Here is a 288,358-nt window from a genome sequence, read left to right as displayed (position 1 = left end):
GGTTCTGCTGCTGCCGCCTCTGCTGCTGGAGATCCTCTAATGGCAAGAAGGGAAGGAAAAAAAGGCGTCCCATGCTTCTCGTAGATGCCTCCACTGAGGAAGCGCTGAGTGAGGGTGGCGAGAGGGGCTTCCCAGGAAATCGCATTGGAGAAGTGTGTGAGGCTCCAACCTTCCACAGCTGTGCCTAGGCCTTGAAGAAGTAGCCCCAAACCTGCAACAACAAGGCCCTTCAACATACAAGTGCTGTCCCTTTATATCGCAGCTTCTCCGATTGACCTGCAGCTGACAGCCGGCAAGCTTCACGCCAGGTCTCATCAGCGGGGTTCCCCGCAGGCGTGTTTGATGTGGGGAAAGCCCCAAAGTCGCAATGGCCCCGGAAAATCTACTTCAACAAGGTAATTATTGGTCATTAGTGTGCCGACGACCAGTCCCGCCAGCGGCGGCCGGGACTGAAGAAACGACGGTCCGAAAGTCGGACGGGGCGGGGAATCAGGCAGGGGGGTCCCGACCCACTTTTTCGGAGATTTTGGGCCCCCGGCCGCTTGAAAAGCCGCCCGATGGCTGCCAGAAAATTTCATGCTTCCCAGCTCTGTCTGTTCTTTTTTTTACCTCTACAGGCACGTTCAATGTGACCCTTTTTGCCACAGTTTCGGCATTCCAGCTCCGTACACCAGCAGTCATTAGCATGATGGCCCGTTTTTCCACAACGGTAACATGTGCCGTTCCGCGCACCTTTAGGCTCCGATGACACCTTGTGAACTCTCCCTGTTGAACTAAACTGGTGAGCCTCCTTTTCCACCATTTCCATGGAGACACTAACTTCAATGGCCTTTTCAAGAGTAAGGTTGTCCTCAGTAAGAAGGCGCTTCTGTGTGGCTGCACTTTGCAGACCACACACAAGTCTGTCTCTAATGGTGTCATTCAGCACCTCCTTGAACTCGCAGTGTTCTGACATAAGAACATAAGAATATAAGAAGTAGGAGCAGGAGTAGGCCATACGACCCCTCGTGCCTGCTCCGCCATTCAATAGGATCATGGCTGAGCCGAACCTAGACTCACGTCCACTTCCCTGCCCTCTCCCCGCAACCCCTAATTCCCTTATCTGCTAGGAAACTGTCTATCTCCGTTTTAAATCTATTTAATGTTGCAGCTTCCACCGCTCTCTGGGGTAGCAAATTCCATAGATTTACTACCCTCTGAGTGAAGAAGTTTCTCCTCATCTCAGTTTTGAAAGGGCAGCCCCTTATTCTTAGATTATGCCCCCTAGTTCTAGTCTCACCCATCAGTGGAAACATTCTCACTGAATCCACCCGATCAAGACCCCTCACAATCTTATATGTTTCGATAAGATCGCCTCTTATTCTTCTGAACTCCAATGAGTAGAGGCCCAACCTATTTAACCTTTCCTCATACGTCAACCCCCTCACCTCTGGAATGAACCGAGTGAACCTTCTTTGAACTGCTTCGAGAGCAAGTATATCTTTTCTTAAATATGGAAACCAAAACTGCACGCAGTATTCCAGGTGTGGCCTCACCAAAACCCTGTATAACTGCAACAAGACTTCCCTGCTTTTATACTCCATCCCCCTTGCAATAAAAGCCAAGATTCCATTGGCCTTCCTGATCACCTGCTGCACCTGCATACCAACTTTTTGTGTTTCATGCACCAGGACCCCCAGATCCCTTTGTACTGTAGCACTTTGCAGTTTTTCTCCATTTAGATAATAACTTGCTCTTTGATTTTTTCTGCCAAAGTGCATAACCTCACACTTTCCAGTATTATATTCCATCTGCCAAGTCTCTGCCCACTCACTTAGCCTGTCTATGTCCTTTTGCAGGTTTTTTATGTCCTCCTCACTCACTGCTTTCCCTCCCATCTTTGTATCGTCGGCAAACTTGGATATGTTGCACTCGGTCCCTTCCTCCAAATCGTTTATATAGATTGTAAAGAGTTGGGGTCCCAACACTGACCCCTGCGGAACACCACTAGTTACTGATTGCCAGCCCGAGAACAAACCATTTATCCCAACTCTTTGTTTTCTGTTAGATAGCCAATCTTTCACCCATGCCAGTATATTACCCCCAAACCCGTGATTTTTTATCTTGTGCAGTAATCTTTTGTGTGGCACCTTGTCAAATGCCTTTTGGAAGTCCAAATACACCACATCCACTGGTTCCCCTTTATCCACCCTGTTTGTTACATCCTCAAAGAATTCGAGCAAATTTGTCAAACATGACTTCCCCTTCGTAAAACCATGCTGACTTTGTCCGATTAAATTATGCTTATCCAAATGTTCTGTTACTGCTTCCTTAATAATGGACTCCAACATTTTACCAACCACAGATGTTAGGCTAACTGGTCTATAGTTTCCAGCCTTTTGTCTGCCTCCCTTTTTAAATAAGGGCGTTACATTCGCAGTTTTCCAATCTGCTGGGACCTTTCCTGAATCCAGGGAGTTTTGGAAAATTACCACCAATGCATCCGCAATCCCTACCGCTACTTCTCTCAAGACCCTAGTATTATGTCCGTGTATAATTGAGACACGGACTGCAGGAGTTGATTATAACAAGTCTTTACTGAATGGAGACAGCCTGGAAACTGAAACTACAGAAGCCTGCTAGGGCCTTTTATACAGGGGTGGTGACTGCCGGTACTGCAGTCTGAGACCAGTTATTCCCTTAAAGGTACATACACAACAATTCCTCCCCTTTTAGATAAACGGTACATAACATTCATTTAACAACGAAATAATAACTAATTACAATTACGGTTGCTAGGTACATTGGTTGAAGTTAAGCAATTATAAGTTCAGTCTTTGAGGAGGCTTCCTGATTCTGTCTGGATAACGCCTCTTTGGGATATCAGGTTCTTCTGGCAAGGTTGAGTCGGGATCAATGTCGTTGTTTGGTTCGTCTGCTTCCAATATCACCGATTCTGCGGTAGATGCAATTGGTACTTCGGTTTCATCGCCAGGTGTATCAGATCGTGGTGTGGAGTTGACGTTTTCCAGTGACTCTAGAATCTGGTCAGCATGGCGTCTTACAATGCTCTCTCCAACGTCCACGGTATACATTAGAGGTCCTTGCCGTGTACAGATCGTTCCTGGCTGCCATATCTCTGTGCGGTAGTCCCGGGCCAAAACTGGTTGACCTATCTTAAAACTCCTGGTCGGCCTTTCATTCATATTCTGAAACTGCTTGTTCTCCACATCTCTTCTGACGTTTGGCTTAACCAAATCCAAGCGGCATCGTAGTCTTCGATTGAAGAACATCATGGCTGGAGTTTGGTTGGTAACCGCATGTGTCGCATTCCGGTAGGCAAACAAGAAGTTATCCACCTTGTGTTGTACGGGTATATCTTCATTACACATTGCCTTGATAGCCTTCTTGAATGTTTGAACCCTTGTGACTATTTATTCCTGCTTTTACCCCTTTTACTGCTTTACCTTTATCTTTATACATTCTGTCCCTTCCTGACACACTCTGGTTTTTAATTCCCCTGCTACCTTGCTCTATTGCCTTCTCCGCTGTCATTTTTATTTTTTGCTCTCTTAATATCTCCCCCCACTAATTAGTTTAAAGCCCTCTCTACAGCCCTAGTTATTTGATTCGCCAGGATTCTAGTCCCAGCACTGGCCAAGTGAAGTCCGTCCCAACGGAACAGCTCTCTCCCGTCCCAGTACTGGTGCCAGTGTCCCAAGAAGCAAAACCCATTTCTCCCACACCAGTCTTTGAGCCACGCATTTAACTCTCTAATTTTATTTACCCTAGCCAAATTTGTTCGTGGCTCAGGTAGTAATCCAGAGATTATTACCCTTGTGGTTCTGCTTTTTAATTTGGCCCCTAGCTGCTCAAACTCCCTCAGCAGAACCTCTTTCCTTGTCCTATCTATGTCATTGGTACCAACATGGACCACGACAACTGGATCCTCCCCCTCCCACTCCAAGTTTCTCTCCAGCCCAGAGCAGATGTCCTTAACCCTGGCACCAGGCAGGCAACACAGCCTTCGGGACTCTCGCTCTCAGCTGCAAAGAACCCTATCTATCCCCCTAACGATACTATCCCCTACCACTACAACATTTCTTTTGACATCCTTTTCAAAGCAGCAATAAACATAGTCACTGTTTCCCCCACCTCTTGATTCCGTTTGTGAAATCTAAATCTCTCAGCAATAACCAGAGGTTTCGGTGAAAAATGTGCTCCAAGAATTTCCACTATTTGTTTATATGTTTTAGTTCCTGGCTTAACTGGCTGTACAAGGCTGCGGAATAACTTGAATGTCTTTTCTCCCATTATACTCAAAAAGGTAGGCATGAATTTATCGATTGCCACCGCATTCGCCAAAATAAAATAGTCAAAACGTTCCGTATAAGCGCTCCATTGCTCAACATTTTCATCAAAATCACTGATGTTTCCGAATATAGCAGCCAGCTCACGTTTCAAATTTTAATTTCTGTTTACTCACTGCACCCATAACGTTAATGTAATGCTGCAATCACTGTTCCGAGTGTTTTGTATTTGAAAACAAGAAATTTCCCACAACGCAGATTCATCCGATCCTCGTCGCCACTTTGTTGTGTCTGTACCTGTGCCGTTATACTTAAACACAATTAGTGCTCAGAACCCCGAGATTGCAAACATGGTGTTTTTTTATTCAAAAGGAAAATTCCAGAGAAAGTACAGAACAAAGAGAACAAAACCCAACCAAGAGAACAAACCCAACCATTTATCTGCTGTGACAGCGCCACCGCAGGTGGGAGGAGAACACATAATACATAACATAAATGTTTCAAAAGTATTAATATTTCTGTTTAATTTTAATCTGCATCATATACACAATCTCCAACAATTATGTTTCTGAAACTCTCTAAAAGGGAAAGGCAGATCTGCGAGGAGTCGGCAGCAGTGAGGAGGCATAAATACAGCGGGAGGCCGAGGACAGCGTGGACCTGTGAGGAGTCGGCAGCAGAGGCAGATATAAATTCGGCGAATTCCAAAAGAACAGCAAAATCAAGGAGCGATGTCACAGGACTGCAGGAAAGTGTCCGAGAGCGGGAGCAGTCAAACAACAACAACTGCAAAACTGCTAAAGTGACGTCACAACCAGGGAAGGAGCTGACTGGTAAGTAGGACCTGGTGAGTATTTCTATAGTCCAGTTGTTAAAGTAAAAGTAAGGTCTCTATTTTAGAGTAAGTAGTGTTTAAAGGGAAGTAAGGTCCCTAGTGTATTTAATATTCTTTAATTTAAAGGAAGTAAAGGGAGTAAATTAAGGGTAGGACATGGCAGGGCAGCTTGGCAGCATGGAGTGCTCCTCCTGTGCTATGTGGGAAGTCAGGGACACTTTCGGTATCCAGGGCAAACACATGTGCAGGAAGTGTCTCCTGCTGCAGCTACTCAAAATCCGTGTTTCGGAGCTGGAGCTGCGGCTGGAGTCACTGCGGAGCATCCACAAAGCTGAGATCTTCATGGATAGCACATTTAACGAGGTGGTCACACCGCAGGTAAAGAGTGCACAGGCAGACAGGGAATGGGTGACCGCCAGACAGAGTAAAAGAACTAGGAAGGTAGTGCAGGAGTCCCCTGGGTCCATCTCCCTCTCCGACAGATTTTCCATTTTGGATACTGCTGGGGGAGATGGTTTCTCAGGGAAATGCAGCAAGAGCCAAGTCCGTGGCACTATGAGTGGCTCAGCTGCACAGGAGGGGAGGAAAAAGAGTGGGAGAGCAATAGTGATAGGGGATTCTATCGTAAGGGGAACAGATAGACGTTTCTGTGGCCGCAGACGTGACTCCAGGATGGTATGTTGCCTCCCTGGTGCCAGGGTCAAGGATGTCACTGAACAGCTGCAGGGCATTCTGAAGGGGGAGGGCGAACAGTCAGAGGTCGTGGTTCACATTGGTACCAACGACATAGGTAGAAAGAGGGATGAGGTCCTGCAACAAGAATTTAGTGAGCTAGGTAGCTGATTAAAAAGCAGAACCTCAAAGGTTGTAATCTCTGGATTACTCCCGGTGCCACGTGCTAGTGAGTATAGGAATAGGAGGATAGAGCAGATGAATGCGTGGCTAAATAGTTGGTGCAGGAGGGAGGGCTTTAGTTTCCTGGATCACTGGGTCTGCTTCTGGGGAAGGTGGGACCTGTACAAGTCGGATGGGTTGCACCTGAACCGCAACACGACCAACATCCTTGCGGGGAGGTTTGCTAGTGCTGTTGGGGGGGGGTTAAACTAATTTGGCAGGGGGATGTGATACAGAGTGGAGCTATAGTAGGGGTGATGCACAGCCAAATGTAGAGGAAAAAACAAATCAGCCTGGAAGGCAGAGCAAATATATAATGGCACAAGGGAGTATGGCAAGGCTGGATGGCATTTATTTTAATGCAAGGAGTCTTGCGAGTAAGGCAGATGAATTGAAGGTGTTGATGAACACATGGGAGTATGATATTGTTGCTATCACAGAGACATTGTTGAGGGAGGGGCAGGACTGGCAGCTCAATATTCCGGGGTATAGAATCTTCAGGCAAGACAGAGGGGGGAGTCGCAATATTAATCAAGGAGTCAATTACTGCTGTAAGGAGGGATGATATCTTAGCAGGTTCCTCTAATGAGGCCATATGGGTAGAACTTAAAAACAAAAAGAGGGCAAGCACTTTGCTGGGAGTGTACTACAGGCCCCCAAACAGTCAGGGGGAGATAGAGGAACAGATATGTAGGCAAATGTCAGAAGTGTAGAAATAATAGGGTAATAATAGTAGGGGATTTCAACTTCCCCAATATTAACTGGGATAGTCAGAGTGTGAAAGGCCTAGAGGGTGCGGAATTCTTAAAGTGCATCCAGGAGAGCTTTTTGAGCCAGCATGTAGAAAGTCCTACAAGAGAGGGGCGGTACTGAACCTAATTATAGGGAATGTAGCTGGGCAAGTGATAGAGTGTCAGTAGGAGAGCATTTTGGTGACAGTGACCATAATTTGGTGAGGTTTAAGGTAGTCATGGAAAAGGACAAAGATGGACCGGAAATAAAGGTTCTAAATTGGGGGAAGGCTGATTTTAATATGATAAGGCAAGATCTGGCCAACATGGACTGGGATCAGCTACTTGTAGGAAAATCTACATCAGAGCAGTGGGAGTCTTTCAGAAAGGAAATAGAGAGAGTACAACGCCAACATGTTCCCGTAAAGGTCAAGGGTGGGACCATCAAGCCCAGGGAACTCTGGATGTCAAGGGATATACAAGAATGGATTAGGAAAAAAAGGGAGGCTTTTGGCAGCTACAAAGGGCTAAAAACAGTGGAAGCCGTAGAGGAGTATAGAAAGTGCAGGGGGGTACTTAAAAAAGAAATTAGGAGAGCGAAGAGGGAGCATGAAAAAACACTGGCGGGCAAAATAAAGGAAAATCCCAAGGTGTTTTATAAGTATATTAAGGGCAAGAGGATAACCAGGGAAAGAGTAAGGCCCATTAGGGACCAAAGTGGCAATCTGTGTGTAGAGCCAGAAGATATAGATGAGATCTTAAATGAATATTTTGTATCTGTGTTCACCATGGAGAAGAATGATGTAGGCATAGAAATCAGGCAGGGGGATTGTGATATACTTGAACAAATTAATATTGAGATGGAGGAGGTACTAGCAGTTTTATTGGACTTAAAAGTGGATAAATCCCCAGGCCCAGATGAGATGTATCCCAGCCTGCTGTGTGAGGAAAGGAAGGAGATTGCAGGGGCTCCGACACAAATTTTCAGAACCTCCCTGGCCACAGGGGAGGTGCCAGAGGACTGGAGGGCAGCCAACGTAGTACCATTATTCAAGAAGGGTAGTAGGGATAAACTAGGGAATTACAGGCCAGTGAGCCCAATATCAGTGGTAGGGAAATTATTGAAAAAAATTCTGAGGGACAGAAGAAGTCTCCACTTGGAGAGGCAAGGATTAATAAAGAATAGTCAGCATGGCTTTGTTAGGGGGAGATCATGTCTAACCAATTTGATTGAATTTTTTGAGGGGGTGACTAGGTGTGTGGATGAGGGTAGTGCAGTTGATGTAGTCTACATGGACTTCAGTAAGGCTTTTGACAAAGTCCCGTATGGGAGACTGGTCAAGAAGGTAAGAGCCCATGGGATCCTGGGCAATTTGGCACATTGGATCCAAAATCGGCTTAGTGGCAGGAGGCAGAGGGTGATGGTCGAAAGTTGTTTTTGTGACTGGAAGCCTGTGTCCAGTGGTGTACCACAGGGATCGGTGCTGGGTCCTTTGCTGTTTGTAGTGTACATTAATGATTTAGATATGAATGTAGGAGGTATGATCAGTAAGTTCACAGATGACACGAAAATTGTTGGAATGGTAAATAGCGAAGAGGGAAGCCTCAGGCTACAGGACGATATAGATGGGTTGGTCAGATGGGCAGAACAGTGGCAAATGGAATTTAACCCTGAAAAGTGTGAGGTGATGCATTTTGGGAGGACTAACAAGGCAAGGGAATACACAATGAATGGTAGGACCCTAGGAAGGACAGAGGATCAGAGAGACCTTGGTGTGCATGTACATAGATCCCTGAAGGCAGCGGGACAGGTAGATAAGGTGGTTAAAAAGGCATATGGGATACTTGCCTTCATTAACCGAGGCATAGAATAGAAGAGCAGGGAGGTTATGATGGAGCTGTACAAAACGCTAGTTAGGCCACAGCTAGAATACTGTGTGCAGTTCTGGTCGTCACACTATAGGAAGGATGTGATTGCATTGGAGAGGGTGCAGAGGAGATTCACCAGGATGTTACCTGGGCTGGAGCACTTCAGCTATGAAGAGAGACTGGACAGGCTGGGGTTGTTTTCCTTAGAGCAGAGAAGGCTGAGGGGGGACCTGATTGAGGTGTACAAATTTATGGTGGGCATAGATAGGGTAGATAGAAAGGAACTTTTACCCTTAGTAGAGGGGTCAATAACCAGGGGGCATAATTTCAAGGTAAGGGGCAGGAGGTTTAGAGGGGATTTGAAGAAAAACTTTTTCACCCAGAGGGTGGTTGGAATCTGGAACTCACTGCCTGAAAGGGTGGTAGAGGCAGGAACCCTCACAACATTCAAGAAGCATTTAGATGAGCACTTGAAATGCCATAGCATACAAGGCTACGGGCCAAGTGTTGGAAAATGGGATTAGAATAGACAGGGCTTGATGGCCAGCACGGACATGATGGGCCGAAGGGCCTCTTTCTGTGCTGTAAAACTCTATGGGCAGGATTTTCATTGGGCCGTGGAGGCGGGATTGGAGGTAGTGGGGGGTTAAAATCCTGAAATCGGGGGGCACGAACCCATCCCGCCCCCAACCCACCTCCATGCCAGTTTCAAAGGAGGCGGGTACACGACCTCTGCTGGGACCCGCCTCCCCAAGGCAGGAAGGGGATTAGTGCCAATTAACTGTCTGTTAACAGGTAGTTAACAGGCAGTTTTTAGCCTGATCCCTATTTTCATTGGTGAAATGTGGGATTCCCGACGGCTCCAATCCACGCCAAGTTAGCGAGGCGGGCTGTCGGGTTGAAGGGCTTGGAGGGGTCGAGATGTCCGGTGTTCAGGTGAGTGATGGGTGCATGAGTGCAGAGGTAAGTGTGTTTGGTGTGTTTAAAGAAGTTTTACTTATCTTTACAGCCATCCTTCCTTCAGGCCTCGGGAGTCCCTCATCTCACCGGCGCAGAATGGCCGCGATCTGTCAAAAATTGCAGCATTCAGCTTTCTGTTCTGGTGGGATCTCTAAATCATCCTGAGAAGAAGGAATTAACTTGGAGTACAGATTGTTAGTGTTTGACAGCTTCAAACAGCTGTGAAACACTGATATTTCATCTGTCAAAAGGCCTTGACAGATGAAATATCAATCTGTGACGTCACCTGTTCCCGGGTGGCCCTTAATTGGCCTGCTGAGCCCGCGTGGGTTGGCTACAACTTGATGGAAGCGGGACTACAACCCCGAAAGTTGTAGTCCCGCCTCCTACCCGCCTCCTACCCGCCTCCACAATGAAAATCCAGCCCTATGACTCTATGGGCTGGATTTTGATTCAGGGGAGGGCTGGGGTCATGTAATCCGCATTTCATGTTAGCCACCCGATTCTAAATCGATGTGGGAGAATGATGCGATTTTAACTTAATTGGCCAATTGAGTTCCAGCGTGTGGGAACCCATGGCCAATGAATTTTTCCAGTCTGAAAGTCACCTCCGATGATGTCATCATTGCTGCTGCATTTAAGGTCTGCAACAAGCCTTGCTTCTTCTGCAGACTGCCAACCTTTTGGCCTTTGCAGTGAGAGGGTCCTGGAGGAAGACTGGCCAGCCAGAGACCTAGGTCTGCTCCCAGGTTCGATGACGTTGCCCTGCAGGCTTTAGTAGAGGGAGCAAGAGCACATAAAGAGGTGCTCTTCCCTTCTTCAGGGAGGAAGAAGCCTCCCCAGCAGACCAAGGCTGTGTGGATCCAGGTGGCAGAGGAGGTCAACTCATTGTAATTAACCCGCAGAACCTGGCTTCAGTGCAGGAAGAGATTTCATGACCTTCTGCGCACTGGAAAGTGAGTAAGAATTTTCCATCACCCTCAATCTGATCCCCATTGCCTTTCCTCACCAGCACTCAGCTTTAGCAATCTCTTCCTCCACATCCCATTTGACACTGACAACCCTGCAACCTTACCCATTCCCTCTCTCTCTATGGTCACATTCACCTAACTATTCGACTATGCAGCCCTCACACTCCCTATCACTGTGATGCTATGAAAACAACTGACAACACACAGGGAGGGCCCTTGGTCTTGCCACCTCACTCCATCTTTGTCTCCTTCTAAGCATCTATGCTATGGATTCTCTACACTCACTCCTTCATTCTCACTCAACCTCCACTTGTCTCCCTCATTACAGGAAAAGAGAGCTCACAATAAAAGAGAAAGAGTGAGGACAGGAGGAGGGCCACCCTCAGTAGCCCACCTCACCCCCTAGGAGGATGCAGTCCTGGAGATCGCGGGAGTGGAGGACGATGCGCAAGTGGGGGACGGACAGACGGGTGCAAAACAGCAAGCTGGTGACAGAATAGTTTTCCATCTCTCTCATTGACATTGCATGAGTCGCTGATAATGATTCTGAAACTCTAACAGAAGGACTTATGATCATCTACAATATGCAATGTGCATGTAACCTTGGCATCACATCTCTGGCTCTTTCCTTTACTCCCCGACAGGACCATCGCAAGCACCCATCCCCACTAGCCAGGAGGAAGAGCCTGAGCATCCAGACTCTTCAGAGGAAGCTGCAACCTCTGAGGGCGCAGCGTCAGCAGAATTCAGCGCACCCAGCACCAGTGCAGACACTCACACCTCGGTGGGACCATCGCGAGATAGAGTAGTGTTGTCACCTGGTGTATCACAGCTCACAAGTGAGCATCAGCAGATGGTGGAGACAGGGACAGCAGTGGAGAGTCCTAGTCAGAGGGCGCAGGACTCTGCCAGCTCGGCTCAGCTGCATGTCGACCCTCTGCCTCTGGGTCCATCCACAAGATCAGCAGTGCTGGAACTCCAGGAACAGATGCAGGAGTCTCTGGCAGGTTTTGTCTCCAGGGTCGCTGCGAGTGTGGAGCGAATGGAGGAGTCCATTGCGAACATGAGCAGAGCCTTTGTGGAGTCATTAGCGCATGAACGCATCACCATGGAAAGGATGGCAACCTCCATGGAGGTGATAAGTCGCCAGAGTGCCGAAAACATGGTGAGTGTTCTGAATAGAATGACATCTCTGGAGGAGCGATGGTCATCTATTGAACAGAGAAACCAAACCTTCATGGAAGTCCTTCTGAGTAGGACTGCCAGTGCAGATACAGGTCCCCATGGCTCCCCTGATGTGCGGCAAGGTGCTCTCAAGGCACTTTCAGGCGCTGAGGGGGACCTGACCCATGAGAGGGAAGTTGGTGGCAGACATCAAGGAAGTGGGGGCTCCTCTCCAAGCGCTCACACTTCCATGCCACTGCAGAGACCTCGGTCAGAGCCCTACCAGAGTCCACACCCAGCTGAGATCGGCGTCTGAACCCCTGCACAGCCACAGGAGCAGCAGACTGTTGACGAGCCCTCACAGGTTCACAACCCCAGAGGACGCCTGCCAAAGGTGTCGAGACAGGAGCAGCAAGAAAGTGAGCAAGGGGCCTCCACACCTGCTGAAGCCACAGGGGAAGCACCACGTTGCAGCATGTGTAAGAGAAAGATACTGTACAAATAGCCACAAGGGTAGTCACTTGGGTGAAATTTGATGTTTTATGTTAAAAAGCCATCAGATGGTTACTGTAAATAAAAAAATCTAATGGCTACTGCTGTAGTTGTGGCGTGTGTCATTTTGCAAATGGGACTTCCACATTGAGGGCTTAGGATTACTTGCAATTGTCAGTATGGTGGTCAAATTGCTAGGAATCCGCTGGTTCTTGGCCATTGTCGATGCTCAGGTAAGAAGCTGCGAGGCAAAAGTACTTGATTGGCTAGGCTAAGCAAATCTGGCCAAGGTGAGTGCGTTCCTTGCATCCCGGGCAGCAATGTTCTCGCGTACTGCTGCCACTGATTGATGGGCCTCTGCAAGGTGTTCATTTTCGTCCTCCTCCTCCTCCACCTCCTCCACCACCACCTCCTCCTCCTCCTCCTCCTCATCTGAGGAGGATATGTGATGAGCCACTTGGTCCTCAGGAATCTGCAAGCCACGATGCTGTGCCATGTTGTGAAGTGCACAGCAAACCACGACGATTCTGGAGACCCTGGCTGCTGAGTACTGCAGGGCTCCACCTGATCTATCCAGGCATCTGAAGCGCATCTTCAGCAAACCGATGGTTTGCTTGATTATGGCTCTGGTGGACATGTGGCTGGAGTTGTAGATCTCCTCAGCTTCGTTGGATGGTCTCCTCAATGGTGTCATTAGCCACGTCTTCAGGGGATAGCCCTGTCTCCAAGTAGCCATCCGTTAAGTTGGTCTGGCGGACTTAATAGCGGAGGCACACTACACTGGCGCAGTATGAAGGAGTCATGGCAACTGCCAGGGTACTTGGCACAAACATGCAAAATTTCCTTCTTGTGGTCACACACCAGCTGAACGTTAAGGGAGTGGAAGCCCTTGCGGTTGATAAAAATACCTGGATTGCAATGGGGTGCCTTAAGGGCCACATGTGTGCAGTCAACGATGCCCTGTGTAGTGTATGTACCCGTCTACCTTTAAGGAAACTATTGTATGTAACCGTTCACCTTTAAGAGAACTACTTTAGGTGTGGCACTACTTGTTTGGCTTCTGTATACTGTAATACCGACAGTGACCACACCAGTATATAAGTGTTGTGGCAGGATTGCTGAGGCAGATTCGCCCTGACCTTCGAATAGTAAAGACCTGTTTGTTTGTTACTCCTGAAGTCTGTGTCGTTATTAACAGTACAACCCACAGACTTTACACCCTGCACCCTTGGAAAGCCTGCCAGATTAGCTATTCCAACCGCACGCGCCGTGACATTTGCTTGATCCTTGGTGAAATGGATGTGATTGTGCGCGATGGCAAAGAGGGCATCGGTTAATTGTGTGATGCAACTGTGTGCGGCTGCCTGGGAAATGCCGCTGATGTCTGCTGCTGATCCCTGGAATGAGCCTGAGGCAAAAAAGTTGAGTGCGGTGGTGACTTTAACAGCCACTGGTCAGGGCTGTCCACCTGGTCCTCTGGGCTGCAGGCCTTGTTGCAGCATTGCGCAGATGTCACCCACTACCTCTCGCGAAAGTCAGAGCCGCCTTTGGCACTGCTGCTCAGACATGTTGAGATAGCTGACCCTGTGTCTGTAGACCCTGTTTGGGGGGAATCTCCTGCACCGACGGGCTTCCATGCGCTGGCCCCTTCCGGCCTGTGCAGCTTCATGTGGTTGAGCAGCAGCTTGGCACTCCTGTTGGTGCTGCTGCTGTTGGTGCTGCTGTTGTTCATGGTTCTGCTGGTGCCGCGGCTGGTCTTCGTCCTCATCTAATGTCCAGAAGGGAAGGAAATAAATGGCTCCCATGCTTCTGGTATATGCCTTAGTTGAGGAAGCGCTCAGTGAAGGTGGTGAGAGGGGTTTCCCAGGAGGTCACACTGGAGATGGACGTCAGGCTCCAAACTGTGATTATGCCTTCTAAAAGTCCCCCCAGACCTGAGAGAACAAAGTCCTGCCACCTGCAAATGATGGCTGATCAAATCTCCTATTTAATGGTTGACCTGCAGCTGATAGTCAGCAATCCAATTGTGATCCCGCCAGGTTTCACCGTCATGTTTCAGAACAGGCATGCTTCACGTGGGAAAAGGGTTAAAATTACAAAGGCCTTCAAAATGGCATTATAGAGGCAATCTAGTGCTTGTTAAGGGCCTTAACGGCCTATCCCGCCTCTTGTAGGCGGGATGGAGACGGGACCATTAGACACGAATTAATGAAAATTGCTTGGAGGCGGGATAGAGGCGGGGTTGGACCCGCCCACCAGTTTTTGCTATTTTAACCCCCCACACACCTCCAATCCCGCCTCAGCGGCCCGATGAAAATTGAACCCTATGGGGTCGATTTTGTCGAAGCTGTCGGGAAGAAGGCGGGACTTCCCCTTTCGGGTTTCTGACCCGCCTACTTCGACGTCCGGCCAATCCACGCAATTTTCCCTTGATTGACCTTGTTGAGCCCGCCCAGCGGGCTCAGCAGGCCAATTAAGGGCCACCCGGCAACAGGTAACGTCACAGACTGAAATTTCATCTGTCAAGATTTCTGACAGATGAAATATCAGTGTTTTACAGCTGTTTGAAGCTGTCAAACACTGACAGTCTGATTTCTAAGACGAGTCCTTCTGCGCAGACTCATTTAGAAATCTCAGCAGCACTAAAAGCTGAAGGCTGTCACTTTTGACAGATCGCAGCCGTTCAGCTTTCAGTTCCGGCTGAGTGCTGTGCTCCCGACGGCTACAGGAAGAAAGGCTGTGAAGGTAAGTAAAGGTAAGTAAAAGTTTTTTACACACTTTAGACACACGAAACACACTTACCTTTGCACTCATGCACCCATCATTCACCTGAGCGCTGACATCGCGACCCCGCCAACTCATTCAACCCGACGGCCCGCTGCTCTAACCTGGCATGATTTGGAGCCGTCGGGAAACCCACACGAAACCCCTCAAAATGGGGATTAGGCTAAAAACTGCCTGTTAACTACCTGTTAACAGGCAGTTAATTGGCACTAATCCCTTCCTGCCTGGTTTCGGCGGGTCGCAGTGCGGGGCAGGAACCCGCCGCCCCTGAAACCTACGTGGGGCGGGGTTTTGGGCGGGATGGTGTCGGGACCCCCAAAGTCGGGATTTTCCCCCCCCCACACGCCTGAAACCCCGCCTGACGGCTCCCCGAAAATCTAGCCCTATGAACATAAGAACATAAGAACATAAGAAATAGGAGCAGGAGTAGGCCAATCGGCCCCTCGAGCCTGCTCCACCATTCAATAAGATCATGGCTGATCTGATCCTAACCTCAAATCTTCTATCACTCTGCATCCACCCGAACCCATGTGATCTCCCGGGAGAGGCGAAAAACCAGATAAAGACCCAATGGCCAATTTGGGAGAAAAAAATCTGGGAAATTCCTCTCCAACCCATCTAGGCGATCGAAATTCTTCCAGGAGATCACTCTGTCCCTATATTTTCTACAGTACTTACCTTCTGTAAAGGCGATCTCCACCCCAGCCAGGAACAGGAATAAAACCATCTCCTGAAATCTAACACAGAATTAGAACACAGTAGGAGCAGAACAAGGCTACACGGCCCCTGGGCCCACTCCACTACCCACAGGGCCATGACCATTCCGAACCTAGACTCATGTCCAATTTCCTGCCCGCTCCCCGTAACCCTTAATTCCCTTTACTTCTAGGAAACTATCTATTTCTGTTTTAAATTTATTTAATGATGTAGCTTCCACAGCTTTCTGGGGCAGCAAATTCCACAAACCTACCACCCTCTGAGTGAAGAAGTTTCTCCTCATCTCAGTTTTGAATGAGCAGCCCCTTATTTTAAGATTATGCCCCCTAGTTCTAGTTTCACCCATCATTGGGAACATCCTCACCGCATCCACCCGATCAAGCCCCTTCACAATCTTATATGTTTCAATAAGATCGCCTCTCATTCTTCTGAACTCCAATGAGTAGAGTCCCAATCTACTCAACCTCTCCTCATATGACCACCCCCTCATCCCCGGGATTAACCGAGTGAACCTTCTTTGTACTGACTCGAGAGCAAGTATGACTCTATGTGGTATGGAGAAATGCTTTCAATGGAAATTCCCTCCCCCTTTCATATTTTCGATGTAACGTTTGAATTAGTGCTTTCTTCTAACCGGTAAAACAATTTTTCACCCATTTCTTACAGCCCTGGATCAGAGGTTTTCAACCTGGGGTCCCCATATTCTACGAAGTTTACTAGAGATCACACCGGGATCCACAAGATGATCAGATATTTGACCCTCTGTGCCTTTTTGTATATGTTGACTTGTTAGCACTTTACCTCTGTTGTTATAGGATAATAAGAAAAGTTTTCTGCAATGATAGCACTGTTTTCCTTTCAGTAGCTGCAACTGTCTTCAGCTGTTGGGAAAGGGGGTCACTATGAGTGGCAGTATTTACATTGGATCCCCAGTATCATTTCAAAACCAGTGTCTAGAGACAATTCAGGTTGGAGAAAGGTCCACACAGCTAACATCAACCTAAGAACTTTGTCCCCCTCAAGTATTGGATGAATACTCTTAGGAATGAAAAAAAAATAATGTCCATACTGTTGGTGTTTCACACTGAGATTAGCAACCTATTTCAGAAATTCTTTTCACAAGGAGGGGATTTTGTCGTTAAAATTTGCTTGGAAGATGTAACAAGGAGAAACATTTTCATACTCAGTCCACTTCGATTTTATAATATATCAGACACTAAATGATGCTGAAATACAAGTGCTAAACTCTTTGGCCTAGAAATTCACTATAGCCCCGTTTGGGGCGCCAGCCTCGCCAGGGCGCTAAAAGTAGCGCCCCGGTAGCAGTCGCGGCCACCCGCCGGAAATTCAGTTTGCGCGCCCCAGAGGGAAGCGCGGCGCTACTGGAGGCGCCCCGCATTCCTCTTGGGGCGCTGCAGCTGAATATCGCTGTGCAACATGCTGCAGCGCCACACGCTGCAGCATGGCGCGCTGCGGTACTGCAGGCCTTCCTCCCCTTCTTAAAGGGGAGGGGCCTTGTGCAGCATGATCGAGGATCGCGAGTGTCGGCAAAAGAGCCCGGCACCGAGGAGAAGTGCCGGGCTCTTGGAACGCAGTCGGCACTCCGCGGGGGGGTGCTCAGGAGGCCGGGGACGGCAGCGCAGAGAGGTGCTGGCAGGCGGCCAGCAAAAAAAAGTCCGTCTCGCACCTCTCCTTTAATTAGCGCCTCTACCGCCACAGGTAGGCCCCCTGAACCGGTCGCAAATAGCGCCCGGCGTTAAAGCAGGGGGCGCATCTAAATATCGCGATCGGGGCATTAGCGGGGCACTGCGCACACCGATGACATCACCGGTAGCGGCGCAGCATTAACGGCTAGCACCGCCATTAACGTCCCGCTGAATTTAGCGGGAGGCATGGCCAGTGGCTTCCGACCCACTTAGCGCCCTCTTAAGGCGCTAACGGGTGGCGCAGCCCACTGAATTTCTAGGCCTTTATCTAGGTACTATAGCCACATTGTGTCAGTTCTTTTCAAACTAATGGAAGGGTCTTTTTTTAACATAGATAACATGAATTACTTGGGGGAGTATCACATTGCTGATGTATTTGATACACTGTATAGGTACCAGGTGAAGCAAATAGGGATATTGCACCCTCGGTATGATATTCATTATTCACATTAGACACTGAATATTCTTTTGACACTGACATAAAACAAGTTTTTGTTGGCAATATACTAAGCTGAAAGAATAAAAGGATGTGTTATCTTTTTCAAAAGACTAAACAACTGCCATAAATGGACTTTTTGTTGCCATTATCTGAATGCAGCTATAATCTTTGGGTCCAATGAGAAATTGAGATGGTGCTTTGGTGATGGTGCTAGAGATACCATTGCTTCATGCACTTAACAGGAAACCACTTCTTCAATGCAGCAAAGTTGAACTGAGGGTGAAATTGGTATTGGGCGATAGCGCAAAACGAGTGAATCAGCAGTCTGTCTTACACCCTGGTTTTCTTTTCCATTGACTTCAATATAAGTGAGTAAACCGATAATATCAATCTGAAAAGCTGCAAGGATAGATGATGGTGTAACAATTTGGAATATTCCTCCTGGCCTTGCCACCCCACTCCCCCACCAACCCTTTCCCAGCATGGATGTAGGATGATGCCGATATCACACCGCTGGCATGCTGAGAATATTTCAGTTTCTGCTATTTTTATTGCAAAAATTGCTGGTGTGCCAAAAAGAATAATGGAAGCCCACAATGGCTGTAAAGGCATTCTGTGCCTCTGATAGTTTGGGTAAAAAAAAATCCTGGACTAAGAGTTAACTTGGTATTGCCTTAATTAAGTCTGTCATCATACATGATAGGTTTTAAAAACCAGCTTCATTCACAGAAATTATATCCCAGCCTAACTTGATCCAATTGTTGCAACAATGAGGAGGCTTGTTTCAGACATGCCTAAAGAAGGGACCAAGCCTTTCAGTTCAAATACAAAGATCTTTTGGGATTTGCTTAAATATGCATTTGATCAGTCTCTTTGAATTTAAGACAATGGTTTAAATTTGTTCAGTCTCAGTCATTACTTTGAAGGTATTTATCAGCCTGTGTTTTCCAAATCTGCCTATAGCTTTTGAAGAGAGATAATTAGGCCAGATAGACTGCACGGATGGCAAGAAAAGGAAAAGAATGCTATGTAAGAATGTTACTTAAATCATTGTTTAGCACAGTAGTTGTGATATATTTATTGTTTCCTGCATTACAACAGTGACCACACTTCAAAAGTTCTTCATTGGCTGTAAAGTGCTTTAGAACGTCCTGAGGTCATGAAAGGCGCTATATAAATGCACGTCTTTCTTTTTTTCCTTTTATTGCACAAAGAGTTAACTAAGCTTAACAACTACTGTAAAATACATGTGTTATTCTTATTATTTTCTTGCTTAATAAATTAGTCTGGAAAGTCTGGGTAGTGTTATTCTGTTACCTTCTCGAGGCAAAGGAGATGGTGTGAGATCATGTGATGAAATCAGTCACTGAAGTGAATGGAAGCAGGTTGTCTTATTTGTTCCTGGGCACGCTGCAATTTTCAATAGATATCTGGGCAATTAAAAATACTGGCCGGGAATTTCCTCGGATCTGCTCCCGCTCCACTGCCGGTGAAGTTATGGCGATGGAGTGAGAGTAGCCGAGATATCTTCACTGCTTTCCTCCCTCAGTCTCTGCACCGAATGACTTCTCATTCTCGGTGATTCCAACCTCCATCTCAATTCATCATGCTCTCTGACCTCTGAGTTCACTAGCCTCATAACCTCCCTTAATCTCTCCTTCCATGTAAACTCACCAACCCATATTCACAGCCACCCCCTCGACCTTGCCATCTCTCGTGGCCTCGCTACTCCCATCGTGTCAGTCGCAGATAAGGCCATCTCTGACCACTTCCTCACATCACTTTCCACCTGCATCTCCTTTCCACCCACTCCCCCAGCCCCCGAAACCCTACTTCCTTCTGTGTCCAGCCCTGGAAAAAACTCTCTCCTGACTCGCTTACAACTGCACTTATGAAATTCCAACTGTCCAGCCTTTGGCCCTCCATTCACCATGACATTTCTGTAGCTATCGATCTGCTCACCCTCACCACCATCTTTGATGCCCTAGTCCCTATTAAAACAATTACTCTCTCTCACTCTGGCTGTTCCACCTGGTATGGCCCTCACCTTCGTTCCCTTAAGTCCAAGGGACACAGACTTGAACGGATATGGCTGACAACTGGTTTAACCATTCACTGCCAGATCTGGCTGGACCACATAAAGCATTATCGGGTCCTGCTCTCGTCTGCAAAAATTGCTCACTATTCCAGAATCATTCTGGAATGCAAAGATAAACCCCGGCTTCTATTCTCCACTGCTAACCGTCTTCTTAAACCCCTCTCCCCTGTCTCCTCCACCTTCACCTCCGACAATAAGTGTGAGGAGCTCATGGACTTCTTTGTCTCTAAGATTGAGACCATCTGTTCAGCTGCCTCTGCCACTTCCCTTCCTTCCCCATGCCCACCGGACCACCCCTGTTTCACCCCTGCCCTAGCCCTGAACTCACATCTTTCTCCAGTTTCTCTCCGATCTCCCCTCATGACCTCTCTGAGCTCATCTTGTCCATGAGACCCACTTCCTGCTCCCTCGACCCTATTCTCACCAAACTGCTGACCACCCAACTTCTTTTTCTGGCTCCCATGTTAGCTGATATTGTTAACGGTTCTCTCTCCTCAGGTACTGTCCCCCTCTCCCCCAAATCTGCCGTCACCACCCCTCTCCTCAACAAACCAACCCTTGACCCCTCCGTCCTTGCAAACTAACGCCCCATCTCCAACCTCCCTTTCCTCTCCAAAGTCCTTGAATGTGTTGTCACCTCCCAAATCCGTGCCCATCTTTCCCGCAACTCCATGTTTGAATCTCTCCAATCAGATTTCCGCCCTTGCCACAGTACCGAAACGGCTTTCACCAAAATCACAAATGACATCCTTTGCGACTGTGACAAAGGTAAACTATCCCTCCTCATCCTTCTTGACTTGTCTGCAGTCTTTGACACGATTGACCACTCCATCCTCTTCCAATGCCTCTCCACCGTCGTCCAGCTGGGTGGGACTGCACTCGCCTGGTTCCATTCTTATCTATCTAATCATAGTCAGAGAATCACCTGCAATGGCTTCTCTTCCCACTCCCGCATCGTTACCTCTGGTGTCCCCCAAGGATCTATCCTTGGACCCCTCCTATTTCTCATCTACATGCTGCCCCTTGGCGACATCATCCAAAAACACGACGTCAGTTTCCACATGTACCCAGCTCTACCTCACCACCACTTCTCTCGACCCCTCCACGGTCTCTAAATTGTCAGTCTGCTTGTCCAACATCCAGTTCTGGATGAGCAGAAATTTTCTCCAACTAAATATTGGGAAGACTGAAGCCATTGTTTCCGGTCCCTCCACAAACTCTGTTCCCTAGCCACTGACTCCATCCCTCTCCCTGACATCTGTCTGAGGCTGAAGCACACTGTTCGCAACCTTGGTGTCATATTTGACCCTGAAATGAGCTTCCGCCCACATATCTGGGGCATAACTAAGACCGCCTATTTCCACCTCCATATCATCGCCCATCTCCGCCCTTGCCTCAGCTCATCCACTACTGAAACCCTCATCCATGCCTTTGTTACCTCTCAGCTTGACTATTCCAACACACTCCTGGCTGGCCTCCCACATTCTACCCTATGTAAACGTGAAGTGATCCAAAACTCAGCTGCCCATGTCCTAACTTGCACCAAGTCCCGTTCACCCATCACCCCTGTACTCACTGACCTACATTGGCTCCGGGTTAAGCAATGCCTCAATTTCAAAATTCTCATCCTTGTTTTCAAATCCCTCCATGGCCTCGCCCCTCCCCATCTCTGTAATCTCCTCCAGCCCCACAACCCTCTGAGATATCTGCGCTCCTCTAATTCTGCCCTCTTGAGCATCCCTGATTATAATCGCTCAACCATTGGTGGCCGTGCCTTCTGTTGCCTAGGCCCTAAGCTCTGGAATTCCCTGCCTAAACCTTTCCGCCTCACTACCTCTCTTTCCTCCTTTGAGATGCTCCTTAAAACCTACTTCTTTGACCAAGCTTTTGGTCACCTGCCCTAATTTCTCCTTATGTGGCTCCTTGTCAAACTTTTTGTCTTATAATCCTCCTGTGCAGCGCCTTGGGACGTTTTACTATGTTAAAGGTGCTATATAAATACAAGTTGCTGTTGTTGTTGAGTGAAAGCAGCTCTAAGGAAATTCCCGACCATGGGGACACAAGGAGCTAGGGCTCACCACAGAAGTAGTCAAAAATATATAGCGTAAAAAAAAAGTAAACCGCAAAACTGTAGTTGCCTTTTTAGGTGGCATTAATTTATGTGACCGTGTTGCTCCTGGGATGAGGCTGTTTTTGGCTGTGGTAAAAGCAAACAGTGTAATACATTGCAGAGGTGAGAACTCTAACATTATTGGTAATCTGAGTTGAGGATAAACTGAAGAATAGCCTGCAAAATGCAATACTTTAATAACAAGGAGATAACTTTAAGAAAAAGGGAGAGGCTTCCCAGCCACAATACCTAAGGCGAAAGTCATGGGCTGCTAGTACCCTGTGCCAATTTATTTTGACAGCATAGGAACTCTCGAGTTAGTTAAAAAGCATGTTAAATTTTGATCAGTAGGCATTTTTACATTAAATTACTGGACAGAAATATCTTTGCATCAGTTCTTGCTGACAATGCTAAAACTGGCTCCTTTATCCACACAGCAGATTTGTAGACTCACTGAAAACTAGCCTCCTCCAAATTCTGGGCAGGCCTTGGAGGGGGCCAGATCTAGGGAGGAATGGAACTTGCGCCCAGCCACTACAAACATCCTTGACCCCTGTGGAACTCCTGGGAGTGATTCTGCCATGGAACCTTGCAATGGCATTTACGGCCTGTAGGGCACTGGGAGGGAAGGGAACATTTTTGCAAATGGCTCTTTTTTTTTCTTCTGCCGGCTTCAGAAATTCGATTGATCACTTTGAGATTGATTGAATGGCCAAAAGTGGCTTTTGAATTTTTGAACTCTCCCCCATGGCCCGAACAATGCTGGACGCCAGAGACTCACAGAGGCCCAGTGTCACTAAGGGCATAATGGAGCGAAATACGTTGAATTATGTATTTCCTGTTTTGCACTATAATATGATCGAACATTTATGGGCCCATCCCCAGAAGTGCCAGGATATCCAACAGGGCTGAAATCCAGGCCCCTACTGCCAGTGCTACATGACATAGCCCTCCCTGAGCCTAGGAGTTCCAGGGTCAAGGTTTATAATCCTATTACCAGCTTTAGCAATGTAAATGCGGGAAGACAACCCATGTATACCGCTCTCCTGCAATCCAAACTAACCAAGCACCACTGTAAAAGTGCCCAAACACTCTCTCTCTCTCCATGATCCTGCCTGTTCCTCTCTTTCTTCTCCTATCTCTATCTTAGTTTCACTCTTCTCTTTTTCTATTTGATTTCTGTTACGGTCAGGATTAATTAACTGAATGTGATAGTGCTAGGCCAGAATTAGTTTCAAATCTGAGGAATATATGTCGGTACAAGGTTAAGCAAAATGTCACTTGTGTAATAAGAAAGTAGCATGTGATGTATTGTATTTGAAAAGCAAGTAATTACTTGGCCAATTGCCTTGTCTAAATGCACAAAGTGGAGCCAGAGAAAATGTTAATGCATGTGCACCATTGTGTTTTAAACACATGACTTCTGTTTCTGCTGCATTCTGTGCCCTGTACACTAACTGAACTTGATGTAGTGAGGGCAGAAGGTTGTGACGAGCTCAAGAATGAAATGTGCGACAAAGGCCTCCCCTGGACCAGAGAGACCATGTTACAAAACTGAAATGAGCCATGGACAATCTTCAACACAGTGATGGGTTGAAATCATTCAAAAATTATAAAAATATGCCAAACACTTTTATGAAGCTGATACCCCTTTAATAAGTTCACAGAATTAAAAGTGCAGACTCCCTGGTGACTCAGTGGGTAAACCATGTGGTGTGCTAATGAGTCATATAGACTAAGGAAATCCTGGATTTCATCAGGATCTGAGTTAGGTGGCCCTGGCCAAGATGGCTGATGTGTGTGAGGGGGTGAGGACCATTCATTTTAATGGTGAGAAAATGGTGGGCAGTGTGGACCCAAGTTGGGCTCCCCACCAGGAGGGCAGACACATAAATTACTACCGTAAATATGAATTATGGCCACTTTAACAAAATACCATAATGTAGCATGAGTCAGTGCCTTCTGGAGAGGAGGGAGAAATCACATCGCTCTGGAGTGTTTATAATTTAATTTATAGGGTCCATAGTGAGTTATATGTCTGTCTTTTTCCAATTTTAAGGTGAAGAAGTTAGCTACCACAACCACAACTTTATTGGTGTAAAAGCTGACCAGCTCCCATACAACATAAAGCAAATGCAATTCACTTTGGATCTGGACTAAGCATTGTTGATCATCTAGAATTCAATAACTCTTAAATATGACTGAAATCTTAATATGGACTGGTGTTCTCTTGCGAATAAAAGCAATACCTATTAAAATAAGACTGTTATCCTGCATGTAGTAATGTTACTGCAAACTTCTTACATATGGTGGTCTTTGTTTCAGTTATGTTAATCTCACCTTTACAGTAATAACCACTACATCTTTTGCATGGATTTAATTTAGCAGTAATGTATTAAAGCTCGATGACTAGATTACAAATTAACTCTGTTCTTGGGGGTAAACCTGAGTAAGCTGAAACAAATTGTTATTTTCCACATTGAATTCCATCATGTTCCATGTGCACGAGAAATCACAACTGAGGCATTTTTTAATGGTGTGTTTATATTCTATCGGAAGCAGTTCCCCAATACCAGCTCATGAGGCAAACTTCACAGCAGCCAGCCCAACATATTCTCTGTTCGAACATTCTGTTTTCTATGCTATGTACTGAGGAGCGTACTTTAGAATTTATTACACCTAAACATATGCTTGGAGAGTGTTACCAGAAACAGTTCCCTCCAAACACTACCATGGAAAATGTTCTGACACGCTCCCCAACAGGTATCACGCCGTGTTTATAATTCAGAACTGCTCCGAAAGTCATTCTGCAATGTTTTCCTCAGGATCCCTGGGCTGTGCAAAGCTGCTCTATTTACATCATAGGGCAGACTCCACAACAACCAGAACACAAAAGCAACTGTCGCATTTAGATCTCGTGATTAACTGAGTTCTACAGACCAGGAAGTTTATAGGTTTGATTCCCAGTCTGTGCTGAGTTAGCTGATATTAGTTGGGGCAGCAGTAAAGAAAGATAAAAACAAATTTGCATTTATATAGGGCCTTTCACAACCGTAGGACGTCCCAAAGCACTTCACAGGCAATGAAGTACTTTTGAAATGTACTCATTGTTGTAATGTTGGGGAACACAGCAGCCAATTTGCGCAGAGCAAGGTCCCACAAAAAACAATGAGATAAATGACTAATTTAACTGTTTTCGTGATGTAGGCTGTGATTTTGCTCACCTCGGCGGGTCCGTGGCGGGCGATGTCGGTGGCGGATCTTGAACCCGCTGCTGGCGCCAGCCCGCTGTCCAAAATGAATTTCCCTTGATTGGGCCTGTTAAGCCCGCTCAGCAAGTTTCCTGGCCAATTAGAAGAAGTGGGTCTTGTGATGTCATTTGATGACGTGCCATCAGCCAGTTTCCTTAAAAGGACCATACGCAAATTTAGTTTGACATTTGTGCTGTCAGTGTTCTACAACATTGAGGTGCTGCAAACACTGACATGCACTGCACAGAGGTGCACAGCTGCACACAGGCTCCCCCATGACTCCCTCCATATGCTTATGGAGGGAGTCACAGCACACAGGGAGGTCCTCTTCCCTGCCCATGGGCGGACGAGACCTCCCCAGGACACCAACCCAGCCTGGTTGCACATTGCACAGGAGGGCACAAGCAGGGATGTGGTCAGGAGGACCTGGGTGCAGTGTCGCAAAAGTTTCAATGATATCAGTAGATCACGAAACGTTAGTACAAAGCCATACTCAACCTCATCCTGCTCTGCCTCTCATCACATCCCCATCACTCCGTCTTCCCTACCCTACTCCTGCACATCTTCACTCACACCAACTTACCTTGCACCTCCACCCATCCCTCTCTCTTTGTCTATATTATTACATCCCCATCTCACTAGCCATCCCTCACACTCATCCTCATCCTAGTCCAATCATACCAACTAACAACACACAAGGGTAGGCACTTGGGTGTTTTATGCAATGTTCATGTAAAGTTTCTGTTAATATGGTGTCAAATATTGAAACCTTTATTTTCAACATTTTGCTTTCTTGGACAGATTTGTGTGCACCTTTGAAAATGGCTTAGTGAGTTGCAGGGAATGGTGAGACATAACGGTACCCCCTGCAATGGTGATGAGTGTGAAAGGAATGGCTTGGGCATTGTAGGGATGCTTTATGTTGTTGGTGTGGGATGGTGCCAACCTGGCGCATCATGTGGCAGCCAGGGTGTGCAGCGTGTAGGGGGTTTTGATTTGGGGGTTTTGTCTGGTCAGTCAGTCGTGTGCCTGAGCTGCCCCAGCCCCGTGCGGTTCGAATCGCTTCCCCCTTTTTTAGTTCTGAGCACCGGACTTATTTACGAGTAGCGATATAGACAAACGAGACCAGTGGTTCGGTGCAAAGAAAACCAATGTTTATTAAAATAGAGAAATAATTACTATACAGAGAAAATCACTATGGATGCAACACAATTACACTTAGCGGGGGAGGAGAAATGGACACATCGAGGGAAAATGACTAAAATGACAATTTTAGCAATCCCCTTAACTCCCACCCTTTACACCTATCTAGGTTATCTTGTGATGGGCCAGAAAATTGATGCTCACCAGTCTAAGATGTTGGAACGCCTGCTCCGTGCCCCATTGCCTGCTGATGTCTTTAGGGTTTTCACCGCCCGAAGCAGAGATACCCCAGTGATTTAAATGTAACTGCGGGTATCCTGCTTCCCTGGACGGGCTCTTCGTCGACGATCCTCTTGCTGGGTTGATAATATGGCAGGGCACTGGAGGCGAGGCGAGAGAGGGAGAGAGAGAGATGGCTTCCCGAGGGACTAGTTATACCCCTCCTGGGAGTCCTTATCTCCCGCCAGATCAGCTTGTTCCTTTGTCTGACCTGGACGCGTTGAAGCTTATACAAAGGAAACCGATCTGGACTCATCGACCTGGATGGCCGGTTAATCGGTTTTTGAACGTCTCATAAGTGTTTCCCTTTGTCCCACTGGTTTCGTGATGGGGCCATTCCAGCTTGAATGCCCCCTTGATCATTTGCAAATAGTGCTGATGTCCTCTAACAAAGGTCTGAACGCAGCTATTACATATTGATTGACTGTGCAAATGGCCTTGATGGGTTTTAATCAGAGGCCCGAATGCCACTGGTTTGCTTCTCATGCATAAATGCAGAAGGTTTGTCTGCTTTCTAATTTCTGGAAAGTTCCTTCTTTGTCAGCCCAAACTGAAACTTACAGGCCTTGGCCATGAGGTTGACTGCAGCCATCTTGTTGAGCCCTGGAGCCCTGGATTTTAAACTCAGTCCAGCCAGGGTTTCTCCAAAAAGCCAAAAGTAAATCTTCGGGGGAGACATGAAATTTGCGAATCCTTTCAAGCGTCAAGTGAAGTGAAGTAAATCCCTGGTGTCCTGGGCAGCAATGTAGTCGGGTGCTGATGCCTTGTGTCCTGTGCAGCATCAGGTGATTGCGGAGAAAGTTGGTGTTGTTGTTGGTGCTGCTGGTGTACTTGGTGCTGCTGGTGTTGGGGCTGATCGTAGTGGGATTCAGACGACCAAGGTGAGAGAGTTTCGAGGGCACCCATGCTGATGGAATAGATGACAGGTGAAGTAGAGATGACAGATGTGATCTGTCAATGGTGAGAGGTAATGAGGTCAGATTGGATGGAGATTTGTGTAAAGACTTGTGGCATGGCGAATCTGTTGTGGAAATGCAGTGAGGAAGGGCTTGTGGCTGCAGGAAGATATCTCTGTCAGGTGGGAGCTTTTACTTGACATTTGAAGCTGTCAACTCATCAGCTGATTCAATGGCCACTGACCTCCCGCCTCAGCTTCACAGATGAGGTCTAGCAACAGCATGAAACTCGTGGGCGAGCTGTTAAATTCAAAAGGTCAATTTAAAACCATTGTTAAGTGGCTGTAAACAAGCCACTAATCATTTAAATTGGCTCCCCCGCTGCTGTCTGTCGGGTCTGCTCAGCGCTGGCAGACCTGGCATCGGGAAAGGAAAAAGTGCGCGATTTGACAGCGGGTTCCCGACCCGCTGTCAATCAATTCACATTTAACTGCTGACCCACCACCGATCCCAACCGCTGAGCAGCGGCAACATTTTGGTCGTTGATTAAGGCATAAATGTTGCCCAGGACACCGGGAAAACTTCCCTGCTCTTCTTCAAATACTACTATGGGATCTTTTGCGTCCACCTGAGAGGGCAGACATCTCATCTGAAAGTAGGGGTGCTACCACTGGTCTCAGTGGTCCTGCTGAAGAGAGAGGGAAAGCAACAGCAACCCCGCTGGGATTGCGTGTGCGAATGCCACATGAGGGCAAAATCAGGCTTGGCTGTGAAAGTCTGCATGGTGGTAATTTTCCAAGTGCAAGCTGGCAGAGGGGAACCTCAACCACTACTGCAACACAATGCGCTGGTGGAAAGCTAGGCATCCCACAGGGTTTGCAGATAAATATGGCCACTTGGGTGAGGTGCCTGTCACTCATCGAGACATAACCCAATATGTTCAGGAGAGATAGGGAGGGAAGAAAATTGGTGAGAAAAAAGAAATCACTGTTGGGAAATGTTCATACAGGCAGCGAGGCCAAAACCATTGCCTGTTTCAATCAGGCTGAGAAAACAAGGATGCTTTGACCTTCACTGGCAATGTTTATATTGCTGTCAGGGATCTGGAGCATGCCCAGAAAACCATCTCTTTTGATGCTGCGGGCCTGTTGTCAGCATTAGCACTACACAGTAAATGCACATCAAATCAGATCCAAATTTCTCACCAAGGCCAAGAACGCTTTTCTTTGCTAACCAAAATCACTTTGAATATTGATTATTTGTCAAACAAACAAAACATAATCAAAGAGGCTACACCTAAACTTTGGGACCTTGGATAATTCTGGTAAGAGTCGCTGGGATAGATTTTGATTTTGTCAAATTGCGATTGTGCAAAATTGCAGTCAACGGAAATAAAAATCGGGAGAGATGTAAAACGGCTGCTGATTCGCTACCACCTGTTTTACACTACAGGTAGACTATCCTTTATCCGAAAACCTCGGGACCAGCCGAGTTTCGGATAAAGGAGAATTTCGGATTTCGGAAGGTGGGTCGGCGGGGGTCCGCGGGGGGGTCGGCGGGGGGTCGTGCGCACGACTTACGCTGACGCTCAGCGTAAGTCAGTCGGGGTCGGCGGGGGTCGGGGCCGGCGGGGTACGCGGGGGGGGGTCGGCGGTTGTCGGGGCTGGCGGGGTCCGCGGGGGGGTCGGCGGTTGTCGGGGCTGGCGGGGTCGGCGGTTGTCGGGGCTGGCGGGGTCCGCGGGGGGGTCGGCGGTTGTCGGGGCTGGCGGGGTCGCCGGTTGTCGGGGCCGGCGGGGTCCGCGGGGGGGTCGGCGGTTGTCGGGGCTGGCGGGGTCGGCGGTTGTCAGGGCTGGCGGGGTCGGCGGTTGTCGGGGCTGGCGGGGTCGGCGGGGGGGTCGGCGGGGGGTCGTGCGCACGACTTACCCTTTATCCGAACTTCCGCAACCGGAACCCTCTAAAAACCGAAGGTTTTTTCGTTCAGCGTAAGTCGTACGCACGACTTACGCTGAACGAAAAAACCTTCGGTTTTTAGAGGGTTTCGGTTTTCGGAAGTTCGGATAAAGGGTAGTCTACCTGTATCACAAAAGTCAAGATCTACCACTCTGTGTTGAAGCATATTTTAACGGTAACCAATTATAACACATTTTCTGCAATATAGCAAACCATTAGTATCACTGACCAGTTATTCAAGGGCATTAAGGGTTTCATTCTCAGCCAGTTGAACTGCTTAAACTAATTATTGAAAGTGTCTTTTGATTTGGTGGACTGTCTTATGGTCGTCCGTAGTATATTACAATTAGACAATGCAGAAGTACTTTTCTCACCACACTGTGGTAGCCACAGTTGGTGCCAAATCAACCATTACAACCACGTGTAGGTGGATTCAGCCCTGAATTATTTAACATGTATAGGTTATTAGTCTTTTAAGATTTCTAACAAGAATTATGCATGACATATAATTTAAATATAATTTAGATTTTATGACATCATAAAAAGATAAGAATATCAGAAAATTTCTTTGATGCTGTTAACACAGATTACATACATTTAAAAGATGTGGAATTGTGGGAATGCAATACTCATGATTCTTGCCAGTACATTCTAAAATGTCAAAATGCTTCCATCATTTGTAATGAAATTTCAGTGGATCTGTGCATCAACCCACAAGTTGTCCACATGAAGGGCTGAAATAATCATTAGGTTGGGAATTATGGTACCGAACCCACAGGCACTACATCAACAATCTTGGTGCCTGCTGACGCTTCAGTGCTGCCGAGAACGGGCAAGGTAAGTCACAACATAATGCTTCCACCAGAATATATCTGGGCACCAAAGTGTGTAATATAGCTGGCACATTAGCATAGAGCAAATAAAAACTGTAAATGAGCCTTCACTGTTCCCACACAAAGTTGGCATCTTCCCTTCGCACAGGGACACACCTGCCATTAGTCTCACTGGAGTCTCTCAGGATGTAGGTGCATAGGGAGTGCTACTGGCTACTAATTGAAACACCCAACTGATTCCTGTTAGCACAATGTAAGCATTCCCATCACTTTCAACACCTTCTGCACTGCACAGCTGTTTTGCCTCTAAGAATACTTGAATTAGCTCCGTAGGAGAAGAGTGGTCATAACGTACAAGAACAGAAGGCTAAGTAGGGAGGGGCAGGCCTTCATTAGACTCTTGACCCTCTCCCCATCCCCCATGAAAAGGTATTAGCTAAGATCCTGGGGAGAGCTGTCGCAGAAGGTTTGGTGACAGAGAAGTGGGAGGATCCATGACAGCAGAGCGTTAGTAGTCCCATTCCAAGTAAACAGACTTGGTCTTCAGAAAGCCAAATAACTAAGGAGCCCTCGTCGGAACTCTGAAAAATAATCATCATCAACTGGGTGTTTATATTTCTTGTGGCCATGCAGTACAGAAATATCAACCTTATGGCAGTCCCATAGATCCCTCTACCTCCCAAGCTGACAACATTTGCTGAGCAGGTGGAGCTTGCAATCTCTAGGGGTTTTGATCCATTAGAAATTGTACTAGGACTTGGCTTGACTGACATCTGTTTTTTAAATTTATTCATTCAAGGGATGTGGACATCACCGGAGGGCCAGCATTTATTGCCCATCCCTAATTTCCCTTAACTGAGTGGCTTTCTAGGCCATTTCAGAAGGCAGTTACAGTCAACCACATTACTGTGGGTCTGGAGTCACATATAAGCCAGACCGGGTAAAGACGGCAGATTTTCTTCCCTAAAGGACATCAGCGAACCAGATGGGTTTTTATGACAATCCGGTAGTTTCATGGTCACCATTACTGATACTAGCTTTTTATTCCAGATTTATTTAATTAACTGAATTTAAATTCCACCATTATTAGTGCCAGTCAACAATTGGATGTAGTGCCAGGAACCGGAGGGTAGGCACAGAGGCCCCCAGGTGATGCGGCTGCCTCTCAGGACAGTGGGAGCGTTTGTGCAGCGTTCTCATGAAGACAGTATCCTCAGGACTCAGCGACAACTGCGGAACAGCAGCTGAGGGCTGGTTGCCAGCAGGACTAGATTTCAGTGAGAAGCTTACCTTCAGCACTCTCTGAGAATTGACTTTACAGCAGCAGCCAGCCAACTCTCTCACACGGACATTAGGGGGTGTAAAGTCCGCGCCTCAATCATACACGGACTTCAGGAGAACAGTTTAACAGGTACTTTACTGAACAAGAGGCAGCTTGAAACTGAAACTACAGAAGCCTGCTAGGGCCTTTTATACAGGGGTGGTCACTGCCGGTACTGCAGTCTAAGACCAGTTATTCCCTTAAAGGTACATACACAACAATTCCTCCCCTTTTAGATAAACAGTACATAACATTCATTTAACAACTAAATAATAACTAATTACAATTACAATTTTCTCAGTAATATATACATCAACTGAAATAGTCATTTATAAGTTCAGTCTTTGAGGAGGCTTCCTGATCCGGACTGGATAGCGCCTTTCTCGAGTATCCTGTTCTGGCGGTGGAGTCAATTCTGGCTCATTGTCATTGGTTGGTTCGTCAGCTTCCATAACCCCTGCTTCTGAGGTAGACGCAATCTGTACTTTGGGCTCATTACCAGGTGCACATGCTTGTGGTACAGGTTTGGCTTGTTCCTGTGACTCTAGAATCTGGTCAGCATGGCGTCTCACGATGCTCTCTCCAACGTCCACTGTGTACATTAGTGGTCCCTGCTGTGTGCATACCGTGCCTGGCTGCCATTTTTCTGTTCGGTAGTCGCGGGCCAAGACTGGTTGCCCTATCTTGAAGCTCCTGGTTGGCTTCTCATTTATGTGCTAGAACTGCTTATCCTCAACATCTCGTCTTATGTTTGGTTTGAGCAAATCCAAGCGACATCTTAGTCCCCGGTTGAAAAACAGTACGGCTGGAGTTTGGTTGGTTACTGCATGTGTCGCATTCCGGTAAGCAAATAGGAAGTTATCCACCTTGTGTTGCAGTGGTATGTCGTCATTATACATTGCCTTTATGGCCTTTTTAAAGGTCTGAACAAACCTCTCAGCCAATCCATTTGTGGCTGGATGATATGGGGCAGATGTGTAATGTTTCACCCCATTATTCTTCAGGAACCTTCGGAAATCCTCAGACACAAACTGTGGGCCATTGTCAGAACAGATCTGTTCTGGCAACCCATTCCTGGCGAAGATGGTCCTTAGGACTGCAATAGTTTTCTCCGTGGTGGTGGAGGACATTTTAATGACCTCTGGCCATTTCAAATGGACGTCCACAGCGATTAGAAACATTGAGTCCATAAATGAACCAGCGAAATCAATGTGTACCCGTTGCCATGGAGATGAGGGCCACTCCCATGGATGTAGCGGGGCCTGCGGTGGAGCGTTTTGGACCTTCTGGCATCCTGTGCATCTCTTGGTCATATCCTCGATTTCTTTATCGATTCCCGGCCACCACACAAACGCCCTGGCTAGGCTTTTCATTTTTGCCCCTCCCAGATGACCCTCGTGAAGTTCATTGAGTACTCTATCTCTCAACTTGGGTGGAATTACCACTCGGGATCCACACTTCAAGGTTCCCCGGCACACTGACAGCTGTTCCCTCCTTGGCGAGAATGCTGGCAACAGTGAGTCGCCATATGCTGGCCATCCCTTCACCGTCAAATCATAGACCCGAGAGAGTGTCGGGTCATTTCGGGTTTCCTTCTCATACTTGCGTTTGTAACAGGCAAACATTCGACTGTGGTCGCATGGAATATCTCCACTGGGTCCACTGCAGGTGCTTCTTCCGCCGTAGGCAACGGTAGGCGCGATAGCCCATCAGCATTTCCATGTTGTTTCGTACCTTTGTACTCTATGTCATACTGATGTGCCCCTAGAAAAGGTGACCATCTTTGCAGCCGTTGCGCTGTCATCACCGGAACGCCCTTCTTTGGGTTAAAAATTGAGACCAGGGGTTGATGATCAGTCAGTAGGGTGAATTTCTGCCCGTGCAGATAGTGATTGAACTTCTTCACTCCCCACACTAGGCTGAGGGCCTCCCTGTCAATCTGGGCGTAGTTACGCTCGGCTGAGGTTAGCGAGCGTGATGCAAAGGCTATTGGCCTCTCTGAACCGTCACGTAATTTGTGTGACAGCACCGCTCCAATGCCGTAAGGTGATGCATCACATGCCAACCGAATCGGTAGTGTTGGGTTGTAGTGGACCAATACTTCTTTTGAAGTGATTTGGCATTTACATTCCTGAAAGGCACGCTTACACTCATCACTCCATTTCCATGTTACACCAGTTTCAAGGAGGGCATTCAGTGGGTGCAGAATTGTAGATAAATTCGGCAAGAACTTATGGTAGTAGTTCACCAACCCAAGGAACGACCTCAGTTGCGACACGTTTTCTGGTGCTGGAGCCTTGACTACAGCCTCAATCTTGTCCGGCGACTTATGCAACCCTTCCTCATCAATCATGTGGCCACAATACGAGATTTGTCTCCTGAAGAACTCGAAATTGGGACGGTTGGCTCGTAGCCCATATTCCTGCAATCTCGTGAGCACCTGTTCCAGGTTGGCAAGGTGTTCATTGTCATTTTCGCCCGTAACCAGGATGTCGTCCAAATAACACTGGGTCCCCGGGATCCCTTGCAGGACTTGTTCCATTGCCCTCTGCCACATAGCCGGGGCCGATGCTACCCCAAATACCAGTCGATTGTACTGGTAAAGGCCTTTGTGAGTGTTTATCATGAGGTATTTCCTAGATGCTTCTTCCACCTCCATTTGTAGATACGCTTGAGCCAGGTCAATCTTTGTAAAACATTTCCCTCCAGATAGTGAGGCGAAAATATCTTCTATCCGCGGAAGCGGATACTGTACTGTGTGCAGGACTGGGCTCACAGTCACCTTGAAGTCCCCACAGATGCAAACCTTCCTTGGCTCCCCAGGTGTGCTGCTCAATGCTTTCTTCATTACAGGAACGATGGGTGTGGCCCACTCGCTCCAGTCCACCTTAGACAGCACCCCCGAATGCTCCAGACTCTCCAGTTCAGCTTCCACAGCTGGGCGTATCGCGTATGGCACCGGTCTGGCCTTGAAAATTTTTGGGGTTGCGTTATCCTCAATCTTTATTGTTGCCTTTACTCCTTTTAGAGTCCCAAATCCTTGTTGGAACACCTCTTCCACGTCAGATAGAATTTGTGACAGACGTCCAGGTGCGACGTCATCATCTTTTTTTGTCAGTCACAGTTAGTGCCAGAATGGAATGCCAATCCAATTGTAGTCTTCGGATCCATTCACGTCCCAATAATGGTGGTCCTCCATCTCGTAGTATATACATGTATAGTTTCTGTGTTTCCTTTCCGTTATATTCAACTGGCACCCTTATTTTTCCTCTGGGGTAGACCTTTTGCCCCGTGTATGTCTTCAATACAATGGACGTGTCCTTTAAGGGTATGTGTGAGAATAGCCGCTCATAGTCTCGTCGATTCATGACAGTTAGGGCTGATCCTGTGTCCAATTCCATCTTCACTGGGGACCCTGCTATCATGGGGGTGACCCAAATGGTTCGGTGATCTTCTTTTGCGATCACGTTGTATAACTTTAAACAACTTAGTCGCCTGCTCCCGGAGTCCTTATCACTCTCCTGATCTTCTGAACTACTATCTGTCAGTTTCTTTACTTTCCTGTACTGTTCCTTAGTAGTTCTTGTCGTGTTGGTCTTCTTTCCCGACCTGCAGACTCTTGCTATATGTCCCATTTTCCCGCATTGCCTGCATATTTTGTCTTTAAACCAGCAGTCCTTCTGCTCATGGGTTGTTCTGCCGCAGCGATAGCACTTTTCGGCTCCATACGCCATTTCGTTAGCGCTGTATTCTTGTGGTTTCTGTTGTATTTCCGCAGCTCCCCGTGCTGCTGCTTCGTAGGATACTGCCACGCTGAAAGCCTGTTCTAGCGTCAGGTCCTTTTTTGAAAGTAGTCGTTTCTGGGTTCCTTCACTCTGGAGCCCGCAGACAAACTTATCCCGTAAGGTGTCTGCCAGTCCTGCTCCGAACTGGCTGTGCTTCGATAACTTGCGTAGTTCCGTAAGATAGTCAGCATTGCTCTCATCTTTGTGCTGGTTTCTTTTATGGAACTTGAATCTTTCTGCTATCAGCAGTGGTGTAGGGCTTAGATGTTCCTGTAAGATATTAGCAATCTCCTCAAAACTTTTCTCCATTGGTTTAGCTGGGGTAATTAAATTCCGCAATAGGCCGTACGTACTCGCACCCATCAGATTTAATAATACCGACGCCCTCTTTCCATCAGCCACCTCATTTGCCTTGCAGTACACTTCAATTCTTTCCACATATGTGGTCCAGTCTTCTACCTCGTTGTCGAAAGCAGTGATACTGCCACTTTTCGGCATCTTGGGCAATTTAAAATGGTGCCTCCCGCGCTTTTGCTTCTTCCCCAACGGGATAAAATGGCGCCTCCCGCGCTTTTGCTTCTTCCCCTTACTGCCACGTTGCTCCTAGCGTTCTATGGGGTAATGGCGGCGACCCGCAGCTTCGGCGCGTCTCGCTTTCCTTCCCCCCCGTTTAGTTTCTCTCCACTGTCCTGTTCTTGAGCACCGACCGCGCCCTGTGCGCTCCACCCTCTCTCTCTTGTTTTCTTTTCCCGGCGACGCTGCGCGGCCCGATTTGTAGAGCCGCTCGATCGAGCTTGAGCCCGCCGCAGTCCGGAAGGGTCAGCGCGCTACCTGCTACCAGCACGATTCGCTGGAACCACAGTCTCTCCCGCAATTCTCCAAACACCGATTGATTCTTTGGGCGGTTGCCCTCGGTCGACGCCCGTTGCTCAGACTACGACCTTCCAGGACCTTCCTTTCAGGCGAGATCCCCGTGAGATGATGCCACACTGCAGGTGAGTTCGAACTTACTCGTCGCCACTGTAAAGTCCGCGCCTCAATCATACACGGACTTCGGGAGAACAGTTTAACAGGTACTTTACTGAACAAGAGGCAGCTTGAAACTGAAACTACAGAAGCCTGCTAGGGCCTTTTATACAGGGGTGGTCACTGCCGGTACTGCAGTCTAAGACCAGTTATTCCCTTAAAGGTACATACACAACAGGGGGCAGCAAGAAGGAGCACAAGATCAGGAACTCTAAATAGATACATGAGAGGCGGGGGTGGGGGGTCGCGGGGTGCAGCGTGGTAGTGATTAGTAGCAGGGCTGTACTGGTGTAATGATTGATTTGTCTGCACTAATAAATGATGCAATATTTTTGAACATTTCTGAGTGTTTGGATAGCAGTTCTTATGTGGAATGACATTGCCGTGGGTCATCATATAGGAGGGTCTCACAGTCTCAGGGATGTAATCAGGTTTCTATTTCTCAGAGGATCTTTTTGTGCAGTCTTGCACAGTTGTTTTGCCTCTAAGTGCACTTTATTACATGTAATGCCTGAAAGCCAGCTGAAATGGTTCCTGATCAGACTATTTTGGATGTTTCTGCCAACTGCAGGGGTTGTTCATCTACCATCCATGACAACTTTGTCCACTGCCTGTGCTCTGTCACCTGGTGCTTCTTCTTGGGCTCCTGGATATCTAATCCTCTTGCCAGAGCCAGGTTATGGAGCATACAGCACACCACAGTTATTCTGAAGATCTTTGAAGTGGAGTACTGTAATGCTCCCCCTGATTAGTCCAGGTACTTGAAGCATGATTTGAGAATTCCAATGTGCTCAATTCTGATTCTTATACAAGAGTTAACTACATTGCGCCTCTTCTTAGTTGTGCCTTGGAAAATGTATTGGGGTCATCAGCCATAGCTGAGGAGACGGTATCTCTGGCCCCCAACAACCACCCAGATGTACAGGAGGACTCTGAAATATGGCTGGCCTACAGGAATGCCTTGGAATGAAGGCATTGTGGGAGCTGCCAGGGAAACAGACATGGTGTGGTGCAGATGGTGACCAACAAGTTGAACATTGATCAAATGGAACCCCTTTCTATTCATATACGATGCCGATTCAATGAAAAGAATACTTATAGCAAATTGGTTTCTGTTGTTGGCACCTTGAACCCTGGAAAAGCCAGATCCTGGAAAAGCCACCAGCCCTTTTGTGCTTTGAATCCAAATCCATTGGCACCTTGAACTATTCTGACGTCTTTTCAATCAATGCATCTGTTACCTTCGTACACGTCTTTGTACAGCAGGTCTGATGACTGCATTCACAGCCTGAAAGGATCAAGATACATGGAAGTTTGGAGCAATTGTATTCTTCATTTCAACAAGTGTGAGATCCACACTGAATATTCTACATGTCTCCCTAATGGTTTCCTTCGGGAACCTCAGCCTCTTCCACGTTGCTCGCCTGTAAGGCTTTCAAATCTACTCCTGTCAATGTACCTCCAGAGCACACGTTAAAGGCTTATGGTGCAAATACCTCCTGTGCAATCACACCTTTATTTTCTCCCTCCGATTCTGTTCCTTCTCATCCTCCATGGTAGCCAGGAATACAGTAATAGGATTTCCAGAGGGAGAGCCATAGTTAACTGGCTTTAGGTAGTTTCATTGGATGGGGTGGAATACAACAAAGGGTTGGGGTGGGTGAGAAGATCACTGATCCTTCACAGTTTCTATGCTAACACTGGATCCTGCAGGTAGTGGAGGTGGCCTCAGTAAAATTAAGATGAGGCAGCAACAAGAGTCACTCGCAGCAGCACAGTTTCTCGCCTCAGTATAAATATTGACCATTCACTGGAATGAACGCCTGGTTTGTGCAGGCAAGCATTTCATTTGGCACATAACTGGTGGGGGTTGAGGGTGGAAGTTACCCTGAATGGCATCATAAGGACGCAGGGAACCCCTTTATATCCTTATGATAGCAAAATACTGCGGATGCTGGAAATCCAAAATAACAACAGAAAATGCTGGAAAAACTCAGCAGGCTAGGCAACATCCGTGGAGAGAGAAATAGAGTCAACGTTTGGGTGACCGCTTTGCGGAACAGCTCCGTTCAGTCCGTAAGGGTGACCCCGAGCTTCCGGTCGCCTGTCATTTCAATTCACCATTCCATTCCCACTCAGACCTCACCGTCTGCGGCCTCTTGCATTGTTCCACAGAAGCTCAACGTAAACTCAAGGAACAGCACCTCATCTTCCGATTAGGCACTTTACAGCCTTCCAGACTCAATATTGAGTTCAACAACTTCAGATTATAACCTCGGCCCCTATTATATTTTTATATTTTGACTTTTCCTTTTCTCTCTCTCTGTCCCACATGGCCGCTGTCTCTCACTCTGCCGGCGCATTTCACGCTTCATCTAGAGCCATTGTCTGTTTCTTTACCTGTCCTATTACTATATCGTCTCACCTTGAATATCTCTTAATGTCTCTTCTTTCATCCCCTCCCCCATTTCCCAGCCCCCCAAACTGCCTTTTGTTTCATTTCCTGCCTTTTCTCTCAGTTCTGTAGAAGGGTTTCGACCCGAAACGTTGACTCTATTTCTCTCTCCACGGATGTTGCCTGGCCGGCTGTGTTTTCCCAGCATTTTCTGTTGTTATTTCCTTTATATCCTTGCCTCCTTAAGGAGGCAGACTCTTCTCTGTCATGGTGGAATGGAGAGTGGAAAACTTCAGTGGTGTACTCCGGGGTGCTTTTCCAGCACACATTGATCTGGTGCTGATTTGCATAACTTCCTGCCCCACTTCCACTTCTTTTCCAGTGTGCGAAGAGTGGAAAGCCTAGACCATGATGCCTATTGTATTCCTGCACACAAATGTAATAAGTACAATATACCATATCTACACAATGTTCTTCCACTTCTCTGAGTCTGTCACCAACTCTCAGATTAAATATCAGATATATCGGAGTGCGAGTAGCAGAGAGTGCCCTGAGAGTTTGGGTAAGTGAGAGAGTTAGGGTAAGTGGGGTGTTAGGTGCTGTTTCTGTTTTGTTTCTGGCCTTGTTTTTCCTGCCAGTCTCAGGATTAGCAGACATCGCAGAGGCGGAGCAGAGAGGCGAGGCCCAGTCGAGGCAGTCAGGAGCAACAGTGGGTGTTGAGTCGAGTCGGAGCAGTGAGGCGAGGCAGCCTAAACAGGCCCCACAGGCAACATTCCAAGGGGAGGTCAGAATTCAAAAGTGACATCACAACCAAGCTGGTAGGTGATTGGCTGGTTGGTGAGTACTTTTCCTTTCCTTTTAAACCTTTATAAGTTGGTAAGTTCAATTAAATAGAGGTGTGATATTCATCATCTAGAATCGGGGCAGAGGGTATTTAAAAATAATAATAATAAATTTAACTAATTACATAGAATGGGAGAGCAGGTGATGTGTTACTGCTGCAATATGTGGGAGCTGGTGGACACCATTGATGTTCACAGTGATCACATTTGCAGTAAGTGCTGGCTGCTCGAGGAACTCCGGCTCCGTGTTGATGAGCTGGAGGCCGAGCTTCAAACACTGCGACACATCAGGGAGGGGGAGAGTTACCTGGACTCTGTGTTCCAGGAAGTAGTCACACCAATTAGATTAACTAATTCAGATGTAGTCCGTGGTCAGGGACAGGAGGGTGTGACTATGAGTGAGGCAGGTACGGGGATCCAGGAGGTAGTTTTGGAGGAGCTGCAGCCCTTGCTCTTGTCCAACAGGTTCGAGGCTCTTACTCCCTGTGAGGACGGGAACGGGGACTGCAGGGAGGATGAGCAACCTGGCCACAGCACCATGGAATGAGGGGCCATTCAAGTGGGGGGAGTAAAAAGAAAAGTTGTAGTGGTAGGGGATAGTATCATTAGGGGGATAGATAGGGTTCTTTGCAGCCGAGAGCGAGAGTCCCGAAGGCTGTGTTGCCTGCCCGGTGCCAGAGTTAAGGACATCTCCTCTGGGCTGGAGAGAAACTTTGAGTGGGAGGGGGAGGATCCAGTTGTCGTGGTCCATGTTGGTACCAACGACATAGATAGGACAAGGAAAGACGTTCTGCTGAGGGAGTATGAGCAGCTAGGGGCCAAATTAAAAAGCAGAACCACAAGGGTAATAATCTCTGGATTACTACCTGAGCCACAAGCAAATTTGGCTAGGGTAAATAAAATGAGAGAGTTAAATGCGTGGCTCAAAGACTGGTGTGGGAGAAATGGGTTTTGCTTCTTGGGACACTGGCACCAGTACTGGGACAGGAGAGAGCTGTTCCGTTGGGACGGCATTCACTTGGCCAGTGCTGGGACTAGAATCCTCGTGAATCGAATAACTAGGGCTGTAGAGAGGGCTTTAAACTAATTAGTTGGGGGGAGATTTCAAGAGAGCGAAAAATAAAAATGTCAGCGGAGACGGCAATAGAGCAAGGTAGCAGTGGGGGAATTAAAAACCAGAGCGTGTCAGGAAGGGACAGAATATATAAAGATAAAGGTAAAGTAGTAAAGGGGGTAAAAGCAGGAATAAATTGTCACAAAACATATTTAAAAGTTCTTTATCTGAATGCACGCAGCATTCGTAACAAAATAGACGAGTTGACGGTACAAATAACTACACATGGGTATGATCTGGTGGCCATTACAGAAACATGGCTGCAAGGTGACCATGACTGGGAACTAAACATCCAGGGGTATTTGACTATTAGGAAGGACAGACAGGAAGGAAAGGGAGGTGGGGTGGCTATGTTAATAAAGGATGGAATCACTGCAATAGTGAGAAATGATATTGGGTCAAAGGATCAGGATAGTGAAACAGTTTGGGTGGAGAAAAGGAATAATAAGGGGAAAAAGTCACTCGTGGGCATAGTCTATAGGCCTCCTAACAGTTGCAACTCTATTGGTCGGAGTATAAATCAGGAAATAGTTGGGGCTTATAATAAGGGAACAGCTATAATCATGGGAGGTTTTAACTTTCATATTGACTGGACAAATCAAATTGGGCAGGGCAGCCTTGAGGAAGAGTTCATAGAGTGCATTAGAGACGGGTTCCTTGAGCAGTATGTTACTGAACCAACCAGGGGGCAGGCAATCTTAGATCTGGTCCTGTGTAATGAGACAAGATTAATAAAAAAATGTCCTAGTAAAGGATCCCCTTGTAATGAGTGACCATAACATGGTTGAATTCCAAATTCAGTTGGAGGGTGAGAGAGTTGGATCTCAAACCAGCGTACTAAGCTTAAATAAAGGAGACTATGAAGGTATGAGAGCAGAGTTGACTAAAGTGGACTGGGAAAATAGATTAAGGTGTAAGATGGTACATGAGCAGTGGTGTACATTCAAGGAGATATTTCACAACTTTCAAGAAAAATATATTCCACTGAGGAAAAAGGGGAGGAAAAGAAAAGACAGCCATCCATGGCTAAGTGAAGTAATAAAGGATAGTATCCGACTGAAAACTAGGTCATATAAAGTAGCCAAATCTAGTGGGAGGATAGAAGATTGGGAAGCATTTAAAAGCCAGCAAAGAATAACTAAAAGATTAATTAAGAAAGGGAAGAGAGATTATGAAAGTAAACAAGCAAAAAATATAAAAACAGATAGCAAGAGTTTCTACAGTTATATAAAAAGAAAAAGGGTGGCTAAAGTGAATGTTGGTCCCTTAGAGGACGAGACCGGGAAATTAATAGTGGGGAACATGGAGATGGCAAAAACGCTGAACAAATATTTTGTATCACTCTTTACAGTAGAGGACACAAAAATATCCCAACACTGGACAAACAGGGGGCTATGGGGGGGAGGAGCTAAACATGATTAAAATCACTAAGGAGATGGTACTCAGTAAGATAATGGGTCTTAAGGCGGATAAATCCCCTGGACCTGATGGCTTACATCCTAGGTGTTGTGTATGTACCATTAAGGGAATAACTGGTCTCAGACTGCAGTACCGGCAGTCACTACCCCTGTATAAAAGGCCCTAGCAGGCTTCTGTAGTTTCAGTTTCCAGGTTGTCTCCATTCAGTAAAGACTTGTTATAATCAACTCCTGCAGTCCGTGTCTCAATTATACACAGACATAATACTGGCGACGAGTAAGAAACGAACTTACCTGCAACTCAGCAGCACCTCAGACGACGTTATTGAAGGCGAAGCCAGAAGAAAGAAAAAAAAATAATCCAAAGAAACTCAAGAAACGGGCGTCGACCGTGGGCAACCGCCCTCCAAATCATCGAATTGAAAAGTGCAGGAGAGACTGTCGAGAGCCAGGCTTGGTCTCCAGTCTGTGGTTTCCCAGCTAATCGGGCTGGTGGCAGGTAGTGCACTGATCCTTCCTGGGATGCGGCGGGCTAGAGCTCGATTGGGTGGCTCTGCAACGGGGCCAGGCAGCGAGTCGGGAAGCAAAGAGAGAGAGAGGGTGGAGCAAACAGGGTGCAGCCGGTGCTTCGCAGCCGGGCAGTGTTCGGACCTAAGAAGAGGGAGGGAAGTGTCCCAGAGGGTCCACTCCACGACGGGAACGGTTCTTCAATTAACGGAGCAAATATTGAAGCGCAATAGAAAAATAAAAATACCGCGGAGAGTGGCGTTGGCAGCAGCAGCAGCGGCGGGAAAGCGCGGGAGGCACCATCTTAACTCGGCGGGGAAGAAGGAAAAGCACGGGAGGCACCATTTTGATCCATCGGGGACGAAGGCAAAGCGCGGGAGGCGCCATCTTAGATTTTCAAGATGCCAAAGACTGGCGATATCACTGCCTTTGACAATGCAATAGAAGACTGGACCACATATGTGGAAAGAGTCGAGGTATATTGCGAGGCAAACGAAATAGCCGATGAGAAAAAGGCATCAGTATTGCTAAATTTAATGGGCGCAAGAACGTACGGCCTATTGCGGGACCTGATTATTCCAGCCAAACCGAAGGCGAAGAGTTTTAACAAAATTGTTGCTATCCTACAGGAACACCTAAATCCTACACCGCTGCTGATAGCAGAAAGATTTAAATTCCACAAGAGAAATCAGCATAAAAATGAGAGCAATGCTGATTACCTTACGGAACTACGTAAGCTATCAAAGCACTGTCAGTTCGGAGCAGGACTGGCAGATACCTTACGGGACAAATTTGTCTGTGGACTCCTGAGTGAAGGAACCCAGAAGAGATTACTCTCAGAGAAAGAGCTGACGCTAGATAAGGCTTTCAGCGTGGCAGTATCGTATGAAGCAGCAGCAAGGGGAGCTGCAGAAATACAACAAAAGCCACAGGAATACGGCACCCACGAAATGGCATGGGGATTTGCAAAATGTTATCGCTGCAGCAGAACAAACCATGACCAGAAGGACTGCTGGTCCAAGGACAAAATATGCAGGCAATGCGGAAAGATGGGACACATTGCACGAGTTTGCAGGTCTGGGAAGAAGGCCAACGACAACAAAAAGGCTACTAAGGAATCGTACAGGTAAGTACAAAAGATGACGGACAGTAGTTCCGAAGACCAGATGAGCGATAGTGAATCCGGGAACAAGAGATTAAGCTGTCTCAAACTTCACATCGTAATCGCAAAAGAGGATCACCGAACCATTTGGGTCACTCTCACGATAGCAGGGTCCCAAGTCAAAATGGAATTGGATACAGGATCAGCTCTAACCATCATGAATCGACGAGACTACGAGCGGCTATTCTCACACATACCCTTGAGAGAGACATCCATTGTCTTGAGGACGTATACGGGGCAAAAAGTATACCCCAGAGGAAAAATAAGGGTGCTTGTCGAATACAACGGCAAGAAAATACGGAAATTATATCTCTACATTCTGCAAGATGGTGGACCACCGTTATTGGGAAGTGAATGGATCAGAAAGATAAGTTTAGACTGGCACTCCATTCAGGCACTGACGGTGGCTGGTAAAAAGGATGACGACGTCACTCCTGGACGATTGTCAACAATCTTAGCTGATGCCAAAGAGGTATTTCAACAAGAACTGGGCACTCTTAAAGGCGTAACTGCCTCGATAAAAATAGAGGAGAATGCAATTCCCAAGTTTTTCAAAGCAAGACCGGTACCATATGCAATTCGCCCAGCCGTCGAGGCAGAGCTGGAGAAGGCAGGTGTGTTACCTAAGGTAGACTGGAGCGAGTGGGCGACACCCATCGTTCCTGTCATGAAGAAAACGTTAAACAATAAGTCTGAAGAGCCAAGGAAGGTTCGCATCTGTGGGGACTTCAAGGTGATGGTGAACCCAGTCCTTCACACAGTACAATATCCTCTTCCAAGGATAGAAGATATCTTCGCCTCACTATCTGGAGGGAAGCGTTTTACAAAAATTGACCTAGCACAAGCATATTTGCAGATGGAGGTTGAAGAATCCTCTAGGAAGTATCTCACGATAAACACTCACAAAGGTCTTTACCAGTATAATCGACTGGTATTCGGAGTAGCATCAGCTCCGGCGATATGGCAAAGAGCGGTGGAACAAGTCCTGCAAGGGATTCCGGGGACTCAGTGTTACTTGGACGACATCCTAGTGACAGGTGAAGATGACAGTGAACACCTTGCCAACCTAGAGCAGTTGCTCACAGACTACGTGAACAGGGGCTACGAGCCAATCGCCCTAAGTGCGAGTTTTTTAAGAAACAGATATCGTATTGTGGCCACGTGATTGATGAAGAGGGGTTGCATAAGTCCCCTGACAAAATTGAAGCGGTAGTTAAGGCTCCAGCGCCTGAAAATGTGTCGCAACTGAGGTCATTCCTCGGATTGGTGAATTACTACCAGAAGTTTTTGCCGAATTTGTCTACAATTCTGCATCCACTGAATGCCCTAGTACGAATGGGAGTAGCATGGAAATGGAGCGATGAATGTAAGCGGGCCTTTCAGAAGAGTAAGGACCTAATCACTTCAAGAGAAGTATTGGCTCACGACAACCCATCACTATCGATAAGACTGGCGTGTGATGCGTCTCGCTACGGTGTTGGGGCGGTACTGTCACATAAATTCCTTGATGGTTCAGAGAGGCCGATAGCTTTTGCGTCACGCTCGTTAACTTCAGCCGAGCGTAACTACGCCCAGATTGACAGAGAGGCCCTCAGCCTGGTGTGGGGGGTGAAGAAGTTCAATCACTACCTGCACGGTCAGAAATTTACTCTACTAACTGATCATCAACCTCTCGTCTCCATTTTCAACCCTCAGAAGGGCGTACCGATAATAACGGCACAACGGCTACAGAGGTGGTCCCTTTTCCTCGGGGCACACCAATATGACATCGAGCACAAAGGAACTAAACAGCATGGGAATGCTGATGGATTGTCGCGCCTACCATTGCCGACGGTGGAAGAAGAACTGGCAGTGGATCCAGTGGAGTTATTCCACTCGACTATAGTCGAATGTCTCCCTGTGACGAATGCAAACATAGAAAAGGAAACACGAAATGACCCGACACTCTCCAGGGTCTATGATTTAACGGTGAAGGGATGGCCAGCACATGGCGAACCACTGCTGCCAGCATTCTCACCGAGAAGAGAACAGCTGTCAGTGTGCAGAGGAACCTTGATGTGTGGATCCAGAGTAGTAATTCCACCCAAATTGAAGGATAGAGTGCTCAATGAGCTTCATGAGGGTCATCTGGGAGGGGTAAAAATGAAGAACTTAGCCAGAGCGTTTGTGTGGTGGCCGGGAATCGATAGAGAAATCAAAGAGATGACCAAGAGCTGTACAGGATGCCAGAAGGTCCAAAACGCCCCACCACAAGCCCCTCTACATCCATGGGAGTGGCCCTCATCTCCATGACAAAGGGTGCACATTGATTTTGCTGGTCCCTTTATGGACTCGATGTTTTTAATTGCGGTGGATGCACATTCAAAGTGGCCAGAGGTAATAAAAATGTCCTCAACCACCACAGAAAAAACTATCAGTCTTACGAACCATATTCGCCAGGAATGGGCTGCCTGAACAGATTTGCTCTGACAATGGACCACAGTTTGTGTCTGAAGAGTTCCGGAGGTTCTTAAAGAATGATGGTGTTAAGCATTACACATCCGCCCCATATCATCCAGCCACTAATGGATTGGCCGAGAGGTTTGTTCAAACATTCAAGAAGGCTATCAAGGCAATGTGTAATGAAGATATACCCGTACAACACAAGGTGGATAACTTCTTGTTTGCCTACCGGAATGCGACACATGCGGTTACCAACCAAACTCCAGCCATGATGTTCTTCAAGCGAAGACTACGATGCCGCTTGGATTTGGTTAAGCCAAACGTCAGAAGAGATGTGGAGAACAAGCAGTTTCAGAATATGAATGAAAGGCCGACCAGGAGTTTTAAGATAGGTCAACCAGTTTTGGCCCGGGACTACCGCACAGAGATATGGCAGCCAGGGACGATCTGTACACGGCAAGGACCTCTAATGTATACCGTGGACGTTGGAGAGAGCATTGTAAGATGCCATGCTGACCAGATTCTAGAGTCACTGGAAAACGTCAACTCCACACCACGATCTGATACACCTGGCGATGAAACCGAAGTACCAATTGCATCTACCGCAGAATCGGTGATATTGGAAGCAGACGAACCAAACAACGACATTGATCCCGACTCATCCTTGCCAGAAGAACCTGATATCCCAAAGAGGCGTTATCCAGACAGAATCAGGAAGACTCCTCAAAGACTGAACTTATAATTGCTTAACTTCAACCAATGTATCTAGCAACCGTAATTGTAATTAGTTATTATTTCGTTGTTAAATGAATGTTATGTACTGTTTATCTAAAAGGGGAGGAATTGTTGTGTATGTACCTTTAAGGGAATAACTGGTCTCAGACTGCAGTACCGGCAGTCACTACCCCTGTATAAAAGGCCCTAGCAGGCTTCTGTAGTTTCAGTTTCCAGGTTGTCTCCATTCAGTAAAGACTTGTTATAATCAACTCCTGCAGTCCGTGTCTCAATTATACACGGACATAATACTAGGGTCTTGAGAGAAGTAGCGGTAGGGATTGCGGATGCATTGGTGGTAATTTTCCAAAACTCCCTGGATTCAGGAAAGGTCCCAGCAGATTGGAAAACTGCTAATGTAACGCCCTTATTTAAAAAGGGAGGCAGACAAAAGGCTGGAAACTATAGACCAGTTAGCCTAACATCTGTGGTTGGTAAAATGTTGGAGTCCATTATTAAGGAAGCAGTAACAGAACATTTGGATAAGCATAATTTAATCGGACAAAGTCAGCATGGTTTTACGAAGGGGAAGTCATGTTTGACAAGTTTGCTCGAATTCTTTGAGGATGTAACAAACAGGGTGGATAAAGGGGAACCAGTGGATGTGGTGTATTTGGACTTCCAAAAGGCATTTGACAAGGTGCCACACAAAAGATTACTGCACAAGATAAAAAAATCACAGGATTGGGGGTAATATACTGGCATGGGTGGAAGATTGGCTATCTAACAGAAAACAGAGAGTTGGGATAAATGGTTCATTCTCGGGTTGGCAATCAGTAACTAGTGGTGTTCCGCAGGGGTCAGTGCTGGGACCCCAACTCTTTACAATCTATATTATCGATTTGGAGGAGGGGACCAAGTGCAACATATCCAAGTTTGCCGACGATACAAAGATGGGAGGGAAAGCAGTGAGTGAGGAGGACATAAAAAACCTGCAAAAGGACATAGGCAGGCTAAGTGAGTGGGCAGAAATTTGGCAGATGGAATATAATGTTGGAAAGTGTGAGGTTATGCACTTTTTCAGAAAAAATCAAAGAGCAAGTTATTATCTAAATGGAGAAAAACTGCAAAGTGCTACAGTACAAAGGGATCTGGGGGTCCTGGTGCATGAAACACAGAAGGTTCGTATGCAGGTACAGCAGGTGATCAGGAAGGCCAATGGAATCTTGGCTTTTATTGCAAGGGGGATGGAGTATAAAAGCAGGGAAGTCTTGCTTCAGTTATACAGGGTACTGGTGAGGCCACACCTGGAATACTGCGTACAGTTTTGGTTTCCATATTTAAGAAAAGATATACTTGCTCTTGAGGCAGTTCAGAGAAGGTTCACTCGGTTGATTCCGGAGATGAGGGGGTTGACGTATGAGGAAAGGTTGAGTAGGTTGGGCCTCTACTCATTGGAATTCAGAAGAATGAGAGGCGATCTTATCGAAACATACAAGATCGTGAGGGGGCTTGATCGGGTGGATGCAGGGAGGATGTTTCCACTGATGGGTGAGACTAGAACTAGGGGGCATAATCTTAGAATAAGGGGCTGCCCTTTCAAAACTGAGATGAGGAGAAACTTCTTCACTCAGAGTGTAGTAAATCTATGGAATTTGCTACCTCAGAGAGCTGTGGAAGCTGCAACATTAAATAAATTTAAAACGGAGATAGACAGTTTCCTAGCTGATAAGGGAGTTAGGGGTTACGGGGAGCGGGCAGGGAAGCGGACGTCAGTCTAGGTTCGGATCAGCCATGATACTATTGAATGGCGGAGCAGGCCCGAGGGGCCGTATGGCCTACTCCTGCTCCTACTTCTTATATGTTCTTATATATTAAGGGAGTAATTTAAGATTCTCCATTTGTAACCCTGCACTTCAATCTAACAGAATTTCTTCAGTTCTTGGTTGGGCCTCTGGATAGAACACAAAGCAGTTACAAAGCATTTAGTTAATACACTCTATCTTAACTACAGAAAGAAAGAGTACCTCTTGCTGACATAGGTTGCCACAGTACTAATAGTTGCATCCTCTGGAGAAGAGCCTGCCTCCTCTGGAGAAGAGCCTGCCTCCTTAAGGAGGCAAGGATATAAAGGAGTTCCCTGCATCCTTATGATGCCATTCATGGTAAATTCCACCCTCAACCCCCACCAGTTATGTGCCAAATGAAATGCTTGCCTGCACAAACCAGGTGTTCATTGTTGCCTGGATGCAGTGAATGGTCAATATTTATACTGAATAAAGTAAAAAGTCTTCTTCTTATTCTTCTTAGGCAGTCCCTCGGAACCGAGGATGACTTGCTTCCACATTAAAAATGAGTTCCCAGGTGACTGATGAGTCCAACGCGGGACCTACAGACCCTGTCACAGGTGGGGCAGACGGTGGTTGAAGGAACGGGTGGGTTGGGTGCTTGGGTTGACATGCACTCCTTGCGCTGCCTGCGCTTGGCTTCCGCTTGCTCCCGGCGAAGAGACACAAGCTGTTCGGCCCCTTCCCGGATGCTTCTCCTCCACTTTGTGCGGTCTTGGGCCAGGGATTCCCAGGTGTCGGTGGGGATGCTACACTTTTTCAAGGAGGCTTTGAGGGTGTCCTTGAAGCGTTTCCTTTGCCCACCTGGGGCTCTCTTGCCGTGCCGGAGCTCCAAGTAGAGCACTTGTTTTGGGAGTCTCATATCGGGCATGCCTTGGACAACGTGGACCACTTTCCATACCTTAGGAGCCTACTGTCAACAAGGGCAGATGTCAACAACGAAGTCCAACACCGCCTGCAGTGTGCCAGTGCAGCCTTTGGTCGCCTGAGGAAGAGAGTGTTTGAAGACCAGGACCTCAAGCCCGGCACTAAGCTCATGGTCTACGGAGCAGCAGTGATACTCGCCCTGCTGTATGCCTCAGAGACATAGACCATGTACAGCAGGCACCTCAAAGCACTGGAGAGGTACCACCAACGCTGCCTCCGCAAGATCCTGGAAATCCATTGGCAGGATAGGTGCACCAATGTCAGTGTTCTTGCTCAGGCCAACATCCCCAGCATTGAAGCTTTGACCACGCTCAATCAGCTCCGATGGATGGGTCACATTGTCCACATGCCCGATACGAGACTCCCAAAAGTAAAAAGTAATACCTTTTTAACTTATTCATATAAAGGAATGTCATGCTTTCATGCAGAATTTTGCGTCTAAAAAAAAGTTTCAAGAAGTCACTTGATGGATCAGCAAGTTAATCCAGTGAGTAGCTGATCCATACGAACCAGGGAAGCCACAGTTTTTAGCTCCAGTCTATGCTGAGTTAACTGATCTCAGTTAGGCCAGCAATAAGGATGCTACAACTGGCCTTAACACTCCCTGGTTTGGGAAGGGGAAAATCAACCAGAGCTCCTGCTCCTCACTACTATCCAGTGATCCTTATTGTGTGTGACTGTTGGGTGAGGTTAGAATTGCGCTTAGCTATGATGCTGACCACGCCCCCCCCAGCCCCCTTATCCCCCCATCCCCTCCTGGGGTTGAACCATCTACCCACACTCATCATGGTCTGGGCTTTCCGCTTTTCTCACACTGGAGAAGAAGTGGTAGTGGGGCAGGAATGTATGCAAATCAGCATGTGATCACGCCATGCTGGAAAAGCACCCCAGATTCCACCACTGAGGTTTTCCACTCTCCATTCTGCCATAACATAACATTTGGGTAAGGTACTAGAGGGCACATGGTGCCAATGGAATTGTATCTCCACCAAGGAGCCCATGTCAGAGGAGGAATTGAGGCGAGAAAATTAGCTGAACGTTGCACAGATTTGTGGGGTACTTTGTGAAATAAAACTGGTTTGGCAAATTCATTTGGAAAGCCAAATAGAATACCACATCAAAAGAATTTGTTAACCCAAAGAGCTTGGTCATCTATAACAATTTGTCTATGCCAGCCCCACTTACAAGTTTCTAAATGCTTTCAATTTTTGGCAGTACTAGCAGTGATTTCAGAGATCTAGATCTTATCTCAAGTGCTGTCATTTTACTGCCAGATTGCCTCTCAAGTATCTTATTCCCATTTATTCAAATAAAAAGGGGCTCGTCTCATTTATTCCACAGATGTGACATGCTACCAATCATCGTACTTGTTTTATTGTTGCTTAGAGTTTTGATTGTCTACTCAATAAAAAAATCAACCTACTCATTGTTAATAAAGGTGTGAAAAGTTCAGTTGTTATGAATGGAAGTCAACAGAGCATTGATGATATATCTAAAGGAGTGTAGTTGCTTGGTTGTGTGTGTGGAAAGGTCTAGTTACTTGTCTGAGGACCATCCTTAATTAGTTAAGGAGACTAGAGAAATTCAGAACAAGACTGATTATAGTTTTGAGAAAGCAGCCTACAGCAATTTAATTTGAAACTGTAGATTGCAACATGCCACGATTAAAATCTCCAACAAAACTGTAACTTCTGATGATCCTAATTTACTATTTTTGTACCATGGCAACAGCAGATGTAAGAACTCTGAAAGCTGAAGTCATGTTGTGAAAGAAGTCTGTGTTGGAAGGTAGCCATATACACAGCCCCTGAAGTGAATAAAACAAATCTTTGATATCTGCTAATCTAATTTTTTACAACTGTAAGCTGTGTCTAGAGACAGACAAGCTGTGTTGTTTCTAAGTGTGATGTAATACCCTCAAGATGTCTGGCAGGCGTGTGAGCTGGTTCAATTGGTGGTGGGCCCAGAATGCTCTTAGCAACAGTGTGACTCATCAATAAAACGTCTCCTAGCAATTATCATAGCAAAAGCTATGCAGAAAGCCCACGTTTCATTTCTAAAACTCATGAAAAAAATCATAACCTATCTATAGAAGCTGGGGAGTTATTAATTGATTCTATTTCTTTCTCTGAATGGATATATATTTAATTTAAATTCCTTGAAGGATTATTTATAGTTGTAAAATTAAAACATATTGGCCCGGAATTTGCAGTCAGCAGCGAAGCGCCGGTGCTCGCCGCTGACCTCGAAGAAAGCTCGCCACAAAGATTTAGCGATTTCTATGGCATGAGTTTCAACTCTCCTGACCTTTACTTGAATCTGGCGCCAAATCAAGTGAATCCTAAGCATCCAGCAATAGTGATGTCATCAAGCTGGCTAAGCAGCCAATCACATTGAAGAATTCTCACAGACAGCAAACTGGGAAGTAAAATGCACAGATTCTAATTTACTTTTTATAAATTTTACAGAGAGCAAAATAAGATTGGGACATACACATAGGATTAAGGTAGAAACTGAAATATCATAATCAAACTTTAAAAAAATATATATTAAAAACTTGTAATTCTTAATCATATTAATGGAAAAATTACTGTGTCTGACCCACCTAGGCAAGATCCCATTCCACCGCTACCAGAGAAATCATAGAACCATATAGCACAGAGGAAGGAGGCCATTCAGCTCATCGTGCCTGTGCTGGCTCTTTGAAAGAGCTATCCAATTAGTCCCACTCTCCTGTTGTTTCCCCATAGCCCTGCAAATTTTTCCTTTTCAAATATTTGTTTAAGTTCTCTTTTGAAAGTTACTTGAAAGTTATTGAATCTGCTTCCACCACTCTTTCAGGCTGTGTGTTCTGGATCATAACAACTCGCTCTGTAAAAAAAACTTTTTCTCATCTCCCCTCTGGTTCTTTTGTCAATTACCTTAAATCTGTGTCCTCTGGTTACTGACCCTCCTGCCCGTGGGAACAGTTTCTCCCTATGTACTCTATCAAAACCCCTCATAAAAATACAGTAAATCAGGCCATTTTTGCTGTCAAATAAACTTCACAATAGGTACACAATTTAGCACAAATTTACACTTACTGGCCAAGATTTTTCACTTTTGGCGTAATTGGCGATCCGGACGCAAATTGCGCTCAAAATTGCGCTGGTTTTGAGAAGTGTTTTCTTTTCTCATATTCCGCTCAAATCATTTGCATATCGCCAAATGTAAAATCTGCCATAAACCAGCGCAATTGGGCAGCATTTTAGAATGTATTTTTTTTTTAAATTGCAATAAAAATATTCCTTGATATATTTAAGAGTGGTACCCTGGTGCAGCTTTATTAATACAGCTGAAAATAGGTTTACCACAAAAATAAGCATTTTTAGTCAGAGTGTGATTAAAAAGATGGCTAAAGTAGTGGACAGGAGAATGTCTATGGATGTTACTTATATGGACTTCCAGAAGGCATTTGATAAAGTTCCACATAGGAGACTGTTAACTAAGATAGAAGCCTACGAAATTGAGGGCAAATTATTGACCTGGTTAGGAAAGTGGCTGAGCGGCAGGAAACAGAGAGTAGGGATAATGGGTAGGTACTCAAATTGGCAGGATGTGACTAGTGGTATCCTGCAGGGATCTGTGTTGGGGCCTCAGCTATTCACAATATTTATTAATGACTTAGATGATGGCATAGAAAGTCATATATCCAAATTTGCCGATGACACAAAGATAGGCAGCATTATAGGCAGTGTAGATGATAGCATAAAATTACAAAGGGATATTGATAGATTAAGTGAATGGGCAAAACTGTGGCAAATGGATTTCAATGTAAGCAAATATGAGGTCATCCACTTTGGACCCAAAAAGGACAGAACAGGGTACTTTCTAAATGGTGAAACGCTCAGTGGATGTCCAAAGAGACTTGGGGGGTTCAGGTACATAGATCATTAAAATGTCATGAACAGGTGCAGAAAATAATCAAAAAGGCTAAAGGAATGCTGGCCTTCATATCTAGAGGATGAGAATATAAGGGGGTAGAAGTTATGCTGCAGCTATACAAAACCCTGGTTAGACCACACCTGGAGTACTGTGAGCAGTTCTGGGCACCAAACCTTAGGAAGGATATATTGGCCTTGGAGGGAGTGCAGCGTAGGTTTACCAGAATGATACCTGGACTTCAAGGGTTAAGTTATGAAGAGAGATTACACAAATTAGGGTTGTATTCCCTAGAATTTAGAAGGTTAAGGGGTGATATGATCGAAGTTTTCAGGATATTAATGGGAACAGATAGGGTCGATAGAGAGAAACTATTTCCGCCGGTTGGGGATTCTAGAACTGGGGGCATAGCCTAAAAATTAGAGACAGGCTTTTCAGGAGTTAAATTAGGAAATACTCCTATACACAAAGTGTTATGTCCGTGTGTAATTGAGACACGGACTGCAGGAGTTGGTTACAACAGGTGTTTACTGAGTGGAGACAAAACTGGAACTACTATGCAAAGTTACTGCACAGGCTTATATACAGGGGTGGTCACTACTGGTACTGCAGTATACAGGGGCTGCAGAATATAGTTCCTTCTTCAAAGTACATACACTACAATTCCTCCCCTTTTAGCTAAACAGTACATAACATTCGATTAATAATTAAATAACATATTTACAATTACAGTTGCTAGATACATTAGCTGAAGTTAAGCAATTATAAATTCAGTCTTTCAGGAGGCTTCCTGATTCTGTCTGGATAACGCCTCTTTGTGGTATCAGGCTCTTCTGGCAAAGGTGATTCGGGATCAACGTCGTTGTTTGGTTCGTCTGCTTCCAATATCACCGATTCTGAGGTAGATGCAATTGGTACTTCGGTTTCATCACCAGGTGTACCGGATCATGGTGTGGATTTGATGTTTTCCAGTGACTTTAGAATCTGGTCAGCATGGCATACATTAGAGGTCCTTGCCGTGTGCAGATCGTTCCTGGCTGCCATTTCTCTGTGCGGTAGTCCCAGGCCAAAACTGGTTGACCTATCTTAAAACTCCTGGTCGGCCTTTCATTCATATTCTGAAACTGCCTGTTCTTCACATCTCTTCTGATGTTTGGCTTAACCAAATCCAAGCGGCATCGTAGTCTTCGATTGAAGAACATCATGGCTGGAGTTTGGTTGGTAACCGCATGTGTCGCATTCCGGTAGGCAAACAAGAAGTTACCCACCTTGTGTTGTAGGGGTATGTCTTCATTACACATTGCCTTGATAGCCTTCTTGAATGTTTGAACAAACCTCTCAGCCAATCCATTGGTGGCTGGATGATATGGGGCCAATGTGTAATGCTTAACACCATTGTTCTTTAAGAACCTCTGGAACTCTTCAGACACAAACTGTGGTCCATTGTCAGAGCAAATCTGTTCAGGCAGCCCATTTCTGGTGAATATGGTTCGTAAGACTGTGATAGTTTTTTCTGTGGTGGTTGAGGACATTTTTATAACCTCTGGCCACTTTGAATGTGCATCCACCGCAATTAAAAACATCGAGTCCATAAATGGACCAGCAAAATCAATGTGCACCCTTTGCCATGGAGATGAGGGCCACTCCCATGGATGTAGAGGGGCTTGTGGTGGGGCGATTTGGACCTTCTGGCATCCTGTACAGCTCTTGGTCATCTCTTCGATTTCTCTATCGATTCCCAGCCACCACACAAACGCTCTGGCTAAGTTCTTCATTTTTACCCCTCCCAGATGACCCTCATGAAGCTCATTGAGCACTCTATCCTTCAATTTGGGTGGAATTACTACTCTGGATCCACACATCAAGGTTCCTCTGCACACTGACAGCTGTTCTCTTCTCAGCGAGAATGCTGGCAACAGTGGTTCGCCATGTGCTGGCCATCCCTTCACCGTTAAATCATAGACCCTGGAGAGTGTCGGGTCATTTCGTGTTTCCTTTTCTATGTTTGCATTCGTCACAGGTAGACATTCAACTATGGTCGAGTGGAATATCTCCACAGGATCCACTGCAGGTGCTTCTTCCACCGTCGGCAACGGTAGGCGCGACAATCCATCAGCATTCCCATGCTGTTTAGTTCCTTTGTGCTCGATATCATATTGGTGTGCCCCTAGGAAAAGGGACCACCTCTGTAGCCGTTGTGCTATCATTATCGGGACGCCCTTCTGAGGGTTGAAAATGGAGACAAGAGGTTGATGATCAGTCAGTAGAGTAAATTTCTGACCGTGCAGGTAGTGATTGAACTTCTTCACCCCCACACCAGGCTGAGGGCCCCTCTGTCAATCTGGGCGTAGTTACGCTCGGCTGAAGTTAACGAGTGTGACGCAAAAGCTATCGGCCTCTCTGAACCATCAAGGAATTTATGTGACAGTACCGCTCCAATGCCGTAGGGAGACGCATCACACACCACTCTTATCGGTAGTGATGGGTTGTAGTGAGCCAATACTTCTCTTGAAGTGATTAGATCGTTACTCTTCTGAAAGGCCCGCTTACATTCATCGCTCCATTTCCATGCTACTCCAGTTTGTAGTAGAGCGTTCAGTGGGTGCAGAATTGTGGACAAATTCGGCAAAAACTTATGGTAGTAATTCACCAATCCGAGGAATGACCTCAGTTGCGACACATTTTCAGGCGCTGGAGCCTTAACTACCGCTTCAATTTTGTCAGGGGACTTATGTAACCCCTCTTCATCAATCACGTGGCCACAATACGATATCTGTTTCTTAAAAAACTCGCACTTGGGGCGATTGGCTCGTAGCCCATGTTCTCTTAGTCTAGTGAGCACCTGCTCTAGGTTGGCAAGGTGTTCACTGTCATTTTCACCTGTCACTAGGATGTCGTCCAAGTAACACTGAGTCCCCGGAATCCCTTGCAGGACTTGTTCCATCGCTCTTTGCCATATCGCCGGAGCTGATGCTACTCCGAATACCAGTCGATTATACTGGTAAAGACCTTTGTGAGTGTTTATCGTGAGATACTTCCTAGAGGATTCTTCAACCTCCATCTGCAAATATGCTTGTGCTAGGTCAATTTTTGTAAAACGCTTCCCTCCAGATAGTGAGGCGAAAATATCTTCTATCCTCGGGAGAGGATACTGGACTGTGTGAAGGACTGGGTTCACCGTCACCTTGAAGCCCCCACAGATGCGAACCTTCCTTGGCTCCTCAGGCTTATTGTTTAACGTTTTCTTCATGACAGGAACGATGGGTGTCGCCCACTCGCTCCAGTCTACCTTAGATAACACGCCTGCATTCTCCAGATTCTCCAGCTCTGCCTCGACGGCTGGGCGAATTGCATACGGTACCGGTCTTGCTTTGAAAAACTTGGGAATTGCATTCTCTTCTATTTTTATCGAGGCGGTTACGCCTTTAAGAGTTCCCAGTTCTTGTTGAAATACCTCTTTAGCGTTAGCTAAGATTTTTGACAATCGTCCAGGTGTGACGTCGTCATCCTTTTTACCAGCCACAGTCAGTGCCTGAATGGAGTGCCAGTCTAAACTTATCTTTCTGATCCATTCACGTCCCAATAACGGTGGTCCACCATCTTGCAGTATGTACAGATACAATTTCTGTATTTCCTTGCTGTTGTATTCGACAGGCACCCTTATTTTCCCTCTGGGGTATACTTTCTGCCCCGTATACATCTTCAAGACAATGGATGTGTCTTTCAAGGGTATGTGTGAGAATAGCCGCTCGTAGTCTCGTCGATTCATGACGGTCAGGGCTGATCCTGTATCCAATTCCATTTTGACTTGGGACCCTGCTATCGTGAGGGTGACCCAAATGGTTCGGTGATCCTCTTTTGCGATTACGTTGTGAAGTTTGAGACAGCTTAGTCTCTTGTTCCCAGATTCACTATCGCTCTTCTGGTCTTCGGAACTACTGTCCGTCATCTTTTGTACTTTCCTGTACTGTTCCTTAGTAGCCTTTTTGTTGTCGTTAGTCTTCTTCCCAGACCTGCAAACTCGTGCAATGTGTCCCAGCTTTCCGCATTGCCTGCATATTTTGTCCTTGGACCAGCAGTCCTTCTGGTCATGGGTTGTTCTGCCGCGGCGATAACATTTTTCAAATCCCCGTGTCATTTCATGGGTGCCGTATTCCTGTGGCTTTTGCTGTATTTCCGCAGCTCCCCTTGCTGCTGCTTCGTACGATACTGACACGCTGAAAGCCTTATCTAGCGTCAGCTCTTTCTCTGAGAGTAACCTCTTCTGGGTTCCTTCACTCAGGAGTCCACAGACAAATTTGTCCTGTAGGGTATCTGCCAATCCTGCTCCGAACTGGCAGTGCTTTGATAGCTTGCGTAGTTCCATAAGGCAATCAGCATTGCTCTCATCTTTATGCTGATTTCTCTTGTGGAATTTAAATCTTTCTGCTATCAGCAGCGATGTAGGATTTAGGTGTTCCTGCAAGGATATCAACAATTTCGTTAAAACTCTTCGCCATCGGTTTGGCTGGAGTGATCAGGTTCCGCAATAGGCCGTACGTTCTTGTGCCCATTAAGTTTAGTAGTACCGATGCCTTTTTCTCATCGGCTACTTCATTTGCCTTGCAATATACTTCAACTCTTTCCACATACGTGGTCCAGTCTTCTATTGCATTATCGAAAGCAGTGATATTGCCAGTCTTCGGCATCTTGGAAATCTAAGATGGCGCCTCCCGCGTTTTGCCTTCTTCCCCGATTGAACAAAATGGCGCCTCCCGCGTTTTCTGTCTTCTCCGCTGCTGCTAGTGCCGTTGCTGGCATTTTTATGCCTTGATGGTGACGCCCTATGGTCTTCGCGCACTTCCCCCCCCGCGCTGCTGCTAACGCCGCTCTCCGCGGTCCCCGTGGCAAACTGCAGCTCCTCGCGGCTTTCTGCGCTTTTAATTTCTTTTATTTTAATTACTGTTCCCGTCGTCAGAGCAAACCCTACGGGACACTTTCCTCCCTCTTCTCGGGTCCGCACGCTGCCCGGCTTCGTAGCACCGACCGCGCCCTGTGTGCTCCACCCTCTCTCTCTCTCTCCTCTTCCCGACAATGCTGCTCGGCCCCGTTGAAAAGCCACCCAATCAAGCTCTAGCCCGCCGCAGCCCAGGAAGGATCAGTGTACTACCTGCCACCAGCCCGATTAGCTGGAACACCATAGACAGGATAACCAAGCCCCGCTCTCGACAGCCTCTCCTGCAAATCTTCAAATCCGATGAATCAGAGGCGGTTGCCCACGGTCGACGCCCATTTCTTCTGTTTGTTTTTTTTTTCTTTTCCTCCTTCTGGCCTCGACCTCTAACAACTTCGCTTCAGGGATGGATCCCCATGAGGTGGTGCAGAACTGTAGGTAAGTTCGGATCTGTTCGTCGCCAGTGTTATGTCCGTGTGTAATTGAGACAAGGACTGCAGGAGTTGGTTACAACAGGTGTTTACTGAGTGGAGACAAAACTGGAACTACTATGCAAAGTTACTACACAGGCTTATATACAGGGGTGGTCACTACTGGTACTGCAGTATACAGGGGCTGCAGAATATAGTTCCTTCTTCAAAGTACATACACTACACAAAGTTTGGAACTCTCTTCCACAAACAGCAATTGATGCTAGATCAATTATTAATTTTAAAGCGGAGATTGATAGATTTTTGTTAACCAAAGGTGTTAAGGGAGATGGGCCAAAGGCAGGTATATGGAGTTAGATCGCAGATCAGCCATGATCTCATTGAATGGCGGAACAGGCTCGAGGGGTTAGTCATAGAGTCATAGAGTTATACAGCACAGAAAAAGGCCCTTCGGCCCATCGTGTCTGCACTGTCCATCAAGCCCTGTCTATTCTAATCCCATTTTCCAGCATTTGGTCCGTAGCCTTGTACGCTATGGCGTTTCAAGTGCTCATCTAAATGCTTCTTGAATGTTGTGAGGGTCCCTACCTCTACCACCCTTTTAGGCAGTGAGTTCCAGATTCCAACCACCCTCTGGGTGAAAAAGATTTTCTTCAAATCCCCTCTAAACCTCCTGCCCCTTACAGAAATCACAGAAACCTCACAGTGCAGATAGAGGCCATTTCGGCCCATCGAGCCTGCACCGACACATATCCCACCCGATCCCCGTAACCCCTACACCAACACATATCCCACCCTATCCCCGTAACCCCACGTATTTAATCCCCCTAACACTAAGGGTCAATTTATCATAGCCAATCAACCTAACCCGCACATCTTTGGACTGTGGGAGGAAACCGGAGCACCCGGAGGAAACCCACACAAACACGGGGAGAATGTGCAAACTCCACACAGACAGTCACCCGAGGCTGGATTCGAACCCGGGTCCCTGGCGCTGTGAGGCAACAGTGCTAACCACTATGCCACCGTGCTGCCCTTGAAACTATGCCCCCAGGTTATTGACCCCTCTACTAAGGGGAAAAGTTCCTTTCTATCTACCCTATCTATGCCCCTCATAATTTTGTACACCTCAATCAGGTCCCCCCTCAGCCTTCTCTGCTCTAAGGAAAACAACCCCAGCCTGTCCAATCTCTCTTCATAGCTGACACGCTCCAGCCCAGGTAACATCCTGGTGAATCTCCTCTGCACCCTCTCCAATGCAATCACATCCTTCCTATACAATAGCAAAATACTGCAGATGCTGGAAATCCGAAATAATAACAGAAAATGCTGGAAAAACTCAGCAGGCCAGGCAGCTTCCATGGAGAGAGAAACAGAGTTAACGTTTCAGGTGGAAGACCTTTCGTCAGAACTGGAAAAAAGCAGGAAATGGAAAGCAAGTTTAGGGGCTGGGAAAAGGGGGAGGGGATGAAAGAACAAAAGGGAAGGTCAGTGATAGGATAGAAAGCAGGAGAGATTGAGAGACATTGAGAGACATTAAGAGATATTCAAGGCAAGAGGAGGTGGTAATGGGACAGGTTAAGGAATAAAGGATGGCTCTAGATGAAGTGTGAATTGCGCTGGCAGAATGAAGGACAGTTGCCATGTGGGAGGGAAGAAAAAAAGGCCAAACAAAAAGTGTGGATAAAAAAGGAAAATATATATATGTGATAGGGGCCGAGGTTATGATCTGAAATTGTTGAACTCTATGTTGAGTCCAGAGGGCTGTCGAGTGCCTAATCGCTGAGCTTCTGTGGAACAATGCAAGAGGGCGAGGACAGTGAGGCCTGAGTGGGAATGGAGTGGTGAATTAAAGTGACAGGCCACCGGGAGCTCAGGGTCCCCCTTACGGACTGAGCGGAAGTGTTCGGCAAAGCGGTCGCCCAATCTGCATTTGGTCTCCCCAATGTAGAGGCGACCACATCGTGAGCAGTGAATACAGTATACAGGAAACTCTCGATTTACCGGCACCTAAATAATCGGAAATCTCGGTTAACCGGCAAAATTCAGGAGTAGGTTCAGGTAAGTTTTACTTCATATTAGTGGCCGTTCCTGGATCTGTGGCTGTGTAATCGGGGCTCTTGCAGCTGCAACAGGGACGCTTGGATCTTGTGGCCGGGTTCCTGCACCTGTTGCTAAGCAACAGGGAAGCCTGGATTTGTTGCTGTGTACGGAGCTCTCGTACCTTTTACTATACCTCTCTGTAATCTGGACTTTTTGATAAATCGGCACCACGGGACGGTGCCGGGCGAAGGGGAAGGGGAAGGGGTGCTGGGGGTGGTAGAGGAGTGGACTAGGGTGTCGCGGAGGGAGCGGTTCCTACGGAATTCTGAAAGGGGAGGTGAGGGGAAGATGCATTTGGTGGTGGGATCACGCTGGAGGTGGCGGAAATGGCGGAGGATGGTCGGTTGAATGTGGAGGCTGGTGGGGTGAAAGGTGAGGACAAGGGGAACTCTATCGTGGTTCCGGGAGGGAGGGGCAGGGGTGAGGACAGAAATGCGGGAGATAGAACGGACATGGTCGAGGGCCGTGTCAACCACAGTAGAGGGCCGTGTCAACCACAGTAGAGGGGATTCCTTGGTTGAGGAAAAAGGAAGTCATGTCGGAAGCACTGGTATGAAAGGTGGCATCATCGGAGCAGATGCGGCGGAGATGGAGAAACTGGGAGAATGGAATAGAGTCCTTACAGGAGGCGGGGTGGGAGGAAGTGTAGTCCAAGTGGCTGTGGGAGTCAGTGGGCTTGTAGTGAATGTTTGTCAATAACCTATCCCCAGAGATGGAGATGGAGAAGTCGAGGAAGGGAAGGGAAGAGTCGGAGATGGACCATGTGAAGGTGAGGGAAGGGTGGAAATTGGAAGCAAAGTGAATGACATTTTCTAGTTCAGGGCAAGAGCAGGAGACGGCACTGATACAGTCATCAATGTACCAGAGAAAGAGGTGAGGGAGGGGACCTGAGTAGGACTGGAACAAAGAATGTTCCACATATCCTATAGTGTGGCGACCAGAACTGCACACAGTATTCCAGATGTGGCCTAACTAGCATTTTGTACAGTTCCATCATAACCGCCCTGCTCTTATATTCTATCCCTCGGCTAATGAAGGCAAGCATCCCATATGCCTTTTTAACCACCTTATCTACATGTGCTGCTGCCTTCAGGGATCTATGTACATGTACACCAAGGTCCCTGTGATGAAATATATGCCTTCATCAGCCCATGTGTTTTACCTGCTTGTATTGTGTGAACTGTCCCCTTTTGTTCCTATTGTGTGTATTGGCTACGCCCCTGTCTTTGCCATATAAAGGTCTCAAAAGCTGTATGAGTCATTCCTACCAGACAAACCCGATGTGGGAAGACCTGTAATGCTGCAATGTTCTTAGTGATTAAAAGCCTTTAGTTGAATCCTTAAACTCCTTGTCTTTGAGTTATTGAAGGCACATCAATTTTAATCACTAAAACACCAGGATGGATCGACTCCTGAAACCAGAGCGCTTGGATCTGGACCCCCATGCCTCAGACGCAGCCACACAGTTCGGACACTGGTTCCAATGCTTCGAATTTTTCATTGCAAACTCATCCACCACCATAGCAGCCGCAACCGCTGCCGGAGACATGAGACTGGGAATCCTGCGAAACTGGGTGAGCCATCGGGTCTCCCCTCTCATCCAAGATGCCACCAGCTACGGGGATGCCTGCACCATTCTGAAGGCCCACTACGTGCGGCCAATAAACGAGGTGTACGCCAGGCATCTTCTGACTACTCGTACGCAGCGGCATGGTGAGTCACTAGAGAACTTTATACTAAGCCTAAAAGTACTGGGCAGAGACTGTAACTGTAAGGCCGTGTCTGCCATCGTGTACACGGAGGAGCTGATTCGAGACTCCCTTATTGTGGGCCTCAGCTCAAATTACATTCGGCAGAAACTGTTTGAAAAGGAGGGACTGGACTTAAAACAGGCTATAGATATAGCGCGATCGCTGGATATGGCCCAGAAGAACTCTGAATCCTGTTCCCCAGGCCACGCGGCCCACTCCGCCTCGTGCACGCCGTGGGGGTCGCCATCTTGGAAGCCATCTTCACCTCCCAGGTCTCAGGCCAGCCCAGCACCATCGGAGCACCAGCCTCCACACAGGAGCCCCACTACTGCCGCGATGCATCGGGGCCCGAAATGCTACTTCTGCGGCCAGGACAAACACTCCAGGCATCTGTGCCCAGCGAAGGGCACCACCTGTTTTAAATGCGGGAAGAAAGGACACGTCAGCAAAGTCTGCAGATGGAACCCCGCCTCCAACTCCACCACCGCCGCGTGCGCGCCGTGGGAGCGGCCATCTTGGAAGCCATCTTGTCCACCCTCATGGAGTCCACCATCTTGCCCCGACTACACGGACCTCCAGGACCCACCGGTGGTCTCGATCACAGTGGATCAATCTAGGCTGCATCCGTTGTCTAAATCGATGATGGACATAGAGGTAAACGGGAACAAGGTTAAATGCTTGATTGACTGCGGGAGCACCGAAAGCTTTATTCATCCTAGCCTGGTAAAACGACTTTCACTAACGATAGTCCCCACACAGGGCAAAATCGCCATGGCCGATAAGACTCATACCTCAAAAATTACAGGTTTCTGCGCGGTTATGTTGTCGGTAAAAGGCAATGATTACAAAGATTTTAAACTATTGATAATGCCAGATCTCTGTGTGAGCGTGATCTTGGGTCTGGACTTCCAGTGCCACCACCAAAGTATCACGCTTACCTACGGTGGGTCCCAGCCGCCCCTCACAGTGTGCGGTCTGGCTACCCTGAAGGTCAAGCCGCCCTCTCTGTTCGCCAACCTCGCACCCAACTGTCGACCCATAGCGACCAAGAGTAGGCGGTACAGCTGGGAGGACAGACGGTTCATTGTGTCGGAAGTAGAAAGACTCAAGCGGGAGGGTATCATCGAATGCAGTACCAGCCCGTGACGCGCCCAGGTAGTAGTAGTTAAGGGTAGCGAAAAGAAGCGGATGGTGATAGATTATAGCCAGACGGTTAATCTATACACCCAGCTAGACGCCTACCCTCTGCCCCGCATAGCGGATATGGTTAACCAAATCGCACAATACCGGGTGTTTTCCACCATCGACCTAAAATCGGCATACCACCAGCTCCCCTTTAGGCCGGAGGACCGTCCATACACCGCCTTCGAGGCGAACGGACGTCTCTACCACTTCCTCAGAGTCCCCTTTGGGGTAACGAACGGGGTCTCGGTCTTCCAGCGGGAGATGGGCCGCATGGTCGATGAGAACCAGTTAACAGCCACCGACCCATACCTAGACAACGTCACCATCTGCGGCCATGACCAGCAAGACCACGACTCGAACCTTGCGAGATTTCTGAAAACCGCCCTCAGACTCAATCTCACCTACAACGAGGATAAGTGTGTCTTTAGCACCACGTGCCTCTGTATCCTGGGCTGCGTGGTGGAAAACGGGGAAATCGGTCCGGACCCCGACCGATTGCGCCCCCTACGGGAGCTACCCCTACCAAACACTCCCAAGGCCCTGAAAAGGTGCCTGGGGTTCTTCTCCTATTACGCCCAATGGGTCCCCAATTATTCCGACAAGGCCCATCCCCTCCTGAAATCAACGTCCTTCCCGCTCACGGCCGAGGCCCACGCCGCCTTCAACAGCATTAAACACGACATTGAGAAGGCCGCGCTGCGGGCAGTGGACGAAAACATCCCTTTCCAGGTCGAAAGCGATGCGTCCGACTTCGCTTTAGCAGCCACCCTCAACCAGGATGGGCGGCCCGTAGCCTTTTTCTCAAGAACCCTCCAAGGGCCCGAGATCAGGCACTCCTCGGTAGAGAAGGAGGCCCAGGCCATAGTGGAGGCAGTGCGGCACTGGAGGCACTACCTAGCCGGCAAACGCTTCACCCTGCTTACCGACCAGCGGTCGGTAGCCTTCATGTTTAACAACAAACAGAGGGGGAAGATCAAGAACGACAAAATTCTCAGGTGGCGGATCGAACTCTCCACGTTTGAGTACGACATAATATATAGGCCGGGGGCCCTCAACGAATCCCCCGACGCCCTATCACGAGGGATGTGTGCCAGCATCCAGGGGGACAGGCTACAGGGCCTCCACAATGGCCTCTGCCACCCGGGGGTCACCCGGCTATTCCACTTTATAAAATCCCGTAACCTGCCCTATTCCATCGAGGAGGTCCGGTCTATGACCAGGGACTGCCGCACTTGTGCGGAATGCAAGCCCCATTTTTTCAGGCCCGACCGAGCCCACCTGATCAAAGCTACACGGCCATTCGAGCGCCTGAGCTTAGATTTCAAGGGACCTCTCCCCTCCACCGACCGCAATGTGTACTTTCTCAACATTGTGGACGAGTACTCCCGCTTCCCATTCGCCTACCCCTGCCCAGATATGACCAGTGCCACGGTCATCAAGTGCCTCGGCAACCTGTTTTGCACGTTCGGCATGCCTAACTACATCCACACTGACAGTGGGGCGTCGTTCATGAGCGATGAACTGCGCCAATACCTGCTGTCAAAGGGGATAGCCACGAGTCGGACCACTAGCTATAACCCCCGGGGTAATGGGCAAGTGGAGAGGGAGAACGCGACAGTGTGGAAGGCGGTCACCTTAGCACTAAGGTCTAAAGGCCTCCCCACCTCCCGCTGGCAGGAGGTCCTCCCAGACGTACTCCACTCGATAAGGTCGCTACTGTGTACTGCTACTAACGTCACTCCCCACGAGAAGATGTTTGTTTTTCCCCGCAAATCAACCTCAGGAGTATCCCTACCCTCGTGGCTCTCCACCCCAGGGACAGTCCTGTTACGGAAGCATGTGAGGGGCCACAAAACAGATCCCCTCGTGGAGGCAGTACGCCTACTCCACACAAACCCACAGTACGCGTACGTCAAGCACGCCGACGGGCGTGAAGACACCGTGTCCATAAAGGACCTCGCCTCGGCAGGAAGCGACGACGACGACCCATCACCACCACCCCCAGAAGAACCTCCACCATCCCCAGAGGTATCCTCACCGCCCCCAGAAGTACCTGCAACACCCCCAGCACATGGGTATGCCCAGGAGGGCACCACGGACTCTCGGTCGGAACCCGAGGTACGGTTGCGACGTTCAGGAAGGACTATCACACCCCCGGACAGACTAAATCTGTAGAAGGGGTGAATGTGATGAAATATATGCCTTCATCAGCCCATGTGTTTTACCTGCTTGTATTGTGTGAACCGCCCCCTTTTGTTCCTATTGTGTGTATTGGCTACGCCCCTGTCTTTGCCATATAAAGGTCTCAAAAGCTGTATGAGTCATTCCTACCAGACGAACCCGATGTGGGAAGACCTGTAATGCTGCAATGTTCTTAGTGATTAAAAGCCTTTAGTTGAATCCTTAAACTCCTTGTCTTTGAGTTATTGAAGGCACATCAGTCCCTCTGATCCTCTGTCCTTTCTAGGGTCCTATCATTTGTTGTGTATTTCCCTGCCTTGTTAGTCCTCCCAAAATGCATCACCTCACACTTTTCAGTGTTAAATTCCATTTGCCACTGTTCTGCCCATCTGACCAACCCGTCTATATCGTCCTGTAGCCTGAGGCTTCCCTCCTCGCTATTTACCACTCCACCAATTTTCGTGTCATCTGCGAACTTACTGATCATACCTCCTACATTCATATCTAAATCATTAATGTACACTACAAACAGCAAGGGACCCAGCACCGATCCCTGCGGTACACCACTGGACACAGGCTATCAGTCACAAAAACAACCTTCGACCATCACCCTCTGCCTCCTGCCACTAAGCCAATTTTGGATCCAACGTGCCAAATTACCCTGGGTCCCATGGGCTCTTACCTTCTTGACCAGTCTCCCATGCGGGACTTTGTTAATGGTCTACTCCTGTTCCTATGTGTCTAGTCCACCACCTGTGGGTAACCTGATTTTAAGTAACTGAAAATGACTTTAATAAAACAGAACCATTTATTAGTTTAATTGGTGTACAGTAGTCAGTTTCTTAGTAAATTAATAAAACTTAAAAAGCTTTTAAAAGTACCTATTAGTGTCCTTGGGGGAAAAATTGAGTCGGGCCCCCTTTGGGGCACTAACTTTGGTAGCGTCCTGAATAAATTAGCACCCCTGTGGCCGAAATTTATCGGTAGTGCCCGAAAAGGGAAGCGGGGCACTACTGAAAGTGCCCCACCTCCCTCTTGGGGAGCTGCGAGGGAATATCGCAGCGCTATGTGCTGCGGTACTGCAGGCCTTCCTCCCCTCCTTAAAGGACAGGGGCCTTGCGCAGCGCGACCCGGGGCCCAGATCGGCCACCAGGGATCGGAGTGCCGGCAAAAGAGATTGGCTCTCAAGAGAAGTGACGGGCTCACGGAGCGCAGCCGGCACTTCGCAGGTTGGCTGGTCAGGAGGCCGGGGACAGCAACGGGGGCAGGTGCTGGCAGGCGACCAGCAACAAAAATGGCCGCCTGGCACCTCGCCTTTAATTAGCACCACCCCAGCCGCAGGTCAGCCCACCTGATCCCGTCAGACATAGTATCCGGTGGTAAGTCAGGGGGTGCTACTGAAGATCGCAGCCGGGGCGCGAGCGGGGCACTGCACACAGCGATGACATCATCGCCGGCGGCACAACGCTGCGGGGCGCTGACGGTTACCGCCGTCACTAACCTCCTGCTGAATTTCGCGGAAGGCATTGGCGACGCTGCGTCTGGGCGCTAGTTGGTTTGCACCCCGTTAGCGCCATCTTAGGGCGCTAATGGGAAGCGCAAAGCAACCAAATTTTTAGGCCCTTGTGCCTAAAAAAACTTTAATTTTAAGAGCCTCCTTGAAGGCCCACAAATGGATGCAATTAGCGGAAACTCGCAATGGTGATTAATTCGATCTGGGGCGTGGCCAGTTTCATGGTTGGAACCTCGATTTGCGCAAAACGTAATTTGCGCTTGAAATTCCTCGATCTTTTGCGCTGGTTTGGCCGATTTCCGATGAATTGCACAGAAAAAACCAGCACAACTGAGCGGAATCCCCTGCTCCCTGAGGACTTTCTATGACACTGGGGAAGCTGAATAAGCTTCATCTCTCACAGCATCAACCTACCTTACATGGGAGAAGGTAATTGGAGCAAAGGGGGAATGAACAGACTCTATGGACAGAACAAGTAGAGAGCAAATCAGAGGTTCTGGATATGAGCAGGGTGTGAGCAAAAGGAGGTGGAAAATCCAGAAAGGGATCCAGCAGCTGTGAAGAAATACTTTATTTTTAAAACAGATGGTAAGACTCGACTCCAAGGCATTCCGGGATAATTTTAAACCACTTGACTTTTCCTAGTCCTCTAGTACCTTTAACCATAAAGTCTTCCAGCAATTTAATATTATTCAAGGGCAGACCTTAGAGCAAAAGCAAAGTGAGTACCAAGCACATAGCTGACAATGCCCTGATGTCTGGGTAAAATATAGATTCTGATACGTTCCTGCGCCACATCAACTTTGATGGAGTTATTCCACGTGGTTTTAACATAGATGAAGATATATGCATGTAAAACTCAAGTATAAACGTGTTAAAGGTCATTTTCATTACAATACAAATAAAGGTTAAATAGCAACCATCATTTACACGGCAGAAGAAAGGCCCTCACACCTCTCTAGGATGTAATAGAAATATCTGTACTAATTATTCCCAAACAGCTGTTTTGCGCCGCAAGGAATATTCACATGGCAGATTTGCATATAGATGGATTTGACTGCAATAATAGCCTTTGGAAGATAATTAGAATACTTCATAAAGATTTTTCTAGAGTTTTCAAGAGCTGGAAAAGGGTCTGTATCTTAATCTCCGAAAAGAAATGACGGAATGCTTCAAATCATTGGACATTTGCCAATAGGATCAATATATTATCCACACATTAACAAGCAATCTTTTAAACCTCTTGCTTAACCTCGTCATAATTATAATGTCGCGCAGATGACCTCTTTTAGGTCACACTTCATTCTGAATTCTATTTTACCACACAGTTACTTAGGGTAAACAAATAGCTGCTAGGCAACAATGTAACATCACTGTCATTATTCCACACTCGTCCCAAGATGCCTGAAGAAAATCACAGCCTCCGCTTTTGGTGGAGATGAAAGTTCCTGTGGTTAATGCTACATTTTTCTTCTGTGAAAAACTTCAGTTGAAGAACTCCCCCAGACTTTGGCCTGTTGGGTGAGCTGTGACTCAGTCCTTCATGTCAGAATGAAGCCAGTTACTGAGCAAAATATAAACAGCCTGCCAAACTGTGTGAGCCCTTTAACCCTTAGAATGAGCAGTCTCCCTTATGGCCTTTAAAACTGATGTAATACAATCTTACTCTGAGCCCATTTCTCACAATAGTAAAGAAACAGTGTCCCATTTGTCTTTTTCTGATGGCTAGAATTTAAACCTGAATGCAAATATATACAAAGTATTTTTAAGCATTCCATGCTTTTTGTACATTGCCTTAGAATCCATAAACCAGGTTGTCACTACACCTTCTAATGTCAGATGGATTGGTTGCATGAGTAAACTGCTCCATTAAGAACCAACTTTCAAACACCTACGTAGAAAGAAAAGGAAGTGATTCAGCAGACTGCATTTTGTCAGGTTGAATTTGCCCTCAATATGCATTTCACCACAAGTAAAAATATTTTGTTTCTCAATAATAGCCACAAAGCATGTCTACCGGTAAATGTCTTTCTGGATAGAAACACCAAGATCCAATTCAAGTATTCTATATAATTATACTATGTCCCTGTTACAGAAATTGTCACATGGAACATTAATTCCATCAGAGTAAAGCAGAATACTTAAGAATGCTATATCAATTTTAACACCAAAATGAAGAGACAAACCCTCTCATCAGCTACTGGTCCATTAATTGGGCGCTGTCTCCGAGGAAAGTGCTTTGCAGGCCTTTTGTTGTTTATAAATGTGCACAATGCAATGACATTAGCTGTATTGAGATGCATCATGTCTCATCTTGTGACAAAATGACATTCCGCTCTATGCCCACCACAAATAATGGCCCAGAAATTCGGGTCGGAGGCTTCCCGCGGGTGCAAGCCTCCGACCTGCACTTACCTTGCGCGCCGGCCGTTGTGCTGTGGGCCCCCGTGGAATTCCGATCCTGGGCCTACTCCAACTGTCGGCGCGCAGTGCTTGCGTATCCCAGGGACGCAGTTAGTTCGATGCATCCCCTGGGATCACGTGGGCCATGGAGAGCCAATCGGAGCAGGGAAATGCCCATTCATAAGTTTGACAGGAAGGGCTGTCAAAACTTATAAATACTACGGCCCCAAAACATCACTAAATCTTCAAATAAATTTTTAAAAAACATCACATTTTTTAAATAAACTATAAATTACATGAAATGACTATTTTAAACAATAATTTACATTTTTGAAAAAAATAATTTTATTTTCTAACGGGGCTAAAAATAAACTTACCTTGCTGTAAAATATTTAAAAATAATAAACCTGTGGAAAAAATGTTTTAATTTTAATGAATTCACCACTTACCTTGTAAAAAGCAGGCCTTACACCTGCTTTTTAAATGTGTAACTCCTGGAGACTTACCCTCCCGGGAAAACCTGCAAAAAAAACGGAAGTTCGATGCGCACGCGTAGCCTCTCCTGTGCACGCGTTTGAACTCTGAACCCCTTCTTTCAGGGGAACGGAAGTGCCAGTTTCCCGCACATGCGCAGTGCATGCAGGAAACTGGCACTTCCATTGGGCCTACGGGTGAGTACCCCGTGCGTACTCACCCCTGGAGACCCGAATTTCTGGGCCATTGAAGGTTTGCCAAAGACTTTGACATGAAGACATTGACCGGTAATTTGCGGTCAGCAGCGAAGCAAAGGTGTTCACCGCTGGCCCCGAAGAAATCTGCCCACAAAGATCTCCCGATCTCTGTGGTGTGAAGCTTGGCTTTTTCGACATGCAATTGGGATCAGTGCAGTTTAGTGGGAATTCCATAGCGTGAGCTGCTGTGACATCAACAAGCTGTCTAGCAGCCAATCACAATGCAGAATTCACAGACAGGGAACCAAGAAGTGAAGAAGCTTTTTTTATTCTGACTTTTAAAAAATGTCGCAGAGAGCAAAACAAAAGATTGAGGCTCTTACATGGGGAAAAGGTAAACCTGAAATACATACGAACAAACTTTAAATATATTAAAGTTTCTTAAAAATTGTAATTTGGAGAAATTTAACACTCCACAAAATTAAAATCAGTTTTTCAGGGCCATAACGTTTGTTTAACAGTCAATACGCTTTTAAACCCCAGTTATACCTAATCCAACAAGGTCTAACTCTTAATGTGATATTACCGCAGAAAAGCCTGTGAGGGAATACGCCATATTTCAAAAAGATACACCATAATATGAACAGAATACTGATATTTATTAATACATGATATACTGGGTTTAAAAATCTAAAGCCTTGGAGGCACAGGCTGCAAACAGAAATACAGGCTTCTGAGATAAAGATCAGTTGTTTAACAAAGTTGTAAAAACCAAACAAGCTTTGAAATGGGAATTAGTTAAATATACTAAAACAATTACCCAATTGAAATGGCAGTTTGGCACTTCCGAAAGGTCTAGCGTTTGGAGGGAACACAATGAAAATGCCCAGTTTATGGTGTTACCAGCTAACACATTGAACAGAAACACAAACATTAAAAGAGGTATGTGCCTTTGAAAAGATGACATCAAGTAAAAGAAACACCTGCTGGTCAAATAGTTTTTATGTTAAACTTGGAAGACAGGAAACACGATTAAATATGCAATCAATTGAGATAGCTAGAAATGCATGAAACACTCTGGTCAAAGTGTCTTTAATATATACATAGTAAATATGATACCAACAAGAACACTTTGAAGATATGACTTCAATAGATGCACCAAGCAATTACATTGTGTTTGTATTAAACTTGGATCACCACGGAGTCACAATGTCTGCTAAAAACCAGTAAAGCTAATATTAAGAATTGAATGAAAGAATTTTGTAAGAATGACATCAAACAGAAACCATAGCTGTCATTTTTTATGATAGTTTTTGAAACACCTAAAGGTAGAGACATAATTATGCATGCAATAGTTGAATTGATAATAAGATAGAAAGCATTCAACAGAGGTCTCAATAAAGACAATTAGCTGACATCAGCAGAGAACTTCAAAGAATAAACCACTGCAAAAAGGGTATAAAAATAAGAGCTTTTCAAACAGAAAGTCAGAACTCGCTGAACAGGCCAAGCATTTCTCAACTTCACAGGTACGCTCTGTAAGTTTTTAACTATGAGTCTTGGGTAATCAAAGTAATTGATTTTGGTGGATGTTCTGGATTTAGAAATAAGTAAAAAATAAGAAATATAACGAAGTAAAGATTTGAAAATAAGGATCTCTGAGGAATAAGAAATGTAAGCTATCTGTATTTTGAATTGTTGATGTTGCGACTGATTCAACAGCTGTTAACTGAATGTCGGCTCTTAAATAAAACTATATATTTTTAGAATTGCCTCAAAGAGTATTTCTGTATAAACTCGCAAACCCAATTTCTGTACACTCTTTTGTAAGGAGTTGCAGAATTCTGGGGGGTATTCCGTACCCTCATAATATCCGGAAGGTTACAGTCTAGTTAAACTTATTAAAGATGCTATCTGGAGGATGGTAACGTCTTCAGTTGTTCCTTTCCTTTAGGGAGAGATAGCCTGAACCTTTAGACCCATTTAAGCGTCTTATGGAATTCGGCTATCTCTAACTTAAGTTGAAGGTGAACGTCTGGGGAATACGCCTGATCTGGGGTAGCCCGAAAGGGCTAGGACTTGTAATTATCCCTTCAAGCCCAAGTTTTCGCCAGTTTCACTGATTTCCTTGATTACACTGATTGCCGGCTGTGGGGTGGGGTGGGGTGCGGGGGAACACAGCACAACCTGTGTCGGAGCAGTGAATGACAGACCGCAACTTCAGGATTTCCCCGTTAGGATGCGCATGCGTTACATCCTGATGTTGCGGTCAGTTTCAGAGGGGTAATAACAGTGAATGCTGCTCATTTGCCATTATTACCCACCGCAAATTCCGGGCCAATGCTCTTCTAATGCTTGAAGCAAACAACTGGAAAGACTCGTAGATATGTTATCACTGTATCACCAGTAGATGGGACTGGAGCCAACTACCAAAGTAACTGAATTGTTGAATGAAAGCCCTAAAACATCTATGCATGATTCCATTTTACAGTGTAGTTTACTGTTAAGTACCTTCTATTTTGTCGCTTTCTTTTTCAATTTTAACAACTATATTTTATATAATCTGCCTGACTTATCATATTTCTTCATTGAAAGTAGTGTCTCTCTCTCTCTCTCTCTCCTAACTCTCAAGCTTGTACCTCTCTTTCTGTTTATTTCTCCCCTTTTATACTTCATAATAAACAGAACATACATTGAGATGTGGTATTTCATGGTAAATAAACTATTTGTGATCAGTTTATGTAGTCAATTTATTTTCCACAAACCACCAGAATGAAGTCTTACACTTTTTAATGGCCTTTTGTCATAGTTGCTACATCATTATCCATTCAGACATTTGGTAGAAATTCTATTCATTCAGCAAATACCACAATAACATCAAACATGATGTGGCCTTTCACTTTTGAGAGAAATATCTATTTCAAGAAGCCTGATAGATAAACATGGAGAGGAGGAATAGCAGCACAGGCAGATGCCAATACATTTGTGTGATGTTCAAGAAGCTGCTCAAGATAAAACCAGATGCATTTTTTGTTAGGAATTTGCATCTATTGAAAGGATTTAGGGATTGACTCAGATTAACGAGTCAGACCTCCAACATGTCAAATTCCTAATTCTCCATCAGTTTCCCCTGAGATGCTTGAACCAATTAACTGGTGACACTACTGTTTTATCATTGAGGGCAAATTAGTCAGACTGCAGAGTTAAGCACTTTGGGAACCAAAAACCTGAACTATATTATGGATTGTTTAAGAGAGTCATTGCTGGCAGATTTTCTTTGTAACTTGCTAGTATATCTTGTTTCCTCTTTAACTCATCTCTCTCAAAGGTAATTCACAATATCTTCAACTGTCAGAAGGTTGGGATGGTCCAGCTGTCAGACATCTACATTGAAGCAAGAAAAATGCTTTAGTGATACAAAACAGTGTCATCTTCCTTAGCCAACTTCACTCTCTCCCACCCCCACAGATGACACAGCCACTCACTGTGGAGGAGGCCAGCAATAGGATTAGAACACAAGTACCCTAACACTGTGGCTACCAGGCCACTTGACCAATGGTAGCCTTTGTAGATGCATTGTACCGGTTCACAATTTGTGTTTTCTTGTTGATAAATTGGTAGAAAGTGCTGGATAAATGTTATGGATTTGTGTTACATGCAACAGAATAAAATTAAAACGGAATAATATTAAAACAAAGAAGTTTCAAGTGCTATGGTGGAAATAAATATAAACAGGGCTTTAAGAACCTTTCACTTTGTTCTCTTTGTATTACAGAAAAATTCCATTCATTTTGCAAAAGGTGAATTACAGCACTAACAACGATTGTGATCTTTATTTTAGAAATTGCCCAAAGTGTTCCTCTGATAGCTCAAAGGGTAATGGCGCCACGCATGTAACTATAAAATCATACAAAGCATAAAGGGCCCAGGTTTGATCCCTGCTTTATGCTGAGTTACTTAACTCAGTAGGGCAGCACTAACAATTGGTCTCAGTCATAGTTCTTGCTCATAATTATTTTTCAGGGACCTTTGTTGGGCGAGTACAGGATCAGGCTGAACTATGGTATCTCCCACAGCTGAATAGCTTTTTTTCCATTAGTTCCTGGGATGTGGGCGTCGCTGGCAAGGCCAGCATTTATTGTCCATCCCTAATTGCCCTTGAGAAGGTAGTGGTGAGCCGCCTTCTTGAACCGCTGCAGTCCGTGTGGTGAAGGTACTCCCACAGTGCTGTTAGGGAGAGAATTCCAGGATTTTGACCCAGCAACGATGAAGGAACGGTGATATATTTTCAAGTCAGGATGGTGTGTAACTTGGAGGGGAACTTGTAGTGATGGTGTTCCGAGGCATCTGCTGCCCTTATCCTTCTAGGTGGTAGAGGTCGCGGGTTTGGGAGGTGCTGTCAAAGAAGCCTTGGCGCGTTGCTGTAGTGCATCTTGTAGATGGTACACATTGCAGCCATGGTGCACCAATGGTGCAGGGAGTGAATGTTTAAGGTGGTGGATGGGGTGCCAATCAAGTGGGCTGCTTTGTCCTGGATGGTGTCGAGTTTCTTGAGTACTTCTGGAGCTGCACTCATCCAGGCAAGTAGAGAGTATTCCATCACACTCCTTACTTGTGCTTTGTAGTTGGTGGAAAAGTTTTGGGGAGTCAGGAGGTGAGACACTCGCCGCAGAATACCCAGCAGAAGCTCTTGTTGCCACTGTATTTATGTGGCTGTTCCAGTTAAGCATCTGGTCAATGGAGACCCCCAAGATGTTGATGGTGGGGGATTCAGCGATGGTAATGCTGTTGAATGTCAAGGGCCAGTGGTTAGACGCTCACTTGTTGGAGATAGTCATTGCCTGGCACTTGTGTGGCACAAATGTAACTTGCCACTTATCAGCCCAAGCCCGAATATTGTCCAGATCTTGCTGCATGCGGGCATGGATGGCTTCATTATCTGGGGAGTTGCAAATGGAACTGAACACTATGCAATCATCAGCGAACATCCCCACTTCTGACCTTATGATGGAGGGAAGGTCATTGATGAAGCAGCTGAAAATGGTTGGGCCTCGGACACTGCCCTGAGGAACTCCTGCAGCGATGTCCTGGGGCTGAGATGATTGAGCTCCAACAACCACAACCATCTTCCTTTGTGCTAGGTATGACTCCAGCCAGTGGAGAGTTTTCCCCCTGATTCCCATTGCCTTCAGTTTTATTAGGGCTCCTTGATGCCACACTCGGTCAAATGCTGCCTTGATGTCAAGGGCAGTCACTCTCACCTCACCTCTGGAATTCAGCTCTTTTGTCCATGTTTGGACCAAGGCTGCAATGAGGTCTGCAGCCGAGTGGTCCTGGCGGAATCGAAACTGCACATCGGTGAGCAGGTCAGTAAGTGTTACTTGATAGCACTGTCGATGACACCTTCCATCACTTTGCTGATAATTGAATGTAGACTGATGGGGCAGTAATTGGCCGGATTGGATTTGTTCTGCTTTTTGTGGACAGGACATACCCAGGCAGTTTTCCACATTGTCGGGTAGATGCCAATGATGCAGCAGTACTGGAACAGCTTGGCTAGAGTCATGGCTAGTTCTGGAGCGCAAGTCTTCAGCATGACAGCCTGGATGTTGTCGGGGCCCATAGCCTTTGCTGTATCCAGTGTGCTCAACCATTTCTTGATATCACGTGGAGTGAATCGAATTGGCTGAAGGCTGGTTTCTGTGATGGTGGGGACGTCAGGAGGAGGCCGATATGGGTCATCCACTCGGCACTTCTGGCTGAAGAGGGTTTCATACGCTTCAGCCTTGTCTTTTTTTTAAATTCGTTTATGGGATGTGGGCGTCACTGGCGAGGCCAGCACTTATTGCCCATCCCTAATTGCCCTTGAGAGGGTGGTGGTGAGCAGCCTTCTTGAACCACTGCAGTCCGTGTGGTGAAGGTACTCCCACAGTGCTGTTAGGTAGGGAGTTCCAGGATTTTGACCCAGTGACGATGAAGGATCAGCGATATATTTCCAAGTTAGGATGGTGTGTGACTTGGAGGGGAACTTTGAGGGGAACTAGCGTGCTGAGCTCCACCATCATTGAAGGTGGGGATATTCATGGAGCCTCCTCCTCTCGTTAGTTGTTTAATTGTCCACCACCATTCACAACTGGATGTGGCAGGACTGCAGAGCTTTGATCTGATTCGTTGATTGTGGGATCGCTTAGCTCTGTCTATAGCATGCTGCTTTCGCTGTTTAGCATACATCTCATTTTTAGGTGGTGCCATCCGGGGGAAGCTGCAACACAGGTGCAGCTTAGCCTGGTGCTGCTCCTGGCATGCTCGTCTACACTCCTTATTGGACCAGGTTTGGTCCCTTAGCTTGATGGTAATGGTAGAGTGAGGGATATGCCGGGCCATGAGGTTACAGATTGTGGTGGAGTACAGTTCAGCTGCTGCAGATGGCCCACATCGCCTCATGGATGCCCAGTTTTGAGCTGCTAGACCTGTTCAGAATCTATCCCATTTAGCACGGTGGTAGTGCCACACAACACGATGGAGGGTGTTCTCAGTGTGAAGACGTCACTTTGTTTCCACAATGACTGTGCGGTGGTCACTGCTGCCAATGCTGTCATGGACAGATGCATCTGCGACAGGTAGATTGGTGAGGATGAGGTCAAGTAGGTTTTTCTCTCGTGTTGGTTCTCTCACCACGCAGGCCCAGTCTGGCAGCTATGTCCTTCAGGACTCGGCCAGCTTGGTCAGCAGTGGTGCTACCGACCCACTCTTAGTGATGGACATTGAAGTCCCCCACCCAGAGTACATTCTGTAACCTTGCTACATTTAATGCTTCTTCCGTGGTGTTCAACATGGAGGAGTACTGATTCATCAGCTGGGGGGGGGGGGGCGTAATCAGCAGGAGGTTTCCTTGCCCATGCTTGACCTGATGCCATGAGGCTTCATGGAGTCCGGAGTCAATGTTGAGGACTCCCAGGGACACTCCCTCCAGACTGTATACCACTGTGCCGCCACCTCTGACATCACTCAATGTCTGAACTAAAAAATGAATAATTGGCAGAGACACTGACAGGCCAGTGGCATCTGTGGAACCATCTGCTATCATGAGTCAGTGCCTTCATGAAAAGACATGAATAAAGTTGGAATAAAGTTAGAACAATCATTTGTATATTTAGACCTGAGGTCTACAGTAATATTTTGAACCCAAATAAAAAAGTAACAGGCCAATGTCAGCTAGGGTGGCTATGGTGGCCTTAGAGTTTCTGAGCTGTTGGAATAGCCTGAGTTCCCACTCCTGATTCCTATCTAGTGACCTTTGCTGGAAAGTGTACACATGGATGTCGGGTGAGGACAGTAACAGGCTTGGCTATGAGGCTCCCCAGAGCCAAACAGCTGTCCAACCCTCGCTGTCTGGGCTCACACATGAAGAATTCTCACTTGGAGAAGGTTTCAGAGAGCAGCCAGTGTCTGTCAAACAAGTCACTGTCATCAGTCGATGTGGATAGAAATTGGGAAAAAGATTAAAATGCAATAGGATTGAAATTTATTGATTCAAGTGTGAATAAAAAAGAAAATAGTTTTCAGGGCATTTTGCTTATTGTACTTCACAATAGGAATTTTTAGAAAGTTACTGAAGGTCAGAAGGTAAACATTACAGAACAGGAAATACAGATTTTGATATAAAGGAAATACATTATCAGAAGAGTTAATGCTGGGTCTTCTTTATGTTGATATACAGTATAGATTTTATAATGGAGTAAAGAAAATAGAAGATACATTCTTCTCAGGGATTAACCTGTGTTAGGAATAGATTTGGACATTTGAAATGAATGATCATTACACAAGTTTTGAGCCCATTTCCCTGTGCCATGCAAGCATGATTCTACTGCAGAATCGTGGCAGCTGCATACACATGCACATCTACAATTACAGCCCCTGGTGAGTGTAATGCTGTCTCTTATTCATAGCTCACTCAGTAGGCTTGGTGTCTCTTTATTTCTCCTCAAAGCTTCACAAAAGCAAAAAAACACTGCATCTCAGGAATGGTTCAAACCAGTTTGGACACTTAATGGTAATACTGTGATTTACTTTACCTGATCCCTAGGTATCTCTTTGTGCTAATTATACCACTAATATTATGGCGTGTATCACAGCATCCCTTATTAGTGATAGATTGAAATACCAGGTTTTGGATAGATTTGCATAGGAAGAAAGACAGCAGGCATAAACCATACAGTGTGTGGTTATTCTTCTATGTTCAAATAAAAATTAGTAGGGAAAGAGCATTTGCTGGTTGGTGGAATTTCTGTCCAAACAGGGACTGGAGTTTACTTCTGAGATTGGAGCCGTGAAAGGCAGTACAAAGAGCTGGTAAAAGCAGTTTTCCTGCAGCTTGCATGGCCAAGATCCATTTGCATTCTCAGGAAGAGGGAATTGCCAAAAGGGGACAGAGAATGTGAGACCTCCAGGCAAAACCAGTTTCAGTGCTTCCTTCCTGCCACCCCTCCACCCCCCACCCTGTACAAGCTATCTGTGCCTATGCACATAAAAAGAACTTGCATTTATATAGCACCTTTCACAACCTCAGGACATGTAGTCCTGCCAATTAAGTGCTTTTAAACTGAAGTCACTGAGGTAATGTAGGAAACGTGTCAGCCACTTTGCTCACAGCAGGGTCCCACAAACAGCAATGTGATAATCACCAACTTGCACCACTTGCATTGCAGACAGAGAAAAGTGGCTCCAGATCAGATTTCCTGTACTTATGCGTGCTAGGGAGAGCAGCTGCACATAATTTATGCAATGCATTGTCTGGGTGACAAACAAACAAAAGTTTGGTCAAAATTTTTCCATAAAGAGTGTCTCTTAACCCCTACTCCGCCCAGCCTCACATTTCAGTGGATAAATACTTTACTTAAGGCAGCACTGAACTTTATAGACAGAGGCAAGCAAATTTCCCAATCAGCCACCGTAACTTTGGTTGCAGATCCGCAGAAACGCCAGAGAAATGGCGTAATCACCATTTTTGCCATTTCTCCGAGATTTCCACGGACTTTCTGCTGAAGTTACAGCAGCCGATCGGGAGAATCCCTGCAGAAATTCACGTCCAGCAGGATCTATCCTTGGTTTGCACTCAGTTGATCACAGACTAGGGCCAAATGAGGAAGAAGTTTGCAGGAGATGTTTCAAAACTGAGATTGATAGATTTTTGTTAGGTAAGGATATTAAGTGTTAGGGAACCATAGATGGAGTTAAGATAAAGATCAGCCATGATCCAGTTGAATGGCGGCGGAACAGGCTTGAGGGGCTGAATGGCCTACTCCTGTTTCTATGGGGGCAATTTTGCCAATGGGCGCACGTTGGAGGCGGGACTGCTGCTTGTCGGGTTTTAGTCCCGCCTCTATTGACTTGTGGCCAACCCACGCTATTTTCCCTTGATTGACCTTGTTAAGCCCGCCCAGCGGGTTTAGCAGGCCAATTAAGGGGAAGCCGGTTACAGAAAACGTCAGCATATGACATTTCCTCTGTCGGTGAGATGCGAGACTCTCCGCATCCCCAATTGTTGAAGCCTCCAGGAAGAAACAAAGGTAAGTAAGCATTTTCTATCACTTTCCACTCACCTCACATACTCACCTCTCCACACTTGCACCCATCACTTACCTTCACAGCGCACTTTTGGACTCCTCCGACCCCCGCAGACCCATTGCTCACCTCGCTGACCCTGGCGTTGTTTCCCGATGTCGGGAAGCCCATGCCTCTGTTGGAAAAATGGGGATAATTCTCTTAACTGCCTGTTAACTACCTGTCTACCCCTTCCTGCCTCCAGGAGACGGGACCCGGCACAGGTCGGCTACCCACCTCTTGGCAAGATGGCAAGGAGGCGGGTTGGGGGCGGGATCGGCACCTGCCCCCAGATTCTGCCATTTTTCCGGCAGTCCTGCCTCCATACCCGCCTCCCCAGTGCTGGCAAGATCATGCCCTATGTTCCTACCCAGGTAGGACTGGCATGGCCTGTAAACACAAGTCCTTGGGTCATGGCAGGAGCAAGAATACTGTCTAAGGTGAATTTGGACCTGTAAATTCTGTCTCCTCATGAACTGGTCATCCACATTTGAGGTCAGCTGTGGCTCAGTGGGTAGCACCCTCATCTCTGAGTCAGAAGGCTGTGGGTTCAAGTCCCACTCCAGAGACTTGAGCACAAAAATCTAGGCTAACACTCAAAATCAAATCAAATCAACTTTTATTGTCATTGTTAGTGCACAAGTGCAGTACAACGAAATGTAGGCTTGCGGCTCCCGAGAGTGTACATTTAGATTAAGACATTTAAACATTCAACATACATTTGGCTTGTAATACATTAACATAAACATAACCATAATAAAGTGCATTGGCAGATGTGCAGGCTTTAGAGTTTATTTGTGGAGTTCCGTAGGATGACAGCCCTGGGAAAGAAGCTGTTCCTAAATCTGGTCGTACGGGTGCGAATGCATCTGTAGCATCTCCCAGATGGCAGGAGGGCGAACAGACTGTGGAGTAGTACTGAGGGAGTGCCGCCTTTCAGATGAGACATTAAACTGAGGCCCCGTCTGCCTTCTCAGGTGAATGTAAAAGATCCTATGGCACTATTCCGAAGAAGAACAGCAGAGTTATCCCTGGAGTCCTAGCCAATATTTATCCCTTAATCAACATCACTAAAACTGGGTGGGCGTGTGTGCTGTGAGGAGGATGCAGAGAAACTCCAGTACGAGTTGGGCGATTGGGCAGATGCATGGCAGATGCAGTATAATGTGGATAAATGCGAGGTTATCCACTTTGGTGGCAAAAACAGGAAGGCAGATTATTATCTGAACGGCAATAGATTGGGAAAAGGGGAAGTGCAATGAGACCTAGGTGTCCTTGTGCACCAGTCGCTGAAGGTAAGCATGCAGGTGCAGCAGGCAGTTAACAAGGCAAATGGTATGTTGGCCTTCATAGCAAGAGGTTTCGAGTGCAGGAGCAAGGATGTCTTGCTGCAGTTGTACAGGGCCTTGGTGAGACCACACCTTGAGTATTGTGTGCAGTTTTGGTCACCTTATCTGAGGAAGGATGTTCTTGCCATGGAGGGAGTGCAGCGAAGATTCACCAGACTGATGGCAGGAATGACGTATGAAGAGAGATTGGGTCGATTACGCTTATATTCGTTAGAGTTTAGAAGAATGAGAGGGGATCTCATTGAAACTTATAAAATTCTAACAGGACTAGACAGACTAGATGCAGGAAGGATGTTCCCGATGGCAGGGGAGTCCAGGACCAAGGGTCACAGTCTAAGGATAAGGGGTAAGCCATTTAGGACTGAGATGAGGAGGAATTTCGTCACCCAGAGAGTGGTGAACCTCTGGAATTCTCTACCACAGAAGACAGTTGAGGCCAATTCATTAAATATATTCAAGAAGGAGTTAGATATATTTCTTAAGGCTAAGGGGATCAAGGGATATGGGGAGAAAGCAGGGACAGGGTACTGAATTTGGATGATCGCATTGAATGGCGGAGCAGGCTCGAGGGGCCGAATGGCCTACTCCTGCTCCTATCTTCTATGTTTCTATGTAAAACAGATTATCTAGTCAGTATCACATTGCTGTGTGTAAAAATTGACTGCTGTGTTTCCTACATTACAACAGTGACTCCACTTCAAAAAGTACTTCATTGGCTGTAAAGTGCTTTGGGACATCTGGTGGTCATGAAAGCTGCTATATAAATGCAAGTCTTTCTTTCTCATTTAATTAATGCAACAACAGAGGAACAGCCAAAGGGATCTTCATAAGCCCTAACTTGTTAGGTACAACTTGTACTGCAGTAATAGTTGGCAAATCTTCAAGAAATGTCAGATAGATAGGAAAAAATATAAGTGTAGAAGGTGTTGAATGCAGAAGTAGAAGAATGACCCCAGCCATAGTACTGGACTTCAAACAGAATTGAAACAGCAGCAGCCTTGTTCTAAGAAGTACTCCAAGCCCCTTTAGTAGTCATGCATCCATTTAATATGAGCAAGGTATACACTGGAGCCATGCAAAGTCATGAAAATTGATGTGCGACTTAATTTAAATTAATATATGATGCAATGAGGCTCGTCCTTGCCTGTAGTCTCATTACTGCTTCCCAAAATTGCATGTCAAAAAATGCAGTTTGCATCAAATTTGGATTTTGCACCTAACACTCACTACTCCACAAAATTGGCCTTTATGTGTAGTATTATATAAAAATTAATTCTATCCCTTTAAACATCCAGCAGGTGGCAGTGATTAATGCTCTCAGACAGCCAACACTGCAGTAGACTTGTCAGTGTTGCATGTGAACACAAATGTTGTTCATGTAAACTATTAGAACTGTTACTATGCACTAAAACATCAAGTTTCCATATTTTGTGCCAATATCATGCAGCTGTCCAATATTGATGGTGATAGTAGTTACATTTTGCTAATTTTGATGAGCAGAATTAAAACCATCCTTAAAGAAGTATTAAAAATAATGGGCTCCTTTGCAAATGATGGCTTAATGGATAAATGCATCACCCACATTGCAGTGCTGAGATAGACTGACCAGTAGGTCTCTGGTTTGATCTCTGGTCTCCCCTCAATTAGCTAGGGCAATAATTAAAGCACCAGAATTGACCTCACTGGGGTAGGGAATGGGAGGAATACAAATCAGTGTTTGTGTGTGTATCTATAAACAACACACAAACTCTAATTTGCCCCACACATGATGGGGTTCACTATGATGCCCTTTGCTGTTGAATAGCTTCCTGCCTCACTGCCTAGGCTCACCTATGAATAATGATCACTTTGCTGAGGTATTGGAGGAGAATCATACTCTAGGAAGAGCCAGTATCTTCAACAGAAGATTGAAAGAAGACAAAATTTGTGGTGGTAGTGGGGTGGGGCGTGATACAGCAAAAAAAAACAGAGGATAACACAATAACACTGCATAGGCAACTGAATAATTTTCCTTAGTAATTTTCCACTGATGCACAGTAAAGAGAAGAAGCAGGGTTTACAAACAGCAAGTCCTGCCTCTATGAACAACTAGAGTTCCGTTAATCATAAAAAGTATTCTGGAAGTTATAGGCACTGTTGCAGCAGGAAGTTTCAGCCTGTGACCTTGTTGAGTCTCTTCAGCTGAGTGATCGCTCGGTGGGAAGCCCCTTGAACTCAAGGCTCAGGCTTCTCAGACTCGTCATGGGCCTGTAACAAAAAAATAATTGTTAGAAGCACTTCAAACACAGCAAATGCTACTTTAGGGGTAATTTTTTAAATCATTTTTTGGTTGTAAAGTTTGCACGCTTTTATGTCATTATGTTAAAAACAATTTGCGGTTGGTGTATGGTGTATGCTGAGGTATTGGAGGAGAATCATACTCTAGGAAGAGCCATACCGTCTTTGAAATAGACTGCAAGTTTGGCATGCACTAAATTCCGAACTTGCGATCTGTCAAGTTCCGACTGCACATAGGCTTCGCAGCATGTTTCACCTCCTCATCATATAAATAAACATGCTGGCGAAAAGTTGGACTAATTGCCCACCTACTGCGAATGAATTACCCTGAAAATGTTTTATGTCTGGTGCAAACATGCGCAGGAAGAGCAAGGGGATGAGAAAATTGTGTTCCAAACCTGCTCCAAATATTGCTGCTTTCACAAAGGGGCCAATTTGCATTTAATCTCCTATTCTCTTCCATATACAATGATATATCGAGGGAGCTCTTTCGGTCCATTTTCGCAAATTTGTTTCCAGCAAATTAGGTTATTCATACTGAAAGAAAGGGATTGTGTCCATTACCCAGCTGTGTTTTGCTCTTAGAAAATAGATTGAGAAAATTGAATGGGGCTAATATCAGCACTACCTTTTATTAATGGACAATTGTTTTGAGGTGAGCCATGGCTGGGAGAGAGAGTCAAAATTCTCCTCTTTTGGAAGTCCGATGGGATCGGACTGGGCCGCCTTACCTGACCAACGGTTGAAGGGTGCCCACTTGGGGAAACGAGTTGCTCCTGGCAAAAGCTCACGGTGCAGGAATAGTCCAAGTAAACACATTCATTTCTGTAACTGAATGGCATGCATGTTTTAATAGCCTTTTAAAATGAGTTATGGGCAAATCTGTGAAAAAAGTTTGGTTTAACAAAGTTGAACATTGTTAGATTCCCTTGTTACTTGTGTAATCTTTAATTTATGCAATAGAAGACGTGTGAAAAACTATCACAGCACAGGGATGTCTCCTCTGTTTCCTGATTGGCTAAGAGTCAGGAAGTGACAGGAGCAAAATGGTGGTCTCCTGGGATCCGTGGGGCACTACCCAGCACACAACTCTGCAGCGTTGAAGAGAATGTTCTCGAAGTGGGGCTCGCACGATTTAAGTGCGGATTTCTTTCAGAAGTTGGTGGTGTACTCCTTAGCTACGCCGCCGATCGCAAATTCAGGGCCATTACTTACAGTGGAGTTGGAGACTAGGAAAACAATGGAGGAAAGAGAGACAGATATCAAGGAGGAGAGAATTAGAAAGATAGAACTGGAGGATGAGACGGAGAAAAACAAAAGTGGGGGAGAGATGAACAAAAGTGAAAGAGGAGGAAAGAGAAACCAGTAATCTTTAAATCAGTGAGGAAAGCAACATGGCAGCGAAAATGATTTTCAACAAATATGAAGAGCGAATTCAGTGGTTTTCCCTTAATTTTTAATTGGTAGTCTTTACCGGCTGCTCATTATTGATTGGTTTTGTTTTCAGACATGCTTAGAAGTTTTTCATTAGAAACTTATGTATCCATTTTGGCTGCTTTTGATTGGTACGTTACCTACTATTCCCGAGTTCTGCCTCATATACATCCTCCACATCTTTGTCCCATGACTGGTGACCATGCCTTCAGCTGCCTAGGCCCCATGTTCTGGAATTTCCTGACTTGCCTCCTCTGCCTCTCATAGAAATACATGGGGGAGAAATTCAGTTAGCTGCGCCACCCGTTAGCGCCTTAAGAGGGCGCTAAGTGGGTCGCAAGCCAACTGGCGTCCGGGCGCGGCATGGTCCACGCCTCCCGCTAAATTCCGCGGGATGCCAGTGGTGGCACTAGCCGTTAGCGCTGCGCCGCTACCGATGATGTCATCGGTGTGCGCAGCGCCCCGGCCGCGATATTTGGAAGCGCCCCTGATTTACCGCCAGATGCTATGTCCGACCGGTTCAGGGGGGTCTACCTGTGGCCGGAGAGGTGCAAATTAAAGGAGGTGCGGGGCGGCCATTTTTGTTGTTGGCCACCTGCCAGCACCTGCCTGCGCTCCCGTCCCCGGCCTCCTGAACCCCCCCCCACCCTCCGCGGAGTGCCGGCTGCGTTCCAAGAGCCCGGCACTTCTCCTCGATGCCGGGCTCTTTTGCCTGCACTCGCAATCCTCGGGGGCCCAGCTGGGCCCCAGATCATGCTGCACAAGGCCCCTCCCCTTTAAGAAGGGGAGGAAGGCCTGCAATACCGCAGCGCGACGTGCCGCAGCGTATGGCGCTGTGGCACGTTGCGCCACGATATTCAGTCACAGTGCCCCAAGAGGGATGCGGGGCGCCTCCAGTAGCGCCGCGCTTCCCTTTGGGGTGCTACCACTCAATTTCCGGCGGGCGGCCACAAATGCTTCCGGGGCGCTACTTTTAGTGCCCTGGCGAGGCAGGCGCCCCAAACGGGGCTATACTCAATTTCTCCCCCCATAGATATTACAATATGCAAACAGGCCATTAGGCCCAACCAGTCATTATTGGTGTTCATCCTCCACCTGAGCAGTCAGTGTAATCCCATGTGCCCACCCTATTCCCATATCCCTTTATCCCCCTTTTTCAGCCACCCCTCTAACCTATGCTTAATGTTGACATGGTCTCTGCTTCAATCGCTGACTCCGGTAGTGGATTCCACAAGTCCACAACTTTCTGTGTGAAATTTTTTTTCTGCTGTCTGTCCTAAGTATTTTACATTTAATCTTATTTCTTTGTCCTTAGAATGGGTGGGCAAGTACGCGACTTAGGATGCACTTACGGCAGGCAGGATACAAACATACGAGACTGATGGGCAGGAAAAGACCAGCTGGACCATCAAGCCTGCCCCGCACCATGATGATCGTGATTAAACACTTCTTCACTCCCCCCACCTCCCACCAACCCCCACAGCCATGTCATTCCTGAGAGAGGCAAGAAAAAAAGAGAAAAATCCCAGGGGCAATAAGGACTCTGGAAAATTCTTCTCCAACCTCCTCAGGTGATCAAAACCAGTCCAGGAGATCACATGGACCAAGTGTAACCTATAACAACACTTACCATTGATATGATGCAATCTCTCTCCTTGTCAAGAGCCGGTCCAGCTCCCTCTTGAAGAAATGCAGAGCCAGTAACCACCACACCAGCTGGCAATGTATTCCAGAGGCATGTGTGTGACACTTTCAAGAGTGACATGACAGACACATACTAGATGCAAGATTTTTAAACGTATAGCTAGATGTGTATGATCATAGTACCAAAGTTCATTCACATTTAAATGATGCTCTATCACTTGTCAACCTATTTATTCCCCTAGAAGTCATTTTAGAAATTGTTAGATTTGAGTGTCAACTCTGCCCAGTGGTATTACTCTTGTGTCTGATTCAGAAAGATGTGGGGCCAGATTTTCAATGTGCTGTGAGGCGGGCTTTCAGGCGTGCGGGGGGCAAAAATCCCGAATTCGGGGGTCCCGACACCATCCTGCCCAAAACCCGCCTCCTCGTAAGTTTCAAGGGAGGCGGGTACCCGCCCCGCACTGGGACCCGCCGACCTGAGGCGGGAAGGGATTAGTGCCAATTAACTGCCTGTTAACAGGTAGTTAACAGGCAGTTTTTAGCCTAATCCCTATTTTGAGGGGTGTCGTATGGGATTCCCGACGGCTCCAAACCACGCCAGGTTAGAGCAGGCGGGCCGTCGGGCTGAAGGACTTGGAGGGGTCGCGATGTCGGTGTTCAGGTGAGTGATGGGTGCATGAGTGCAAAGGTAAGTGTGTTTGGTGTGTCTAAAGTGTGTAAAGAAGTTTTACTTACCTGTACTTACCTTAACAGCCTTTCTTCCTCTAGGCTGCGGGAGTCCATCACTCAGCCGGAACTGAAAGCTGAACGGCTGCGATCTGTCAAAAGTGACAGCCTTCAGTTTTCAGTGCCGGTGACAGTTCTAACTGAGTCTGCGTAGAAGCACTCAGGTTAGAAGTCAGGCTGTCAGTGTTTGACAGCTTCAAACAGCTGTGAAACACTGATATTTCACCTGTCAAAAACTCTTGACAGGTGAAATTTCAGTCTGTGATGTCACCTGTTGACGGGTGGCCCTTAATTGGCCTGCTGAGCCCGCTATGCAGGCTCAACAAGGTCAATCAAGGGAAAATCGCGTCGATTGGCCGGACATCGATGGAGGCGGGACTAAAACCCGAAAGTTGTAGTCCCGCCTCCTTCCCGACAGCTTAAGGAAAATCCAGCCCCAGTGATGTCAGAAAACTCCAGTACTTCAGCACATAAGCTAGGCTGACACTTCAGTGCAATACTGAGGGAGTGCATCATTGTCAGAGGGGCCATCTTTTACATGAGACACTAAACCAATGCCCATCTGCCCTCCCAGGTAGATATAAAAGATCCCAAGGCACTATTTGAAGAAGAGCGGGCTGTTCTCCCAGTGTCCTGGCCAATATTTATCCCTCATCCATTGCCACCAACAAAACAGATTAACTGTTCATTTATCTCATTGCTGTTTAGGGGACCTTTCTGTGTACATATTGGCTGCGTATATATGCCTATGAAATACCCATGAATACACTTCAAATGTAAATCATTGGCTTTGAAGTGCCTTGAGACATACTGAGGATGTGAAATACGCTGTTTACAAGTGCAATTTTTTTCTGTGCATGAAAATATTTAACAATATAGATGGAAATAGCAGCTGTAAGGAGTTGTATTGAATTATGCCTTCCAGATTTGAGACAAATAATGTCAACTTACTTCATCCTAGAAATTTCTGAAACTCCACAACTGAAAATAAGCCACAAAGCTTAACAAGAGACAGATTTCGCTCTCAAAATAATGGTGAGGCTAATGGGCTATGCCGTTGTTTATGCGTAAATGGTACAGCAACTTAAGGCGAGGAGCAGATGCGTGGTTAAATGCAAATATCCAAAAGATGCTGTCCAAGTTGCACCGCTCCACAGTTAGCTTCGCGAAAACACCATTTTACTGTCTGCCTCATCACTGACATGCATCGAATGGCATGAAGTTGCTGTATTTGCGCGGTAGATACAAACTAAACCCGCCGCATACTTTTAGGGCTAGTAATTACAAGCATAAGTACCCTGTTAACAACGTGATAGGTGTTAACTACTGCCAATCAACCTCTCTGGCACCAAAAATTAACTACTATAAGTGTGGAATCTCATTCCTTCAGGTTGTGAATTGTTTTAGGAGATATTAAAAATGTCAAATTTCACATTTTTTGATTTTTGTTCTTATTTTTTCCTTTCTGTCTCTTTTCTCTCTCTTAATCCAATCTTTCTTTCCCTCTTTATTTTTCTTTCTGTACCTGATTTGACATTGAATTCACCCCTTTTAATTCACCCTCCATCCCAATCCTTCCTTGTGTTTATTTCTCAGTCCTTAAAGCTCATTAGTTAAGGAGATACCCTGCTGGTTTCCCTGTTCACTCAGGTCCCAGATGCCCTGTTTCATGTGCTGCGACATTATCAGCTCACACATTCAGCAACTTTGTGGGTTAAAATGTTTTGAGCAGAAGGGTGCAGGAGCAAATCTAACTAACGGCAGACACCATTAGGTGCCTTGCTAGAGCAGCTTCTGGCCCAAGTTGTAAATGCACTTGCAATCTCAGCACCCTTGAAAATCAGGTCTCTATGTCTGAATGGGGAAGGGGCAGAATTCATGGGACATTGAATGTTCACTGTGCTATCAGGTCATATACTCCAGCCGTATAAAGTAAAAACCATACTCGATTCAAGAAGTGCTGGAAAAATAATTGGTAACAAGCCATGGAACTAGTGAGACAGAGGACAGCCCACAGGCTGTTGTGGGCCAAAAAAGAAAAGCCAGCCTTTCATAGGCCACATATCATGCCGGACTATGGAATTTATTTGTTGTGCCAGATAACATACTAGTGCTAAATTCTGGAGAGGAGCTATTTTCCCTACAACTGATTCACACTTTGTTCATGGCAGCTGTACTCCACTGTAGCAGGATTTCTTGGTTATCTAAAAATTGCTTCTCTTAGCTTTTCAGTGGATGTAATAATGTTTTGCCCAGTACCGTATAACAGTTAAGGAATAGATCTAATTACTATGTTTCTTGTATTAGGTAAATGTGGTAATTTGTCTGAACAAAAATGTGCTTGGGTTTTGCTTGCTTCCTTCTGGCACAACGCATGTGCGAGCACTGTAACAATACAAACAGGAAGAAAAACAACCAATCCCTAATTTTTAGGAGAACAAATGACTCACCAACAAATTGAAAACAGACTTCATGTCTAACTGACACAACACTGTACCAGGCTAATCGCTGTTCCTGGTCTGGTTGAAGCCTCAGCAATGTGGGATGGCTCAGATGGTGCACAAAAAAGTAAAACCATGTCACAGGCCTCATTACAGGTGAGAAGCCATGGGTCAGGATAATCCAGGCTTTGCAGAATACTGATTGCCAACAACAGCAACTTACACTTACATAGCGCCTTTAACTTGGTAAAACGTCCTAAGGTGCTTCACATAAGCATTATCAGACAAAATTTGACACTGAGCCACCAGGTGAAGTATTAAGGCAGATGACCAAAAGCTTGGTCAAAGAGGTAGATTTTAAGGAGCGTCTTAAAGGAGGAGAGGCAGAGAGGTTTAGGGAGGGAATTCCAGAGCTTAGGGCCTAGGCAGCTAAAGGCATGGCCTCCAATGGTGGGGCGAAGGAAATTGGTGATGCACAAGAGGCCAGAATTGGAGGAACGCAGTGTTCTCAGTGGGTTGTAGGGCTGGAGGGAGGTTACAGGGATGGGGAAGGGCAAGGCCATGGAGGAATTTGAATACATGGATGATTGATACTGAATAATGTCATGAATTTTTATCTCTCTATTGAAAACATAAAGGCAATCCAATGAGATTGGCACAAAGTCCACTTGGCATAAGCATTAATACTGATACTAAGGGAATTGTTACCATTAGGGCCGACACAAGTTACAAAAATAGGTTCTCACTTGAGGTTTAGGGGAAATCTGACCCATGCTTTGAGCAGATAGAGCACAATCCGTTACAAGCAGTGATGTTAGCAGCAGAACTGGTGATGTCACACATTATCTGTCTTCCCAGCGAATGGGCATCTCCAACTTTCTATTCTGATACAGAATTATAATAAGTTAGCAGGGTCATAAGAAGTTAGATGGGTAATAGCTACTAAGTACAGATCTAGGCCTGAAAACCAAATCAAGTTGAACTTTATCAATTCAAAACAAGATCCAAAATGTGTTTTGACAGCTTGCTCTAGCCATTTAATGTGATATTTCATTACCTTTTTTTATTATTAGTAATGAAATACCAACACAACAAAGTTAAGAGATAAGCAAAAGATTATCCATAAATTACCCCAAAACGACTATAGCTGGGTCAGAGCCCAAAGTATTTGGTTAATCTTGAGGCTACTATTGTAGATCTGGGAATATGTCAGCTCAAACCCAGCTTTATAGCTGAAAAGGAAACCTCAATGGGAAGCCTTGATGTGCTGTGGCAATGGTGGTCAGTCTGAAAGTGTCTGCTGGCACCCGAGCATCTACACAGAGTACAGAGGAACCATTAGGACACTGCTCATGCAGGATCTGGAAGAGCTGTGCCCTTGATGCAAGCTGATGACTTTTCATGCAATGAGGGATGGTATCAGCCAAAAGGACTCTAAGCATCAGCACACATGTTACGCTTAGATAACTCAATGCTGCTGCATTTGCGAGTCTATCCATTCAATTTTTTCAGGTCCTTTTTGGCTGGGATAGAGAAGGGGGAAAATGTTTGTTTCAGGGACAAGCTCTTGTTAAATTTAGGGTGGATTTGTTCATCAGTTCACCAATAGAACCACTGTTCCATCTTAAAAACACACACATTCCTTCAGTACTACATCACAACTATATAACAAAATAACAGACTGGATGTACAGCCGTGGCTCATTGGTAGCACTCTCCCTCTGAGTCAGAAGGTTGTGGGTTCATGTCCCACTCCAGAGACTTGAGCACACAATCCAGACTGACAGGGAATGCTGCACTGCCAGAGGTGCAGTCTTTCGGATACGACGTTAAACCGAGGCCCCGTCTGCCCTCCCGGATGGATGTAAAAGATCCCATGGCACTATTTCGAAGAAGAGATCGGGAGTTCTCACTGGTGTCCTGACCAACATTTATCCTTCAACCAACATCATTAAAAACAGATTATCTGGCCATTATCACATTGCTGTTTGTGGGAGCTTGCTGTGTGCAAATTGGCTGCCGCGTTTCCTACATTACACCAGTGACTACACTTCAAAAGTACTTCATTGGTTGTAAAGCACTTTGGGATGTCCTGTGGTCATGAAGGGTGCTATATAAATGTAAGTCTTTCTTTACAAAATAATAACCCAATTAGAACCCAAGATAAATTTTCAACTGTTTTGGTGCTATTTGTAACATAACCATTGTTCAATTTAATGTTATTTATTAAAACAAAGGATTGAATAGTTTAATAAGTACATAACTTCATGGTACAGAATTGGCTGAGGTCAAAAAGATTATATAAATGCAGGGAAAGTAATAGATTATTGCTGAAACTAGATTAAAAAGAATAAACAAACACATCATTAAAGACATTTTCACTCTCCCTTACCTGATAATCACTTGATACTGGAATATCTTCTTCACACTTAATTCAATTAAAAAAAATTATTGTCTGCATTTTACAGTTCCTAATTTATTTGCACCTATTTATACTAACAAGCAGGTTCCCCAATAAAATGTTTCCCCTTTCCAATGTAACAAGTACCTGTTAAGATAAATGAATAACATTTCTTATGTTACTGGTTTTGGTGTTAAATAGGAATACTATGGGCTAGAATTTCCCAGGGCCGTTGAGGCGGGAATGGAGGCGTGCGGGGTGTTAAAATCGCGAAATTGGGGGGCAAGAACCCATCCCGCCTCCATGCCCATTTCCCAGGAGGCGGGTACCCGACCTGTGCTGGGAGCCGCCTCCCCGAGGTGGGAATGGGATTAGTGCCAATTAACTGCCTGTTAACAGGTAGTTAACAGGCAGTTTTTAGCCTAATCCCTATTTTTATCCCTGAAGTGTGGGCTTCCTGACGGCTCCAAACCATGCCAAGTTAGCGAGGTGGACCGTCGGGCTGAAGGACTTGGAGGGTTCGAGATGTCCGGTGTTCAGGTGAGTGATGGGTGCATGAGTGCAGAGGTAAGTGTGTTTGGGCGCGATCTTGCCAGCCCTGGGGAGGCAGGTATGGAGGCGGGACTGCCGGGAAAGTGGCAGAATTTGGGGTGGGTACCCAACCCACCTCCGTGCCATTTTGCCAGGAGGCGGGTAGCCGTCCCACGCTAGGTCACGTCTCCTTGGAGGGGGGAAGGGGATTACAGCCACTTAACTGCCCGTTAACAGGTAGTTAACAGGCAGATAAGAGGATTATCCCCATTTTACCCACAAAAGTGTGGGCTTCCCAAAGGCTCGGAACCCCGCGAGAGGAGTACTGGGTCTGCGGGGGTCGGAGGGATCCAAAAGTGCGCTGTGAAGGTAAATGATGGGTGCAAGTGTGGAGAGGTGAGTACGTGAGGTACTTCCTGCAGGCTTCAATCGTGGGTATGTGGAGAGTCTCGCACCTCCGCAGCAGAGATGACAGATGGCCGTTGCATTCTCCAGTGCAACAGCCATCTAATTTCTGCAAAAGAAAGAGGTTTGATGAGTCTTGAATTCAAGAACTCATCAAACTACATAGAATGTCAGTATTTTGACAGCTGCAAATTTTTGACAGATGAAACGTCATATGCTGACGTTCTTTGTAATCGGCTTTCCCTTAATTAGCCTGCTAAGCCCGCTGGGAAAATAGCGTGGGTTGGCCACAAATTGATGGAGGCGGGACATCGACCCGACAAACAGCAGTCCTGCCTCCAACGCGCCCCCATTGGCAAAATCACCCCCTTAGAAAGAACACAAATTTTATTTATGCTAATTTTCAGATTAATACATTGGGCCTAATGTCTGGTACAACTTGCAAACAATTCTCTTTAATAATAAGCCAATCTTTTAATATTAACAGCATCAAGTCAATTGACCAGGACCAGAGTCAAACTGAAAAGTAGCTATAGTAATATAGCAATTTCTCATGTCAATTAGTAATCCTTATTAAAAATAAAAATAACAATTCAGGCAAAAACTCAAGCTATTTTTTCTTTTTTATTGATAAATCGCACAGATCTAAGCAAGACAATGCAAAATTTTATTATAATTAGCATCAGAGTACAAAAGTTTATGATTTAATACTTTGCTTAAAGAATATACATCAATATAAGTCAGACGTATTTAACCCCTTCTGTGCTAGCTCTTAGTTTTTGGAAAATCTTAGTAAATATATTTCTTTACATTGAATAAATGTTAAATACTTATATTATATCACTAGTATTTGTAAGCAGTATTTGACTACAATGTGTTAGTACAAATTCCATAAGATCTGACACTGAAGGGGTTAAAGAGGCAGGCACATAAGCAAATAGTACCAACAATGGTACAGGATCCGGAGAAACACGGAATAAAAACATTCAAATTTTCTACATTTCTAAAATAAAGATAACAACAACATGCTTTTGAAAAACAAGAATAGTTACTGAGAACTTTTTGGGGGACAAAGGTAAGCAGCAGAAATTTTTATATTACAAAAAATATAGTGCTGTCTTTAGAGAAGTTCTACATTCAGAAGAATAATATATTGCTCTTAAACAATGGCAGTTACAACCTCATTACATTTAACAGTGCAAATCTTCATTTTATCACATTCTTTCTGCTATCACACATAGACCATGACCCTTTATGAGTCAGCTTTCTGTAGTTGACCATTGCTAAGAACTTAGTTGGCTCAATAAATGCTTTGCTTGGTAGCTGCTTAGCAAAAAAAAACTAGATTTCTCTGCTGAGAAATTCGATATTTCATTTTACAGAAGTCTGTGGAAAACACACTTTTTTTTTGGCAAGCAGTTCTTTGAAATCTTTTCAGGACAATGACAGGAAGGCACTGCAGCAAAACATTCAGACAGCTGAGGAAAGATGGTGTTTCCTCGTGTACAAATGTGGCCACCATCCAAAATAAACTAATACAAAATGTCCTGCTCATCAATATGTAGCTACAACAAAACTGCAGCACTGCTGATTTTAAGGGGTTAAAAGCTGTTGGTAGAGGGATCTTGTGCGTCACTTAGAACAGCTTTGAGAGAATTGAAACAGCTTGGCAAAAGATAGCAATTGAAATAGTGTCAGAGCTGACAATATTCTAAAGCAAAACATAGTTCTGTAATAAACTGTACACAAATTACATTGCACATTACAAGAAGCTGACTCTTCAAAACATCTTCCACCTTAACCCAAATTACTAACTTTCTTTTGATATGTATTTATACATTTGTAATAAAATAGGTCTATAAACAAGACTTGAGCTATATTGTGCACTTTGAAATAACCCAATAATATTCAATAGCATAAAATATTCAAATGAAAGCAATAATGTTACACAATATGTCCAGATCCAGCTTTAAAAAGAACAACGTTCCTTACGGTGATCACTAAGGTTTGGAATCATGAAATTAAATTAAGCATGTAAATGTATTTCTACTTCAAACATTTATTATACCAAATGAATTCACATAGGTTTTTTAAGATTTTAGTTTTAAACATGTGAATTGTAAACTCACATAATGGATTGTCTAGCTTCACCCTGCTTTTCTGATTTATGACTTTTATTAAGTACTATTACTAATGTGCTTTACACTGTAGAAAAAAGGAATAGTTTATGAAAAGGAATTCTCGGAGGTTGACTAAAATTAGAATGTATATTAAATTTACGAAGATTATATATTGATGCAATACTCTTTTTTGACTAGTGAGAATTTCAATTTGTTATATAGGACCCAATAGGTTATTTTATGGGATTTGTGAAAGGATTTACTGGTAGGAGTACCCTTTCTTATATTTTTTAATTATAACTTTAAATCAGAGATGGGAGACCAAATGTAGATGGTACAGGAAACAACATGCTCAAAAGCAAAAGCTAGGAGATTTGTTCTCTCCATCATTGATAAATAATAGGCAAGAAAAAGTAATTTTCAAGAAGTTTCCTTCACATAGATTTACAGTATGAGCCAAATATCTCTTGACAGTAGATAAATTTAAGTGTGACTTTTTAAAGGAGAAAGAAAATAAAGTAATGCGCTTACAATGTAAGATTAGAAGATGCCATCCCTTTCATCTATATTCCATCATGGTTAAAGGCTTCTCATTTCTGATCCCTACATTACAAGCTATTTACATCAATTGGCAGTATTCCTACTTGATTATAAAACATATGAAACACTGTCAAACAAACCAATGAATTCTTTATAATCAGTTATTATGGAATGAAAATATGTAAGTAGAACTGAAAATTTAAGCAAGCTAAATATAAACATCATAAAAAATTGAAATAAAGTCATCTATAGGAAAGCCACATTTGGGCTTTCTCAAGTCTACATTCAACACATCAATAAAACCATTTTGAAATCATATAATATCATCTAGGTGTTGAGACTAAAGGTTAATGTACCTATTTATAAAGCAGAGAATAGACTGTTGAAGAAACAATGCTGATTGATCTCTAATGTGGCACCAAATTACAAACCAGTCCTGTGTGTTGGGGGCTTTTCAAAACAATTGGTTTCTCATAGGAAAACCAAAACGCTCAAGAAATAGTCTTTTATAGTTTAGCAAAATGGGGGAATTGAACACCCCTTTCTTTGTGGAAGAGTGAAATATGAAACATTATGGGGCCTAAGTGCTATTGTCATCTAACAGTATCACAAAGGATCATTTTATAGTGCCATTAAGTTGAAAATATTTTTTTTGTCCCACAATATGGCAGTTATCAGTAACAAATTAATATTTATAACGTTTAAATCGAATTCAGCTGTGCATTTATCCTTACCAACCTTTGGAATTACATTGGAAAGGAATAACCCCTCACTGTGCAAGAAACTTAAGGATCATTTCAGTAGGATAGGTACAGGGGAGGGTTTCACAATGGATCAAAAACCAATTGAACTTTCTGCTCCATCAGTATTGGAAGATCAGTAAGCGCTGTTTTTATAGACGGTGGGATTGTTCGCATAGCACCAGTGCTGTGCAATATCAAAATGGGGTTACAGGATTCACAAAATCTCTGAGACCAGTGTGTCACCAAAAACGTTCCAAACATTCGGTGGAAACACTCCAGGGACCTCACTAATAACTAACCCCAAGTTCCTATTCATTAGGCACGAAATGCTCCAGCTTTTCTAATGGGGGAAGAAACAAGCCTGTCATTGAGATTGCTGTTCTACACTGTTAGTGCCACTGATAATGTTGATAACAATCACCATCCCAATGGTATTTTGTTCTAGATCCCAGGTGTCAGGAAACACATCCTGTGTTCTGCGAAAATGAACAGTGTGCAAAGGCCTTGAATACCTCGAGCTCTGCATCATCCAATTAGTTGGGGCACCAGACTGATTAAAGCTTCATTAATTCAAACCATTTAGCTAGAGATGGCTACAATTGGAACAACCCAGGTGCTACGTCATCAGTAATTGGTTAGCATGATAAAATTCCAATTACCTATTACAGAAGAAATTAATGATCGTAAAATAACAACAAACATTTAACCTGTGATAGTTACAAGGGTTGTGTTGTGGCTTTCAATAAGGATAATTAAAAAACCCCAAAATACAGACGGCGAAACTGGAAACAGTTGCCTGGGCATTAGAGAAGTTTGCACTCTGAACAGAATAACTTTAAAAAATAAACACACAACATGTACACCAGCTATGTTAACGTATAGTTGATATTATCTTGATTCTTTCTGAAAACATTGACAATAACTTCACTCTCAGATTTAAAAAAATAAGTAGATTCGATCGTTATAAAGAACTACTAGCACAATGGCAGTATTTCTTGAAATAGCAGTAAGATTTTTTTTTACTTTTATATATATGTGGTTTAACTAGTATATTCTACAATGGGAAAACTAATTATACACAAAAAGATTTATTTCTTAGAAGCTTTATGTGAACAATTAGACGTGCAATGACTGATGATGGTTAAATAAATTGACAAATATTTGGTGCATCAGCATAAATATTAATTGCTCTTAGATTGTATGATTTTCTCACTGTAATCTTGTGAGATTGGTAAATGTAACTTCATGTCAGAGTTATGTCATCAATATCCCAGAATGTGGCAGAAACGATCTAGAGCTTCAATACAGTCCATCGATTCTAACTGTACTCTTTAAATGGTTGCTGCACTCCACTGGACATAGAATGACTTACTACGTTTGATGGAAAGCTTATGTTTCTGCTGATCATTCACCAGTTATTACTGCTCAATATAAGCCAACAAATTATTTTAGAAAGCTGGGAGGTTCTTTTAGTTTTCTGTATCTAGCTGCTGCCTACAAACAATATGGTCAGTAAAATAAAATGCTTTTTTTTAACTTTTATCAGTGCTCAAAATGGCATAGTACAAGCATATGCCAATGTAGTATGCTACACCACCTATATAAATGAGCTGAGATCATTTTGGTGCTGTGATCTGGGATGCCAAACTGGCATAGGTGCACATTCTTATAGTTAACCAGCTTATTCCTACCAGCACTTTTCATTTTCACTTCAAACCGTATTTGGATCTACTCTACGAAAATGGTTGCAAAAATATTTGAGGCCCTTCCCTTGTAATTAAAGAAGTTGCTAGGAAAAGTTAAAAACAAAGCTAAAATATCCAATGGAGAGGGCTACAGTTCAGTCCTTTTTGCAAGTTTGAGTGGAAATGGGTGCGATCCAATTGGACAAAAGTTGACATGTGTACACTAAAAATACAGTTTTTGGACCCAATGAATGAATGGAAACAATGAGGAAAAGTTGCTAAGCTGAAGTTCCCATGATGATTAGTCAGAGTAGCCAACTCCTTGCCAGCATATTGTTCTGTGCAGCTGAGTGTGACCCTTTCAGCTGGCCTGTTGGTAAACACAGGGCACCACTGGAAGTGTAGAGGGTTTCCGAGGTTGCATTAGGAAGCGTTCATTGTGAATTTGTTGGGTCTAAGACTGGCTTCTCGCTGTAATTCCAGAAAGATCTTTTCTTATAATTTCATTAACTGTAAAAAAAGAAAGAGAAACAAAAAGGAACCACATTAAAATCCTTGTGCCAGCTGGAGAATGGAAAATACATAGTCAAGTTCACTTGTCACTAATTGTTAATAAGTACATTCCTCAGTTATCAGATAAAAGCAAATCTAAAATTATGAGAAGGCTGAGAAATCTCACGATAGATCACGGTGCGATCAATATCAGCACTGTGATTGGCTAAAATCCTGGTACACTCAATGGGGGTAACTTTCACTTCTGGCGATGGTGTGAAAGAGGCCATATTGGATCAGGTGCCCATTATACACCCAACCAGGATATAATTTGAAATTTCCCTTTCTGTTGATTTCAAAGGAAAATCAGGAGTGGTGTATAACCGGCAGCCGATCCGATACCATTCATTTTAAGCCAATGCTTAAGGTTAAAATGACCCCCACTGGGTCCACACCTGGATATTGGTTCATGAATGATTCAAATTAATTCCATGCCGTTTACAAGTTGACTTCATCCCACAACAGGGCTTGAGAATTCAACTTTGGACTGTTTCATTTCGTCGCCTCCCATTCCTCTGCTTTTGAACACAGTATATCTCACCTGATCTCTGCCATGCCTATGTAACCCTTATATCCTCTGCATCCACTTGCAGATCTGAGCCTATTACTTCCAACTCTTTTTTTCCCCTTCAGCCCCTCTTGGGCCCTTCTCTCCTTCCCCTTTATGTTACCTAGTCATGTCCCCTTTCATTTGTACCCTCTCAGGTTCTATGCCCCCCCCTCCCCCAACCCATTACTACTCCTTTGCCTTACTGCTCTGCTGCTGACATCCAAGGCTTAAATACACTTGTATAAGTCCATGACTACCCTATGTGCATCTCTCAACATTCTCCAAAGAGCCCTTTGAGCCACTTGTCACTGTCTCCTTACAAGCAGTAACTCTAGCTGCACCATCGATCTGTCGCTGATGTACATGTACAGCCTGCTCCTGGAGGCTAATCTGACCAACCTCCTTCCTGTTCCACTCACTTTACCCACCGCTGCCCCTTTGGACTCTGCCAGCAGATCAATGATCACCGCCCCTCTCTGCATTTCCCTTTAGAATGGCTATTCACTCGGAACATGGCCCTTGCCATGGCCTTTGCAAACAGAATCTAATGACAGTTGTGAAGTAGGGGCACAGTTATAAAAGGGGTTTTAACCTCCAGGAGAACATTTTAATATTCAGATTTGCTTTGTGTCAAAACAATGACTGGTGTGATTAAATTCCTGATCTCCTCACACTTAGATTACTATTGTCTAAATAAAAGCATGATTCCAGGCAGCCATGAAAGCTGAACTAGAAAGAAAATCAGGATGCAACAGAAAGCAAACTCTTCATTAAGAAATAAGCACTGGCACATGCACAGTGATTGAATGGCAGCAATGAATGAGAAGCATGCATTTATCTAGCTTTTTAGCAGACTACTGTCCAGTTTTTGCAATTGGCTTTTCTTTCGGGTCAGAACGTGGGCTGAAACCCACAATAAACACAAACCTACTCACTCATTACTGTCTAAATAAATTCACAGCATCATTCAGCATCAGAACCTTGTATTGTTTGAGTCATCAACAACAAAAAATAGACTAACATTTTTCAAAATTACAAAATAAACAAAACCATATGTACATGTAATCTTGCCAATAAGGAACTCCAGTGTGTGCATTTATCTCAGCTTTAGAGATCCACCTTGAAATTCATGCATTAGTCAAAATTGTACTTGAAAAGCAGAGAAATACAGAGTGGACATTCACTACATGATAGCTCTACATGACCACAGGAAGGTAGTGAAAGTTTTTTTTTCCATTCTGTCAAATACAGGCTTCAGCATGTTTTTCTACAACTTCCTGTCTCTTGTGTTAAACAAGGAAATGATAACTGTGAGTAAGTGGAAAGTTTAGTTGCCCCCTCAATCTATTAATAACTCGAAGGTGAAAGGTGTGGGCGGTAGTCCTTCGATGCCCCATTCCCTCACCTGCAGCAGGTGAACACAGACACAACCACAGAGTGACTGTCAGTATTTTGATGCTGCAGGGATTTTTAAAAATGCTGTGGGACTAACTGTGGCTGTTTTTCAAAACCATCCAAAATTTGAGTGGATTCTATACGCTGAAGAGATTAAATAAACCTTGTGGGAAGATAAGTGTTCTTGTTTTGGAAGAACAATGTATTACTATGTACCCGAGAAAAAAAGACAGTGAACTGAATTACTGTCAGATGTAATGTTTAGTGTATTAAAGGAAATGCCCTCCCTTAGTTACTTATTTAGGTTTAAAAATCACTTGGACAGAATAATGCTACAGTTAGTACCATAAGAAATAAACATCAAAGTCGTTCTATGTAATAACAGTCACTGTTGTTCAAAAATAATTTGTTGTGTGAAGCCCTTTGTGAAACTTGGACATTGTAAGAGGCTATAAAATGCAAATATTATTGTTCTTTATTTATTGGACAAACTCGATTCCTGGCAAAACCAAGATGAGTTTGCTCCAAGCATTGTGAAACAACATCCTATATTGGCTATTGGGGTAAGTTTGAGCTGCAGACAAGCTAGTTCTGTTGCAATGAGTATGCTATAGGGAAGTTTTCTTATTTCAGCTGTGCCTTTTTAACAGCCTTTTAATTCAGTAAATGCAATGACATCAAAGCATCACCAATTGCCCCAATCGCACTTCTCTATTTATTAATCTGGTAAATTACTAGACCACCCTCCCCCTTCCCAGATTCCTTACTTGGAGAAGCCCCAATCTCAGCCAAGGTTTATGGCAGAAAGCAGGCGTTTCCTGCCAAAAGGAAAATCAGAGGACGAGTCACTTGTAAGATCTACAGTTCTTGCAGTTCATATTCATTAATAATCTTGGAAAAGGCAATGGAATGTCATAACCAATTTACAGTGTCCTAAGGAGATGACAGCACTCAGTAAACCTCGGTGGATAGGTCCAAGCATGCAGATAGATTGATTTATATTGCTGCAGTCAAGTGCACGTTGATCACACTGTGGAGATGAGCTCTCCCTCACTAAGGTGGTGTTTCAGTGTCTTCATAGAGATGGTCCTTTTATATTATCTGCGTGGGTTGCTCCACCTCTAAGTTTTGAGAGGCAAAAATTATAGGCCCAGAAAATCCTCTGGGGTTTTGCTAGTCTCTAGAACCCACCAGAAAATGGCAGTGACCTGGTTATGTCAGCTCTCTGAAGTTTCTGGCAGTTTCCAACATATCTTGTAAGTGCCAAACACTCTGCTTGCCCCTTAGAAGGCGAATCTTGTCATGGGCGGGAAGCCAAGGCCCGGAGCTCCCTATGCCTGGTATTCCCACTTCCCTGGGACCTAATTAGAGGTCAGTACATTCAGTGAGATGAGGCATACCAGCCTTCAGGTGGGCATCCCACTGGAGGGGGCCGACCAGACCAGGCAAGGGCCTGGTCCCCTGAAGACAGATTCATTTTTTTTTTTTTTTACACAGGGGGCCAAAGAGGAAATGGCTGTGGTGGGTTCAGAGCCTGGGCACCCCACCCAATGGAGGGCAGGTGCCAGACTTTACAACGGCAAGTGGGCACCCAAAACATCATTGCCCTACATGGACATAACATCATCATTGTTACTAAAATGGGAATGCCAATGCACTGTCATGCCAGGAACAAACAGACCCTGATCCTCACAAGCGATGCACCGATAGTGCTCACAAGTTTCAGCCCAAAAAGGGGAAATTATGTGATAAAAATGAAGTTTCATTTCAGTTTAAAAATATAGCTTCAGTCAGTACCATGTCCTGAGCTCAACCCGATAAAATAGTAATAGATTAGCAGATTGCAAAGACTGACTAATTCCACCACCATAACATCACTCCTGCCTCAGCCCATCAGCTGCTGAAACCCTCATCCATGCTTTTGTTACCACCAGATTCCATTATTCCAATGCTCTCCTGGCTGGCCTCCCATCTTCCACTCTCCATAAACTTGAGCTCACCCAGAACTCGGCTGCCCATGTCCTAACTCACACCAAGTCCCGCTCACTCATCATCCCTGTGCTCGCTGACCTACATTGGCTCCAACAATGCCTTGATTTTAAAATTCTCATCTTTGTGGTCAAATCCCCCCATGGCCTCGCCCCTCCTCATCTCTGTAACCTCCTCCAATCCTACAACCCTCCGAGATCTCTGCGCTCCTCCAATTCTGGCCTCTTGTGCACCATCCATTTCCTTCACTCACCATTGGCGGCTGTGTCCTCAGCCATCTTGGTACTAAGCCCTAGAATTCCCTCTCTAAACCTCTCTGCCTCTCCAATTCTCTCACCTCTCTTTGACCAAACGTTTAGTTACCCGTTCTAATATTTCATTCTTTGGTTCGGTGTCAATTTCTGTCTGATATTCTCCTGTGAAGCAACTTTGGGACGTTTTCTTATGTTAAAGACATTGGCCTAGAAATTCACTTTGGGGCGGCCAGCTCGCTCGCGCCCAAAAGTTAGCGCTGGGCGGGGAGGCATTAGCGCTCGCCAGATATTCGTCTTCTGCACCCCAATTCGGAAGCGGGCGCTATACCAGGGTGTGCCCGCCTCCGCTTGGGGCGCTGCAACTGAATATCGGCGCGCTAGTTGCCGCAGCGCCACCCGCAGTGGAGCGGCAGACTGCGGTACTGCAGGCCTTCCTCCCTCTCTTAAGGGGGAGGTGCCTGCAACAGCCGGAGCCCCGATCGCGAGTGCCGGCAAAAGAGCCCGGCACAACGGAGAAGTGCCGGGCTCGCGGAAAGCAGCCGGCAATGCCGCGGGGGGGGGGGGGCGGTGGAGGAGGCCGGGGAAGGAGGTGCGGGCAGGCGGCCGCCGCAAAAGCGGCCGGCTGCACCTTCCGCTTTAAAGCGCCCCACTAAGGCTGCAGGACGGCCCCGTTTTCTGGTCGCTGTTTGCGGCCGCTTCGGAGGAGGCGGCCGCAACTAAATATGGGGATCGGCGCAGTTTCGGGGCACCGCGCACACCGATGACATCATCGGTGCCGGCGCAGTGCTAACGGCTACCGCTGCCATTTACGCTGCACTCAATTTCCGCGCTACCAACCCGCCGGCGCAGAAGACCTCTTTAGGCGCTAAGTGGGCGCAAGGCCCACTGAATTTCTAGGCCATTATATAAATGCAAGTTGTTGTTGCAAACATTTTTTTTCCTGCTCAGGAGTTTATACACACATATATACGTAAAATCACTGTTACGTATTCAAATGGTTGGCATGCATGTTCCTACAATCCCAATGACTGGAAAAAGAATGAAGCGAGGGAATCAGAGGGAAAGGCATTGAAAGAGCAGGAAAGAGTGAATTATAGCATCAAGAGAGAAGGAAGAGGGAAGAAAGAGAAAAGGGAAGAGGAAATGAGAAGGAAAAATGAGAAAGGGAAATGAGAGAGATAGGTAATGAAAAAAGTAGAAATGTAAGAGAGATTGGGAGAGAATGGATAACGGGCATAATGAGAGTAAGGCATTGGTTTAAGAAAGAGAGATGAAATATGTGAGACAGGTGAATTTGAATATGAGTGGGATTTTTCTTTTTATTATTCATTCTCAGGATGTGGGCATCACTGGCAAGGCTGACATTTATCTCTAGTTGCCCTGAGAAGATGGTGGTGGTGGGCCTTCTTCTTGAACCACAATTCTTTGAGATGATTTGGTACAATTGAGTAGCTTGCTGGACCACTTCAGAGGGCAGTTGATGTGGGGTTTGGAGTCACATACATGCTAGTCCAGGTAAGGACGGCAAGTTTCCTTCCCTAAAAGACACTAGTGAACCAATTGTTTTTTTTTACGACAATCCAACTTTACTGATACTGATCTTTATTTCCAGATTTTAAAAACTGAATTTAAATCCTCATACCTACATGGTGAGATTTGAACTTATGTTCTCTGGATTACTAGTTCAGTAATGTAACTACTACACTACTGTTATGACAAGGGAGCGAGGAGGAATGAAAGGGGACAAAGAGGGAGAGGGGGTCTGATAGAAATGGAGACTGAGAGAGCAGGGGAATGAGAGACAATGAAAGAACACAATCTAAATTTCAATTAAACAATTGGAAACAAAGCACATCGAAAGTCTCATTGTTGGATTAGGTTTGAAATGTTTTTGCACGTATCCTTATAGCTAAAGCGGTCATTTACTGAGCATAATGCACGTACTATAATAAAAACTTGTGGCTCTTTGCCAATATGCAACTGCTTTTCTAAGCTTTGAGCAATCACATACATCTTTGCTTTAATTTTTTTAATAACAAAAGATTATGTTAGCTTCTTCCTGCCAAATGAGTTCGAATGTTGAGTTGCTGATCAATGACATGTGGCTGATGTACACTTTAGGTCATGTACATCAGCCCTACAGTAGTAAAAGCTAACATGCAAATCAGAAGCAAAAGAGCTATGGCTAAAGATCTGCAGGCCATTTCCCTGCACCAATAAGAAAAGCAGTACTTCTACTGATATTGTGCTGCAAAATCACTACGTTTTCCCTGAATATTAATAACTTTCTGTGAGCTGGTCAAAGTACAGCATTGCATTCAACAGCAAGATGGGAGAGAGATACATTCAGTGATGACATTTGGAGGGGTCTAGTTGTCTCACTGTGACATTCTCGACAGGCTCAGTGTTGCAATGTAACTCCATGTTTCCTTCTGTGACCATTTTCTTTTTTAGAAATGTTATGAACAGTCTTAATTTTGCAGCAGCAGCGACAGATTTAGTGACACCCATGCTGGTGATCATGAGACTGCACTCCGCCCAGTTCACAAGCCTGGCAAATTGCCTCACAGAAGAATTTGCCTTTGAGTTATGAATTCAGGATTTTGAACTTCGAATGCAGAAGCAGAAAATGCTGCGTTACATCGAGTGTACAGCACAGAAACAGGCCATTCGGCCCAATGAAGAAGGGTGGGAGGGGGCTAGTGAGGAGCATAAACACCAGCATTGGCCTGTTGGGTCGAATGGTCTGTTTCTGTGCTGTAAATACTATGTAATATGTGACTGGTCTATGCGGAAAGAATAGAAAGTGTTGTGAAGAATGGTACCAGTTTGAAACATCAACTATCTGTTCTCGCGACAGATGCTAACTGATCTGCTGTGTGTTTCCAGTATTTTGCTTTTTACATTATTTAAAGGCGAATTGCAATCAGGAACGCCTGTGGAAACACAGAGCTGACTGGAACTCAGCAGTCATTTTCGCAAGAACGACTTCATTTTTAGGATCAATTTAGATCACAGCTTCAACATTGACCCCACCCACCCCAACCCCCACCACCCCCCCACCACCCCCACAAAAAAAAATTACCTTTCTGAAAATTGCAGTGGCATTCATGCTGGCATTTTGCATACCTTCATCATCGCTGGGTCAAAATCCTGAAGCTCCCTACCAACAGCACTGTGGGAGCACCTTCACCACACGGACTGCAGTGGTTCAAGAAGACTCACCACCACCTTCTCAAGGGCGACTAGGGATGGGGAATAAATGGCGGCTTTGCCAGCGACGCCCATATCCCGAGAACGGATTTTTTAAAAATCTACCCCCAAATCAGGCAGAAATTATTACTTTTAAAAAATGAGAATATGAAACACTGAAGCAATAGTGTACAGCTGCCCTCTTACATGGTTTATTACTTCATTACACACAAACACAAAGGCTTACAGCAGCATTTTTGTCTTTGTGGGCCACATAGATATGTACCATGGAATCTCAGTGGTCACATATAAAGGTCAAATCCATGATCCCATTCATTTGCATATACTTCAAGTTGCGGATACTCTCGGCCCACATAATTCAAACAAGACAAACCAGCAGATAAGAAACGTAAGAACACACAGGACTGAGCTGCCTGAGCTTCGAGGGCTGGAATGCCAAGGCCGAGGGGGATGCAGGTGGCCCTTGGACCTCAGTCTGGATAACTCTGGCATAAAGTAAACACCAACTGCAATGTTGCACCACTAACTTGTACTGTTTGATGACAGGCCTACGGTGGTAATTGGGTAGCACAGCACCTTACTTTGTGTAGCATTGTGGAGGGCTCATTTTAACGATATACTCCTGACAAGATTGTAATATAGCGTAGAATGGTATAATTCATGGAATGCACTCTAGGAAGGAACATTCCAGGAGGAACTTTCTTTTCATCAGCTAAATTTTAAAGCTTGATGTTTGTGCTGTATTTACAAAACGTGTGTGCTATTTTTGCATCAATGTTGTGGCACACCACAGTCTAGGAATTAACAAAATTAACATTATTTACACAAAAAGAATGCAAAACGGTAGAGAATTGATGCAAAATCGTGGAAACTGTGAATTAAAAGGAAGTGAAGCTCTCCAATTTATTTGCTCGTCCATACCTTCCAGAACATTCAGAGGCATTTAATGGCAATACTATTGTATCTTCGGCTACAGCGTATGAAGAGGCTCCAGAACAAGAGCAGGGTGTAAAATCATTATACTGCACCATTGCCTTCAGGCTTCTGTAGTATTTTATCAAAAAAATAATTTGTCAGAGTGTTTTACTAGTTACTTTAAATTGTACAATAATGTTGAAAGTTAAAACTTCAATGCGAGACTTCCTGTGCTGTTGGTTGTGGAAAGGGTTTTATCGCTTATCCGTCCCTTATCTGATGTGGATAGATTCTGCCTACACTAACAAGTTCAGTACAGATTTGTGTCAAATAGTGATGCAAGCAAGCATAATTCAAAACAAGACGTTAGATAAGGACTTTCCCCTCAGTGCGATGGCCGACTGCTCTAACTTTTACAACACTGGTTTAATTTTAGGAACTTTCCACTTCTGTGGCCACAGATTGTCAGAACCGCTCTATAATTGCACACCCCGTTTGGTTTACTGATCAATGGTTGGCTGAGAGATGGACTCTGCTATGCAACAATCGCTACAGCAGCTTCCCTCAGGTACATGGTAGAAAAAGATTCAGTTAAATATTGAGCTTCTTGTCACTGGAGCTGCTGTTCATTATAACGTATAAATCGCAAAGGATTCAAGGATTATTGTAATAAGCAGGTTGATTAGTTACAGTGTTCCTTTCCTGTTTAAGATCAGTAAACTAAAAGCTCAAGTATGTTGGACCAGATTTTTTAAATGCATTAAAGAATGTACAACTCAAGCATGTCTCACGCTTGTGCTGCTAATTTGTTGTAGAAAACTACTCGAGTTCTATGTTAGTGCATTAGCGCCAAAATTAAAATCATTACACCCCTGCAGAAATAACCTATTTAAATATTTATAAATGATACAAAGACATCAGACCTGTGTTATTTTCAGCACTGTAAAGGAATTTGAATCTACTGCAGGTAGTCAGGAAGTAATGGAAATCCATGAGTCCGTCTGGATCAAGTTAATGTGACCTCATCTCCTGGTTTCATTTTTTTTTCTTGAAAAGAGACCAATCTCACAATATTTATTTTAGGTCTTGTTCCAGAGATCCTGCCCCACGCTATCAGTGATGAGTGAATGCTACAGACTTTTCCTCTATGGAGGGAAAAATCAGAGAGCAATAATCACCTCAATCCATGCTCTTGCACCTCTGTGACTGGGGTGGCAGAGACACGATGCAAGCTGTCTGTTTGCCTTCTTGGCTAAGGGAACAGTGTGACACATGGGGACTTAAACAAGGAAGAATATCAAATAACATAAAAGTAGGGGCATTAATTAAGTAGAAATCTTTGTTTTTTTATGGGTGCTCTAGTGGTACAGGTTGTATTGAACACTAATTCAATGAGTCAGGGAACTGGGCTCAAAGAAGTGGTTCTTCACATGTCAAGGACACAACATCAGCTCTCAGTCATTCAACCATCGTACACTCTCTGCTCTTCCTATAAGGCAGAGAATCAGAAGGCAGGATAGAAGCTGTAACCACTTTGATAATCACCCCGACTTCTATTTAAATTTTTGAAGCTGTTTTCACTGCTAGTTAAATGTTCTTTAAATCTTATGGGGGAAAATTTGGTTGGTTTGCGCCTCCCGTTAGCACCTTAAGAGGGCGCAAAGCAACTAGCGCCCGTGCGCGGTGATGTTTGCGCCGCTCACGAAATTGACTAGACATTTTGTGGCGGCGCTAAACACTACCGCCACGATCTCCTGTGCCTGCAGATCGTGACGTCAGTCATGTGTGCAACGCCCTGGTAGCGCCCCGGACCAGATATTGAGTGGCGCCCCCTGTCTTACTGCCTGCCGCTAGCAACGACAGGTTGAGGGGAGCATTTTGCAGTCAGGAAGGGACTATTTAAAGGTGACCGCTTCCTGCCTTTTTTTGTCAGCGAAATTTTTGCACCACGCATTCTGTGTGAGAGAGAGAGACTGCAGGAGATATTCAAAGCTGTGTTGAGGAGTTTTGGGTACTGAGCAGCACTTTGCAGGTTCTTTCTGATTTGATCTTCCTTGCATTGATTTAGAAGAGACTATGGGGGCTGCACTCTCAGCTCTTTCCCTGGGCCTCTCCATTGTTCTTTCCAACAGATTTGATGTACAGGTCTCTCCAGGCCAAGATTCAAGGCTGCAATGAGCAGGGTGTGGATGGAGAGCAAGATCGACCCTCCTCTTTAAGAACTGGCCGGCGACAGTGTGTCTGTGTTCCATTGCTGACTGACATCACATGAGCTTCGCCAGCGCTCTGAGGTAGCGCCTCTCTCCTCGGCCTTTGCGCCTTAAGACAGATGTGCAGCACCTGATTTAGCGCTCAAATCACCTCCTGGGGCGATAAAAGCCAAGTTTGCAGTCAGAGGCGATAATTAGCGCCAGGCGCTAAACTTTGCGCCCGGCCGATAATTGCGCCCCAAACGGGGCGATACTGAATTTCTCCCCCCATGACTTTAATCTATTTAGTGATAGTCCTGCTTCTAATCACAGTTCACACAGGTTATCATTGGATCATTTAGAATAGGCTTCAAACTCAACAATAAAACCATTGTGAAATGGTTGCAGGATTATTCTTCAGTCATTTTTTATTAATATTTAATTTCATTAATATGCACCTCACTTTACCAACCTTGTGGTAATCCAAAACACTGAACTATTCAAACTGATTTAGATCTCCCATTTAGTTTTGACGCTAGTTGATCTCTGGCTATTCGATCTCTCAATTAACCAAATTGTTTTGCAATCCCTGGAATAATTTGGATAAATGGAAGTGCACTTTATTTATTGACTAAACTGTAAGAACAGTGAGAAATCCTGCTGGGATTTAAAACCATCTATCATTGCTTTCTTTTTTTCAGTTCTCTGATTAAAGAACAGAAATCAGAAAGTTCCTTGTTCCCTAGCTACCCAGAATGTACATCGAAATGATCAAAAAACAAATCCACACAGCATAGTTTTCTGCACAAGACAGCTGTAGTGACAAATAACAAATCATTTCCTTCAGAAAATGACAATTGGATCCATTCAAAATTAGCGCCACTTTCTGCCGTTGCTGTGCCACTGCATAGATTGCATTCCTTTAAAGTACCCTCAGCTACGATAGTAAAAGAGACTTTGCAACGATTTCATATTGAAATTTTGTCACATTATTTACAAAATTATTTTTCTTTAATAAATAATCTTATTAAATTAAAAAGTTGCTATCGCATTTGAAGTTCTTCAGAGGTTGTGGTAATATCATGACAGCACTTCCTCTCCTCTCTGGCTGCTGTTGTACAGCAGCAACACTATTCCTACGTCCCACTTATAAGATTCAGGAGGCAACAGCGGCTCTTATTGTACAATCAGAGACGGGGTATTTTTGGTATTTTTGTCTGTGCCGAGCCCTGGAGCAAAATATTCCTATTAGCTCCTGGCTTGAGTAGGTTCGGAGCTAGAATTCTTCACTCTCATTTAGAGACCTAGAGATAGGGGAAAAGCAGCTTACAGGACACAAGGAGTATTCTCCTCGTGTAATAGTCTTCATTAAAATAAATAAGACTTAATGTCAACAAAGCTCCTCTGGTGGTTTAGTGGCTATGTGCACCATCCTGAGTGCTACTACCTAAACCAACTGGGAAGGTTGTAGGTTCGATCCCCAGTCTGTGCTGAGTTAGTTGATCTCAGCTGGGGTGACGTATGATCACTACAATTGGCTCATTGCCCCCAGGCTAGTGAGGACAAAACGTTCTCACCGCTGATCGCTATCCAGTGGCCTGTGCTGCAAAGTACATGGACTTGGGCCTAACTGGTTTCGGCTCTGATGCACCTTAGAATTAAATAATCTGCCAACACTCACCATCTCAGCTGACACACAAAGAATAGCCATTTGGCCGAGGTCCATGAAATGGTGCCTCAGCATCTCAAGGAGAACAGGGAAAAAATTGGGTGAAAAGAACAAATCCCTTTTTTTAAAGAAAAAAATTAATATTCCTGCTATAAGGAAAGCCTACGTCACTCATCAGTTATCAAGCATTCCTCACACATCTAATGCTGAAGATTACAAAGTCTACAAGCCTGTAGAATAATCAATATCTTCTTCACTCACAATGTTATAAAATAAAACTTATCAACTTCTTTAAAGTTTAAAAATATTTTGAGCAGACAGACAATAACTTAATGTCAATAAAAAGTCATTTATTTAAGCTTGCCACTGGATTGCCACTTAACAGAAGTTTGATGAGTAAGCCTGAAACAAAAGGGGATGTAAAACACTAAGGGCTGGATTTTACCAGCCCTGACGAGGCGGGTCTGGAGGCAGGACTGCTGGGAAAATCAAAAAAAAGGGAGCGGGCCCCAAACCCGCTCCCAACCCGCCTCCAACCAATCTTCCCGGGAGTCGGGCACCCGATTTGCGTAGGGACCAGACTCTTAGCAGTAGGAAGAGGCTCATAGCCACTTACTTAACTGCCTGTTAAGAAGCTTTTTCCCATTTTGAGACTTCTGCTGCGGGCTTTCCAACATCGGGGAACCCCGCCAGGGTAAGTGAGGCATGCTGTGTGTCTGTTGTTATGTTTGTGCATAGATAATAGCTGCAGAAGTGGTGTGAAGGATGCAATGGGACACTGGTGAGTATCAGAGGTAAGGAAATGTTGGGAAAGTCATTTTTAATGTGTTTAGATTTTTCTGTAGGTGACAAGCTTTGAAGTGTTTGTGTGGCCTCATCTCATTGGGAGAAGTGACAAATCACTTCTGTACCCTCACCTACAGCTGCCATCTGTTTTATTCTAAGGAGAGAGTCATTGGAGAGTCTGGGTGCAAGGGCTCACCTTTGTACAGTGATTGTCAGTGTTTGACAGCACCTCAATGCTGTCTAACACTGACAGATCATCTGTCAAAAATAAAAGGTTCATGTCACTTTAAGAAAGCTGGCAGATGAAGCATCATCAACTGACGTCTTCTGACACCGGCTTTCCCTTAATTGGCCGGCAAGCCCGCAGGGCAGTCTTAACAAGGCCAATCGGGGGAAAATAGCGTCTGTGCGTCGGACATCGCTGGGGGCTGGACTAGAACCCAGAAGGCAGCAAGTCCTGCCCCCCAACTCATCTCGGCAGGTAAAATTCAGCCCATAGGGTGCGATTTTCAATGTTTGAGCCTCATTTCCAAAATACCAGCAAGCTGCAAGCACTGAAGCAGCACTCACAGGCAGCTCGCTGGTCAGCGGGCATGTGGGAGATGAGCCGGAAGTAATGACTGAAGGGGGGCGTGGATGGGCCATCAACAGACCAGATGATATAGAGGTGTGGGGGGGGGGGGGTGCAGGAGGAGCAGTTATGCCTTAAAGTCTCCTTGCTCCAAAAAATCTTTAAAAGAATCTTTGAACAACCTTCAGCGGTCCCTTTAAGGCCATGGGGCTGGACGTTTAATGCCTAATAGGCATGGACAGATCATGCCCAGTGCTACACAAAAATAGCGTTTGGGTCCTACAACTGATGAAGGACCCCAATTTAATTTTTTTTCTCGTTTTTATGGGATGTGGGCGTCGCTGGCAAGGCCAGCATTTATTGCCCATCCCTAATTGCCCTCGAGAAGGTGGTGGTGGTGAGCTGCCTCATTGATCTGCTGCAGTCCGTGTGGTGAAGGTACTCCCACAGTGCTGTTAGGTAGGGAGTTCCAGGATTTTCACCCAGCGACGATGAGGGATCGGCGATATACTTCTAAGTCAGGATGGTGTGTGACTTGGAAGGAGAACTTGGTGGTGGTGTTCCCATGCGCCTGTTGCCCTTGTCCTTCTAGGTGGAAGAGGTCGCGGATTTGGGAGGTGCTGCCGAAGAAGCCTTGGCGAGTTGCTGCACTGCATCTTGTAGATGGTACACACTGCAGCCACAGTATGCCGGTGGTGGAGGGAGTGAATGTTTAAGGTGGTGGATAGGGTGCCAATCAAGCAGGTTACTTTGAGCTGGATGGTGTCAAGCTTCTTGAGTGTTGCTGGAGCTGCACTCATCCTGGCAAGTGGAGAATATTCCATCACACCCCTTACTTGTGCCTTGTAGATGGTGGAAAGGCTTTGGGGAGTCAGGAGGTGAGACACACACTGCAGAATACCCAGCCTCTGACCTGATCTTGTTGCCACAGTAGTTATGTGGCTGGTCCAGTTAAGTTTCTGGTCAATGGTATATTGAAGTAAGGCGCTGCCCGTTTTGGGTGAAAGCGCTTGCTGGCCATTTCGAGGTCCTTGAAAATTGAGTTGGGCAGGCTTCAGGCAGCCAATGGGCAGCTGATTTTCAGCATGAAATGGGGCAGTTGGTAGACAAAAATCACCCCCTTCATATTTTGTTAAAACAAATAACAGTACTTTGGAACAGGGCGATATACTGGAAATGCTGCTAAAAGATTGTCAAATTCTCTATGTTTAATAAAAACATAAGAAGCACAGAAATGAGAGAAGCCCATTTGGCCCATCAAGGTCGCTGCCTTCACTGACTGCAGAGTTAACCAGATCATGCGATTAAAGTTTTGTATAAGTAGTTCCTGATCTGCAAAGGTAATGATGCAAAACTTAATGTTTTAACTATTACCCCAATTCAAAATTACTTATTAAAACTATTTTCAGTAACCTACTGCTTGTTTGTGTTGATTAAGCCACTTAGCAATAGAAGCAAACCTATCATGTTAACCCCAGAAAGTAAAAAGCAGTATCTAAATAAGGCTGCGTTCAGATCAATCGTTAATGGCTGGATGAGTAATTAAGCCGATAAAATACTTGCAGATGCCTTTGTGAATCCTGCCAGATAATACTCTTCATCCAGTATATAGTGTGTGCGTGTGTCTGCACGTGCACTGGTGTTCTTTGTTTTGCTATATTTAAATTGGCACCTACAACTTCACAAACCTAACTACAAATAAAATAAGTTACAACAAGCTTTCCAGCATGCTTCAAAAACAGCAACACCAGCCAGCAAGAGAAATTAAAACCACAAAGTGTTAATGTGTCACATCGGAATATTTGAATTTTATGACCGTACGGTGGCAAACTGCCTGATCGGAGAGAAAGTCAGTCGTTCTTTCCTGAAATAACTTTCAGATGGACAGTAATGAGGGTCATATGACAAATACTTGCCATTAATGCAGCCTTTCAGTCTCTGCAGTACAAGGAGCCAAAGTGCGGTATTATATTGCTTAGCAACATGACTAGCAACCAGTACAACCTCTGTTGCAATGTTTTTGTTTACTTTTTTTTTAATCTAACCTTATAGAGAGTTACACAGTTTACAGTAGAGCAGCGTAGAACTTCTCCAGTGAAGCTGTGTTTCCTGATCAAGGTACAGTTTTGACATCTTTAGGTAGTGAATGTGGAGGAGGCACTGTCAGAGGTCCTTCCTCCTTCTTTCTGATAGCCTGCCAATTTGCTTGTTGTCTATTAGTCAACAATTTGGGCCTTTCATCATATGATTCTCCCCGTTTCAACTTTCTAATCTGACCCTGCTACTAAAGGCTTCACTGCTGTGTGAAGTAACCTCATGACGGGTTTCCTGTTTGTTTCAGGAAGTCATGGTGCAGTGAAAGTGAAGGGTCTCAGTTGTGCAGCTGCATTTGTTTTTTATTAGCCTGTGTTGAGATGAAATGATTTCATATTTTAAACACCTGAAATTCTTTACAAGGAATGGCCATTGTGTGGTGGTACAGTGAAAGAGAAGAAGAAAACATACCTTGTAAAAAATAATGCAGCAGTACATACCATCACCAAAAAAAATCAAAACAGTGCTGCATATCAAAGTACCAACATGCAGCATCACATCAGGCGAACTTGGAGCAGAGAGGAAAGAAATTGGGGTGGAGACCACTTCTGCCATGCTTATGCCCCTTACTTGTTCCCTTGAGAACTTCCAATGGGGCAGATGGAGGCGCGTTTTTATGGGTATGTCTGGGGGAAACTGCAGAAATCCTACCAGTTACACCTCCACTACAGGCAACTCCGATATGAAGCAGGCATACTTGCTGTTTGGGGCAGTATGTAGATCCCACAGCACTGTGGGCCAACTGCTAGTTGAATAAAGATATCAAGGAAGTAGCTGTGATGGATCGGTAGCCAGACCATCATGTACCATCCCCAATGGAATAGCAATGAGATATTCCAAAATCCCATCAGGTCCACGGGGCAGATGCCCTAGTAATGCAGGTACAGGTGTGGGTGCCCAGCCTAATATTTAAATGAGCCCCCCAGCTTCTTGGGATTTGGGTCACAGCCAGGCTAGACAGGTGAGCAGAGTGGTAGCACTCTCGCCTCTTAAGTCATAAGGTTGTGGGTTCAAATCCCACTCCAGAGATTTGAGCACAAAATCTAGGCTGGTACTTCAGTGCAGTGCTGAGGGAGTGCAGCACTGTTAGAGGTGCCGTCCTTCCGGTGAGACATTAAACCGAGGCCCAGTCTGCTCCCTCAGGTGGATGTAAAAGATCCCATGGCACTATTTCAAAGATGAGTAGGTGAAGAACAGTGACCTGGCCAATATTTATCCCTCAAACAACATCACTAAAATCAGATTATCTGGTCATTATCACATTGCTGTTTGTGGGACCTTGCTGTGCGCAAATTGGTTGCCGTGTTTCCTACATTACAACGGGGACTATACTTCAAAAGTGCTTAATTGGTTGTTTGCACTTTGGGATGTCCTGAGGTCGTGAAAGGCTCTATATAATTACAAGTCTTTCTTTTACCACCCTGCTGCATTTCCACAGTGTAGCAATACCATTGGGATTTCTGAGTTCTTGCATTCAACCCTTTCTTCTGGGAGTTCATCCCCATACGAGTGGATAAATTATTAACTCGTTACAGGACATTACACATGGATGATGATGATGATGTGAACTTTAGTACTAGTGGAATAAAACAGGAAATGCTGGAAATGCTCAGCAGGTCAGGCAGCATCTGTGGAGAGAGAAACAGAGTTAACATTTCAGGTCGATGACTTTTCGTCAGAACTGGAAAAAGTTAAGAGATGTAACAGGTTTTAAACAAGTACAGAGGCAGGGCAAGGGGGAGGGGAGGAAAGAACTAAAGGGAAGGTCTGTGATAGGGTGGAAGGCAGGAGTGATTAAATGACAAAAGGTATGATTGTACAAAGCAAATGGAGATGGTAATGGGACAAATAAAGAAACAAAAATATATGAGACTAGAAGAGGTGTAAATGGGGTTTGCAGAATCATCAACAGCTGCCATGTGGAAAAAAAAATAGGAGCAGCGGTTATGGTCTGAAATTGTTGAACTCGATGTTGAGTCCAGAAGGCTGTAAAGTGCCTAATCGAAAGATGAGGTGCTGTTCCTCGAGCTTACGTTGAGCTTCATTGGAACAGTTGAGGAGGCCGTAGACCGAGCGGTCAGAGTGGGAGTGGAGCGGAGAATTAAAGTGACAGGCAACCGAAAGCTCGGGGTCACACTTACGGACTGTGTTCCGTAAAGCGGTCACCTTTTGTTTTTGCTTTGTACAATCATACCTTTTGTCATTTAATCTCTCCTGCCTTTCACCCTATCACAGACCTTCCCTTTTGTTCTTTCCTCCCCTCCCCCCTTTCCCAGCCTCTGTACTTGCTTAAAATCTGTCACATCTCTAACTTTTTCCAGTTCTGACGAAAGGTCATCGACCTGAAACGTTAACTCGGTTTCTCTCTCCACAGAAGTTGCCTGACCTGCTGAATATTTCCAGCATTTTCTGTTTTTATTTCAGATTTCCAGCATCCGCAGTATTTTGCTTTCGTTTCAGTAATAGTGGTATGATTACCACTGGACCTTGGGGGCAAACTGGTCTAAAAAAGACTGCATTGGTTACTGCCCACTGGGGCTAAACCAGTTAGAAGCACATTATCTATCTGAGCAGTTACTAGATTAGCCTCCCTGACTGCCTGTAGTCCTTCAAAGCAGAGAAAGCTCCAGCCAAATATTGTTGGGCCAGAAATTGGTGAACGGGGCTTGCCGCGCGTGCAAGCCCCGTGTATGCACTTACCCCGCGCTACTGCCGATCAGCTCCAGGGACGCCTGGGCTTGGTGTTTGAAAAAGAAGAATCCCGGGCAGCGTATGACGTCACGCCACCCAGGAGTGCAGCCAGCGCGAAGCCAGGAGCGTGCAGTGCAAGTGAGACACGCCCCTTGAGGTCTCAGTTTCACTGGACACGCCCCCAATGTTTCTGTCAAGCTGCTAAGCATTTTTACATGCAAAGCAGCAGTTTAAATAGGTTTTTGGAAGTTTTTTGAAGATTTTGGTAACTTTTATAAACTTTTTAAAATGTTTACATTATTTTGAGTAATCTGAAGTAGTTTTAAAGAGAATTAAAGCAATTTAAAGACTTTTAAAAGCCCTAAAAGAATTTTTTTAATTCCATTTATTTATTTAGCAATGTCGTCGTCATACGTGTCTTCACACTGTTCCCTTTGGGGAACTGTATGAAGTGGTGGAAGGATTTATGGCCATGATTAACGCTCATTCCGTGACCGTAACCATCTTTGAACCAGCCATTAGGGCGGTTAGTCCTATGGCGGGAGGGTTTTACGGGCTCCCACAAGCTATACAAGGAGGGGGGGCCACCCACACCCACGGACGCAAATATCCCACTGGATGTCAACCCAGAATTTAGAGCCGGAGCTCCGACTCCACTTGCCGGGACTGTCTGGAGCGGGGTTCGAAACCCTACCCTGATCTGGCCCAGCGGCGGGGATCCTACCGCTATGACAAAGGCCCAATCCGATTAGCAACGTGAAATGGCAGCATAGGGCTCCAGTCACGGGGAGGGAAAAGGCGCAGGAAACGTATGGGTGTCACCTTTTGTGCGGAGTGGGCCTTTTGCGTAGCAGTAAGCATCCCCGCCGCTGGGCCAGAAGGAGTAGGGTTTTGAACCCCACTCCAGACAGTCCCGGCAAGTGGAGTCGGAGCTCCAACTTTAAATTCTGGGTGGACATCCAGCGGGATACTTGCATCCGTGGGTGTTGGTGGCCCCCCCCCCTCAGATGGGTTGTGGGAGCCCGTAAAACCCTCCCGCCATAGGACTAACCACCCTAATGGCTGGTTCAAAGATGGTTACGGTCACAGAATGAGCGTTAATCACGGCCATAAATCCTTCCACCACTTCATACAGTTCCCCAAAGGGAACAGTGTGAGGATACGTACGATGATGACCTCTTGCACAATGCACCTCCTTGGACCCTCAGTCGCAGATGCGAGGGGGCAAGTCGTGCAATTGTTAAATTTTTCATTTTATTGACATGTAAAATGTTGGCCCAGTAATTCCCTTCCAAATGCGCGAGTACGGTCGGGGTACTTACGCATCAGGCCGGATGAAATGCCGGTTTTCAGCATGCACAGTGCATGTGGGGAAAACCGGCATTTCCTGTCCTCTGAACGAAGGGGTTCAGAGGCAGAACGCGTGCGACTGCACAGGCAGCGCGTGCGCAGTATAATTCGCCGCTTTCATTAATGCTTTCAGTGAAGTCAAGTCATTACAACTTACACATGAAAAAAGCATGGGTACAGTTGCTCCAGAGGCTGCGGAGGAAGATATTTATTATCGTGGAGCTTCTGAAAGTATGTATGTCTGTACATATTCCTTTGCGTGTTATGTATATATTCCTTTACTTATGTGTATGAATGTATTATTTAATTATGACTTTCAGAGAAAGTAACTTATTGGAAAATCATAATTAAAAACATACATTCATGCACATTAGTAAAGGAATATAAAACATACATACATATACGTAAAGGAATATATGTGGACATACATACATAACTCATTCTCACATTCCATTCACACAGCCACAATTGCTCCTTCTACCTACCGTTCTGAAAACCCTTTAAAAAAAAAAAATTTAAACTTTAAAACTTACTTAAAATTTCTTAAAATAACTTCCCTCCCTTTCCCAAACAAAAATATTGCATTTCAGAAGCTCCACAATAAAATATATCTTCCTCCGCAGCCAATGAACAACTTTACACTTGCTTTTTTCAAGTGCAACTTCTAAGGACTTACCCTCACTGAATCCATCATTGAAATCCACAAAGTTCACTGCGCAAGCGCTGCCTGTGCAGTCGCACGCGCTGTGAATAGACCTCGGGTCTGGAAATGCCGGCGTTCCCCGCATGCGCTGTTCCTGCTGAACGCCGGCATTTCCAACGGCCAGATGCGTGAGTACCCCGACCGTACTCACGCTTCTGGCCGCGAATTTCTGGCCCGTTGTATCCTCGAGCCTGTACCGCTATTTAATTTGATCAACTCCGCTTATCCACTTGTTATCCATATCCCTTGATCCCCTTACCTAATAAAAACCTGTTGTTCTGTCATGAACATTTCAATTGTCCCAGCATCCACAGCATTTTGGGAAGATAATTCCAGATTTTCACTGCCTTTGTGTGAAGAAAGTGTTTCCTGATTTCACTCCTGAAAGACCTAATTCTAATCTTAAGATTGTGCCCTCTGGTCTGCTTTCCCCTACCAGAGGAAATGGTTTAATCGCTTCTATCCTAGCGAACCCCTTTATCATTTTAAACATCTCACCCCCTGAAATAGATTTTTAAACACAACAAATTTAGAATTAATAACCTTTTTCTCAACCAAGCTTTTTGGGTTCCCCACCCCCTCACTGGAATATCTATTCTCACTCCAGCTGTTTACCATCCCAGTTTCAACTCTGGACACACCCCTGAGGCACCAGCAATACTCCCAGCTCCATTTCAGCCATTTGGTTCTGTTCAGACTGTTTTCCTTATTGTGCAAACTGTAACATTTCTGCTAAACCACAGTCTCATAATACTTGAGTTGAGCATTACCTGATTATTTACTGTTGTGGATTAATTGCTGACACATTATTCCTGAGAGCTTATGAACTTAATTAGGTAGCAGTTGAGTCTGGTGCTGATTCGCTGCGGGTTTGCTGGCACACTCCCACCTGCACCATAAGCAAAACTTTGAGCAAAACCACATGTCCGGAATTAATGTGGGGCAAAAGAATGTCTCCAGTCCTGAAGTCAGGATCGGTTTAGCTTGAAGTCTCTCAGCTACATAAGAAATGAATAAAATTGAAAGAGGGATGGGATGATGGGTGAGAGCTGCTTCGCACCACTTACAATGGGAGTAATTTGTAAACCACAAAGAGGTGAAAAGGGAAATAACCGCTGGAGCTTCACAGCCCAGTTCTTCTTAGTCTCCACCATTTCTCCCAGTTTCTTTTGCTTCTTTCTATACTTTCTTCTTTTTCTATGAGTTTCATTGAGTTTCTATCTGCCTTAGTTATTGATACAGTAGGGGAGATTTTTAACTCCCTTCACTCAGCGGAAATGGGGCAGCAACATAGTTAAAAACGAGGTGGTCGACTTACCACCTTGTTCCCGCTCTGCCACCATTTTAACTCGGGCCTTCTGTGGGCAGCCCAGGCACACACCTGAATCAGGCAGGAGCCTCATTAATCTAAGCAAATCAGGGCCCTGTGAAGTACATCGGGACCTGATGCAGTTTTGAAGGCCTACTTAGTGGAGCATGTGCTCAGTAAAATTTGCCTTTCAAGAGGAAGAGGCCCCAAAAAGGTAAGTCTACTATTATTTTTGTGGGATCAGGAGTGGCAGACATGCTGCTATGAGCTTTACAAGAATAATGTGAGCCCAGCTGCCCCAGGCTCCCTCTCCCTGCAATCTCCTCACCCACCCCACCTACCATGCCCATTCGGGCCGTGCAGCTTGCCGGCAGCATGTTATTGAGGCCCCGCCCTCACAATGGACCAGGTCTTCCATTGGAGGGATCGGGTGGCAAGCTGGCTGCCTGTTGGTTAAAATCTCCCCTAGTCTTTCTTTCAATTCATAAAATTGATGCAAATTTGCTTAACTGCGATCTTCTGCAGTTTGTCAATTCATAAACTGATTTTTATGGAAAAGTTTCTCAGCTGTGGAAATTTACTAGAATGTGTTATTGACATGATCTTGACCCCAAATGAAAAAAAGAAAGCAAATACAACCCGAGGAACCTCAAACCACTGCAAACAATATGAAAAGCAGACAGCATTGGATCCAGGGCAATTTGGCACATTGGATCTAAAATTGGCTTAGTGGCAGGAGGCAGAGGGTGATGGTCGAAGGTTGTTTTTGTGACTGGAAGCTTTTGTCCAGTGGTGTACCGCAGGGATCGGAGTTGGGTTCTTTGCTGTTTGTAGTGTACATTAATGATTTAGATATGAATGTAGGAGGTATGATCAGTAAGTTCGCAGATGACACAAAAATTGGTGGAGTGGTAAATAGCGAGGAGGGAAGCCTCAAGCTACAGGATGATATAGACGGGTTGGTTAGATGGGCAGAACAGTGGCAAATGGAATTTAACCCTGAAAAGTGTGAGTTGATGCATTTTGGGAGGACTAACGAGGCAAGGGAATACACAATGAATGGTAGGACCCTAGGAAGGACGGAGGGTCAGAGGGACCTTGGTGTGCATGTACATAGATCCCTGAAGGCAGCAGGACAGATAGATAAGGTGGTTAAAAAGGCATATGGGATACTTGCCTTCATTAGCTGAGGCATAGAATATAAGAGCAGGGAGGTTATGATGGAGCTGTACAAAATGCTAGTTAGGCCACAGCTGGAATACTGTGTGCAGTTCTGGTCGCCACACTATAGGAAGGATGTGATTGCATTGGAGAGGGTGCAGAGGAGATTCACCAGGATGTTACCTGGGCTGGAGCGCTTCAGCTATGAAAAGAGACTGAACAGGCTGGGGTTGTTTTCCTTAGAGCAGAGAAGGCTGAGGGGGGACCTGATTGAGGTGTACAAAATTATGAGGGGCATAGATAGGGTAGATAGAAAGGAACTTTTCCCCTTAGTAGAGGGGTCAATAACCAGGGGGCATAGTTTCAAGGTAAGGGGCAGGAGGTTTAGAGGGGATTTGAGGGAATACTTTTTTACCCAGAGGGTGGTTGAAATCTGGAACTCACTGCCTGAAAGGGTGGTAGGGGCAGGAACCCTCACAACATTCAAGAAGCATTTAGATGTGCACTTGAAACGCCATAGCATACAAGGCTATGGACAAAGTGCTGGAAAATGGGATTAGAATAGTCAGGGCTTGATGGCCGGTACGGACACAATGGGCCGAAGGGCCTCTTTCTGTGCTTTATAACTCTGTGACTCTCTGACCCACTGGATTCCTAACATGGCCATTTCTTACCTGATGCTGAAAAAGCAAGTTGGGAGATGTGCAGACATGTCCTGAGAAAGGTCTTCTCTCTACAATGTATTACTTGCACCAAACAGACATTCAGGTGGTCAGAGGTATTGGCTTGGTCAATGAGCAATGGTGGACCTTTGAAATCAGCTCACACTCTGCTTGAAATCATCTTTTGCCACAGTATGCAAGTATGAAAGGAGCATTTGCTTATTTATTAATTTTACTTCTGTTTCATTTCAGATGCGCACTGCTAACATATCTGGAATTAACAACAGCAGCTTGCATTTATATCATGAATCCAAAATGGCAAAGGGCCGAAGGCAGGAGAAAAATGTAGATGCTGAGAGGGAGCAAATTGGAGGGATTTAGGGAGAAAGTTCCATAGTGTAGAAGCCAAGCTGGCTGAAGACTCTGCCACTGAAAGTGGAGCAGAAGGACAGTGGGATGCACAGGAGGCCAGAGTCTTAATAACGGAGGGCATGCACAGGCATGTATGGCTAGAGGAGGTGCAAACATAGGAGGGGCGAGGCCATATAGGGATTTGTAAAGGAGAAAAATGTTTAAATTCAATGTGATGGGGACAGAGGGCCAATGAAGTTTTTTGGGCACAGGAGTGATCGGCAAATAGAACTTCGTTTGGATATAATATTAATCCCAGAACTTCGGGTCTCCACAGGTGAGTACGCACGGGGTACTCACCCGTAGGCCCAATGGAAGTGCCGGTTATGTGCATGCACTGCGCATGCGCGGGAAACCGGCACTTCCGTTCCCCTGAAAGAAGGGGTTCAGAGTTCGAAGTCGTGTGCAGGAGAGGCTGCGCATGCGCATCGAACTTACGTTTTTTTTGCAGGTTTTCCCGGGAGGGTAAGTCTCCAGAAGTTACACATATAAAAAGCAGGCGTAAGGCCTGCTTTTTACAAGGTAAGTGGTGAATTAATTAAAACTAAAACATTTTTCCCACAGGTTTATTATTTTTAAATACTTTAAAGAAAGGTAAGTTTATTTTTAGCCCCATTAGAAAATAAAATTATTTTTTTCAAAAATTTAAATTATTGTTTAATAGTTATTTCATGTAATTTATAGTTTATTTAAAAAATGTGATGTCTTTTTAAAATTTATTTGAAGATTTAGTGATGTTTTGGGGGCCGTAGTATTTATAAGTTTTGACAGCTCTTCCTGTCAAACTTATGAATGAAGCATTTCCTGCTCCGATTGGCTCGCCATGGCCTACGTGATCCCAGGGGACACATCGAACTAACTGCGCCCCTGGGATACGCAAGTACTGCGCGCCGGCAGTTGGAGCAGGCCCAGGATCGGAATTCCACGGGGGCCCACAGCACAACGGCCGGCGCGCAAGGTAAGTGCAGGTCGGGGGCTTGCACCCCGAACCAAATTTCTGGGCCAATGTGCGCGGTGCAGTTAGCAGTGACTTATCCATGTCATTGTTTGTCCCATGTGACTGGTGCTTTTGTGAAGAAAGCAGATCTTTATATCTGTTTCCTATGAATAATCCAGCATTAACAGTTCTGCTAAACCGTTAAACTTCCAAATGTTCTGCAGTCATTTCATTACACACATGTGACTCTTAATCGACCCCCACAAAAGGAGGGTATCTTTCACAAAGTCCTTCCATTTCATGAATGTGCAGGAGGTTTGTGATGGCAAATCATTCCTCCAACCCCAATAGTTGTCTGACGGTGCATAGCTTTTTACTCCTGCTTCTTCTCATTAGGTAGACCTCCTTCTATTTGTGGCTCAGGCTGATTTATGTGTCTGCTGCGACTAATTTGTTTGGAAAAGCAAAATACAGTACTTTTTTATTCTTAAATACGGTTGTGGACCTGGTGAGACGATTATTGTATGACATTCTGACAGAATTTCTGCCATTTTAAAGTTGAATACCAGAATGAGGAAATAACTATCTGAACAAAAAGCCATTTATAGATTTCAAGCAGTGAGTAGGTACTTTTCATATACTAATTTCAGAATGGTATGTGTGATCTACTAGGGTTTACACTTTGAATGCAATAATGCTTTCATTCTCATATCTTCTTGCTGTTGTTAATGGGGCATAAGACATGTGGCATAGGTGAGAATAGAATGAATTGTGCATGCTGCTGTTTGCAACCAAAACTAAAATGTGCTATTACAACAATATGAGGTAAGCAAATTATTCTCAATGCAAGCAAGACTTTATCCCATTCATTAGACTCAAACTGCTCTATTGCATTCACTCCACTACACCATCATTACCTTAGCACACTCAATACTATGCCATTCACTGTACTATAATAATATAATTACTTTAACACACTCACTTCACTATCACACTTACTGCACTATATTTATTACTTTAGCACACTTATTTCACTATCTCATTCACTCCACAACACTACACTATACTAACATTACTTTAACACATTTACTCTATACTTTTACACAACTAACTTAGATTTTTAAAGGCAATGCTGAAATTTGAAATAAATGCGATTCCATAAAAAAAGTTGTCTGGGTTGTAAAACTTTCTTCATGTTTGAACTCAATCTAGTGATGCACCAGCTGTGAGTAACATTTATAAACACAGGAAAAATATAACATTTTCAAAGCATTATCGGGATGTGTTTTTTTTTAAGTAGCAAGGACATTAAGTACTGTTTAGAAGATTGGCCTCATCTCAATTCCGCTCCAGTGAGTGGGAAAGCAGGCAGTTTGCGCTGTTTAAGGCATTGCAATGGTTTCCTGAGCAAGGTATGAAACTGGCAGCGTACATATTGAGGTTGACAGAAAAAGTACCCTTGCTGATTGAAAAATTTCAGTATGAATAATAATAGATATTACACATAAAAACCCCCTAAAATCAATAATGCATAATAGACATGTACATTGAATCTGATATCCATTTTAAACTCTCTTGTTTCTATATGCAAAGCTAATGCACATAAATCAATGACTTAAAAATAATCCTTTTGTAAAAACGACTGCAACTTGTTATTTGATCTATCAAAAAGTTAACACATAGATTGTTGGTACCTCCAAGAAATTCTGTGCTTCCTAGCTACCAATTTAAAATTTCATGTCATGCACCTTAACACTGAAAAATCACCGAATATTACAGTAACATATTTTGGGAGTGGAAAATAAGTAAACATTTAATGGAAAGACATTAAAGGGTGTGAATGAACAAAAAGAACTAAAGGTTTAAATACATAATTCCTTGAAAATGAAAGTGCAAGTAGATAAAGCCATAAAAAGTCCTATAGCATTTGGGTTTTATAAATAGAGCATAGAGTACAAGAATAAAGCAGTAAATTTGTATAAAACATTGCTAATGTCACTGTTGGAGTACTAGCTACAGTTTTGGGTGCCCCATTATAGAAGGGACATTAGGGTTTTAAGGAGCATTTGCCAGGATGATGCCATGGATAGGAAACTGCAGTTATGAAGAAAGACTTGAGATCCAGGGACTATTTCCATTGGAGGAGAGAAGGCAAAGAGGAGATTTACTAGAGGCCTTGATAAGGAAAGACAATTTCCTGGTTGGTGAGTCAGTGATGAGGGGTAATCAGAGAGCGGAGAGAGGTTAGGAGTGATGTCTTTACTCTGTGCTGTTGCATGTGATGCTTAGCCCTGTGGAGTGATTGAGACAGAGACCATTTCATCTTTTGAAATAAAATTGGATATTTGAAGCAGTGGGCTAAGGGAAGAGAGCTGAGCAGTGGGATTAGTTTTGGATTGATCTAGCAAAGAACTGGCACAGACACAATGGGACAAATGGACTCTTTCTGTGCTTTAAACCTCTATGGTTCTATGTCGTAAAGCTAATAAATTCACTCCATCATTACTAACACTATCACCTCCATTCACTATTATTAACACTATCACACTGACTACACTCCTGCTAGCAATATAACAATGTGCATTATTAGTAACACAAACATATTCACACTATAAACAGTATAACATTCACTACACAGTGACAAACACGATCACATACACTACTATTACTAACACTATATTAAGACTGTAACATTCCTGGTATTAATACTAAAACTATCACATTCACTAGGATGTTATTAACATTTACTGCACAGTTGCTAACAATATAAAATGCACTGCATTATTAATACGGTCACGCTGACTGCAATAACAGTACCATATAAATGTAGAACCAGAAATGACCTGAAATTCAAATCTGCTACAGCAAAATAGAAGACTGACCACATTTATACCATATTTATGAACTGTGCTAGCCCCATGTGTATAAACCTAACAACAACAACTTGCATTTATATAGCACCTTTAACATAGTAAAACGTCCCAAGGCGCTTCACAGGAGAGTTATAAGACAAAAATGTTGAGACTGAGCCACATAAGGAGAAATTAGGGCAGGTAACCAAAAGCTTGGTCAAAGAGGTAGATTTTAAGGAGCATCTTAAAGGAGGAAAGAGAGGTAGAGAGGCGGAGATGTTTAGGTAGGGAATTCCAGAGCTTAGGTCCTAGGCAACAGAAGGCACGGCCACCAATGGATGAGCGATTATAATCAGGGATACTCAAGAGGGCAGAATTAGAGGAGCGCAGATATCTCAGGGGGTGTGGGGGGTTGCAGGGCTGTAGGAGATTACAGAGATAGGGAGGGCGAGGCCATGGAGGGATTTGAAAACAAGGAAGAGAATTTTGAAATCGAGACATTGCTTAACCGGGAGCCAATGTAGGTCAGCGAACACAGGGGTGATGGGTGAACGGGACTTGGTGCGAGTTAGAACACGGGCAGCCAAGTTTTGGATAACCTCAAGTTTACGTAGGGTAGAATGTGGGAGGCCAGCCAGGAGTGCGTTGGAATAGTCAAGCCTAGAGGTAACAAAGGCATGGATGAGGGTTTCAGCAATGGATGAGCTGAAACAAGGGCGGAGACGGGCGATGATAGGGACGTGGAAATAGTCGGTCTTCGATATGTCGTGGATATGTGGTCGGATGCTCATTTCAGGGTCAAGGTTGCGAACAATGTGGTTCAGCCTCAGACAAATGTTAGGGAGAGGGATGGAGTCAGTGGCTGGGGAATGGAGTTTGTGGCGGGGACTGAAAACATTGGCTTCGGTCTTCCCAATATTTTATTGGAGAAAATTTCTGCTCATCTAGAACTGGATGTCGGACAAGCAGTCTGACAAGTTAGAGACCGTGGAGGTGTCTAGAGAAGTGGTAGTGGGTGTCATCAGCGTACCTGTAGAAACTGATGCTGTGTTTTCGTATGATGTCGCCAAGGGGCAACATGTAGATGAGAAATAGGAGGGGGCCAGAGGTAACAATGGGGGGACACCAGAGGTAATAATGTGGGAGTGGGAAGAGAAGCCGTTGCAGGTGATTCTCTGGCTACGATTAGATAGATAAGAATGGAACCAGGCGAGGTCAGTCCCACCCAGCTGGACGACGGTGAAGAGGCGTTGGAGAAGGATGGAGCGGTCAACCGTGTCAAAGGCTGCAGACAAGTCAAGGACAAGAGGGGATAATTTACCTTTGTTGCAGTCACAAAGGATGTCATTTGTGACTTTGATGAGAGCCGTTTCGGTACTGTGGCAGGGGCAACAAGCTAGATAGGTACATTTAGTGAAAAGGCAAATATTTTTAGGTGCAAAATAAGTTGCATTTTTAAGTCATGTAATATTGACATTTGCTTGTACATTAAAATGGTTAATTGCAGAGGATATTTCTGTGTCACCAATCTGTTTAAATTTATTGGAACAGCTAGAGTAAATATAACATTGGTCAATTGCATAAAGGGAGGAAATGGAGCGGAGCTGACACTCCTGTTTACATTTAAAGCTTGTTAAAACTGAATTTTTTGGGGGTCGGAATGACTGGAACAGAATGTGATCCACCACTGATTCTAATCACATCTCCTCTGGTTCCGGATTTGCATTAAAATATTGGCCTCTCTCCCAAAGTAAGTATTGATCATTTCGTTTAATAAATGATGGAAAACAGCAGGACAGTCTCTTCAGGCTACTCTATCAGGTTGATACAGTTTATCAGCCCCTGTCGGCTTTAAAATCCTGGGAGGCTAAGTTTCTATTCTGAAATATAATCGCTTTTGCTGCGACCCAGCTGTACATTTGCAATGCAATCAAGTCTCCAACTCTGGTATGGGTGGTGTTTGTATCGCTGGACCCTTTCTTGTATTTTTTTTCATGCAACGTTAGAAGTCTCCTCTCACCCACAAAAAATACTGTTGATCACATGAGTCCATATAATATTGTTCAAACTGCACACAGTGGTTTTATGTTGCAACTTGGTACTCATGCGACTGAGTCCCGTGTGTTGAAAATCCATTTTCTATCAGCGCTGCATTGAATGGAATTTTGCATTGCAAATTGCTATGTAGGACATTAATTTCCATCCCTGTTATAGTAGATTTTTTGCATGAGCTAATCAAATGATATTCTAGATGATGACAATGTTTTCAGATTTTAAAAGCATCTATGGGGGGGAATTTTAACCCGCCACAGGACGGGCAGGAGAGGGTTGAATTCTAAAAACTTGAAACTTGACCCCAACCCACCGTGAACGTGCCTACTTCTGGTTTAACTAGGGTGGGGTGTGGGGGGGGGGGGGGGTTAGGGGGAGGGGTGTGTATCCTGCTCTCGTGAGGTGGTTCAGTAATTATAATATGCTAATGAGGCTGCAAGCCTCAGATTTTAAAGATTTTTAGATTTAACTTCTGCGGGCCAGGTTTCCCGACAGCTGAAGGGCAAAGGGCATGATCAAGAGGGGCAAAATAGCTTACGAAAACAAGCTGGCGGAAAATATAAAAACTAACTCCAAAAGCTTTTATAAATATATCAAAAGGAAAAGACTGGTGAAAACCAAAGTTGGTCCATTGCAGTCAGATACGGGGGAATATATAATGGGAAATAAGGAAATGGCAGATCAACTAAATGCATACTTTGGGTCAGTCTTTACGAAGGAAGACACAAAAAACCTCCCTGGGATATCGGGAAAAATAGGGACATTGGCAAAGGAGGAACTGACGCAAATCAATATCTCTAAGGATATGGTGTTAAGGAAGCTAAAGGGATTGAAGGTGGACAAATCCCCAGGGCCTGATAACATGCATCCTAGGGTACTGAAGGAGGTGGCCCTAGAGATAGCGGATGCACTAAGGATGATTTTTCAGAATTCATTAGACTCGGGAACAGTGCCGATGGATTGGAGGGTAGCTAACGTTACCCCACTATTCAAGAAGGGGGGTAGGGAAAAAGCAGGTAATTACAGACCTGTAAGCCTTACATCAGTTGTGGGCAAAATGCTGGAGTCCATCATTAAGGATGAAATAGCGGAGCACTTAGCAAATGGGGACAGGATAGGACAGAGTCAACATGGATTTACAAAGGGTAAATCGTGCTTGACTAATCTATTGGAATTTTTTGAGGGAGTAACTGGTAGAATAGATGGGGGAGAGCCAGTAGATGTGGTGTACCTGGACTTCCAAAAGGCCTTCGATAAGGTCCCACATAAAAGATTAGCATGGAAAATTGAGGCTCATGGGATAAAGGGGAAAGTTTTGGCGTGGATAGGGAACTGGCTGTCAGATAGAAAACAGAGAGTTGGAATAAACGGCTCATTTTCTGAATGGCAGGCAGTAACAAGTGGGGTACCACAGGGATCTGTCCTGGGCCCCCAGCTGTTCACAATTTACATTAATGACCTGGATCAGGGAGTCGGATGCAGCATTTCCAAATTTGCAGACGACACTAAACTAGGAGGTGGGGTGGGCTCAGAGGAAGAGACCAGGAAGCTCCAGAGCGATTTGGACAGACTGGGCGATTGGGCGGAAAAATGGCAGATGCACTATAATGTGGACAAGTGCGAAGTTATCCACCTTGGGTGCAGGAACGGGAGGGCAAATTATTATTTAAATGGCAATAGATTGGGAGAGGGGGAAGTACAGAGAGACCTGGGTGTTCTTGTACACCAGTCACTGAAGGCGAGCATGCAGGTGCAACAGGCGGTCAAGAAGGCAAACGGTATGCTGGCCTTCATAGCAAAAGGGTTAGAATACAGGAACAGGGATACCTTGCTGCAGCTGTACAGGGCACTGGTGAGACCACACCTCGAGTACTGTGTACAGTTTTGGTCGCCTCATCTGAGGAAGGATGTTCTTGCCATGGAGGGGGTGCAGCGGCGATTCACCAGGCTGATACCAGGAATGGCGGGAATGACCTATGAGGAGAGACTATGTAGTTTAGGGATGTACACACTGGAGTTTAGAAGATTGAGAGGGGACCTCATAGAAGTGTATAAAATTCTGACAGGTCTAGACAGACTGGATGCAGAAGGAATGTTTCCCTTGGCGGGTGAGAACAGAACTAGAGGACATAATTTAAGGATAAGGGCTAAACCATTTAGGACAGAGATGAGGGGGAATTTCTTCACTCAGAGAGTGGTGAACCTGTGGAACTCATTGCCACAGAGGGCAGTGTACGCCAGCTCATTAAATATATTTAAGAGGGAATTAGATATATTTCTACGGGCAAAAGGGGTTAAGGGTTACGGAGAGAAGGCGGGGACGGGATACTGAATTAAAGGATCAGCCATGATCTCATTAAATGGCGGAGCAGGCACGAAGGGCCGAATGGCCTACTCCTGCTCCTATCTTCTATGTATCTATGTAACAGCCAGATCCAGCTGGTAAGTACCTTTCCAGCACTGCTTGTGGGCCAGGAGGAGCAGGAGCGTTTCTCTTCCAGCCCCCCAGACTAACCTGCTGAGATCAGCCTCCCTCCCCATGAACGGCAGATTACCACCCCACCCCACCCCCCATGAACCGACGCCCTCCCTCAATTTCCAGGCCAACCTGTGATTCGAAGCCCCCTGCCCCCACCAATCTCCAGGCCAACCCACGTTCTCAAGCCCCCGTGATCTCCCCCGCCCCCACCCCCCCCCCGGGATGCCTTCCACCACCCCCACCCACCCACCCGCGATATGTCTCCCTCCTATCTTTCCGCTCCCCATTTGCAACTTTCCAGCGCAGGCCTTCCCGTTCGACAGCTGGCCAGCCTCTTAAGCTGACTGGCTGGCAGCCAGGAAATGGAGCAAAAAAATTCAAATGAGGTCCTGCCATTAAACTCGTCAGGACCACTATGTTACCCGCATTTCTGTGTATCCCGGCCGCTACAACACATGGCTCTCTTCCCCGTAAATATCAGGGCCTATAGATTGTAGCATTGGTATTCCCCACCCCTGAAAACATTACAGTTGAGGTTTTCTATGTTGCTATTTGACTGTGAAACCACGCAGCAATGCTGGACACGTGGGTGGTGTTTGCATGTTTTCAGGTACTCTGCGACATTTGTTACTGTGCGTCAGTTGCTGTGGTTTGAGAATTTTCCAGTACGGGGCAAAATGCTGACAGTGCATTCACAACTTATGCTGCACATCTGTCGTTTTATCACTGGCCCTGCTGAAAAGAACCCTTCCCTTTGAATGGACTTTGCTGGTTGACATGCAGCCCTCCTTGAAAAAGTGTAACATCCCCACCGACACCTGGGAATCCCTGGCCCAAGACCGCATAAAGTGGAGGAGAAGCATCCGGGAAGGCGCCGAACACCTCGAGACTCTTCGCCGGGAGCAAGCGGAAGCCAAGCGCAGGCAGCGCAAGGAGCGCACGTCAACCAAGCACCCCACCCACCCGCCCCTTCAACCACCGTCTGCCCCACCTGTGACAGACTGTAGGTCCCGCATTGGACTCATCAGTCACCTGCGAGCTCATTTTTAATGTGGAAGCAAGTCATCCTCATTTCCAAGGGACTGCCTAAGAAGAGGAGAACTGAAGGCACGTTTCACATATATTATCAGTCATTAATGATTGATGAAATCAGAGCAGACTCGGTTTAACGTCTCATCTGAAAGACGGCACCTCCGACAGTACAGCACTCCCTCAGTACTGCACTCAAGTATCAGCCTCGATTATGAGATCAAGTCCCTGGAGTGGGATTTGGACTCACAGCCTTTTGACTCAGAGGTGAGAGTGCTACCACTGAGGCAAGGCTCAAACCGGTTTCTCTGTCTCTCACAATGTCATTTACTAGTTGCTTCATCTAGTTCTCAGAAAGTTATAATACTGTACATGTGAAAATTCCTGCAACCCTAAATGACAAATGGTCTAGGCCAACATTAGTTACTTGGAACAACAATGAGGAAGATTTCTTGTGTGATGTGTATAAAGGCAGGATTACCATTTTGCTACAAGTAGTTCACAGAGGAAATCTTCCCCCGCTGTTCCCTTTGAGTATTCTGCAATTCCAAATGGTTTCCAACAGAAATGTTGGTCACATGTTTCAAAAGCTAAACAACTTATCACTAACGTACCTTTTCTATCGAATGATCCGAAAGACCACAGAAATTACATTGTTACTTTAATCTAAAATTGCAATCATATTGTAGTTACCGACCTCAGATCTGCCTACCTGTGGTTTGGACTGTCGGATCCAGCAGAGAATTCTGCACGAGTGCTTACACACACGTGCAGAACCTCCACATCCACCAGTTAAATATACTAAGTACATAGGAACAGTGTGCACACTCCCAATACATTGAAATAAATTCTGGGTGACATATACAGATAAAGCTTCATATGAAGCACTCCTGGCACAAGTATTTGTATGCAAGGGCTGCATATTTCGAATTCGCATGTGCGTTCCCCACCATTTTCTATCTATTCATTTTAACAGAAAATCGTGGGGGTTAACACATCTGAAATCTCAATATGCCCTCATGGCAATGTGAAGTTCTGTGCCAGGACCACCATGAACAATGAACCCCACAGCATCCAGAAGAGTTCATTGGGCTCCTTGAACACTTTGCAAACACAGTTTGATATCACACTGGAGCTATCCTCCATGTCATGTCAAACTCCTGCAGTGAGACTGCCTTCTCTAGGTGGCCTCACACTCTTCTCACCCACAGTCTGGTCAGGTACGACTCCAGAGATATACTGCGACTGTTGGCATTGCATCTTGATCAACACAAAAATTACCCTCTTTTGCTTTGGTTTATCTAATAATTTAGGTAATGTCAACCTGGTTAATTTAGTTAAAAGATTTGATATAACGAAAGCCAAAAGTAGACATTTTTGTTTTTGAAGTGTCATTTTAGCCTCATTCCCAGAAGAACATCCCTGCTGCACTGGTGTGAATTTTCCATTTCCCGCGAGCCACTCTGATAGCCCATCAAGGAAACGGCAATTTTTTACATTAAATAAAATGGAAAATATTTGCAATACAGAAAAGGTCAGGTTCCTTCTCATACAGCATCTGTAATACAATCAGTAATTTCGTTTTTTTTTGCAGCTCCCCAGGCTGTGAGTGTCACCCATCATACAAAAACATTTCTGCCAATGTCAAATGTTTGTAAGAATTCGGAAAACACACTTTCAGGATCAAAGAACATTACTTCATTCAGATTTTTCACTGAATAAACAAAAAGCTAGATAAGCTCGTTACCTTTTGGACATATAAATTCCTCAGTAGCCGTTAATGACTCATAGTGAAATGAGGAGCAACTATGTGAGACTTGTGGAATGTGGGTGGTATCCGGGAAAACATTCGATCACATGGCAACTCCAGTACGACAACATTGACTTATCATTCACAGAGCACAATGCTAACAATAGACTGTGAACTGGATGGAGATGTTATCCCTATGGTTGCTATTTAGTGTTTTCCCAGTAATCTCAACAGAACCCTTCCCTAATCTGGCAAGTATATTACAAGTATCAGCACTCACTAAACAGAAATCCCAATGTGGTTTTCATTAAAGAATAAAACACAAAATTGCTGAGTGTCAAAATTTGAGGGCTACCTGCAAACCAAACCCTCATTATTTTTTCTTTAGTTGTTCCAGAGTTGAAGAAAATGATCAAAAGGTTTAAAGCTTGGCACTCCAGTGAGTGAATAAGAAGTACAGTAGATAGCTGTGCACAGCAGATTACAAGAGCTGTTTATAGAGGGGAAGCCTCGTTAAGCAATACAACAAATTTCTGCGACGTGCCACGCGTGTTTCATTTTTTCCATTAACTTTTGCCACTGTAAATGCTCTGTGTTTAGGAGATCAGACATTTTGGAGGCAAACAGCTGAAAATAGGAGGGGGGGGTGGGGGTTGGTGGTGGATCCTGCCAGATTGGCAGAGTTTCTCGTGTGGAAAAGAATGCTCTCAAAGGTCCTCCTACAGAATAAGAGCAAGTCAAGCCAGCAAGCCCTGCCAGAAATAACAAACAAAACGGCTTTCCCCATCCTTCCCGGGCAGTCAGCACCAGAGTATTACAGCGGTTGCCATAGAGCTTACTTTGCTATCATAACAAATTTGATATGTCCAGTTATAAAAGAGTGCACTGTATTTTGCAGACTTGAAAATTAAATTTTTGTTGTTTTGTCACAGCTCCAGCTTATTTCTGTCTGGGTGCTACAGACAGGGACTCCCTGAGTTAAAGTTGCAGTTTCCCTTCTTTCGACTCACATAGGCTATTTTTGCATCCATTTAGAATTTTATCACACATAACTTTCCCTGAATGTACTCTGGTTTCCATTCAATGCTCAAAACCAGTCTACAATACATAAAAAAAAGTATATCCCACTTGCTTTGCCTTTGTAGGCTGTAATTCAAAACTGTCAGGAATCAAATCTTCTCTACATACCTTATTAAAGTGCTCCAGCCTTTGGAAGAAGTCCCATGTAGTTTCTGTAAAAAAAACTCAGTTTCACTGGTGCAACTTAATTTGGTAGGCCCTCAAATAAAAATGTGGTTGATTTCTACAATACTACAATACCCTTTTTTATCAACTATCCCAACAACAATTTATCCATTATGACAAGACTGGAATACCTAAAGCAGAACATTTTCCCATCCAACCCACCTAGGCCAATAAGGGAGCTGTATCTTTAGATTCTATGCATAATGGTAGTCATGTACATACTGCAACCTGTGTAAAATACACTACAAGAGCAATAATTAGAGCTGTAAATTGGTCTCGATTGATTTACTATACATGGACTGGACTGGCCTGGTTTAAAAGATTCAATTTGATAAACTTGGCTGGATTAAGTTCATTATTATGGATACTGTACTTTGGTATTTGAAAAGATAAATCTTTAAATTAAAGGGTAAAACCATTTCTAAGTTGAAGTTGTGGGAAGACAATACATAACATACAATTACAGGGATTGCAAAAGCCATCTTGTGTCCACCTTGACAGAGTTATGTCTTGATCATAAGAACAGAAGTAGGCCATTCAGCCTCTCGAGGCTGTTCCACCCTCTAGTCAGATCATGGCTGTTCTGTACATCAACTCCATTTGTCTGTCTTTGCTCCATATTCCTTGATACTTTTATCTAACAAATATCTATCAATCTCAGTCTTGAAAATGTCAATTGACCCAGCATTCACAGCCTTTTGTGAGAAAGAGTACTAGATTTCCACTAACCTTTGTGTGAAAATGTGCTTCTTGATTTCACTCCTATATGGCCTAGCTCTAATCTTAAGATTATGCCCTCTTGTTCTGGATTCCCTACCAGAAGAAATAGTTTCTCTGTATCTCCCCTATTAAATTTATTTTTCATTTTAAAGATCTTGATTAGATCACCCTCACCTTTTAAACTCTGGTATATTTCTGGTGATTCTCCAAGGTCAATATATCTTTCCTGAAGTGTGGTGCCCAAAACTGAACGCAATACTCCAGATGGGTTCTTACCAAGGCTCTGTACAACTGAAGCATAATTTCCTCCACGTTGTATTCCAACCCTCTTGAGATAAAGGCCAATAATACATTAGCCTTTTTGATTACTTTTTGTACCTGTGCACCAGTTTTTAATGATTTGTGTACCTGAACACCCAAATCCTTTTGCTCCTCCACAGATCCCAGTCTCTCGCCATTAAGAAATTATTCCAATTTGTATTTCTCAGATCCAAAATGGATGATCTTACACTTCCCATGATTGAGCTCCATCTGCCACAGCTTTGCCCATTCACCTAATTTATCTATGTTCCTTTGCAACTTCCTACTCTCATCTACACAGCTTACTGTGCCTCCTAATTTAGTAACATCTAAAAATTTGGATGTACAACTATTAGTTCATTAGTCAATCATATCAATTTATGTTCCAATTATTCAATAAGCTTCCAGCACCCAACCAGATGATATTATGGATGGGGTACTGAACAATGAACCAGAAATGGTTGCCAATCTGTTGAGAGTATAGTTAGGCACATACTAGTCATCAAATATTATTTGGATTAAATCTTTTTGTACAAGTAAAAACAAAAAAATAAGTAAATAGATGTACCCAGACTTCCTGACTTCAAGAGGGTAAATTATTCAAACTAAAGAGGATAGATTGTAGGGTTAAATAAAATGTTAGACAGCTAATGAAGATGATAGGTTTGGGTTTGAAGCCTTGAAGGCAAAGTGCATACTCTTAAGGGCTATTTTAAAGTATTTTAATCAGGAGGTAAATCAGTGCTCAGTATAATATTTTAACTTTGAAGAAGAGCTAAGGATGTGTAGAAGAGAGCGAAACAAACAAGACTATAAAAAGAAAATCAGAAAAGGAAATTTCTAGGGATATTCAGATGGGGAAACTAAAATATCTGGGGTATATTCATAACACATAGAGGGGGTGATTTTCACTGGCTTGTTTAGGTGCTAAAGAGCATGTGAGGTGGCCAAGGTGGGGTCTTGAGCTGAAACGTTGGTTTAACCTGTGTTTAGCGCAAGATGTCATTTTGGTAAAGGATTGAAGCGCACACTAGGAACGGCTGCCTGGAGGATTGTTAAGAGGCTGATTGCCTCTTAAATTGCCTGCTAGTGCTCATAATGAGGCTGCATGGCATTCTGGTGGATAGCGCTTGAACTAAAGCCCTCTCCTAACAGCAAACAGTTGATTGGGAGTAATCAATTTGTTGCTGAGAATTTCAAGCACTACTTAAAGGCAATGCTCACCTTTTACTGTTCACTTGCTGCTGGAGGTTTGAAGAAGAATTTTGAAACACATCGGGAGACTTTCTGGGACAGTCTGTCAAGACTTCACCAACACACTATCAACATTTATTATGGAAATTCTCTGAGGATTTCACCTAAAAAGAGTAAATGCTGTGCTACTGTACCTTATTGGACATCTTACAGGAGTCACCAGGAGAAAGGGAGTGAGTGTTTGGTCATGGGCGTCATGCTAGGGGTCCCCCTTGGTCTGCAGGAAGAATGGGAGGAGGACATGAGGCCAGGCAGAGCAGCATCAGCTGCTGAAGGAGGGAGGGACAGGAGGGCGAGGTTTTACTCCTTCCCCCCTGTGGGTACAGGACTTCCCTCCTCCTCTGGACCTCCTCCACCAGAACCTCCAGTGTCATATCCGAGAACCTGTGCGCCCTCTCCCGAGTCTTCCTGAAACATGCCGTTGTGTGTCAGCCAGCTCAGTCCATATCTTCAGTGAAAGTGGGTGTTTAGAGCCCACATATACTGTTCCATGAAAATTGCTTCTACTCAGCGATTGAGTGCTAAAATCTGCAGGTGTCTGTTTTAGCACCTCCAGGCATGTTCAAATTATGGTCATCAGCAATTAGGCCCAAAATTGCGTGCTAAAACCACACTTCCAAACAGGCACGTCTTATTAGCATGGCACCCACTTAGTGCCTGTTTTCACCCTTTTTATTGAAATAACCCCCAAACTGTTTAATTAGCTGAGCTGTTAAAAGTTCAAAAGGAAAGTTAAGTATGAGGACCACAGAATGGCAGAAATTCAAAATGTTACTTTTCTTCAGTTTTTGTGAAGGTAATGAGTAAGACTCAAAACCTAGCCACTCCCCAATGAGTCAGCGAGTTTATCCATTCAGTATCTGAGCCATTCATAACAGGAAGGTATTAGGTTTGATCCCTGGTCTGTACTAATTTATTATAAGAATTTGATTTGTATCATGTCAAAACATCACAGAGCACATCATACAATGAAGAATTTTGAAGTCTAGGGTCAGTTATTTTTTTAGACAAACTAGTTCGCTTTTCTTAGCATTGCTGTAACTAGCCTCATGATCATTTGGTTCGGGAGAGGAAATCAGTCAGGCTCTCACTCCTGATCGTTATCCAGTGACTGCTGCTGAAAGTATGCATTTGTGGATTATTAGGATTATCCTTATAGGTTCAGACATAGTTGTGAAACACTGCATAAATGAAACATATTAATAATGACCATATGAACAAGGTAAAGACAGTGCCCCAGCAAAGAGTCAATGCCTTCATGAGAAGAGAGGAGGAAAGGGGCAAAATTGACAGATATAATTGGTTAAAAAAAATACTCTGGACTGTTTAAACAAATCAAAGCAGGCTAGTTAGATTTAATAATCAGAGCTGAAGTGAAAAGAGAGATTATCATTATGAAATTACAAGCGAGCAATGTGGAAGATGTGGACCTGATGATATTCATCCAATGATATTAAAAGGAACCTCGTGAGGAAACAGGGAGAGTGCTGGCAGTAACATTTTATAGCAGCTTAGAGACAGGGGAAATATCGATGGGTCAGAAAACAGCTGACATAGTAACATTGCTTAAAAAAAATAGAAGCATAACCCATAAAGCTACAGACAAGTTAGCTTAGATTTGGTTTTGGGGAATGTGCTAGAGATACTTATAAGAAGCGCAACACAATGGCCACGATTTTGCCAGTGCTCAGCAGACTGGATTGGTGGTGGGTCAGCTGTGAAATGTAAAATGATTGACAGTGGGTCAGGAAACCGCTGTCAAAACATGCACGCCTGCATTTCTCGATATTGGGCCTGCCAGCGCTGAGCAGACCCGACAGGCAGCAGCTGGGGACCCAATTCAAATCATTAGTGGATTGTTTGCAGCCACTTAACAATGGTTTTTCCCCCAGATTTTTAACTGTCACAGTTCTCCCACAGGTTTCCCACTGTGCCTAGACCTTGTTAGTGAAGCTGAGGCGGGAAGCCAGTGGCCATTGAATCAGCTGATGAGTTGCCAGCTTCAAATATCAAAGCTCCCAGCTGATTCAGATATCTTCCCTTAAGCACGAGCATCTCTAAACTGCATTTCCACTACAGATTCAGGATGCTGCAAGTCATTACAGAAGTCTCCATGCAGTCTGACCTCATTACCTCTCTCACCATTGACAGATTACTTCTGTCATCTCCACTTCACCTGCCATCTATTCCATCAGCAGGTACACTTTATACTCTCTCACCTTGGTCCTCAGAATCTGACCACGATCAGCCCCAACACCAGCATCACCAGACACACCAGCAGCATCAGCAATCTTCTCCGCAATCACCTGATGCTGCACAGGACACAGGACATCATCACCCAACCACACTGCTGCCCAGGATGCCAGGGATGGCCTCACCATGGCCACATTTACTTCACTTGATGCTGCACACCCTGGCTGCCACATGATGCGCCAGGTTGGTACCACCCCACACCAGCACCATAAAGTATCCCCACAATGCCCAAGCCATTCCTTTCACACGCATTGTGGGGGGGGGGGGGCGTACCGTTATGTCTCACCATTCACTGCAACTCACTAAGCCACTTCCAAAGGTGCATACAAATCTGTCCAAGAAACCGAAATGTTGAAAATAAAGATTTCAATGTTTGACAGCACATTAGCAGAAACTTCACAAGAACATTGCATAAAACACACAAGCGCCTACCCTTCTGTGCTGTTAGTTGGTATGATTGGACTAGGATGAGGGCGAGTGTGAGGAGTGGCTAGTGAGATGGGGAAGTGATAATGTAGATAGAGAGGGATGGGTGGAGGTGCGAGGTAAGTTGGTGTGAGTAAGGGTGTACAGGATTCAAATCAAATCAAATCAAATCAAATCAACTTTTATTGTCATTGTTAGTGCACAAGTGCAGTACAACGAAATGTAGGCTTGCGGCTCCCGAGAGTGTACAATTTGGATTAGGACACTTAAACATTTCAACATGCATTTGTACATATATATTAGCATAAATATGACCATAATAAAGTGCATCGGCAGATGTGCAGGCTTTAGTGTTTTTTTGTGGAGTTCAGTAGGATGACAGCCCTGGGAAAGAAGCTGTTCCTAAATCTGGTCGTACGGGTGCGAATGCATCTGTAGTGTCTTCCAGATGGTAGGAGGGCGAACAGACTGTGGCTGGGGTGGGTAGGGTCTTTGATGATGGACCGTGCCCTCCGTAGGCAGCGTTTCTGATATATATGTTCTATGGTCGGTAGCCGGGTGCCGGTAATGCGTTGGGCAGTTTTGACTACCCGCTGCAGGGCTTTCCGGTCATGGGAGCTACAGCTGCCGTACCATACCGTGATACAGTTTGTCAGGATGCTCTCTATAGTGCAGCGGTAGAAGTTAGAGAGGATCGGGGGTGACAGATTACATCCCTTCAGCCTCCTCAAGAAATATAGGCGCTGCTGGGCCTTCTTCACCAGAGAGGAGGTGTTGAGGGACCAGGAGAGGTCTTCCGTGATGTGGACTCCGAGGAACTTAAAGCTGGCCACCCTTTCCACCTCCGCCCCATTGATGTGGATGGGGGTGTGACTTCCGCCTTTGGACTTCCTGAAGTCCACGATTATTTCCTTTGTTTTCTTGGTGTTAAGGGCCAGGTTGTTGTCGGCGCACCACTTCACGAGATGCTGGACCTCCTCCCTGTAGGCTGACTCATCGTTGTTGGTGAAGGGTAGGGAAGGCAGAATGATGGGGATGTGATGAGTGGCACAGCAGGATGAGGTTGAGTGTGGCTTTGCAGTAACGTTTTGTGATCTACTGAGATCATTGAAAGATTTGCGCCACTGTAGCTTGGACCTCCTGACGACATCACTGCTTGTGCCCTCCTGTGCAATGTGCAACCAGACTGTGTTGGTCTCCTGGGGAGGTCTCTTCCACCCATTGGAAGAGAAGAGAACCTCCCTGTGTGTTGTAACTCCCTCCATAAGCATATAGAGGGAGTCACAGAAGAGCCTGGGTGCAGCCCTGCCCCTCTGTGCAGTGCTTGTCGGTGTTTGCAGCACCTCAATGCTGTAGAACACTGACAGCACAACTGTCAAAGTAAATTTGCGCATGGTCCCTTTAAGGAAACCGGCTGATGACGCGTCAACACCATCAGACCCGCTTCCTTCAATTGGCCGGGAAACGCGCTGGGCGGGCTTAACAAGCCTATATGGGAAATTCATGTCGGAGGCTGGGAGGGAGCCAGCAGCGGGGCCGAGACCCATCACCGATGTCGCCCACCACGGACCCACTGAGGTAGGGAAAATTGCGGCCAATAATTGAGTATTGGGATGGTAAATCAAGTCCAAAAAATTGACAGTTGAGACTTTCAAACTATCAACTAAGATACAATGGATGATGTCTGTTCGAATTTCCAGAAGGCCTTGAAAGATTCTTCAAAGGAAAATTGTTGAGAAATTAAAATGGAAGATGGAGTTAAAGGTAAGGTAGAAAAATAGTTCAAAAGTAGTAAAAATTTGTTATAAATGGAAAATATTCTAGATGGAAACAAGAGACTAGCATAGGACCTGTGGAACAGACCTCCACTATTCCTTATTATCATCAATGTTCTGGATGATGATTGATTAGTGACATCAAATTGTGTGGAAAAGCTCCAAAAAGATCAGGAATGGTAGAAGATTGGCAAATGGCTTCTAGTGTTGAAATATGTAAGGTCCTGTTGGATGATGCAATATTGTCTCTGAGCTAAAAATCTGCAATATCAACCCTTGTAAAAAGTGGAACATGAAAATAAATTGGGAATAACAAGAAACACATCAAACCAAGCTAGTGAATGGAATTGTAGGGTATGTAGTAAGTACCTGAGAATAAACATCCAAGGGAACAGTGCTAACAATGTCTTAGTTGAAAATTGTCAACACAAGAATAATTCAAACAATAGAAACTAATAGCAATCTACTTAAGGTTTTGGTGGAAATTTGAAAAATATTTACTCCTCTCTTGCTTTTCTAACTTAGAAAAGGATGTAATTGCCCTGGAAAGATTATAATGATGAGCAAGTAAAAGGATTTCTAGTCATAGATTTTTGGGTTACACAAAAATAGATTATAATACAAGACCAAAGAGAGTTAAGGATGTCAATGATGTCAACTGATGAGAGCAACTTGTAAAATAGAAATGAATGTGTCCTTTGTATTGGAGATACTGCATAAAACAAGATCACAAGGTTTGGTAAAAAAAAAAGGCCAAATGAAGACATTTTCTACAGCGGATGGTAAGTACATGGAATAAGCTACCACACTAATGCAATCGCACTCATTAAAAGACAGTTGGATGCATTTCTGTAGCAAGATAAATTTGCCAGTTATCAGCACCAGGTAAGAAATGGAATGGGGAAGTTAAAGGCATAGGTTTCAAGGGGTTTCACATTAAAATAGGAGATGGAACAGGATAGAATTGCATGTGTACGACAACTAATTCTGTGGTCTGGATTATGTGCACATGAATTGCAAGTGCAGAATGGATTTTACATTCCCTTTATTTTTACTGTACCTATTACAGTTATCCAATTAAATGCAGCAGAAAATACCAATGGGGAAGTCATTAATGGGAATCATTTTTGATTGGGACATATCCATGACACTGTTTTTTGCCAACAGACCAGAAAACAACAATTTTTTTACCAGGACATTTTTGATTGGATTTGCCATTCAGGGATGATATTTAGTAAATGATCAATATAACTGACTACTGTAGTATGTTTTCAGTTTTCTGTACCAGATATAATACAATTGCATGGGCGCAAACATCTAAAGAGCTTTAAAAACTGTTGTCAACATGCTGCTTCCTTATATGAGTGGTTATTTTGTTTGTTGCATTTTTCCTTGTGATTCAAATGAATGCCAAAGGAACAATGCAACCATTCATCTCAATAGGCTTTGGTTAGTAGGGATGATTGGCCATTTTCACTTTCCATAAATGCAACCCAATTAAATGGCTTCTACTCTGCCATAATACAATGATTAGGGACAAGCTGAGGGCACAACATCCTCCAATTCCTACAAGAGACCACACCATTAGAGCAATTTAAAATTAAATCACATTACCTGGAATTCAAAAATGGCTTCACTTTCCTGCAAACTTTTCTGAGTTTGGCTTGAAGCAAACTGATTGGAGCCACAAACTCCATTCCCTAGCCATTGACTCCATCCCTCTCCCTACCATCTGTCTGAGGCTGAACGACACTGTTCGCAACCTTGGCGTCATACTTGACCCTGAAATGAGCTTCCGACCACACATCCACAGTATAACTAAGACCGCCTATTTCCACTTTCGTAGCATCGCCTGTCTCCGCCCCTGCCTCAGCTCTTCTGCTACTGAAACCCTCATCCATGCCTTTGTTACCTCTAGACGACTATTCCAATGCACTCCTGGCTGGCCTCCCACATTCTACCCTATGTAAACATGAGGTCATCCAAAACTCGGCTGCTGGTGTCCTAACTCGCACCAAGTCCCGTTCACACATCACCCCTGTGCTCGCTGACCTACGCTGGTTCCCAGTTAAGCAACGCAATGATTTGAAAATTCTCATTCTTGTTTTCAAATCTCTTCATGGTCTCATCCCTCCCTATTTCTGTAATCTCCTCCAGCCCCACAACACCGAGATATCTGCGCTTCTCTAACTCTGCCCTCTTGAACATCCCTGATTATAATCGTTGAACCATTGGTGGCCGTGCCTTCAGTTGCCTGGACCCTAAGCTCTGAAATTCCCTCCCTAAACCTCTCCGTCTCTCTACCTCTCATTCCTCCTTTAAGATGCTCCTTAAAACCTACCTCTTTGACTAAGCTTTTCTGCCCTAATTTCTCCTTATGTGGCTCGGTGTCAAATGTTTGTCTTATAACACTCCTGTGAAGCACCTTGGGACATTTTACTACATTAAAGGTGCTATATAAATACAAGTTATTGTTGTTATTGTTCCATAGAATGAACCCTTTCAAGACAACTGTACAATTGTGAAATCTTTAAACTTTGGCCTCTAAAGAGCTGACTCCCTAGATACTTCACTTCTATTAGTGCTTTTTTTCTGGTGGAGCACAAGACAAAGATGACTACTACAAATAGTTAATCATCTGTAATAATTCCTAATTTATAAAGCATAACAAATTCTTATGGTTTATTCAAAAAAGGAGTGCCTGATGACAATTTGTATTAAGGCTTTTTCAGCAATTTGTTTTATTTAGGTTTGTCTATAAAGGTGGAATCCTGTAATGGGACAGGAAGAGTGAAACTTGTCTCTGAGCCTTTACCTGCAAATGTGCACAATGGAAATGTTTTCAGTTCACTTTTTATGTTGTGGCACATGGAGGGAGGTGGCATTGGCACTGAATAGCAACTCCCTCACTCCTAGGACCCCAGACTAGTGCAGGAAGAAGTTCAACAATTTATCAGAGCAAAGTAAGATACTCACCACGCTCTAAAGCAGCACTGACACAGCATACACTTCACACTGCACGCAACTTCAGGGCGCCTTTATCACCCTATCCTGCTGTATACAAGCCTGCACAGCTCCCTAGTCGCACAGCAACTGCCTAGCACAACTCTCAAACATGCTCCACAGATTTAACACCCTCACACCTGCCTCTTTTGGACATCACCACTGTAATGACACTTGACACACAGTGGTCAACTGCAAGCCTTCCTTACATTCTCTTTGCAGGACAAGTTGGTGCACAATGCCTGCCAGAGGCAGACCACCGAACAGGGGGATACCTATTCTCAAAATCCTGACCCCCTTTTGAAGACAAGGCTATCTAGCCACTGGGCTGTGATGATGCAGTGTCTGTGGTACATGCTGAGGTCGGCAGCATCCTGCCACTACCAGGTAAGTAACAAAACCCAATATCTCTCCTTGGCAGCCCTCTGTACCATTACACACACCCAGCCTTTCATCTCCTTTCAATATATACTGCATCCCAAGGGGGATGTGCTCAACCATTCTGACCTTGCGCTCTTTTTTCCTGCAGATCCAGCACGGCAGCAGAAGGCAATTAAGCAGGAGCAGAAAGAACAGCTCAAGTAGGAAGAAGACGAAAAGGGCCTGGGCATCCACCTTTCTGAAGCCCCAGGTGAAGAGGATGAGGAGGAGGAAGCAGAATGCCAGGGCACTATTTTCCTGTCCTCTGAGAGGACGGCATCTATTGGAACCCAAGCTCTTTGGTCTTAACACCTGCGTCACTCAGCTCTCCTGATCCAGGCACCAGCGGAGGGGAAGTAGTTAGTCATAGTTGTGAAAGCTCACTGGGTGAGACACAAAGCAGGGGGGACTTGGAAAAGTGGCAAGTGGGGAAGGATGTGGCTGCTTCTCCACAGAGGCTGAGTAGAAGGTGGCCAAGGAGTTCTGGACCCAGTCTTCATCAGTACTCGCCTCAAAAGATGCCTCCACCAGCAACATGAGAGGTACTCAAGTGCTCTAGGGACAATCTCCCATGACTTGTGGCATTTCACAGATGTGGCTGCAGAGTCCACAGCTCTGGTTTGCAGCAACATCATGGAGACATTGGGCCGGATTTTCATTGGGCCATGGAGGCAGGATTGGAGGCGCGTGGGTGGTTAAAATCCCAAAATCGGGGGGGCACGAACCCATCCCGCCCCCAACCTGCCTCCATGCCAGTTTCAAAGGAGGCGGGTACCCGACCTGCACTGGGACCCGCCTCCCCGAGGCAGGAAGGGGATTAGTGCCATTTAACTGCCTGTTAACAGGTAGTTAACAGGCAGTTTTTAGCCTAATCCCTATTTTCATTGGTGAAATGTGGGATTCCCGACGGCTCCAAACCACGCTAAGTTAGCGAGGCGGGCCGTCGGGATGAAGGGCTTGGAGGGGTCGAGATGTCCAGTGTTCAGGTGAGTGATGGGTGCATGAGAGCAGAGGTAAATGTGTTTGGTGTGTGAAAAGTGTTTAAAGAAGTTTTACTTACACCTTTACAGCCTTCCTTCCTTCAGGTCTCGGGAGTCCCTCATCTCACCAGCACAGAAAGCAGAATGGCTGCGAGCTGTCAAAATCTGCAGCCTCTGCTTTCTGTTCCGGGGAGATCTCTAAATCATCCTGAGAGGAAGGAATTAACCTGGAGTACAGATTGTCAGTGTTTGACAGCTTCAAACAGCTGTTGAATGCTGATATTTCATCTGTCAAAAGGTCTTGACAGATGAAATATCAATCTGTGACGTCACCTGTTGCCGGGTGGCCCTTAATTGGCCTGCTGAGCCTGCTGGGTGGGCTCAACAAGGCCAATCAAGTCAAAATCACGTGGGTTGGCTAGAACTCGATGGAAGCGGGACTACAACCCCGAAAGTTGTAGTCCCGCCTCCTCAATGAAAATCCAGCCCATTGTCTGCTCTGCAGGAACTAGCACAGCAAGTAGCAGCTGCATTCAAGTATTAGATCCCTAGGTAAATGGGATCCAGGAACCACTTGGGGCCTCCAGCTCCATGGAAACAGTGACTGAAGCTGTGGTGGCATTGAGGTACATATTGGAGGGCACCTTTAATCCTGCCTTCCAGTCGTTGGCTAAATCAGTGACTCAGGGCTTCCAGGATTTGGTAGCTGCCATCCAGCCAATGACTGGGGCCACAGATCCAGGGCAGTGGTTGCAGTCCAAGTGCCTGATGATGCTGTCTCTCAGCACAGCAGCTCATGCCAGAACTCTGGCCTTCTCCCTCAGAGCAGCATGCCAGTGGAATCTGGCAGGTGAAGCCAGGCTGCCCAGGAGCTCACTTCAGAGACACAGCCAGCAGCTGTTCCATGCCAGGAGCCAGCGGTCGTGAGTTGAGAGCCACCTCAGTCCCATGCTTCTTCAGTCCAGCATTCTTCAATCACGGGCCTAGAGAACGAGTATCACCAGGCAAGTTAATCATGAGGTGCATCACAGCTGAGCTTTACCTGACATCCACACAGGTGCGCTTTCCATTAGAAGTCACTGGATAATGATTAGGAGTGGGAATCCTGGATGATTTTCTGGCTGGGAGCAAGCAACTCAGTAGAGGTCAGAAATCAAATCATAACCTCCCTGGTCTTTATGGCTAGGTAATACAACACTTGGTGCATTTACAACCGACCCACGGAGGAGCCAAGAACACATTTTCAACTGGATTTACTGAATATATTTAAATAGATGTTCACAGGTTGGATTTCTAATTTGAAAGATAGCCAACGTAAACCCACAAAATGGGATACTGCAGATTTAAATGCACATGCTATTACAATAAAACAGTGAGATTTAGCTTCTTCTGTACACTACCATTACCATGAAGTTCTATCAGATCGTAAAACTCCAGGACCTACATAGTCAGCTTTACCACAAAAGCTTTAGTGGAATAATAATGAGCTGTGTAAAGTTCTTTGAACAGTGCCCAGATACAATATCACTTTGATCATTAATCCAAGGAGAGAAGAAAAATTGCACTTTTACTATCAATCTGTGAGCAATAATTATGCACAGAATATGCAAAAATATTTCAATTACTTTTTTAAAAATTCCAGGCAAAATGATTACTTTGTCAGAATAGTTCTCATGGGGATCCAGTGTTGAATTAAAAGAACTATACTATTTCAAAAGGACTCCATGGGGTGAAGTTAGAATGATTCCATTATATGTTCCTTTTAAAAAAAATATTTGCAAAGATGTAATCTCCTATCTTTAAAACTGTCTTTCAGAAATTATGCAGGATTTACAGTCTGAGGTGATCTGAAGGAGTTTCTGTCTCATATGACTCTTAAGTACATGAGGCCTGATTTCCTCCATGGCAGTTAGCACAATTGATTATACCAACATTAGAGGATCTTCCCCAACTGTGGATAACAACAGGATCCGAGGATTCTCCCAACCCCCTCCTCCTCCTCCCCAGTCCCAGCCATTACAACGGCATTTACAATGGACCTCCCGCTGCAGCTATTCTGAGGAAACACTGGGAAAAGTCGACATATTTTATGATGAACTCTCTAATTTGCCTTCAAAATGCCGCAGAAACTCAACAGTACAGACGAGACAAGAAAGAAGCTACAAAACATATAGAAAACGTAAACGTTAACCAAAGGTTTCCTGTCTCTGACAAGATAGGAAACCACAAAAAATGAATTCTCATGTTTGGCCTCACATTGAAGATTAGAAAAAAACGATGGCTACCTCGAAGAAGTACTTTGTGTCCAATCCTCCAATCCACAGAGTACAAAATGGCAGCTGCAGCAAAATTAAAGGTTCTACTTCAGCGTTGCCAATTCATTTGCATGTCATTAAAATAGGGGCGGGACATACGCTAAATAAAATGAAAAGGAAATTTTCCTCACTGCACAAACTCAATACTTTACATCTAATGTTTTTATGCCAAAAATAGAAGTAGCAACTGATTTAAGGGATAAAATGGCAGCACGATACAACTTTTGACCATATAAAAGCCTAACTTCATATCGGGTATGTGAACCAGACAGCTTCAAGTTGGTCTTAATGTGATTTTTGAACTAAGGTTGGGAAATCAGGTACATGTAGCAATTACCATCTACCCACACGTGAATTATGAAAAAGAGCTACAAAAGCAGTAAGTCTCTGGACAATCTATGGAGACTACCATGCACTAAATATAAGCTTGCTGCCTGACCAAATATGCCCACGTAGTGTGTAAATGTACCTGAGGCAGAAAGCCAAATTACTGCTGCTGAGAGTAAGGCATGCATCCAGATTAGCCCCTAGATCTATACTCAAACAACTTTCTCATCCAGGTACCCAATAAAATATTAGGCTTTCTTTTATACAATCATAAGTGGTGCTAATGCTGCAATTTTTCTCCTGGTTTTCTTCCCTTGTCTCCTGAAGACATTGGGGCTGCAATTCCTGGAGTGAAGAAGGGCGCATACAGGGTGGATTGCCTGCGCAAGGTCAGGAATTTGGTGCAGAACCTGGATCCACTGGGTTTCCGCTCCATCCTGTAAATTCCAATCCGAGATGGAGGTGGGGGTGTTGGGGAGGGGGGGGGAGCAGTCTGGTGAGTTTTCTGACCCCAGAGACTTTGAGGGCAAGTCCCAGGCCACCCCAAGAAATCCAGCCAGTATGCCACCCCATAGATCCAGCAAGGCATACGCCTCTTGAGAGCTGGTGTAGGTGCTGTGCTGGGCCTTAAGAAGGCTTCAAGGCTGCCTGAAAGAAAGGCAAATGATCCCAGATAGACTCTGTTGTGCCTGTACAGATGTGGGCCATCCACCTCCATTGCGGAAATGTCTTGATCCCTTCCTTTCTCTCCTGCGAGACCCTCCCGCAACCCTCTCCCTGCCACTTACCTGCAAGCGGGCAGGTGACCAAGGGTCGCTGGACCTTCACCCGCTGGCAGTCAATCTGCACCCTCTTCACACTTGTGGACCGACCACGTTTAAACATGGCCTAGAGGTTAAACTAGCCACGGACTGAAATTTAGGCCAGCGAGTCCATTTCACACTCACCCTGCCAATGCCCCCCCACCCTCCTCTCCTGACACGCTCTAGGTTAAAACTGACCCCCCCCCCTCTCAATGTAAACTTTCATGGTTTCTTTCCCCGCTCTGTTGTAGATTTGTTTTTGTAAAGCACAGTAACCCCAGTATAAAGTGGTGTTTGGGAACCCTCCAAAATCCGCACCATAACAAGGGCAGTGTTGTAAGCAAGGTCAAGTCCTTTCAATGGATGAACTTCAGGGAGCAGAAATGCTGCAACTACATCAAAAGTTGCTGCAGTCATGATGACTTAAGTTATGGTCATTTATCAAGATTTACTTTCCCAGTAGGTAATGTCTGACTTCTTCATGGTGGAGGCCAAAAAAGAAGAAAATCCAGCTGAGGTTAAAGACTAGAGGGGAGAAAGTGTAGGCCCAGCTCCCTAGGGACCAATGTATAAGAGTGAGCTATTGTTGCTGATAGTTTAAACTCAGCTTTCACCTTCAGTAACAATAGTTTGTCTTAAAAACCTAGACTAAGGACCTTAATTTTTAATAGAGTTATTTATCTTTATATCAGAAAAACTAATTTTATAAAAATGCAACTTTGGCAACTAAATAAACCAAGACTGCAGTGTTATAAGGTTAACTGCATGTAACAATAACTGAATTACATTGATTTAAAAACTTGTTAACACTACAGAATGAGACTGATACATTGATTCTTTTAACAGCAGAACAATGTGCAACCTTTTAACTCCCAATTTGTAGTCATGTCTCAAGTATACAACTCTGAGATGTGTTCTCTGATGTAGGCAGGATCTGAGAGAGTCACTACTGTACATGATCAGAGGTAAAATCTTCAATTATGCCTCTAGTTATTTTATAAATCATTTCTTCATGTACACATTATTTTTAAAGAAATAATTAACTAAGGGTTTGTGTTTGCAAAATATTTGACAAAGAATTATTGGAAGAAAGGAACCGTTTCCCCTGATGCACATTAACGACTTGGACTCTCATAGACAAGTGTGGGATTTGTTGCAGCTGTTTTAATGCAACGTGTGTATCAGCACATACTTCAGGTTTTAAACGTGAGGCTCTTATAAATGAAAAGATTGCTGCAGATTAGTTGGGAGTGTACTTAAAGCTGTGGTGCCTGGTATTGATCAACTCACAGTAAATGTGATTTTCCAATAACTTCCCAATTTCACATCAGTTTCAGAATCTATCAGTGACCCCTGTGCACCGTGGTAATTAAGATGTGCAAGCTCCAGCAAATAAAGTGTAGTCAACATAACAGTAGGCCTATTGAGATGAAGTGCAGAAATTCAAACAAAAGGAAAATGTTTTGTGGTTTGCAGATTCCAGGGATTGATTAAGGAGCTGCAAAAGGGGCATGTAATAGTGGGTTCAGCTGAGAATGCTTTGAAAATCACCCTCAGTGGAAAAAATGTGGGTTTTATGAAACCTTAACATACAGTTTATGAACTAACACAACTTTTTCACCCTCAATTCCCTTCCTTTACTTTATTCTTCTCTCAAGTCAAGTTATTAGTTCATTTGTCAATGTTAATGATTGAGTGACTACAAGCGGCTCTATGTAATTAGGGATGTGCTATAGATGAAGGAACTGCAGCTGGGATTAGTCACTGCCCCAAATGGGTTATACATTTTCTGGCAATATTAATGATTTAAACTATATATATTTTTAAAACTGATTTTTTTTAAATGTTGGTAAGTGATTATTTCTATGTGAAGAAAGAATGCTTTAAACATTTGAAAGTTCGCCGTGAAGAGCACATTCGACAGTCCACACCATTCCACATGACAACCATCATCACTCAATTCCAATCTACCTCATTGTGATGATAATTGGAATGAACTTAATTCATATGGTCCAAAATCAAATGCAAAGTTCAAGAAAAAGCAGAATGCATTACTGGCAGGTAGTGTTTATTTGGGCTGCAGGAAACCTGTGCACATCCCTCTGATTTAGTGTCTGTTTAGGGGCAGTTTTATGCTGTGGGCTATACCTACTAGGAACTAGATTCAGACTTCCCCAAACTCATTTCATTTGGCACCCTTACTGCAGTAGAAAAAGACGACTTCCATCCAATCAGCCAGATCCCAGAAAAGGTCAGTGTGTCTCACCCACTGTGCTACCCAATCCCAAAGAACCTCCAATACTAGGCTGCCAGAGAATGGACATGTCCTATATCACTGACTAACAAGGATCACTTAGCCATCAGAAATATATACTCGTTGGCAGGAAATTTGGATACTGATACCCTCTCCCATTATCATCGGGGACCTGGCTGCAATTTCTGCTCCCCAACTAAATGGTCAGAGATTTGGGCAGATAGATACACATCTACTAGACAACTAGAAGAATTTATGGTCAGAAAAAATGTTTTATATAGATCTAAAACAAAGAACAATGAAACACTTCCACTGTTGCCACTTACCTGCTGTCAATTACTCTATCCCAGTCATTTGAGCTGATTCTACTTTTCTACAGTCCACCAAATAGGGAGGTGTGATTTGCAAGAGTGTATTGTGCACTTGCAGAAAAGACATTACGAAACAGTAAACTGTCCTAAGGATGTATATGAATTATTCGATTTAGGTCAAAGTTTGGATGTTTTTCTAGTCTCAGAATTTTATCCAAATATTGCTTTGGATTTGAAGCTGATTCATACCATTAGGCTTTAATTGTACAAACTCCAAAAAAGTGTCAATTTCACTTATCTGTCTCTATGCCTACATGGAAATCTAGAGCAAGTTCCAAAACATTGCATCTAGAATTAAGTTTTATATTTAATTCATCAAGATTGCTTTTCTTTTCAAATGTGTTTTCCCCCCTCATTATTATGGCAGCAGTGGCCTCCCCGAATTAGCCTCTTGTGTCTTGAAATGTCACTGGAGGAGGAGGGGTAAAGAGAAGAAAAATAAAAAAGTGAATCAAAGCTTATCATTAGGAATATGGGAAAGTACAGGACTAGAAAAGACTATGCAGTTCCATCAGGCCAGATGAGTTTCAAAACAAAATGGGTTTCAAAGCCCTGCAATGCATCTACTGCAATAAGGCAAAAGCTATCTAAATGTATGTCCTCTACTCTCCATCTAACTCCATCCACTCTTTTTCTGATGATCACAGCCACAAGTTTCAGTTTTAATGCAACAAGTGGACAGAATCATTAAATGCAATACCAAAAACATCAGTAAAAATCTTGGAATCCCATGCAATAAAAGTGGAATTTGGCTTATTTAGTCACCCTACTGATGATTTCTCTCTACATTCCTCAACTTCCTTCAATGTTCGCACACATCTTATTGCCCTGTATTATGGGCTTTGGCCCATCACATAGGTTTCTCAATTAAAAAGAGCAGAGGAAAAGCTGACTGTGTGTGAGAGGAAAGGAAGAAAGAGTGACTTACTTTCCTAACTTGATTACTTGTGAAGACAATTGGAAATATGGCTTTCTATACTTCTGATGCTTTCTCCCTTCACTCCAGATTCCTGTCCATCACAAGCAGGAATTAAGGGTGAAGAGCAGAAATTAGCAACTTGAGGATACAACACTCACAATTCTGGTTCTTAGTCTTCACTACTAAAATGCAAATATCTTCAAAGCAATTCCCATTAGAAATATAGTTAAGCTGCATTAACTCTTCCCCATCTACTGAAGTCATAGCATTACGGGCACTGCAGCTTTAAATATGCCATTGACATCAGTAGAGTTTACATTAAGTAAGAGAATTGTAGCAATAATACTGAATAATAACTTGCCTACCATTCGTGATCACTAGTGTTGCCAAGTTATTATCCACGGGTATAAACAATTAACGATCACATAACCATACAGTCAAATCTTGACAGTACAAACCCATGGGGAGTGACAACTTATCTTTCTCAAGGTATGGTTTTATTAAGGATTGAGCTTTTCTGTTCACTATAAATGGAGCTTCAGCTTCAGTACCAGGGAGTGGTTTATTATAATGGATGCTTTGTAGCAACAGAATGTGCTATAATGAGATTTGACTGTGACATTATGATCCGCCACATAAATAATACGATCAATTGCATACATATGATCACCATGCTTGTTTGAATCATTTATATTCCTGTTCCACAATCATAATGTTATATCTAACACAAGCAGGTATAAACAAAATGCTAATTATTCTGGATGCATAGAATCATAGAAATTTACATCACAAAAGGAGGCCATTCGGCCCATTGTGTCTGCGTTGGTCAAACGAGCTATCCAGCCTAATCCCATTTTCCAGCTCTTGGTCCGTAACCTTGCAGTTTATGGCATTTTAAGTGCATATCCAAGTAATTGTTAAATGTGATGAGGGTTTCTGCCTCTACCATCCTTTCAGGCAGTGAGTTCCAGACCCCCAGCACCCTCTGGGTGAAAAAATTTCTCCTCAACTCCCCTCTGATCCTTCTACCAATTACTTTAAATCTACGCCCCCTGGTTATTGAACTCTCTGCTGAGGAAAATACATGCTTCCTATCCACTCTATCTAGGCCCCTCAAAATTTTATACACTTCAATTAAGTCTCCCCTCAGCCTCCTCTGTTCCAAAGAAAGCAACCCCAACCTAGCCAATCTTTCCTCATAGCTAAAATTCTCCAGTCCTGGCAACATCATCGTAAATCTCCTCTGTACCCTCTCTAGTGCGATCACATCTTTCCTGTAATTGGTGACCTGAACTGTACGCAGTACTCTAGCTGTGGCCTAACTAGTGTTTTATACAGTTCTAGCATAACCTCCCTGCTCTTATATACCAGCTGTATATGTAGAATTCAGATAATAGGTATCTGTTAGCTAACGCTAGAGTTGTTATTATCAATATGACTGTTTTCAGTTACTCCAATTGTCCAATGGGATCACTGGTGTGTGTTTTAGATTGCTTCATGGCTATTAAAATTAACAATCTTGAAGTAGATGCTTACCACCAAAGAAGTACTTTGATGTCCCCTTTGTAAGTTAACAGTTTTAGCCACAACCTTATAGAGAGTCATAGAGTCATAGAGTTTTACAGCACAGAAAGAGGCCCTTCGGCCCATCGTGTCTGCGCTGCCCATCCATCCCTGTCCAGTCTAATCCCATTTTCCAGCATTTGGTCCATAGCCTTGTATGCAATGGCATTTCAAGTGCTCATCCAAATGCTTCTTGAATGTTGTGAGGGTTCCTGCCTCCACCATCCTTTCAGGCATTGAGTTCCACATTCCAACCACCCTCTGGGTGAAAAACTTCCTCCTCAAATCCCCTCTAAATCTCCTGCCCCTTACCCTGAATCTATGCCCCCTTGTTATTGACCCCCCCACTAAGGGGAAAAGTTCCTCTTTATCTACCCTATCTATGCCCCTCATTATTTTGTACACCTCAATCAGGTCCCCCCTCAGCCTTCTCTGCTCCAAGGAAAACAACTCCAGCCTGTCCAGCCTCTCTTCATAGCTGAGGCGCTCCATCCCAGGTAACATCCTGGTGAATCTTCTCTGCACCCTCTCCAAAGCAATCACATCCTTCCTATAGTGAGGCGACCAGAACTGCACACAGTACTCCAGCTGTGGCCTCACCAGCGTTTTGTACAGCTCCATCATAACCTCCCTGCTCTTATATTCTATGCCTCGGCTAATGAAGGCAAGTATCCCATATGCCTTTTTAACCACCTTATCTACCTGCTCCGCTGCCTTCAGGGATCTATGTACATGTACACCAAGGTCCCTCTGACCCTCTGTACTTCCTAGGGTCCTACCACTCATTGTGTATTCCCTTGCCTTATTTGTCCGTCCAAAATGCATCACCTCGCACTTTTCAGGGTTAAATTCCATTTGCCACTTTTCCGCCCATCTGACCAACCCGTTTATATCGTCCTGTAGCCGGAGGCTTTCCTCCTCGCAATTTACCACCCCACCAATTTTCGTGTCATCTGCGAACTTACTGATCATACCTTTTACATTCTCATCCAAATCATTTATGTAGATCACGAACAACAAGGGACCCAGCACCAATCCCTGAGGTACCCCACTGGACACAGGCTTCCAGTCACAAAAGCAACCTTCGACCATCACCCTCTGCCTCCTGCCACTCAGCCAGTTTAGGATCCAACGCGCCAAGGCACCCTGGATCCCATGGGCTCTTACCTTCTTGACCAGTCTCCTATGCGGGACTTTGTCAAAAGCTTTACTGAAGTCCATGTAAACCACATCCACAGCATTTCCCTCATCCACCCCACTAGTCACCCCCTCGAAAAATTCGATCAGATTTGTTAGACATGATTTACCCTTGACAAAGCCATGCTGACTATCCCCGATTAATCCTTGCCTCTCCAAGTGGAGATTAATTTTGTCCCTCAGAATTTTTTCCAATAATTTCCCCACCACAGATGTTAGACTCACTGGCCTATAATTCCCTGGTTTATCCCTGCTACCCTTCTTGAATAATGGTACTACGTTAGCTGTTCTCCAGTCCTCTGGTACATCCCCTGTGGCCAGAGAGGTTCTGAAAATTAGTGTCAGAGCCCCTGCAATCTCCTCCCTTGCCTCCCACAGCAGCCTGGGATACATCTCATCCGGGCCTGGGGATTTATCCACTTTTTGGCCCGCTAAAACCGCTAGCACCTCCTCCCTCTCGATGCTAATATGTTCAAGTATGTCACAGTCCCCTTGCCCGATTTCTATGTCTGCATCGTCTTTCTCCATAGTGAACACAGATGCAAAAAATTCATTTAAAACCCCGCCTACATCCTCTGGCTCTACACACAGATTGCCACTTTGGTCCCTAATGGGCCCTACCCTTTCCCTGGTTATCCTCTTGCCCTTAATATACTTATAAAACATCTTAGGATTTTCCTTTATTTTGCTCGCCAGTGTTATTTCATGGCCCCTCCTCGCCCTCCTAATTTCTTTTTTAAGTATGCCCCTGCACTTTTTATACTCCTCTAGGGCTTCTTCTGTCTTTAGTCTTTTGTAACTGCCAAAAGCCCCCCTTTTATTTCTAATGCATTTTTGTACATCCCTTGTCATCCAAGGTTCCCTTTGCTTGTTGGTCCCACCCTTGACCTTTACAGGAACATGTTGGCGTTGTACTCTCTCTATTTCCCTTCGGAAAGTCTCCCACTGTTTTGATGTGGATTTTCCTATAAGCAGCTGCTCCCAGTCCACTTTGGCCAGATCCTGCCTTATCATATTAAAATCGGCCTTCCCCCAATTTAGAACCCTTATTTCCGGGCCGTCTTTGTCTTTTTCCATGACCACCTTAAATCTCACCGAATTATGGTCACTGTCGCCAAAATGCTCTCCTACTGACACTTCCACCACTTGCCCGGCTACATTCCCCAGAATTAGGTCCAGTACCGCCCCCTCTCTTGTAGGACTTTCTACATGTTGGCTCAAAAAGCTCTCCTGGATGCACTTTAAGAATTCTGCACCCTCTAAGCCTTTCACACTCTGACTGTCCCAATTTATATTGGGGAAGTTGAAATCCCCCACTATTATTACCCTATTATTTTCGCACTTCTCTGAGATTTGCCTACATATCTGTTCCTCTATCTCCCCCTGACTGTTTGGGGGCCTATAGTACACTCCCAGCAAAGTGCTTGCCCCCTTTTTGTTTTTAAGTTCTGCCCATATGGCCTCATTAGAAGAACCCGCTAATATATCATCCCTCCTTACAGCAGTAATTGACTCCTTAATTAATATTGCAACACCCCCTCCCCTTTTACACCCCCCTCTGTCTCGCCTGAAGATTCTATACCCCGGAATATTGAGCTGCCAGTCCTGACCCTCCCTCAACCATGTCTCCGTGATAGCAACAATATCGTACTCCCATGTGTTCAACAACAACTTCAGTTCATCCACCTTATTTGCAAGACTCCTTGCATTAAAATAAATGCCTTCCAGCCCTGCCATATTCTCTTTTGCCTTCACATATTTGCTCTGCCTTCCCAGCTGACTTGTTTTTCCCTCTGTATTTGGCCGTAAATCACCCCCTACTATAGCTCCACTCTGTACCCCAACCCCCTGCCAAGTTAGTTTAAACCCTCCCCAGCAGTGCTAGCAAACCTCCCCGCAAGGATATTGGTTCCCCCCTGGTTCAGGTGTAAACCGTCCGACTTGTACAAGTCCCACCTTTCCCAGAAGCAGACCCAGTGATCCAGGAAACTAAAGCCCTCCCCCCTGCACCATCCCTTTAGCCACGCATTCATCTGTTCTATCTTCCTATTCCTATACTTACTAGCACGTGGCACCGGGAGTAATCCAGAGATTACAACCTTTGAGGTCCTGCTCCTTAATCCTTCACCTAGCTCCCTAAATTCTTGCTGCAGGACCTCATCCCTCTTTTTACCTATGTCGTTGGTACCAATGTGGACCACGACCACTGGCTGTTCTCCCTCCCCCTCCAGAATGCCCTGCAGCCGCTCAGTGACATCCTTGACCCTGGCACCAGGGAGGCAACAAACCATCCTGGATTCACATCTACGGCCACAGAAACGCCTATCTGTTCCCCTTACTATAGAATCCCCTACCACTATTGCTCTCCCACTCTTTTTCCCCCCTTCCTGGGCAGCAGGAGCACCCCCAGTGCCAGGAAGTTGGCCGCTGCTGCCTTCCCCTGGTGAGTCATCCCCCTCAACAGTATCCAAAGCGGTATACTTGTTTGAAAGGGGGATGTCCGCAGGGGTTCCCTGCACTACCTGCCTGCCTTTGTTGCTCCGCCTGATGGTCACCCCCTGTGCTGCCCTACCCTGAGGCGTGCACAACTCGCTAAACGTGTTATCCACGAGCCTTTCAGCATCGCGCACGCTCCAAAATTCATCCACCCGCAGCTCGAGCGCCGCAATGCGGTCTACAAGTAGCTGCAGCTGGATGCATTTCCCGCACACATGGTCGTCAGGGACACTGGCAGCATCCCTGACTTCCCACATAGAGCAGGAGGAGCAGAGCACGGGTCCGAACTCTCCTGCCATGACTTACCCCTTTAATTACTTTAAAAAATTTATTCAATACCCCAGTTACAGGTATGCTCTAGGGCGCTTTATTTACCAACTATCCCCACTACACCACAGAAATTTAACACCACAGAATTCAAGCTTGTATTGAAAAAAGAGAAATACTCACCAACCAATCACCTACCTGCTCCCTGGTGACGTCACACACTGATTACTTTTTACCTCTCTCCCCGCTGCTGAGTTGGTATGCCTCGCCTCTCTCCGGTTTTTATACCGGTCTCACCACGCTGCTCCCGACTGGTCTCGGGCCTCGCCTCTCTCCGGTTTTTATACCGGTCTCACCACGCTGCTCCCGACTGGTCTCGGGCCTCGCCTCTCTCCGGTTTTTATACCGGTCTCACCACGCTGCTCCCGACTGGTCTCGGGCCTCGCTGGTCGCCGGGTTTTCTCCCGAGCTCCTCCTCGCTGCTCCCGCTGGTCCCGACTGGTCTCGGGCCTCGCCTCTCTCCGGTTTTTATACTGGTCTCACCACGCTGCTCCCGACTGGTCTCGGGCCTCGCTGGTCGCCGGGTTTTCTCCCGAGCTCCTCCTCGCTGCTCCCGCTGGTCCCGACTGGTCTCGGGCCTCGCCTCTCTCCGGTTTTTATACCGGTCTCACCACGCTGCTCCCGACTGGTCTCGGGCCTCGCTGGTCGCCGGGTTTTCTCCCGAGCTCCTCCTCGCTGCTCCCGCTGGTTTATTATAAACAAACCCACCACATTTCCTAAATGCCATGGTTTGTGCTGATTTCACTTGTGCCTTTGACAGGGCTGACCACACCATCCTCCTTCAATGTCTCTCCTCCACTGACCAGCTCAGTGGGATGACCCAGAGCATCTCGAGCAATGGCCTCTCTTCCAGCCCCCATTCTATTGCGCCCGGAGATCCCCAAGGATCTATTCTTGCCCACCTCCTCTTCTGTATCTACATGCTGCCCATTGGTGTCATCTGCAGACATGGGGTCAGCTTCCACATGTATGCTGATGACATCTAGCTGTACCTCTCTTGACCCCTCCACTGCCTGTGTTGTCAGACTGCTTATCTAACATCCAGTCTTTAATGAGGCACAATTTCCTCCAGCTAAATACTGATAAGTCTAAAGCCATTGTCTTCGGTCCCCTTCACAAACTCTATACCCTCACCACTAATTCCACCCCTGCTCCCCAGCCACTGTCTCAGGCTGAATCATGCTGTTTGCAACCTCAGTGTCTTATTTGACACCGAACTGAGTTTCAGAGCCATATAGTCTCCATCACTATGACCACCTACTCCCACTCTGCATAGCCACCCGCTGTTATGTTCATTAATAACTAGTCATTTTCATTATGAACAGCTAGCTTCTAGCTAGTCACTTTATTCATGCCATGTGGACTTCTACAGCATCCACCTTGACTACTGCCTTGTGGGTAGCCTAGTGCACCATGGGTAGTCCACTCTTATATACATACAGCTCCTACATACAGCTCCACCTAATGTACCATTCTAGAATGACAGGTTACTGATCATTACATCCCCCTTTCTTTGAGGTTAAACAAAATCAATATCAATCAACTTTCAAGAAAAACGATAAAGATCAAATCAAATCAAATCAAATCAACTTTTATTGTCATTGTTAGTGCACAAGTGCAGTACAACGAAATGTAGGCTTGCGGCTCCCGAGAGTGTACAATTTGGATTAGGACACTTAAACATTTCAACATACATTTGTACATATATATTAGCATAAATATGATCATAATAAAGTGCATCGGCAGATGTGCAGGCTTTAGTGTTTATTTGTGGAGTTCAGTAGGATGACAGCCCTGGGAAAGAAGCTGTTCCTAAATTTGGTCGTATGGGTGCGAATGCATCTGTAGCGCCTTCCAGATGGTAGGAGGGCGAACAGACTGTGGCTGGGGTGGGTAGGGTCTTTGATGATGGACCGTGCCCTCCGTAGGCAGCGTTTCTGATATATATGTTCTATGGTCGGTAGCCGGGTGCCGGTGATGCGTTGGGCAGTTTTGACTACCCGCTGCAGGGCTTTCCGGTCATGGGAGCTACAGCTGCCGTACCATACCGTGATACAGTTTGTCAGGATGCTCTCTATAGTGCAGCGGTAGAAGTTAGAGAGGATCGGGGGTGACAGGTTACATCCCTTCAGCCTCCTCAAGAAATATAGGCGCTGCTGGGCCTTCTTCACCAGAGAGGAGGTGTTGAGGGACCAGGAGAGGTCTTCCGTGATGTGGACTCCGAGGAACTTAAAGCTGGCCACCCTTTCCACCTCCGCCCCATTGATGTGGATGGGGGTGTGACTTCCGCCTTTGGACTTCCTGAAGTCCACGATTATTTCCTTTGTTTTCTTGGTGTTAAGGGCCAGGTTGTTGTCGACGCACCACTTCACGAGATGCTGGACCTCCTCCCTGTAGGCTGACTCATCGTTGTTGGTGATCTGGCCTACTATCGTGGTGTCATCTGCGAACTTGATGATGGTGTTGGAACCATTAACAGCCACACAGTCGTAGCAGTAACACTTTTGTTAGTGCTCTATAAACATAAACATTTTCACAACAGTCAACACATTTTCAAAGCTTTACTTTATACTCAAAGATTAAGTCTATCAGGCTTTTTTATTTCACGTGTGGATCTTCTCAGCACAGGTAAGTCTGAGGTGTTTTCATGAGAGCCTGTATGTGTGTTTGTGTTAGATTGTTCTGGTGGTGAGTGATAAGATTCAGTTGCGGCATTGTCATCGATTTGCTCTTGGATAGTTTCTTGTGTTTTTAGGAGGGAACGGCGGTTCCTCCTGAGAATCTGTCCTTCCTCAGTTCTAACAGTGTATGACCTTGGTCCTACTTCCTCAAGAACTATAGCTTTCCTGTTCCATGCATCTGGATCCTCAATCCTGACAACATCATCCCTTGTCAATGGTTTAAGGGCTAGATTTTCAGTATAGGCAGTTTTGGGGCGCTAACCTTAGCGCCCGCCCGAAGTTAGCGCCCGCCCCAAAGTAGCGCCCCGTTGCCGGGAATTCAGTGGCTTCGCCCTAAGAGGTTGGTGGAGCGCTAAAAGAGGCGTTCCACTACTCTCTTTAGGCGCTAAGCCGGCGGTCCAGAGGGATAGCGCCCAGGCGGGGCGCAGCACGGGTGCGGTCATTTTTGCACTGACAGCAGACCCCGTGGTGCCGACCAGCTCTTAAAGGGGGAAGGGACGAATTGGTCTGCTGCCACGCCCTGCACACTGCAGCCTTGCAAAGAGGCCTCAACACTACTGCTCAGCCCCAGGGAGTCATGGCAACGCCAGAGAAGGCCCGTCAGCGTGCCCTGCGCTTCTCAGAGGGTGATCTGGACATAATGGTCACAGCTCTGGAGGTGAGGCGCAAGATCTTGTTCCCAGAGAGTGGGAGGAATCCAACCCACCACGACTACACCAAAGCCTGGAAGCAGATCGCCCAGAGGGTGACGTTCACCGGCGAGGCCCCCAGGACCCACACACAATGCCGTAAGAAATACAACGATCTGACCAGGATTGTGAGGGTGAGTAGCCTTTCCAGTCTCCTCCTCATTCTTGCATGTACACCTGACATGATGGGCAAAGGGACCTGAAAGTCCTTTTGGCCAGCCCTCAGCCAGCAGCATTGGGACAGTCATGAGCATCAAATGGCCATTCGGCACTCTACACTTTGGCCAAGCTATTCCACCATGGGAGGCAGTGGACAGTACATCAGGGCTTCACTCTGTCCAAGCTATTCCACCATGGGAGGCAGTGCACACTACATCAGGGCTTCACTCTGTCCAAGCTATTCCACCATGGGAGGCAGTGCACACTACATCAGGGCTTCACTGCGCACTTACAGCCCGTCCTTTCTCTTGCAGGCTAAAGTAGCGTTTAATCGCCAGGCCCGTGCCAGGGGTGGCCGCGCCAAGCTGCAGAAGCTCACTCGGCTGGAGGAGCGCGTGTGTGTGCTCATGGGAGCCCGTGTGATTGTCCCCACAGCGTGCGGTGTATCCGACCCTCCACTGCCCGGCAATGGTAAGGACCTCGCCTTTTGGCCCTCTCGCGTCGCACTGGCCCATCCGAGCTACCTCCTTTGCCACTGTCCCACCAATGCGCTGAATCCCACCAGTCCTAACTCCCTCGCTGACGCCGTCTCCTCACTCTGAAGCTACTCTTGTGCATTCCTGCTTTCAGCTGGTGACGACCAGGACCCTGAGGCTGCCAGTGACAGCACCTCCAACCAGGAGGAGGAGGAGGAGCAAGCTGGACCTTCGGGGGAACAGTCACGTCCCGCAGGAGAGGAGGAAATGCTCGACACCTCCTCACTGGACGAGTGCCTGGAGGAACTGTCGCAGGGCAATGCAGCTTCTGGGACCAGTGGCGTCCAGCCACCCAGCAGCCGTGCGCGTGGCCCGCGGCCTTCCCCCCAAAGGGGGGAAGGATCAGAGGGGAGTGCTGCTGCTCGGCACACTCGCCGTCACCAACGCGGCAAGGGTCCCCTAGTTCGGCCCCCTCCTCCCCAGCGGGAGAGTCGCGACTCCAGTCCGGACACCTTCACTTCGGAGGAGGTGCGGAAGCTCGATCAGATGGCCGACGACTCGGACCGGCGCCACACGGAGCTCATGAGCGTGGTGGGGCGCATGCCTGAGGCCATCGAGTCGCTGGCGACCAGTGTGCGCGAGTTCGGGGCAGCAACTGCCGCGACTGGCCGCATGCTAACTGATGCCATCAAGACCCTGGCGGATGTGATGCGCGCGCACACCAGGACCACAGGGCCACTCACTGCTGCCACACGCGCTGTCTCAGGCAGGCATCGCCAGGGCAGGCGCCGCGCTGGACCATCCCAGCAAGCCGGCCGTCGGCTGATTGCTGCGGATCCTGCAGTGCGGGCCCGGCCGAGTGCCACCGCGCCACAGCACCAGCCAGCGCATCCCAGACGCCAGCTGGCCCACATTGCGCCATCCGTCGCCGCCATTCCCCCTCTGGGGCGTCAAGGGCAAGCGGCTGCAGCTGATGGTGGCCAGGCTCAGGTGCGCCACTCAGGAGACGGCCCCTCGAGGCCCAAACGCCGTGTAGGCCGCCCCCCAGCGGCATCTGGCGGAAGGGCATCTGAGCCTCAGGCACCTTCCCCCAGCCTCGCAGCAGCCACTGGGCAGAGCTTGCGAAGGAGCAGCAGGCAGGGCAGGGGAGGCAAAATGCTGGCCAAGGTCTCGCCCTCGCGGGCCACTCAGTAGAGGGTGTGGCCAGCTTTCCTTTAATATGGCGGTGGCCATCTTTATTTTGCCCATGGTTGTGCTTTTGGAGGGCTTTTTTTTTGCGTTAGGCCGACGTTGAGGCCCGGTTTCAATAAAGGTGGAGTGGCTCCTCCCCAGTTTGTGGGAGTGAGTCGTTTGTTGGGCTTTTTGTGGGGCCCGTTTATTGTTTTTGGGGATTCATGTGGGAAGGGCTTTTCATTTTTGTTTAATAAAAAATTATCTTTATTCATGCAGTCTCCATGGTTGTTCTTCTTAGTGTTTGTTGGCTTCGCCGGCTGAGGGCTTGCGGAGCGGCTGCATTCATCTTCCCTCATGGCCCCTGGCCATTCCCTGACAGGGGGCTTAGAAGTACCGTGTAATAAGGTGGCGTCGTGCGGCCCTTGGCCCTGGTCGCTCCCTCCTGGGAACGTACTCCTGCTCCTCCTCCTCCTCCTCCTCATGCTCCTCCTGCTCCTCCTCCTGAGGTGCTGGTCCAACGTCAGGTGGCAGTGCCTGAGTCCTGCGGATAGCCAGGTTGTGTAGCATGCAGCAAACCACCACAAATTGGGAGACCCGGTCCGGCGAATACTGGAGAGCTCCTCCGGAGCGATCAAGGCAGCGGAACCGCTGCTTGAGGACCCCAATAGTTAGCTCGATGATGTTGCGGGTGGTTTGATGGCTCTCGTTGTAGGCCTCTTCAGCAGCGGTCCTGGGCGCGCGGAGCGGGGTCATGAGCCAGGTGCACAAAGGATAGCCTTTGTCCCCGAGTAGCCATCCTCTTGGGGGAGGCTGTGCCTGGAACATGTCATGCACAGTACTCTGCCGCAGGATAAAGGCATCGTGGCTGCTGCCTGGGAAGCTGGCATTGACTGCCATGATGCGCTGCTTGTGGTCACAGACCAGCTGCACATTCAGAGAATGGTAGCCCTTCCTGTTGCGATACTGCTCGCCATGCTCCAGAGGGGCCCGCAAAGCCACATGCGTACAGTCAATGGCGCCCTGCACCAAGGGGAATTCCCCGAGTCTGGAAAATCCCAATGCGCGCTGATGCTGGCTCTCCAGGGCCATGGGGAAGGAGATGAATTGGCTTCTCCTTCTGAACAGTGCTTCGGTCACCTGGCGGATGCAGCGATGCGCGCCGTACTGGGAGATGTTTGCTATGTCCCCAGCAGCGTATTGGAAGGAGCCGGTGGCATAGAAGTTCAATGCCACCGTCACCTTCACTTCCACCGACAGAGACGTCCTGCACCTGAGCTTTGGCCGCAGATCTCGGCGAAGCAGGTGGCAGATCTCTGCAATCACCCCCTTTCGGAATCGGAGCCTTTTAACACATCGCGCGGCACTCATGTTTAGGTAGGAGCGCTGCTGGCGGTATAGCCTGACTGGGTAAGGCCTACGTGGCCGACGCCTGTAGCCCCCTCTGCCTCTAGCCAGGGCTGCCCCTCTCACAATGCGTCTGCGAGCCCTACGGACATGGAGCTGCAGCTCCGCGTTGGCACCCCATGCAACCCCCATCAAATCCTGGCAAACACTCTAATTTCCAAATGGCCACTTGCAGCGCTGTTGCCTGAGTCCAAAAATACCTGCCTCTTGCTGCTTGAAACCAGTTAGCTATCCTCCTTGTTGTGTCTCCAGAAATGCGTTGCACAAGACTGTTTTCTGAAAAAAGGATGGCCTTTATACTGGAGAGGACGTTCCCTTTAATTAGCGCCCCCCGGGGCCCGCGCTGGTTGTGTTGCGTTCCTTTTTCCAAACGCTCCGGCCGCCCGCCGCACAATGGGGCGGTCCGACTGAAGTTTGCAATCGGGGCGGCCAAAGGGCGTTGCACGAGGATGTGACGTCATTTTCTGCGCGCGCATCCGGGCGGGCGCTAAACTTTGCGCCGGCGCTAACGGGCAACTTAATTTGGGGCGAGGCGCAAACTGCGCTGCGCCCGGGCGCTACACGCATAGCGCCCGGAAATCACTTCTCTTAAGGCGCTAACTGCTGGCGCAAGCAACTGAAAATCTAGCCCTTAGGGTTTTGGATGACTTGTCATAGTATGATTTCTGTTTCAGCTTTAACAGTTGAAGTCTCTGTCTCAGTTCCTTACTCTGCTTTTCTTTTGCACAGCAGGGTAGCGTGGTACGCAACTTGCGACCCATTAGGAGTTCAGCAGGTGAAGAACCAGAGTCTAAAGGTGAGGCTCAGTAGCTCAGCAGGGCGAGATAAGGATCAGACTTGCTTTCTGTCGCTTTCTTCAGTAGCTGTTTGAGAACTTGAACGCCTTTTTCTGCCTTACCATTCGACTGAGCATACAAAGGACTGGATGTGATGTGTTGAAAGTCATAATGTGCTGCAAACTGTCACCACTCCTTACAGTTGAAGCACGGACCATTGTCGCTAACAGCAATCCTGGGAATTCCATGTCTGGCGAAGATGGATTTCACATGCATTATGACACTGCTTGCTGTGGTGCTTGAGAGCAGTGCCATCTCAGGATAGTTAGAATAGTAGTCAATCACTATTAGATAGTCTTTACCATTCAAATGAAAAATGGCCATGCCAACCTTTTGCCATGGTGCTGTTGGTAAGTCAGCTACTATCATTGGTTCCTTTGCTTGTTTGTTTTGGTGTTTCTGATATGTCTCACATTCGCCTATCATGTTCTCAATGTCCTTATTTATGCCAGGCCAATAAACAGTGTCTCTTGCCCTCCTTTTGCATTTTTCAATTCTGAGGTGTCCCTCATGAATCCTTTTGAGCATGTCTTGACGTAGAGCCTGTGGAATGACTATTCTGTTCTGTTTTAGTAATAGTCCACTTACGACACTCAACTCTGACCTGATGTGAAAGTATTTTGGACAGGAACCTTTTGGCCAACCATGATGAATGTTCTCTATTACTGTTTATAACACTGTATCTTTTACTGTTTCTTCTGCTATTTGCTTTGATTTTGTGTCTGACACGGGCAGCGCAGCAGTGACCATACTCACATGAACATCCACGTCTTCCTCAGTAGAGCTCACATGACTCATTGTGGGTGCTCGGGGTAGTGCATCTGCTAGCACTATGTATTTGCCTGGTGTGTAGATCAGTTCAAAGTCATATCTTTGCAGCTTCATCATGAGTCGTTGTATCCTTGGAGACATCTCATTCAGATTTTTTTTTATGATGGCAACCAGTGGGCTGTGGTCTGTCTCAACTGTGAAGGTGGGAAGTCCATATATGTAGCCATGAAACTTTTCTAGTCCAACTACCAAGCCTAGACATTCCTTTTCAATCTGGGCGTATCGACACTCAGTATCAGTCATAGACCTGGAGGCATAGGCAACAGGCTTCCAATCTTCACCCTCTGCTTGTAGCAAGACTGTGCCTAGGCCATCTTTTGATACATCCATTGACACTTTAATTCTCTTTGTTGGGTCAAAGAAGGTGAGTACAGGTGTGGTTGTCAGCACTGTTTTGAGGTTCATCCGCTCTTGTTCATGTCTTTCTGTCCATGCAAACTCATTTGTTTTATGTAGCAGGTCTCGCAGACAGGCTGTCTTGGCTGACAAGTTAGGAATGAACTTTCCAATGAAGTTTATCATCCCCATGATGCGTAGCACTCCTTTTTTGTCAGTGGGTCGGGGCATGTTGAGTATGGCATTTACTTTTTCCATATCTGGCTCTATTCCTTTACCAGATAGATTATCTCCTAGGAAAGTGACTTCCTGGACGCCAAACTGACACTTGGCTTTGTTGAGCTTCAGTCCATTCTGGCGTATGCTCTGTAGCACTTTAGTCAGTCTCTCATTGTGTTCTTTCAGTGTGGAGCCCCAGATGATGATGTCATCAACATAGACCCAAACTCCTTCCAGACCTTCAATTATGTGTTCCATCGCTCTATGAAAGATTTCAGATGCAGATATTATCCCGAAAGGCATTCTGAGGAAACAATACCTACCAAATGGTGTGTTGAAGGTACAGTATTTGGTGCTTTCTTCATCCAGTTTTAGTTGCCAAAATCCTTGTGAGGCATCGAGCTTTGTGAAGTATCTGGCACCTGACATTTCACTGGTGATTTCATCTCGCTTGGGAATCTGGTAGTGTTCACGTTTTATTGTTTGCATTTAAGTCCTTTGGATCCATGCATATTCTTAGATCATTGTTCTTTTTCTTTACACATACCATGGAGTTAACCCAGTCTGTTGGCTCTTTGACTTTCCTGATGACTCCTAGTGTGGTCATTCTGTCCAGTTCTTTCTTGAGCCGGTCACGCAGGGGTGCTGGAACTCTCTGTGGAGCATGTACCACTGGCTGAGCATCCTCCTGTAGCTGGATCTTGTAAGTGAATGGTAGAACTCCAAATCCTTTGAACACATCCTGGAAATTATTCACTACAGAATCCATCGAGTCACCTGGTCTGCTTATGGCACAGTTTATACGGTAGACTCTCTTGACCAGTTCTAAGTCCTCACAAGCTTTGTCACCTAATAGTGAATCAAGTCCTTCAGCCACAACAGAAAACATGAGATGATGCACTTTGTCTTTGACTGTCACATTAAGTCTGCATACACCTAAGCTATCTATTTTCTGTCCATTATAGTTCTTCAGTAGTACTGACTTTTTCTGTATTTTGGGCTTTTCTTTCATGTTTTTAATGTCACTCATACTGATTAAGTTTGTTTTTGCCCCAGTGTCTAGTTTCAATGTAACTAATGCTCCATTTACCTGCAGTGACATTATCCATTTGTCCTCTTTTACTGCATTAACTTTATGTTCAGCATTGTCCATTCCTGAGGGCTGCACATTTTCTGTATCCTTTTTGATATTGTCACATGACACCATTCCTACAGAAAATGTCTCACTTAAATCAGTGTCCTCAATCACATTAACTCATTGCCCTTTCTTAGTTTTTACTTTTGAAAAGCATTGTTTGGCAAAGTGATTCTTTCCATGACATTTTGTGCACATTTTTCCAAATGCTGGGCATTGTCGTGACTGGTGTTTGTAACCACAGCGTTTACAATTAAAAATTCCTTCCTCCGATTGCTTTTCATTTCTGTTCTGCCCACGTTTCTTTCCTTTGTAGGACACAGCACCGACAGCAGCACGATCACTTACTACAATCGCATTATTATTATTTTCACTGAAAGTCTTCGCGTGCTTTTGAGCTAGCTCACTGGCTTGGCATATTTTCACAGCATTTTCCAATGTTAGTTCGGTTTCTCTCAACAGACATTTCCTGACCTTTTTATCATGAATACCAAACACAATCTGGTCACGAATCATGGATGATTTCAGTTCAGAGAAATTACATGTCTGTGCTTTCAGTTTCAGATCGGTCACAAAGCTATCAAAAGTCTCATTTTGCTGCTGTGTCCATGAACGGAACACGTACCTCTCATAGGTTTCATTCTTTTTGGGAGAACAATGTGTATCAAATTTCTTTAGCACATCGTCCAGTTTTTCTCTGTCCTCCTCTTGATTAAATACAAATGTATTAAATACCTCTATCGCCTGCGGGCCTGCAACTGTGAGCAGCAACGCTATTTTCCTTGCATCTGGCATTGTACTGATTCCGATGGCAGCAATGTAGAGTTTGAATTGTTGTTTGAAAGTCCGCCAATTGCAGTCGACATTCCCCGTGAGTTTCAAACCCTCCGGTGGCTTCAAAGCCTCCATGTCGCGTTTCACAATATTCAGCAGATTTTACCACTTCTGGTTCCATGTTATGTTCATTAATAACTAGTCGTTTTCATTATGAACAGCTAGCTTCTAGCTAGTCACTTTATTCATGCCATGTGGACTTCTACAGCATCCATCTTGACTACTGCCTTGTGGGTAGCCTAGTGCATCGTGGGTAGTCCACTCTTATATACATACAGCTCCTACATACAGCTCCACCTAGAGTACCATTCTAGAATGACAGGTTACTGATCATTACAACCCGCCCCTACCTCAGTCCAGCTGCTGCTGAAACCCTTGTCCATGCTTTTGTCACTTCTAGACTCAACTATTCTGGCCGTGCTGGCTGGTAATTCAGGTTGTTGTTTTTGTGCAAAATCTAACCCACTGATACTGCAGAAGCAGTGACGTCCTCCCAGAATGGTATTTGAGTCCCTATCTCTCATGGTAACAGCTACTAGTGCAAACAAAAATAGTGGCAGGGATTTTCCCGTTTCCCACCTGCACGGGGCGGTGGGACCCGGTAAACTGCGGGAAACCCTTCCTGGCACGCTGTGGAGTTTTAACTCCACAGCTTGCGTGTGATGTAATGGGCAGGTTCACCGCCCATAAGCCAGCCTGATTGACGGGCTGGCTTCCAGTCGGGCGGAGAACACTGGCTGACCAGGATGCCGCAGCAACGGGTAAGTGCAGTGTCATGGGGGGGGATTTCCAAGCCCGGGGGTTCAATTCCCGACCCTGGGGGGGGGGGGGGGGGGAGGCTGCGGTGGGTGAGAACGAATCGATCCCAGGGAGCGAGATTGATCCGGGGGCGGGGGGGGGGGTCCGATCCCTGACCTGGGGTGAGAGGGGTGGGGGCTATTGGTGGGTGAGCTTAGGGGCTGGAAGGAAGCATTCCTGCTCATCCCGGCCCACAAGGATTGCTCCCCGGGTCTGTTCTCACCTCGCTGCAGCTACCAGGAATCCCGAGCCCCGGGATCCCCCGCCGCCTGAAGTTAAACCTGCACAGCAGGTTAAAGCAGAGGCTTCAGGCCTCAGTATATTGGCCCAGAAATTCGGGTCCCAACGCGTGAGTACGCACGGGGTACTCACGCGTAGGCCCAGCGAAAGTGCCGGTTTCGTGCATGCACTGCGCATGCGCGGGAAACTGGCACTTCCGTTCCCCTGAAAAAAGGGGTTAAGTGGTGGAACACGTGCGTGGGAGAGGCAGCGCGTGCGCATTGAACTTACGTTTTTTTTCCAGGTTTCTCTGGGAAGGTAAGTCTCCAGAGTTAGACATGTAAAAAGTAGTCGCAAGGCCTGCTTTTAACAAGGTAAGTGGTGAATTAATTAAAATTAAAATATTTTTTCCACAGGTTTATTATTTTTAAATACTTTGAAGGTAAGTTTATTTTTAGCCCCGTTAGAAAATGTAATTAATTTTTTCAAAAATTTAAATTATTGTTTAAAATAGTTATTTCATGTAATTTATAGTTATTTTAAAAATGTGATTTTTTCAAATTTATTTGAAGTTTTAGTGATGTTTTGGGGCTTATCGTATTTATAGGTTTGACAGTTCTTCCTGTCAAACTTATGAATGAAGCATTCCCTGCTACCATTGGCTCTCCATGGCCCACGTGATCCCAGGGGACACATCGAACTAACTGCGCCCCTGGGATACGCAAGCACTGCGCGCCGGCAGTTGGAGGAGGCCCAGGATCGCAATTCCACGGGGGCCCACAGCTCAACGGCCAGCGCACAAGGTAAGTGCAGGTCGGGGGCTTGCACCCGTGGGAAGCCTCCGACCCGAATTTCTGGGAATATTTAAAATGCCAACCCGCCTCCTGACAGTGCGTTGGCTGCCCGCAACCCCCCCCCGTCCCACCTGAGTTAAATGTGAAAGTGGGCATGCTGGGGTCAGGATTTTAGATTTTTGCAACTTTTACTCCCCCCCCACCCTCCAACCCACCCGTTTTTTCATGTGAAAATTCCCCCGTGTGTTGGAAAGATCTAGATTGGGCCTGCAATTCTGGGATCTGATTGTGGAGGTTTACACAAGTACAGGAGCATTAAGATTGCATTTGAGGGCTCTTCTGTTATCCAGGGATTAGGTGAGTTATACAGGGCACAAAGGTGCCAGGCTCAATCTCCGCTTTGTGCTGAGTTAGTTGGTTTTAGCAAGGGCAGCACTAATGGTACAATTGGGATGGGAGGGAAAAATCAGCAAGGGTTCCTTCTCCTAATTACTGTCCACTCATCCCTGCTAAAAATGTACGTGTGAACGTTAGGTGAGAACACAATTAGGGTTGATATATTGCCTCCATTGATCAATTTGTTTCCTGACACCAAGGCTTAAGCATAAATAATGGTCATCTAGGCTCCTGGAGCTGGTGGAAGTGCAGGCCTCAAGGATTCAATGCCTTCAGTGGATGAGGGGATGGGTGACAATTGATAGAGAAACTGAATGAGCAAAACATTGCCCTTGTGAGTTTGCACTGACAGCAAGTGTGTAAATGTTGCGCATGCAGAGTTCTCTGTTGTGCCAAATCCAATCTACAGTATTAATGGGTCCAATTTGGCACAAGAGAAACCAGAACAATTACTGAGCTATTTCCATTGGAAATGGTGCAAGTAATATAAAAGAAGAATGAATGTAATTTAGGCCCTGATGTATCACACCAGTCAGGCTTATTATCATATTCCTACCTACAAACAAGAACATTCTAATAGAGGGCGAACGTGGGTCTGAATAGACTGATAATTCATGAGAGTGGGTGAGTTCAGCTATGAGTAGCTAAAGTGAATCCATTCAGCAGCAAAATTAATTCAGTAAGGTTTTCATCATCAGATACCAAACTGGATCCTCAATTGATTCCTTGGATGAGTGATCCCATTTTTTTGGCAAAGCATGGCATTTAGGAAATGTGGCTGCTGAATAGCCTCCAGGAATCTAAGATTTAAAATGATCTCCATTATTCCTGGTAGACGTGTTTGTTGAGGATAAAGGTGTCTGCCTGCAGCTGAGTACAGTACATTGACTCCCATGAAAGACCCATCTGCTCAAAATTGCAGGTCAGCTTTTCTCTAAAGGTTCACAGGTAGAAGTTAATGAGATTTGACACAAAGTGTCTGGAGACTATTCAATCACTGAGGGCTTCGTAGCCAAGCCGAATCCTGTCCTCACCTGACATCCACACATGTGCAAATACACTGAAAGCAATTCCCCCAAAATAAATAGGACTTTAACTGATAACCATTTAAATGTAAGAAATACATGCACTTTGAGGGAATACCTGGTACAAAGTTAACAAATTGTGATTGATCCATTTTGCAAATATGAACTAATGTAATTGACCTTTTTTAATGTCAGCTACTTATTCTGGAGAGATTACAAACATACCACATGGAATCTTTTAGGATTTCTAAAACTTTCCAGTAGAAGTTTTGGACGTGAACCAGATCTTTTTCCTGCTACCTTTGAACTGTGTTATAAGCAGATCGTCCAGCTCTCATACTTCATGTTTTCAGATCCTTCCATGAGCTTCATGTACCTAATAAAACTGCACGTGTTTGTGTTTTAGAGGCTATCAAAAACTAAACACAAACATCAGCTAGAAATGTGATGCTCAGATTGCAAGGTAACACACTGGGTTAGAACACAGGCCCCAGTTTGCTCCCTGTACACAAATGCCAATTGTGGGAACTCAAGTAAGAACATCCAGAGGGAGTACAGCTGATTATTTGCCTCCAGTGGCAGGTATAGGAAGCTACCAATGAGTTCTGAGAGCAAGGGCATGGTTGAGATCATAATCACCTACCATTGAATGTTCCCCACATGCTGGCTGTCTACACTATGTTGAGGTCCAAAATAATTCTCCAGTTAATTCCATTCAAATTAGAAAACTCGGGATAAAATAACAAACCAACTGTTTACTTACCTTCAAGTTTCATGTTAATCTTGTGCAAAGTCCCAAATTGGTTGTGGATAAAGTAAATATAAGTAAGACATGAATCATTAAATTGGCAAGCACAACCCTGTGATGGAACTGACACATTTTATACCGTGAAAATTGTACTAGCATGACAGAAAGGGGAATATTTTGCCCTATGTACTTCCATCCCCACATTCATGGCTCTGAATCTAACTGAGACAGATACAAGCAGTCTTTTTCTGCTGGGGATTAATTCCAAAGTGAAATTAATTTAGGCAGTCTCAATCCTTTCTTAGTGAATACAAATCCACAGTAAAATAAATTGCTGTCATTTGTTGCTATTAGGATAATTTCAATTATAAGGAAAGTTGGTGTGGGTAATGAAATGTGACCGAACAGTGTGGAGGAGGTACTTTTCTGTGATTAAGACTTGAAGTACATTTTTAGAGCTGCATAGGGAGAGCTGTACATTGCATTTAATCCTTTCATATCTTTACTGGAAGAAGTTGATGCTGTCAATAAGCAAAAAGCAGCAGAGGGGGAAGTCAGTTTTCTAGCCCTGTCATACTGTCATCCCTCATCTTTACAAGCACAAAATCACAAGAGATACCTGAACAGGATTTTGTTTTAAGCATGATACTAAAAGGACATGACTTGTGATACTCAAAATGTTGGTATTTAAGAAAAAATCTGACTTATATTTTGAAAAGATTCTTGTACTTTAGTTGCACCAATGTCTTTAATACAAGAATTGGTTCTTACCATCATCCAGATATGCCTGGTCCAGGTTCTGTGGTTCCTGCTTCACTGTGACTCCGGTACCTGTAGTTTCCTTCTCCTGTTGATCCAGTATCAATGAGACAAGCTGACTTGGTGAGGGGCCATTTTTGGAAACCTTCTGGATTGCATTGGGTGTTTGCTGCTGTTGCTGAATCACGGCTGGATACTGATTTGGGCTATTTTTTTGCACATGATGTCCTGCTTGTGGTGTAGTGGACCGCACAATAGGCACGTGGGTATCATTCTCTGAATACACCTGATGCTGGTAATCCTGGTGGCTGCTGTACCTCAACTGCTGGTTAGTTGGTGAGCAGTGAATCATAGAAGATAACTGCTGATGGGTTGGGGAGTGTTGCATCATAGATGACTGATGATTGGTTGGAGAATTGTGGATCATGGAAGAAGACTCATGGTTGTTTGGGGAATGATGAATTATGGTAGAAGACTGATTAGTTGGAGAGTGGTGTATCATAGGAGGCTGGGCAGGTGACCCAGCATGCACCAACACTGACCTGTGAGCATCTTGAATTATGGGAATTGATGGCACCATCACTGCAGATGGTTGATAGCCAAGATGATTAGGACTGCCACCTTTGGATCTCTGATAGACAACTCCTGTTGGATTCTGCTGTTGGTACTTAGAATCATGTGGAGAGAATCCAGAACGACAGGAAGCCATGCTTCCCCCAAGGCAGGAAGTGGGGTTAGTGACCATTACAGGGGTCATGACCTGCTGTGCATAATAAAACTGAGACATGCTTCCATGATGTACAGCATTGCGGAATATGGTGTCTTCACACTCATCAGTAGGCTCTGTTTTAATGATAGGCACTGAAATAAATTACATAATAAACATATTTAGTTTCAGTTTGCATTAACAGATTTACAGCTACTAAGCAATATGTAGTCACAATACAAATTATTTAAGCTATTTAATATTTGGATCTTTAAAAGATCAAGGCCTAGAAATTTGTTTGTGTTGGTCTGTGCAGGTAAGTGTTTAAAGGGGAAGGAAGGTGTAGTGTATGTAACCGTCTACCTTTAAGAGACTATTGTATGTAACCGTTCACCTTTAAGAGAACTATTTTAGGTGTGGCACTACTTGTTTGGCTTCTGTATACGGTAATACCGACGGTGACCACACCGGTATATAAGTGCTGTGGCATGATTTATAGGGCAGATTCACCCTGACCTTCGAATAGTAAAGTCCTGTTGTATGTTACTCCTGAAGCCTGTGTCGTAATTAACTGCACAACCCACAGACTTTACAGTGGCGACGAGTCCGATCGTACCCTGCGGCAACAATATTTTCAAGCAACGAAAGAGCGTCGAAAAGAGGCAACCGCCCTCGTCATTCGGCTGGGAGAAAACTCAAGGCTGCAGCAATAGAAAGGAGGAAGACTTTAGCGACAAAAATTTCCATCAGCAACAGGCACTGACTGTCCCTTCTGCCACGGTGACTGTGAGTAAGGGAAAGTGAAAAGAATAGCCGGAGGATAAGGGCTGGGCACTCGACCACGGTCGAGGGGGAAAAGGAGCCGGACAAAAAAAGAGTCGGGTCCAACGGCGTCGTGAGAGACCGCGACCGGCGGGAAAAGCCGGGCGGTGACCGAAGCCACGAAGCGCTGCGACCGGGAGCGTAGGCGCGGGAAGAGAGAAACTCAGCCGCAGCCGGGGAGAGAAGCACCGGACTGCGAGAGGGCTGGGAGGCACGATTGAGGTCCGAGCGAGCGGGAGAGGCAGAGCCGAGCAAGGGGAACTGTGCGAGAGCCAGTCCAGCGGCTGAACTGTCCTCCGTCAACGGGGTGTACCCAGCGCCGGTAGAGCCGAGCGAGCGGGAGAGAGACAGAGCCGAGCAAGGGGAACTGTGCGAGAGCCAGCCCAGCGGCTGAACCTGTTCGCCGTCAACGGGGTACCCAGAGCCGGTCGCCCTGCCAATAAATAAAAAAAAAAGGGAAAGCCTTGAAGCCGACGCGCAGGCTGTGAACCTGAAAGCCAGCGGCCGTCGCCCGTGGGGGAAAGTGTACCCCTCCCGCCAGGGAAGAAACGCGGGAAGCCGCCATTAGGCGGGGAAGAAGACAGAAGCGGGAAACCGCCATTGAAGTGGGCGGGGAGAGAAGATAAGAGCGGGAAACCGCCATTTTCGCGGGAAAACCGCCATCTTAGAAAAAAAAAGAAATAATAATTTAAAGAAATACTTGTGTTGTTCCCAAAGAGAGGAAGATGCCTAAGCGTGGTAACATCAACGATTTTAATTCGGAGATAGAAGACTGGGACGCATTGAGATCTATTGTGAGGCCAACAAAATAGAAGAAGACGACAAAGCTATAACCTTGCTAAACTCGATGGGCGCAAAGACATACGGGCTCTTGAAGCATCTACTATCACCAGCTAAACCGGCGGATCAGACTTTCGATGAGATAGTGGCTGTTCTGAAGGATCACTTGAACCCCACACCGTTGATGTTGGCTGAACGATTCAAATTCTATGCGAGAACGCAACGGAAAGACGAAAGCAACGCGGAATACTTGGTCGAACTGCGTAGACTAGCGAAATACTGCCAGTTTGAAGGGAATCTGACAGAGGCATTGCGAGACAAGTTCGTATGCGGACTGTCCAAGGAAGGGACGCAAAAGCGACTACTCGAAGAGAACGACCTTACACTTGACAGGGCTGTCCTTATAGCAGCATCGCACGAAGCCGCAGAGAAAGGAACTGCGGAAATGCAGCTAAAGGCAGCGGCACTCGGTGTGGACCAAATTACCTCGAGTATAACAAAATGCTATCGCTGTGGGAAGACAACACACGATCAGAACCAATGCTGGTTTAAGAACCAGGAATGTAGGAAATGTGGCAAACTGGGTCACATCGCTAAGGTATGCCGGTCAGGGAAGAAGACCAACAACCAAAGGAAGCCATCACAGGAAAAGTACAACAAGGTACACAAGGTGGCTGAGAAGAGTTCAGACGAACAGAATTCAGACTCAGACCCAAACGGCCAGGAGCTGGGTAGTCTGAGAATTCATAATGTGAGTAAGGAAGCTGACCTACAAACTATCTGGGTCATGCTAAAAATAGCTGGAGTCCAAGTGAAAATGGAGTTGGACACTGGATCAGCTGTATCAGTCATAAATCGAAGGTATTACCACAGGCTATTCTCACATATACCCTTAAGAGATACCAAGTTCGTATTGCAGACATACACGGGGCATAAAGTATACCCCATGGGAAAGATAAGAGTCAAGGTGAGAGATAGGGGTAAAGAACACCCAAGAATGAACTTATACGTACTACCTGAGGGAGGACCACCACTTCTAGGACGGGAGTGGATCAAGAAAATAGACATGGAATGGCACTACCTACAAGCAATGACGAGTGAGGACTCGGTGCAGACAAGCAGCTCAGACTCTGAGCCGGAAGACGATAAGTCCAGCCCAAGTATGAAAAACAAGGTTAACATGAACTCACTGACTAAGGTTGGAAAAACGATGGCGTGTATAAAGACAGAGAATTCTGAGTCTGTTCAAGTTACAGACATATGCATTACGGAGGAACACCGGGCTCGAACTCAACGTTATCTCAAAGTACGACAACAATTAGAACAATTGAGTTACCGTCTCGTACAAGAGATGAAAACAATGAAAAAGTTCTATGACACCGAATGGGAGAGTCTGGAAAGACAACAGAACCTGCTGGCTCAAGCAGAGAGCGACCATAGAGCCATCGTGACCAATTACCGATCACATCTCCCTTATGATGTTCAGGAGTTAGAATATTTGCATGATCTAGAGAGACAGCATAAAGGCAAACCACGCTACACTGAGGATTTTGTCCTGCAATTGGAGACGGAGCTAGTGCAGGCAAGGTTAAGAGAAGCTGAATCGCAATGTGCACTTAAAGAGATGCAGAAAAAAATCTTGGACATAGTAAAGAGAAACGCTTCTTTACCTGATGAGAATAATGTGGCCATGTTGCAAGAGGAGCTTATAGGGGCGAAACTGAAAGAAGCTAAGCAAAGGATGTTGGAACTTGAAACACAGAACCAAATCAGCAGTAACCAGCTATGTCGAGCAGAGAAGGAGTGCAATGGTCTACAGGAGAAGGTGCAATATCTCTCAGCCCAGAATAAGGGACTACTCACTCAGTTAAATGAAAGTAAAGGGAAAATGGCTGAGATAGACTGCAAGAATAAAGAAGATTTGATGGCAGTGAGACTTCGAGAGGCAGATAGCATAGCAGCCTTGGCTGAACTCCAACAGAAAATTGCGAAAGAAGCAAATGAAGAGGAATCTTCAGGAAGCCAGGATTTTATTCCAGTTCTTCTCTACGACTCCTTACAAGCAGAGTGTGAGAAGTTGAAAGAACAGTATGAACAGGCCCAGGCTATAATTCTGGAGGGGGTTAACTCGGCAACCTCCGAAAAGCTAGTTTCAGTAGAAGCATATGAGCAACTAAAGGTTGAACATGAGCAAGAAGTCCAAAGGCTGCAGGAAATTCTTGATGAGCTCAAGGCCAAGACAGACTCATCGGTAGAAGTTCCATCCATAGATGAGAAATTAGAGGTGAAAGACATGGCAGAACATGAAAGACAAGATGTCCAAGAACTCATAAAAATATTGAAGGAAACCCAAGACAAATATGAGGCGGCAATGACCGAGGTTCAACAACTTGAAGAACAGATTCAACTGGGAATCCTTTCAGTGGAAGAAAAGGAAACTGTAAGAAACACAGAGACTGTAAGAATGGCCCCTGAACATGAGCTAGAGAGCATCAAGGCGCAACTTCTCCGAGCGCTGAAAGCCAAAGTACAAGAGGAAAAGAAGGTGAAAGCATTGGAGGAAAAGGTGGATGAAATGGAGAAGACTCTGATCCACAGTGTTCCCGTGGAAGAGTTAACGGTCAGCCAACTCCTTCATATGCTGAGGGATAAGACTCTGCAATGGGAACAATCTGAACACGAGCTTCAATCTTCAGAGGGAAGGAGTTCGGAGCTCTCAAAAGTTATGGAAATAGCTGAGGTTGCAACACAGATTTTACTGGGATGCCAAAAGTACGCTGAATCACGTCTATGTGAACAACAGAATGTTGAAACAGCTGCTCCAGTAGAAGGATTGAATAGCCCGATCAATCAATCCCCGATGGAAGGGGAGGTATTGAAATCACAAATGAGGTCCTTAGTGAAGGATTTGCAGGAAACCCAGGAAGAGCGGGATGACTATGAATGCATGAAGAAGTCCCTTCAGGAAAGATGTCTAGGGAGGGAACAACAGTCGGCTAACATCCAGTTGGGTAAGGAAGAAGTAGCAGGCCCTCTCGCTAGACTAGCTCAGGATGACACCGAATATTACCATGACCTGTTGAGTGACACGGAATATTACGAGGACTTGGTCTGCCCAGCTTGTGATGAAAACTCCCAAAGTGCAGAAATCAGGATGAAGCACTTAAAGTCTAAGGAACATAGGGAGATGGTGGCGCTACAGCTGGCAGCTGAGAAGGGAGCCCCGAGAGTCTCCAAGAAGCAAAAAAGGAAAAGACGAAGCCGAAGATGATAACCATCTAAATCATTATCACTTCTAATGGGAAAGTAGGGAAAAATTACTAAGGCAGTCCAGCTGTTTGTAAAAGTCAGCACTGCTGGTTCAGCAGGACGGAAGTTCAAGCTGTTACATCAAGGGAAAGACTATTGGATGAGTCACGCTAGCAATGTGAACCGGCTACACCACAGAGATGTTGTTCGGACCGAGTCAAGACCAGAGACTGAATCTGTGAACTGTTCCCACAGAGACTGAACCTGTGAACTGTTTTCCGCAGAGACTATATCTGTAAATTGTTTTACATGAAGTTGAATATATGTTATGTTTAATGGGGAATACGTATGTTGTAAGCTAAAAAGGGAGGATTGTAGTGTATGTAACCGTCTACCTTTAAGAGACTATTGTATGTAACCGTTCACCTTTAAGAGAACTATTTTAGGTGTGGCACTACTTGTTTGGCTTCTGTATACGGTAATACCGACGGTGACCACACCGGTATATAAGTGCTGTGGCATGATTTATAGGGCAGGTTCACCCTGACCTTCGAATAGTAAAGTCCTGTTGTATGTTACTCCTGAAGTCTGTGTCGTAATTAACTGCACAACCCACAGACTTTACAGAAGGTGATTGGGAAGGGGGCGGGGGAGAGGGGGGACTGGGAGACGGTTTGCACTGTGGCCGGCAGTAGCCTGTGGGTTTTAATATAGAGCCGGGTGGAACACTCCTGCACCTCCCAGTTCCACATTCAGGTACGCATTTTTAAAAAACGTACCTTTATGTTGGCGGCCTGCAGAAATCCCTTTAAGGACCGCTGGTTAGGCTGCATGCGGACCTAGTTTCCCTGAGGGCAGCCAGCCAGGCACCACCTATGTTCAGGGCAACCCAATTGTGTACTGAGGGCCTTAAACAGGTGTTTGCATAGGGCCTAATTCCTGTTTCAGGCACGAGCCCTGGATGCCTAGTTTGGCGGGCAGCACACTTCTGGCTCATAATGAGCGTGCAATTCCTGCCCACCATAGTGGAGGTGCCGGTTTAGTCTCTGAAAAACAGGCGTGGCACCATCGAATTTCTAGGCCCAAATCTTTCACCTAGAGCACTGCTTAAGGGATTTCTCATCTGACTGTATTAATTCACATGACTATTGTGCAATTAAAGAACTTCAAAGTTTAGAATATTCCTTTTCAAGATCAATGAAAAATATTTATTTTTAATGTAAACATGTCTTCAAATTCATGATATAAATAGCAGCATAGAATCATAGAAATTTACAGCACGGAAGGAGGCCATTCGGCCCATCGTGTCTGTGCCAGAATAGTCAATGGTATTCCATTGTTAATCTCAGACTGCCCTATTGCATTCCCTTCAATGAGACACACATCAGGAAAGCTATTGCTAATTGTGCTAACATTTCAAAAATGTTTTAGGACCTTCTCTGCCTTTCTTACTTAGGTACTTCAGCTTCTGTATTTCAGATCACTCTCATAAGTGAATCTTAGCTGCTTACGGTTTCTAATGTACTTTCACTGGTCCTGATAAATGGGTATGTTTCTGATAACAAGTCCAGGATAAGAAGCATAAAACCACTAAATTGCTGTGCCTCCACAGGATCCTTCTCGTATCTTCAAAAAGCGGTTGCGCATCTCAACATCAGACCTCATTTCAGACATTAACCAACGAATTACTTTATTGAACAATAGATGAACATGCAAATGTCTAACACTAACATAATGGGGTCGATTTTAGTTCAGGTGCGGGGAATTGGCGGTTTCCCCGAATTTAGTGATTCCGACACGATTGTAAATGTGTCTGTGAGATTGATACAAATTTAAGACAATTGGCCAATTGATTTCCAGCGTGTGGGAAGCGTTGGCAATTGAGTATTTCCAGTCAGAAAGTCACAGAATATGACATCATCATTGCTGCTGCTCTTAAGGTCCACAGCAAGCCTTGCTTCCTCTGCAGGCTCCCAAACTTCACCATTAAGATGGCACAGGAGCCTGCAGGAGCAACGGCCAGCGGGAGGGCCAGATCTGCGCCCAAGTTTGATGAGGCTTCATTACAGGCATTATTGGATGGTGCTAGGGCCCACAGGGAGGTCCTGTTCCCTTCTTCAGGGAGGAAGAGGCCTCCCAGCCAGACCAAGGCTGTGTGGCTAGAGGTGGCAGGCCAAGTCAACTGCTTGGGGCTCACATGAAGAACGTGGTTGCGGTGCAGGAAAAGATTCCATGACCTTCTTCACACTGGAAAAGTAAGTACTGTATAATGTTTCCATCACCCTCAATCTGATCCCCATTGCCTTTCCTCACCAGCACTCAGCTTTAGCAATCTCTTCCTCCACATCCCACTAGTCAGCATGGCTTTGTCAAGGGTAAATCATGTCTAACAAATCTGATCGAATTTTTCGAGGGGGTGACTAGTGGGGTGGATGAGGGAAATGCTGTGGATGTGGTTTACATGGACTTCAGTAAAGCTTTTGACAAAGTCCCGCATAGGAGACTGGTCAAGAAGGTAAGAGCCCATGGGATCCAGGGTGCCTTGGTGCGTTGGATCCTAAACTGGCTGAGTGGCAGGAGGCAGAGGGTGATGGTCGAAGGTTGCTTTTGTGACTGGAAGCCTGTGTCCAGTGGGGTACCTCAGGGATCGGTGCTGGGTCCCTTGTTGTTCGTGATCTACATAAATGATTTGGATGAGAATGTAAAAGGTATGATCAGTAAGTTCGCAGATGACACGAAAATTGGTGGGGTGGTAAATTGCGAGGAGGAAAGCCTCCGGCTACAGGACGATATAAACGGGTTGGTCAGATGGGCGGAAAAGTGGCAAATGGAATTTAACCCTGAAAAGTGCGAGGTGATGCATTTTGGACGGACAAATAAGGCAAGGGAATACACAATGAGTGGTAGGACCCTAGGAAGTACAGAGGGTCAGAGGGACCTTGGTGTACATGTACATAGATCCCTGAAGGCAGCGGAGCAGGTAGATAAGGTGGTTAAAAAGGCATATGGGATACTTGCCTTCATTAGCCGAGGCATAGAATATAAGAGCAGGGAGGTTATGATGGAGCTGTACAAAACGCTGGTGAGGCCACAGCTGGAGTACTGTGTGCAGTTCTGGTCGCCTCACTATAGGAAGGATGTGATTGCTTTGGAGAGGGTGCAGAGAAGATTCACCAGGATGTTACCTGGGATGGAGCGCCTCAGCTATGAAGAGAGGCTGGACAGGCTGGAGTTGTTTTCCTTGGAGCAGAGAAGGCTGAGGGGGGACCTGATTGAGGTGTACAAAATAATGAGGGGCATAGATAGGGTAGATAAAGAGGAACTTTTCCCCTTAGTGGGGGGGTCAATAACAAGGGGGCATAGATTCAGGGTAAGGGGCAGGAGATTTAGAGGGGATTTGAGGAGGAACTTTTTCACCCAGAGGGTGGTTGGAATGTGGAACTCAATGCCTGAAAGGGTGGTGGAGGCAGGAACCCTCACAACATTCAAGAAGCATTTGGATGAGCACTTGAAATGCCATTGCATACAGGGCTATGGACCAAATGCTGGAAAATGGGATTAGACTGGACAGGGATGGATGGGCGGCGCAGACACGATGGGCCGAAGGGCCTCTTTCTGTGCTGTAAAACTCTATGACTCTATGACACTCACATCCATGCACCCTTACCCATTCCCTCTCTCTCTATGCTCACATTCACAGAACTATGCCACCATGCAGCCCTCACACTCCCTCTCACTCTGATGCTTTGAACACAATTGACAACACAGAGGGAGGGCCCTTGGTATTGCAACCTCACTCCATTTTTGTCTCCTTCTAAGTATCTATGCTATGCAATCTCTGCACTCACTCCTTCATTCTCACTCAACCTCCACTTGTCTCCCTCATTGCAGGAAAAGAGAGCTCACAACAGGAGAGAGCGAGCCAGGACAGGAGGAGGGCCGCCCTCATTAGCCCAGCTCACCCCCTGGGAGGGAGGCGTTCTGGAGATTGCCGGGGCTGACCGAGATGTGGACATTGGGGAAGGACAAGCAGGAGCATCCCCGCAAGCTGGTGACAGAATAGTTTTCCATCTCTCTCATTGGCATTGCATGAGTCGCTGATAATGATTCTGAAGCTACATCATATGGACTTATGGTCATCTGCAAAATGCAATGTGCATGTAACCTTGGCATCACATCTCTAACGTTTTCCTTGACTCCCCCACAGGACCATCGAGAGCCCCTGTCCCCAGTGTGCAGGAGGAAGAGCCTGAGCAGCCAGACTCCTCAGAGGAATCTGCAACCTCTAAGGGCGCAGCGTCATCAGAAATAAGCGCACCCAGCACCAGCGCAGACACTCACACCTCGGTGGGACCTTCGGGACATAGAGTAGAGTTGTCAGCTGGTGTATCACAGCTCACAAGTGAGCATCAGCAGATTGTGGAGACAGGGACAGCAGTGGAGAGTCCTTGTCGGACGGCGCAGGACTCTGCCAGCTCGGCTCAGCTGCCTGTCGACCCTCTGCCTCTGGGTCCATCTGTAAGATCAGAGGTGATGGAACTCCAGGCACAGATGCAGGAGTCTCTGGCAGGTTTTGTCTCTAGGGTCGCTACGAGTGTGGAGCGAATGGAGGAGTCCATTGCGAACATGAGCAGAGCCTTTGTGGAGTCATTGGCGCATGAACGCATCAACATGGAAAGGATGGCTACCTACGTGGAAATGATTGCTGCCTCCGTGGTAAGGCTGGCTACGGTAGAGGAGAGGAGGGCTACGGCCATGGAGGTGGTTAGTCGCCAGGGTATGGAAAACATGGTGAGTGTTCAGAACAGAATGACATCTCTTGAGGAGCGATGGGCATCTATTGAACAGAGAAACCAGACCTTCATGGAAGTCCTTCTGAGTAGGACTGCCATTGCAGATACGGGTCCCCATGGCCCCCCTGATGTGCAGCAAGCTGCTCTCAAGCCACTTGCAGGCACTGAGGGGGACCTGACCCATGAGAGGGAGGTTGGTGGCAGACCTCAAGGAAGTGGGGGCTCCTCTCCAATCGCTCACACTTCCATGCCACTGCAGAGCCCTCAGTCAGAGCCCCGCCGGAGTAAACACCCAACGGAGATAGAGGTCTCAACCCCTGCACAGCCGCAGGCGCAGCAGACTGCTGGCGAACCCTCACAGGCTCGCCACCCCAGGAGGACGCCTGCCAAAGGTGTCGAGACAGGAGCAGCAGGAAAGTGAGCAAGGGGCCTCCACATCTGCTGAAGCCACAGGGGAACCACTATGTAGGAGCACGCGTAAGAGGAAAATAGAGCACAAATAGTCACAAGGGTACTCACTTGGGTGAAATGCTGTGTATTATGTGGAAATGCCATTAGTTGTGTGTTTTTCATAAAAATTCTGATAGCAACTTCTGCAGTTGTGGCATGTGTCATTTGGCGAATGGGGCTGGAGGTCCTCTAATGCCAAGAGGGGAAGGAAAAAAAGGCCTCCCATGCTTCTGGTAGGTGCCTCAGTTGAGGAAGCGCTAAGTGAGGGTGGCGAGAGGGGTCTCGCAGGAGGTCACACTGGAGATGGGTGTCAGGCTCCAAACTTCCACAGCTGTGGTTATGCCTACTAAAAGTTCCCCCAGACCTGAGACAACAAAGTCCAGCCACCTGCAAATGATGACTGATCAAATATCCTCTTTAATGTTGGGCCTGCAGCTGCTGGTCAGCAAGCCAATAGTGTTCATGCCAGGTTTCACAGGCGTGATCCCCACCAGGCGCGTTTTACGTGGGAAAAGGGTTAAACAGGCAAGGGCCTGTTAAAATGGGATTATAAAGGCCAATCAGTGCTGTTTAAGGGCCTAGGTTAAAATGGCGTGGAGGCGGGAACCAGGCAGTGGGGGTCACGACCCCCAGGTTTTACGATTTTAACCACCCACACGCCTAAAAGCCCGCCTCACAGCCCAATGAAAATCGAGGCCAATACATCTATGCAGATATGGCTCTCAGCTTCTCAAAAAGCAAACCGCCGCAATATATATATGCTAAACGATTAGGTTGTAGTCAGCCTTTATATATGCAGTATTCCTTTCTTCTTGTAGTCTTTCTAACACTGGGTGCTAAACTTGGACTAACCTATTTCTCTAAAATTTCCAGCTGACCCAACTCAATTCGACTCAAAATTGCTCTACAGCCCCAGCTCATTAAATACCCCTGAAAACAATTGCTGGAGCTTCCTGGATTTTAACTCTCAGCTACAGGAAAAACTAACCACCAGTCATGCACATAACGAAGAAAATGTGCACAATATGTGTTTGTTTGAATGTGGCTTGGCTTCTTCCTCAAGCTTTAGAGATAGCTAAAAAAAAATCTTGGCAACATTTGTATTGAGTTAGCCTGGAGACATGGTTCAGACTGCAGCTGGTTTCTTATTCAACTTCTTGGGGCAGATTTTCCTCCCCCCCTTGCCCCAGTGTAAGTCAGACAGGCCGCACATTTTATCCAAACGACAACTTGGCCTTGGCTGAACCCAAACGTCTTTCCGGGTTCAGCTGAATGAAACTTTTTGGGCGAGAGCTGAATTTACCTGCAGGGAGATATGTAAATCTCTGTGGTTGGCTCCTTTTCCTTTTTCCATTAACAACACAGAAGTTCACTTTGGCTGCTGTGCGAATATGCTGGTTCCGATAGCGCGGAATTTCAACAAAGAGAATGCTCTAAACAGAAAAGTAGCAGAAGGTGAAAATGCAGCAATGATATGGTGCCCTGCTCATATGTTTTTTTGTTGTCATATTTTGAAAAATACGACGAGCAGCGTTCATTTTTTATTAAAACTACCAGCAGCTACATTAATGGATCATTTCTTCCATAAAAGACTAAAATTATGGTTGTAGTATTCGGGGTATAAACCTGAGCAGTAATTCATCTGAAATACTCATACTGTGGTTATTGCTACCTTTTGTTGTCTAATTTTTTTGCAAACATCATGGAGGTCTGCATCCAACCTTTGTTGAGACCACTGTGGGATGGGAGCTTGTGTAACCTCATCGCACTCGCTACACAACTATCTTATCCAGGTCCCTTTGCCAGCAACAGACAATTCTGCGAACCCGAGCTCCTCATAGAAGAGTTAGAGAAATTTTCTCATCAGTAATTCAGTGCAGCTCTTACAGGTTGGATGGAGGACTCAGTTTGCATATCAGCTATCATACAATTTATGTCTTGTGTGTGTGGTAGATAAACATCACAAAGGATGGTGGAGTTTTAAATGAGTAATCAATTACTGGTGCACCATTCTAATTCTTTTAAAAAGGAACATGGAAAGGGTTTGGAAACTGAGTGCCATGGAATGGTTGATGCCAATTTGCCCTCAGGATTACCCATATGGTGAATTTCAAACCGTGGCCAGGCACTCAATCTGGGCTTTGAGTGGAAACAATATTGTTATTCACAGTTAGGGATTGAGGAATCAGAGCACTAGATTCATGCACTTCAGAACTGGCAGGTCATTGGCAGAGATCTAGGAGCAGGTTGTAAATCTGCCCTCTTAAGAAGTGATAAACAGTGCATGTTGCATAGTGCAAGCGTCCAAAAAGATTGAGAAAAGAAACTTGTTTCTTTATAAAAATCCATAAAATTGAAAATACTGCTCAACTTCAGTCATGGAGAGTTTTAGAAAGTTAGGTAAGTGAACAATACATGGATAGATTAAATTAGATTCACATTTTCGCTCGTGTGCAGCTGGAAAGGAAAGCTCCATTAATACAGTAATAAGCTACAATAAAACTAATTGCACCCTAGAGTGGCAGTAATCATCTGGCAGTGTTCTCTGACTATATATGCTGTGCCTATATGCATCTCTTCACTTCACCTGACGAATGAGCAGCGCTCCGAAAGCTTGTGATTTCAAATAAAGCTGTTGGACTATAAGCTGGTGCTGGAGCTGGTGCTCACATTCACCCTAGAGTGGAATACAGTTCTGCTCTATCATTGCTGACACCTTTCTTTAAGTACATATAACTTTATGTTACTCAGTACCCATGCTACAGTAACACTATAGGGTTTGAACAGCCGTGGTGTTGAGGCTGGGGTGATATTGCATAGGTGGGAATAGCAGCTTTGGTAATGTGTAGGATGTGAGGCTTGAAACTAAGCTCTAGGCCAAACAGGTTTTAGCACAGCTTGGTTCAGCCTGAGTAGGTGCCTGTGGATGGGGAGTGGCGTCGGGGGCAAAATAATGGAGTTTATGCCTTTGATCACTCCAATGTTTAGTTAGAGGAAACCTTGACTCATCCACAAGCACAGAGATCATGGTGGGGGTTGTGGGAAGTGCACAGAAGTAGAACTGGGTGTCATCAGCTTAAAAATGGAAGCTGACCCTGTACGTGTAGATGATCTATGATGATAGCACTATACCCTGTGCTTTAAAACAAAATAGCAAAATTTATACACATGTCCTCAAAAGATTAATATGCAATATATATTAATGCAATGCCCATTTAATTAGAAAAGAACATTTGTTTTAGTCTGCCTAAAATCTAGTACCTCCTGATGTATAACTGTGCACCTTTTTGGCCACTTCTGAATCCTCTATAATGCTGACGAATACTGTTTTAGTTGATGGCAGTTTGATAGAAAGATCTTTATTTAAAATCTATAAACTTATCAGCAACTTTTCATTAGTTTCGGACACATCTGTAGAACTTAGAAGGCTTAAATAATATTTATTTCACTGGAATAAGTCATCTTTCTATTATAAAATGTTTATGAAAAATCCTCTCCTCATCACTTGTACACCGCAGGTCTCAATATAAAACGTCCTTTCAGCTTCATACTTACAGGTTGGCTTTTATCTTTATCCACTGTTGCCTCTACCTCCCATATCTGTTGTCCATCTGAAAGAAATGTTTGAGCACAATTAAGAGTGGATAATCACAAAGAATAAAAACAAAGTATTTTTATAAATAGCATTCTTCATTTTCAATAATGAAAGTTGATGCCCGTGGGTGGATTCTGAGGAGACACTGCACACGACTTTATTAACAGTAACTACCATTGCAAAATCAGGTGATTTCTTCCACTAAGCTGTGCAAGGTGTATGGTAAAGTGTACTGCATTATTCTGTGCCATTTTATTTGAATATGTCATACCATTTCATGGAGCAAATGGCTCCAGAGTGTAAAGAAACCATTTCTCCTGAAATTAGAAGGCTTCTAAAAACAGTAACTTGAAAAAAAGCAAATTTAAATTGACTGCTGCCTTTTGTCCCTGCATCCATCAATCCAATCGTTTAATTTGCAATGTAAACTTTATAATTGGTCTTCCACTGCCAGCTTTTATTATGTGGTTCTTGCACATCTGGCGGCCACATCAAAATAAACTTACCATTTTTATTTAAACGGACTACTGCGGGAACCAGTAAACATGCTGCTCCAGCAGTAGGGCACTTTGATGGTGACACCATGATGCAATGTTATGATATCATCACACATGCTGCTGTTCTCTTTGTAGTAACACTGTAATGTGACATCATGACATCACTATACCACGCATGTGCAATGGCCAAAATGTAATGACAGGTCTGCACATGCTCAAAATGCTGGTCTCCAACAATGCAGGCAGTTTACAGGAAAACTGACTGCTTATTACAAAGGTAAGTGCAGGAGAGTGGCAGAGTTATATAAAAGCACCAAGAAGATCTTTTCCTTTCCATTGGGAATTCCCGACAGTTGGATTCATTGGATCTGAAAAATTTACAATGGGGGGGAGGGGAAGAGACGAGAAATCGGGTGCCTCTGACATCACTTGAAGGCAGCTAGCACCTCTTAAAGGGAAGGTGCACTCTGACTGCGGGAAACTTAGGAAATTGAAAAAAAATGGCTGCAAGAGGTCCAGACAGGCCACCCAGGTCCTCTGATGCCATGTTGAAGGCCCTGGTTCAGGCAGTGGACAGGAGGAGGGAGCTCCTGTTGACTGCAGGGGATAGAAAGCCCACCAGGCAACATCTCCTCCGCCAATGGGAAGTGATCAATGCCAAGAGCTTAGCTCCCAGGATATGTCTGCAAGGCCGAAAGAAGTTCAATGACCTTACCAGAGTAGTCATGGTAACAATACTGCTCTCTTACTCTCTGCTCACACCTCCAGCCTCACTACTCACAATACTCCCCTCCGCAGCCTCCCATCACTCTCCTACAATGACTGCACCACATTTCTCACATGGCTGAGGCAGCCCAATTTCACAAAAGTGTCCTCCAACTTTATTATAAAATTCTAATTACTGTTCAACATACTTCTGCTTGCACACTGGGCACCTATGGAGGAGCCCAATCCAACATGGCAGGCAGCTCAAGGCTGGCGCTTTACGTCTGTAAAACAGACGTGGTGTCAATGAATTTGTAGGCAACTATTTCCAGAATCAAAATCATAACTTTCTTATTCACACTGTTACTGAACACTGTAGTTGAATAAGGTTAAAGTTGACATTCCAAAGTCATCCATTGTGTCAAAGGAAGCACTTCATAGAGTTCAACAGACATACTTAAGCCTTGAAATTGAACTCTTCAAATATTAGCTCCAAACACTTAGCTTCAAGTGCTTGTGTGAAATTCCTTTGTTTGCTATTTTAAAAGGAGGAATTAACTTGGACAAATGAATTTCATATGAACACGTGCAGCATTTGCGCACTAATTGTTAAAGAGCCCAATTTCAAAGCAAAGGTGTTTTGAAAAAGTGTGTCAGACAGATTTGATACGCCAAGGATTTGAATTACAGCAGATTCATAAAAGTGATGCTGCAACTTTAACAGACATTTTCTGCTGCCTGAATAGAAGTTTGAAAGCAACGTTCAAGCCAATATTCTTTTGCTGATACGGTTTTAATTCAGAAAATCATTTACGTTAGATGCGGTTGTTCCTTCCAGTCATTTTTTTACTACGTGGAGCAGGTTTTGGAATTTAGGGCACTTTGACTGACTCACATTTATTCAGAATTTTGTACTTTCAATTCTTGTAAACTGCTACTTTATTTCACAAAATATTCCAATGAAAATCCAACCTGAACTATAACGTTAACCTATTGAAATATGTATTGCATTGAAGCTGGTTCTAATTCCTTTTACAAAAAGTCCCATACAATGACTCATTTCTAATTATTCACCACATGCTGTATATTTTAAGAAACTGTAATTATAACTACAGTTTGGTATTTTTGGAAACATGTAACATTTGATTTTCTTTTTGGCTACAAAGGATTCCACTTAATCAGTGCCAAACTGAAAGTGTAACTGTTCAGAGAGGAGCAGCGCTCACAACTTATTTTCAAAAGAAATCTCTGTTTTTATATTCATATTTGGGAAACCTTAAAGCAGAAGGCTGATCTTGTGTGGCTCCTCCAGCAGCCCGGAGCCATGTGGGTGGTTGCAGGTCCAATTTGCTGAGCGCCACATTTTGTGACACGTAATTTTGTGGCGCAGAATGAGGCTGCGCTGCGGGCATGCACGAGGCTTTTTAACATTGTACAACTATTAAAACCAGGTCGTCGAGCCAAATCGTATGATTTCAAGCAAGGCTCCATTCACATCATGCACCTCACCCGCATAAAATACGTACATCAAGAGTCCTGGGATCTGGTCTGCTCAAGTCGGCTTCTTATAAGCAGACCACAGTTTGAGTCGCTGGCAAAAGTGCTTGCAATTGCATTTTGCTCCATGCATTAGTTGGTTTTGTTGTGCAGTCTGCCATTTTTTGTTATTTTTCCCCCCACTACTTGTTTTCATTATTCTCCACTGCTGCTGCCATTAGAACCAAATAAACTGGCAAGAATGAGAATTACAAAAGGCATTACTACAAAATAAGTCACAGAATCATAGACATTTACAGCACTGAAGGAGGCCATTCAGCCCATTGTCTCTGTGCTGGCTCTTTGCTAGAGCAATTCAGAACAAATCCCTCTGCCCCACTCTCTCTCCATAGCCTTGTATCTTTCTTGACTTTAAATGTGTTTCTAATTTTCACTTAAAAGACAATGGTCTCTGCCTCAGCCACTCCCTGTGGCAAACCATTCAATGCTTCAAGAACTCTCTATATAAAGAAATTTCTCCTAGCCTCTCTCCTCATCCCATTAGTAATAATTTTAAATTGGTGACCTCCCTCATCGCTGACTCCTTAACCACAGGAAATATGTTTTCCCCATTTATTCTATCAAAAGCTCTTCCACCCTTTCCAAATGTTTTCCATCCATATCATGACATCCTTCACTGTGATGCCAGAGAGACAACATGCCATTTGGGACTTTTGGTCATGGCTTCTGAAAAGGTTATCTATACCCTAACTATAGAATCTCCCATTACTGTCACTCTGCTATTCTTGTAGTTTCCCTGCCCCCTGCACTCCCCACCCACCCCCTGCATTGCTCAGGACCAACCTGCTCTGAGTCACTGTCCACCTCATACTTGCCAACACTTAAGTATCTAAGGAACAGTTCCTGGAATTCCCAGCACCTCTGCTGCCCCTACGGATGGACATCCACTTCTCTCAGTCACTTATGAAGTGGTACTACACAATAATCTTGGGAAGATCTGAATCGTATATAGGTACTGATCTGACACCAACACCATTTTCAGAGTGGTATGAATACACAGGGCCTGTTGATACCATCCACTTATTCTGCTCTCTAATCAGGGCAGGGAGTGTTCTGTGCATGTGTACTTAACACATCTACAAGGCTCTGCACACTGGCCTCCAACCATTATTGTTTTGTTATTTTAGAATTAAAACCTTAGTTTAGTGTTCAGGAGACTACCTGAAAGGTTTACAATTCAGTTGCCTACTAATTGCAGTTATACTGCAACCAGTGCAAAGCCAAAGCGAAGCAAGACCACCGTCTGCAGGTAGCCTCACTCTGTTAGAAAAATACTGCATTTAAGTAACTTTGGTACAGATGAACTGCTCTTCAATGCAACATGAATCTTGCCTCATGCCAGTGGAAAATGAATCTTGCTTCACGCCAGTGGAAAATATGCAGTACAATTGCCTCATTAGATAGAGTTATAAACACTTCCATCTGAATGCTGTGACAGAGAATGGTAGAAAGTGGATGAAAGTTTGATTTAAAAGAATGAAATACTAAGAAACTGAATATAAAGTGGAAGCTATTACATAAAAGATGAATTGGATAAACTGGATGGTGTAATGTGTTAGCTTACTGTCCTTTCATCTCCGTGACCTGGGTTTGAATCCAGCCCAGGTTGATGGAATAAAAGTATTTATTTGCCTCCTGCAAAACTCCTGATTGAAGTAACCTTTATCCATTTCAATCCAGTTCTTGTAGGTGAGGGTCCGTAGCTCTAATCACCAGAAAATTGGCAGTCTGACTTCAAAATACAACAAGGTGTCAGATGTGTAAAAATTCATACTGGTACCGTAGGGGTGCTCTGAGGTTGGCTTACAGAATATTGAGGTAGAGCAGAGAAACCTTTACTCACCCATGCAATACATAACTGACCTGAGATTGGCTGATGCTGATAATGGGTAATGAAAATTCCCCAGCACTGATGCCCCTGAAACTGATGAATGCAAATCAAATCTTAAGATGTATGGGAATCTATTATTAGAAATAATTGAGTCTTCAGAAAAAAATACATTTAGCATTACGTAAGAATAAAAAGGCCAATAAGTGGAATTCATGATCATTAATTAGTGATCAATTCAAATCTTTGTTAAATTACCTTGGCTGTGAATTTATAGCAAGTGAGAGGAATGGGTTTGATCAATTAGACAAATTAATTGTAGCTCTTCATCCTGTTTTGCTGCAAACCCAGGAACAGCTCTGTTAATCTATTCATGAATTGAGTATAACAAATGATAATCTTAGATCTTACCATCGGCCCTAACAGGTTAACACTCTATTCGTAAGCATATCTACTGTTCTGAGTTAAACCATGCTGCCTGCCCTTTTTAGAAGGTTTTGGCTGTTTTCCAACCACAACAATGGCTCTACTAAATTGAAAACCAGCACTACTCCAGGGATTCCCTTCAGATTGAGTCACTGAGCAGTGGTGTGGTGGCCTTCAATTCCCTGGACTGCAAGATGAGGCACCCTATAAGGTTTATTTTTGCTCATCTTAAAAAGATGTCTGTCTTTCCAGAGATGTGTTTCAGTACAATAGATTCCATTCAAATGAATAATCTACTGGCCCAAATGATCTCAGAATTTACTCAATAGGGACCTATACTGAAATATTAGTGTACTGTGTAGCACAGTTTCTCGCATACTTTTAACTACAATTCACCTTAACTTGCTATATTTTTGTTGGAAGTCATTTGGAGTGCTCTCATTGCAGCAGCTATGAGCGATGAAGTGTAAATGCTGGTGTGTTCCATCGTGTCTAAGAACAACATCCAGGTGAAAGCATTCAACCCACAGAAAGCTATAGGTAAGGTCATAAGTTTTCAAACCATGGAACCACAAAACATACGAGTAGATCTCATGGAGTCCCCGAAGTAATCAGATTTGTGTCCACTTACCACCAAGAGACATGGGCCTAGAAATTCGTCTTGGGCAGTGGAACTCAATATCAGGTGCTGCGTATAACGGCCAACCGATCCGATACTGCCCATTTTGCACCACCTCCCGAGAGGAATTTCTAGGCCAAAGTGCATTCACGAACCAGAACATAATTGTGCATCAACAACAAATAAATAAGACATCAATTAACTTTTCATTACTGAAAGGCTTTTTTTTTCAACCTTTAAAACCTGTACCTCTTTCCTTTGTGCACAAAAGTGAGTTAAAAGAACATAAAACCCAAAGCAAGAAAAAGTAATTCAAACCATAAAGCCTGATCCGTCCAACGCCCATGTATGATTATTCTAACATTGACTTCCCACCCACACTGTTCATCCCCTACTTTAAGAAACACTCAAAGGTAATTTTCCACATATGTGCTAGTAGTGAAGACCCCTCTTGCCATCAGTGTGTATCAGAAAATCGTGGGTGCGCTGACTGCAATTTTTGTCCGTTGATTTCAATGGTTGAACAATTGTGGACAGCCCATTCGCAATTTTACGATATTCTCTAGCAGTGGGTGAGGTTTCCCTCCGACAGCACATACTTGCAAAATGACCCACTACGTTCTTTCCCCTGAAAAAAAATAATAGTGCTATGACTATCTCTATAACCTGCAATTCCTCTGCTCAATAGATATTAACTAATAGACCGGCCCCTACAGCCAGCACCAACCTCTCACCAGGTGGCTCTAAGTCCAACCCATCCAAGCTGCAACAAACTGTTCTTCCACTAGTAGATTCGCCGCTCCAATCTCACTGATCATGCCCAGCCATCAGATTTATCGATACGGACAATCTACGTAAGCTTGTGTTGCAATTTTTGGGCGGGGAGGAGATCCTCCGCAAAAAGTGCTCACAAACTGATTGAGCCCAGTCTCTATTTTTAAAGAGGGATTTCTACGGGGGTATAAAGATTTTTTTTCCTCTCCTCCCTAAAACTTTTTAGAAAAACAATATATATCGATCCAGAAAAAAATAATTTGTTTTTAAAAAGTAATAAAAATTAAAAAGTTAAAAAAGACATGATTTTTTTAAAACGATTAATTGTCCCTGAATCAACAGCCTTCTTTGAGATGTTGTTCATGTTCACTATCCTGTGGGGGGGAAATGTTTTTCTAATGTTTAATCCAATGTTGGGAGGACTCGTAAAAATCAACATTTCATTGTGCAGTACACACGTCTGCTGCATATATGACAAATAAAATTGAATTGAATTGAATCTGTATTGAGGTTTGTGAATGTTGTGCTTAATGCTATAATCTATACTGAATGCTGATGTGTAGAACTACAGGGAAATATAGAACCAAAGAACATTTCTTGATTCATAGCAGTCAAGAGATAAATATCACAATTCTCTTATATTTTTGAAACTGAAACATAAACTGCAGTAAGGTAATAAGATGGAAAGCCATAAAGCCATGTTATAACTGTATAACCTGCAGTTTGGTGCTCAGTATGAAGGACAGTATGAACTATTATAGCATGGGTGCAGGATTTTCAGAAGATTGCAGTGTAAATAAGAATTTCTCATTCAAATATTGACTTGAAAGTGACTTAGTGAAAAAGGTGTGCACTTATACTGCATCGTTTTGACTATGTGGTGTTAATACTGAGATGTTAGCCTACTCGACACAAGTTCATCAGCATCACTGAAGATCTCTAATCACTGGTTTAATCAACCAACTTTTCACTTTTAACACATAGTGCAATTTCTAAAATCATCCCCTGCAAAGGCACAGGCTGGATTATTCCTTAAACTTTAAAGCAGGATAATTACATGACATATAGTAAAATGAAGCAATTAATTGGACAACCAAAGCAAATGCTTGGAAACAAACGTTTCTGGACTGCATCAATTTTCTGCACCAACTTTAAAAGGCCCACAATCAATCTGTCTCCCGGCTATCTACTTCTGAGGGAAATTAGAGAGTAAACGAGCCTGACTCTATGCCCACAGTCTAAGAAGAAGAATTTGGAAAACAATTACACAACAGGTTAGGATTAGATAACATATTTGTGCTAAAATATTTTTCATAATCAAAGTATCCAGTGACCTCTATGTCAATCTGTCTCTCTTTAGCAGATTCCAACCTTACGTTCTAAATCAGGAGCATCCAACCTTTTGGAGCAGTGAGCTGGATCCATTGTGACAATTAGTGAGTGAGCCACATATGGTTAAATTGCATCTGAGTCAGGCAGAATTATGAGTCAACACCACATTCAACTCCCACTGCATTTTGTACTTCTTGATGTGACTGGACCACACCATCTTCACCTCCTTCACTTCTGTCTCTCTCTCTCTCTCTCTCACTCTCCCCTTCACTTCTCAATTACTCTGTTTCATTTCTGTCCCTCACCTCCTTCACTTTGTCTCTCTCCTCCTTTTATTCTATCTCTTTTCCATTCATGTGTCTCTCTCTCTCTTTCCATGTTCCTTTAATGTTTTTCTCTTGTTACAGTCCCATTTTGACCTCTTTACCTTTGCAATTGTTGATGAGGAGAGACCGCCGGATCAGACAAGCAGGTGGGATAGAGGCAGAAGCATCAGAATTCACTGCATCCATGGCTTGGTTCTGCCCTGTGCTGCTGGTCTGCGAGGTTACTGGTAGGGAGGGCATGGTGCTGGCATATTCAGTGTCCACAGCCCTGTGTGAGCCCTTTTAAAGACTGTTTTGGATTGCTCAAAAGTAACCTGCCCAAGCCCTAACTGTAACCCTTTCTCTTATTTCCAGCACTTAGAGTGATGTGAGCACTCACCTCCAGAAATATCTGTTGGCAGAAACAACTGATCTCTCAGTGCTGAATGAAATGGGCAGGTAGAACTTCTGGCTTTCTCAGCAGGAACACAGTGGGCCGACATGCAGCTCCTACTCCGGATCAAACTCCCCCCTACTCCGGATCAAACTTCCCCCTACTCCGGATCAAAACCCCCCCTACTCCGGATCAAAACCCCACCTACTCCGGATCAAACTCCCCCCCCCCACTCCGGATCAAACTCCCCCCCCACTCCGGATCAAACTCCCCCCCCACTCCGGATCAAACTCCCCCCCCTCCGGATCAAACTCCCCCCCCCACTCCGGATCAAACTCCCCCCCCACTCCGGATCAAACTCCCCCCCCACTCCGGATCAAACTCCCCCCCTACTCCGGATCAAACTCCCCCCCTACTCCGGATCAAACTCCCCCCTACTCCGGATCAAACCCCTCCCGCTCCGGATCAAACCCCTCCCGCTCCGGATCAAACCCCTCCCGCTCCGGATCAAACCCCTCCCGCTCCGGATCAAACCCCTCCCGCTCCGGATCAAACCCCTCCCGCTCCGGATCAAACCCCTCCCGCTCCGGATCAAACCCCTCCCGCTCCGGATCAAACCCCTCCCGCTCCGGATCAAACCCCTCCCACTCCGGATCAAACTCAGGAATCCATGATACTGCAGATCCTGACTGGAGGAACACAGCCATACTGCTGGGAGTGGAAGACGGATGTCAGCCTGCTGCACCTTGACTGAGAAAGAACAGCAGTAACTAGCTCTCTCATTTCCAGCTCGCAAATCAACTGTTTCTACCGGCACGTTTTTCATGCAATCTTACTTATTCAAGAGTTTCTTTCAGGCCATTTGATGTGGGGTAAATTCAGTTGGGGATCTAGGGGTTGGACCCCTCGATACTCAACTGATAGGTCTATTAAAGGATTTAATTATATGAGGGCCCTTTCACTTGCTGCATGGAAGCTGTGGTAACTCAGCCTCTCAATAGCATCCGTTGCTTTCTTTTGCTGGCAAGCTAGTAAAGGAGAAAGTAGCACTGAGTCCAAGCTCAGCCAATGTCCCACAGTTGGCAAGGTTGTTAATGGAGCCCAAGAGGCAAATAGTGGCAGCAAGTCTTCTCAGCATTGCAGTAATGAGGAGGTTGGCTGCAAATGGCCCTGGGCTGTATTAAGGAACATAGAGCTAGGGGTATATTAGCCCACCAAGGTATCAAGAATAATTCTGATTTACTTGGCAACAAACACAGATTCTTTTCTTGCTTTTGGTCATAGAGCCCTTTATTGAACAATTTCTCATCCCCTGATCAGAACCCAGTATATTTCTGGATATGGGACAAAAATAACAACTTGTATTTGTATAGTGGCTTCAACATAAAAAATGTCTCAAGACGTTTCACAGATTGACATAAGGGAAATGGGAACTGAGCCAGGAAGGGAGAGGTTAGGAGAGGTGACCAATGGTTCGGCCAAAGAGATGGGTTTTGAGAAGATTTTTTTAAATGAGGGCAGTGGAGAAGCAGAGGTTAAGGGAGGGAATTCCAGAGAGCAGTATCCAGATGGCTGAAGGCAGAAGGTTGGGGCAAAGGGTGATGTACAAAGGGACAGGGTCAGAGGATTGGAGTGTTTAGTTGGGAGGGGAGGGGTAATATAGGACTGGAGGAGATTGTAGCAAATAGGGTGGAGTGAAGCCATGGAGGGATTTAAAGATGAAGACAAGGTTTTTAAATTTAATGCATTGGGAAAGAGGGAGCTTATGTAGGTCAATGACGACAAGAGCGATGGGTGAGCACAATTTAGTGTGGGACAGGATTTGTGCAGCAGAGTTTTGCATGGATTGAAGTTTATGAAGGATGGAGGAAGGGAGGCTAGCATGAAGGACACTGAAGTAGTCAAGTCTGGAGGTGATGGAGGCATGTATGCAGGTTTCAGTGGTGAAGGAGCACAGGTACAGGTGGATGTGGGCAATGGTGCAGAGGAGATTCTAGATCTCCGGGTCGTAGTCTCAGGATAAGGGGGCGGCCATTTAGGATTGAGATGAGGAGAAATGTCATTGCTTCAGGAGTTCTTCAGGGCAGTTTCCTAGTCCTAACCCTCTTCAGCTGTGATCCAATTTTTCAAGTCTTTATTTGTATTTGTATTACTTCATACCAGGCAGCATCCTAGGAAACCTTTCTTGTATCCTCTCAAAAATCTTGTTATCCTTCTTATTGTGTAGAGCACAATACTGTACACAATAATCTCTGAAGTCTTATTAAGGTTTTATATAAGCTCATTACCTCTTGGCTTTTATATTCTAGGGGGGCTAAATTCGGTTGATTTGCGCCTCCCTAAGAGGGCGCTAACAGAGTGCAAATCAACTAGCGCCTGGGCGCGGCACTGCTAATGCCTCCCGCGAAATTCAGTGGGAGGTTAGCCACGGCGCTCCACAGCCGGCGATGATGTCATCACCATGCGCAGCGCCCCGCTTGCGCCCCGGCTGTAATATTGGGTGGCGCCCCCTACTTACCGCCGGACAGTATGTCCGCCGCGTCAGGGGGGGCCTACCTGCGGCCGGGGCGGCGCTAGTTAAAGGAGAGGTGACGGGCGGCCATTTTTGTTGCTGGTCGCCTGCCAGCACCTGCCCCCCTTGCTGCCCCGGCCCCCACGAAGCCCCCCCCCATGAGGTGCCGGCTGTTCTCCATGAGCCCGGCACTCCTCTTGATCCCTGGTGGCCCAGCTGGGCGCCGGGACGCGCTGTGCCAGACCCCTCCCCTTTAATATGGGGAGGAAGGCCTGCAAAACTGCGGCACGTAGCACCGCGGTTTTGGCTTGCAGCACCCCAAGAGGGACGTGGGGTGCTTCCAGTAACACCCCTCCTCCCTCTCGGGGCACTACCTGGGAAAATCGGCTGTGGGGGCGCTAACTATTTAGCGCACCGGCGAAGGGGGCGCTACCCAATTTTTACCCCTATATGTCTTGTGATAAAAACTAGAATTTGATTCGCTTTTTTATAACATTATCAACCTGAGATGCTGTTCTTAATGCCCTGTGAACCTATACTCACAAGACCCTGTGCTCGCCTCCTGCACTGTGCCTACTTCATTCAAAGCATAGTTATTGCCATTATATCTTTTACCACAATGCATCACTTCACACTTGCTGACATTGAATTCTATCTGCCACTTTTTGGGCCATTCACCTATGTTATCAACATCCCTTTGCTGCTTCCTTTGACCTTCTAAAGAATGAACTATACCTCCAATTTAATATCATCTGCAAATGTTGACACTATTCCCTCTAAGCCTATATTCAAATCATTGATATTACAGCGGACAGTGGCCCCAGAGCTAAATCCCACTTCCAACCACTCTGAAAAACTGAGCTAAACTCCAATACACTCTGTTTTCTCGCTTCTAACCAATATTTTCATCCAGTTTGCTATCCTCCCCCTTAACCTCCTCCAGTAATCTCCCATGTGGTAACTTGTCAACAGCTTTCCTAAAGTCCATGCACATTGCATCCACTGCAATTTCCCCATCTGTTATATCTGTAACCTCCTCAAAGGTTTGTCAAGCACGATTGTCCCTTGTGCTGGCTTCCTCTAATTATTTACTCTTTATCTAGATATGTGGCAATTTCACCTTTAACTAAAGACTCTAAATTTTTCCCTACCACGGATGTTAAGCTAACTGGCCTGTAATTACCTCGATTAGTTTTGTCTAATTTTTAAAAAATGGATGCTACACCCTACAGAAGTGCCGAGTGGATGATCCATATCGGCCTATGCCCGAGGTCCCCACTATCACAGAAGCCAGTCTTCAGCCAATTCGATTCACTCCACGTGACATCAAGAAACAGCTGAGCGCACTGGATACAGCAAAGGCTATGGGCCCCAACAACATCATGACTATCATGCTCAAGGCTTGTACTCCAAAACTAGCCGCGCCTCTAGCTAAGCTGTTCCAGTACAGCTACAACACTGGCATCTATCCGACAATGTGGAAAACAGCCCAGGTATGTCCTGTCCACAAAAAGCAGGACAAATCCAATCCGGCCAATTACCGCCCCATCAGTCTTCCCTCAATCATCAGCAAAGTGATTGAAGGCGTCATCGACAGTGCTATCAAGCAGCACTTACTCACCAATAACCTGCTCACCGATGCCCAGTTTGGGTTCCGCCAAGACCACTCGGCTCCTGACCTCATTACAGCCTTGGTCCAAACATGGACAAAGGAGCTGAATTCCAGAGGTGAGGGGAGAGTGACTGCCCTTGACATCAAGGCAGCATTTGACCGAGTGTCGCATGAAGGAGCCCTAGTAAAACTTAAGTCAATGGGAATCAGGGGGAAAACGCACCACTGGCTGGAGTCATACTGAGCACAAAGGAAGATGGTTGTGGTGATTGAAGGTCAATCATCACAACCCCAGGACATCGCTGCAGGAGTTCCTCAGGGCAGTGTCCTAGGCCCAACCATCTTCAATTGCTTCATCAATTACATTCCCACCAGCATAAGGTCAGAAATGGGGATGTTCGCTGATGACTGCACAATGTTCAGCGCCATTCGCAACTCCTCAGATAATGAAGCAGTCCATGTCCGCATGCAACAAAACCTGGGTGACGTTCAGGCTTGGGCTGATAAGTGGCAGATAACATTCGCGCCACAGAAGTGCCAGGCAATGACTATCTCCAACAAGCGAGAGTCTAACCATCTCCCCATGACATTCAACAGCATTACCATCGCCAAATCCCCCACCATCAACATCCTGGTGGTCACCATTGACCAGAAACTTAACTGGACCAGCCACATAAATATTGTGGCAACAAGAGCAGGTCAGAGGCAAGGTATTCTGCGGCGAGTGTCTCACCTCCTGACTCCCCAAAGCCTTCCCACCATCTATAAGGCACAAATAAGGAGTGTGGTGGAATACTCTCCACTTGCCTGGATGAGTGCAGCTGCAACAACACTCAAGAAGCTTGACACCATCCAGGACAAAGCAGCCCGCTTGATTGGCACCCCATCCACCACCTTAAACATTCACTCCCTCCACCAGTGGCGTACCGTGGCTGCAGTGTGTACCATCTACAAGATGCACTGCAGCAACTCGCCCAGGCTTCTTCAGCAGCACCTCCCAAACCCGCGACCTCTTCCACCTAGAAGGACAAGGGCAGTAGGCGCATGGAAACACCACCACCTTCAAGTTCCCCTCCAAGTCAAACATCATCCTGACTTAGAAGTATATCGCTGATCCTTCATCATCACTGGGTCAAAATCCTGGAACTCCCTCCCTAACAGCACTGTGGGAGTACCTTCACCACACGGACTGCAGCGGTTCAAGAAGGCGGCTCACCACTACCTTTTCAAGGGCAATTAGGGATGGACAATAAACGCCCAGATCCCATGAACGAATAAAAAAACACTCCAGCACACATCCACACTCAATACAGTCCTGAAATATAGGGGGAGAAATTCAGTATCGCCTATTTTGAGGTGCAAATATCGGCCGGGCGCAAAGTTTAGCGCCCGGCGCAAATTATCGCCACCGGCTGCAAAATTCGCCTCTCTCGCCACTGGAGGTGATTGGAGCGCTAAATCAGGCGCTACACAACTCTCTTAAGGCGCTAAGCCCGAGGAGCGAGGCGCTACCTCAGAGGGCAGACGCACTGCAGGTGCTGTCAGTTAGCGATTGAACACAGACACACTGGCGCCGGTCAGTTCTTAAAGGGGAGGGTCGATCTTACTCTGCAGCCACACCCTGCTCACTGGAGCCTTGAATCTTAGCCTGGACAGACCTGTGGTGAAATCTTCCAGTCAGGGACTATGGAGAGGGCCAGGGAGCGAGCACAGCGCTTCAGCGAGCGTGCCTTGGAGGCTCTTGTTGGCGCGGTGAAGCGCAGAAGATCTCTACTGTACCCAGAGAGTGGCAGGAGGCCTTTGCCAAGCGAATACAGAAAAGCGTGGAGGGAGGTGGCTCACAGAGTGACCTCAAGCAGCATGGTGCCTAGGACCCCTGTGCAATGCAGGAAAAAGTTCAACGACCTCACTCGGGTCGTCAGGGTGAGTGCCTTTTTTCAAAACCTCCTCATCCCTCCATCTCCACCTCACTTTATGGCCAGAGGGTGTTGAAAGCCCCAATGCCCAGCACTCATCCAACACCTATGGCCCTTTCATGAAACACACACGCACATTCCACACTTTGCATACAGTAAGGGCTATTCAATCATGGGAGGCATTTCAGGCAAGCTCATGGCTGCATATAGTAAGGGCTATTCAACCATGGGAGGCATTTCAGGCAAGATCATGGCTGCATACAATAAGGGCTATTCAACCATGGGAGGCATTTCAGGCAAGATCATGACTGCATACAGTAAGGGCTATTCAACCATGGGAGGCATTTCAGGCAAGATCATGGCTGGATATAATAAGGGCTATTCAACCATGGGAGGCATTTCAGGCAAGACCATGGCTGCATACAGTAAGGGCTATTCAACCATGGGAGGCATTTCAAGCAAAATCATGGCTGCATATTTGCTCAGACGCCGTCCTTTTTCTTGCAGGCCAAGCTGGCTCATAATAGGAGACAGCAGCAACGGACCGGTGGAGGGCGGCCTCACCTTCAAGCCCTCAGTGATCTTGAGCAGCGCGTCCACAGGATTGTGGCAAGCCGGATGCTTGGTCCCGTCGCCACTGGAGACGCTGACCCCGTTCTGGCCAGCAATGGTAAGGTCATCACCTTTTTGTCCTCTCTCCTTCCACTTGTTCCTCACAACAGCAGCCTTTGATGCTTTCAATCCAAATCAGCACATCGCTGCACTCATGTCTCCCTTGCTGTCACCCTGTCCTCACGCTAAAGCGACTCTTGTACCTCCCTGCTTTCAGATGGTGATTCACCAGGTGAGGAGACGGGCCCTCAAGCTGCCATTGGGAGTGAAGCTGAAGGCGAGGAGGAAGAGGAAGCCGGACCATCAGCGCAACCCTCTGCCGAGGCAGCCCACGCCCATAATTCGGACATGACTTCTCTGGAGGGGAGCGGGAGGGAATGGTCTGATGAGGGTGAAGCTCCAGGACCCAGCGGGTTGCAACAACGCGAGGGGGTTAGGGAAGCTCAGAGGCATTCTCCCCAGATGGAGAGTGTGGCCTCGAGTCCTGCTGCACTGAACGCAGACGAGGAGCGGGTCCTCGCTGAAATGAGCGCCCAGGCGGAGCAAAGGCACACTGAGCTCATGGCTGCAGTGCCAAGGATGCCCGAATCCATTGAATCACTGGCAAGGAGTGTGGAGCACTTCTGGAGCACAGGCGGCTACCACGCAAATGCTAAGTGCTGCAATGCAGTCAGTGGCTGGCCTCATGCAGACACAGATTGAGGTCACGCGAGCACTGACTGCTGCCTCCCTCACTGGATCAGGCAGATTTCCCCGGGGCTCTCACCGTGCCGCAGCAGGCCAGCAATCTGTGCTCCAGCAGATTGCTCCGCATGCTGAGGTGCTGCCCCGTCGGAGTGCCAGTGTGTCGGTCGAGCATGGAGTTGCTGTCCTCGCTCAAGATGACAGCATTCCTGCTGCCACCACTGGCACTTCTCCACTGCAGTTGACACCACCTGTAGGACAGACTGCTGCCGCCCATGCAGAGTTGGAGCAGTCAGCAGCCGGGCCGTCCAGGCCCAGAGCTGGTCCAGGCTGTCCCTCAAGGGCATCTGCAGTCTCAGTTTCTGACACTCAGCAGCCCTCCCCCAGCCTTGCTGCAGCCACTGGGGTCCCATTACAGAGGAGCTGCAGGGTGGGAAGGAGGCAATTTCGCAAGGGAGGCAGATCACCCTCGAAGGGCAAAAAGTAGGAGGTGTCGCAAAATGTATTTCATTGTTTTATTGAAGGCCGAGGGTCATGGTCAAATTTTTGTTACTGTTTTGGACATTGTCTCCAGGTTGTGAGAGCCAGTTATGTGAATGACGGTTTTTTTTGGTGTTTCTTTCTATTACTTTGTCAAGCGGAAATGAGACACAGTTTGGGAAATAAAGAAGTGTCTGTATTCAAAGTGTGCATGTTTGGTCTTTGCACTCATTGTTGCCTTGACCGGCTTAGGGGTTGCGGGATGGTTTCATTCAGGTTGTTCTCAATGGCAGAAGCCATTCCCTCAGAGGGGGCCTAGAAGCGACTTGCTATGAGCCTTTGATGGACGGCCCTTCCACTTTGTGCCTCCCTCCCGCCTTGGTGCTGCTGATGACCATCCTCCTCATCCTCCTCCTCTGCTGGTGCTCCAATGTTTGGTGGCATTGGCTGGGTCCTGAGGATTGCCAGGTTATGCAGCATGCAGCACACAACAACGAAGTGGGAGACTCGCTCAGGCGAGTACTTCAGGGCTCCTCCAGAATGGTCCAGACAGCGGAACCGTTGCTTGAACACGCCGATTGTGTGCTCAGTGATGTTCCTGGTAGCTTGATGGCTCTCGTTGTATTGTAGCTCAGCAGGGGTGCTGGGCAAACGAAGCGGGGTCATCAGCCAGGTGCACACAGGATATCCCTTGTCCCCGAGAAGCCAACCTCCTGGGTGAAGCGGTGCCTCGGAAAAGTCTGTCACAGAAGTCTGGCGCAGGATGAAGGCATCGTGGCTGCTGCCTGGAAAGTGGGCATTGACAGCGAGTATCAGCTGTCTGTGGTCACAGACCAACTGGACGTTTAAGGAATGGAAGCCCTTTCGGTTGCGGAAATCCTCAGCATTCTCTTGTGGCGCCCGCAAAGCCACATGGGTGCAGTCAATGGTACTCTGCACCATGGGGAAGCCCGCTATCATCGCAAAGCCCGTTGCGCATTCTTGCTGCTTGTCCGGGGTCATGGGAAATGAGATGTACTCTCGTCTCCTTTTAAAGAGGGCATTTGTGACCTGATGGATGCAGCAATGCACCGCGAACTGGGAGATACTGGCGATGTCCCCAGTAGCGTATTGAAAGGAGCCGGTGGCATAAAAGTTGAGAGTCACTGTTATCTTCACTGCCACCGACAGAGACGTCCTGCTCCTCAGTTGAGGCTGCAGATCTGGCTGAAGCAGGTGGCAGAGCTCAGTGACCACCTCCTTGCTGAAGCGCAGCCTTTGCAAACACTACTCCTCAGACATGTTAATGTATGATAACTGTTGGCGAAAAACCCTGGGAGAGTAAGGTTTCCTGTACCAACGCCCATTGGGCCTCCTCTGTCTGGCCATGATTGCCACTCTCTCTCTGCGTCTCTGTGTCCTCTGAATGTGATGGAGAAGGACGACGTTCCCATCCATTGCAGCCCCCCATAGTATCTGGGCAATCAAAGTTATGACGGTCAAAAAGCAAGTACCTGCAAAGTTATGGTCAGAAGCCAAAACTACCTCAGACAGCGTTGACTCAATGCAGAAGTCTCTCTTTCTCTCTCTCGCTCTCTCTCTCTCTCTCAGAACGAATGGTGCAAAAATGGCTACCACACAAAAGCCAGGAAGAGGCCCCCTTTAAATAGCAGCCACACAGCGACTGGGAAGTGTTCCAGTCAACCTGTCGTTGGTCGCGCCAGGCGGAAAAGAGGGGGCGCCACTGAATTTCCGGTCCGGGGCTACCAAGGGCGTTGCACTCTTGAATGACGTCAAGATCTGCGTGCGCAGGAGATCGGGCGGTATTGTTTAGCACCGCCGCAAAATGTCCGGTCAATTTCGCGAGAGGCGCAGATATCGCCGCGCCCGGGCACTAGTTGGTTTGCACCCCACTTAGCGCCCTCTTAAGGCGCTAACAGGTGGCGCTACCAGCTGAATTTTCCCCCCATAATTTCTAGAACCTCGGTAATGTCTTCCCTCATCTCCCTCAAGATCCTAGGATATATTCCATCAGGTCTTGGTGCCTTGTTTTCCCTTTGCCTAACTAACTTATCTAAAATGTCCTTTTATCCATCATAATATCAAGCAGCTCGCTCTTTACCACTTCAGGATACTTCTCTTCTCCAATATCTTTTTCTTAAGATCGATACAAAGTACTTATTAAATACCTTCGCCATTTTTTTGATCATCTACAAGTTGACAATCCTCTCCTTTCAGGGGGTCCTACCTCACTTTTAATAATTCTATTTTTACTGATATATTTGTAAAATACTTTACTCTTCCTTTTGATTTAAAACAAAAATTCTCATACTCCCTCTTAACCTCTTCTCTTAGTTTCTCATATTTTCCTTCAGTTTTTCAGCATTATTATTCTTATTGTACTCATAGTTCCTTTTTATCAATTTAATTGGTTTCTAACCTCTTGATTTATCCACTACATCCAAAAAATAATTGTAGTTTCCTTTTAAAAAAATGGAATGTATTTATTCTGTATCTTTTGCAATTTTTTTAAAATTTAAATCACCCCTCTGTTGCTTTACGGTCCTGAGTGGCAATTTAGCTTGGCCAACATCTTTCAAAAGTCTGTCCTAATCAAGTCTGGTGTTTCAGGGTTGAATTTTGCCGGTGCTCAGAGGGCAGGTTCGGAGACGGGTCTGCTGTCAAAATCAAAAAGATTGACAGCGGGGCGGTATCCCGCTCTAAACCCGCCTCCTTGTGAGTTTCCCAAGTGCCGGCTCTGCCTGCGCTTTGCAGACATGGCACTAAGCGGCGGGTCATTCAATTGTGCAAGTTAAGAGGGTGTTGAAAGCAATTTACTCACCATTTTACGGTACAAAGCATTTCCCCAAGTTTTCCACGAGATTCCTGTCGCTCGGGGATCACACCAGGTAAGTATGTCGGGTTCTGAACAACTCTCCATTTCTTTGAGTAGGTGACAGCTGCAAAAGTGGTCTGAAAGCTACCATTTCACAGCTGGTCACTTTCCAATGTCAGAAGCTGGAACATTAATGATTTTGAGCTTTATGCACTTTTGAAGTGTTTGGAGTAATCTCTTTATCCACTGTCACTTCCTTGGAACAACCTATCTCAACACTGACAGATTACTTCCATCATCTCAACCTCACCTGCCATCTATTCCATCAGCATTGGTGCCCTTGAAAAAAATCTCACCTTGGTCCTCAGAATCCCAACCAGATCAGCCCCAACCACCAGCAGCACCGGGCACAGCAGCAGCACCAACATCCACACCAACCTTCTCCGCAATCAACTGATGCTACACTGGACACAGGGCATCATCACCCGTGCACATTGCTGCCCGGGACGCCAGCGATGGCCTCATCATGTCCAGATTTGCTTCACTGAACACTGTACACCCTGGCTGCCACATGATGCACCAGATTGGCACCACCCCACACCAACACCATAAAACATCCCTGCAATGTCCAAGCCATTCCTTTCACACTCATCACCATTGGGGACGGGGGACGTTATGTCTCACCATTCACTGCAACTCACTAAGCTGCTTCCCAAGGTGCACACAAATCTGTCCAAAAACGCAAAGTGTTCAAAATAAAGATTTCAATGTTGACAGCACATTACCAGAAACTTCACATGAACATTGGCTAAACCACCCAAGTGCCTGCCCTTGTGTGTTGTTAGTTGGTATGCTTGCAGTAGGATGAGGGTGAGTGTGAGGGGTGGCTAGTGAGATGGGGAAGTCATAATGTAGAAAGAGAGGAATGGGTTGAGGTGCAAGGTAAGTTGGTGAGTAAAGATGTTCAGGAGTTGGGTAGGGAAGGCAGAGTGATGGGGATGTGATGAGTGGCACAGCAGGATGAAGTTGAGTGTGGCTTTGCAGTAACATTTTGTGATCTACTGAGATCATCTTAAGGTTTGTGCCACTGCAGCATGGTCCTCCTGACGGCATCTCTGCTTGTGCCCTCCTGTGCAATGTGCAACCAGGCTGTGTTGCTCTCCTGGGGAGGTGTCTTAAGCATATGGAGGGAGTCATGGGAGAGCCTGGGTGCAGCCGTGCACCTTTGCGCAGTGTTTGTCAGTGTTTGCAGCACCTCAATGTGGACATGGCCCCTTTAAAGAAACCAGCTGATGACCGGGAATTGGCCGGGAACCTCGCAGGGCGGGCTTAACAAGTCCAATCAGGGCAAAATCACTTGGAGGAGGCGGGATGAAGATGGGTGTGGAGTTTGAGGCCGTTGTCTGCTCTGGCCGCACCAGGACTTATCACAGCCTCAGTGTTTGAACTGACTATGTAACTTTCTAGTTGGGTCTTAAACCACATCATATTATGGTCACTACTTCCAAGGTACTCACACACATTTAGTTCATCTAACCTGATCTATTGTATTAATCATTACCAGATCCAGCAATGTTTCTGCGGTCGTCTAAGTGTTTGAAAATACAGTAGGGTGAACAGTAACTTACACTACACGTATGGGATGGATAGACAGGATTATAACAAGACTTACACGCAGCAAACATCTTGAACACACATTTCCTTATGCTGGAGAAAATAATAGCACTTTCAAAAATAATGTCACCAATTGGGTCAATCCCTTTCCAGCAACAAAATCCCCAAATAGCAACAGTTCAAATTCTAAAATGAAGTCACACCTTTTAAAAACAAATTGCATTTTTTTCTAAAAGAAATAAAATCAGGGTGGCCAATTTAAAACTGGCAAGCTACATCTGTGAAGGAATCAAGGTGAATCTCATCTTAATGAAGCTTTTCTCCCTATCCATTACTAAGAGTATCATTTACTATCATTTGCTGTTACAAGAGTACTAATGGAGAGCTGTACAGCAGGGATCGTACACAGCTTCACCTCAGATTTACTTGAAGTTTGCAATCTGAATTTGGGAAGTTGAAACTAAAAGTTTGCTCAAGCAATGCTTTGTTGCACTGCAAATTGCAAACTGCAAAAGGTTTTAGTGGCACAGTTCTTTTCTAAAGTTAATGCGTTATGAACAGGCTGGTGTATAACACATTTGCCAGGAAATTCCTGGGGGCTTCTTCTGATCAGCCACCGTTAGTTCAGTGGAAGGTTGGTAGAGACCCGCTTAAGCCTGTATCTGGGGTTTCTGCCGATCATCTGCCGAAGTTACAGTGGCCAATCGGGCGGAATAAAAAGGGGGAAAATTAGGAGGAAAACCTAAGGAGAGCTTTAATCTTGGTAAGTAACAATTTGACAGAAATAACTAGAAAACTGGCAATCTAAAAACTCAAGTGATTTCATACTGTAATTAGAAGAAAATAGTCCATGGGATGTTGCTTCTCTCCCCCCGCCCAAATATTCTCCCATCTCTCCTCTCCTGAAGGTGTTTTGCTTCGGTACAGTTCAATGAGGTTCAAGAAGGCGGCTCACCACCACCTTCTCAAGGGCAATTAGGGATAGGCAATAAATGCTGGCCTTGCCAGCGATGCCCACATCCCATAAACAAATTTTAAAACATGAGTATTGAAATCCCTATGTAGCTTAGCATTGTTCATGGCATTTTTCTTATGAGTATAAGGGTTCTCAGCACGCTAATTTACCACAAAGAACATCACAGCTAAGCCTGGCCCTAACCCCACACACACACACACCCACACATTACAGTAGAGGCCACTGGATCAAAATCAGGATCAGAGCCCAAAGATAAATTGCTGGACAATAACGGCGAATTCATGACCATTATTAGTGCGTAAAAAATACAGCAATTTGAGAAGAGAAATACCATGAGTTCTGATTCGCCACAAATTGGGGGACGATTTGAGCCGCTCCCCCATTCACCTCACCAAAACCCCCAAAAATTGTCTTGAAATTGCTGGATTTACGGCATTAGTACGAATTAATCTCACTGCAGCCATTTAGGACTGGTAATTCATGTCTTAAGGACCCTGTTAATGACATGATTTATGGCCCTGACACACAACTCAACCCTGGAGGCCCAGAAATGGAAAATTGAAACTGCGGAGTCTCATTCCCTCAGGTAGTAAATTGTTCCCAGAATTTTTAAAAAATTTAAATATTAAAATGTATTTTTTACTTTTCCTTTCTGTCTTGTTTTCTCTCTATCTTAATCCACTCTCTTTATATCTCTTTCTGTATCTAACTTGACTCTAATTCACCCTATTTCCTTCTCTCTCATTCCCTTTGTTTCATATCCTCTAACCTTAAATTTCATTGGTTAAGGAGGTAGACCATTGGGCCTAACGTTCATGAGGTCCCAGATGCCCCACTGACCTCACTACAACATTATCAATTCCCATTTCCAGCAATTTGTTGTGCAAAAATAATACGATCTGAAGGGCAAGGTAAAAAATTCAATCCACAGCGCTTGCCATGCGATGTGCCGCGCCAGCGATTTCTGGGCCATTGTATTTCCTTTCCCTAACCCAGGGAAGCTAAAGTCAATTGCAGCACCTCACTGCTGGCGTGACTCGATCAACCAACTCAGCACAGACCAGGAATTGATTATGAGACTTTGTGGTTTATGAGCTCACCAGGCAGGGCCTTGCACAGTAGGCCATTGGGCGTGCTACTGAATATAGCCATTTAATTTTGCTTTTATATCATATGGGCCTGGAGTTTCCGCTAGGTTGTGCTTTTTTTTCAGCGCAATTCACCCGAAATGGGCCAAACCAGTGCAAAAGATCGAGGAATTTTGAGTGCAAATTACGTCCGGCGCAAATCAAGTTTCCACAATCTTTTGCGTTAGTTTAAAAAACACCGCGCCCACAAAAAATTTTCAATTATTTAAAATCGGGTTACTCACAGGTGGTAGATGAGCCACTGATTAAAAATGCTTATTTTGTGATTAAACCCATTTTCAGCTATATTAATAAAACGGCACCAGATTACCACGCTTAAATATATCGAGGAATATCTTTTAATGCAAAATTTTTTTAAAATGATGTTCTAAAACGCTGCCTGATTACGCTGGTTCATGGAAGATTTTACATTCTGCGATATTCAAATGAGTTTCAGCAGAAACTTGAGCAAAAAAAAAATCACATCTGCAAACTAGTACAATTTTGAGCGCAATTTGCGCCTGGATTGCTGATTGCGCCCAAAGCGGAAACTCTTGGCCACAATATCATAAGGAATATATTGGCAACTATAAATGTAACTCTTTTCCAAGTGTCCCATTTTTCTCTAAATATATCAAGAGAAAGAGATGGGTCCGGTGAAAGTGGAAGTGACTCCAATTATGTGCAGTAATTAACAATGAACTGACAGGCAGTTCTGGGTAATATGTATGAACAGTAAAGTTTTAAAATTATAAAGAGCAAGTGAACAAGAAATTTGAACTTGCATCACCTTTGTGAAATTGTGGTACTTAAAAGTTAGTACTTAATAGTTCTGGTAATTACAAAATAATTATTAATTATTACTTCCAAACTGAAAAAAAGGCATAAAAATGCCTTAAATGTTGGCTTTAATTATTGAGAAAAACAAACCTGGTTATGATAGTAGCAAAATATTTGTGTTTCTTAAAGCTTAAATCAAAGGAGCTACATAAAGATTATCAGTCGGAATCCATGCATCATAAAATTGATTACATCAAGATTTCATTACTCACTGCCGAATAGGGAATTCCAGAACTTTGTGCCAGTTTTTGGCTGATTTGTACCTTTCCATTTATAAAGATCAGACTTCAACATCACTTTGTTTTATTTATTAAAAAAAACTCCATAAAAATGCAAGAAGCCAGAACAGTCTTCAAAGGTAAACTATAAACCAGTGTCCCACTGCCATCGCAGCACCATACGAAGACAGCAGCCAGTGAAAACCTGCCAGAAGTGGTTGCCCGTATTAATTAAAGAGTTTAAAGGCTATAAAGTTCCAGATTGTTTCTGTTAGTAGGGAAATCATCCAAAATTCCTTACAACTCTGTCTTTCATAGAATTATTTGTCTTTGGGCACTCATTTAACTCTTTGATGGACATGGAGTTATACTCCAATACAGTTGCATTTACACTGGAAATGCAGTCAAAAATAACTTACACTTACACCAAAAAATGACTTCAAGATGAGATATATTGTAAGGGCGATACTGGAGTAGCATTGTGTAACCTATTCAGTAAATCAAGAATATGCCACTGCATATTGGTAAATTAGATGATCAGACAGGAGTTCAGTTCAACAGGAGTGAGTTAAAATTCAGTGAATTCCAAGAGAATGTAAAGAAATGAAGAGAAGGATCAGCCTCAGGCTGTAACAGCATTTGCTACAAGTTGTTCACGCTGCAGAGATGCAAAGTGGACCTACAGCCTACAAATTTCAGGATAGGGCAACGTTCTACATAGACTGCAACTGGGTGAAAAAAAATACTGTTCAATAACTTCAGAATGTAAGTGCTGTTTACTTGCAAAAACAATGCTGCTCTGTTTTAAGATGCAATCACGCTGGTCATGAGTTGGGGTCTGCCTGGCCCAGCAGCAATGTTTTTACATTCCAGGTGCAACCAGTCCCCACATTTCAACAGCATCTATCAATTCAAAGGTCTTGGGCTTGGGCTTTTGCTGCAAAGCAAAATACAAGCATGCTTCACTGATTGAAAAGTATAACTCTGTGCAGCTCAGTAACTATTAATAATTATATCCAAACTGAAATAAAAATGGCTTAATAGACCCAAGCTGCCTATCCAGTGTAGTATTGTAGGGTAGAACATGCTAACTACAAATGCTTTTCCTTCTGTTAAGGATGATGGTAAGGGGCATGGTGACATTCCCTTTGAGATGAAAAAAAGCAACAAATCTTGAGACTGACATGCAATATCTTACCTGTTAATAATATGAAGTGATTAAGCCAATAGCCTAGAGTGAAAACATGGCAAAAAGGATAGAGACAGAGAACAGCACCTCAGTGCAAGTCTCAGGACAGAGGGAAAATAATGAGAAAGAATCAAATGCTCGGCCTGCAGTTTGATAGCAGCAGAATGCTTCACTGTCACTGCATTAGTGGAGATCCATTGCAAGATAGTAAAAGAGTCTTATGCCTCTATGATGTTTAGTTTTGCTCCTGACTGTCCAACTATGATGACTTCATCCATTCTCTATGAGAGTGCTGGGAGGGTGAACTTACCAGAAAAGAACATTTACAGGAATCTGGGGAAGCTGCATAGTTGTGATTTCTGACTGTAACTAATCATCACTAAGTCTGAGTAAGCCACTGGAGGGGCCTTGTGTTGGCTAGGCTAAGGAGTCTTATGTGCATGGGGTGTTGTACCTCACTAGACACTTTTGGAAGATTCCCAACAAATGAGATATGTTGGGAATAGCCTCTAATCTCGTCAGGAGCAATTAAATATTTCCCTTTTCTTTCAAACTAAGGTGCTCTTGTACAATCTACGACAACAAATGGCTTCTGGTTTTTCAAATGTGAACCCATATCTTTACTAGACGATCAATATATAATACTATATTGCTGTGTAATGTGTGAATAAATCACACCTTTAAACAGGTACCGACTCATCTTATGGTGTGCCAAAAAGATAAATATATAGTGGTGTTTTCTGATATTCTACATCTTGGACAATATAATTTGACCTATTAAAGGTTTGGAAAGTGAGTGGCAACTGGTAAGTGGAACTTGTCTACAGTAACGGTCAGCCTTTCTTCTCTGTGCAACTGCATTTGTCTCGGATCCTGCTATCAATTTTAAGCACCAGTTGGCACAGTGCAGAAGTTCAACAGCAATTAAGAAACATCACCTTGCATTTGACTATCAGCTACCTAACCATTCATTTTTGACTTCCTGCCTCTCTATCATAACCACATCAAAAGCAGCAAAATCAGGAACTTGAGCATTGTTTGTGCAACAATAGCAAAACTGTTATCCAGTTTAAGAAACAACAAAATTCACTTAATGCTGTTTCAGAATAATATAATACCACGGACAACTTTCTAAATATAACTAACTGAAACAGTGAAGAACTAACATTTTGTACAATCTCAAAAAATCAAACCTTGTCAGGAATTGTTTTGTGTCATATTATTTCAATTGGGTGTAGGTTTTCACCCTGCCATACCCACTTTCATGCTGAAGGACTACTGGCCAAGGTTCATTCTGTGAGCTATGACTGACATATTGTTATATCTGTGTAAGCAAAGTACAAATGGAAAAATCCAAAAGTACAATGATGATAATAATCTGATAATCTGCTGCAGTAAAGCTGAACAATGATCTTGTCAGTGCTGCAGGAAGTTCAATATTTATAGCAGGGGATATCAAACGATCATCCTCAATGGGATAGGTTTTGAAACAGCTCATCTTTACTTTTGCCAGCTTCCAACTTATTATTGTTCATTTCAAAATTAAGAGCACAAATAGTACAATCTGTGATAAACACATGAGGGAGATAGGAATAGAAGGTTATGCTGATAGGGTTAGATCAAGTAAGGTGGGAGGAGACCCGTGTGGAGCATAAACACCGGCATGGGCCAGTTGGGCCAAATGGCCTGTGTCTGTGCTGTAAATTCGATTTAATTCTATATTAATAAAGAAGACTGTCAATATTTAATTGATTTACAAGTTTGCATTTGAAAACTGCCATACATACAGGAGCAGATTTACAAACACAGCCTCGCGGCATGCAGCTTCGCCTGCTGGAGGCACCTTCCAGAATTCAGGGTGCAGAGGTCAATGGGCCTCTCAGTGGTTGAGTATCAGTAACACAGCAGTGTAGGTGCAATGGATGCTGTGGGCAGGCAAAGCTTCATGCTGGGAGCATGAATTCCTAAAATCTACCCTAAAACAGTTTCCTTAATTCGATCTCTTTTTAAAGACTAATTACATTTTAGAATTTATACTTTTCGTACCCATCAATGTTACTGCTGGGGAATGGAACTCTTATCCCCTTTTGCCATCCAATGTCACATCAAACAACCTCTGATGACGTATAGCACAGGCCAAGTGCAAAGTAAAGCTCCCTTTACTCTGCTCCAACATTTACCTTTAGTACAACCTCAGAAGAATATTACTTAGTGTACTAGTCTGATCCTTTCCACTTCCTACATCAGTCATCCATGCAGTAAGGTTTCATCAGTGCGCTATGTGTAACAAAATTGGAAACCCATTTACAATAACTTTTGTCACATAGTGCAGTGAAAATCTCCCCCTTTATACTCCTCTCTAAGTGAGAGTGCCAGATTAGTAGTGATGCAATGGGCTATATACTGGCTTTTGACCTCTGATCTGGGTTCAAATCCATCACAGATTGATGGGATACAAGTCTCCTCTGTCTGCTGCCAATGAGGTTGACAGTCTCAACCCAGTTCCTAGTGTCCATGTGTTGAAAATGCCCCAAATGTGGTACTAAATGATACAAAATTGACAATCTCATTCTGAGACCAAGGAATGGTTGGTGTGGAAAATGTCATACTAATCCAATAGGACATGCTCTTCTGAGCTTGGAGCTGAGGCACGTTGCTGGGGCAATGTAAAGGGAGTGCTTCATGGTGATGAGATACCTGAAATGGGAAGTCTTCCATTCTTTGATCAATAGTCTTGATATGCACACAACATTTTACAAATGAAATGATTGCGAGCAGCCTCAAACTACTTGTAACAAATATAAGTTCATAGTACAGAATTACCCTCAAAATGTGTTGCCACTTCATTCAGAGAGTCCACAGGGAAGCGCGAGATACAATACATCAACACTGGTGCAGTGCAGGTGTGCTCCTGAGATAAGTGGCTGAATTCCAGGAACAGAGCAATGTAGGGAAAGTTTTGTACCTCATACAACCTATACCACAGCTGAAAAGAATGTTTGTGCTCTGACATGGAACAAAGGTCACATCCAGTTCAATGGAATGCCATCCTTCACTTAAAAACCATTGAGACACAAAAAGAAGAAAGACTGAGGATGTAATTTACTTTTTCAGATTTGATCAACAATACAATTCACTTCCGGTTTCAATTGGATTCACAAAAGAACAACATGACTCACCATGAGTCTTCTCTGTGAAAAGGACCTTTGACTCGGTAGTAAAATTTTGACCAGAGAGGATCATTTGTTGTCCGCCTGTCACCAAACAATTGTCCGAGCTCTGCTTTTCCACCATTGGTAGTTCATGTGCAGATCTCTGAGCTGGAGCAACAAAGCAAAATAAATTCATTACAGAAAGACACTGATAATAATTGTAAAAAGTATATTTGAATGTTACAGCCGTTCTTTTGGTTCTTCATACATACCCTGCGTATAAAGCATTCACCGTACCAGTAATTTCTGGAGCAATATCAATAAACATCTCGTGTCAATGTTGTACCTGATAAATTAACCTAATTAGTTGTGGCAAATATACTCAGTCTACCAGTTTCATAATGAAACATTGTTTTCAACCTCAAGACCAGGGTCTTCATATAAGCATGGTATTAATAACATGGTGACCCTCAAAGTATTTAAAAGGCTTTCCACAAAATAATATCGGCACGATTTGTTTGCTACCTCTACTTAAGAAACAAAGAGCTGCATTTAGAGCTGCATTTATATAGCGCCTTCATGTACTCTGGACATCCCAAATTGCTTTAAAGCTAATGAGGTACTTTTGAAGTGTAGTCACTGTTGTGATATAGGAAACTTAGGCTGAATGATTGCAAACTTTATTTAATTAAAATACCCAAACAAGATTTGTTTTTTGCTTGCAAGCAAGATACTCCAGATGATTTAAACTCCAAGTTATACTGTAGCCATTAGTTAAGCTATTTCAAGAAAAAAAATGGAATTTGTAAACAATGGCTCAGTTTCCCAAAACTTTTCTCTGTACAACAATAATTCATCCATGTGTGAAAAGCTTTAAATGTACTATTTTCAATTTACCAGTGCTGGTCATGATGGCCTCATAAAACTACATTTCACAAGTACAGGGTATTTAAATTCTAATTTAATGAATCAAATGGTACAATTACCCATCACTTGCATCTCTCCAGTGACCTGCCCAAAAAACAGCCTAGGTTGTGACTGCATTTGTCTTTCCCTTTCAGCCAAGCTGAGGGACCAGTACAAACGACAGAAGGAGCAGGTTTGCCTCAACAAAGAAAGTGGAGTTTAGCAAATACTAAATTGTTCTGGTTACCCATGTTGCCCTTCATCCTTTCTCCGTCAATAGAATAAAATCAATGAGTTTCCAGAAGCCTGTGTGCGATTCTACTCGATGAAGGATTCCGTTAACAAATACTGATCTTCCTCAGCTATTTTCATCATAATACCTCACTTCCCAGTGCCAATGTACTTTATGAATTCCACTTTATAAACTTAAAATAGAACATCATAGCAAACATATCTGCTTAACAAACCAAAAATAACCTAATCAGATGAGTGAAGGATGTGCTTTGTAGCAGAACTACAAACAATGAATTTAAATAGAACAGAGTCGACAGCTCTCTCTGAGGTGATTTCAGCACGAGAAATTTTCTATAGAAGACAGAGGTAGGAAAATTAAAATGTGCAGTTTGCCTCTCGTGTTACAGCTGGAGTTAGGCAGACCGCACATGTTGTCTTTTCAATATTCTATTAGGGAGTTGGGTTCAATCATATGGTGTTCTGTGTTAGATCAGGAACCCATCACATGCACTTCTGCAACACCATTGTTATAAAAGTTCCTTTTATTATGACACCATCTTCAGTTAAACAATGAAAAATTAGGAAGATATAGAATTTTCACGTAGGCATCACAAGGAGAACTGAGAGACTTCTGCCCTCAAGACACCCTTACTAGCCCAAACAGAGAGTTCAACCTTGCTGAAAATTGTAAAAGGTTTGCAAATAGTTGGGTGAAAGTGTGTCAACAAATGCAACTGTTCATGATTTTTTTTTCACAAAATAAATGTTACAAAGAAAAAGCAAAGGAATTTCATAAGTCAGTACTGCAGAAGAGGGGTAATTGTGGGAGTTTAGGCTCCTGGGCACAAACCCTTGCTTTCTGGGAGTGCCAATTGGAGAATCAGAAGCAGAGGTCAGCAGCCCAATTCACACTGCTGACCTCTACACCCGATTCTCTGATTCATGCTCTCAGGGAGTGAGGCTCTGTGTCGGGAGCCTTGTCTTGTAAAGCTTACGCTAAAATATCTATTAATGTCCAACACTGTAGAGTTTGTCCCGGGAACTTAACATGCTTGAAAATAACTTCATGTAGCAACAACAGTCCTTTGAATAATAGCACAGGGCATTCCTTTTAACCATCTAACTGCTTTTGTTTAATTATTATACAGTTAGATAAGGATGGACATTTAGGCAGAGTATCATATTTATTTTATTTGTTTTCAGGATATAGGCAACAATGGCAATGCTGCATTTATTGGCTATCTCTAATTGCCTTGAGATGCATGCGATACTACAAGAATTATTTATTTGGAAAATTGTGATTAGTTTGTAACAGCTTGAAAAGATCAGAAGTATATTATATACATTGATTACAATCCAGCAGTTACTGGTATAGATATTAATAAGAACATAAGAAATAGGAGCAGGAGTAGACCATTTGGGCCTTCGAGCCTGCTCTGCCATTCAATAAGATCATGGCTGATTTCTACCACATCTCCACTTTCCTGCACTATCCCCTTATCCCTTCATTCCTTAAATATTCAAAAATCTATCGATCTCTGTCTGGAATATACTCAACAACTGTGCCTCCACAGCCCTCTGTGGTAGAGAATTCCAAAGATTCACCACCCTCTGGGTGAAGAAATTTCTCCTCCTCTCAGTCCTAAATGGCCAACCCCTTATTCTGAGACTGTGACCCCTGGTTCTAGACTCTCCAGCCAGGGGAAACATCCTCCCTGCATCTACCCTATCAAGCCCTGTAAGAATTTTGTATGTTTCAATGAGATCACCTCTCATTCTTCTAAACTCTGGAGAATATAAGCCTAGTCTACTCAATCTCTCCTCAAAGGACAATCCCCCCATCCCAGGAACCAGTCTGATGAACCTTTGTTGCACTCCCTCTATGGCAAGTATATCATTCCTTAGGTAAGGAGACCAAAACTGCACACAATACTCCAGGTCTGGTCTCACCAGGGCCCTATATAATTGCAGTAAGATGTCTTCACTCTTATACTCAAATCCTCTTGTAATAAAGGCTAACATACCATTTGCTTTCCTAATTGCTTGCTGTACCTGCATGTTAACTTTCAGTGATTCGAGTACAAGAACACCCAAGCCTCTCTGAACACCAACATTTCCCAATCTCTTACCATTTAAAATACTCTGCTTTTCTATTTTTCCTACCCAAGTAGATAACTTCACATTTCTCCACATTATATTCCATTTACCATGTTCTTGCCCACTCACTTAGCCTGTCTATATTCCACTTGAAGCCTCCTTGCATCCCTCACAACTTAAATTCCCACCCAGCTTTGTATCATCAGCAAACCTGGATATATTCCATTTGGTCCACTCATACAAATCATTGATGTAGATTGTGAATAGCTGAGGCTTGCGGTACCCCACTAGTTACAGCCTGCCAACTCGAAAATGACCCGTTTATTCCTACTCTCTGTTTTCTGTCCATTAACCAATCCTCAATCCATGCTAGTATGCCCAATCCCATGAGCACTAATTTTGTTTAATAACCTCTTGTGTGGCACTTTATTGAATGCCTTCTGAAAATCCAAATACACCACATCCACTGGTTCCCCCTTATCTACTCTACTAGTTACAACCTCGAAAAACTCTAACAGATTTGTCAAACACGATTTCCCTTTCATAAATCTGTGTTGACTCTGCCCAATCCTATTATTATTTTTAAGTGCCCTGTTACCACATCCTTAATAATAGATTCCAGCATTTTCCCTACTGATGATGTCAGGCTAACTGGTCTGTAGTTTCCCATTTTCGCTCTCCCTCCTTACTTAAGTAGTGGGGTTACATTTGCTATCTTCCAAATCGCAGGAACCGTTCCAGAATCTATGGAATTTTAGAAAATGACAACCAATGCATCCACTATCTCTATAGCCACCTCTTTCAAAACCCTGGGATGTAGGCCATCAGGTCCAGGGGATTTATTGGCTTTCAGTCCCATTCATTTCTCCAGTACTTTTTTTTACTAATACTAATTTCATTCAGTTCCCCATTCTTGCTAGAGCCTTGGTTCGCCACCATTTCTGGGAAGTTTTTTACGTCTTCTTCCGTGAAGACAGACACAAAGGGCTGAATTTTGATACAGGGGCGGGCTGGGGTCGTGCAATCCGCATTTTGTGTTAGCCACACAATTCTAAATCGATGTGGGAAAATGATGCCATTTTAACTTAATTGGCCAATTGAGTTCCAACGTGTGGGAACCCATGGCCAATGAGTTTTTCCAGTCTGAAAGTCGCCTCCAATGATTGTGATGAAATATTCATCATCATCACTGCCTGTGACTGAGATCGGTTTCAGTGTCATTTCCCTTCCCCCAGACCTCATTGTATTGTGTACTGGAATGTGCTGTATTGTATACTGGAATGTGCTGTGTGTAGGGCTCCGCCCATACCTGGCCCCGTTTGTAGGCTGGCTCAGTCTGGCCTCAGTCTCCAGAAGGAAGACATCTCTCTCTCTTACGTGTTATGTTCTAAGTTAATAAAAGCCTTGTTTTTGTTCTGCTAACTTCGAGTCTCGGAATTATTGAGGCACATCAATGATGTCATCATTGCTGCTGCATTTAAGGTCTGCAACAAGTCTTGCTTCTTCTGCAGGCTGCCAACCTTTTGGCCTTTGCAGTGAGAGGCACCTGCAGGAAGAATGGCCAGCCACAGACCGAGGTCTGCACCCCGCTTCGATGACGTTGCCCTACAGGCTTTAGTTGAGGGAGCAAGAGCACATAAAGAGGTGCTCTTCCCTTCTTCAGGGAGGAAGAAGCCTCCCCAGCAAACCAAGGCTGTGTGGATCCAGGTGTCAGAGGAGGTCAACTCATTGTCAGTAACCCGCAGAACCTGGATTCAGTGCAGGAAGAGATTTCATGACCTACTGCGCACTGGAAAAGTGAGTATGAATTTCCCATCACCTTCAATCTGATCCCCATTGCCTCTCCTCTCACCAGCACTCAGCTTTAGCAATCTCTTCCTCCACATCCCACTTGACACTGACATCCATGCACCCTTACCCATTCCCTCTCTCTCTATGCTCACATTCACCTAACTATTCGACTATGCAGCCCTCACACTCCCTATCACTGTGATGCTATGAAATCAACTGACAACACACAGGGAGGGCCCTTGGTCTTGCCACCTCACTCCATCTTTGTCTCCTTCTAAGCATCTATGCTATGGATTCTCTACATTCACTCCTTCGTTCTCACTCAACCTCCACTTGTCTCCCTCATTGCAGAAAAAGAGAGCTCACAATAAGAGAGAAAGAGCGAGGACAGGAGGAGGGCCACCCTCAGTAGCCCACCTCACACCCTGGGAGGATGCGGTCCTGGAGATCGTGGGAGTGGAGGACGATGCGCAAGTGGGGGACGGACAGAGGGGCACATCACAGCAAGCTGATGACAGAATAGTTTTCCATCTCTCTCTCTGACATTGCATGAGTCGCTGATAATGATTCTGAAGCTCAAACAGATGGACTTATGGTCATCTGCAATATGCAACGTGCATGTAACCTTGGCATCACATCTCTGAGTCTTTCCTTTACTCCCCCACAGGACCATCGCAAGCACCCATCCCAACTATCCAGGAGGAACAGCCTGAGCCTCCAGACTCCTCAGAGGAAGCTGCAACCTCTGAGGGTGCAGCGTCAGCAGAATTAAGCGCACCCTGCACCAACACAGACACTCACACCTCGGTGGGACCTTCGGGACATAGAGTAGAGTTGACACCTGATGTATCACAGCTCACAAGTGAGCATCAGCAGATGGTGGAGACAGGGACAGCAGTGGAGAGTCCTAGTCAGAGGGCGCAGGACTCTCCCAGCTCGGCTCAGCTGCATGTCAACCCTCTGCCTCTGGGTCCATCCACAAGATCAGCGGTGCTGGAACTCCAGGAACAGATGCAGGAGTCTCTAGCAGGTTTTGTCTTCAGGGTCGCTGCGAGTGTGAAGCGAATGGAGGAGTCGATTGCGAACATGAGCAGAGCCTTTGTGAAGTCATTGGCGCATGAACGCATCACCATGGCAACCTCCATGGAGGTGATAAGTCACCAGAGTGCAGAAAACATGGTGAGTGTTCTGAATAGAATGACATCTCTGGAGGAGCGATGGTCATCTATTGAACAGAGAAACCAGACCTTCATGGAAGTCCTTCTGAGTAGGATCGCCAGTGCAGATATGGGTCCCCATGGCCCCCCTGATGTGCAGCAAGGTGCTCTCCAGCCACTTGCAAGCGCTGAGGGGGACCTGACCCATGAGAGGGAAGTTGGTGGCAGACATCAAGGTAGTGGGGGCTCCTCTCCAAGCGCTCACACTTCCATGCCACTGCAGAGCCCTCGGTCAGAGCCCCACCAGAGTCCACACCCAGCTGAGATCGGCATCTCAACACCTGCACAGCTGCAGGAGCAGCAGACTGTTGGCGAGCCCTCACAGGCTCGCATCCCCAGAGGACACCCGCCAAAGGTGTCGAGACAGGAGCTGCAAGAAAGTGAGCAAGGGGCCTTCACATCTGCTGAAGCCACAGGGGAAGCACCATGTAGGAGCATGCGTAAGAGAAAGATACTGCACAAATAGTCACAAGGGTAGTCACTTGGGTGAAATTTGATGTTTTATGTTAAAAAGCCATCAGATGATTCCTGTAAATAAAAAAATCTGATGGCTACTGCTGTAGTTGTGGCGTGTGTCATTTCACGATTGGGACTTCCACATTGAGGGCTTAGGATTATTTGCAATTGTCAGTATGGTGGTCAAATTGCTAGGAATCCGCTGGTTCTTGGCCATTGTTGATGCTCAGGTAAGAAACTGCGAGGCAAAAGTGCTGGATTGGCTAGGCTAAGCAAATCTGGCCAAGATGAGTGCGTTCCTTGCATCCCGGGCAGCAATGTTCTCGCGTACTGCTGCCGCTGGTTGATGGGCCTCTGCAAGATGTTCGTTTTCGCTCTCCTCCTCCTCCTCCTCCTCATCTGAGGAGGATATGTGAGGAGCCACTTGGTCCTCAGGAATCTGCAAGCCACGATGCTGTGCCATGTTTGAAGTGCACAGCAAACTACGACGATTCTGGAGACCTTGGCTGCTTAGTACTGTAGGGCTCCACCTGATCTATCCAGGCGTCTGAAGCGCATCTTCAGCAAATCAATGGTTTGCTCAATAATGGACCTGGTGGAAATGTGGCTGGAGTTGTAGTGCTCCTCAGCTTCGTTGGCTAGCCTCCTCAACGGCGTCAGTAGCCATGTCTTCAGAGGATAGCCCTTGTCTCCAAGTAGCCATCCGTTAAGTTGGTCTGGTGGACTGAATAGCGGGGGCACACTAGAGTGGCGCAGTATTGAAGGAGTCATGACAACTGCCAGGGTACTTGGCACAAAGATGCAAAATTTCCTTCCTGTGGTCACACACCAGCTGAACGTTAAGGGAGTGGAAGCCCTTGCGGTTGACAAAAATACCTGGATTGCGATGGGGTGCCTTAAGGGCCACATGTGTGCAGTCAACGACACCCTGGACCCTTGGAAAGCCTGCCAGATTAGCTAATCCAACCGCACGCGCCGTGACACTTGCTTGATCCTTGGTGAAATGGATGAGATTGTGCATGATGGCAAAGAGGGCATCGGTTACCTGCGTGATGCAAGTGTGTGCAGCCGCCTGGGAAATGCCGCTGTTGTCTGCTGCTGATCCCTGGAATGAGCCTGAGGCAAGGAAGTTGAGTGCAGTGGTGACTTTGATGGCCACTGGTAAGGGCTGTCCACCTGGTCCTCTGGGCTGCAGGTCTTGTTGCAGCATTGCGCAGATGTCACCCACTACCTCTCGCGAAAGTCGGAGCCGCCTTTGGCACTGCTGCTCAGACATGTTGAGGTAGCTGACCCGGTGTCTGTAGATCCTGTTTGGGGGGTATCTCCTGCGCTGACAGGCTTCCATGGGCTGACCCCTTCTAGCCTGTGCAGCTTCAGTTGGGTGAGCAGCAGCTTGGCGCTCCTGTTGGTGCAGCTGCTGTTGGTGCTGCTGTTGTTCATGGTTCTGCTGGTGCCGCGGCTGGTCTTCGTCCTCATCTGATGTCCAGGAGGGAAGGAAATAAATGGCTCCCATGCTTCTGGTATATGCCTTAGCTGAGGAAGCGCTCAGTCAAGGTGGCGAGAGGGGTTTCCCAGGAGGTCACACTGGAGATGGGTGTCAGGCTCCAAACTTCCACAGCTGTGGTTATGCCTTCTAAAAGTTCCCCCAGACCTGAGACAGCAAAGTCCTGCACCTGCAAATGATGGCTGATCAAATCTCCTATTTAATGGTTGAGCTGCAGCTGATAGTCGGCAATCCAATTGTGCTACCGCCAGGTTTCACCGTCATGTTTCAGAACAGGCGTGCTTCACATGGGAAAAGAGTTAAAATCACAAAGGCGTTTCAAAATGGCATTATAGAGGCAATTTAGTGCTTGTTAAGAGCCTTAATGGCCTATCCTGCCTCTTGGAGGTCGGACGGAGACTGGACCATTAGACACGATTTAATGAAAATTGCTTGGAGGCGGGATGGAGGCAGCCCGCCAGTTTTTGCAATTTTAACCACCCACACGCCTCCAATCCCGCTCCAATGGCCCAATATTTGTTTAATTTCTCTGCCATTTCCTTATTCCCCATTATAATTTCTCCTGTCTCAGCCTGTAAGGGACCCACATTTACTTTCGCTAATCTTTTCCTTTTTACATCCTATGGAAGCTTTTATAGTCTGTTTTTATGTCTCTCACTAGTTTACTCTCATATTCTATTTTCCCTTTCTTTATCAATTTCTTGGTCCTCCTTTGCTGAATTCTAAAATCCTCCCAATCTTCAGGCTTACTACTCTTTTTGGCAACATTATAAGCCTCTTTCTTTGACCTAATGCAATCTTTAACTTCTCTTGTTAGCCACAGTTGAACCTGCATTTTTGTGGGGTTTTAATACCTTAAAAAAATGTATATTTGTTTTCAATTATGTATTAATTCTTTAAATGCTAGCCATTGCTTCTTTACTGTCATACCTTTTAATGTAGTGTCCCAATCTACCATAGCCAACCCACCCCTCATACCTGTGTAGTTTGCTTTGTTTAGATTTAAGACCCTAGTTTCAGATTTAACTAAATCACTTTCAAACTGAATATAAAATTCTATCATATATTAAGGCCACTCTTCCCTAAAGGCCCCTTTACTATAAGGTTATTAATTGACCCTTTCTCACTGAACAATACTAGATCTAAAATAGCCTGTTCCCTAGTTGGTTCCTCAACATACTGATCTAGAAAACTATCCTGCATACATTCCATGAATTCGTCCTCCACACTATTACTGCAAATTTGGTTTGCCAAGTCTATATGTAGATTAAAGTCCCCCATGATCACTGTATTACCCTTGTTATGTGCGCCTCTAATTTCCTGAATTATACTCTGCCCTACATTACAACTACTGTTTGGGGGCCTATAAACAACTCCCACCAATGTTCTCCGCCTCTTGCTGTTTCTTATCTCCACCCAAACTGATTCTACTTCTTGATTTTCTGAGCTAAGATCCTTTCTCTCTACTGTCTTTATCCCATCCTTTATTATCAGGGCTACCCCTCCTCCTTTTCCATTTTGCCTATCTCTTCTAAAAGTTGTATCCTGGAATATTTAGTTCCCAACCTTGGCCACTTTGCAACCACGTCTCTGTTATGGCTATTAGATCAAGCCTGTTAATTTCTATCTGTGCTATTAATTCAGCTATTTTGTTGCGAATGCTTCGCGCATTCAGATATAGTGCCTTTAGCTTTGACTTATTTCTATTTTTCCCTGATGTCACCTTAGTCACTGATGCCTTATTCCCTTTGTTACTCTCTCTGTCCCTTCCTGACTCACTCTGCTTATTTTTACCCAAAACGCTACTCTGCTCTAGAGCCTTCATATTTCACTAGCTGCTTTTAAATTTACTCTTTCCTGAATCCTCCCACCCTCTCTTCATTAGTTTAAAGCCCTGTCTACTGCCCTAGTTGTTTGGTTCACCAGGTCACTGGTCCCAGCCTGGTTTAAGTGAAGCCCGTCCCAACGGAACAGTTTCCTCTTTCCTCTAATAAGCAACAGACTTCCATTTACAAAGCTAAGAACTAAAGCAGGGACTGCAAGCCTACACACTTGACTGAAAATCACCTTTATTATTATACCCATCATAATATCATTATATGGGAATGAGTAGGGCTTTAGAGACCTGGGGGGGAAAATTGAGTCACACCCACTTTGGGGCGCTAACTTCGCCGGGACGCTATTTTTGGCGCTAACTTCGCCGGGACGCTACTTTTGCGCCCCGAAAAAATTAGCGCCCCCACGGCCGAAATTCATCAGTAGTGCCACAAGAGGGAAGTGGGGTGCTACTGGAAGCGCCCCGCCTCCCTCTTGGGGTGCTGCGAGTGAATATCGTGGCGCTACATACCGCAGCGCCACACTCTACGGCACGTTGCGCTGTGGTACTGCAGGCCTTCCTCCCCTTCTTAAAGGGACAGGGGCCTTGTGCAGCGCGACCCGAGGCCCAACTGGGCCACCAGGGATCGGAGTGCCGGCAAAAGAGCCCGGCACTCAAGAGAAGTGCCGGGCTCATGGAGCGCAGCCGGCACTCTGTGAGGGGGCTGAAGAGGAGGCCGGGGATGGCAACGGGGGCAGGTGCTGGCAGGCGGCCAGCAACCAAAATGGCTGCCCGGCACCTCACCTTTAATTAGCGCCACTCCAGCCGCAGGTAGACCCCCCAACCCCGTCGGACATAGCGTCCGGCGGTAAGTCAGGTGGCGCTACCGAAGATCGTGGCCAGGGCGTTGACGGTTACCGCCGCCGCTAACCTCCCGCTGAATTTTGCGGGAGGCGTTGGCAGCACCACGCCCGGGCACTAGTTGCTTTGCACCCCGTTAGCGCTCTGTTAGGGCACTAACGGGAGGCACCAAGCAACCGAATCTTTAGGCCCTGTATTCTTGACTTGTTAATTACATATTAAAAGTCAGGTTTCACACATTCATGTGTGACACACAGTTTTAGTCCCATTATTCACTAAATCTAAGCAAAAGGTAGAGGCTATAGAGGCATTGGAGAAGATGCAAAAACGATTCACATGGGTGATACCAGAACTGAGAGATTATAACTATCAGGAAAGACTGAATAGGCTGGGGCTATTTTGTAGCTAACCAAGACGTGTCTTTTAGAACTCAAGTTTGATTATCACCTAACTCCCATTTCTTTATCTAGTCTTTTCAGTATTGATGGTGCACTATGGCTCTTGGCTTTGGGCAGTTTTCTACATTAATGGCGAGATATAAGTTGTTGTTGGTGATGGCTGCCTTCACCTATGTTTTTCAATAAAGAATGCTTCAGTCCAATCACTACGTGCCCTATGCTGACCTACATTTGGCTACAAGATTGGGTGAGATAAATGGGGCAGGATTTTCATTGGGCCATGGAGACGGGATTGGAGGCGTGTGGGGGGGTTAAAATCTTGAAATCGGGGGGCACAAACCCATCCCACCCCCAACCCGCCTCCATGCCAGTTTCAAAGGAGGCGGATACCCGACCTGTGCTGGGACCCGCCTCCCCGAGGCGGGAAGGGGGTTAGTGCCAATTAACTGTCTGTTAACAAGTAGTTCACAGGCAGTTTTTAGCCTAATCCCTGTTTTTATTGCTGAAGTGTGGGATTCCCGACGGCTCAAAGCCACGCCATGTTAGCAAGGGCTGAAGGGCTTGGAGGGTTCGAGATGTCCGGTGTTCAGGTGAGTGATGGGTGCATGAGTGCAGAGGTAAGTGTGTTTGGTGTGTGTAAAGTGTTTAAATAAGTTTTACTTACCTTTACAGCCTTCCTTCCTTCAGGTCTTGGGAGTCCCTCATTTCACCGGCACAGAAAGCAGAATGGCCGCGAGCTGTCAAAAGTTGCAGCATTCAGCTTTCTGTTCTGGAGAGATCTCTAAATCAGCCTGAGAGGAAGGAATTAACTTGGAGTACAGATTGTCAGTGTTTGACAGCTTCAAACAGCTGTCAAACACTGATATTTCATCTGTCAAAAGCTTTTGACAGATGAAATGTCAATCTGTGACGTCACCTGTTGCCGGGTGGCCCTTAATTGGCCTGCTGAGCCCGCTGGGTGGGCTCAACAAGGTCAATCAGGTGAAAATCACGTGGGCTGGCCACAACTCGATGGAGGCGGGACTACAACCCTGAAAGTTGTAGTCCCGCCTCCTACATGAAAATCCAGCCCATGGACTGCATTGTACACATTAATAAAAATGTGGTCACGTTCCATGTACTTCATACCTGGTTTCATTGTATTCTGTGATAGGCAGCATTGGGGTGGGTTATACCTTGAGAACAGTTGTATTTGTGTGCATGATGAACTCAATAACACACAAGTCAAGTATATTCCGGGGAACATACTAGCTAACAGGAATGATTCATTATAAAAAGAGGATTTGCTCTTGCTTTCAAATTAAAAGTCAGTGAAACACAGACTATTATGGTCACAACTGTATTTCGTGCACTGAATGGACTTTCAGATATAAATGTAAAAGAAAACTTACAGCATTCGATGGGGTTGGAAGCAGCCTGTAGTGAGAGAGCCCTGCCATTGGCCTGAGGAATGTGCACCCGAAAAACCAGCCTGACTCTGGTGTTCTTCCTGCCGATGTCTGTCTCCCCTTTCCTCAGCTCGATGTCAGCATTTCTCAGCTTCAATATCCCAGCACAGTCAATCCTATTAAAAAAAAAGTATCTATTTACAAAACAAGAACATAATACTGGGCTACATCATGTGAAAATACCATTAATTCAGAGTTATTTTATTCCTGTGTAAGATATCTGAACCAAATGACCTGCAAATTCACAGCACGTTGGATATTGACTAACATTGTGAACAGGTCAATTGTCAACCAGGTGACCACTTACTGGTCCGCATTTCACCTATCCAAACATAAACCATTCAGAGATTGCTCATTCATTATTAACTGCAAGGATGTAATTATTCACCTAGCATTTAATGGCCTGGAGTTTCCGCTAAGTTGCGCTGCTTTTTTCAGCTCAATTCGCCCGAAATTGGTCAAACCAGTGCAAAAGATCAAGGACTTTTAAGCACAAATTAACTCTAGCACAAGTCGAGTTTCCATGATCTTTTGCGCTGGAAGCCAGCCCCGCCCACAAACTGACCACACCCTCAGTGTGAATGAATCACCATGCCGAGTTTCTGCTAATTGCGCCCGTTTACGGGCCTTCGAGGAGGCTCTTAAAATTAAGCTTTTTTTAAGCACAAGAACACGAATAAGATACCTTTTAAAAGCTTTTAAATATTAAAAACTATTTAATTTACTAAGAAACTGACTACTGTACACCAATGATACCAGTGAATGGTTCTGTATAGTTTCTTAAAGTCATTTTCAGTTATTTAAAATCGGGTTACTCACAGGTAGTGGACTAGACACTCTTATTTTTTGTGATAAACCCATTTTCAGTTGTATTAATAATACTGCACCAGGTTAACACTCTTAAATATATCAAAGTATATTTTTTAATGCAAGAAAAGAAATAAACAATTACGTTCGAAAACGCTGCCCAATTGTACTGGTTCATGGAAGATTTTATGTTCGACTATATGCAAATGAGTTAGAGTGGAAACTTGAGCAAAAAATTCAATTCAGAAAACTAGCGCACTTTTGAGCACAATTTGCTGATTGCGCTGAAAGCAGAAACTCTACCCCAATGTATTTAGCTTTGACCATAACATGATTAAGGATTAATAGGGTTGTACAAATCTATACAGTAACAAAAATATCGTAAGTTCCTATTCTTTACTGCTTTGTCTGTTTTTATGCAATTAAGGCACGGCAGGCAAAAAGGATGATTTGGTAGAACATCCAAAACTAAAATATATCCAATGGTTTTATGATCTCACTTTGAATCAGTTTCATCATGAATCCACATCTAAGCTGTGTAAAGGCTTCATTCAAATTCAGCAAAGAGTTGGGGCCTCACACTGCTGCAAGTGCATCACCAATATCAAGATTGGTGCCCAGTGTACAATATTGATGTGACAGGGCAGCTAGAGTATGCTGTGTATGTCTCAGTTTTCTCAACCCAAAGGAACCAGAAATGATAAGGTAGTAAAAGATCCCATGGCACTATTCAAAAAATATTCAGGAATTTTCCCGATTGTGCTGGGCAGCATTCCCCCTTCAACCAACACCATCAAAAACAGATTATTAGTTATTCATGCATTTGCTGTTTGTGTGACCTTGCTGTGTACATAGTGGCTGCTGCTTTGGCCTACATAACAACAGTAACTGTAATATAATTCAAAAAAAGTAATCTTTTGGCTGTAAAGCACTTTGGTACATCCTGAAGACATAGGAACAGGAGGAGGCCATTGAGCCCTCGAGCCTGTTTCGCCATTCAATGAGATCATGGCCGATCTGCGATCTAACTCCATATATCCACCTTTGGCCCATATCCCTTAATATCTTTGGTTAACAAAAAGCTATCAATCTCAGATTTAAAATTAACAATTGACCCAGCATCAATTGCCATTTGTGGAAGAGAGTTCCAAACTTTTACCACTCTTTGTGTGTAGAAGTGTTTCCTAATTTCACTCCTGAAAGGTCTGGCTCTAATTTTTAGACTATGCCCCCTAGTCCTAGAATCCCCAACCAGCAGAAATAGTTTCTCTCTATCGACCCTATCTGTTCCCCTTAATATCCTGAAAACTTCGATCGGATCACCCCTTCACCTTCTAAATTCTGGGGAATACAACCCTAATTTGAGACATAGAAACATAGAAGATAGGAGCAGGAGTAGGCCATTCGGCCCTTCGAGCCTGCTCCGCCATTCAATGTGATCATGGCTGATCATCCAAATTCATGAACGGTGTAATCTAAATACAAGTTTTAGCTCTCTTTACTTCAGATTTATCTATTAAGTACTATAAAAGCCAGTAAAGCATAAATAACAGTCATCGACCCGAAACGTTAACTCTGTTTCTCTCCCCACTGATGCTGCCTGACCTGTTGAGTGTTTCCCAGCATTTTCTGATTTTATTTTAAATAACGGGGAGGTTCAAAATACAATTTGATGCTAAGATAGTTAGGGTATCAGAAGGCTAAGCTTCAATGGGCTAAATGGTCTCTTCTTATCCTTGACTTTTCTTATGTTCTCATTAAGACAAGATTATTTTGACTGGGAAGGACAACAAGCTGACCATTTCACAAATTCTGGTATCAATACTATGACATGTTTTTTTCAAACAGGAAATGTGATTACCACAAGTAAATTAAAGCAGAGGGTTGTCTTTTTCCCCCAGGGCAAGGTGCCCTAACTAATGGCCCAGGTGAATCGTATTGGGGTAGCTTTTCAACCGGGGCGTAAAACTGCCATTGCAGATCGGCCACCAGTTATAGAAAGTGCCCGATTTTCATTTCCATTCTTTTCAATAGAAATGAAAATCAGGCAGATTCTGTAAAGAGCAGCTGATCCACATCACCAGTTTTACGGCCGGGAGGAAAGTCGAAAAGAGAGGCACAGGTCTTCATTGCAAGGCAGGAGTTATCTAAAGATATCAGGTTATCTACAGCCAGTCTGAGCTGGTAACATGATCTCAGCTAAATACTTTGAAGCCATCCCTATGCTCATTTTAAAGGGAAAGTTATTTTACTGAATCGATCGCATAGTCCAAAGTGTTGTGGTTTGAACTGTTGTTTATAGCCAAACTGGAAACAAACACAGATTCAAACCGTTAATGCATCAGGAAACAAATTTTGAAGTTTATGTGTAATTATTCTATATCAAACCTGCACTTTTCAGGTATTAACTATGACTAGTCTGCCAGTGAACTTACACTTTGTTTGATTTTAATACAGGAATGTGTAACATGTAATTAAGTAATCATTCATCAACAGGGGTGCAGTAGTGTAGCGGTTATGTTGCTGGACTAGGAATTTAGAGAACATGAGTTCAAATCCCACCAAGATAGTTTGATAATTTGATTCAGATTTTCAAAAAAATCTGGAAATAAAAAACTGGTGTCAGTGAAAAGTGACCAAACAGCTGTTGGATTGTTGAAAAAACCCAACTGGTTCACTAATGTCCTTTAGGGAAGGAAATCTGCCGTCCTTACCCGGTCTGGCCTATATGTGACTCCAGTCCCACACTCTTAACTGCCCTCAGAAGTGGCCTATCAAGCCACTCAGTAGGGTGACTAGGGGTTGGGCAATAAATACCAGTCTTGACAATGACACCCACATCCCAAGAATGAAAAACAACCTTAGCGACCATCATAAACTAAAAGATTCTTATTTGGGTAGTTGAGAACTTTGTGGAAAAGGATTCAAAATTAATCAGAAGAAAATGTTAACGGCTGTTCAGAATCTCTAAAAGGCTTTAAGTGTTTAGTAGCATCGCTAAACACTTGTACCAGCCTTGCTCTGGACTGGCACTAGGCCAGCATATTCAGGAAGTAAAACTGCTTCATGCAAAGAGATTTGGTTCCTCTATAGAATAATGAGCTCTTCTCATGAGAAGAAATGAAAAACTGCACTTGAACGTGGTGAAAGCAATCCACATCTGAAGATGGGATTCGGAATTCTTGTAGCACAGGCAATTTTAGAGATTACTTCAAAAGTCTTTGCATCTACTTGGAAAGCCAGAGACGCTGCTCTTCATTCAAATCGACCACAAGTGAGCAATTTTTTTTACCTAAAAATATGAATTGGGTAAATAAATATTTAAAACTGTCAGCTAACTCAGCACAAACCTGAAAATGTCTGGTCTATAGCTCAGTTCCAATACGGGGCAGTGCATTTCTCAATTCTTTCTATTGAAAGAAATCTTAACTGGCAAAGTGGAAATGTCACCACCGCCACCTCTATCACTGCTTGTCATGAAAGAAGTGTTCAGCATTATTTCACCTCATTATTTCTAATGAGAGGAACTCATCATTATATAAATGGACTCATCATTACAAGGAAAGAAAAATATTATTTACTTATTAGGATGATGATTGATTCAATTAAGAGCAGACTGAAATATCAAGAGGGTGTTCAAATAAATTAAATCTCAAAGTATGCAGATTAACAATTTCCTCTGTAATCTTAATTTTTCATTAGTTTAATTTTGGTAGAAAATCATTACTTTTTATTATGCACATGCAGGCTGATAGTTCTGGAATGAATTCCTTATTTCTATGGTTCATGCTTCACAAGCACTCAGCAATAACATCCAATGGTTCACAATAGTTTTCACTCTTTTTCTGGCTTTAAGAAAGCAAATTTAAGTCATCTAAAAATGCTTTTATGAAAGCAGAGCAAGCATGACAAACAGACTACTTTACTGGGGAGGCTGATTGAACAGCTCACAAGCAAAGCCATGCTGAATGATTTACAGCCAGCCTCATCCGTGGAAATCAAAAGCAGATTTCATGGGAAGGCATGAAGTATTCTGGGTAAGATTCCTGCAACAGGAAAGCGAGCCAGGCTTTAAAATGCGACTCTCGAAGCCTCATAAGATGTGCACCAGCAAAAGCACATGGTCACCGCACAAGAATCGACACCAAACCCTGTAATCAGTTAGGAGGAATTATTAAAATGATTTTTCATAATCTGAAAATAGGTTGATTTTCTTTTCCAAGTTTCTTTTCACTGAAGTGATGCTATAAGGTTAACATTGCAAGGCTTCCTCCTTAGGCAAAGTCTCACTCAATGAGAAGGTGGATTGAAGAGTTGGGCACAGAGCTTTGTACACTTGATTTACATCGCTCTTGATTTTGTGGGATTTATTTTAAGGACTGGAAAATCATTAGCAACGTGAATCAGATGTGGTGACCTCTATGTCCAAATCTATGACTTGTGCTCCCATCAACCAGAGCTTTGCACGACAAGTGGAGCTTCACAACATTTAGTGTTATAGTCAATGGTCCCTCACTGAATCTGTGTGGGTATCACCTTATACAGCTCTGAACTATGCAGATCAGAAGGTCCCAGCTTTGATTCACACTCTGTGCTGAGTTTGTTGATCTTAACATGGGCAGCAGTTATTGTGCTACAATGAGCCTCAGCACCCTGGGCCAGGGAAGGGAAAAAATAGTCAAAGTTCCTGTTCCTGATCACTACCCAGTGACACCTGCTGGAAAGTGCATGTTTGTAGATGTCAGGTAAAGACAGAATTCAGCTCAAATGTGATATCATCTATGGCTGACGAACAACATTCACCATCTAGGCTCACACTTCAAGAATGGCCAATTGGGTGAAGTTCCAGAGGCCTGAAAGAGTCAACACATTCAGAAGAAAAAGTGGACTTTAAAAATAAACTGTACTGGCATCAAGAATTTGTCTGTGTTGGGAAGCATCAATCTGCAAACACCCTTTTGCTTATTTGTCTTTTCTTTTGTAACGACTTGCCAGAACTACTGGGGGAGGGGAGGGGAGGGGTGTGCTGCAATGTGTAATGACTCTAATAATAGTAGCCATCACCGATGCAAACTTAGTCACTTGGGAACATCTGCCTGCTGTAACAGATATTCTTTCACAAGATTACATCGCTTATGTCTGCAAAGATAATAACAAATAAAGGAGAAATAGTGGCTGTAGGTGAGTAGGGTGTACTAATTACAGCAACTGCTTGAGTAAAGACAACCATACACACCAAACTTAACTTGTCCCATGAGGTAAGTGCTATAGTAGAAATCAGTTTGTGTGGACCAATGATTGCTCATGTCACTTAACAAATCCAGCCTCTTATACATTACTCATAATACTGAGGACCACATCGGTACTTTCTCTTTTACTGACAGGACCTCCGCACTGCCAAAAATAACTTTCTTGCTAAAGAAACCTTCCTTTTGTCAAGGTTGATTTACTCATTCAAAATAAACCAAAAATAACATACTAAAAAAATCAGTGGCATACTATTTTCTTAAAACTGAAGTTAGGTTTAGTGTCACTAATTTATACTTTTTAAGGACTTCTTTCCACAAAATGAAGAAAATCTAAATCCTAGAAAGATATTTAGGAATATTTTGTCCAGATAGCAGAGTAGATGAAATAAAAACCTGACAAGATGACACTGCTGTAACTTGACAGGACTTATGTCAAGCAACCTGCGATCTTATCAGCTCCTATTTAATCCCCTTTGGTCCTTTTAAATATCTACTATTAATGGATGCCGGCTTTGACAGTATATGAATGATTATAATATTTAAAAATACTGTTGGCACCTTGTAATTGGGGGTAAATAAAAGGAGTTGAGCACTTGACAACTGTAGCTCTAGCTTTGCCAATGCTCTGAAAGCTGGCTGGAGTTAAAAGACAGGCTATGCTGGTGCCACGTTGCTGTGTTGTGGTTGTGCTGGGTTGCAACTTGTTGGCCTGTATTACTGCTGACAAAAACTAAAGCCCACTACAGTACCACACGGGTGCTGTTATGAATAGAGATAGCAATATTTTTGACTATTCATAACAGATCATGTTTTGAGATTTATAACAAATCCAATCTAAACATCTCTTCCTATACAATCCAAACTTCTCAAAGTGTCTCTCACATAAAAGAAAAGAAAGAACTTGCATTTACATGGCATTACTCTCTCTACATTACAACAGTGACTACACTTTGTTGGCTGTAAAGTGCTTTGGGACGTCCTGATGTTGTGAAAGGGGCTATATAAATGTGAGTTATTTCATTTTTTCTCTCTTTCAGTACTTGACTCTCGACAGCCAGCTAAAGTAAATACCAAGGGAAATAATTCAGATACTTCAATTGGCCAGTTTTATAAAAAGCAGTTGTGGTAATCCAACCTAGAATCTTACTGTGTGCCAGCCATATCCATTCAGGGGGGAAATTAACTCCAGGCATTTTAAACAGGAAATTCCCAACAACTGTCATTCACATTTCTATTGATGGGCAGCAATAGCTGGCTGTATAATAGTGCTGCATATAATGAGGAGATTCTACATGATACAGGAGAGCTCTCCACATCAAGATGAGAATTTTATTTTTAATGATACTGCATACAATTTCAGCGGCTGCAAGCCGAGAGCTCTTTTTCTTCCTAAACATTTAATTCATTTTTCTCCTTTATACTAACCCTTATGCTACTGAAAAAGCAGAAGCTCCATCGGTTAACAACAAAAATTGGAAGCAGCAGGTTTAAGAGGAAGCCTCACCATCAGTACTTTTATTTCCCCCCCAAAGTGTTAAAAGAATTAAGATGGACTATTAACATCCTGTAAGCAGTTATTGTTTTCTTATTACTGTTTATTTGGAGAGAGAGTTGGAATATTTCAGTTTAAACTGTGGGCTTAGATGAGAAAAGAAAGGCGAACTGGCTGCGATTTCAGAGCCCAGCAGTCTGAGGCAACTGAATTAACGTCAGTAGATACTGTCATTAACCTAGGGATTTCCATTACAACTGCGTATGTTAATTCAGCCCCCTCACACTGATGCACACAGCAAGACCTCTAAGCCAGTTTTCTCAATGAGATCATAAAGCCACACTGTTAAAACAAAATGATGTTAAAATGAATCATAATTAATTCATTGGACTTTTAAAGCCACTGGCCGATCCAGCTCTAAAACGTACAGACCAAAAAGTTTCAGGGTCAATTCCTAGTCTGCTGAGTTACCTGATCTCAGCTTCTGCACCTTTGGGCAAAGAGGAGAGGAAATCAGGTAGATATGTGTCTTTGCAAACATTGTGAATAGGATCGGAGGTCACCTGTCATGCTCTCCACACACAGAGGGCTGAATTTTACCAGCGCTCAGAGTGCGGGTTTGGAGGTGGCTCCGATGTCAAAATCACAAAGATTGACAGCGGGTCGGCATCCCGCTGTAAACACACCTCCTTTAAGTTTCCCAAGTATTGGGTCTGCTCAGGGATATGATTTTGACAGCAGACCCGCCTCCAAACCTGCACGCTGAGCACCGGTAAAATTCAGCCCTTAGTCTTTGTAACTAGAGGGCTAGAATATATTGGGGAGGAAGCTTTGCTGCAGCTATACAAAGCCCTGGTTAGCCCAGCTCTGGGCACCACACCTTAGAAAGGATATATTGACCTTGGAACGAGTGCAGTGCAGATCACTAGAATGTTATCAGGGTTCCAAGGGTTAAATTATGAGGAGAGATTACATAAACTAGGCTTGCATTCCTTGGAATAAATAAGGTTAAGGGGTGATTTGATTAAGGTTTTTAGAATTTTGAAAGGAATTGATAGGGTAGCTACAGAGAAACTTCTTCCACTGGTGGGGCAGCCTAGGACAAGGGAACATAATTGTAAAATCAGAGCCAGGCCATTCAGGAGAGAAGTTGGGAAACACTTCTTCACGCAAAGGGTGGTATAAGTGTGGACCAGGTTGGCACCACCCCACACCAGTGCCATAAAGCATCCCCACAATGCCCAAGCCATTCCTTTCACACTCATCGCCATTGCGGGGGGGGGTGGGGGGCGGTGGACATTATGGGCAGGATTTTCATTGGGCCGTGGAGTTGAGATTGGAGGCGTGTGGGGGGTTAAAATCCCGAAATCAGGGGTCCCAACCCCATCCCGCACCCAACCCGCCTCCATGCCAGTTTCAAAGGAGGCGGGTACCCACCCTGCACTGGGACCCGCCTACCCGAGGCGGGAAGGGATTAGTGCCAATTAACTGCCTGTTAACAGGTAGTTAACAGGCAGTTTTTAGCCTAATCCCTATTTTTAAGGTTGAAGTGTGGGATTCCCGACGGCTCCAAACCATGCCAAGTTAGAGGAGGCGGACCGTCGGGATGAATGGCTTGGAGGGGTCGAGATGTCGGTGTTCAGGTGAGTGATGTGTGCACGAGTGCAAAGGTAAGTGTGTTTGGTGTGTCTAAAGTGTTTAAAGAAGTTTAAATTACCTTTTTTTAACCTTTTCAGCCTTCCTTCCTTTAGGTCTCGGGAGTCCCTCATCTCACCGGCACAGAAAGCAGAATGGCTGTGAACTGTCAAAAGTGACAGCCTTCAGCTTTCTGTGCAGGAGAGATTTCTAACTGAGTCTGTGGAGAAGGACTCAGGTTAGAAGTAAGACTGTCAGTGTTTGACAGCTTCAAACAGCTGTGAAACATTGATATTTCATCTGCCAAAACTTCTTGACAGATGAAATTTCAATCTGTGATGTCACCTGTTGCCGGGTGGCCCTTAATTGGCCTGCTGAGCCCGCTGGGTGGGCTCAACAAGGTCAATCAAGTTAAAATCACGTGGATTGGCCACATCTCGATGGAGGCGGGACTACAACCCCGAAAGTTGTAATCCCGCCTCCTACCTGACTCCTGAATGAAAATCCAGCCCTATGTCTCACCATTCACTGGAACTCACTAAGACACTTTCAAAAGTGCACACAAATCTGTCAAAGAAGGCAAAGAGATGACAATAAGGATTTCAATGGTTGATAACATATTAACAGAAAGTTTACATGACCATTGGCTAAAACATCTAAGTGCCTACACTTGTGTGTTGTTAGTTGGTATAATTGGACAAGGATGAGGGTGAGTGTGAGGGATGGCTAGTGAGATGCGGAAGTGATTTTATATATATATATATATATTTTGAGGGATGGGTGGAGTTGCAAGGTACGTTCATGTGAGTAAGGATGAGCAGGAGTAGGGTAGGGAAGGCAGAGTGATGGGGATGTGATGAGTGGCACAGGAGAATGAGGTTGAGTGTGGTTTTGTAGTAACATTTTGTGATCTACTGTGATCATTGAAATGTTTGCGCGATTGCATCCCTGCTTGTGTCCTCCTGTGCAATGTGCAACCAGGCTGCGTTGGTCTCCTGGGAGGTCTCTTCCACCCATGGGAAGGGAATAGAACCTCCCTGCGTGCTGTGACTCCCTCCATAAGCATATGGAGGGAGTCATGGGAAAACCTGGGTGCAGCTGTGCACCTCTGTGCAGTGACTGTCAGTGTTTGCAGCACTTCAATGCTGTAGAACACTGACAGCACAGATGTCAAAATTAATTTGGACATGGCCCCTTTAAGGAAATCGGCTGATGACGCGTCATCAAATGATGTCATCAAATGACGTCATCAGACCCACTTCCTTTTAATTGGCTGGGAACTTCGCTGGGTGGGCTTAACAAGCCCAGTCAGGGCAAAATCACTTGGATGAGGCGGGATGAAGACGGGTGCGGAGTTTGTGGCCGCTGTCTACTCCGGTCGCACCGGACTCGCCATGGCTGGCGAAATCGCGGCCCAATTGTTTGCTGACACTTGGGCGGAAGTGGGGGGGGAGCAATTGTTGAAGTCAATGAAGTGTAAAATTGGGTGGAGTGTAAAACCAATGTTGCACCCGAATGCGTGGGTTCCCCACCCCTGAGTTGGGTTAAAATTACCCCCCTTTCTGTCTAGGCTTACACATGAAAAATGGCCACTGTGGCGAGGTACAAAAGGACTGCTGGGGCCTGTGGATCCAAGCCACAGCAATAACCAGCACCTTCAGGAGAGAAAGGGAGAAATTGAAAATAAAGTATTAATAATTAATGGTTAATAGAAGTTTATATTCTCTGTTTTATACTGAAAAGCACAGCACTGAAAACCTTTATCAAATTCCCGATCTAATCGTACCAATACAAAATTTCACACATCAGCTAACTAGAGATAAGAACTAGAGCTGAAGATTTAATCAGGCAGGGAGTCTCAGAATGTGTTTACAAAGTTGCAACTCAACTCTGAAGAGATGTGCTGTGAAACTACCCAGAGAAGGCAGTCTCAGACCACTTGGGGTTAACACCATACAAAGAGTATAACTCCACTTGCAGTGTTAAACCATGGTACACAGTGTCGCGGGGGATTAAATGAGTAGACACTGCAGACACTGCTGCCCAATCTCTTTAAGCATTTCAGGTGCAAAGAATGGGTAACAGCTAGTCATTGTAAAGGTGGTACTGCTTGGTTGGAACTGATAGCTTCTGGTCTCAGACCAGTGCTGATCCAGAATCAGGATTCTAAACTTGGCCAGTTCAACCATCCCCACCTCCAGTATGCAGTCCTGTGGGCCAGGATTTCCTGTCTAAGGGTGACTGGAAAGTGTTCCAGTTCGTTCATTAAGGCTAAATGCACAACAACTCTGCCAGTAAATGATCAGGTGTAATGTTCTGCTCCACTGTATCTACTCTGCTTCTAACAGTCCTAAAACAAAATCCCAGTCGCTATTTCCTGTCATCTATACTTAAATCGTCTTTCTAAATTTGAGCAACGTGACTTATTTTGCTAGTTACAAAATACAGCCAAATGCCAACAAAAGAGATATTGTCTTTTCCAGCTGTTGCTTGTTACACTGATTGAAAACATTCTTTGTACAGAACTAGTGTCAAATACAACCAGGTTCTATTTACCAACCAGAGATATGCCAATGGGAGAATGGAAAACAAACAGACCATAAAGAACCTCCGCTAATTAATTTCTTAAAAAATAATAACTATTCCCTTCACTCGTGCTATAGGGTATCTTTCTCATGAATATGACCTTAATATGTTTCAATTTAATTTTGAAACATCGAGTCATATACTATTAATATGCCTGATCTGGCCAGCTTACGTGGTCATTCAAGGTCAGGTACTGTGACAGATTCAGTAGCAAGTCTATTGTGTACCATATGCTGTCATAGGAACAGGATCAAATTGCTGGGAGGGAAGGGCATGAAAAGACAGCTGCCTCCAATTCAAAGTGCCATGCCGCTTTGTGCTTTTTACAAAAAAAGTACACTGTAGGCAACCAAAAACAAGAGTTTCTTTTTATATACAAGAAAAATAAAGAGTCTTTTTCTTGGCCAACTCGTGCAGAAACCCATCACTCTGCTTAACAGCCTCTGGACTGAACTAATGAAAAATCCACAGAGGTAGAGCTTCCATTTGACTGATGGGGACTGTGCATTTTCTCCATAGGAACATATCACTTACCTGAACCAAGAAATTTAAGTGAAATTAGTAAGAATTATGATTTAGGGACCCCAATATGTGAACGGATACTGTTGATGTTTCATCAACTAAAATCATGGGGCTTACAAGAAGGCTTGTAAGCTTTACACTCTTTATCCAGTATTTCCCCCTACTCTGCCCAGTTCCCCTAGAATGATCCAGCTTATGAACATCTCCACAAGTCATTCCGGAGTGGACCAGCCAAAGGACATAATTGAGTAGTGCAGGAAAGAATGCACCAGTATTCCTCAGACTACGCCACAAAGCATCTTCTGTACTTTGCAGAGCAGTTCAGTGCAGCTTCTTTGACCCCAAGAGCTGAAGCTACTCCAAGTTCAGCACCCACAACTGGAAGCAAGCAGGCAGGAAATGACAGATTACAAGTTACTGCTTCATTGCATAAGATAAACACTCGTGATCTGTATTACCTTCCATGTGGAAAAATTATGGTCTGTAATTTTATTAAAACAATAACTTAAAGTGATTTCTAACAAATGCTTTAAGCTGCATTTGGGCTTCGATTACCCCACACAGGAGAGGCAGTAGAAAACATTTTAGAGTTTGCAAGTTGCCCCATTATAAGCCACATCTAATGTTATTTTCCTATTCATTTTTACTTATAATTCAAAATCAGGTAAAGTAGCAGGAAAGTGCTTGCATGTTAGTCCCTGGTACTACAGGTAGCCAAAAGAATGTAAGGGTAGGAAGCCTGGATGGAAATTCTACAAAGCCTTTATTTGTGACTATTAATTAAGGACAGTGGTACTAACAGGCAATTTTCACCTTCAGTAGCATAAGGCAGTTCTGGAGGTGCTTTCATCTAACAAGTACATGAGCGGGTGCATAAAATATTTCTGGAGCATAAAGTTTAGGCCATTAAGTCTACACTCTAGCACAGCGCCAGTGGCCTGTAATGGTGAAGGCAAAGTTCCATCCATTTTCTACATGTATTGGAAGATAACAATTCAACTGGCATCACACTTTCCCTCAGTATTCACTTAATGTGAAAAACATATGGAGAAGCCAACAACAATTGCATTTAAATAACACCTTTAACATAGACAGATATCCCAAAGTGTTTCACAGAAAGTATCATTAAAAACAGATGCTGGCCCAAAGAAGGGGGTATTAGGAAGTGTGACCAAAAGCTGGGTGAAAGAAGAGGGTTTTAAGGAGGGTCCTAAAGGATGAGAGGGAGCTGGAAAGTCTGCATGAATCAAGACGTCAATGATGCAAGGAAGAGGAACTTGGCTCCTCTTCTAATGATTTGGCAGCAGATCGGAAATACTGTCTTACTCTTAGATTAAACAGACATTTTATTTGGAGCCCAAATTGGCCACAAGGCTCCAATCTACCAAACGCAACAATGCCACTATGACTGAAAGTTTAAATCTGAGTCATTTATATTTTACCATGGCTGTGATGAGTTTAATTATTTCCCTTTTGGGTTTTTATCAAGTGTGTAGATGCATGTCTCTCAAGTCCTGTGCTTGCACTGCTGACCTTTGAGAGAGAGAGAGAGAGAACAAATACAAACAAAATGCAATAAAACTTTGGATTGGACCAGTATGAACAAAATCCCCCAGTGCCTCCAAAATAAAAACAGAGAAAGCTCAGTTTTAATATTTGTGCTACTCTCTCTTTCAATGTGCATACAAATATGTTGTAAGTGTAGCAGAGCTAAAGATCAAAGGAAGACACATATTAATACTTAATTAGATACACAAATCAAAAAAGTTCTATGGCAAAAAGTTCTCTTTCAATTTATATTTTTGATGAATTCATGTTCTTAATAAGGAGAGATGTCAGTACTGGGGAATGGAACATTTTCCCATTTTTAGTACCCAAAGTCTACATTGAACACTCCCAGGTCAGACATAGTATGGTCCAGATACAAAGTAAAGTTCCTGTACTGTGCCCCAACAATTGACCACAATCCTAATCTCAGAAAAAAAAATCTCCTTACCATGTCAATATGAAATTTAGTCTTGCACATTAAATGTCAGATTAGCAGTGCAGTAGCAGAAATACATTATCTTTAACAAATTGATTAATACGTTTGGGTGAAACAAAGTCATTAACCGTTTAAACAAGTTAACAACTTTGTTAACATAGTGAACAGAGAAGATCATCCAAATGAGTCAACCAGTTCATTCAAAATAGTGCAAAGTGAAAGTGGGTTGAGACTGACAGATACAGTTCATGTCGGACCCTTAGAGCCAGCAGGCAGGAGGCTTTCATTTCATCAGTCTGCTGGATTCAAGCCAAAGTGCCACATGTAAAAGGGCAGTGTGCTAACTCACAACAACAGTAGCAAGCCATTGTCCAACTGGTCCTGCTTATGAATAAATACTTTATAAGATATATATAATAGCAATACTTTGACTAAAATAATATTCTTACACTGCTTTCATGTTGTTCTCTGGCAGAAGCGGGATTTCTAAAACCTTGGTATTTCCACAGATTTTCTCATAGCTGGTGGTCGAGACTGTCTTGCCGGTGATGCGATGGACTTGATAGAAGGCATGTGGTCTCAGTAGCCGCTCATCTGCTGTTCCAATAAATATGTGCAGGCTCAAAGGCTTGTTTTCCATGTAGCCGTGGAGCTGGCAAGAGACAAGACAACTTATGTGGAAGCTCTCAAGACAAGGCTTACATTAAATCCTTTAGGATGCTGCACATGTAGGTAAAGATAGGCTACAACAGTTTTGAATCACAGTTTAATGAGCACTCCTAAGCTTGTTATTGCTTTTAAAACAACAGGGACTTTCTCAATTAGCTTATACAGTCTGTATTTAAACGCCGTCACAAGCAGAATGGGCACAACATGTTCTTGCATGTCATAGCCTCCTTAAAGTACTGTTGTGGTGTATTTAATAAAATGCACTAAATGCGTCAGTGCACATTTTTATTAATAGGGTCACTGCAAGGCCCTGCAGCACTTTCAAAAGCTGTAGTCACCTTCAGTCTAAAGGTATTCGATTTTCCGTTAAGTATTGCACTCTTAATCCGGCTGGTGTCATATGCAAATTGCTTTCAGGTGTACCCCACCACAAGTAGAATGGAGATAAATAGAGTGGCATTGGTCAACAAAATTAACACTTTCAATATCCTTTTAGGTTTCAGCAATAAGGGCAAATATTCTGATTTGTTTTCATATGTCAACTGAATTTATTTAGGTAGCTCTAGGGCATGGGGCTTAAATTCAAACTTTGAACACTCAGGAGTTCAGCTGCAATCCAGATGGTTAAATCTTAATAGATTATATTTCTGGTGATCCAAACTTTAATTTAACAGGCCTGAAGACATTGAGAAAACACAAACTCTAATTTAAGGTTCAGCTTCGGAGCACCTGCGTAAATCTGAAGCAAAAGTGAAGTTTTACCTGCTCATTTCCTCTATCAACACCATAGAGAGAATGCTAAAGCACAGAAGCAGGTCACTTGGCCCATCAAGTCTGCACTGATGAGTTTTTCCTCATGAGCCACAAAATTTATTCCACTCTCTTGCTTGTTCTCCATATCCCTTAAGCAACTATCAAATTCTCTTTTAAAAGAATTTAGAGACTTTGGCCTAGAAATTCATTGCCCTTAGCACCGATTTTGCGGCGCTAGAGGGCCTAGCGCTGCAATTGGCGCCGGTTCCTAAATTGCCTGGGGCCCTTCCGCGGCGGTAGACCGGTAGCGCTGCGCCGGCACCGATGACGTCATCGGTGTGCGCAGCGTCCCGGTTGCCGTGGTAACCCGGCCCCAAGCCGAAATTCAGTTGCGCCCGCCTCGCCCGTGGCAGGCGCATCTAAGACTCTGGCAACAGAGTCTTCCCCCAGTGTGCGCCGGCGCATAAAGGTGGAGCGGCGGCCGGCCGCGTTCCCGGCGGCCGCCTGCCCGCACCTCCCTTCCCGGACTCCTGCATTCCCCCCCCGCGGCCCTGATCAGTGTCTCATGCGAGCCCGGCACTTCCCCGAGGTGCCGGGCTCAGATGTCGGGTCAATCCGCCGGACAGTTGTCGGCTGCAGGTAGCTCCTCCTTAACAGGAGGAGGAGGCCTGCAGTTCCCCCGCCTGCCGCACCGCATCGGGTGCCGCAGCGGGGGATTAGCGCCGGGAAACCCAAGTTCACGCCCGTTTTGAGGCGCTAAAGGAGGGTTTTAGCACCCGCCGCCGCCTGGGCCCGGCGCACCCGAATTTTCGTCGGGCGCTGCCGCATTACCGCTGGCGCAAACTTTCTGGCGCTACAGCCCTGGCAAGACCAGAACCCAATTTCTAGGCCTCTGTTTCAACAGCAATTTGTGACAAATTCTAACCATCCTCTAAGTCATTTTTTTCCAACTCCCATGTGGCCAGGTCTTCTTTTCTAACCTATTAGTGATGCTGTATCTAATATACTCAGAATCTGCCATTTATTCAGTATTTGCCTTTCTTTTACAAAAGCAAAATACTGCGGATGCTGGAAATCTGAAATAAAAACAGAAAATGCTGGAAATACTCAGCAGGTCAGGCAGCATCTGTGGAGAGAGAAACAGAGTTAACGTTTCAGGTCGATGACCTTTCGTCAGAACTTTGTCTTTCTTTTAATTCATTCTCAGGATATGGTCATCGGTGGAAAGGCTGATATTTATTGCCCATCCCAAGGTGACCTGAATTTGTTGGGGCTGGTGGGCTTTCTTTGTAGCAACTTGAGTGGCTTGCTAGGCCACTTCAGACGACAGTTAAGATTCAACCACATTGGTGTGGAACTGAGGTCACATATAGACCAGACCAGGTAAGGACGACTAATTTCCTTCTCTAAAAGACTTCAGTGAATCAGTTGGGTCTTTACGAAAATCCGACAGCTTCGTGGCCACTTTTTCATTTCCAGCTTTTCATTTCCAGATTGTTTTAAAAAAACTGAATTCAAATTCTCAAACTACCATAGTGGGATTTAAACAATATTTAATTTGTCAACAGATGCCACTCAATTTTGTCACCATTTGAGAGGCAAATCACAGCTTTGTAGTGTTCAGCTGTACAATCAAATAATCAAAGTAAATATGGGGATAATTTTTCAAGTCTGCCCTGTTGGTGAGGAGTCCTGCCCACTGGCAGCATATATCACACCATTAATGGTTGGAAAATCACAAGCAGTGTATGCCCAGATATTCCAATATGTACTGTTAATCATACAAAAATAAAGAAAGCAAAGAGCGATTTCAGTACAGCACTTCCAAATTTAGCAGAGATTGATTTTGTCTTGTTGGCCTACACCAGCTAGGTTATAAAAATAGAACCTGGGAGCTATCCAAATCATTTTAGACATGCAACATGTCTCTTCCAGGGGCCTCTCAATTAATTTCTGATGATAGTGAATAGCAATGATTATTGTTGTTGTTGTTGTGGTAATGGCAGGTTGCTACATCCATTCACCATCTAACTTTGAAATACTGCAAGTATTAAATGCGCACAGCTCAAATAAAAATGTAAAAGCCTGTGGCATTTTCAGTCAATGCTGCTCAGATTCTGCTGAGGTGGTCATATAGATTTAACAAAGCAAATAGTCCCTCTTTTAACAATATGACTGTGCAATATTGGAATCACTATTGCCCAAAGCCCCACTCATATGATGCATATTTTTTTGAAATCGTAGGATCTAACAGCTGATTTTCCGCAGGACTTAACAAAATGAATTAAGCCGTTACTGTGGAGATCAAGAAAATGTAGGTAAAATTTTACCAAAGGTCAGACTTTTTAGAAATTTTTGGTAAAATGGTTTAAAAATAAATACTGAATGAATGGGAGTACTGGGGGATAGAAAAAGTTACATACATCTATAGATCACTGGGACTGCTCTATGTCTTTAAATGCCTGCTGATTTATTGGAGAAGTTTCAGGGAAGAGGGACTAGATTAATTCTGAAACATAAGGCATCATATTATAAAGAGAACTGTGAAGTGAACTTTTTTTCTTTGGAGAGAACAGGATTTAGAGGAACCTGATTCATCTCGGCCTCCTCCTGAGGTCCCCACCATCACAGGTGCCAGTCTTCAGCCAATTCGATTCACTCCACATGATATCAGAAAACGGCAGAGCGCACTGGATACAGCAAAGGCTATGGCCCCCAATAACATCTCAGCTATAGTGCTGAAGACTTGTGCTACAGAACTAGGTGCACCTCTAGCCAAGCTGTTCCAGTACAGCTACAACACTGGCATCTACCCGACAAAGTGGAAAATTGCCCAGATATGTCCTTTCCAAAAAAACAGAACAAATCCGATCCGGCCAATTACTGCCCCATCGGCCTACTCTCAATCAACAGCAAAGTGATTGAAGGGGTTGTCGACAGTGCTATCAAGTGGCATTCACTCACCAATAACCTGCTCACTGATGCTCAGTTTGGGTTTTGCCAGGACTACTTGACTCCAGACTTCCGTACAGCCTTGGTCCAAGCATGGACAACATTGCTGATTTCCAGGGGTGAGGTGAAAGTGACTGCCATTGACATCAAGGCAGCATTTGACCGAGTGTGGCATCAAGGAGCCCTAATATAATGGAAGTCAATGGGAATCGGGGGAAGACTCAGCACTGGCTGGAGTCATAACTAGCAAAGGAAGATGGTTGTGGTTGTTGGAGGCCAATCATCTCAGCCCCAGGACATTGCTGCAGGAGTTCCTCAGGGCAGTTTCCTAGACCCAACCATCTTCAGCTGCTTCATCAACGACCTTCCATCCATCATAAGATCAGAAGTGGGGCTGATCACTGATGATTGCACAGTGTTCAGATCCATTCGCTACTCCTCAGATAATGAAGCAGTCCGTGCCCTCACGCAGCAAGACCTGAACAGCATTCAGGCTTGGGCTGATAATTGGCAAGTAGCATTCACGCCACAAGTGGCAGATGGAATTTAATACAGAGAAGTGTGAGGTGATGCATTTTGGCAGAAGGAACAGGGATGGGAATATATACAATGGCACAGTTTTAAAGAGTGTGCAGGAACAGAGGGACCTGTGAGTTAATGTGCATAGGTCCCTGAAGTTGGCAGGACATATTGAGAGAGTAGTTAACAAAGCATATGGGATCTTCGGCTTCATAAATAGAGGTATTGGGCAGGATTTTTATTGGGCCGTGGAGGCGGGATTGGAGGCGTGTGGGGGGTTAAAATCCCGAAATCGGGGGGGGGCACGAACCCATCCCACCCCCAACCCGCCTCCATGCCAGTTTCAAAGGAGGCGGGTACCCGACCCGCACTGGGACCCGCCTCCCCGAGGCGGGAAGGGGATTAGTGCGAATTAACTGCCTGTTAACAGGTAGTTAACAGGCAGTTTTTAGCCTAATCCCTATTTTCATTGGTGAAATGTGGGATTCCCGACGGCTCCAAACTACGGCAGGTTAGCGAGGCAGGCCGTCGGGATGAAGGGCTTGGAGGGGTCGAGATGTCCGGTGTTCAGGTGAGTAATGGGTGCATGAGTGCAGAGGTAAGTGTGTTTGGTGTGTTTAAAGAAATTTTACTTACCTTTACAGCCTTCCTTCCTTCAGGTCGTGGGAGTCCCTCATCTCACCGGCACAGAAAGCAGAATGGCCGCGAGCTGTCAAAAATTGCAGCATTCAGCTTTCTGTTCCAGGGAGATCTCTAAATCATCCTGAGAGGAAGGAATTAACTTAGTGTACAGATTGTCAGTGTTTGACAGCTTCAAACAGCTGTCGAATGCTGATATTTCATCTGTCAAAAGGTCTTGACAGATGAAATGTCAATCTGTGACATCACCTGTTGCCGGGTGGCCCTTAATTGGCCTGCTGAGCCCGCTGGGTGGGCTCAACAAGGTCAATCAAGTCAAAATCGCGTGGGTTGGCTACAAAAGTTGTAGTCCCGCCTCCTACCCACCTCCTCAATGAAAGTCCAGCCCATTGAGTACAAAAGTAGAGAAGTTATGCTGAACCTTTATAAAGCGCTGGTTAGGCTTCAACTGTAGTATTGCATCCAGTTCTGGTCACCACACTTTAGGAAGGATGTGAAGGCCTTTGAGAGGGTGCAGAGGAGATTTACCAGAATGGTTCTGGTGATGGGGGATCTTAGCTACAAGAACAGGTTGAAGAAGCTGGATTTGTTTTCATTAGAGCAAAGGAGGTTGAGGGGTGTTTTGATAGAGGTGTACAAGATTATGGCGGGTTTGGATAGGTTAGACAGGGAAAAGCTGTTCCCACTAGTTGATGGTACAAGGACTAGGGGACACAGATTTAAGGTTTTGGGCAAGAGATACAGGGGGGACGTGAGGGAAATCTTTTTTACGCAGCGAGTGGTGAGGACCTGGAAATCGCTGCCGATGGAAGTGGTGGAATCGGAGACACTAATGTTTTCAAGGGGAGACTGGATAGGCACTTGAGGGAAATAAACTTGCAGGGCTACGGGAATAGAGCGGGGGAATGGGATTGACTGGATTGCTCTACAGAGAGCTGGCACAGACTCGATTGGCCGAATGGCCTTCTTCTGTGCCATTATGACTCTATGACACACAAGCGCCAGGCAATGACCATCTCCAACAAGAAGGATTTACCATTAGCATTTAATGTGGCATCAAGGAGCCCTAGTAAAACTGAAGTCAATGGGAATCGGGGGAAAACTCTCCACTGGCTGGCGTCATACCTAGCACAAAGGAAGATGGTTGTGGCAATTGAAGGTCAATCATCACAGCCCCAAGACATCGCTGCAGGAGTTCCTCAGGGCAGTGTCCTAGGCCCAACCATCTTCAGCTGCTTCATCAATGACCTTCCCTCCAACATAAGGTCAGAAATGGGGATGTTCGCTGATGACTGCACAGTGTTCAGTGCCATTCACAACTCCTCAGATAATGAAGCAGTCCATGCCCGCATGCAACGAGACCTGGACGACGTTCAGGCTTGGGCTGATAAGTGGCAGATAACATTCACGCCACAGAAGTGCCAGGCAATGACTATCTCCAACAAGCGAGAGTCTAACCACCGCCCCTTGACATTCAATGGCATTACCATTGCCGAATCCCCCACCATCAACATCCTGGGGGTCACCATTGACCAGAAACTTAATTGGACCAGCCACATAAATAGTGGCAACAAGAGCATGTCAGAGGCTAGGTATTCTGCGGCGAGTGTCTCACCTCCTGAGTCCCCTATGCCTTTCCACCATCCACCAAGTAAGGAGTGTGATGGAATACTCTCCACTTGCCTGGATGAGTGCAGCTCCAACAGCACTCAAGAAGCTTGACACCATCCAGGACAAAGCAGCCCGCTTGATTGGCACCCCATCTACCACCTTAAACATTCACTCCCTCCACCACCAGTGTACCGTGGCTGCAGTGTGTACCATCTACAAGATGCACTGCAGCAACTCACCAAGTCTTCTTCGACAGCACCTCCCAAACCCGCGACCTCTTCCACCTAGAAGGACAAGGGCAGTAGGTGCATGGGAACTCCACCACCTCCAAGTTCCCCTCCAAGTCACACACCATCCTGACTTGGATGTATATCGCTGTTCCTTCATCGTCGCTGGGTCAAAATCCTGGAACTCCCTACCTAACAGCACTATAGAGTTGCTGACATCCCCCAGAGGCTGCTTGCCCTGTGGTTGGATTAAACATTGGTTGTTTGCCTCATTGGAAGTGGCCCCACCACTGCCAGATATTCATCCTTAGTTCCGAGGGACTGCCTAAGAAGAAACAGTAGGAGTATGTGTGTGTGTGTGTGTGTGTGTGTGTGTGTGTGTGTGTGTGTGTGTGTGTGTGTGTGCTACGTCGATGTAGCAGAGCCTGGTCTCCAATCGTCTTCGATCCCTTGCCATTGGACCAAGACCTTGCTCTGTCAAGCCCGCGTGGTAGTTGGTGTGCAACGGCCACCCCACGTTAAAAGAATTTACGCACAGGCATCTTCCACCCTTAAAATGAAGTTTGTGACCTGGAACGTCAGGACCCTCATGGACACCCACAATGCACTCATCAGTCACCTGAGAACTCATTTTTAGTGTGGAAGCAAGTCATCCTCAGTTCCGAGGGACTGCCCAAGAAGAAGAAGAGGAGGACCTTCAACACACGGACTGCAGCGGTTCAAGAACGCGGCTCACCACCACCTTCTCAAGGGCAATTAGGGATGGGCAATAAATGCTGGCCTTGCCAGCGACGCCCACATCCCATGAACGAATAAAAAAAAACCTGGTGTAATGAGTCTCTGCCCCTATTTTTCCCCTCTTCCCTGCATGTAGAGTGTGGCAATTCCCCAGGAGCAGAGCAGAGGAAAATCTCCCTCATATGTCTACTTTAAATCCAAGGGGCCTACACTGCACTATAAATCTGTGTACAATGGATTGCAGTAAGGTACTATGAACTCAGTTGGCAGAAAACAAGTTGTAGGTGCCTGTGACATAAATTAGACATGTTCTGCCTGAATGTTGATTTTTAATGATTATCTCTTGCAAACCCAATCATTGTGAAGGTAGTTCAACAAGCAGCTAAGCCAAAATCTTGTACCAAGACAGTCCTGATACAATTTTGCGAGGTTTGTTGTTGTGGTTTCTTTGGTAACAGATTTGCAAGACAGCCTAACACACAATTTTGAAATATATACACTTTGAGATTGACTCATTTTATATTTGATTGCTAGTTCACTGTTAAATTTGAGATGCCGCATATTCAAAATCCAGGATTCCCTGGTCATTTTTTTATTATTATGGGATATAAAAGTGCAATTCTGGTCAACAAGGGGGCTGTTAGAAAATCCTTTGAGAAAGACAGCTCTTGAAATCTTGAAGGAGGCAAGAGGCTGTTTGAAAATCTAAGAGAAAGGTTGCTATTCCTAAAGGATAAATAGTATGTGTAATTAAAGTAATTAAAAAAGACTAGATTAGTTCTTAGCATTGCAATCTTTTATTATTTTGTCTAGATGAGAAGTTAGATAACAGACTTCCTATTGTAAATTTATAAGTGTTATTCAATTGATCATTTAATTAATTAGTTTCACTGTAAAACATTTAAACAATATCTCACGTGATGCTTTGCCACTTTCAAAGACTGAAGTGGGTTTTTATGGAGATACAAGATAGTCCATTGCCTAAAGTAATTTCCAAACAGAGTTTGCTGTTCATTTCCTTATGCATATTCCCAAAAGCCTGCCTACAATTATTGTTTCCCTCTAAATGTGCAAACATTAATTAACCCATCTTTTTCCAAAACCTTTATTTTCAAACCATTCTTATGGTATTCCATCAAGTAATTTATTGGCTTCTAATGCCCAAACTTCTAATTAAAGAATTGGACATGACTGTATGAGGTTTAATAGAATCCAGAGAATAATTCAACAATAATTGAAATTATATAGAATCATAGATAGTACAGCACAGAAGGAGGCCATTCGGCCCATCGAGCCTGCGCCGGCTCTTTCGAAGAGCAATCCAGTTAGTCCCACTCCCCTCACTCTTTCGCTATATCCCTGCAATTTAATTTCCTCCAAGGTATTTCTCCAATTCCCTTTTGAAAGCTACTATTGAATCTATTTCCACCACCTTATCAGGCAGTGCATTCCAAATCCTAACCACTCGTTGTTTAAAAAAGTTTTCCCTCATGTCGCCTCTGGTTCTTTTGCCAATCACCTTAAATCGTCACTCAAAGGGTTGTCGGTGGATAGGCAATGGCAAACATTCAAAGACCACATGGATGAACTACAGAATTTGTTCATCCCAGTTTGGCATAAAAATAAAACAAAAAAGGTGACTCAACCGTGGCTAACAAGTGAAATTAGGGATAGCATAAGATCCAAGGAGAGGACATATAAATTGGCCAGAAAAAGCAGTAAACCTGAGGATTGGGAGCAGTTTAGGCTTCAACAAAGGAGGACAAAGGGATTAATTAAGGAAGGGAAAATAGAATATGAGAGTAAGCTTTCAGGGAACATAAAAACTGACTGTAAAAGCTTTTATAGATATGTGAAGAGAAAAAGATTGGTGAAGTCAAGCGTAGGTCCCTTGCAGTCAGAATCAGGGGAATTTATAATGGGGAACAAAGAAATGGCTGACCAATTAAATACATATTTTGGTTCTGTCTTCACAAAGGAGGACACAAATAACCTCCCAGAGATGTCGGGGAACATAGGGTCTGATGAAAGGGAGGAACTGAAAGAAATCAGTATTTGTAGGGAAATGGTGTTAGGAAAATTGATGGGATTGAAGGCCGATAAATCCCCAGGGCCTGATAATCTACATCCTAGGGTACTTAAGGAAGTGGCGCTAGAAATAGTAGATGCATTGCTGATCATCTTCCAACATTCGATGGAATCTGGAACAGTACCCATGGATGGAGGGTAGCTAATGTTACCCCACTATTCAAAAAAGGTGGTAGAGAGAAAACGGGGAATTATAGACCAGTGAGCCTGACATCAGTAGTGGGGAAAATGCTAGAGTCCATTATAAAAGATGTAATAGCAGAGCACTTGGAAAACACTGACAGGATCGGACAAAGTCAACATGGATTTACAAAAGGTAACTCGTGCTTGACTAATCTACTGGAATTTTTTGAGGATGTAACTGGTAAAATAGATATGGGAGAACCAGTGGATGTGGTGTATTTGGACTTTCAGAAGGCTTTCGATAAGGTCCCGCATAAGAGATTAGCGTGTAAAGTTAAGGCACATGGGATTGGGGGCAAGGTATTGACTTGGATAGAGAACTGGTTGGCAGACAGAAAGCAAAGAGTTGGAATAAACAGGTCTTTTTCCGATTGGCAGGCAGTGACTAGTGGGGTACCGCAGGGATCGGTCCTTGGACCCCAGCTATTCACAATATATATTAATGATCTAGACAAGGGAACTAGATGTAATATCTCCAAATTTGCAGATGACACAAAGCTGAGTGAGCATGTGTGCTGTGAGGAGGATGCTGAGAAACTCCAGGATGATTTGGACAGGTTGGGTGATTGGGCAAAAGAATGGCAGATGCAATATAACGTGGATAAATGTGAGGTTATCCACTTTGGTGGCAAAAACAGGAAGGCAGATTATTATCTGAATGGCAATAGATTGGGAGAAGGGGAAGGGCAACGAGACCTGGGTGTCCTTGTGCACCAGTCGCTGAAGGTAAGCATGCAGGTGCAGCAGGCGGTTAAGAAGGCAAATGGTATGTTGACCTTCGTAGCAAGAGGGTTTGAGTACAGGAACAAGGATGTCTTGCTGCAGTTATACAGGGCCTTGGTGAGACCACATCTTGAGTATTGTGTGCAGTTTTGGTCGCCTTATCTGAGGAAGGATGTTCTTGCCATGGAAGGAGTTCAGTGAAGATTCACCAGGCTGATACATGGGATGGCAGGAATGACGTATGAGGAGAGATTGGGTCGATTGGGCTTGTACTCGCTGGAGTTTAGAAGAATGAGAGGGGATTTCATTGAAACTTATAAAATTCTGACAGGACTGGACAGACTAGATGCAGGAAGGATGTTCCCGATGGTCGGGGAGTCCAGAACCAGGGGTCACAGTCTAAGGATAAGGGGTAGGCCATTTAGGACAGAAATGAGGAGGAATTTCTTCACCCAGAGAGTGGTGAACCTGTGGAATTCTCTACCACAGAAGGCAGTAGAGGCCAATACATTAAATATATTCAAGAAGGAGTTGGATATATTTCTTAAGACTAAAGGGATCAAGGGGTATGGGGAGAAAGCAGGGACCGGGTACTGAATTTGGATGAGCAGCCATGATCGCATTGAATGACGGAGCAGGCTCGAGGGGCCGAATGGCCTACTCCTGCTCCTATCTTCTATGTTTCTATCTGTGCCCCCTGGTTACTGACCCTTCAGCCATTGGAAATGGTTTCTCTTTATTTACTCTATCTAAAGTCTTCATGACTTAAACTCTATCAAACTTCCTCTTAGTCTTCTCTGCTCTAAGGAGAACAACCCCAAATTCTCCAGTCTATCCACGTAACTGTAATCCCTCATCCCTGGAATCATTCTAGTAAATCTCTTCTGTACTCTCTCCAAATTGTTCACATCCTTCCTAAAGTGTGGTGCCCAGAACTGGACACAATACTCCAGCTGGAGCCGAACTAGTGTTTTTTATATATCATAACTTCTTGGCTTTTGTATTCTGTGCCTCTATTTATGAAGCCCAAGATCTCATATGCTTTATTAACTGCTTTGTTAACCTGTCCTGCCAACTTCAAAGATTTGTGCACAAACACCCCCAGATGTCGAGCTTCTTGAGTGTTGTTGGAGCTGCACTCATCCAGGCAAGTGGACAATATTCCATCACATTCATAACTTGTGCCTTGTAGATGGTGGAAAGGCTTTGGGGAGTCAGGAGGTGAGACACTCGCCACAGAATACCTAGCCTCTGACCTGCTCTTGTAGCCACAGTATTTTTGTGGCTGGTCCAGTTAAGTTTCTGGTCAATGGTGACCGCCAGGATATTGATGGTGGGGGATTCTGCGATGGTAATGCCGTTGAATGTCAAGGGGCGGTGGTTAGATGCTCGCTTATTAGAGATAGTCATTGCCTGGCACTTGTGTGGCACGAATGTTACTTGCCACTTATCAGCCCAAGCCTGACTGTCATCCAGGTATTGCTGCAGGCAGGCACGGACTGCTTCATTATCTGAGGAGTTGCGAATGGCGCTGAACACTGTGCAGTCTTCAACAAACATCCCCATTTCTGACCTTATGTTAGAGGGAAGGTCATTGATGAAGCAGCTGAAGATGGTTGGGCCTAGGACACTGCCTTGGGGAACTCCTGCAGCAATGTCCTGGGGTTGTGATGATTGACCTCCAACCGCCACAACCATCTTCCTTTGTGCTAGATATGACTCCAGCCAGTGGAGAGTTTCCCCTTGATTCCCATTGACTTCAGTTTTACTAAGGCTCCTTGATACCACACTTGGTCAAATGCTTCCTTGATGTCAAGGGCAGCCACTCTCACCTCACCTCTGTAATTCAGCTCCTTTGTCTATGTTTGGACCAAGGCTGTAATGAGCTCTGGAGCCAAGTGGTCCTGGCGGAACCCAAACTGGGCATCAGCGAGCATGTTATTGGTGAGTAGGTGTTGCTTGATAGCACTGTCAACGACACCTTCCATCACTTTGCTGATGATTGAGAGTAGACTGATGGGGTCGGATTGGCTGGATTGAATTTGTCCTGCTTTTTGTGGACAGGACATACCTGGGCAGTTTTCCACATTGTTGGATAGATGCCAGTGTTGTAGCTGTACTGTAATAGCTTCGCTGGAGGCGCAGCTAGTTCTGGAGCACAAGGCTTCAGCACGATAGCTGGGATATTGTCAGGGCCCATAGCCTTTGCTGTATCAGTGTGCTCTGCCGTTTCTTGATGTCACGTGGAGTGAATTGAATTGGCTGAAGACTGGCTTCTGTGATGGCGGGGACCTCAGGAGGAGGCTGATATGAATCATCCACTCTGCACTTCTGGTTGAAGATGGTTGCAAACGCTTCAGCTTCGTCATTTGCGCTCATGTGCTGGGCTGCACCATCATTGAGGATGGGGATATTCATGGAACCTCCTTCTCCTGTTAGTTTTTTAATGGTCCACCACCATTCACGACTGGATGTGGCAGGACTGCAGAGCTTTGATCTGATTCGTTGATTGTGGGATTGCTTAGCTCTGTCTATAGCATGCTGCTTCTGCTTTTTAGCATGCATGTAGTCGTGTTACAGCTTCCCCAGGTTGGCACCTCGTTTTTAGGTACGCCTGGTACTGCTCCTGGCATGCTCTTCTACACTCTTTATTGAACCAGGGTTGTTCCGCTGGCTTGATGGTAATGGTAGAGTGAGGGATATGCCGAGCCATGAGGTTACAGATTGTGGTGGAATACAATTCTGCTGTGCTGATGGCCCACAGCGCCTCATGGATGTCCAATTTTGAGCTGCTAGATCTGTTTTGAATCTATCCCATTTAGCATGGTGGTAGTGCCACACAACACGATGGAGGATGGCCTCAGTGTGAAGACGGGACTTTGTCTCCACAATGACTGTGCAGTGGTCACTGCTACCAATGCTGTCATGACAGATGCATCTGTGACAGGTAGATTGGGGAGGACGAGGTTGACGTAAGAAAACTACTAAGCACTTGGTTTGAGTATAAAACAAGGCTTTAATCAACTGTTTCACAACCATGAGCTCTAGTTACATTACTAGTTCCTGGTTACAAAAATGTCCTGAGCAAGCTGGGCCCACGCCCGAGTATTTATACATTCCTTGGCCCCACCAGCTGGTCGCCCAGTGTTATCTCATGATTCATTTCTACATGAATGGCAAGATTCATGACAGAGGTCAAGTAGGTTTTTCCCTCGTGGTTCTCTCACCACCTGTCGCAGGCCCAGACTGGCAGCTGTGTCCTTCAGGACCAGGCCAGCTCGGTCAGTAGTGGTGCTACTGAGCCACTCTTGGTGATGGACATTGAAGTCCCCCACCCAGAGTACATTCTGTGCCCTTGCTACTCTCAGTGCTTCTTCCAAGTGGTGTTCAACATGGAGGAGTATTGATTAATCAGCTGAGGGCGGGCGGTAGGTGGTAATCAGCAGGAGGTTTCCTTGCCCATGCTTGACCTGAAGCCATGAGACTTCATGGGGTCTGGAGTCAATGTTGAGGACTCCCTGGGCCACTCATTCCCAACTGTATACCACTGTGCCTCCACCCCAGTGGATCTGTCCTGTCAGTGGGACAGGACATACCCAGGGATAGTGATGGAGGAATCTGGGACATTGATTGAAAGGTATAATTCTGTGAGTATGACTATGTCAGGCTGTTGCTTGACGAGTCTGTGGGACAGCTCTCCCAATTTTGGCACAAGTCCCCAGATGTTGGTGAGGAGGACTTTGCAGGGTCAACAGGGCTGGGTGTGCCGTTGCCATGTTCGTAGCCGGTGCTGAGGTCACTGCTGGGTGAGCCATCCGGTTTTATTCTTATTATTTCTCGTAGTGTTTTTTTACAACTGCGTGGCTTGCTGGGCCATTTCAGAGGGTAGTTAAGGGTCAACCATATTGCTGTGGGTCTGGAGTCACATATAGGCCAGACCAGGTAAGGATGGCAGATTTCCTTCGCTAAAGGGTATTAGTGAACCAGATGGGTTTTTACGACAATCCAATAGTTTCATGATCACCGTTACTGATACTAGCTTTTTATTCCAGAGTTATTTATTAACTGAATTTAAATTCCTCAGCTGCCGTGGTGGGATTTCAATTTCAGCAGCTTCAGGGGACAGGGTTTCTCTCCAAATTGAGTGCGAGGGGCGGGATTAAGCTGCACTGAGTGAAGGCTTTCCTTTGTTGCGGTACTGATTAAAATGTTGTTTGCTAATCTGAATACAGCCACTGTTGAAGATGGGAAACAATTATAAACCTTTTCTACACATAACCATTGCAAACTGTAGTAGAGCATGATAGCATGCTTCATTCTGTTGTCATAAGGCGGTGTGGTGTTTCTAAACCTTGGTAGCAAAGTGCGAGTGTTGCCTGAAAATTTAATAACATGATGCAAATAATTTGCAAAAGAGCCACATTTATTTTTATCTACTACTGTTCTGTTCCTCCCGAGTGAACCTCAAGACATGGTAAACAACAAATGTATGTTTTTAGAACTGAGTTTAAACATCACATGTTGCGTGGCTCTTGACTAATTACATTGCTGAATAACTCTGCATACTACAATGTGGAAAGTGAGATGAAAGCAGCAGTGTCCTTTGAATTCTCAAGTTCAATATCTGAACAATGTCAGTACTGTCATTTCCAATTATTAAAAATAAAGTACGATAAATTCTTGATTTAAAAGTTTAACAATTATATAAGCCAGATTAAAGCCAGATTGAATTTTTAGGTATTTAATGTCATATCAGACCATATAGATATTTCAATACTTAAATACTCCTACAAGTTTAGTAAAGTTAATTACCTATTATTATGGTCTATGTTGGAGGTATTTCCACATCACTGAACTAACTAAATTGGTTAAACCTCTTCCAACTATTTATTCAGTCTACCACAAAGGCTTCTGGGGGCTTTGGGAGAGGGCGGGGTTGAGGCACACTGGAGTGACAAAACAACTGACTTGGAAAGAAGTACTAACCACTAGAATATAATGAAGTAGGCATGTGAACTGCAACAGAGTGCCTCTATAGCCTGTAGGTCTGTCATTTGAGACTGGTACTAGTACAGTAACTTCTCAATCTAACACTTTCTGATATGCAATGACCACCAATGCATTGAGTATTATTTACCAAGTCATTATTTATCTAATAAAGAAAAGCAATTTTAACCAAGGATCTATATAAAACTCCATCTTTATAATGGCCCCTTCACCATATAAGGTTTTCAAACATCTGCAGAAAGGCAGCGTTGTGCAGCATTCTTGCTCATAGCCTTTACAAGTCACAGCCTGTAGAATCCCAACACTAGCATTTGTCAAGCTGCAGTATTAGAAAGGAAATTCTTCTTATAATATGCGACTCCGAATACTTCAGTTTTGTTTTGTTAGTACATTGATGTTGGTATCAAATTAAATTACACTAGAGTGAAATGTTCTTTCTAAAACAAAGATGGATTTTAGGAAGGTGGGTAATAGGCCTGAACTGTAATTCATCACCAGTGCCAATGTGTTTAGACACAATCTGTATTTGCCATGCCCTAAATGTGTGCTCTGCAGGACAAGTAGCTCCTTGTAAGCTTCTGTGCTTTACTAGGACACATCACATTAAGATAAATGACAAAAGAACCAGAAGCGAAATGAGGAGAATTTTTTTATTATGCAGCGAGTTGTTGTGATCTGGAATGCACTGTCTGAAAGGGTGATGGAAGCAGATTTAATAACTACTTTCAAAAAGGAATTGGATAAATACTTGAAAGGGAAAAGTTTACAGGGCTCTGGGAAAAGAGATGGGGAAGTGGGACTAATTGGATAGCTCTTTCAAAGAGCCGGCATAGGCACAATGGGTCGAACGGCCTCCTTCTGTGTGTATCATTCCATGGTTCTATGATCTGACACCATCGAATTGGCTATAAATAGTTGGAGAGTATTAGATTTAATTTACACTTGGGTCTCAATCAACTTCCATTCAAAATAACTGGGGCTATTCAGTTATCTCTGCGTTTTCTTTCTTAAAATGCTGAATATTTTACAGATGTCTAAATAATCTAGCCTAGGGATGGGGGAGGGGGAAAGGGTTCATCGATGATGTCATGCTCTTCTGTTCTACTTGGCCTATTTCTTTGTGAAAACCTAGTGTGGGTGGTTTCTGGAATACAAACCCAGCATTGGAGATCATATGCGCATAGCTTTAAAGGAGCCATTTTCTCATGTCATATGTCAATGAACATCCTTTGAACAAATTAATTCTATGGGGCAAACATCTGAACCTAATAAAAGGTATGTCGGACCCACCTTTAGCACTGGGCCAAAAACAACTTCCTAGCTTACTTCATGAAATCCAAGAATAATAGTCTCTAGTTTCTTGCCTGTCTCCAACTTTTCATGAAATGATTTTTAAAAAAGAATGTATTTTCTTTTATTAAACTCTGTTACTAAAAGGCTAGTGTGAGACAAGGGAATAATGAGTTTTATGCTGCTTGAATTGCTTTGATTTTAACTAAAACAATCTTAATTTTTTTTAAACCTAAAAATGACTTAGTGACAGAATGTGAGGTAGTCTGGTTATGTTTACGTCACCACCAATGAGACACAGAATCACTCCGAGGATGAATTCCTAATTGTAGCCATGACACTGCAGGAAACCAGTGAATGCTAGACACTCCACACAGGAAAGAAAGAAAAACTGGAGAGGGTTTCACCTTGCCTGGATCAGCCTGTGTAACAGGAAGGGATAGAGAGTTTAACAGTAAAAGTGCATCAGCGAATAAGGTGAAAGCAGGGAATAATGGTAAAAAGTTAAAATTAAAGATTCTTTATCTGAATTCATGAAGCATTCGTAACAGGATAGATGAATTAGTGGCACAAATAGAGATAAATGGCTTTGATCTAATAGCCATCACAGAGCTGTGGTTGCAAGATGATGAAAGTTGGGAACTAAATGTTCCAGGGTACTTGACGTTTAGAAAAGACAATGGAAAAGGAGGGGGTTAGTCCTGATAATAAAGGATGACATAAGGATAGTAGTGAGAAAGGATCTTGGCTTGGAAGATCAGGAAGTAGAATAGGTATGCGTGGAGATAAGAAATAACAAGGGGCAGAAAATACTGGTGGGAGTAGTTTATAGGCCCGCAAACAGTAGCTATACCTTTGGACTGAGTATTAATCAACAAATAACAGGAGCTTGTAACAAAGGAAATACAATAATCATGAGCGACTTTATTCTTCATATTGTCTGGGCAAATCAAATTGGCAAAGCTAGTCTGGAGGACAAGTTCATGGAATGCATTCAAGACAGTTTCCTAGAACAATACATCATGAAACCAATCAAGGAACAGGCTATTTTAGATCTTGTATTGTGTAATGAAACAGCGTTAATTAGTAATCTCGTAGTAAAGGATCCTCTGGGAAAGAGTGATCATAATATAATAAAATTTCACATTGAGTTTGAGAGTTAAATACTTCAGTCGGAAACGAGAGTCTTAAACTTAAATAAAGCCAATTACATAAGGTAGAAGGGGTGAGTTAGCTAAGATAGATTGGGAAATTAGATTAAAAGGTATGACTGTAGCTAAGCAGTGGCAAACATTTAAAGAAATAGTCCAAAATTCTCAACGAATATACATTCCACTGAGAAATAAAAACTCCATGGGAAAAGTGATCCATCCGTGGCTAACTAAAGAAGTTAAGGATAGTATTAGATTAAAAGAAGAGGCTTATAATGTTGCGAAGAATAGTAGTAAGTCTGATGATTGGGAGAGCTTTAGAAACTAGCAAAGGATGACCAAAAAAATTGATAAAAAGGGAGAAAATAGAATATGAGAGTAAACCAGCAAGAAATATAAAAACAGATTGTGAGAACTTCTACAAGTATGTAAAAAGGAAGAGAGTAGCAAAAGTAAGCATTGGTCCCTTAGAGGCCGAGACAGGTGAAATTATAATGGGAATAAGGAAATGACAGAGATTTTAAACAAATATTTTGTATCTGTCTTCAGAAAACACAAAAAGCATACCAAAAATAGTAGGGAACCAAGGGGCTAATAAGAGTGAGGAACTTAAAGTAATTACTATCAGTAGATAAAAAGTACTTGAGAAACTAATGGGACTAAAAGCCGACAAATCCCCTGGACCTGATGGCCTACATCCTAGGGTTCTAAAAGAGGTGACTGAAGAGATGGTGGATGCATTGGTTGTGATCTTCCAAACTTCCCTAGATTCTAGAATGGTCCCAGTGGATTGGAAGGTAGCAAATGTAACCCCGCTATTCAAGAAAGGAGGGAGAGAGAAAACAGGGAACTACAGGCCAGTTAGCCTAATATCAGTCATCAGAAAAATGCTAGAATCCATTATTAAGGAAGTGGTAACAGGGCACTTAGAAAATCATAATATGATTAGGCAGAGTCAACATGGTTTTATGAAAGGGAAATTGTGTTTAACAAACTTATTAAAGTTTTTTGAGGATGTAACTAGCAGGGTAGATAATGGGGAACACCAGTGGATGTAGTATATTTGGATTTCCAAAAAGCATTCGATAGGTGCCACATAAAAGGTTACTATGCAAGATGAGGGCTCATGGGGTTGGGGGTAATATATTAGCATGGATAGAGGATTGATTAATGGACAGAAAACAAAGAGTAGGGATAAATGGGTCGTTTTCCGATTGGCAGGCTGCAACTAGTGGGGTGCCGCAAGGATCAGTGCTTGGGCCTCAGCTATTTACAATCCATATTAATTACTTAAATGAAGGGACCGAGTGCAATGTATCCAAGTTTGCTGATGATACAAAGCTAGGTGGGAAAGTAAGCTGTGAGGAGGACACAAAGAGCCTGCAAAGGGATATAGACAGGTTAAGTGAGTAGGCAATAAGGTGGATGCAGTATAATGTGAGGTTATTCACTTTGGTAGGAAGAATAGAAAAACAGAGTGTTTTTTAAATGGTGAGAAACTATTAAATGTTGGTGTTCAGAGAGGTTTAGGTGTCCTCGTACAGGAAACACAGAACGTTAGCGTGCAGGTACAGTAAGCAATTAGGAAGGCAAATGGCATGTTGGCCTTTATTGCAAGGGGGTTGGAGTACAAGAGTAAGGAAGTCTCACTTCAATTGCACAGATTCACAAGAGAGCTATCATTCACAGTGACAGGCAAGAAGCAGCTATTATGGGATGAGGTGATATTTCAGAAAATAAAAACTAGGGAAGTCAAACATTCAGTAACTCGTGGCTCGATTAGTAGCCATAAGTATGCTACGGTCTACCATGATGTGATTGACTGTGGTGTCCATCTTTATCAAAAGACCATGAGCAGAATGACAAAAAGTATTGACTCGGATGCAATATTTACATCATAAAGCACAGAGCTTTTATTAATGCTTAAGAAACAAAATGTCCAAGCTCATAAAGCCTTGCTGGCTGCCAGACATGGGTGGATGCCTGTACTGCAATTGCTTTTTCTTTTGTACTTGAAACTTTTTTAGCTGCTTCGCTGATGAGTTAGATTTGTATTCAAGCTTAGCCAAATTTAAGCCAGTTTACTGCGCTGTCAGAGAATTGATACCCTCTGGGCAGCTGTTCGCAATTCATTGTCATTGAAGAGACTGGCATTATATAAGGCATCTATTTCCAACTCTGCTGACTTCAGGCTGAATAACGGCTTTGGAGGAGAAAATGAACAGAAAATTGGGCACAAAAATAGAAGTAAAACAAACAAGGCATAAGCATTTTTTAAATAGGCCTACCTCACAACTGAATGCAAATAAAACATTTTCTCACTGGTCTCTTCAGTTAATTTATGCATTGAAGGAATCGATGTATACCATTGGTAAGGATTTTCTTTGTGAGGTGGGGGAAGAAACAAACCCTATCGTGACTGCTTCCAAATTTGTTTTTGAGTGGCAGCTTAGCTCAGTTGCTGGCACTCTTAGCTTTGAGTCAGAATGTTATAGATTCCAATTCCTCTCAGGACATAAGCACGTATTCTGGCCCAGGCCTTCAGCCATCTAGGCCCTAAGCTCTGGAATTCCCTCCCTAAACCTCTCTACTTCTCTTTCCTCCTATAAGACACTCCTTAAAACCTACCTCTTTGACCAAGCTTTTGGTCACTTGTCCTAATATCTCCTTCTGAGGCTCGGTGTCAATTTCTGGCTCATTCCACTCTTGTGAAGCACCTTAGAATGTTTTACTATGTTAAAAGCGCTATATAAATGCATGTAGTTCTTGTAGTTTTAAAAAGTATACGTAATTCAAAAGTCACACAGCTATTTATTATAAAGAAAGGATATTTTTTGTTGTATTATCAACAAAAACTGAACTTTGTAAGATTTTTATGAGTCCTGTGCTGATTTTTTTTCACTGATAGTTGTTAAATAACAACCAACTAGGCAAAAATTTAAAAGGGAATTATTTGTTATTAAAATCCAAATGACTGTACTGCATTCCAAACTGCTTTGCATATCATTCTCTGTGGGTACATTTGAATGTTTGCAATGCTTTATATCCTGAGCACACTTCCAATTTTGTTTCATCATCCTGTCACGAACAACTTCCTCTTTTATCACATGGTTTTATCTCCCCTCCCCCTCGCCACTACCCTGCATAAATACAAATGTCTGCGCCACGCTAGCATCACGCTACCAGGAAATGGAAAAGCCTCTGTTGACGCCCATTCTCCCATCTCAAAATGTGATGGTGACTTTAGGCAAAGTTAAATCAACACTTCTCTTCCTGCATCTTAAAATTAAAAAGTATATATTTTCTAAGAATTAATTGCAATGTTAAATAAGTGCAAGGTGGGTGAGAAGATTATTTTCAGTCCCTTAAAACAAACACTGGGCTGTTCAAGAGTGTGCATGCTTTATGTTTGCAAAACGCTGTGACTTCTGGCCAAATCTAAAAAATAGAGGAAGAAGCATCAAGATGAAAAAACCACAGATCACAGTCAAAGGATGTGAACCCAGCTCATGTGCGGCCCACAAGCAAAAGAAAATGAGGGCAATCAAACACTGCAAAAATAGATAACGGGTAGGCCACGAAAACATCGAACCTTCTGCTATCGGGAGAATTTTCTTTTTAGAACATTTCATATTTAGGGCTTAGTTGAAATAATGTAAGAGTCAGGATGTGTTCCTAACAATAATTAATACACTCTCAAAACGAATTGGTCTAGATTAATGACTAGATGTTTCTTGGAAAGGCAGTAAGGGGAATTTTAGCTTCTGGGCAACTGACTGACAGAAGGCACGGGTCTGACGCCTGACGCCTGCAGTGGGAGGCCCGATTCATTTTGAGGGCTGGGCCTCATCAATATACACCTGGCGAGCTGCACGCCCCGAGAGGGCGTCGCACTGCAGCTCACTGGCTCAGGACGAGCCCGAGTCTGCAGTACAGCCTAATTTGGTAGTAAATCTCAGAAATGGTTATACGAGTTCTAGTGAAATGGAAATATCATATGGTTATCCAAGGAGGTACTCTTTTGAGGTTTACAGTTAAGGAAAGTGTTACGAGGCTTTAACTTGCATTAAACCCATGCTTTCACAGAGGGGGAGTACCTGATGCAAAGAGCGGGAAATGTTCTGCTCTGTATTTTCACGGTCTACTTTCCCTAAGCAGGTCACCATACATCACAGTGACTCCGAATTGCATTCCAAAATCTAAGACATGCCTGAGCCAATCCAGAGTTCAGAAGTGTTAGTATTTCAAACTGACATCAGATGTGGCTAAATCAGTGTATAACTCTTGACATCCACCTGAAACTCTAAACAAGGTATTACAGGAAAAGCCATGCTGGAACTGCAGCCGATTGAAAAACATTAACATTTGGTAAGACTTTTCCCAATAGCCCCAATTACTTTTTTAAAAATTGCAACACAGTAAAAGACTGCACCAAAAGATTCCGAGAGACACAGCAGTGTGGGTAGAAGTTTGAATTTACACAAAACAGACCGCGAGGCATTGGAGGAATTTTCAACTTCAGCCCAATATGGTCATGAAGTCGGAGGCATTGCCGCACTGCTCGCCCGAAGCCAGCGTCGGGAGGCCGGAGCCATTTTCAGGTTAGGGCCTTGTCAGCATAATTCGGGCGAGCTGCCGGGTGCTCAGTGGGCGCTAGTGGGACAGCTCGCCATACTGGGGTCAGGAAATCCAATGGCTCCATCGGTAATCTTGGCCCCACAAAGATTTATGTATTTCTGGGCCTTTTGCTGAATGGCCCCATTAAGGACCGCTGGTTAGGCTGCTCACCACCTGGTACAAATGGATGGAGTGTTTGTGAACGGGGTTCTACAACTAGCGTTTCAGGTGAGTATGTTGTGCACCCATTTAAAGGCCCACCTGAAAATTGTATTAGGTGAGCCTTGGGGCAGCCAAGGTCCCACCCCTCCCCCGATAGTCAAGTGCCAGACACCTGTTTTGCAGCGCAGAATAGGAGCCAGGAGATGAAAATCACGTCCAACGTTTTACATAAATGAATCGTATTTGTGCTTCAGGAGTTAAGACATCTCTTAGATAAATGCATTACAGGCATACTTAGAACAGAATAATTAATGTGCAAAACTCTGAATGACTCTGTGTTAAAGGCATAAATAGGCAATAAATTGATTACAATTTACTTAAAATGTGCCCTGGTCTCTCAATGAAATTAATCTTGAGCAATGAAAACAAAAAAATCATTGGGGTAAAGTGTGTGCTTAGACCAGAATTCTGCAAGTGTTATGCCTGGACAAGAAATTCTATGTTCTTAGTAAAATCATCTTTCAGAATTAAATAGATTACCTGGACCACAGGATGACCACCACTTGGTGCTTTAACTGCTCCCCTGCTGCCTTCTGTTTCATAGTGCGCCCGATGGTGAGGTTTAGGCTGTACCTCAATCTGCAATTCATATGGTCCTGATAGACTTGGCAGCTGCCACTCCAGAAGAGGGAGAGAAGGGATGCTGTAAGAAAACAACAAAATAATGGGAAGTATTTTTATAATTACTTGCATTATGTCAAACAAATATATGTTCCAATATTTAGAAAATACATATGAAGTTGTGCTAAGTTCGTCTTTGAGTATTCACGGACTGGTCTCGTCCTTTCCTTTGGCAATATACTCATTAGCCTCCTGCTATGAGGTTCATTCACATTCTAATTTTCCCACTGGCCCCTAATGGAAGAGTCTTGCCCCTGATTGGTGCTTCCGCCTAACAACCTACAGGAGAGACCTACGTCCCAGCACACCATGGCACAGAGAACTGGTACATCACAAAACTTGGGCCTCTTGCAACACAGGAGGGTTATTGTTTTGTTTTTGTAGTTTGAAAGAAATAGTACAATAGATTTTATTTCTGAAAGATGCAACCAGCCATGGCAATTACTTCACATTTTTTTTCTGCATTCAACCCCAGATCACAATATGGACATAGAATCTAAAGGGAAGGAGAGTTGTAAAAATCTACATGATGATTTTGATTTAAACTTTTGCTTATAAAACTAGTAGCTGTCCTGTGGTATGGCTCATGGGTAGCCTGAGAAATGGGGCATGAAGCAGCCGAGTCATCTGGGGATTGGTGCGGGTGACTGGGGGTTGGTGCGGGTGACTGGGGGTTGGTGCGGGTGACTGGGGGTTGGTGCGGGTGACTGGGGGTTGGTGCGGGTGACTGGGGGTTGGTGCGGGTGTCTGGGGATTGGTGCGGGTGACTGGGGATTGGTGCGGGTGACTGGGGATTGGTGCGGGTGACTGGGGATTGGTGCGGGTGACGGGGGATTGGTGCGGGTGACGGGGGATTGGTGCGGGTGACGGGGGATTGGTGCGGGTGACGGGGGATTGGTGCGGGTGACTGGGGATTGGTGTGGGTGACTTGGGATTGGTGCGGGTGACTGGGGATTGGTGCAGGTGACTGGGGATTGGTGTAGTCAGGCAACGTGGGAGGTAGAGGAAGGATGGAGAGGGGAACAAAGGCCAAGTTGAGGTGAGATGGACTGGGGTTAATTTCCTGTGAACTGCCAAATGGGAGCCAGTGTGCCAAATTAGTGGGAGGTTGTTGCCACTTTTTTATTTAAAAAAATGAAATATGTTACATTTTCACCCCTACAGAAATCTCCATTGACCGTGTGTCACATCTTCACGTTTGTTGATGATGAAATACGGTACAAAGAAAGAAACAACCTGCATTCACAGAACACCTTTCATGACCTCAGGTCATTCCAAAGCACTTTACAGTCAATGAAGTATGTTTGAAGTGTAGTCACTGCTGTAATGTAGGGAAACATGGCAGCCAATTTGCATAGAATGTGATTTGTCGACATTTAACCGTTTAGGAAAGCAGCTCAATTGACACATTAGACACAAGAAAAGTTATAAAATAAATAGAGATGGTTATAAAGTCCTACTAGTAATGAAGCCTAAGCTTTGAATCATAAGAATTAATTCTATAGGGACTGTATGAATTGTAATGTCATCTCTCTGTCCAATTTCACAAGTGCCAAACTCACAATATAAAGTAATACCAAAAAGTCATTAGAATTAACATAGGAACCATGTGCCTGCAATAAGAACAGATTCCCTCCTGGGGAAAGTGAGAGTCAAGAATTCCTCGAGTCACGGATAAAACCATCATAAACTCACATGCAGCATAATCATATGAAAAAACATTGCCATAACTTCATAACCAGTGTGATTAACAATGTAAGAAGACAGGAAGGAGGAAAGGTTGTTCAATCCATTCATCTCATGTGATCATTCAAATCCTGTTCCCAGATCTACCCCAAACCTATATCCCTCCTGTATCTGGATAAAGCCCCATTGGGATTTATCTAGTTCTTTAGAATGTATCTACTTTCATAATTATCTGTATGGTCATTTTACAAACCATCAATGCATAAATAAGAAAACAACGGTTTTTCTAATCGATCAGAATTATTTTACAAGATTCCCCTGGGTGTATTGGTTGTGCAATGCATTGGGGTTGTCAGATGCTGTATTGCTGAATGGCACAATGCAGATCTGAAACAGAGCCCCACGCAGGAAGTTTCTGGTATATGACAGGCTGGAAAGAGCTGACGTTAGGTAGACATGAAAGTTCTTCATAAGAAGTGCAGAAAAATCCTTAGTTGTTACCATGTGCTTCCATTCAGCCAAATGCAGAGCAGCACTGCCAGACACTGGAAGCAAGACACCCATCTCCCCAATCCCGACACCGCCCCCCTACCCACCCACCCAAAAGGGGAATGAAGCTGGAATTAGGGGAGGGATACCTAAAGAGACAAATAACTAACATAAACTACTTTCATCTGACAAAGGGGGCAACACAGTCTCAAAACCTAATGCAGTATTATCTGTCAGTAAAATAAAATGGCTTCTGTTTGAATTTAATTTACACTGAATTGCTATCTACAGATTATTTCAAAAACATGGCAAAATTCTAACATGTTAGTTTGTATCCTAAAACATAACATATACATATCACATATCACAAGATTAGGTCACATTATCCTGATATCCTTGAACTGTGATGTATGCAGTTTGTGTTAGTAATACTGTGGCAGAACAATGATTTGATGGTAAAATATCTCCCATTTTGTGTGTGTTGCATTATCACACATCACATTAAAACATTCTTTTTTGTTGGAATGTTTCCTGTTTTATATTCCGTCATTTCCCTTTTTAAATTGACTTCCCCATCTACTTCACAATTTGACTCAATGGCAAACAATTCTTGTGGGGTATTTCTCAACCAATGCCAGGTCCTGATTTGAACAAACAAAATGACCACCTTGCTAGACTGTGTTTCATTTTTAACGAATTACAAGCACTTGGAAATTAAACCAAGACATGATATTGTCTCTAATTTGAGATTGTATCCCAACTCCACTTTTCATTCTCGTTTTTTTAAATGATTAATGAAGTTATATTGTGCTTTAGAAATATTTTAACTTTCTCTGTTCAATAAACAGAAACAGTGTATGCTTAGAATAAATGCTGTCCCTAGCACTATGGGCTAATTTGGTTTCATCTTGAAATGTACTTTGAATTTATTAAAGGTTATCTGCAGTAAAACTATTGATCTAAAGGAGAAGAGGTTCCAGTGCAATTCCACTGATACCCAAAGAGAAAATCCTCCCATTCTCATCCATAATTTTATAGATAGAATATGCTGACAACACATGTGCCAAGATCAGCTCACTAAAGTAACAACGTAATTTTAGGGCCAATAGTTTGGCAGAGGATTTGGGGATATATGTGAATAGTGAATGCAATCAGTGTTGAGGTTAATATTAAGATTTAAGCTTCATTGCAAGGAGGTAGAAGTGGGACACCTCTTAATATTTCTGCACCTATTGATGAATTTCATTCTTATTAATAAGTGGAACCCATGAACTTCTGGAGTTCAATCACAAGTGATATATTTGTAATTACACATTTGCAATTATGGAATGTGATAACAATTTTCATTTTTATGCAATTAAAAAAAAAAGAAAAACTTGCACATTTTATAATGCTTTTCATGGCCTCAGGACATCCCAGAGTGCTTGAAGTATAGTCATTGTTGTAATCATAGAATCATAGAATGATACAGCACAGGAGTCCATTTGGCCCATCGTACCTGTTTGGTAGAGCTATCCAATTAGTCCCACTCCCCTGCTCTTTCCCCATAGCTCTGTAATTTTTATCCCTTCAAGTGTTTATCCAATTCCCTTTTGAAAGTTACTATTGAATCTGCTTCCACCACTCTTTAAGTTAATGCATTCCAGAGCACAACAACTCACTGCATAAAAATGTTTTCCTCATGTCGTCTCTGCTTCTTTTGTCAATCAACTTAAATCTGTGTCCTCTGGTTACTGATCCTTCTGCCACTGGAAACAGTTTCTACTTATTTACTTTATTAAAATCATTCATGAAACCTACTCTTAACCTCCTCTGCTCTAAGGAGAACAACCTCAGCTTCTCCAGTCTCTCCACATAACTGAAGTTCCTCATCACTGGTAACATTTGAGTAAATCTGTTCTGCACCCTCTCTAAGGCCTTGTCATTCTTCCTAAAGTGTGGTGCCCAGAATTCAACACAGTACTCCAGCTGAGGCCTAACCAGTGTAGGAAATGTAGGAAACCCGGCAGCCAATTTGTGCACTCCCACAAGCAGCAAAGATATAAAATGACCAGATAATCTGTCTTAGGTGTTGGATGAGAGATAAATCTTGGCTAGGACACTGGAAGAACTCCCCTGCTTTTCTTTGAATAGTGCCATGGGATCTTTTATGTCCACCTGAGAGGGCAGGCAGGGCCTCGATGCAACATCTCATCTGAAAGGCGGCACCTCCAACAGTGCAGCACTCCCTCGGTACTGCACTGGAGTGTCAGACAAGTTTATGTGCTCACAAGTCTGGAGTGAGACTATGAACCTACGACCTTCTGACTCAAAGGTGAGAATACTATCACTGAGCCACAGCTGATAAATGTTATGGTCTCCACAATGCCAAGCTTTGCAGCCCTCTAACACAACTGCATGGATATTTTTGATGAATCATCACTCCAAGAAATTGGGGGGCAGTTTTCAAACAAAATGCAACATATATGAGCAGCGTGGGTTGTGCATTTCTCACTGGAAATCTACATCTATATCACTTTCAATGCTCTCATGAACTTTGTGCATTTCCATAATTTAAATAAATAAATACTGATGCAAATACTGCATAGGCAGGGAGGGGAGGGGCAGGAGAAGAAAGTGATTCACAATTTGAAGAAGTCTTGCTAAATTGGAAAATTCAGAAGTTTTCAAACTTTTAAAGATTGAGGTAGGACCGGCCACTGACGTTGAAGAGCAACAAGCTTGGTAACTGAATTAATATATTCGTATTTTTTTAATCAAGAAAGCACTTTGCCATATTCACTATGGTAGCAGAAGCAACAGAAAGAAAAATACTGCACAATAAAGTGCTGCATGGTGGGAATATTTTTAAACCAGCCTCAGTATCTCTGTACTCTATTCTTTCCTCCCTCCAAGAAAATCCTTCCATTTTAAATCTGGCATTTGACAAAAAAAATCACAAATACTGACTGAATCCCAAAAGGGCCATTTAAAAAAAAAATTGTAAACTATCTTAGGAGTTGCAAGTCTTTACAAGTAATAGATGATATATAAAATTCAATGAAATGTGCAATCTAAATACCTTTGGGAATCTAAAACCTTTTCATTTCTTGCCAACACTTTGGTTAACTATAACAAAAGTTGAGTTCCCGTTCATCTTTTTGTTCAGTAGCTGATTGCTATCCAAGTCTTATCCTTGTCATAATGGAGCACAGGAGTCATATTTCTAGTCTGGAGTTACAGGGAGTAACTCTTACTGTGAGTTGGTGCTCCAAGCGCAATACAAAGCTGCTCCCATTACATGGGATATCTGTCATTATTGGTCAGCTGAAGTATTAGCCCTTGTCGATCATAAACCAAACTCTGTTCAATTAATTTTTGTGTGTTGAGTTGAAGAAGTGTAAGATGGAATCAAAAGGTTATTTTATAATCTAGTGACAAACTCATAGCATTCATTACAAGGTTCAGTTAAGAATTCTGACTTTGCTAGTTGTATTCTACTTTAAATGAGCTGTTTTACTTGATTGACATTGTTTTTGGCAGAATTACCACTATTTTAATATTTGATCACCAATAATCAACAGAATAAAAAGTATTATGATCTGCACTACTACTGCTACTATATCACGTTTGGAATTTTTAAAATTAGCAGGCTGAACTGACTGGAGCTTTACATTATTGCCCACCAACCTGTTGCCATCACCTGGTATTGCAGGATGAGGTGTGGTAGAGTGACTGACATGATCAGTTCACCGTCTCAGCAAAGACCTGGCGGAGACCAGTTGGTTACACCAAGCCAGTTAGCACTTTTATTGTATCTATTACTCACTGGTCTAGACTAGGAAAAGAAAACCAATGTTAGGTTTAGTAAGTCTTTCCTTTCATTAGTCTATCTGGATATGCGAGTGTGGTATTAATCCATGTTTCACTAATTGAATTAGTGTATGTACTTAAGGGATCTTATAATAGGATTCCAACAGAAGATCAATAGAAATCTTACACAGTTGTTGGGGCTTTAGTTGGAACCTACGTGAAATAACCCTTTCTGTTTGTTTTTTGAAGTCAGGATGGAATATAAAATGAGACTCACCTGCAGGGAGGTTTGGGTTTTGTCCAATGAAAAGGATGAGGGGGCATCAGAAAAACTGGGTCAACGCTATAACCATCTTTCTTCACATCCTGACAGGGCCCTGAAAACTCGGCAAAATTCAGTGTGGAAAAGCTAGCAATTTTTTCACCTTTACACATGTTAGTTTTGAGGGAGGAAGGTGGAGTAAGATCCATGATCCGAGCTTTTATTGGAAGCATTTCATGTAAGTCATTGTTGGAATCTGTGGTGAGAGTGCTCAATGCATCAGCAAGACTTGCAGAATTTGAAAATTGGTGCAAATTGGGTTCATCTCTTGCAATAACTCTTGGTGAAGCCTGTGGAGAAGGAGTTCTTGAGCGGTCGCAGGAATATCTCCTCTTTCCACAAGGCGATGATGACCTTGAAGAAGGTCGGGGGGTTGGGGATGGTGACCTTGCACCCTGCCAATTTTCAATGTGAGTTGATGGGGAGTTGACAGGAGATGTTCTTGGAGAATGGTGAACACCCTGACCTTGATATTCTTCTGAGCCATTCTTTGGTGAGACACATGGAGATGTTATTGGAGATGTCTGAGGGGAGATGCCATAATGGGAACAGCTTGACTCATGAGACACAATGGAATGCCAACTTGTGGACGAGGCACTACTGGCTGGACTGAGTGGGTCTCTGTATACAAAGCTTTCAGAACCTGGTACAGGCAAAGTAACTCTAGGAACTGTAGTGGGAGAATGATATGTTTGCTCTCCACAGCTGATTGCATGTGGAGATACATGAAACAGTCCAGGTGATGGTGTGATTTCGATTCTTGGGCTTTCTACTCCAGATGACACAGGGGGTTTTGCAGTTTCCAGGTAGTATTTGAACTCTCTGTTGTCCACTTGGCCATATTCACTCATGTGTTGTCCAGCTAACTGAGGTCCATAGTGGGGGACATCCACAGTTGGATAACCAATCCCAGAAGAAGGAACAATGCCTTTGTGAGAAGCAACAACATTTTCTGCCTCTGAAAGAAAGGAACACTGTGTTATTATTTTGCAAGCTTATAAATTTGTAAAGGGTTACCGGATAGTGATATCCATATTTTGCTTTCAAATAGCACCCTGATATTCTCAGGCCTGTCTTAATTACTCGAAGATGTGAACAAAAAATAAACTGAAAAAAAACTCAAAAGGAAAGTTGCACTAATTCGGACTCTGAAAATATAAGTGGAGCTGAAAGGAAAGTTCATAAGGAAGGGGACTGATATGTTTTAGCTTTTGAGCTGCTGAGGTAACTTATACCTATCATTAGTCTGAATAGGCTTGGACATATTGGACAATCTGATGGTACTTTTGATGATCAGCCTGGAAACCTTTCATATTTGACAGGATTCCTCTAGTATATAAAAATATTGTTTTTAAAGAACTAAAATAAATGGAAAGCAAGCAATAAAACTAAAAAGAATATCCAAGTCTGATGCTGTCTTATTCTACAGTTGTTACCTTCCGGTTTAAGATTTTATGTGTGATTACTCTGCATTCTTTATATGCATCTTATTCACTGATGTATCATATTATAATACTGTTGTAACTGTATCTCTCTTTTGGCAATGTAATCATATATATCTCATTATGTTTTTTTTTAAAGAATGGGTAACAATTGCTACAATTGGCCTCAGCTGGACATTGCATGTGTGTGCCATTGGCTGTAGACAGGATTAGGTCATGATGCTCGTACAGTCAAATATCCTGCCAGTGTTCAATGTCTAGGCTCACGCATTAAGAATGATCACCTAGGGGCGATATGGCTGGCACCCAGGGAATCGTAACTCAGCATGAGTCAGTGTTGAGGACAGGAGATGAATATTGGAGGGCAGGAGAAACACATTATTCCTAAGTATATTACAGTGATATTCATGTCTTTCTGTTAAGTTAATACCACACAACAAAACAAGGATAAGTTTTGTCTCCCATTGATTACAATCATTTCCAGTAGTTTTATAGCTAGCAATAATACATTTTTGCCATGATAACTAGTGTTAGTTCTTATTTTATATTTTTGTCAAGTACAGTTACAAATAAGCAAAATATGTTGTAGTAGGATTAACGTAGTAATAGCTGAATATGAAATCATGTTTCTAATAGATGATATAGTCGGAAGCCATATTTGAATGGAAATCCACTCTGCTCTTTAAATTGAAGTACAGAGGTTCAGATTTAATTACTCTATAACAAACAACAAGTGTTGACACTTTTTAAAAACTTCACTTTCCCATATTTCCAAGAATTGTTTTATATCTCAGTAATATTTCCCATGGTTTGTGTTTCATACTGGAAGTTGATCAGTCGCAGAAAACCTATGTGCTATTGAAAGTGTGAAGACAGCAGTTACAGAACAGCACACTCTACTACCTACCTTTACACCTGCTTAATTCAAATTTAAGAATATAAAATATGAAGCACAAAATGGACATACAGCCCATGGGTCACAAGCTTACTCTCACTAGCTTAATCTCCTAAGGGAAGCAAATAACTTTCATGAAGAAAAGCTCTTCCCTGGCCTGATGGCAAGAGTAAAAAAAACTCTATAACACGAATCTAATATCATTCAACCCTGAACCATTCCATTCTACAAATGGCACTTCAGATTTAAAACTGTTCAATTTACCAAGTTTAATTTTCAGATTTGCTTCTACTTGGACCAGACTTCAACAGGCAGCCAGTGAAATTAGCAAACCTAAGAGACAGTCACCATGTGCAAGCTCCAATCTCAAACTTGGGATTTTAACTGAACTGTTCCCAGAAGTGAAAAGCAATGCTGCCGATCAACATGAAACCTAGCTACCATCGCTGTACAGCCTGTACCCGTCAGTGAGGAACTGTGCTAAACAAGACAGCACATTTCAAAAGGAGTGTTGCATCAAAAAATGACAATACATGAGTGCCATAGTGCATTGTGAGGCACAGCCGCAAATGCACATTCAGGCACCATTTTTACTCAGTGTGGTACTCCGCTAGAATTGATTTACTTTATCTAGGAGCCATAGCTTTACATAAATAAGTTGTGATCACCTGCACTATGTTTTTGGATCAGTAGGATTTCTTAGTATAATTAAACACCTAATACTAAATAGTCTAATTACTTCTAATCAATATATGGTACACACTAAAGTTCCTATCTGTAAAAACTATTATGGGTTAATAGAAATGTCTTTTTACGAGTCTATAACCGACTTTGAAAAGCCCCTTCTTAAACAAATAGGTCAGATACACACGTGCCTCATCTTACTTTTACAGTTACTCTCTTCTCATATCAAACATTGGAACTGCGAAACTTAATTCTTCAAAGACGATGCTGTCTTTTTTTCTATGACAAAAAATAAATATTGCTTACAAACCTTTTGTGGCAAAGTCTTCATCGTGGCTATTATCAAAAAGTGCCGAAAAGTCAAATTCCTCTGAGTCGACCTGATGGTCTGGTTCATTATAAATGAAGCTCATCTGTCACCACTTGTTAGACTTCTATCACCTTGATTTATAACACGCAGGTTTCGCAGAGCAAAAGTACTTCAAGTTGCCGTGTACTTGTCCCCACTCCAGAAAAAAATGAATCAGGTGGCTTTTTAAAACATCAGATTTTGTTGTCAAAGTATGGGCCCAACAGCCAATGAAGAACTCGCTGGCTATAACCCCCAAACACTACTGCAAGTGCTTGGTAAATTTCAGCTCCAAGTCTTTCCCTGGGTTGCTCAATGACACCACTCTCGAATTGACAAGTTCAATAATAGCTGCTTCCTGTTACAGCTACAACGTGTAGAAAACAGGCGTGTCCTTTGAACTCAGGCACCCAACTCACTCAGTCAGCGTTGGTGGAACACGCCTCCTAATGACAGACAGCAGCAGGGGCTCAACTTAAAAATAAACAATGGAAACGCTAGACATGTAATAATGAGTTTCCGCACTTGAACTTGCAAGTTGTATGGTGTAGATATTTTTATGTTGTGAAAGGAACACACAATAAATAGGCATAGTAATGCAGTTATCACTCAAAATACATATAGGTGAAGCTTTAATAAAATAACGCTTGGTTTTCAGCAACCACTGTAAGCCTTTAACTCCATCTAAATATAACATAGTCAGTTCCGGTTAAGAGTTTTTCCTGTTTGCTGCACATATGTATTGAAGACAATTTGTTTAAAGCTAACATATTCAATTATAGCACTGGTGTGTAATGCACGGCTACATTGTTCCCAAGCATTGAACGACAGTCTAATGCTCTGTAATGTACCCTCTGGTTGACATTGTCGAATGTGTTTTTTTGCAGGAAAGTAGAATAATTTTCTACCTGAACAACATAGAACCCCATATAATTGTGATGATCTGTAATTTGGGATGTAGATATAGTAAAATGCATCATCTTAAAAAAATCACCTAAAAGGATTCAGTTAATAAAAATAAATATAATGGATTTAGATACAAACTGAATTTTCAGTTTGTATTCATTGAACCACAATATAAAAGTCAAAGGGGGCGATTTTCCCTGGATACTTTAGGAGCTACAGAGCCTCCGAAGTGGCCAAGCTGAGGTCTTGAGCTGCAACGCTGGTTTAGCCCGCGTTTAGCGCAAGATGCCATCTTGGTAAAGGAGTTGTAGCGCGCGCTAGGAATAGCAGCCCGGAAGATCGTTGAGGGGCTAATTGCCATTTAAATTGTCTGCTAGCACTCATTAAAGAGGTTGCAAGCCATTTTGGTGGCCCTCTTAACAACGACCAGCAGAACAGGAGTAAGCAAGTCATTGCTGAAGATATCGAGCACTACTTAAAGGCATACTCAGCTTTCACTGCTTCTGGAGGTTTGAAGAGGAATTTTGAAACACATTGGGATACTTTCTGGGGCAGTTTGTTAAGATTTCACCAAATTCCACTCTATCAACATTTATTCTGGAAATTCATTGAGGACTTCACCTAAAAAGAGTGAGTGCTGTGCTACTTTACCTTATTGGACACCTTATTGGAGTCACCAGAGGAAAGGGAGTGCTTGGTCATGGGAACTAGTGCACGCTCTCCCTCGGCCCCTGAGCCATTTTGAAATGTGCCATTGTGTGTCAGCCAGTGCACTCCACACCTTTGGTGGACATGGGTGCATGGACCCCACATATACTGCTCCATGAAAATTCCTTCTAATCAATACTTGAGACCAGGTAGGCCTCAGAGCAGCGGCGGCAGGCGGGCAGACCTGCGAGGGAACGAGGCGACCGAGGCGGCGGTTAAAAAGCGGCTCCGAGACCAGGTAGGCCTCAGAGCAGCGGCGGCAGGCAGGCGGACCTGCGGGGAACGAGGCAACCGAGGCGGCGGTTTAAAAAGCGGCTCCGAGACCAGGTAGGCCTCAGAGCAGCGGCGGTAGGCAGGTGGACCTGCGAGGGAACGAGGCGACTGAGGCGGCGGTTAAAAAGCGGCTCCGAGACCAGGTAGGCCTCAGAGCAGCGGCGGCAGGCAGGCGGACCTGCGAGGGAACGAGGCGACTGAGGCGGCGGTTAAAAAGCGGCTCCGAGACCAGGTAGGCCTCAGAGCAGCGGCGGCAGGCAGGCGGACCTGTGGGGAACGAGGCGACCGAGGCGGCGGTTTTAAAAGCGGCTCCGAGACCAGGTAGGCCTCAGAGCAGCGGCAGCAGGCAGGTGGACCTGCGAGGGAACGAGGCGACTGAGGTGACGGTTAAAAAGCGGCTCCGAGACCAAGTAGGCCTCAGAGCAGCGGCGGCAGGTGGGCGGACCTGCGAGGGAACAAGGCGGCTGAGCGGCGGTGGTTAAAAAGCGGCTCCGAGACCAGGTAGGCCTCAGAGCAGCGGCGGCAGGCGGGCGGACCGGCAAGGGAACAAGGTGACCGAGGCGGCGGTTAAAAAGCGGCTCCGAGACCAGGTAGGCCTCAGAGCAGTGGCGGCAGGCGGGCGGACCTGCGAGGGAACAAGGCGGCTGAGCGGCGGCGGTTAAAAAGCGGCTCCGAGACCAGGTAAGCCTCAGAGCAGCGGCGGCAGGCGGGCGGACCTGTGAGGGAACGAGGCGACCAAGGCGGCGGTTAAAAAGCAGCTCCAAGACCAGGTAGGCCTCAGAGCAGCGGTGGCAGGCGGGCGGACCTGCGAGGGAACGAGGCGGCGGTTAAAAAGTGGCTCCGAGACCAGGTAGGCTTCAGAGCAGCGGCGACAGGCAGGCGGACCTGCGGGGAATGAGGCGGTTGAGCGGCGGCAGTTAAAAAGCGGCTCTGAGACCAGGTAGGCCTCAGAGCAGCAGCAGCAGGCAGGCTGACCTGCGGGGAACGAGGCGGCGGTTTTAAAAGCAGCGGCGAGGCTCAAGTAGGCTTACTAATCTCCGTCCTCCGAGCTCAGAGGGAGGGAGAGAAGTAAAAAGTAATCGAAGTGTAACGTCACCAGAAAGCAGGTAAGTGATTGGTTGGTGAGTATTTCTCTCTTTTTAAACTTTAACTCTGTGGTTTATAGTTACTAAGGTCTCTCTGGTGTAGCGGGGACTGTTGGTAAACCATTTAACTGTAGTGTAATTGGTGGGATTGATTTGATTTAATTTAATTTCAATTAATTAAAGGGTAAGTCATGGCAGGACAGCCCGGCCACATGGTATGCTCCTCCTGTGCTATGTGGGAACTCAGGGACACTTCCTGTGTCCCTGACAACTACGTGTGCAGGAAGTGTATCCAGCTGCAGCTACTGACAGACCGCATTGCGGCGCTGGAGCTGTGATTGGATGCATACTGGAGCGTTCGCGATGCTGAGGACATCGTGAATAGCACGTTTAGGGAGTTGGACACACCGCAGGTAGAGGTTGGACAGACAGAAAGGGAAGGGGTGACCAACAGGCAGAGTATTAGGTGCAGGCAGGTAATGCAGGGGTCCCCTGTGGACGTCCCCCTCTCAAACAGATACACCACTTTGAGTGCTCACAGAATCACAGAAACCCCACAGTGCAGATAGAGGCCATTTCGGCCCATCGAGCCTGCACCGACACATATCCCACCCGATCCCCGTAACCCCTACACCAACACATATCCCACCCTATCCCCGTAACCCCACGTATTTAATCCCCCTAACACTAAGGGTCAATTTATCATAGCCAATCAACCTAACCCGCACATCTTTGGACTGTGGGAGGAAACCGGAGCACCCGGAGGAAACCCACGCAAACACGGGGAGAATGTGCAAACTCCACACAGACAGTCATCCGAGGCCGGATTCGAACCCGGGTCCCTGGCGCTGTGAGGCAACAGTGCTAACCACTATGCCACCGTGCTGCCTCAGGGGGGGATGGCTTATCAGAGGAAGGCAGCAGCAGCCAACTTCCTGGCACCAGGGGTGGCTCTGCTGCACAGGACGAGAGGAAAAAGAGGGGTAGAGCTGTAGTAATAGGGGATTCTACTGTAAGGGGAATAGATAGGCATTTCTGCGGCCGCAAACGAGACTCCAGGATGGTGTGTTGCCTCCCTGGTGCAAGGGTCAAGGATGTCTCAGAGCGGCTGCAGAACATTTTGGAAGGGGAGGGTGAACAGCCAGTTGTCGTGGTGCATATAGGTACCAATGATATAGGTAAAAACAGGGATGAGGTCCTAAAAGCTGAATATAGGGAGTTAGGAGGTAAATTAAAAAATAGGACCTCAAAGATAGTAATCTCAGGATTGCTACCAGTGCCACGTGCTAGTCACAATAGAGATAGAAGGATATTTCAGATGAATACGTGGCTAGAGGAATGGTGCCAGGGGGAGGGATTCAAGTTCCTGGGACATTGGAACCGGTTCTGGGGGAGGTGGGACCAGTTCAAACCGGACGGTTTGCACCTGGGCAGGGCTGGAACTGATGTCCTAGGGGGAGTGTTTGCTAGTGCTCTGGGGGAGGGTTTAAACTAAGATGGCAGGGGGTTGGGAACCTGAGCAGGGGGACAGAGGAAAGGGAAACAAGGATAAAAGCAAAAGAAAGGAAGGAGAAAAACCAAAAGTGGCAGTCAGAGAAATCAATGGTTTAAATCAAACATGGCCACAGTAAATAATAATTCTAATAGGTCTAAGAGCATTAAAAAAATAAGCCTGAAGGCTTTATGTCTTAATGCGAGGAGCATTCGTAATAAGGTAGATGAACTGGCTGCGCAAATAGAGGTAAACGAATTTGGTTGGGATTACGGAAACATGGCTCCAGGGTGGCCAAGGCTGGGAACTCAACATCCAGGGGTATTCAATATTCAGGAAAGATAGGCAAAAAGGAAAGTGGAGGTGGGGTAGCATTTCTGGTTAAAGAAGGGAGTAACACAATTGTAAGGAAGGATATTAGCTCTGATGATGTGGAATCTGTATGGATCGAATTGAGAAATGCCAAGGGGCAGAAAACGTTAGTGGGAGTGGTATATAGACCTCCAAACAGTAAGGCGGAGGTTGGGGATGGCATTAAAAGGGAAATTAAAGAAGCGTGCAATAAGGGCACAGCAGTCATCATGGGTGACTTTAATCTACATATAGATTGGGCTAACCAAATTAGTAACAATACTGTGGAGGAGGAATTCCTGGAGTGTTTACGGGATGGTTTACTGGACCAATATGTCGAGGAACCAACCAGAGATCAGGCCATCTTAGACTGGGTATTATGTAACGAGAAAGGATTAATTAGCAATCTTGTTGTATGAGGCCCCTTGGGTCGGAGCGATCATAATATGATCGAATTCTTCATTAAGATGGAGAATGAAGTAGTTAACTCAGAGACTAGGGTCCTAAATTTAAATAAAGGAAACTACGATGGTCTGAGGTGCGAGTTGCGTAGGATTGATTGGGGAATGTCACTCAAAGGGTTGATGGTGGATAGGCAATGGCAAACATTCAAAGACCGCATGGATGAACTACAGAATTTGTTCATCCCAGTCTGGCATAAAAATAAAACAAAAAGGTGACTCAACCATGGCTAACAAGGGAAATTAGAGATAGCATAAGATCCAAGGAGAGGACATATAAATTGGCCAGAATAAGCAATAATCCTGAGGATTGGGAGCAATTTAGGATTCAACAAAGGAGGACAAAGGGATTAATAAAGAAGGGGAAAATAGAATATGAGAGTAAGCTTTCAGGGAACATAAAAACTGACTGTAAAAGCTTTTATAGATATGTGAAGAGAAAAAGATTGGTGAAGTCAAGCGTAGGTCCCTTGCAGTCAGAATCAGGGGAATTTATAATGGGGAGCAAAGAAATGGCAGATCAACTAAATACATATTTTGGTTCTGTCTTCACAAAGGAGGACACAAATAACCTCCAAGAGATGCCAGGGAACATAGGGTCTGATGAAAGGGAGGAACTGAAAGAAATCAGTATTTGTAGGGAAATAGTGTTAGGGAAATTGATGGGATTGAAGGCCGATAAATCCCCAGGGCCTGATAATCTACATCCTAGGGTAATTAAGGAAGTGGCTCTAGAAATAGTAGATGCATTGCTGATCATCTTCCAACATTTGATGGAATCTGGAGCAGTACCCATGGATTGGAGGGTAGCTAATGTTACCCCACTATTCAAAAAAGGTAGTAGAGAGAAAACAGGGAATTACAGACCGGTAAGCCTGACATCGGAAGTGGGGAAAATGCTAGAGTCCATTATAAAAGATGTAATAGCAGAGCACTTGGAAAACAGTGACAGGATCGGACAAAGTCAACATGGATTCACAAAAGGTAAATTGTGCTTGACTAATCTACTGGAATTTTTTGAGGATGTAACTGGTAAAATAGATAAGGGAGAACCAGCGGTGTGGTGTATCTGGACTTTCAGAAGGCTTTCAATAAGGTCCCGCATAAGAGATTAGCGTGTAAAGTTAAGGCACATGGGATTGGGGGCAAGGTATTGACTTGGATAGAGAACTGGTTGGCAGACAGAAAGCAAAGAGTTGGAATAAACGGGTCTTTTTCCGAGTGGCAGGCAGTGACTAGTGGGGTACCGCAGGGATCAGTCCTTGGACCCCAGCTATTCACAATATATATTAATGATCTAGACAAGGGAACTAGATGTAATATCTCCAAATTTGCAGACAACACAAAGCTGGGTGGGCGTGTGTGCTGTGAGGAGGATGTCGAGAAACTCCAGGGTGATTTGGACATGTTGGGTGATTGGGCAGAAACATGGCAGATGCAATATAACGTGGATAAATGTGAGGTTGTCCACTTTGGTGGCAAAAACAGGAAGGCAGATTATTATCTAAATGGCAATAGATTAGGAGAAGGGGAAGTGCAACGAGACCTGGGTGTCCTTGTGCACCAGTCGCTGAAGGTAAGCATGCAGGTGCAGCAGGCGGTTAAGGCGGCAAATGGTATGTTGGCCTTCGTAGCGAGAGGGTTTGAGTACAGGAACAAGGATGTCTTGCTGCAGTTGTACAGGGCCTTGGTGAGACCACATCTTGAGTATTGTGTGCCGTTTTGGTCGCCTTATCTGAGGAAGGATGTTCTTGCCATGGAAGGAGTTCAACGAAGATTCACCAGGCTGATACCTGGGATGGCAGGAATGACGTATGAGGAGAGATTGGGTTGATTGGGCTTGTACTCGCTGGAGTTTAAAAGAATGAGACATGAGCTCATTAAAACTTATAAAATTCTGACAGGACTGGACAGACTAGATGCAGGAAGGATGTTCCCGATGGTCGGGGAGTCCAGAACCAGGGGACACAGTCTAAGGATAAAGGGTAGGCCATTTAGGACAGAAATGAGGAGGAATTTCTTCACCCAGAGAGTGGTGAACCTGTGGAACTCTCTACCACAGAAGGCAGTGGAGGGCAGTTCATTAAATATATTCAAGAAGGAGTTGGATATATTTCTTAAGGCTAAAGGGATCAAGGGGTATGGGGAGAAAGCAGGGACCGGGTACTGAATTTGGATGATCAGCCATGATTGCATTGAATGGCCTACTCCTGCTCCTATCTTCTATGTTTCTATGCCCTAAACCTGCTAAACCTACTAAACAGGTGTCTGTGTTAGCACCTCCAGGCAAATTCAAATTATGGTAACAGCAATTAGGCCCAAACTGCGTGTTAAAACTAGACTTTCAAACAGGCACCCACTTAGCGCCTGTTTTCACATTTTCACTAAGATAACACCCAAAGTATATCTAATGACTGCCTGGTTTTATCTACCAGTTATTTATAAAGGCGATTAACCTTTTGACTCAATATTGTAAATGATATAAAATCCTATCAATACGGAATGTTTCTATGTTTACGTGCTCTGGTGCCACAGACTAATGTGATGTGGGTTTAGTCTTGTAATTCTCCATATGGTGAGTTCTTGTTTAAGCTCTCCTGTCAGGGAGAGGCCAGGTGTTTTCCCATGGAGACAGACATAACAGGAGGATAAATCAGTGTGGCCCACTCTCACAACTCAGCTGATTGCTGGGAGCTATTAGCAGGGGCCTTTCGAGAAGGTTGGCTGCCTGTTCTTTCAGCTGGGAAATAGTGTGAGCTGTGGGAGATCTAACAAAAGAGAAAAGTACAACTCCCTCACAAGCTGACGCTATTAACAAATATATCTTATCCATCAGCTATCAACAACAGTTACATACCAACCAAAGCAGCCACCATACTCAAAACAGTCCGCATGATCTTCCAGTCCTTAAGGAGCACCTATTGGCAGTTTTGAAAGTGACCACAAGAGCCTGTTAAGTGTTTTCCAGCGACCAATGATTTGCTGTCACTCTAATGCCATACACACAGTCTACCTCGGAGAGTAGAAGCCTCTCGATGAGGGTATCCCTGTGCTGAAGAATATCTTCATTTAATTTAATGGCCTAGAAATTCGGTGGCGCCCCATTTGGGGCGCTAGTCTCGCCTGGGCGCCGGAAGTACCACCCCAGAAGGAGCCGTGAGCGCCAGCCGGAAATTCAGTTTCAGCGCCCCAAACGGAAGCGGGGCACTGCTTGAGGCGCCCCGCATCCCTCTTGGGGCGCTGCAACTGAAAATCGCAGCGCAACGTGCCGCAGCGCCACACGCTGTGGCACGGTGCGCTGCGGTACTGCAGGCCTTCCTCCCCTTCTTAAAGGGGAGGGGCCTGCTGCAGTGCAATCGGAGATCGCGAGTGCCGGCAAAAGAGCCTGGCACCGAGGAGATGTGCCGGGCTCTTGGGACACAGCCGGCACAACGCGGGGGGGGGGGGGGCTCAGGAGGCCGGGGACGGCGGCGCGAAACATAGAAACATAGAAGATAGGAGCAGGAGTAGGCCATTCGGCCCTTCGAGCCTGCTCCGCCATTCAACGAGATCATGGCTGATCATCCAAACCCTAGCACCCAGTCCCTACACCGACAGCCATCCCACACAAGCCCTATCCCCGTAACCCCGTAACCCCACGTATTTAATCCCCCCCTAACACTAAGGGCCAATTTTTTTTTGTTTTTTTTGTCATGGCCAATCAACCTAACCCGCACATCTCTGGACTGTGGGAGGAAACTGGAGCACCCGGAGGGAACCCACGCAAACACGGGGAGAATGTGCAAACTCCACACAGACAGTCACCCGAGGCCGGATTTGAACCCGGGTCCCTGGCGCTGTGAGGCAACAGTGCTAACCACTATGCCACCGTGCAGCAAAAAAAATGGCCGCCCCGCACCTCTCCTTTAATTAGCGCCCCTACCGCCGCAGGTAGGCCCCCCTGAACCGGTCGCAAATTGCGACCGGCGTTACAGCGGGGGGCGCTACCAAATTTCGCGATTGGGGCGGTAGCGGGGCGCTGCGCACACGGATGACGTCATCGGTGGCGGCGCAGTGCTACAGGCTAACGCCGCTATTAGCGCCCTGCTAAATTTCATGGGAGGCGTGGCCAGTGGCGCTAAACCCACTAAGTGCCCTCTTTGGGCGCTAACTGGTGGCGCAGCCCACCGAATTTCTAGGCCAATGTGTTTTCACTAACATTTTGTTGGGGGCCACAATCGCAAGCATTGTTCTGCTCAAATATCATCCTCATAAATGTTACAACATACCTCACTGTGGAGTGATGGGATGTGGGTCCATGCCTGAGGTTTCGTATATGGTGAGCTCCTGATTTCAACACTACTACTCTGGGCAGTAACATTATAGTCATGTTAGCATAATGTCAAGAAATGTTATTTTCATCACAAACTAAACCAGTTTGTGGAATGTTGCTGTTCACAGACCACTTCAACTAAGATGATAAGAATCAATTGATTCTTCCTAGACTCATTGGGGAGAACAGGTATGCCTTTTGCCCATTTTTTGGCATGAGTGCAACATATACCAATTTCTAGGTGCAAGGGCCTGTGCCTGCTATGTGACATGGCCGCTGCCATATTGGACCGCGCTGCTTTCAGGTGTCCCCGGCGCCTGCCTGAAAGCAGCACTGACCCAATTTAAATATCCAAAGAAAGGGCCTGCACTTGTTGCAGGACCCTTCTGTCATATTAAGCAAAAAACAGTAGGACCTTGCACTGTGTGAGCTCTGACAGGTTTATTTGTTTCTAAAGCAGCCTAACCAGCGGTCCTTAAAGCGACCACTGGAGGCCGCGGAAGAAACACAAAGTTAAGCTTTTACAACCTACCTGAAAGCGGAGCCAGGAGGAGCAGGACCACGCTTACTCCCCTCCCAAATCGCCTATTCTTCC

The 288,358-nt window shown here is 44.8% G+C and overlaps 1 protein-coding gene across 3 annotated transcripts; it reads right to left on the bottom strand.

Moving 5' to 3' along the window:
- Positions 1-94,418: 94,418 nt before the first annotated feature.
- On the bottom strand, positions 94,419-278,528 carry LOC147108617 (nuclear factor of activated T-cells, cytoplasmic 2-like). 3 transcript variants are annotated; one of them, XM_086005303.1, is made up of 11 exons: positions 278,137-278,528; positions 274,761-275,763; positions 268,376-268,538; positions 244,956-245,158; positions 230,175-230,347; positions 217,531-217,671; positions 189,280-189,335; positions 187,028-187,157; positions 174,937-175,785; positions 135,653-135,696; positions 94,419-99,411 (listed from the first exon to the last, which is right to left on the bottom strand). In XM_086005303.1, the coding sequence occupies exons 1-11, from the start codon at positions 278,237-278,239 to the stop codon at positions 99,397-99,399; spliced, it is 2,880 nt and encodes a 959-aa protein (XP_085861429.1). In that variant the 5' UTR covers positions 278,240-278,528; the 3' UTR covers positions 94,419-99,396. The 3 variants fall into 3 exon arrangements, with proteins under 3 accessions (XP_085861429.1, XP_085861430.1, XP_085861431.1); XM_086005304.1 differs by lacking the exon at positions 135,653-135,696; XM_086005305.1 differs by lacking the exons at positions 94,419-99,411; positions 135,653-135,696 and adding an exon at positions 160,994-161,927.
- Positions 278,529-288,358: the final 9,830 nt, after the last annotated feature.

The sequence above is a fragment of the Somniosus microcephalus genome, chromosome 13 (genome assembly GCF_052327205.1).
Source record: "Somniosus microcephalus isolate GS21.2 chromosome 13, FLI_Smic_1.0, whole genome shotgun sequence".
Classification (NCBI taxonomy): domain Eukaryota; kingdom Metazoa; phylum Chordata; class Chondrichthyes; order Squaliformes; family Somniosidae; genus Somniosus; species Somniosus microcephalus.
Note: the sequence above shows the minus strand (reverse complement) of the source record. Positions and strands in the feature narration are given on the sequence as shown.

Coding starts and splice junctions, on each gene's coding strand:
- LOC147108617 (XM_086005303.1), bottom strand. CDS start 278,239: ATGAGCTTCATTTATAATGAACCAGACCATCAGGTCGACTCAGAGGAA. Junction 189,336..217,530: donor TTTCACAGAGAAGACTCATG/GTGAGTCATGTT, acceptor CATTTCTTTCAG/ATGGACAACAGATATGGGAG. Junction 187,158..189,279: donor ATAAAGATAAAAGCCAACCT/GTAAGTATGAAG, acceptor TTTTCTGTTTAG/AGCATTCTCTTTGTTGAAAT.